This window comes from Podarcis filfolensis, assembly GCF_964270895.1.
Source record: "Podarcis filfolensis genome assembly, chromosome: 11".
NCBI classification, from domain to species: Eukaryota; Metazoa; Chordata; class Lepidosauria; order Squamata; family Lacertidae; genus Podarcis; species Podarcis filfolensis.
The window spans coordinates 29,225,399-29,513,756 of record NC_139613.1 but is presented as its reverse complement, the minus strand read 5'-3'; the positions used below and the strand labels follow the sequence as shown (position 1 = coordinate 29,513,756).

General features: G+C 43.2%; 5 protein-coding genes and 5 long non-coding RNA genes across 30 annotated transcripts; 5 read left to right on the top strand and 5 right to left on the bottom strand.

Moving 5' to 3' along the window:
- Positions 1-7,799: 7,799 nt before the first annotated feature.
- On the bottom strand, positions 7,800-16,681 carry LOC310744777. Its single transcript, XR_014539738.1, has 2 exons — positions 15,936-16,681; positions 7,800-10,447 (listed from the first exon to the last, which is right to left on the bottom strand). It is a non-coding gene; the product is annotated as an uncharacterized lncRNA (long non-coding RNA).
- Positions 16,682-19,817: 3,136 nt separating this feature from the next.
- On the bottom strand, positions 19,818-23,084 carry FOXD1 (forkhead box D1). Its single transcript, XM_083576389.1, has one exon. The coding sequence runs from the start codon at positions 22,604-22,606 to the stop codon at positions 21,248-21,250; it is 1,359 nt and encodes a 452-aa protein (XP_083432515.1). The 5' UTR covers positions 22,607-23,084; the 3' UTR covers positions 19,818-21,247.
- A 7,863-nt stretch (positions 23,085-30,947) lies between these two features.
- On the top strand, positions 30,948-38,892 carry BTF3 (basic transcription factor 3). Its single transcript, XM_083577461.1, has 6 exons — positions 30,948-32,575; positions 33,029-33,097; positions 35,579-35,692; positions 35,856-36,057; positions 37,336-37,392; positions 38,598-38,892. The coding sequence occupies exons 2-6, from the start codon at positions 33,029-33,031 to the stop codon at positions 38,642-38,644; spliced, it is 489 nt and encodes a 162-aa protein (XP_083433587.1). The 5' UTR covers positions 30,948-32,575; the 3' UTR covers positions 38,645-38,892.
- Positions 38,893-42,543: 3,651 nt separating this feature from the next.
- Positions 42,544-51,209, bottom strand: ANKRA2 (ankyrin repeat family A member 2). Of its 2 annotated transcripts, XR_014540036.1 has the most exons (10): positions 51,010-51,147; positions 49,315-49,703; positions 48,769-48,927; positions 47,918-47,983; positions 46,951-47,048; positions 45,957-46,082; positions 45,730-45,796; positions 45,555-45,635; positions 44,355-44,897; positions 42,544-44,203 (listed from the first exon to the last, which is right to left on the bottom strand). XR_014540036.1 is itself a non-coding variant. In XM_083577441.1 (9 exons), the coding sequence occupies exons 2-9, from the start codon at positions 49,604-49,606 to the stop codon at positions 44,842-44,844; spliced, it is 945 nt and encodes a 314-aa protein (XP_083433567.1). In that variant the 5' UTR covers positions 49,607-49,703; positions 51,010-51,209; the 3' UTR covers positions 42,544-44,841. The 2 variants fall into 2 exon arrangements, 1 of the variants encoding a protein (XP_083433567.1); XM_083577441.1 differs by having other exon boundaries at positions 42,544-44,897; positions 51,010-51,209.
- Positions 51,210-51,217: 8 nt separating this feature from the next.
- UTP15 (UTP15 small subunit processome component) lies at positions 51,218-66,682 on the top strand. Of its 2 annotated transcripts, XM_083577412.1 has the most exons (14): positions 51,218-51,383; positions 51,448-51,597; positions 53,422-53,600; positions 54,100-54,192; positions 55,172-55,356; positions 56,036-56,214; positions 57,361-57,486; positions 58,234-58,369; positions 58,973-59,057; positions 60,057-60,206; positions 61,567-61,668; positions 63,135-63,268; positions 64,457-64,515; positions 65,824-66,682. In XM_083577412.1, the coding sequence occupies exons 3-14, from the start codon at positions 53,511-53,513 to the stop codon at positions 66,015-66,017; spliced, it is 1,533 nt and encodes a 510-aa protein (XP_083433538.1). In that variant the 5' UTR covers positions 51,218-51,383; positions 51,448-51,597; positions 53,422-53,510; the 3' UTR covers positions 66,018-66,682. The 2 variants fall into 2 exon arrangements, with proteins under 2 accessions (XP_083433538.1, XP_083433539.1); XM_083577413.1 differs by lacking the exons at positions 51,218-51,383; positions 51,448-51,597 and adding an exon at positions 51,755-51,809 and having other exon boundaries at positions 53,390-53,600.
- Positions 66,683-71,898: 5,216 nt separating this feature from the next.
- On the top strand, positions 71,899-207,808 carry ARHGEF28 (Rho guanine nucleotide exchange factor 28). Of its 19 annotated transcripts, none has more exons than XM_083577322.1 (37): positions 71,899-72,085; positions 84,825-84,868; positions 103,699-103,840; positions 106,849-107,142; positions 118,551-118,734; positions 120,193-120,373; positions 123,447-123,519; positions 127,748-127,800; positions 129,291-129,339; positions 151,606-151,736; positions 152,587-152,822; positions 153,605-153,809; positions 154,219-154,330; positions 155,165-155,207; positions 155,533-155,656; positions 156,324-156,456; positions 157,375-157,430; positions 158,749-158,800; positions 160,186-160,333; positions 160,420-160,541; positions 161,743-161,889; positions 162,922-163,172; positions 164,504-164,626; positions 166,500-166,617; positions 167,242-167,496; positions 169,003-169,079; positions 169,754-169,932; positions 170,612-170,700; positions 171,334-171,516; positions 172,293-172,424; positions 173,739-173,824; positions 174,596-174,634; positions 174,733-174,780; positions 176,793-177,275; positions 178,654-178,954; positions 203,851-203,964; positions 206,530-207,808. In XM_083577322.1, the coding sequence occupies exons 2-37, from the start codon at positions 84,836-84,838 to the stop codon at positions 206,688-206,690; spliced, it is 5,157 nt and encodes a 1,718-aa protein (XP_083433448.1). In that variant the 5' UTR covers positions 71,899-72,085; positions 84,825-84,835; the 3' UTR covers positions 206,691-207,808. The 19 variants fall into 19 exon arrangements, with proteins under 19 accessions (XP_083433448.1, XP_083433450.1, XP_083433464.1 ...); XM_083577324.1 differs by having other exon boundaries at positions 71,931-72,085; positions 161,749-161,889; XM_083577338.1 differs by having other exon boundaries at positions 71,931-72,085; positions 158,749-158,812.
- Positions 76,504-79,752, bottom strand: LOC310745258. Its single transcript, XR_014540039.1, has 3 exons — positions 79,583-79,752; positions 79,127-79,374; positions 76,504-76,637 (listed from the first exon to the last, which is right to left on the bottom strand). It is a non-coding gene; the product is annotated as an uncharacterized lncRNA (long non-coding RNA).
- Positions 189,324-192,400, top strand: LOC310745275. The gene is made up of 2 exons (XR_014540058.1): positions 189,324-189,930; positions 190,346-192,400. It is a non-coding gene; the product is annotated as an uncharacterized lncRNA (long non-coding RNA).
- A 2,401-nt stretch (positions 207,809-210,209) lies between the features above and the next one.
- On the bottom strand, positions 210,210-222,471 carry LOC310745267. The gene is made up of 3 exons (XR_014540050.1): positions 222,387-222,471; positions 211,231-211,459; positions 210,210-210,426 (listed from the first exon to the last, which is right to left on the bottom strand). It is a non-coding gene; the product is annotated as an uncharacterized lncRNA (long non-coding RNA).
- LOC310745266 lies at positions 221,923-226,361 on the top strand. Its single transcript, XR_014540049.1, has 2 exons — positions 221,923-222,582; positions 226,154-226,361. It is a non-coding gene; the product is annotated as an uncharacterized lncRNA (long non-coding RNA).
- The last annotated feature ends 61,997 nt before the right edge of the window (positions 226,362-288,358 follow it).

Sequence of the window (288,358 nt, the reverse complement as noted above, 5' to 3'; positions counted from 1 at the left end):
CTTTAGAAACAGCCCATGCACAACTAAGCTGAAGGTGGGGAGGGCAGGCGGCTGCGTCAGGTGCGCCCCCGCTCGCCTCTTCCAAGCGCTCTCTCTCTCCTTTTTCCTCTTCCTTCCTTCCAAAGGCGTAGTTTGTTAGCACCTCTTCCCACGCAGCCCTTCTTTGGGACGGGAAAGAGCTCAAGCCAAGACCGTTTAAAACAGAAATATGCACGTCGCAGGGCGTGAAAACCCAACCTAGGTTCCCTGCAAAACCTCGCGGGTTCTATCCCTCCTATCTCCATAAAAAAGGATGCGGAATGGGAACGATAAATGGTTCGAACCTGGACTATAAGAGGACAACATTTCTTACGTGGACATGCTGTTAACCAAAAGGCCTCAAAGCAGTAAATTATTTGGCTTCAGCCCATTTGGCACAGTTCAGCCACTCTGAGATGAAAGTGTAATTGATTTCAATAGGACTGATTGCCAGCTTTTTGCTCAGGACTTGGAAATAACTTATTTGGGTGGAAGTAATTGATTTCTGAGGATGGCCGGATACCTTAATCCTTAACATGGGGCTTGATAGTTAAAAGTAAGAAGTTCCGGAACAGAGTTTGGCTCCCCACTGGAATGGATTGGCGAGGCTTTCAGCTACACACAGAGGGAGATGGGCAAATATTAGTTCCATTAGGGGGAGGCCATCTAAACAGGGTGGAACTCGACGATTCGGATGAGGCTGGCTATGAACTGAGGTGTTGAGGAAATGGCAGATTAAAAGCAGACTTTATAAACGATATTAGGGGGAGGGCAGAGTTTCTGTCCTTTTGACGCACCCAGCAACAATCTCAAGAGTGCCTCCGAAACCCAAACGCCTGCTTTGCCGCCTGGAGAACTAGAACTCCCTCCTGTTCACCCCTCCAAATGTTCCTGGTTAATGTCTAAATAGTAAAGGCGTCGTGGGGGTCGGGCTAGATGATCCTTTGAGTCCCTTCTTCCAACACAACAACCCTGCGATTCTAAAAGGAGAAGAGCCCTCTCATCTACCGAGGCTGTGAAAGCTCTGTGACGCGCGAAATGCACTTTGCACGTGCTCAGAGGCTCTTTCCTTTTTCCCACTGGTTCAGGGGTTGAAGGTTCTTTTCAAAGGAGTGGTCAGAAAGGACCGAGGAGCGTTTCCAAGAGACGCATCTGCGAGCTGTCGAGATGAAAGGGATCCGGTGGCCGCCTCTCTTCCCCCTCGGGCGATAAAGGCCTGCATTCTCTGTCCGCCTTCAGATCTGCCCTGCGAAGGCAAGAAGGCAAGGAGGGGAGGTCCTTCTCTTCCCCCTTCGAGTGATCTCCCCGGGACCCCTAATTAGGGCGGGATCGGGGGCCGCGAAAGTTCCCAAACATTTTAATCGAGCTCTTTTTTCAATGGCGAAGGGATAAATGGTGGCAACTGTTACTCCCCCACTGAAAAGCCGCCCTCCCATGGCGAGTATTCAGGGGGTCCTTTCATAAACCAGAAGCACTTAGTCTGTGGGGCCCGCAGCAGGCCACAGATCTCCTAATTAGTCTAATTAGAAAGGTGGATTGATAGATGGCAAGGGAAGCTAGCGAGATACTCAGGCCTGCCAGCCCGCATTTGCGAGCTGCTTAGTCTCTGTTTAAAAAAGGTCGCGGAGCCTGACACGAAGGCAAAAGGGATTCACCGTGTGGCCGAGGCTGGGGAAGAATGGGTGGATCTGGTGGTGAAAAGCGACCCCCAGCTTTTCTTTGGGGCGAAGGGAAACTTCAAAGAGGCCACCCCTAGCGCGCGCTGGCCTCAAACTCCCTCCCCCTTCTGGGATGCTCACCGCGGCCTTAGAGCCCAGAGGAGGAGACCCGGGTCCAATCGCTTTTGCCAAGGGACAAGTTAATAGAGATATACCAAGGTCCCTGCTGCAATTCCAATTGCGTTGTTTTGTTACTCTCTTATCTGCGCTCCTTTTGGAGGAAGGGCTGGACAGAAACGCCATAAATTATCCTCCTCGTCATTTCTTTCTTTCTTTTACTTTAGTTCATCATTATCAGTTGTGATCGCATCAGTGCGCTAGTGGAAATAAACTATCCGATTTGTTTAAATTTGGACTGGTTGCCACAGGATCCTAACTACTTTTGCGGCGGGATCCTATACATGTCTACTTAGCACTAAGCTTAGCAGGTTCGGCAAGTCTTACTTCCGAGGAGACGTGAGTAGGATTGCGCTGTTGCTTAGAAACTCCAGGCTTCCATCGACTTTGCTAACAAGCCCGAATGCCGACCCTGTAGGATTCACCTTTGTGTTGTGTTCAGTGATCCGTACTCCCCGCTAAGTGTGTACAGCAGGCATGTCCACAGTCCGTTTCAGGGGCCTAATCCGGGCCGCCGGAAGCTCAACAACTTCAATCCTAAAAAAAAAAAGGTTAACAACTTTGGTCGACCCTTTGGTCGGCCCTCACGGCCCTTCACTTCATCAAATCTGGCCCTCTTTGAAAAAAGTTTGGACACCACTAGCGTACAGGATTGTTCCACTGATTGATTGCATTTGTATTCCGCCTTTCTCTCCAAGGAGCTCTAGGTGGCCTACGTGAATCTTTCCTTCCCCCTTTAAGAGAGGCAGCGACTGGCCCAAGGCCACCCAGTGAGCTTCGTGGCCGAGTGGGGATCTGAACCCTGGTTCTCCCGGGTCCTCGTCCAACACTCTAACCACTACGCCACACTGGCTTTGCATGTAGGTGCTTAGTTTGAACTGGGTCATACCCACAGAACAGAAACCATATTAAGTGGGACTGCATTCAGTGTAAACAGGTATATTGTAAGCGCCTGGGAGGAGGGACGTGTACTGCTGGTTGTGTTATTCCTTCCCTACGGTTAGTGCCATGTGCATGGATCTAGAATCAACAACTTAACTTAGATTTAACCGGTTGGCTCATCGTGCTCCGTGAATTGTTACAATGACCCGCCCTTGGTATTTAGGCGAACATTATAGTCATATTGGACGCAAAGGGCTTTAATTTCCAAGCAAGGCTGATGTTCAGCAGTTGGCGTAAGATGCTGAAGGTGAGAAATTTAGAAGTATTTATAGGAAACAACATAAAGCATAAGCTACATAGCATAAAAATTCTCCCCGATCCGCATTACAGGAGCCCTCAGCCCCCCAAATAATTAATGATATTAATGAATACTTCTATTTGTTCGTTTACAGCAATGCTTCGCAAAATTCGGTTATACATTCGTTTAAACTACTCTTTACAACAGTTCCGTGGGCTATTTTATCTTCATTGAAGTGTGTTGCCGCCTGTCTAGCCCTGTGTAAATAGCACTAAGAATGTTTGCAAACTGTCGGACTATTCCGATTCCCTCCTCCTTCATCATATTTCGCGGGGTACCGCTGGACTCGCGCGCGCCTGGACCTTCCGGGGTGTAATGTTGCTTCTTCTTCCATAGCCTCACAAAGCGCAGCCACGCCCACGCGCCCTGATAAACGCTGCGCGCTGCCAGATGAGACGCCGGGGAGGTCTTGCGCATCCCGCTGGCTGGTGCGTTTCTAGCAGAGGGAAGTTGCGGGCGGGAGGAAGCGGCGCGGGTGATTTGCGGAATGCTGAGCCTGGGCTATAAATCAGCCAGGAAGGAGGGCGAAGCAGGTGTAAAAACAGAGCGAGAACTGCCTGCTTCCCGGCAAGACTGGCGAGGGGGGGGGGATCCCTCTTCTGCCTCACCAAATGCCACCCCGAATGTGCAGCAACAGCAGGCCGCGCCTGGATGGAGGCGGGGACCTCGAGGCGCTGTAGGAGGAAGCTTCGCCTTCTTGTCCCGCCCGGGAACATGCCAATGCGCAAACAGAAACAGCATCAAACCCTCCTGCGGGCGCCTGGGGGTTGGCCTGCCAGTGCCTCCACCCAGCTCTTCCATCTGCCTTCGCCACCACGCCTCCCACCTTCACCCGGGGAGATTACGCAATCCGACCGGAGGGAAACCCCCAGCGACCAGCGTCCAATGCCGGCGCACCAGCCCAGCCACGACACACGCGATCTTTTCTTACCTTCTTCGCACGCAAGGCGCTCTCTCGCTCTCTCACTGGCTCTCCTTCCTCCATTTCTGTGGCCAGGATTCCTCCCCACCCCCCGCTTCCTTTTCCCAGGCATTGCTCAAAGATTAGGCATAATTTTGCGCACCGCCTGCTTTTCCAGCAGCAAGGGGGAAAGAGAAGATCCACAGTCCCATTAAGTCGAAGGGGTTGGATTTAAGAGGATCATAGGTCGCAACGAGGACTCCATTGGCTTTGATCCAAATACCTTGACTTACTTACTTGGGCTCTCTTTCCCTTCGACTGTTACCGCTGTTTTCTGATGCCCAGGCCCTAACCTCAACTGCTTTGAAGTAAACCTAGGTAAGACCCTCCCCGCCGCCAGAAACCTTCCCAATCAGCCCATTCCTAGTCATAGAAGTCATTCCTAACTATGCGCTGTCCCATAAGCACGCGCGCGCCTTATTTAGAATCATAGAATCATAGAACTGTAGAGTTGGAAGGGACCCTGAGGATCATTTAGTCCAACCATTTCTATTAGATCCATTCCTTTATTTAGAGATAAACAGAGGCTCCTGTTTAATTAAAATGTGGTCAAAGCGAGAGATTGGAATTGGGAACGTGCTGTGAGTTAGGCATATTTGGGGCCCTTGTATTCCGTGGACACGGGAATCAGCACAGATGTTTAGGGTGGAATCTAAGGCTCCAGGTGCTCATTTGTATCCAAAGTGTACCTAACAACAGTGTATGCCAGAGGACACCAACCGAAGGCTGCAAGAGCGTGAAGTCCAGCAGTTCCTCAAAGCCTCCAGCAGGGCTTCAGACTAAGGTCGCTCCCAGCCCCGCCTGGAGATGCCAGAGCAATGCTCTGACCACTGAGCCCATCTTATGTCCTGGACGCCGCCGGCCTCGGCGTGACTTTCGCCCACGTGACAGTGCTAAGGACCCTGGCCTGACGGTGCTTAGGATCCAATCACTTCCAAACAAAAATATCTAGCACACGCTGCTGCAAAGGCACCTATTTGCCTGAGTGAACAGCTGCTTCCTTGCTGTTAGAGCTTACACCCTTTCCCCGGTGGCTAGCTACTGGGGTTTAAAATTTAGGAGCCAGATGTGCATACGTCCGTGTTTCGCATTGAAAAATATACCGATTTGTGGTAGCTTAAACTAAGAACAAGGCGGCCCTGTCTCTTCTGCGTCTGGGTTTCCAAAACCCTCCCCAGTCACCAGCCTCCAGGGTTTCCCTGCGCCGCTGTAGAAGAGAGCGCCGAGCTCCAAGCGCCGAGGCGAATGAACGGCGTCGGTCCTTTCATCCGAAGAGCGTCTGGGAACACGTGGGGTGGATCGCGGATCTGCCATCGCAAGAGACCCTCTTTCCTTCCCGCTATCTGTTCTTTAGGCTCCCGGTGTTAGGCAGCTCAAACCGTAATCAAGATTCCAAGAGAAATAGATAGCAGCGGGGGAAGCGAAAAGCGTGTAGCGGGAAACGCGCAAGAAAAACCAAGGAGGTGTAGGTCTGGCCTTATGCAGCCAAGCCTTCCAGTGAGTTCTCCTTCCCTTGAGGGTGACCCAGTTGGGGTTTGATTGCCCAAATTAGGAGCCCTAATCGGCACAGGTCAGTAGGATAGGAATAATGGACCAAACTCTGCAGAGACTTCCTGTGGCTGGATCTGGTGTTGTATGTAGGTGAAGGTCTGGTGGTCGGGGGGATTGTTCCTTTGGAATTTTTCCTTTGGGGTTATTTATCGGTGTAATAGGGTTTATATTACTGTGTAAGAAAGTTTACTGTCTGACGGGTTGATTTTGTTGTTGCTGTTTGAGGTTTGCCTATTCTGTTCAAATAAATATAGTTCCCCTCATATATTGACTACCAAAGATCCTTTAAAGAACCCGCAGAGTTAATTGGCACAACAAAGCGAAGGCTTTAAAAAAATGCATTTCGAAAACAATCGAGGAGGAGGGAACCTGTCAAAAGTCCTCGTCAACTTTCTGGCAAAATTACCCCACGGGGGACTCGCGGGCCAGAAAGGCAAGAAACTGAAAGCCCGGTTAGATCATTTTCTCAGGACATTGTTTATGGCCTTGGGAAGGATCAATCGTTTCGAAATGTTGCCAGGAGGAGAGAGAGAGAGAGAGAGAGAGAGAGAGAGAGAGAGAGAGAGAGAGAGAGAAATGATCCGGAGTGGAATGCGACTAATCCTCTGGATTCCTGTCAACGGTTTCCATAGAAGGAAGCCGATTTTTCAACCCAAAGATCCAGATTTTGTTTGGCCAGGGATTTGTGTGAGCTCCTGAGGCCATGAATTCGTCCTCCTCTGCCTCCGACCCCCACTCCCCAAATAGGAGAACCTGCTGCTCTCTCTGAATACCTGTCTTGGGTGTAAAGCACATGCGTGCCGAGACTGGGTTTGGCTGCAGTCTGTAAAAAGACTCACCCCAGAGCACTCCGGCTGAAGGCAATCGGATTGTTACCCAGGCGCGATGTAAACACACGCGCGCTCACAGCACACTATGCCGTGCTCTAACACGACTACAAGCACTAAATCAGCTTGGCATCTTAGAGCTGTAAGTTTTGGGAGAGACAACCCGGAAGTAATCTAGTCGAACCCCCCTGCTCAGGGCCAGGGAGTCTGTCTGCAACGCTAACCCCACTTACCTGGGAGCAAGCCCCGTTGAAGTCTATAGGAATTCCTTCCGAGTAGACATGGTTAAGATTGCTCTGGAAAGCGAAGTTCTGCTGTGATTTACGGTTTTAGAAAATATGCATGGGATCGGACTGGGGTGAAGTTAGTCTGAAAGTAAGTTGGAATCAATGGCATAAGCAAATGTGTTTCGGATGGACTGCCCGCCTTGCTGCCTTTATGAACGGATTCATAAGTGAGGCATGGAGTCTACCCGTAGACATTCTAAGAACAACTGTTTGAAAGTTTTCTCCGTGCTAAAAGCTGACTTTTTGGAAGCCAGCTAGGAACATAAAGGAAACTATAACAAGCCAGCCCGTGCACACACGTTAATCCAGACTCTTTTGGTTTTAAACCGGATCATATATTTTCATCCCAACCCCGACTCGACAAAGAGCACAATTTTTGGGCTCTGCCCATTGAAATGAATGCCAGTGGAGAAGAAGATTTATTTCAAGGGAGATTTACGTTAGAACATTTCCCACTGAATTGGACTTCTAAAAACCCCTTTTCCCCCAAACTAGTTTTCTTTTACTGTTTTTAAACCCTTTATAATTTACTCTAGCATGTTGATTTTTCTTGTAGAGTCTGCCCTATCACTGAAGGCTTAAAGCAACCTGACTTTTCGCCTCTTCCGGCAACCCTGTTGTTTGGTAGACTGAGAGCTCCTGCCCTGAGATGGTCAGAGGAGCACATCAGGCATGTTTTTTTTTTTTTTTAATAAGATAAAATAAAATAGGGCCTTCTTTGTGGTGGTGCCCGCATTTTGAATGTTACGCAGTTCCATTGTTCCTAAGCTGTATTTTTGTATACTGCTTAAATATTAATAGGTTTGGAGATGTGTTTAAATAAATAATACTCCTGGCGCCAACCCTGTATTCTTTAGAGTGCCAGGTTAAAAACATTTTATTTGCCAATGTATTTTAGATGATGGTGTTTGTTGAATGTTTTATTATATTGCTGGTTTGTGTTGTGTTGTATATACTTTTTTTTAATGTTTGTCCATACCACCCTGAAATTTATTTTTGAACGGTTTCGCAGTTGTTGGTTTAAAACACTATTTGGTTTATCGTTTCTAAAATGAAGAAATAAAATTAAGGCAGGACCTTTACATAAATGTGATTTATTTCCGAGTAAACACACATTGAGTTACACAGTTGCAGGTGATTTCCTCAAGTCAACCAAGTAACAATCTCAGAAACCAGACAATTAAACAAACAAAAAGGTGGGGACACAGGAGAGCATTGCGCAAGAGAATGGATCTCACTGGATAATTCGCAGGAGAACTTCCCTGTGGTTTATGCCCCTCTTCTGCACCATTCATATAATTTTCATAGAACAGCTTTCGCCAGTCTGGTGCCTTCCAGATGTTTGGGACCTCAACTCCCATAGCTTCCATCACCCGCCGTCAGCACAGTTGCCTAAGGTCCAAAATGGACTGCTCAGTCCAGGATCTGCCAGTTCCAGAGTAACAGCGCGATGCCGTTCAAATCCAGCCGAGTTCGATGGCGCTTACTCCCGGGTAAATGCATCTAGAATTAAGGGGCTTACTTTTGAACAGGCATGTATAAGATTACCCTGATAATTCAGTCGCGGTCTCCTAGTGTTGGTAGGTCCCACTAAACGCAGGATTTAATTTCTGTGTTCTTGGGTTGTTACTATGGAAAGATCTTTACGCCCCCGAAATGCATTATTCATCTCACTACTTTTATATCTTGCTTAACTGTCAGAAAACCTCAAAGCGGTTTACAAAAGGTCTTAATCCATCCAGGCCCGGACCAGATCTTCCATCCTTTCTGTCATTTGGGAAGGGTTGGTTGGCTGAGCTGGCGCTGGAGAAAAGCAGTTCAGGCCGTTGTGCTAAGCCCAGCCCGGTGACTTAATAGGGGTTGCTGGGGGAGATGTGTTGCTGCGGGGCGAAGAGGAAACGAAGCCGGATGCTGCAGGCTAGAGGTAACAACACCCAGTGGGTTTGGGTCACCAATACCACCGATGCTTAGCTAGCAGACACTCGCCCAGGCAGGTGGGCAAGCAGAGATTCTGCCTCGGTGCGAGAGCTCAGCCGCTTTCCAGCTCCGAACGTTCTTCTGCCGCCAGAGTTCAAGAGCGAGCGATATTTCCCCCGGTTCCTCCGTTGCCATTGGTTAAAGGGGCTTCCTCTAAGAGAGGCGGATCCCACCTTAAGGCAGAAATCAAGGCCAGCTCGCACGTGCAACGCTGATGCTGCGGGTGAATTTAGGAGTCTGATACTTACATAAGTTCCATTTCGTGCAGCGGGAAAGTCGAGGCCCTTGAGTTTAAGTCAGGCCCTTGCAGGCTTGGGTTGTGGATTAGTTTGGAAGCAATACTTATGGGATGTTCTTCCGACTTCAACAGGAACCTCGAATCCTAATGTTGATATTTCTTCCTTTGCCTAAATAATAGTTATTTTTTTTTTGAAAAGCAGAAAAAATAATTCAGTTGCTCGCTTTACTTGGTTTGGCTGATTCCAGAGATTTAAAGCGCTAGTTGTCAGCGTGCGCTTTAAACACTATCTAAAGCGATTTGGGTATTTTACTAAACAGTTCCCTAAAGGCTGGAAACCCCCCAACAACTTACTCCGTGTGAATATTAATGTCTTTTAAAAAAACGCACAGTACAATTTCTTGTACTTGGGAGTTATAATAGTGATTCCGCAACAACGCAGAGCAGTTAAATTTAAACCCACTGCCAAATCAAGCATCGGATTAAGTGGACTGTAGTCCAGACTCCAGAGAAGTTTATGCCATAATAAATGTGTGTCCTTAAAGTCCTTAAACACTAAGGATCCACATGACTCTTCTTTGTTTCAGTTAAACCTGTTGGCGCAAGTGGAACATTCACCTCATGCATGTGTTTACTCAGAAGTAAATCCCACTCTCTTCCATGTGCACTGGATCGTCGCCTTAATTGGCTTGTGGCTTCACCAGATTAAGCCGGTCCAGCTCCAATATACACATCCACTGCGAAATTAGTGTGTATTTCTGATTTCAATTCAATGATGATGATGATGATGTATGGTTTTGCTTTAACTGGGTAAGACAATATGTAATGCATTTATTGGTTACCTTTGGGCGACTGATATATTGCCCTTCAGCCTTAAGGAATCCCTCTCGTTGAAATCAATGGGATTCACAGCTCAAACCTACGCCGGGTTACTGGGAAATAAGACCCGCTCAGTTTAGTAGAGGTGCTTATCAACCTACCTACTGGACGCTGGAGTGAAGGACTGTTCCTTTCTGTTTACGTTGCTAAACACAGAAGCCCCAGGCTTTTCTTTCTCTTCTCTTCCGCCTAGTGGGGGTGCTCGCCGACCTTAGCCATACTCAGAGTAGGGAAACTGAAACCAGTGGACTTCACTCCTATATCAAACCAGCTGGACTTTCCATGAGACTTCTTCTCCTGTCTATTCCTCCGGCTGACCTTGCTGGGTTTGTTACCGTTTCAGAGCAGGTTTGCCAAACAATAAAAGTCGGAGGTTTTTTCTTTTCTTTTTTCCCAAATGCAAACCTAACAGGTCATGGCAGAAGGCAAGACAAGGACTATATAAACAGAAGCAGTTGGCAAGGTACACAAAGCGACCTGGGAGGAAGCAGCTTCGAAGCACTCCATAAAATGAGATTGGCAGATGGCCGGCTTTATTTCTTACTGACTTCTCGTACATCGGGTATCATTCGAGTCCATTGATTTCAGTGGGCCTCCTCTGAGCAGGAGTAACGTCGGCGATCGATCTGCGCCCCTATATCAGCCAGATCCACACAACGCAGAAGGTGAACAGAAGGAAGTGAGCTGACGCTGCTTCGATTCTAGACTCCACAACTAAAAGCGGTCGAAGGCTGCCATCGAATGCACGTCGACTCGAGAGTCAAGTTCTGCTGAAGTCAATGGGACACCTCTGGACAAACACGTAAAGAGTTGCCGTGATTCAGAGCAAAGGATGCTTCCTTTTTGTTTTTTTAAAAAAACCTGCATTCAGTTCAATATTGAATGTACTTGACATCATATCATATGTAGATCGCGGGCTACTGGGCGGGGCTTTTGTTTTCTTGTTTGGGTTTAATTATTACTTGTGTTTCATCTTGTATTTTATTTTGTGAACCGCCCTGAGATTTTTTTTTTTTGAAGGGCGGTATATAAATTTTAATAATAATAATAGGAATCCAACCTAAAGGAGACGACACTTTTAATTATCCACTGATAATATTAAACCTTCTACTTGGATTTCAACACCTTACTTAGGAAGTGGAAGGGTGTCTGACTTACTTTACCAAGAAAGAACCCTTGTCACGTGCACATAAAGTCTTTATTTGCTCCCCAGTCTCGTATTAAAACAGAGGAACCGGATTGCACATTCCGATGGAAGACGTTTACTGGCAAGTTTATATACAGACCTTGGAAAGTTTTTCCAACGCACTTTTATCCAGAGGAAAGACTGAACAGCGCCAAGCCCAGTTCCCCATAGAAATAATTTCCTCTCTAATCATTTCTCTATTTTAATGGGGATCTGATAAATCTCTCGATCTGGCGAACCGGCCAGATTCAAACTGCACTCCTTGGCAATCTCTCACCCGGGAGCAAGCGAGCAAGACTTGCTTCGGAGGGCAAGATGCCACCGAAGAACGGCCTGCTGGTTTTTCCAGGGCGGGGAAAAGGCGAATCTCTCTCCTGAACCCAGACCCGAGTTCTGCGGACCCGTCACGGAGTTTGAATTAAGCGAGGGATGTTTTGATTTCGACTCCTGCCTCGTGGCAGGCTGATTACTCCCGGAGACCCCAAAACGTTTGGAAACGCGTTTGGAAGACCAGAAAGGTCTGGTCTTGGAGGCTCCTCCTTCTTCTCAGCCATGTTGTGCCCTTGTTGCCTTTACTGAAGACCAGAAGGTGCTGCTAAGCGGCCCGTTCCTTGGGGCTTCCCTCGAGGCTCTTCCCCATCTGTTCTGCCTGACCCCGCAAAAAAAAAATCCTTACAACTCCTGTCCCGGGAGGACCAGTCCCAGCTCCGAGTGGAGCAGCTGGAGCCACAGGAGCTTTTTCGCCAGGAGCCCCTTAACTGTCAGCCCCCGGAGTCCCGTTTAATCTGACTGAAGTAGATTGAATCACAGGGGAGGAATAGCGACACAGGAAGTGGGGCCAAAGTGTTGCTGGTGCCAGAGGAATTTGCGACCCATCATGGAAGCAAAACAAAAAAACTCCCCTGAAATAAATGGGATGTGTCCTACTCAGAGTAGACCCACTGAACTCGGTGGATATGACCAACGGACCCATTAATACCAATGGGCCTCATCGGCTGTTACTTGGTTGCATGCAACCCAATGATGCTGCTTTGGAAACTGATATTTCCTATTAATTTACTTGTCCCATTTTATTTATATTGCTATACAAATAATGCTTGGGTCGAGACTATCTGAAGGACGGTATCTCCTTAAATAAAACTGCCCTGACTTTTGGGGGACCCTTTCTCTCTATCCTGCCTCCATTATGAATTCACGTTTGATGAGGCCACGAGAGAGGGCCTTTTTATGGGAGAGGGCATTTTCCGTTCTCTTCTCCCAGACTGTGGAACTCCCTTCCACTGGAGGCTAGGCTGGTTCCTTTTTTGCTCTCCCTTTTCCCAACAAATACTTTTTTTGCTCAGACAGGTCTTTGGCCACTAACTAGCTGGCTGCTGTGGCAAGGTGCAGGAAGGGTGCTGTACCTTTTCCCCCTTTTGCTGCTAAATGATTGTGTTTAAAGTTCTTTATTATTATTATTATTATTTTTAAATCATATTGATTGTACGTTTCTAGCTGTGTCTGTTTTAATTCATGCTGCAGGCCCCACCCCCGGATCCTATATTAGGAGAAAGGCGGTTTATTAAATACACAAACAAATAAATAAACAAATATACTCCAGGGAGTTCAAGGGCTCACATCAACCCTATTGCATCGTTTAGACTGAGAGATAGATACTGGCCTAAGATCTGTCAATGAGCTTCATTGCTTAAGCAGGAATTTGAATCGGGGTCTCTCTGCATTAAAATTATGCTTAGGATCAGACTGCTTGTAGATAAAGGATAAGGAACCGTACACCTCAGGACATTGTAGGGGAAATATTTGTGACTGGGAACAAGCAAGGCGCCCCTTTGAGGAAGGCAAGCAACATTCAACCATTTCCGACCCATAAGTGATTCTTATTGGGAACAGCACTGTGTCTTTGTCTCATCTGAGGCCTAAAATTAAAAGCCATTAATTTTTAAAATAGTCTTAAAACGCACTGTTTCTTCTTTATGTGGAAATCTCAGATATGACCAATATGATCCGAACGTCATCTTGCCCTCTGCTGAAATCTCAGCGATGCACTGAATGGAGCCTGAATTTGGCTGGGACTATCCAGGGGGAGGAAAGGATCTCGAGATCGTTTGTGGACATCTCTCTCCACGTGAAGCAACATTAAAAACGGGGAGTGGTGGCGGTGGGAGACAGAGAGAGAGATTGTTAGGAACGATTCAGGGAGGGGGTTGGATAAAAATCTGCTCGTCTCTGAATGCCTTTTCCTAATAACAGAATTCTGAGTTCCCCAGGGACACGGGTGGTCCGTAGGGCTAGGCTTCAAAAGGAAGAAGTACTGCAGAGTTATTGTATGGAATTTACTAAAACAAAATGTGGAGATTATCAGGCTTATAAAAAATGTTAGGGCACGTTAATGGCTGATCAGTTAACCATAATAGCTAAAGTGTGGGTTAAATGACAGGCAAAATATTTCTGAATGCTGGGTGATCGTGACAACCTATAATAGGCAGGAGGTCTCTAGAAGACAGGTTACAGACCTGCCTACCAACAGGTAAGGGAAACACCAGTCCCTTACCATTCCACTTCTCCCAACGGGACTTACTCGCAGGTAAAGGGTTTAAGGTTGGGTACTATCCTGAAGCTGAGGCATGCAGTGTTGCGGATTTTACATTTGTGACATGGCTCCTATGCATTCAGACGGGAACCCCCCTCCCCTTCCCCTGATGTCATCCTAAAGTTGAAGTCACGAATTGAAAAGTGAGTCCTCTCAGCTTCAAAAGGGCCTGGCACCGCACTCGAAATGTATTTCCACTGGACCCTAAACATATGGTTTGTTTGCTAGAAATGCCTGCAAACTGAAATCTCTTCGGAGCCACAAGACTTGGAAATAAAGCTCGCTGGTTTCTGCCTAACTTCCCAAACGGTGCGATGGGAAGAGCGATGGCAGCCCGCTCTTGCCCCGTCCTTCTGCTCACTCGACTGCACACACGCTACAAAGTACACCCCCGTCCAAGAATCTTGGGAGCTACGATTCACGGAGCTTCGATTCCCAGAACCCTTAACAAACCACAGTTCCCAGGATTCTTGCGGGGGTGCTTTAAATGTATGGCGCCTATGCAGTCTTTACCCTGGCTTTTGACTCTTGAGATGCATATTTTTAGGACACCACCTTATTGTATTGTAAGTTGTTTGGAACGGTTTCTGCATTGTGTTTTAATTTTTGCAGAAGGGTGGGTTGTTTTTATTATTATTATTATTATTATTATTATTATTATTATTATTATTATTATGGCGGCAACGGGGTCTGTGTCACAGAAGGCAGGGCAAAGGCCTGCCTGGCTCAAAGTCCCAAGGCAAGCCCAGTAAGTTAAGACCCGTGATAGGTGCAAGGCCAGGCCGGTTCTCGGCTGAAGCCAGGGCGCATGTGGACAGTTTTCGACGTCAGAGGCGCTTGCGTGCGAGCCGCGGCTCATCCGCACGCAGGAGCAGCAGCCTGTTTCTGCAGGCGGGTTTTTGTCTTTTCTGAAAGCAGCCTCTGGCTCTGGATTTCCACTTTCACCCGCCCATCAAAATGCCTGCTGGACACTCATCGTCCTCTCCTGCAATTCCCATTCTTTCGAGAGCCTCTGTCTTTGTTTTAGAAGTCCCTTACCAGGAGCCAGGAATAAACACGAGGCGCAGCTTTCTTAGTGCATCTGGTGAATTTCCTCTGGAGGAGAAGCGGGGCGGGGGGAGTTGTTTCAGGGGCTCGCAGAGCTCCAGCAGGGGAAAATCCCAGAGGAAACAGACCCACAAGAAGAGCTGCAGGAGCATCTGTGCGAGGCGCATAAGCCGATGGCTGTGAACCACGACACGATTGCAACTGAAAGCCATATAAATAAACCATTTGCAAGTGTGCGGTTTGCATGCCTTTCTCTTAGTATCATCAACCGATTCCCCATCCGCTACACGCCGATCTTTACACTTATCGCTCCGCATCTGGCTCTTGTTTATTGTAGCGGTGCAGATCCAACATTAATAGCTATCAGGCCTTGTTTCATTGAGAATAAAACAAAGAGAAGAGACGTTCAGACAGATGTGGACGCATTTCCTCTTCCTTTCTCACGGGCCCGGGATGGGAGTGGGAAGATGCCACTAAAATCCAGGAGACTCGTGTTCAAAGTCAGGGGGAAGGAGCTAAGCCTGACTCGTCTCTACAGTCGCGCATCAGCAAGGAGAGGCTCTAGCCACTCACCTTCGCTCATGCGCAGCTGGATTCTATCTAGGCTGCCAGGATGAAAAGCGCCCAGGACCTTGACAATCTCTGGTCCTGTGAGTGCCTCCCTCCTCCGCTCAAAGTCAAAGTGAGGGGAGGTTTAAAAGCAGCTGGCTGTTCCCAGAGAGTGGAGGGGGGGTCACTTTTTCTGCAGGTCAAGCTTCTCGCGAAAGCGCCAACGTGGAGCCCCACCGCACGCTTACTAGAAAAAAAGCGAGTTTCCAGTTGGCCTTACTTCCGAGTAAACCTGCACAGCGACACTCGCTGCTGCACGGTGCTTTTGAGATCCCAGCGTTTTACACACCAAACAAAGTCTGTCTTCTGACGGCTTAATACTTAAAAAAAAAAAAAAGAATCGCAAGGGTGTGTATTTAGGAGATGGTGGAGTTTTAGTCTGAGGCCGGCAGACGCAAACGAGGCAGGGAGCACAAACTGAAACCCACCTGCCTGCGAAGAAATACCGTAAAAAGTCAAGCCTACGCGCGTTATTTATAGGCTCGCTCGCCGCCGCTTAGCCATATCATAAATACGCGTCTCCAAACGAGAGAGTCGACAGTCAAACTAAGCTAGGTAAAGTGGGATTGAGTTATGGGGACATAAATCCAAACTGGAAGGAACAGATGGTGGCCCTGATCGCATTTTACACCCACCCCACCCCGTTAAATAATGATAACGCCTTTCAGTGAAGGCGACAGGAATACTCACGGGGACTGACGCAGGAAGGTGTTAAGGGCTGGGAAGCGGAAACGGGGCCTCTTCTCTCTCTCTCACCGGCGGGGGCTGAAGGAGCCGGGCGCGCTTTCCTAGGCGATCCTCAGGTCGCGGTGGTGGAAGGAAGGAGATCTCCTAGTTTCGCGACGCAGTTTTCTTTTCGTCCCAAGACGGCGACCTCGCCGAGTCTGAGCGAGATCCGGAAGGCTCCCCTCCGACGTGGATGAAGGGGATAACTGAGAAGCTAGAAGGTGCAGGCCGTTTCCTCGTCCAGAAGGCACCTAAATCCTCAGGAGAAGCGGCAAATTTATTAAGCACTAAGGACTCGCGGGCGTGGGGTCGGAAAGAAAGGACAAACCTATCTATTTACGCCATATTCATAAGAAAGACCGCTATGGCCCAATAGTTTGTCGAAAAATCACCTGCTCGGCTAAGCGAATGCACATATTGATAGGGAAAATCAGAACCACCCCGTTTAAGTTAACCAGAAACATCGGAATTTACCCGTCCTCAATGCTAAGCACCTGGAATGGACGTCAACTCTAAGGATTTTTGAGGAGCTTTCCTTCCAAAACAAAAAGACCTCCCGAATCCACAGTTCCAAAAGAAGTGTGACTTTGATGGCAGCCAAAACTGCACACATCCCAGGCACTTTTAGTCATTCCCTTCTCTCTTCCCAACCCCCGCCATTCCACCTAATGTTTCTCGCTCGCCGTAAACCCCGTTTCTGTGGGAGCTCAGCTGGCGAATAACGCGGACCTTTTTTTATAGAGATCCATAGATGTAACAAAGGGAAGAAGAGCCCGGCATGTTGGGGAGAATTGCGTTTTTAAAAGCTAACAATGAACAATATTTGGGGGCGTCGAGGGAGAAACAGCAGCCTAACCGAACATGAATAAATCACAGAACTATTTAGAAAACACACACACACACACCCACCCGCATCCATACAAGCGGAGAGAAGCCTTGCTGGTTCAGAGGCGCCGTGTGTGGCATTCGTAAAATGCTTGCCTGCCTACAGAAGGGCTTCATTACGCTCCCAATAGATAACATTTGGTAAAGTCCATCCCCAGATTAAAACGCTACATAATGGCACCGTAAACGAAGTCGTGGCTTTTTGTGTGGTCTTTGTGGGGGGTGGGGAATGGAAACATTAGCCTTTCCCTTAGACCAGCCATTCCCTCCCAATTCAGCCCCAGTAATTCGCCTTCTCTCCGGCCCGCGGGGGATCTGATGAAGGGCCGGTGGGCGGCGAGAGGAAGGCGGGTGAATGAATCCGCACTTTGTACTTCGGGGAGAAAAGAGGAGGAGGAGGAGGAAGGTGGGCTGCGAGGGCGCTTTGACACCGTCCCACCAGCTTGCTTTTTAGGGCCCAAGCCTCTCCACCCGGCTTGATCTCTTTCGCTGCGCCTTCAAAGCGAAAGGGGACCCCGGGGTCCATTTGCATGCCAGTGGGGAGCCCCTGTTCAAACGAGGTTGCTCGGAGTCCCATCAAAGGCTGCTCGGCCTTTGTTGCAGCAGCACCTGCTTGGGCAAACAGAGCCAGCCAGCCAGCCAGCCAGCAGCGGCCACAGCCTAGCTAGGCCCTTCTTGCTGGCTCAACTACCCACCCAGGGCCGTCAGCCAGTAAGCAAGGCAAAAGAGAACTGTGCTGAGAAGCCGAGCCCCCCCCCCCCGGAGAAAGCCCAGACATAACAAACACGACAATGTTGCGTCGGCCAGTTTGGAACCAGACTAAACACTCGCCTGCCCTCGTTTCCCCTGTACTAGCGGTTGCAAAGCAATATTTCCAACTCCGAGCAGCTTGTCAGGTGGAGGCCGCTGTCCAGATTGCACAGCCAATTGCTGATATCAGAAATGCAAGCGAGCGAATTGGGGGGGGGGAGAGAAAGAGCTCCCTCGCCACAAACCTTGGAACACGATTTGCCTCTTAAGGAACCCCAGGGGGAAACGCCAGGCACGCACATCCCGAGCATCACTATGAAGTCTCACGCCCTGAACCCAGGAGCGTTTTCCTCCCTCCTCCGCCTCACCAGGGGCAAACTAGGCTTTATTTTACCCGGGTCAAAGACCCAGTTTGGCACAACCCCCCACGTGCATTTGCGTGCACACACACACACACACACACACACACACAGGTTGGGAGCCTCAGTGGCTAGTCCCTCGTAGCTATGGCTCTGGCCTCATTGTTTTGCTGTTCCTGTTGTTGGTAAACAAAAAAGAAATATAAAGAAATATAAAATCACAAGATAACGAACTGGCTTGTGGAAGCCCTTTTTCAGGTTTGTGTGTATGTGTGTGGAATCAGATTATTGTGGTATTCTGGCTCTTTAGGAAATAATAATATTTACCCAAAGAAAGGGGTGCCGGGGCTTTTCAATAGAGCATCCTAAACATGAGTTACCCATGACTTGGCGAGGGGGAATCGCATTGATTTCAGTTGGGGACATCCTTTCAAAGAAGCATCTTAAGACCGGAAACTTATTTAGAAGCAAGTGTCAAGGGAGAGGACGGGATGTTTTTACTTCCAAGTCAACGTGTGCCGGAGCGAGGTATTGAATTCTCAGAAATATCACTATCACCTTCTAACTCTGAATCCTCCCGGTGAGTCGTTACAAATGAGGCACCCAGATCTGAAGTTTTGCGGGACAGCTCCTTCAGGAGGGTGGTGGGAGTCAGCCGCGTTGAAGTCTGCGCAATTTCACTTCCAGGCGAAGTGGCAGAGGGGTCCGCTTCCTGTTTTCGCTGGCTGAGCACCTGCCACTTCCGGTATGCCACCACGTTTTTACAGAGATGATATAGAAAGCTGCGTTGAAAATCTGTGGCTGCTGCAAGATTCCAGGCCCTGCGACCTTACCTAGCTGGGAGTACGTCTCAGGGGGTTCAGCGGGATTTACTTCAAAGTAGACATGCATAGGATTGGTAATGTATTTCTCCTAGCACACGCCTTGCACACGTGCCCTTTAATATTCTCCATTGGTTACAATAACCTCACGATGCGAAAAAGAACTTAAATCGCACCACCTATTTGTGCACTTAAAAAAGAAATAAACGTAGAGCGTAAACATTCTTAAAACGACTTCATAAATCACCTATAATGATGTGCAATACTTTCCCAAGTTTTTGTTCTGCAAGGAAATTAGTTGGATAATGTTGTTTATTTGCTTTCCTTAAAGGAGCACTATATGCTGATCTTGAACACGCCTCAAAATCTCACCGACTTTTAGTACATTTTTTAAAAAGTTGGATTTCGACAATTACTGCATTAATTCAAAATAATAATTCCAACTCTGCGCTCCTAGAAGGCTAATCCTGTCTTACAATCTTGTAAAATAATAATATATGCATTCGCAAAACCTTAATGGGGAGTATTCCCTTCACCTCAATAAAGTAGTCCTCTCCAGGTTTGGGAAAAGTAGTGTCAGAACCCAAAAAATACTTGCGGGGGGGCTATTCTTATTTGCAATGGAACTAAAATGTAGAACCAGAGTATTGAAACCGATCATTATGAACACTGATTTATATATATAACGTTTTAATTGTTCAGCATTTTCATAAGCGACAAACCGCCTCATACTTGTCTACCAGTCTTTCAAATATTTAAAAGCAAAATGTGCGCTACTTATTGTCACCCTAAAGTTTAGCATAACTTCTTTTCTCTTTAATCCAATACTTTAATGATGCCCACGTAGCGCGGTGACTGCAGTTCTAGTGTGATTACCTTGCAAGGTGGGCCACTTATTTGCGACAGCGTCATAAAAACCTAAAAACCACAAACAATAACCCTCCCCCACAATTATCTATTGTATAACCCTGGAGCGGGAGGAAACCCACAGCAATTGTGATGCGGTTGCAATGTAAAATACACTTTAGAAGTTCTTAAAAGAATCTACATTTATTTGATTCAAATACAAAAAAGGTGTATTTATAGAAGATTATAGCCTGCAGAAGGCTGAAATTATCCATCACCAAAACAGTTACTTTGTTTTCTTTGGTTAGTCATTGCTCGGGTTTTCCCATGTATTTTTAAAATTTATTTGTGAAGGCTTGAAAATCGTATTATCACTGTTTGGAATACCATAGCAGTTCCTAAACCAGGTTCCATGAGTGAGTGAAGTTTAATACGGTCCAGAATTTAAGCCGGTTGGCGTCATGTCTGACTAGAAAGCAAGTCCCCTTCATTCCAGCTGAACTTCCCCAGAGAGAATTTTCAAGATGGCCGCGATCCTGAGTACCTATTTAGAAGCCCAACTGAAAGCAAAGGAAAACTTTCTTCCTACTAAACCCGCATGTTTAGGGTACCAGTCCCACTGAGCAACATGGGGTCCAACATTAAATGAAGGGGTGGGGGTTTTTTTAAGTAAAAGGGGCGCCCTCCAGCATTGCTAGACTGTGGAGGATTCTTCTGAGTTAATTATTTGGTGGAACAACATTTAGCACTCTTTCTTTTCAACCACAGATTATTAATCTACCCTGGATTTAATTTCTTTCTTTTTTAATCGTATTCCAAGGATCATAATTATAGGTTAGAAGTTCATAGGGCAAAGCACTAAATAGGTGAAGGTCTAAAGCCAATTGTGGAATTAATTTTGTTGAAAATTTATTGCTTTATTTTTAAAAATGTGTAAAAAAAAGTGGTTTTTTGTTGTTTTTGTTTTACAATTAGAATGGTACAATAATACTCGGCAGCAATTTTAACAATATTCCTGGTAAAGAATATGCACAAAGTATAAAAGAAAAGAAAAACTCCACAAGCCTATTATGATACAAAAAACAAACACAGGTTAAAATAAGAATTGATAATCTCGACTTTCTTCTGTGTAAACATGTTAATTTTTTTTTCATATATAAAAGTACATAAGACAAGTGAACTACAATGAAAGAAGATGGGTAAAGCTTCTTTTTGTCGTCTCCCCCTTACTCCTATTCATCGTTATTTTTTTGGGGGGGGGGAATTGTTGTAGTTTAGCTGTAATTTAATTTAATCCTTGGACCCGGGAATATCTGCCTTGGAATGATTTATTTAGAATGCGCGTGTCTGTTAAAGGAAAGAATTAAGGGCCACTTCTTTGACATTTAATCTTTCTGCCTATGCAGCATATCGAAATGGCTTTGCATAAATAGGAGGTACTGAAGAGGACCGAGCCAGGTGGGCCGAAAGACAAAACAAACAAACAAACAAAATGTGGCCTAAATAAAAAATAGAAACAAAAAGTTTCTTTGCCTTCTTTAGCCGGGAAAAAAACAGCAAAAACAGCCCCATTGGGTCCTACCTTCGGCAAGACAGTTTTTTGTGTGTTTTGTTTTTAACAATTGGAAATCCTAGCAGTAAAGTTCTCGACGTTGGCCAAGGCTGCCCCTTGGTGCAGAGTCCCCAGCGAGGCGGCGACGGAAGAGGAGGGAGGCGGCGGCGAGGCCAGCGCAGGCGACGAGGCCATCAGGGACCTGGCCAGGACCGGCAGGACGGCCGCCTGCGAGGCGCAGCTGCTGGCGGCCAGGGGACTCAAGCCGCCTCCGCCGCCTCCGCCGATGATGCTCTCGATGGAGAAAGGCGGCCTGGCCAGCGCCGAGCTGCTCTTGGCGGCCGCCGCCTGCAAGGAGGCCGCGAGAGACGGGCTGAGCTGCGCCGGGTAGCCGAAGCTGGTAGTCCTGGCCAGGTCGGCCGCAGGAGACGCGGCAGCGGGAGGCAGCAGCGCAGGAGGCGCGGCCGGCAGGACGGGCCCGGCGGCCGGAGGAGGAGGCGGCCGCGCCTGGGGCTGGAAGGCGAAGAGAGCCGAGGGAGGCGGGTAAGGCGGCAGCTGCAGGCCGTAGGCGCAGCCATAGGGCCCGTAAGCGAAGGGAACAGGCGGCGGCGGAGGCGCGGGCGGCGGGTGCTGCTGCTGCCGCGGCGGCGGCGGAGGAGGAGGCGCCTGGTTGGGGTGTTGCTGCGCCGCTTGGAGGAAAGCTGCGGCTGCGGCGGCTGCGGGCTCGAGCCCCCTGAGGAGCAGGTCGGGCGGCTGCAGCAGCGGCTGCCTCTTGAATCGCTTCCTGCGGCGCAGGAAGGAGCCGTTGTCGAACATGTCGGCCGACTCCGGGTCGAGCGTCCAGTAGTTGCCCTTGCCCGGGTTGCCCGGCTCGCGCGGGATCTTGACGAAGCAGTCGTTGAGCGACAGGTTGTGTCGGATGGAGTTCTGCCACGCGGGGAACTTCTCGCGGTAGTAGGGGAAGCGGGCGCTGATGAACTCGCAGATCTCGCTCAGCGTCAGGCGCTTCTTGGCGCTCTGCAGGATGGCCATGGTGATGAGGGCGATGTACGAGTAAGGCGGCTTCACCAGGCTGTTCTTGGCGCCCGCCGAGACGCCGGCGCCCCCTGAGGCGCCTCGGAAAGAGCCCTGAGGGGAAGAAGAAGAAGAGGAAGAAGACGACGACGACGAGGAGGAAGGCGACCCGGAGCCGGGGGACTCTCCTCCTGGCCCGCGCGCCCCGGGCGCCTCAGGCAGCGAGGCGGCCTCCTCGTCCTCCTCCTCCTCCTCGTAAGGCCGGCGACGGAGGGGCTCGTCGTCGTCGTCCTCGTCGTCCTCGTCGTCTCCCTCGTCGTCGTCGTCGTCCCCCTCGCCCACCACGTCGATGTCTGTCTCCTCAGCCAAGGCAGACGCGGCCTCGGACATCTCCGCGCTCAGAGTCATCGCGGGGCGCAGCCGGGCATGGGAGGAGGGGGCTGCCTGGCACAAGGCTGGCGGGGCGGCGAGGGGAGGGCGCCCCGGCTGGGCTCACACGCTTCGCCCCCCGCCGGCCCGCCCGCCCGCCCGCGCTCCCGCCTTCACGCCACGGGCGGAGAAGACAGCGGCGCGAGCGAGGCCGGCGGCGACGAGGCTCCCCAGCTGGGCACCTCCTCGGCGCTGCCCTCTTCCTCGTCGTCCTCCTGAGGAGAAGGCGCTTGCTTGCTGCCGCCGCCGTCGCCGCCGCCTCCCTCAGACATGAATGGGTCCAGGGTGGGAAAGGGAGAGCGACTACTATTGGGGAGGGAGAGCGGCGGGCGAGGCGGGCGGGGACGGGGTGGGGGGAAGAGGAGGAGGAGGAGGAGCGGGCGGCGCCCGCGAAGTCTTGAGCAAGATCTTGGCAGCGCCCGGGCTGAGGCCGAAAGGGGGCGGCCTTTCCTCCTGCCCGCCCGCCCAGGAGGGGGCCGTCACGTGGTTGGAAACGTCAGAGCCGCCGCTGAGAAAACATTCCAGGAATAAAAAAAGAAAAGAGGCGTGGGGGGGGGGCGGGAGAGAGAGAGAGAGACTCGGAATTGCGAGCGGGAGAGGAGAGCAAATAAATAAATAAGCGCCCATCTCGCGCCTTGAATAGCCCCATTGTTACGGTGGTGGAGAGAGCCGGGAGAGGCAGCCCTTCCATCTCCAGCGGGCTACTGCTTCCCAGTCAGCCTTGATCCCCTGTTTCACCACCCAGCTCCACCTCGACGGACATTTCTGGTTTGGAAAGGGGGGTGTCTAATATACAGGTCCTGTATACCTGAAGGAGCGTCTCCACCCCCATCGTTCAGCCCGGACACTGAGATCCAACGCCGAGGGCCTTCTGGCGGTTCCCTCATTGCGAGAAGTGAGGTTGCAGGGAACCAGGCAGAGGGCCTTCTCGGTAGTGGCCCCCGCCCTGTGGAACGCCCTACCACCAGATGTCAAAGAGGAGAACAACTACAAGACTTTTTGAAGACCTCTGAAGGCAGCCCTGTTAAGGGAAGTTTTTAATATTTGATGCTGTATTGTTTTTAACACTTGATTGGAAGCCGCCCAGAGTGGCTGGGGAGACTCAGCCAGATGGGCGAGGTATTATAATAATAATAATAATAATAATAATAATAATAATAATAATATCCGCCTTTCGAGCGTCAGGACCCCACCGACACTATACGACCTTCCCCCCAGAGAAAGAGAAAACGCTCGATCTGACCGAGGTGAGAGAGGCTCCAGGCTCGCCCTGCCTAACGCAGCTGGCGAGAAGGAGGCAGGCAGGAGGCGGCCCCGCGGAGGTGCCGGACAAGCGGGTTTCCTGGTCTTGGGAAGCTGGACGGAGTGCCGCGTTTGTCAGAAGCCTGAAGCCTGTCCTCCTCCTGCCGAGCTGAGTTTACGCCGGGGAACCGGGGACTGTCGTCCGCGTCTCCGGTGCGCTGTCAAGGACTCCAGCTACACGCTTGCTGTCGAGGCAAAGGAGGAAGGCGCACGCAAACACACCAGGGGAAAAGGGTTTTAGGTCCAGCAACAAATCGCCGCGGAACTGATTCCTGGGGGGACCACAGCATGCATTTGAAAGGTTGTTCCCAGTCCCCTTAAGTGACCGTGTGCAAATAATTCCAGTGAAATTCGTCAAGAACTTTGCCAAGCTGGGTCCTCCGCCTAGGCACCCGAAGGACACGATTCTGCTGGGACTTCTCCTGCGCAAGCAACGCTTCCCATGCACTTCAAGGAGGGGGCGTGCGCGGGAGAACTTCTCGAGGGCTTGTTGTTCCGAAAGAAACCGCTCTTAAAGAATAACAAATTATTTCCCCGCACAAACAGATGACGGAGATTGGAAGCTAGAAATGTTCCAAACTGAAGAAAAGAAAATTAAACGGAGAATGTGGGAGATGAGCAGGATCCTATTTATGTAAAGCACATGAAAGTATTTGGTTTACACACACACACACACACACACACACACACACACACACACACACATTCTATTTTACACCAAAGTGAAAGCAAAACAACGCAATAGAAGGATTTCAAAATAAGAGCTCGGCACTCTGATCCTAAATGAATTCCCTCAGAAATTCCAGTGGAATTAAAGAGAGTCCGCCAGAACAGGTTTGGGAGAGCAGAGAGCGCCTGATATTGTCATTCCTTTGAGGGAAGGCAAGATGAGCCGGCTTCATTTTTCCCCGCGAATTTTTCCTGCCGGGTGAAGCAACCTGATCGTCACCGGTATCCTAAAGTTCAGGACCTAGAACAAACCTCTCGGAAAATCTTATTTATTTCCTTGCAACTTTTGCTTCCGACCAGAGGTGCTTCAGAAATTATAGCTGCTTCACTGTTCTTAACGCTGCGGTCCATTAAGGGTGATTTAAAATATGGTTTGTTTGGGGGATTTAATGAATAATTTATCACACGAGAGGGGTGTGTGTGTGTGTGTGTGTGTGTGTGTGTGTGTGTGTATAATGGCCACACGGGATTATTCAGGTTTTCTCAAAAAATAACTAACATATGTAACACGTTTCTTTTAATTCAGAACATTATTTACATAACACTGAATACAATACTAGCCGCACAGCACAATCATTTGCCATATTTTTTTGGGGTGTGTGTGATAGTTTCGCATATAAAGAGTTTATCCTGAATAAAATATAATGATAGGAAACTTTCCCACATATTCCTACCGCCCCTTATCGTATGACCAAAGGTTCCTGAAGTGAAATGCTGCCCTCGTACCGGGAAGCCTAACTATTTTCTGTAGAAAGAAGATGCACTGAAGCTATTTAGCAAATGAGTGAAAAGACAGAAGTCCCGCTCTTTCGTAAAAGTGTTCCAGGCGGTTTACAACACCATAATTTGGAGCCATCTAAGTGGTGGGATTCCCCCCTCCCCAAAGTAATGGGCCTAGAAACATGGGACGTTCATGTCCCACCGATTTCACTGCAAATTACGCCTGTAGCCTGGCCTTAAGATCAGCCAGAACTCAGGCTGTCAAAATACAGTTAAGAATTAACAGATGTCACGAAAGTCGGGGGCGAAAGTCCCACATATCTTAACCGAGCGGGGCTTTAACATCAGGTCCTTCTACTCAGGCTTGTTTGACAACTAGTTTTATCACCAAATATTTTAGATTAAAACATCTACTCTCACAAGGAGGCGGGCATGGAGAAACGAACAATTTATAGCTATTTAGGATGAGTAAGAAAGCAAGACGTTTATTTCCTTCTTATACAGCTTTTTAAAAAGAAATCTATCAACTTGAAAAGTCTTCTACAGTGATGGTGATGATTATTTCACTTTTCCGAATGTTTGAGTGTTTAGGTTGGAATTAGGTGACCTGTGAGAAAGCAGACTTAGAAGCTTTTAGTTGGAAATGTCTGATATTATGGGGTGCTAAGTAACTGCAGAAGGAGACTATACCAAAGTCTTTAAATGCAACTGAAGAATGTATCTAAATTGGGATGGAAGCGGGTGCATATTTGCTTGGTAGTAAGTCGCATTGCAATCAGTAGGGCTTACACCCAAGCAAGCAAGCCGGTCTCAGCTTTACCGCCTGAGAGTGAAGCCTGAACTTATTCTCATTCACATCGCTGAGACTTGAAAAGGTTCCCCTGGAAGTGGAAGATGTCTAAGAGAGCCAGGCAGGCGTAAGTCCCATCATCGTAGCCTCAGCCTGAAAGCATTTAATTGGGCACGAACCTCACCAATTTCAGCAAAACATCCCTCCAAGTAAGCGTGTTTAGGATCGCAGCCTAAACACCAAAGAAGAATAGCCAAGATTAAAATACTGAGCGATCAGGGGAAACCCACCAAAGGCCCTCAGTCAATCAGACACAGAAATTCAGCCCATTTCCTTTGGAAAGCTGCCTGCTTTTAGGTCAAGCCTGATCTCACCCCAGGTCGTATTTCTGGGGAGGAGAAGGTTGTGTTGCTTTAGCAAAGCTCTCCAGCTCTTAAATGCGGCTGGAGAGCCGCTTTTGCCAACCGGGCGCCCGCCAGGAGTTTTGGACCAGTGTTTCCCAACCTTGGATTGCCAGCTCTTTTTGGACTACAACTCCCATCATCCCTAGCTAGCCAGACCAGTGGCCAGGGATGATGGGAATTGTAGTTCAAAAACAGCTGGAGGCCCAATCTTGGGAAACACAGTTTTGGACTACAACCCCACCAGCGGCTGGGGATCATGGGAGTTGTAGTCCAAAGCATCCCGGAGAGCTCCAGGAAGGCTGCTTTGGGGCTCCCTGTTGTAGCTCATCGATCACATCTGTCTCTCACCCTTCCTCCAAAACCTCGGTGGGGGAGGCGAGGCAAACACCCAAGGCCACCCCCCAGGAGAGGGGCGCGCAGAGGGGGATGCGGGAGTGTGGAGAGACGGGGAAAGCCCCACTGCCCAAAGGAGGGCACTGCCAGGCTCTCCAAAAACTCCCCGCGCGAGGAAGGGAGCAGCGTCGTCATGGCCTCTGGGCTAAATCTTTGATTGCTTCAGACGGTATCTTGCAAGTGATCTTGCATCCTCCCTCTAGTGGTTGTCTTGCGCAATTACCCGTCTTCCCTCCTCGCGCAGCAAATCTCTTTTTCCCCTTATTTTTTTCCGAAGGTCCGACCTAGAAGGTGAAGAGCGCCATCTAGAGGCCACAGGCCCGCAGGGAGCGACGGGCTGCTGCGTGAAACTTGACCGGTCTCTCCTAGGGCAGATGCAAGTCAGACATTAAAAAGCATTGCCATCAGTCGTCCTCACGGCAGGCTTTCGACGCCTGTTGAAAACCGTTTTGCTTCTGTCAGCCTATCCAGACGCACGATGGGAGTTAGTCCGGGAGTGTAACCCGAGAGTTTGCCTAGCATATTGGAGTCAGAGTGGTGTGGTGTTTAGAGCGTTGGAATAGGAGATGGTCAATTCTGCCCTCAGCCAAACACTATATTCATGCGTAAACCAGGGGCGAAACAAGGCTTTATTTCACACGGGTCAAAGACTCAGTTTGGCACCCTCCCACGCAAGGGGGAACCTCTGGAGGCTTCACCCAGGGCAAAAAACCTGGCTAGCCCCCCCCCTCAACTAACTCACAAGGTTGCTGTGAGGATAAAATATATGCGGCTTTTTTTTTGGGGGGGGAGAAGTCATTGGAGGAAGAATGCATGCAAACGCCTCCTGCAACATGGTGATGAAACATTTGGACGACAGAGTCCTTGTCTCTTCTTTTTTTGACTTGCTTCCTATTCCTTCATCCTTAGGTATGTGAGCTACATTATTTTCTTATTAATAGAAATGCAGAAACAAAGTAGGACATTCCAGCTTTCACAAAGTTTACAAGCAATTATTTCACAGGAGAGTTATCAAAGCAGAAAAGTTAACTTAATTTCTCTAATTTCCAACCTACTGCATATAAAAATGTTACAAACTGACGAAAAACAGTATAGCGTATTGGGGTTTACTGCTTCCGCAATACTTCATTAAATGTGTTCCAACCCTGTTTTTCTTCTCGAATATGATAAGTTTGCCATGAGAGTGCAGTAGTCCCATAAATATCCAGCCAGTCCTTCATAGTATGCTGACTCCATTCTTTTTGCATAAAGTATTGCTGTCCACGGGACGTGGGTGGCACTGTGGTCTAAACCACTGAGCCTAGGGCTTGCCGATTGGAAGGTAAGTGGTTCGAATCCCTGCGACGGAGTGAGCTCTCATTGTTCGGTCCCAGCTCCTGCCAACCTAGCTGTTTGAAAGCATGTCAAAGTGCAAGTAGATAAATAGGAACCACTCCGGCAGGAAGGTAAACAGCGTTTCCATGTGCTGCTCTGGTTTCATCAGAAGCAGCTTAGTCATGCTGGCCACATGACCCGGAAAAACTGTCTGCAGACAAACGCCGGCTTCCTCGGCCAGCAAAGCGAGATGAGCACAGCAACCCCATAGTTGTTCGGACTTAACTGAATGGACTTAACTGTCGGGGGTCCTTTAAAGGTAAAGAGACCCCTGACCACTAGGTCCAGTTGTGACCGACTCTGGGGTTGCAGCGCTCATCTCGCTTTATTGGCCAAGGGAGCCGGCGTACAGCTTCCGGGTCATGTGGCCAGCATGACTAAGCCGCTTCTGGCGAACCAGAGCAGCGCACGGAAATGCTGTTTACCTTCCCGCCAGAGCGGTACCTATTTATCTACTTGCACTTTGACATGCTTTTGAACTGCTAGGTTGGCAGGAGCAGGGACCGAGCAACGGGAGCTCACCCCGTGGTGGGGATTCGAACTGCCAACCTTCTGACTGAAAAGTCCTAGGCTCTGTGGTTTAACCCACAGCGCCACCCGCATCCCTCAGGGGTCCTTTACCTTTACCTTTTATTGCTGTCCACACCCTAATCTCCTACCAGCAAGAGACTCCAAGGGTTCCAGGGTTTGGTTTCCTTGAACAGAAGGTCAATAGAGACTGTGGTGTCTTAAGGATAAATGGCTTTATTTACACATATATACAACCTGAACATAGGATGGAGGAGGCCCAGCCGATCTTGCTTCCCTATTAAGTTTCCTGGGAACCCCCAACCACAGCCAACCCCAACCATGAACACATGTACAAACTGACACACAATCAAGTTACAAAAACATGTAAAATGTCAAGCACTTAATGCACCCCACCCCATGGATCTACTCCTGAATTGACATGCATAGAATTATGTTGTGAGGCCATTTTATGCAAGCCCTGATGGTCCTACGAAGTTTTACTCACAGTGTGGGAAGATGCTCATAGTAAGTAAAAGAAAACAAAGTTTTCAGGTCATAAGATAAAGATAGTCCAAGTAGTTTTAATTGCTTTGTAGGGTTAGGGTCAAAGTTCCAGCAATGCTGTTCAGATACTCCTAGGAAACCCAAAAGAGGAATAGGATGGAGATATGCACTCCCTTGTTTGCCATCAACATCTGGTAACCAAAGGTGCATTTGATTATCTGTATGGAACATTAATACATAGATGATTCATGTTTGACGCTTGTGTCTGGAAATCATTCCAAGTCTGAGTGCATTTCACTGAAAGTACTATTTATTTTCCACAGAAATTAGCTTGCAAATAAGCATTTCAGAAACACTTGGTAGATATTGTTACTTGCATCTTATGTTTATATAAGGAAAACAGAAACTCAAATAGGAACTAAGAACTGTTGTACCAGTGCTGGATTGCATCTCATTAGTACTGTACTTTTTGCATCTGGTGATTCTGGCTAATGTTTTTGTTTGTGAGTTTGTAACTCAGCCACATTCCTGTACCCTCGAGAGCTGTCATCAGCATGCACAAGAAAGGGGTGGCAGATCCTAATATGATCTAGTAGACTGCACTACTTCTGGATGTAATGCTGGGGTGCCAGGTGTTACTGCCTTCCCAACTCTCCCTGCAAGGAAAAAAGTGAGTATCAGGGAAGAAGGTTCAGCTTGCTTATTGCTGTGCCTATTTTTTTCTTGCATGGAGCTCTTTTTCCATAGGGAAATATTTAAAAAGTGTGCATGTGGACTGAACTTTGATTTTACCTTTAGCTCTAAGAGTTCTGACAATTGCTTTGATTAAAGGTCTTGATGATGATGCCAACAATCACTTTCATTTATTGCAACTTAGATCTGTGTGGTGTGAATCAGTCTACCACAGGGATGGAATTCTAACTCAAGGTGGTGATATATGAGACACCAAAGACATTACAACTACCCAAGGCACCTCAAATGCCACAGGACTCAGGTTCAAATCCCCACTAGGCTATGAAGCTGAGTGAGCAATATGGGACCAGTCATTCTCTCTCAGCCTAACCCACCCGCACAGGATTATTGTGAGGGTTAAATGGGCAGGGCAGGAACCATGTGCAATGCCAGGCCATAGCTGTCAACCGTCCCTTATTTGGTGGGAAACTCCCTTATCCCAGCACCATGTCCCACTGCTGTCCCTTATTGATGATCCCTTAAATTTCCCGGGTTTCAAAGGAAGCAGCTCCTCTCCCTCCCTCCCTGCCGGCCAGGGAGGAGGGAGGCTCCAACTGTGTTGCTTGGCTGCCCGGCCCGCCCCACTCTGGCCTCCTCTCACCAGCCTTGGCCCCCAGGAGCCCCTCCCCACCAGGAGTGGCAGGAGCCTCGGGCCCTCCCGCCGCCATCCTCCTCACGGCCGCCAAACTGACCTTCTCTGCCTGGGGCCTCCCCTCTGCCAGTCGCCGCCGCTCCCGCTAGGCCGTACTGCGGCTGCACCGCCAAAGGACCCGGATGAGATGGGCAGCGTGGTGTGGCCTATGAATTGCTGAGGAGCCTTGAGAGGAAAGCGAGGGCAACCATAGAGAAAGCAGTTCAGAGAGAGGAGGAGGAGGAGGCGCGGGCAGGTGTTCCAAGGGCTAACCATAGAGGGGGAAAGTGGAGGAAGGACCGCAAGCGCTTCTCCCATAGATTTGTAGTGGTAGACTAACATAGCTGGTCTGCTCTGCGGGTTTACTTCAGGCACTATTTCCCCCCCCCCCCCTTCCTCCCGTCCCGCCTGATGGAGCTGAGAGCTGCAGATGGAGCATGAGAGAAAACATACAGAACTGCAGCAGCATCTTCGGAGCTTGGACTTCGTTTTGTGTGAAAAGTGGTTGCTGCTTGTAGTTATTTAATTGCAGTGTTTCATCAGCTGGTGTCTTGAACAGCAACCTCTGGAAACGAAGGGCTAAAATCCGGCACTGCTCTCCAAAATTATCTGGTCCCTTTTAACTTCATATTTCCGCTGGTTGACTAAAATCCCTTATTTTGGCTGCTGATCCCTTATTTTCGAGGCTGCTGGTCCCTTATTTTCAAATCTGTAAGTTGACAGCTATGTGCCAGGCCTATTTTTCAAGAAAAAGAGGGGCTGCCGGAACCCTTGTGCTCTTATAATGGGCAATGGTGCCCACCTGAGAGGTGCTGTAACTGAGTTCCAGTGAGTTCTGGCTGAAAAAAAATGCCTGTGCAAATGCCTTGTGCTTCCTGGAGGATAAACAAATGTATTAATTCTGGAGCATTCTGAACCCTGCTGTAGTAAAGACATTAAACTGTATAGATATATAAAACAGAAAAGTTGACTGTTAATTATGTAAATACTTCAATTGTGCTCTATTAACACAGAAGCCTCTCAATAAGAACTAGATGGCCTTCACAATAAATAGGTAGGCTAGGTGACCAGTTTCCCTGGTTTTCCTAATAGTAGTAGTAATTTGTTTATTTATTAAATTTATATGCCACCCTATACCCACAGGTCTCAGGGCGGTTCACAGGATAACATCACAGGATAAAATCACAAAATACATAATAAAAACCAACCAACCAAGAACAACTCAATCATGCCCCACTGCAGATAATCAGAGGGAAAACAGAATTTAAAACACATACACACAATATTTGCAACGAAACATATAAAAATAAGCACCCATCAGGTATCGTCAAGGAATCTTTGAAAAGGTAAATTTAACTGTCTTTCAAATCCAAAGATTTTAGACATCGCTTCCCCTCCCCGCACAATTGTAACCATTCATAGAAGCTCTTTGATCCAATCTGTTAACACCACGATATGCCACGACCAGTCGTTGTTTTGCTGCGAGGCGCGGCAATCCACGGCCAAGCTGAGCCGACCAGGACCTTCGCTTCCCACGCCTTCGCTTCCTTCTGGCACCCGGGAGCCACGCGCCACACCGCCCTGCCTGCAGGAGGGAGCGGAGCGCGCCAACTACGCTCGCGCACGCGCGCTAAAGCTCAGACTCCGGAGGATGCGCATCGAACGCGGGGGTTGTTCGTGCGCGAGAGCGTAAGGACGTCTTGCTTTCGTCACGACGGCGCCCCGCCGCCGCCTCCTGTTTTCCTTTCCGGCGGCCATCTTCGTCCTTTTCCGCGTGCGCGCGTCAGGCTCCGCGCTTTCCCGGCCGCAGCCCTTCAGCTCCTCGCCCTGCCAAGGTCGGGCCGCTTCCTTCTGAGAAGGTACAAAGGAGGGGGCACCCGAGGGAGGTGGGGGACGGGAGATAGGCAGGCCTGGAGGCGGCGAAGGTGGGAGCAGGTGCGCCTGGTAGGAGCCCTCTGAGGCCTTTGAGCCGGGAAGAAGCCGCGGGCCCTGGGTTCTGCGTGCGCCCGTCTCTCTCCAGGCCTCCGGGGGGTGTCTTGGGTCCCCTTTCGGCCTAGCGGCTCCTCTGGCTAAGGCCATTCCTCGCGGTGGCGCAGGCTGCCTTCCTCACCTCAGAAAGTTCCTCACGGCCGGAGCCCGGCCGAGGGTGAGGCGAGGCCTCTCTTCCCTCGCCTGGGCCCAAGAGGGTGAGGAGGCTTCGGGGGCGCCGCCCGCCACGAGAACCGGCCTCATCGGGCCCTCTCCGCCCTCTCCAGTCTCTGTCCTTGGGTGTCGCCCGCCTAATCGCCTCACGTCTCTTCTTCTTCCCTTAGATGAAAGAAACTATCATGAATCAAGAAAAACTAGCTAAGCTGCAAGCTCAAGTGCGCATCGGTGGGAAGGTAAGGTTTCATCTTCTCTGCCTCTCCAAAATTCGTGTTTCCTTTCACCTTGGCTGCAGCTGCTGCATTTTACAGTACTTGTACAGGCCTTTTTATTGTTATTGTCTAGCAACGCTGCATTTATGTTTTTACAGTTTTTCTGTAGCCTGTATTTTGAAGAAGACAATTAGGATTTTTTTGTTTGGAGGGGAAGAGGAGGTTATATCTGAATTTTGGCATATGCAATATATTGCTGTATCCCACCCCAGTCTCCTAGAGATTTCAGGGGTTCCAGGCACTTACTGAGGGTCTGTGTTTCCTTTTGGAACTGGGGCGCATAGCGGAGACTGTGGCATCTTTATGATATATGGGTTATTTACACATGTATATAGACTGACTGACCCTATGATGAAGAGGTTAACAGCATCAGCAATCCCAAGGAGTCATGTTTCTCCCATAGCTTCACCTTGGAGTTAAAACAGTCATCAGACATTGCTCTCTGACTCTCTCTTTCTCTCCTAGCTAGCTGCTTTTTCCTGTAGGTCACATCTCTGCAAACTCTCAACTCAAGCTTTGCCCTTCTAACTATCTGAGTTGACAGTGGGGCCCCACCCATTTGTTGTCTCACACGGAGCCCCGTTTCCTTTGTTCTCTTAATGACACATCACTCAGGCGCTCACCTCAACACAGGAAGCTAACCTGGTTTATATTTCAACATTTGCTGGATCTAGGGTTTAGAGAAGGATCTCACATATAGGAACTCAGCTACTTACCTCCACCCCAAACTCATAACGCTGTTGAGATTTAATGTGGGGTAATGGTTAGCATGCAGGGCTTGAGCCAGAGAGACCTGTATTGAATTTTTACACAGCTGTGAAGCTCACTGGGTGCATCTGGGCCACTTACCATCCCTTAGTCTAAACTGTATCGAAGGATGCTTGTAAGGATAACAAAGAGAGATGGAAGAAGCTGTTTTCCCTAGGGAGGGTGGTAATAAGAAATAACAAAATAACTAGTGCTTAAATGTTTGTTAGTTAGCTGACTTTAAACATAAACAATAGCTCTTCCAATGTACACTCTTCACAATATTATTAATGCCTGAATGAGCACAAAGATTGTATCTGTGTTCAAATATCGATCAATGTTGAAAGGCTGGCAGATGAAAATGCTTTTACTCATGGTGTAGGGTTGCCGTAGGATTTTGTGTAACAGCAAAATTTCCTGTAATTTACAAGGCTGCAGTATGAAGCACATGGCTTGAGAGTGAACTCAGACTTGGCTTTTGAGGAAACATGCTTAGGATTCTGCTGTAAAGGTTTAAACTACCTAATGTATATGCAGCCACCAGTTTTTTACCTAATACCTTTGTCAGCTTTTATTATGTACAACTTGCATCAGAAACCTATCTTTAATCAAGGTGGAGCCAGTGGAATTTCAGGTCCAAACATAAGTGCTTTACTGCTGGAACCTATAATTTTCATTATGCTAACTACTTTAAGGTGTCTGTCAATGTAATTGAAGTAAAACAAGCTTAGCCTTTAAAATATAGTACAAGTAATTACTATTGTGAGGCTTAAAAATGCTTCAACCTACAGATCTTGTTGGTTTTGTTCTATTTAAAATAATTTCTATTTTCATAATTCTTGCACTAACATTAACATTTCCAAAATTGTTATTAGCTATAGCAAAGCCATGGTAGTTGAACTGCTAATAATTACTATTTTATTCTTAACAGTTAACCTGTATTTGCTTAGCTAGTAAACATGACAACCTGTCCTGGCAAATATTTATGGGCAACATAACTTTACCTCAGATCTAATTTCTTGAAAATTTTCCTAAAAGTTCCTGAAGATGACTTGTGCTGACATTTGTCTCTTTATCTTCTAATTCTGGACTTTAGTATATGAGACACATTCTGTTGTTAGTAAACAAACCTAGTGTGTGTGGCAACGGTTATGCTTAATTCTTTTTTTCTCTGGAAAATGTTTGTTTTCCCCCTCTAGCCAGACATCTGCTCAGATAAATTATTCAGATTAAAGTAAATGACCAAAAATGAAAAACAAAAACAAAACAAAACTCTAATCTTAATTTGGTATTGCAGCAAAATCTGTAGAAACAATTCGCTGCTATCCAAGAAATATTTTCTTAGGTATCTGCCTAGATATACTTGTGCTGCTCGTTTGTGGGATGTTGCTTGCTTGAGAAAATAGTGACTCTTGAGTGTTTGAAAGCTACTCTGCCTGCTTTCTGGGGGTAGATTCTTGCTTGCCAGAGGCTACCAGACAAATATCTACTTCAGGCTTGCTTTCATAATTCCTGTGAACAGAAATTAGTTCGTTAGTGGTCACTCACTTCTCTTTAGTAGCCAGTTTGGTATCATTACCTAGCTTCTGAAATAGACATTTTTATTAAGTTACAGCCAGGAATAGAGTTGTATGCCATTTTGCTACTTGGAATTTGTACATTTTGAGAGGACTTAACATTTAGTCTCCATATTCATAGGGTACTGCCCGTAGAAAGAAGAAGGTGGTTCACAGAACAGCAACAGCAGATGACAAGAAGCTTCAGTTTTCATTAAAGAAACTTGGAGTAAATAACATCTCTGGTATTGAAGAGGTAAACTCTTTTTTTTTGTTTTTATGGTCCTTTCATAAATTCTTTTTTCCTGAGAAGTACTGGTTTTAACTAATTTGAGAATATCATCACTGTAGTTTTCGTATTAAAGTTGATTGTGATTGCAAAAGTTTGCTTGCTCAGAAAAAATTGTGTTGCTTTGCAGGTGAACATGTTTACCAACCAGGGCACTGTCATCCACTTCAACAACCCTAAAGTTCAAGCATCTTTAGCAGCTAACACTTTCACAATCACAGGCCATGCTGAGACAAAGCAGCTGACTGAAATGCTGCCTAGCATCTTAAACCAGCTTGGTGCTGACAGTCTGACCAGCTTGAGGAGACTAGCAGAGGCTCTGCCCAAACAACGTAAGTAGAACTTGGAAGACTCACTCTGAGAATTAAAATTCATGCACCAACATGGGGCTTGCAATGTTTGCTTTCTTGCTTTATAATGTTCTTTTTGACTTTGGGTGTCCACAGGAGTGACCTTAGAGAAGCCACTGAGACAATATCAGCCCATCTAATTTCATTTGATGTGTGTGTGCTGCTGTTGCTGGTGGTTGGGACAGCCAGTTGCTTTTCAGAAACAAGACATAATATCAAAGCTGCATAGTCATAGAGTCATAGCCCTGAATTATACTAAGAAGGATATTATTGGTGTAAAGAAGTGTTCCCCAAATTTGGGTCTTCAGCTGTTTTTGGACTACAACTCCCATCATCCCTAGCTAGCAGGTGGATAAGGATGATTGGAATTGCCATCCAAAACCAGCTGGAGACTCAAGTTTGGGAAATGCAGTTCTCACAGTGGCTATCTGAAGCTTATGAAATAGAGAACCTGTTCAGATGTTGTCCTTTATATAACCTTCCCCAGAGGATTGTACCATGGAGAGAGAGTGGATCCCTCCTCAATTGAAAGGGTTTTATTTTCTGTCATTAGAGGAAATCCCACTTGCTTGGGGTGGGTAGGAAAAAACTGTTTTCTGCCAGTCCCATAGGGAAACACCTGAACAAGTACTGAGAAGCTTAACCATGGCTAAATTGGCTAATTAGTACCTATATGTGCATGTAGCTAGGACAGGTCATATTTAAGCAAAATATATTTTCAGCTGTTATATTTAGAAACAAATGGTGCATGGGGTACTCTTCATTCTGTGCTTCAAAGAATCTTAGATTGAAATGGCTATTCTTCAAAAACATTTGATTTGTTACTTCCCTGAATATGAGAATGTGTTCAGAAGCTCCTTCTCTCAAAGGGATGGATATAGGACTTAATGCCTTTTCTTGCTTGAAGGAACCTCTTCATGACTGAAGTTTGACTGCTTGTTTCTGCTTTGTCAGAAAGTGTTTTGGGGTCCTCTGCTTAGGCTGTATTCTAGCAAACAACATGCAGTTAAAGGCTGTGGACTACTGTGGAAGGGAGTGGTTGATGAGCACGATAGTCTAGAGTGGGTACTTAGGGATGAAGCACATGCAGTAGAAGCCAAGATAATTAGAAATAAGTCATTCTGAGTTCAGTGGGACTTACTCCCAAGTAAGTGGGCACAGGGTTGTAATCAGTTACTGTGTTTTGCTGCAAATTTGGCTAGTTTTGGAAAAGCCTGGCTTAGAAATGTTTCATTTGTGTCAATCTGCTTGTGATTACAGCTGTGGATGGAAAAGCACCTCTTGCTACTGGTGAGGAAGATGACGATGAAGTTCCAGGTAAAAACTGTATTCATTTATTTTCTTATAAAAGTAATGAGTCTGAGGAATGAACAAGGTAATGAAGAGAAAGTGTTGTGGCATGTAGGTAACAATAATAATGAAACAAAATACATCTGTGCAGAAAGAGTGGTCAGTTCTCTGGTTCATGTTTAAATCTAGTGCTCTAGGTCTTGATGTGTTTGCTTATGTGTTTTCTTCTGTGCTTACCTTAATGGATTTGGGTAGTTGACTTTTTAGTTTCTGGTACCACACTGCATTTCAAGAGCAGAGCAGAGTTCTGGTCATGGAATGGGGTTTCCTTATTTTCTCATTCTCTTTGCAGTGTCAGAAAATCAGAGGGTTGGAACTACTGGATGGTGCATAGGGGCTGTAGTAAGAAGGGGGAAATCGCTAAAATTGTATGAGTGGAAGTGCCTTTTCACTCACACAGGACACATTTGACTTCTAGTCATTATGTTTGTTCCTGGGATATCTGATGACAGTGAGATACAATAGAAAAACTGAAATAGGCCTGTCTATGGGGCAATGACTTTCCAGGTGCCGGCTGTTCACAAGCAGATCCCAAGAACCTACTTTGTCTTTTAGACCTGATATCTGTCAGGTTGAGGAGGAGGAGGATGGCGAGAACATGATGGTGGTTTACCTGTCGGAGTACATTTTGGCTAAATACAAAAGCACTGTTCCCTCATGCATAGAGAGGAGTGAGAATGAGTGGGCTAGATCTGTCTCATTCTTGCTGTTCCTGTTGGCCCACATGAGTTGAGGTATAACATCTGAAGTATGTAGGCTCCCTATGTGATTTTAGAGACCTGGAAAAATCAGGTTTAAATCACATAGGGAGTCTACATGCATAGAAAAGATCCTTACTACATAACTTATTCCTATGGCTAATGGAGGGTGATTGGGTAGGGGCAGAGCTAGGATCCTCATCTTCGCTCTCTCTCCCTCATCATCTGATAAATTTAAAACACCTGAATAGAGCTTAAGTTTCACTTCTACTTCCTGGATTGCAGAAAATAACTGGAAGGTTACAGATGGGTATAGTTGGGTACTTGTCTAGTGGGCTTTAATGCTTAATGTTCTGTGGTATATAACTTGTTTATAATTCAGCAAACTCTGGATTTTAGGATGAAAGACTTGGAAATGGCAGTGCTGATTCTTTGCATGTTAAAAGCCTGACTGTTGTTAACTCTCCTTTTCAGATCTTGTGGAGAACTTTGATGAGGCATCAAAGAACGAAGCAAACTGAACTGTCACGTTGAGTAAAACTTGAACATTACATGGAGCTGCTATTTTATATTGTGACTTTTTATTTGTAACATTTTTGTACTGATCTTAAGAAGTCTAAGATCTCTAATTGGAAACTCCTTCAAATTGCAGCTCTCTTCAGTTATTGCTAGTGCACGGAGCATTTAATTATTCATGGCTGGGTTGAAAATACACAAAATTGAAAAGTACTACATAAAAATGCTAATAAAGACTAAATGTTTAGGCAAATACTTTTAGTAGTATTTTGTACATAAATAAGATTGTATTTATTTAAAGTTCTGATGTGAAATTGAACACCTTGACTTAAACCTAATCAGAAAGTGTTATTAATTTACTGAATAACCATAATATTCCAAGTTCTTCTATCCCCATTCCTGTTTTGCTTTGTATAATTTTCAGTGATGGATACATATGCCAGCATATGTAGTACAAGCGGAGCTCAAAAGTGAAGTATGCTTAATGTCAGAAGAAGGCAAATAAAGGAGAATGGTCCAAATCTAGCCTAGATCAAATACAGGTCACTGGCAGAAACATAACCAGATTGTCAAAGGTAAAGGCATTAATAGTTCTGACAATAGGCTGGCAGGTAGTATTCCATTAGTTACATGCATGAAGACTGGCTTAGAATAGTTAATTGACACATGACCCTACCTTTCTGATTTACTTTAGGAACTCTTTTATTCATATGACTGAAGTTCTCTGTCTAACATCTATAATCTGTCCTTATCAGAAGCAATCATAATGTTCAGAGTGCACAAGAAGCTCTGTGTCACAACAAAATAATTCGTTCAGGAGGTTGACTTCTACAGTACACACATGCAGAGAACAATTGTGTAATCTTAGGAAACTATATGAACAATTGCCTATTCCAGCTCCTCCTCCCCTTGTTTAAACCGTAAAGGCAGCACCTGAGTGTCAAGTTTGAGTTAAATGTTATCAACAAGGTAGTAGCTGGAAATGAAGGGTGGCTAATCTTTGGCCTCTGATGCTGTTGGACTCGTTTTCATCAGCCTTGGCCAGTGCAGCCAGTGCTTGGGGATGATGGCAGTCTTGCTCCAGCACCATCTGGAGGACCACAGGGTAGCTTGCCCTGCTGTAAAGTGACTGCTCTTCTTGCAGCAATGGCTTGTTAAAACAGAAATGGAGTTAGATTCATTGTGCTTTTTCTGCAAGGAACTGGAATCTGGTTTTGTGAGCCTCTGGAGAATACTCAATGCTCCTTATAGGAAAAAAAACATTTAATAATAACTTTTCTCTTGTGTCTGAACTGCAAATACATACAGTAGGAGCTACTAGTGAGCACCTGTGTGCCATGCAAGTTAGGTTCCTGTACCTTAGAAATTGATCTTAATTTTTTTCAGCAGAACAAATACCGTAATTTTCGCTCCAAAACACGCACTTTTTTGCTCCTAGAAAGTAAGGGAAAATGCCTGTGCGTGTTATGGAGCGAATGCACGGATCGGAGCCATGGCTGCCATCAGTCAAGCAAAGCGGGAGCCGCTTACACACTCTACGAGGCTCTCGCTTTGCTTGCTTTAAAGCGACCTGGAGCCGGGGAGGAGGGAGGGAAGGAGAGTCATGGCAGCAAAGCCGGCAGCAGCCGCTTACACGGGAGGAGGGACGGAGCTAGCAAAAGTCCGTGCGCTCTCTAAACAGAGCAGTGAGGCTGCAGAGGGATGGCAGGAAAGATAAAATTTAAGCAACCAGCAGCAAAATAAAACCAACCTCGAGCTCTGAGCCAGCGCAGTGAAAACCAGGAAGTAAAAAAAAAGGCTGGGGAGGGCATGAGGGAGAGGGGGAAACTTCGCAAATCCCCGCGTCTCAGCTGATCCGCGGGGACGGAGCAGCTTATTTTCAGGCAGGATAGATTTGAGCATTGTCTGGGTCCTAGTGCCCCTACCGCTTTTTTGTGCTCCATTCTATTGCTGCTGGTGGCTGCTTATATTCAGGCTGCAAGGAGGAGCGCTTTTACACAGCTAATGGCGAATCCCCTGCAATCCAAGTCCTCCTCACTTGCTCAAATCTATTCTGCCTCAAAACAAGGAGCGGAAGGAAAAGGCTGCAAACTGTTAAATGGAAAAAAAACCCAGGCACAGGGCAAATACCTTAAGTATACCTTTAAAGCAACAGTGCTCTCCCCCCCCCCCCCGCTCAGCTCGCAGAAAAGCTCCTTCTCCACACACCCCACGCGTGCTCCTTGTCCCTTGAGTTCTTTTCCTTCCCTCCCCACTTAAAACGTGGTTACAAAGCATGGATCCACATGGATCCTCAGGATTTTTGCATTGGGCTACCCCAAACTCACTGTCAGATCACATGTCTGTGGCCACAGCATGAACCATAAAAATCATACATCCACTGTTTCGTTTAGAATATTTTTTCCTTGTTTTCCTCCTCTAAAAACTACATGCGTGTTATGGTCAGATGCGTGTTATAGAGCGAAAAATACGGTAAGTTACTGTGGTTTAGTTAGCCAGGCTGTGGCACTTGGACAAAAAACAACACCCTGATGCTAAAACCGCCTTTATCAGATGGAGTACGGACATTTTGTTGTTTATTCAGCTCCTTTCATTTGAAAGCAGTTTACACAAAAGGTGGTATCTAATTGTATATAATAGGTAAGGGAGCTTTTTTTGGGGGGGGGTCAATTTTCTCCAGATCCCTAAATCTGCTTCAGTGGATCTCCTAACTTTGGCAATAGATCTAGGCCCAGATCTCTAGACCCTGAGAGCTCCGGGTATAGGGTGGTATATAAATTCAATTAATAATAATAATACATTGTGATATGGAGGATTTGTCAAAATTGCTTCTCAACCCTGTTCTGATGTATTCCTTCTCTCAATGGACTTGCACCATTAGATACCAGCCTATGATCTTATCTATATAAAGGAGACAGGAACAAGCCTAGCTATAATTGTCTTAAATAACAGTCATGCCACTTATAGGAACAAATTGAATGACTTGCATATACCAAAAGGATGAACACATGAAGAATATCCCATGGAATAGCAGTACATGTCAATTATCTTCAACAAGCAAGAGCACATTAAAATGTCAATGGAAAGGTGAAAATGGTATAACTGCCAGTTAAGTAGTATTCTACAAAACCTACCCTGCTGATATTGGCCATGGTTATGCCCAATATTAAGTGGTTAATTAGTCTGCCTGAGCTGTTTGCTGCTGTCTAGTTCTTCTCAAACCCATTCTCCTTGCTCCAGGAGAGAAACAAGCTGTTGCAGCCAAAGCAGTGCTTGTAGTTTTATTTCCCTCCAAACAAGCCATGAGTTGAAGCTATGGTTTATTCTGACCTCTGCATCATGGCTGCTTGGGGAAAAACAGCATGAGCACTGATTATTCAGACATAAGCCTAAACTGCCCCAGGATTTGTTTCCTACTGGAATAAACGAAGAACCCAGTGGGTGGTTCAGTTTCAAAGGAATCAGATGTGCATGTTTAAGTGCACTCATATTTTTTCCTTAAAAATAAATTCAGTACTGACTGAGAGCTCCCAAGAACAGCCAGTTACAGCAGGGCTTGCATTTGCCACCAAATGCAAAATGCACTGAATGAAAGCCCTGATTGCAAAGGAACAATTCAGAGTAAACTCTTAAGGGGTTCCCGGTTGCTCTTTTGCAGTTGCAGCTTTACCTGCCCCACGGTTTAAGTCAGATGTAGAGGCAGGAGGATATGATGGGGGGAAAATGGCCATATAGGCCAAATTATGACCCCTGGGGTGGTCTCATCTGACCTTTAAGCTATATAAAACAGGCATGGGACACCCCCCAGCCTAATGTTGCGTAAAATGCAACCATTGACAGTTACAGAGGAAAAACGGTGTGTGTTTTTCATTTAGCATGCTCAAGAAGAAATCAAGGTAAACAATTTCATTTAAAAACAGTTTATTTGCACTATATGAAGAACTTGCAACTCTCAAAATAGGTAATAACACCTAAGACAACTTTACAAGATCAAAACAATAGTTTAGCTGAGCAGCTTGAGCAAAAACTTGGTAGACACATCCTAATACATAGTGCATCAAAGACATCATTTATAGAGGGGTACACTTGCATAGGTCCATGGGGGGGGGGGGAAATGGAGGAATTTAAATAGTCTGCTTTGGCTAATCAGATTCTTGAGAACAGGGAACCTATTGCATGTTCAGTATTGCACAATTACCCCTCAGAGAAAAATGTTTATTTTCATTACTGGAAACATGCATTTTAAACAGATGCTAAATGCTTTTAACTTTATAATAAAACATTGTTACTTCTACAGGGTTTTTTTTTGTTCTTTAACTGAAGAATAATGGTTCCGTGTAATATGCGACAGAGATACGGCAAACATGGTAGCAAGCTCGTTTTCATCAGTTGTAACCACAAAAGGATGCCCTGTTCACAATCTGCCTTATACTAAGTCTGAAACACTTTTACTTGGAAATAAATATTTGTTTTAATTATTATTCTAGCTCTTAGGCTTTGAGCACATTGTACTACCTAACTTTCATTTAAATACATTTACAGTTCACTCTTACACATTTCAACCTTATTTAGGCAAGCATAGGAGCGGAAGATAGTCCCATTGCTGTTTCAGATAGCTTTTAGGTACACTGTGTGAAAGGGGAAGGGTTTATTTACATTTATACAGCATTTCATGGTAATCTGTGCAAAATTCTCAGTAATCACAAGTTCACAGTATTGACCATTTGAACGTCTTGGCTCTTTGGGTATAACAAAGTCATAATGCAAGACAAGTACCATTTACTTGTCTACATTTTGGGTATAAGTCTTGACCTGTAGCAGAGGATCATGTCGAAGTTTGTGGTTCTCAGCCTTTCAGAAAGGCTGTTAAAAGGTTTATCTTGTTTGTGTGAAAGTACCAGACTACATTCTCCACTCATAGTTTTAAGATCTGCCCTATATGCTCAGAAAACACAGGTGTTTCATGGAATCGTAACCATTTTAGAATTAAAGGGACATGATTCAAACCTCTCATGTCAAAGAAATATTGGTTCATAGAAATCCAGCATATTGGAGAAAAGTACTGAAAAACATTTCTCACTGTTGGCAGATATTTATTTTTTAAATAAAAACAAAACAAAACAAAACATCCAAACAGGAAATTTACTCACTTATATTCTGAAGTATAACCTTGAAAGAACTTCACTACTTACAGAACAACTCCAAGTAAACTAGCTAATTCAGATGACTTGGGTGGCAAAGTCAGAAATACAGAGGTAGAGCAGCCTTGTATTTAAGCACGAGACAGCACAGAAAGGAAGCAGGATACAAATGGGATGAAACTCTCGACTCTCTGCCATTCACCAGCAAACAAGTAACGTATACATATAACGTAACACAGTTACATCTGTGGGCTGATATACAAGCTGATTGTAGAGTACAATCAGGGAGAAAGCCTTTCTACCCTCACCTAAGAGTACCTAGCCAGTTCTTAACTGCAAATTTTAATACATATGCTGCATTCCCTGGCACCAGCTGACTCATTTCAGTAGCATATGCACTAATGTAGTGCTCCAAGTAGACTTCTAATAGATTATGAAGAATAAGGAGGTATGTTATTTTATACGATGTTAAATTCTCTCCAATTCCTTTGTCAAACAGATTATTCAATATTGCATGAAATATTTGCAAGTAGGATAGATGTGGTTTGACAAACGCCAGCCAAATACGTGAAACTGAATCATGTTAAAATCTTACCAATGAGAGAAGTGTTGCCTGAGCAAAGCCTCAGAAAGTTTTCCTGAATCCAAGCGTCAAGCACTCTCTTGCCCAAAAATGTAGCTGAGGAAGTTTCTTACACAACAGTCCCCGTCATGTGATTTTGTACACTTTTTCTGGTATGATAAAGCAGCACTGCTGCAAGGGAAAGGCTTGCTGGTGGCAGGCCACGCTCAACACTGCAGCTCTGGTGCTGCTAACTTTTCCATCTGCACAACCAATAACTGCTTAAAACGTGCAGGCCAACAGACACTGCCAAAATCCCTGGTTTGGGTTGCAAACTAGGACCGCCTAAAGTAATGAGAATCTCCCCCACCTGCCGTCCTCCAACAATGGTGGGACCACGGTACTGATTTTTTAAAAAATCAAGTCTTTTTCATGTTGATCAGTCCTAAAACCCAGTTTTTCTTCACATACGAAGTCTTGTCTCAGGACGAAAATGTCATTATTCTTTGATGTTTTGAAGGAGTGTTAATAAGTGTGACTCAATAACCTGTTGAACTGAATCAGGGGGGAAAAAACACGATTAGAGTTCAGCTCTTAAGTGGTGATGTATCCTATTTTGGAGATGTAAATAGGAGAGCTGAAAAAGTTGAAATTGCATAGAGTTTGTAGTAATCCAAAATAGTAATCTCTCTGTGTGTGTGTTTATGTAAAATGCTATTAGCCCCATTCACTATTGGTATATCTGATCACTGCCAAAAGGAGCACATTAAGGAAAGGCAAAAAACTTCCATTGGAATGTGGCCTGCAGAACGTTGGCCACATTTCAGTCTGACCCTTCTGGTTCCCTGTTGCTGCTCTGGCATGACCAAGAAATGAAACTTGGCCTCTTCATACAGGGGCAAGCTCATTTGTTAGTCCTATCCTGCCCCCACCAAGTTCTAGGCAGCAAAAGAAGCAGCTATCAATCTACAGCATGAAGGATAACAGTGAGATGATCAAGGGGCGGGGGAAGGGAGTGCAATGCATGCACAGCACTAAGCTGTCTTCCCCCAGCTCTGCATAAACTACCACTGCTGTAAATGGTGATAAAGAAGGCCTTTCCAGAAGCAGCAGTAAAAGACTGCATTTTGTGAACCACCAACAGGTGAAGCGGCTGATACAAAAAAAGAGCACCAACCCTTAAAGTAAATCCTAAAGTATTTGAATACTCACCACTACGATGGCCCAGGGCTACAGCCAGATCCATGGAATTATATCCGGAGTCTGTCTCTATAGTAGGATCAGCACCATGCTCTAATTAAAACAACAGGAAACAAATCATTGATTTGCTAACATCCTGCAGTTCTTACAGCCTTTACTGGCTAAGAACTGCCTTCATAATACTTACCTAAGAGTATTTTGACACATTTTACATGGTTCCCATGCACAGCATAGAGCAAAGGTGTACCACCATTCTGAAAAAGAAAAAGAAATGAAAACAATAATAATATCAGAATTCATTTGCACAGTTCAGTGACCCAAACAAGCTGTATATGAACAGGGGTCCATATATTTTGGCTTCTTTTACTACCCAAGAGTTTGTAATGTGAATAGTAGCTCCAGTAAAGGGCTTACCCAGTCATATTCATTTACATCAACTCCGCAGTCGAGCAACATCTTGACAATGTCTGTGTATCCTTTACTGCAGGCCAGTGATAGTGCACTCTCTCGCCCTTTCCCAAGAATCTGTGGGTCTGCACCCTGACAGAAAAAGCAGGGTTTAAAATGTGATATGGGTTAGATTTAATAAAAACCTTGATGGTGGAATCCCATGTGTCCAATTATATACTGTCCAGATTCTAGGTACTGAAATCACCCTGGACTCAGATCAGCCATTTACTTCTTTATACTGTATGGGAAAGAGGAGATTCCAAAAGTTCCATGGACAAGTTGTACAACTAACCAGCTGCCTACACTTCTTTTTTCCTTATGTACAGCCTAAGCATGATTTGTTGCAGCTCAAACTACTGCTTCTTTTCTCTGTTCCTGGTAAACAGTTCCATTGCTTATGGACTTGTTCATTCATGCCTTTTGGAAAGAAAGACTGTTACAGTGCCCATGGGCAGGGGCGTAGCTAGCTGCTCCGGCACCCGGAGTGGCAGAGGAGCAGGGGGGCGGCACGGCGAGGTATGCACCCCCCTTCCTACGCCCCTGCTCATGGGGTATCAGAACCTAGGATTTGTAGAGGTAGAACAGTTAGCAACATATGTTCAGCCAGGAATTGTAAATGGAAGAAATGGGTATCATCCTCAGCCGCTAGATAAAAATAAAAAATAGCCCTCAGATTGATTTTTCTTCAGACTTTGTGCATAAATCATGCATTCGTGTTTCTCCTCTGAATCTTTTGTAACATGGCTAAAACATGGTGTTGACCAGGTCTAGACAGAAAATTACAACCTGGGATTTAAACGATAGCGCAGCATTGTTACCATCTATGTAAGGCTTCACAAGAGGACTTCAGACAACCTTCAGAGGCTATAAGCGTTGTTCCTGATGGATTTAGAGCACTACAATTGTTGACTATCACTACAAATGCATGGGGGGCCCCCAAAAACGTATTTTCACTCACATTTTGAAGCAGAAATTCTACCACTGCTATCTGCCCATGAGCTGCAGCCCACATCAGAGGGGTAAAGCCTTCTTCGTCCGTATGGTTGATTACATTTTCTATTTAACAAAACATACAGATCAACCATCTCACTCCTGTTGTCTCCATGCGATGCTGGAATAAAGTTATTATGAATATTTGGGGGGATTGGGTCTCAACTCACTATGCTGGGATAAAGAGGGATGCAGAAAAGCAGTGAATACTGCCCTCTGACCCTTTTCAAAGGTCAGTTTCAAGTGAGAGACACCCTTTCCCAATCTCTTGAGTCTTGCAGGGGAGTGGAATTGGTTGCAAACAAAAATAACAGCTGACTATTAAGCCAAGACACAATTTGTGGATCCCTGCTACGGTGGAAATGCAAAGTAGGCAATGCCATGGAGTGAATACTGTCGGAAGTGGGTGAGAAGGAACAAATGAGTCAGCTTCACTCACTTTTGGAAGCAAATTCTGGATGCCATAGGCCCTAAAAATGAAGACAAGGCTTGCTACAATAAGGGGCCAGGGTAAATACCTCCTACTATCTGAAATATGCACTTTGCCCTGTTACGTAATTCAACGTTAGCCTGTTTGGCCAATGAGCAATAAACGTTGCATAATTCAAAGAACAAATATCACAGGATAGCTTGGATAAGAGTTATAACCAGAGCATCACAGCACTAAAAAAACCAGGTTTGCACTATGATTCTTTTCTTAAAGAAGAGTGACTAGAAAACATAAAACATATATATATATATTCTGCAGTGCTGATATATAAGTTTTGACCTCATGATCTATGAGGCAAAAAACATTTCAGAACCATTTCCACAGTAAATTCAGAACAGAAATGTATGAAATAAAGCACAAATGTGAATAGGGCCAGTTGCAGGACCCATCCCAACCTAGCAGCTGATCATTTTTTGGCAGAAAAAAGACCAAAATAAATTCTCACCTTGCTCTATGCGTGTAGCTAAATACAGCATTTCCCCTTGAGCTGCCAGCTGGTGAACAGAAAGAGCTGCAAAAACAGCAGAAATATATCAACTTCTGTGGTGCAATGCTGCCATGATTTAGGACTACAATACTGACTGCATGTTGTTAGAGAAAAGTAACACAGAGAGGATGATCACATAGCCGACACAACCAAGCAGCCTGCTACTATTTCTGGCACAGAAAGTTACTTTACAATTAATTTACCTTCACAGTCATCCAATAAGGAGGATTGTGTGTAGACCCTGATTTCAAAAGAGGCAAGAATGTGGGACCGGGGTTAGAAAAAGCAGCTTGCTGAGAATTTCAGCTTTCAATGAGATAGACACAGCCCCTATGGCTACAATGAGAAGTCTTGAAAGTATAGGAGCAATGCCTTACTTGGAATTTCAGAAGTGCACAAGAATAAAATTTTCATTGGGTGAGGATAAGGCTTACATGTCTTTTCCCCCAACATGATTAGCATGAAAAATAATGCAGGTTTGCTCAATGTACAAATGATGAACTGGTTTACAATTTATTGACGTTCATTAGGTAACAGAATATCAAAGACATTATGTGTGGTGCCTTTTGCCTTTCTATTCCAGCATACTAACATGCCTAGCCCTTTTCTATTTTGAAAGAAAGCTTGGCATCCCAGAATGACAAAGTCACTGTTTTCAGTTAAAGAGATCTTACCCCTAATCAATTTAGAGATAAATAAATGACTGGGTGACTGGCTAAGTGAATGCAAATACCAGTTTCTTGTAGTAATCCCAATGGAGGATCCCAAAATGAAAACTTAAATTTACCATTCCACGAAGAATCACTTACAGTTTACAAGCAAAGGGGTTGTAGAAACTTCATTTCCCCTGTGCTTGTTAGTTAATGTGGTTGATTGCTTTATGGGAGAAAAGTGCTTCGTAGTTGATGGGGTGTAGACATGTCTTACTTGAATTCCAGGAGAAGGAGAAGTATGGATATTGCACTCAGCTACATGAGGAAAGCAAGAAAAAAGTAGTGTTCAGAATAGCTTCTTCAAATTTACTTTATTTATAAAAGGATTTATATACCACTATATCATAGAAAATGAAAGTGGTGTACAATAATATTTATATATAATAATATCAACATAAAATCAGAGGCCATCAACTAATCATTATGGGAAAATGTATTCTTATTAATTGCTGTCATAAGCCTGGTGGCATAGAAAAGTTCTCAGCAGTCAGTTAAAGGCTGATACAGAAGATGCTTGCTGAACAAGAAAAATGTTAAATATTCATATGTGCATATGCATTCTTTTGCCAATATAGCATTTTCTTGTTTATCCATCTATCCAACAGTAACAGTTAAAGCTAAAGATAAGTTTTAAATCACAACCTTTAAATAATACAGATGCCACTTCAAGGTCAGAGTTCACTTGATCCTGAATGTTTTTGCTGTCTTCTTCATTCAATGATTTGACAAACCGAGAACACACATTCATATCAAACCTATTGGGCAAAATGAATTTCATTCCCATGGCGACACTCTGAGCTGGTCCTTCTTCAACACTGGAATCGAGGTGAGGCTCCACTTTAATATCTGGCATGTGAGACAGGCTATAGCTGCCAGAACAGTCTTCCACAATTAACTGGGCTCCAACATCTAGATTTGTAGATGATTCCATCATTCAAATCTCAGTTATATGATGTGTTTTCTTATGGCTTTTACTTCAGTTTTCTTGAGAATATTAAAATAAAATCTCAACAGCCAAGGGTTACGACCACCTGCAATTGAACATAAAACAGTAATATGCTATTGACTATAATGCCACAAACATATAGTGAAAATGCAATAAAGTCCATCATTCTGAACAGATGTGATTATTTATTCTGTGTTGAACAGGGGTGGTCCAAGATCCCAAGATCCACTAACCAGAACTTGGTGCAAAAAACTTACTCTTAGAATTAAAGAATTCAAAGTCTAGCAATTTGTTCTGAGTAGCAGAACAAAAGAGAGTTTACAACCCTTCAGCACAAAAGTGCTCTTAATTTTAGTAATATATATTTAAGTGGTGGTGAGTCATCTTGTTGCTGCTACTGTTAAACAACTATGAATCAGAGATCCATGCTGATCTATTGCAAATCACCTACAGATCTAGCAGCAGATGCAGATCTACTTACCTCTATCATAGAACTACCTTCTGTGCATAAGAAAATCCCCAAACAGCCACACAAATGTTGATAAACATTTTTTTGTATTGCATATAAAACTTTAAATCACATTGCCTTCAATTTTTGATTAGGGGACAATTTGCACCCCCAGTGCTATGCATACTTTATTTCTTTTTACCATTGCTACCAAACTGGTGGGGTCGTGCAGGGCCAGAAAAATTTGCTGTGTGGGGACGGGGAGGGCTTGATTAGATCCCCAAACTGGGAGTTCACCACCAACCACTGTTAAAGCTTCATCAGCATTATTGTGCATAATTCAGTGATTTTAATGGAATGATCATGGATGCTCCTAGCCTTGGGACAGAAAACCGAAACAAATGCGTGATTGAGTATGGCAGAGCGCACGCTTTGTATCCAATCCCTGGCAACTCCAGTTAAAAAAGATCTAGCAGCAGGTGCAGAAGAAGATCCCTGCACGGGACTGCGGAGAGAGGCTGCCAGCACGAATGGAATCGGACACGGCAAAAGGCAGCTTTTTATATTCGTGCTTCCTCAGACGGCACAGAGCTTACTTATGGAATCTGCTGCTTCAAGGCGGGGCCATCAGTTTCAACTGCTTTCGAAAGAGGGATTGAATAAATCCATGGGTACAGTTACTACGATGCAGGGGCTAGCCTACGTGCAGTATGAGAGAGGCGCTTTTGCTCCTGCAGAGCAGCTGCTGGGGGTCAGTGCGGGCGAGGGCGCTTCCGTCTCGCTCGGATGCTGCCACTGGCCATGGTGGGAGACGGGATGCTGGTGCAGAGGGGAAGGGCTTTGCGGCTAAGCGGGGATTTGAACCCAGGTCCCTCTAGCCCAAGACTGGCACTCCAGTCTGCACAACCCCCAGTCTACCCGCTCCCCTTCTCCGCCCTTTTACCTTCCTAGTCTGGCGTCGTTCCTCACTGACATCTTCCACCGCGGCTGTTATTGTTGTGTTGGTGCGGCCCATGGCGTCACTTCCGCTTAGACCCGGAAGGAAAAAGTCAAGCAGTCTCGAGGAGTACGCTTTAAGTTCAGGGGGAGGAGGAGGAGACTGATGATTACGTCACCACAAAAAGCTCCTCCCTCCGCTTTCCCGACATAGAGATAAGGTAAGGTGGCAAGCCCTAGGCTCTGTGGTTTAGACTGCAGCGCCTCCCGCGTCCCTAAGGGCGGGAAAAGGAAGGCCTAATAAAATTCCGGTTTCAGGATGAATTATAATGATGGCGAGATGATATGAGCTGAGTAGGACAGAAATGCGGGCACCGTCAGGCGGCTCTCCTCTTTCCGATAGGAACCCGAAGTTTAGTTGGTGTTATTTTCTTCCTATCTCTAGGAAGCACACAACGCGCCGTTGTTGGCGGCAGGGGCGGCGCGCTGCTCATGACGTAAGCATCCTATCCGGAAGCTTGAGCGCGGTGATGGCGGCCTCCATAGGCTGCAACGTGACTCTAAAGCGCTGAGGAAGAAATCTTCAAATTCTGAGGTAAGATTAGTCCCTTGGTTGAAAGGCTGGAGGTCTTGTCCCGGAGGAAACACGCGCGTGTGACTTTCCTCTCAGAGGAAAGTCTCTGTGCCATCGCTGCAGAGCAGTCGCATTCATCAGACCCCCCACTCGCCTCTTAGGTCTCTCTCACATGTAGGAGAGGCAGGAAATCGGCTGGCGAAGCTGCCCCTCAGTTTCAGGTCCGGAGGTCCGTACTTAACCTGAAACTGTTCTTAGCCTGAAGCATCACCTTAGCTAATAGGGCCTGCTGCTGCGCCACCGGAGCACAATTTCTGTTCTCATCCTGAAGCAAAGTTCTTAACCCGAGGTAATATTTCTGGGTTAGCAGAGTCTGTAACCTGAAGCGTATGTAACCCGAGGTACCACTGTATCCTGATATTTAAGTGAATACTGCCTCTGAATGTGGACATTCTGTTGAGCTATTCTGGCTCATTGCTATTGATAGCTTTCTGAACTAGTAACCATCTCCAGCACATAAAGAAGTACAGTAATACCTCGGGGCGAATACGCTTCAGGTTAAGCATGTTCGGGTTGCGCTCCGTGGCAACCCGGAAGTAACGGAACGCATTACTTCCAGGTTTCACTGCTCGCGCATGCACAGACGCTGAAAATGACATGCGCGGAAGCGGCGAAACTCGACCTGCAGTCGTGTGTTATGTTCACTTCAGGATGCGAACAGGGCTCCGGAACGGATCCCGTTTGCATCCAGAGGTACCACTGTACTTTTATTTGGTCTATTCTGAACCTCCAATCCAATTTCATCATGTGATAAGCTTCATCTGGTGATCCTAAGACCCTAATATTATGAAAGAGGCAGAAAATGTTCTATTTACTTTCTCCACGCTATACATAACTTGTGTCATGTGTTTCTTTCTTTCTTTCTTTCTCTCTCTCTGCTCTACCTCACTTACCTTTTTTCGGGGGGGGGGGAGGAGAAATAACTCCAAAAGCTTCTCTTTTGGCTATGCTGAATTGTAATTATTAAAGCTGAAGTCCAGCAATACCTGGAGTATCCCAACACATTGACTATTCCTGGTTTGTGAAGTCAGGAATGTTGTTCTGTCTTGTACATCAAGTTCTTTGTAAGCTGCAGTCCTAAACATGCTTATTAACTATGGTGTTAATAGCTGACATTGACTGAGAGTTTTGTTTGGATTGAGCTAATATTGACTTTGCTTGCACCCTTAAGAAACTCAAATGGCAGTGCTCTGAGTTTTTGCTTTTCTGTAGTTTTATCAAAAGGCTGTAGCTCAGTGGTAGAGCATGGAAACATAAGGTTATTGATTCAGCCTCTTGCATCTTCAGGTAGGGTCTGAAATTCTGAAGAGCTGATGCCAGTTACTGTGGACAGTACTTGGCTAGATATGTCAGTGGTCTGACTAAGTATAAGGCAGCTTTCTATACTCCTATGATCATTTACTCCCTAGACTTCATGTCAGTTCAGTTTGTGATTGCTTTGCACAAGATCCTGTCATCCTGGAGAAACTTAAGACAGTTCAGAGTTATTTTGAAACCACTTGTTGCTTTACACGTTCAGGATATATAAGTTTTGTTTTTGAGGCAAAATACTGATATGTACTGAGTTCCGTTAGAAGGGTTTAGACAGCTATTCTAGTCTGCTTTAGATACAGAAAACTGCCAAATATTGAAGCTGTATAATGAGGAACAAAATACTTGTTTTAGATGAGGATTAAAATAGGGTAACAAATAGTATGACAGTTGCTTTAAAATTTGCAGTACATGTTTGCTTAGTATTATAGATAGATTTCAGTGTTTTGTGTACTCTTGTTCTCCCCTCCTCAGAAGCCTGGTCTACTTTTGCCATATGAAATTTGCAACGCTGGAAGATTATATTTTGCTACTTGAAGAACTTTTACTGTACTTAAGATAAAATGGCTGAGTACAAACCTGTTAAAGTTCAGTCTTTTCCAAAGCTTGGTGAGAAAGTAACAAAGGATACTTCATACTGGAAGAATTTCAAGGTAATAATACATTGTTTCAATCTCACTAATTTGACTTGGAGATTGAAAGAGAATGCATGGAAACTTTGCATTAGAGTTCTGTACTTCCTTATATTAGAATAATATGTGTTATATATATATATATATATATATATATATATATATATGGTTTTTTTAAATAGATGTACCTCTGCCGCAATTATATTGCTTTGTTATGACACTAGAGTGCAAAGAAAAAATTAAAACCTTTATAAAACAGCTATAATGAAACAGAGAAACAACTATGCAAGAATCAAGAGTACATGAATTAAATAATCAGATGAAATCATGTACATGCAATTCCATATGGGAGTTATAGCACTAAAACAAATAAAACCTAGTACATTTTTGTATGGTTTTTAAAAGTTTGTAATCTAATAAATATTTTAACATTTTGATGTTCTTCTCTCTCACTTTTGTAAATATTCTGTTAAAGGAACTGTCTTAAGAACACAATGTTAATTATGCTAACTTTTTTTAGGCTCCTATTCAGATAAAGGAGTTTGGTGCAGTGAACAAAATAGACTTTTCTCCAGTTCCTCCATATAACTATGCTGTCACAGCTTCATCAAGGGTAAGGTTTAAAATATAGTCCAGTTTTCACAGCCTCTTCTTGTACTTGTATTATATAGGGCTCTGCTAAGTTTGCTTGCACACTTATTTTGTCTGCTTGTGTTGCAGCTGTGAAAGTAACACCATAGGAATGTGCTGCCTTTATCTGCAAAGGGCCTTTAGTATCCTGTTTGCTTTCATAAAGCCCTGTTGAATTTTTTGTTGTATACAGATAATGATCACCTGATTGTTTGGGGCATCGGGATATGTGCGGTATTTAGAAAATAAACTGAAAATGGATGGAACGTATGCTGGAAGGAAAAAAGCATGTCTGGCAATGGAAGAATGGGGGAAAACTTACCACTTAAGCTGCAAAGTTTATTTATAGATTTAATTCTTGATGATAATATCATCTCTGTCTGACCTGGTTTGGATATAATGGTAAATTGTGGCTTAGAGCAGGGGTGGAGGACTGGATTTGACTGGTAGACCAGCTTGCTATCTCTCCCCCATCCCTTGCAAGCCAAATTTGACAGGTAAGTGGGACCACATGTTTGTCAATCACCTGACATCACAATGATGATTGCATGATTTGAAATCAAATCAAATGTATAGCCTGGAAGTGGTTCACAAGATCCAATAGTCTCCTGAGTGTTGCACTTTTACTTTCTCCCATGTAAGTAACTGGTTGCCATTCAGACCAGTGGGGTGGGGGTGGGGAATGAATTTTTCAGGGCTGTCATTGCATTAATGGAAAACCCTGCCCCTTATCACCATCCAATTTTGACACTTCATGCTCAACTTCCATAGAGCCTCTGTGCACAGAGCCTAGAGGCGCCAAATCTCCCCCTCTCCATCCATGAAGGGCCTTGTGCTAACAATAGATGGAATGAATGGCTGAAGTCCAGCGACAATACTGCTATTGGGCAAAAGAGATAGCTTGGTATTTCAGTTGCATCTGTATCTCATGCTCTCCATGTACACATTGCATTTTGTTCTAGATCCACATTTACGGTCGATACTCTCAAGAACCAATCAAAACATTCTCTCGCTTCAAAGATGTAGCATACTGTGCTACGTATCGAGATGATGGGAAGTTGCTGGTTGCTGGCAGTGAAGAGGGCATCATTCGACTCTTTGATACCAGTGGGAGAGCAGCGTTGCGACAGTTTGATGGCCATACTAAGTAAGAGAGCATATTTTACTTAAAACAGGTCCATTCTGCAAAGATTTGTTTTACACTCTGTAAGATCACTGGGTATTGAAAATGCATTTAATGAGTGCTTTTTGTGTAATCACGATGCATCAAGCTTGTAGCCTGTATTTTGCACTGAATTTTTCTTTGATGACCTTCCTGCCAACTTGAGCTTTGTGTGCCTTTGTCTTGAGAGCAAGGCTTTGTCAGTTATGGTCCTGCTGTTCTGGAATACTAGTCACCTAAGGACACTGGCTCACACCTCAGTCCATTCCAGGTAGCTCACTTTAATATGTCTACTTTTCTTTTTCATGATGTACAAAAGCAGGAAATTTCATTTAGCTTTCTGGTGAATTCGTCACATCAAATCATACATCCAAGGTCATCTCAGCAGAAAATTCTCAGGATTTCCAATTCCTGGATTTGCCGTGAAAGCTTTTGTGTCTAGGTCTTCTAGAGATTTGTCAGTAGTAAACTACCTCACAGGCTTGTTGTGAGGATAAAATGGGGAGCAGAGACCCATGTATGCCTCCTTGAACTTGGAGGAAAAGTGGGATATAAATGTAACCGTCATCACCATAAATAATACTGGAGATTAATGGAAAATTCACGTATGTGACCAAACATTTGCAAAGGACTAATTTGGGGAACTTTGAATCTTTCTTTTTAGAGCAGTACATGTTGTGGGCTTTCTATCCGATAAATTCCGAATAGTATCTGGAGCAGATGATTACACATCAAAGGTGTGGGACATTTCATCCGCATCAGAAATCGTATCCTACAACGAGCACACAGACTATGTGAGATGTGGCTGTACTAGTAAACTGAATGCTGATCTTTTTGTAACAGGTTGGTGGTTCACTTTCTACTTCTCTGTATCACTGCTGGGCACACTTTCTTTGCAGATATTGCAGGTTTACCATAAAAGAGAGCTGGAGAATCAGGGCTGGAGGCCAAATGCAACCCTTCATGTTGCTCTATTTGGCCCTTGGTTCTCTCTCCCTATGCCCCCCCTCCAGCACATGATCTGGTCAGGCCACACCCCTCACCAGCCTCATTTCATGCCCTCCTTGAGTGCTTTTGCCTGGCTGGAATATGTCCTTGAACTTTGATAATGGCCACTTGGGAGGACAGAGAGGTGTATATGTGAGACAACTAGCCTGCTCTGCACAAAGGTACATTTATTGCTCTGCCCACTTTTGCCCCTGGCCCCCTGGCATTTGGCTCTTGGGAGGTTGCCCAGAAAAGAATGTGACCTTCAGGCTGAAAGAGTTTCCCCATTCCTGCTATAGAAGGCTTGCTTTCCCTATTGCTCTGTAACCGCCATTTGCTTCTCTAATTTAATGCCTTCTTAATATTGTTTTGCTTGTAAATTTTTGTGGCTCTGTTCAGGCAGAATGATTTTCTGATTAAGCTGATTTTCTTTTTTTTTTTTGCATTTGCGTTTCCTTTTCTTCATGCTTGATCTAAGTGGAAGTCATTGCATAAGAAGACATAATTGTAGTTGGCTCATTTAAAAATATTGCAGCCCAGACATGGGTGATGAGAGAGGAGTCACTAAATGGCTTCTTTGGATTAAAATCACAAATCAAATGAAAACAACCCACAGGTGTTTGCTGCACTCTTTTTAGTGAGTGATTTATTTTAGACTCTAACAGTAATTTCCGGAATCAAGCTTGGGTAAAGTGGTGTGTCCCTTCAGAACAGCTGCTTTCAGTGTGATTTGGTGTGGAGGCGCGAGATGTGAGTTGATCATTGATGTTTTATATTACGCCAGTGGCTGTTTCAATAATACACTGTGCTTTGGGTCTGGGCAGGGTGGAAGTTGCACCTAGAACAACATTCCAATATTCTGTGTATGTTAAAATCTTGGGGTTGCATCCAGCTAAGTCATATGCAGTACAGACTCATTGAAATAGTAGGCTTGTAGTCATGATGTCAACTGTTACAACCCTCAAACTCTTCCTTTTTCCTTATTTCTGGGATGCCTTCTAGGTTCATATGATCATACTGTGAAAGTGTTTGATACACGGGCAGAAAAAAGCGTCATGACGATAGAACATGGGCAGCCTGTTGAGAGTGTTAATCTCTTTCCTTCCGGAGGTCTTCTTGTGACTGCAGGTATTTTATCAAACGGGCAGTTTACCTCCCTCCCTCCTTCCAACCATACAGCTTGTTTCTAGTTCTATCTGCAATCTATCTTACTTATTTCCCTCTTTGTAATTGATAGAGAGTGCAGACCCTAGTGACAAGAGTGTGCTGCTGCAAGGTTCTGTACCATTTGTGGCTGAAGCCCTGTGCTTGCTAGATAGTAGCTTCTAAGTCTTTTTTCTTTTTTCAAGGGTATATTGAAATGCTGTTTTCGATCTTGGTTTCCCATCATCTTTTTAAGAAAAAAACATGCAAGGTTGACTTTGGATTGTCAGAGGGAGATATGTATGTCTTTCCTTTTGCTGCTGTTCATGTAGGTCTCTGTGTGTAATGCAGCCTATATGGGAGGCAATTGCTTCCTACTGTAAGGGGATGTTTTATCTTCTATCAGATTATATGTTCTGGGTGGGCAATATGTGGTCCTCTAGAGATTGCTGTGCTACAGCTCCCACCATCCCTGATCAGTGGCCATGCTAGCTAGGGCTGATGGCAGTTGTAGTTCAGTATCATCTAGAGGGCCACAAGTTCCCCCACCCATCATCCCCAGCTACCAGCACCATTGGTCAGGGATGATGGGGATTGTAGTCCCCAAAACAGCTGGAGACCCAAGTTTGGGAAACCCTGGCCTAGAGGGAAAATTGTGGCAGTACTCATGCATGCCTATGAAATGCCTTGTTTATTATTTGTGTACAAATAATCCTTTCTTCTTAAAAAAAGGTGGTCGTTATGTTAAAGTCTGGGACTTCCTTAGAGGAGGACAGCTACTAGTGTCCTTGAGAAATCACCATAAGACTGTAACCTGTTTGTGTCTGAGTAGCTCTGGTCAGAGGCTGCTTTCCGGCTCACTAGACAGGTTTGTATTTTTCACAGTTTCTCTTACTGGCTTTTCTAGAGAGCTTTCTGTGTAGAGGTGTAATTCCATACACAGAGCTGTGTGTTTTCTGTTTTGTCTTGTGACTTGTTAAAGGTGCCTTTATCACCATTAGCTTTCAGAGGGAATTTCAGAAAAATTCCTTTTTACCCAGGAATTTGTGGAATTCTACTCCTAGCAACCCGAAAATCACTGGATGGAATAATGTTTTTGTTTTTTTTTACATGTAACTGTTTTCAGAAAGTTTGTGCTTTGTTTTTGTCTTTAAATTGTGGATCTGTTTGCTGTCCTGGACTCCCTCAGGAGGAATGGTGGGTTATAAATTCAATAAACAAGCAGACTGCAGAATGTAGAGCTGGATATACAATTTAGCAGCGTTCCAAGAATATTGACTTGCATGCATTCTTACTCTACTTCTGGATTCCCCCCCTTCACTAAAAGATACGACTTGAAAATATGGGTTTAGCCACATATTTTTAAAATATGGGGGGTTTTTTTTGCAGCAACTGGATGCAAGTCACATTTTCATGAAATATTTAACCTGTTGAGTACTCTGAAATCTGTATTTTTTTTTTCTCTTCGTAGGCATGTGAAGGTTTACAGTACAACTTCCTACAAGGTCGTCCACAGCTTTAACTATGCAGCATCCATTCTCAGTCTTGCCTTGGCAGTAAGTACTAAAATAAACCTTCTGGCAAGCAATGATTACCTGACAGTTTGAAAATTGAGCTTAGACACACACTAAGTCACACACTGGCTTCTTCATAGAATTGTAGGATTGGTAGGTACCCCAAGAGGTTTCTTTCAGTTGTGCTTGCAATAATGGTATGGAAGCAATGTGGGACACCCCCCCCCCCGCCCGAAAGGGGTCTGTCTGGAATGTATTACACCAGCTTTTCTTTCAAATATACTGTTTTCACCAGGCAGGTGATTACAGGTGAGGTGACAGTACTGCCCAAAGCCATCTTAGATCGCCTTAATTGTAAATAGGTACATGAACCATCAAATTTGGCAAGTTAAAGGCTGTTGGCACCAATGCCGATCACTTCAATCCCTCAAGCAGTGGACATCACAGTGGACATCAATCCCTCAAGCAGTGGACATAAGATTGCATTATTAGACTAGAAGACGTTGCTGGGGCTTAACCTCACCTGGGTCACAGCTCCATCATACATTTAAAGCTCTCTTGCTCCTCTTAAAGTCGTCCCCACCCCCAAGAATGCTTGGAGCTATAGTTGTTGTTAAGGGACCTGAGAGGTGTTAGGAGGCCCTTAAACAGAGTACAGCACCCCGGATTTTTTGCAGGAGGGAAGCTATGACTTTTAAAATGGAATGAGAGCGCCTTAAATATGTGCTGTGGATGTAGCCTAGGCCAGGTAATTAGGGACAGGCTTTAACTTGATTCCATTCTTCCAAGGATGTCTTTTCACAATTGCCCTCTGCTCAGAATGGAATATTAGAAGCCATTGTTTCTTTATTTTATATACTGCCCTGATACCTAACTGCTGAAGGGCAGCTAAAAAAAAAATATCTCTTAATAAAATAAATATTACCTGAGGCAATTCTTCTTTGCTGTAAATGGGAAGCTTTAAACTAAAGACAGAGAACTAAAAATGTGTGTCTGGGTTACAGTTTCTGGGTAAGCAAGCCTGTTTCTCTTTCCTTTTAGCCTGAGGATGAATCTCTAGTTGTAGGCATGACAAATGGAATACTGAATGTTAAACACCGGAAGCATGAAGGTGCAAGAGAGCTTCAGCAGCAGAGGAGAAGGCCCGCCTATAGGACCTTTGTGAAAGGAAAGAACTACATGCCGAAGCAGGTATGGAACGAAAGGATGCACAGAGCAAGTCCTGTTTTCTACTAGCAAAAGAGGTGCATTAACAGATCATGTTTTTGAAACTGAGTAACAAAGACTTAAGGGGAAGTTAGTTAGGCTGCAACATTTCATTGACTGATCGGTTGGAGGAACTTAGGAAGCTGCCGTATACTGAATCAGACCGTTCCCTACTTTTAGTGTACAGTGGTACCTCGGGTTACATATGCTTCAGGTTACAGACTCCGCTAACCCAGAAATAGTGCTTCAGGTTAAGATCTTTGCTTCAGGATGAGAACAGAAATTGCGCAGTGGCAGCGGGAGGCCCCGTTAGCTAAAGTGGTGCTTCAGGTTAAGAACAGTTTCAGGTTAAGAACGGACCTCTGGAACAAATTACCGTATTTTTCGCTCTATAGGACGCACCTTTTCCCCTTCAAAAATGAAGGGGAAATGTGTGTGCGTCCTATGGAGCGAAGATGCCATAGCCCCGCGACCCTCTCCCGGCTGGAGAGGTAAGGCGCGGCTATGGCAGGAGCCTCCATAGCCGCGCGTCACCTCTCCAGCCGGGAGAGCGCGTGCGGGGCTAAAGAAGCCTGGCTTACTCTCTCCCGGCTGGAGAGGTGACGCGCGGCTATGGCAGGAGCCTCTATAGCCGCGCGCCACCTCTCCAGCCGGGAGAGCGCGCGTGGGGCTAAAGAAGCCTGGCTTACTCTCTCCCGGCTGGAGAGGTGACGCGCGGCTATGGCAGGAGCCTCTATAGCCGTGCGTCACCTCTCCAGCCGGGCGAGTGCGTGCGGGGCTAAAGAAGCCATAGCCCTGCGACCCTCTCCCAGCTGAAGAAGTGACGCGTGACTATGGCAGCAGCCTCTCCGCTGCGCCTTTCCGCTGCTCCCTGACCTGCTCTTTGGGGCTGGTGGTGGGCTTCCCCCCGCCAGCCCCAAAGAGCAGGTCGAAAGGAACCTTCCAAGGTAGCCGCCTGAATGCACCTTAAACGGCACCTTGTTTTAGAGCGGGAAAACAAGAGGGGGAAAATTCTCCCACTCTCTGCGCAGCGCCTCCTGCCGCTTCGCTGAAGGGGCGCTGGGCAGAGAGCGGAAGAATTTTTTTTCCTTGTTCTCCCCCCTCTAAAACAAGGTGCGTCCTATTGTCCGGTGCGTCCTATGGTGCGAAAAATACGGTAAGTACTTAACCCGAGGTAACACTGTACTGGGTGTAGGGGAAAATAAACTTGACAAGAACAAAATGTATCTGGTTTTGCATTTCTATGGCAGGATAAACTATGCAAACAATACAAAGGTGATATTGAAGTAGGTGGGATGGTGGTTTGTGGGTTTTATAATGGATTGTCTCTCCCTTCATCTTTTAGGAGGATTTCATTGTCAGTAGGCCTGCCAAAACCTATTTGAAGAGATATGATAAGCTCCTGAGAAGTTTCCAGGTTTCTAAGGCTCTTGATGCTGTACTTGAGGTAAGATAGTAGTACATGAGTCACCTTTTAGATTGGATGATTCTGTTTCAGTTATACTATTGTACCATAAAACTTTCCAGTGAATGTGACATAAAATGATCCATAAACAAAGGCCTTCTATTGTTCATGGGCTGTGTACAACTAAATAATTGTGTGTGCAGAATGACTCCCACAAGTACAGCAGAACTTGCCCTTCCTCTGCTCTGGGGTCCCTCCAGCTCTGGATCAGATTTGGGGGTACGTGGAGGGAGGAGAGGGAGAGGCTGTTCCATTGTGTTTGCAGTAGTCATCCTGTACAGACAATAGTTTAGTGAGATACAGCCCATAGTTACAGCATGGATGTTACTTCCAACAGTGGAAAATCTCATGAAAAGGTTGTTGTGTATTTTTGTTGTTGTTGTTGTTGGCATCCGTCTGTCTGGAGAGCAATGTGCCTCCTGGGGTGAAGTCAAACTCTTGTGTCAGCAGCACCAAAGTGACCTCCCCGGGGTGCAAGCCTGAGCAGTGTGTATGGAGGTCCTGGGCTGCTCAGGCAAAAAGACCGCCCTCTTGGTTTCACTGATGTGGTCCAAAGCACAGCAATACGTTTAGCACCAGCTCTGCTGCAGGAGTTGTCGGAAGGAGGCGTACAAGGCGCCATCCAACTGTCTTAGGGACCCCACTCCATTTGTGTAGGGTTTACTCCTGAGCCTTAATGAACTAAAAAATACTCAGGTGCCTTTTTATATTTGATGAGCCATGCTTTCTTCTGTTTTATGTACTTACTTATACCAGAAAGCAAAACTCACAAGTGCTAGTCTTGGAGTAACTGTAGAGTAGATCTTTCTGTCTGGCCGATTATGGCCCTCTAGACCTCTCCATCTGTCACTGGGACTCTTCCCAGGCCACATCCTTCACTGGGTCTGCTTTCCTGTGTCCTTGAGTGTATTTGCCTGCTAGATTGTGTCCTGGAACCCTGATTATGCTACACATTCCTGGACAGAGGGAGAGGAATGAGAGTATGTAAAACTAATCTATACATGTCAAACTTTTCATTGCTCTGCCTACTTTTCTCTCTGGCCTCACCCAGCGCTCATATGTGGTCCTCAGAAAGTTGCCCAGAAAGAAATGTGGACTTCTTGCTGAAAAACATTCCCCAGCTCTACTGTAGTCTAGCCAAAATCTACAGACTCTTATCACCACTGCTGGGCACGGGCTCTATTTGTAGAAATAACATCTTATTTTGGTTGGGAATAGAAGCCAGAGTTGTAGATGTTTCACTTGATGATCCTTGAGCAGCTCCTTGCTATTAAAGGACTGACACAGGAACTGGAGGCTTAGAAGTCCAATGAGCTGTCCCGTTAATGAATTTTAGATACATTCTGAATGCATTCCCTTTCTTTATGGACAAGGAATGATTCGAATTGCTTAAGTTCATGCAATCCCCTTGCTGCAGACTTGTGCTATTAAATGCTCTGTGCTTCTAGGATTCTGTGAGGAAAAAGCCACCTGAAGTTATAGTCACGGTCTTTCAGGAATTAAACCGCAGAGGAACCTTGAAAAACGCACTCGCAGGGAGAGATGAAAAACAGCTCAGTGTCCTCCTTTCTTTCTTGATAAGGTAATTGCTCGGTAATTGTGTTTTCTGGGCCAAAACATTGTGCTGCAAATTGGAAGAAATGGCACTGGGCATTCTGCTTTCTAAAGCAAGGCTTTCAGACAGTTCTGCCATGTCAAAGTGGAACAAGAAAAGGTCAGCTTTGGGTGGGATGATCACAGGAACCCAGTCCTGGCAAAGCACTGCTTAGCTTCTGTGTACACATCTGAACTAGATGCCTACAGCCAGAGAGCCAGCAAGTTAGGTCAGATCGGCACATGCAATTCAGCCCCCCCTGCTTTTAGCTCTCACCTCTCCTCTTCGGATTGCTGCAGCTGGCAGAATTACTGGAGGAGCTGGAGGAGCTATTCAGACGTTATTGGGCAACAGCTCCTCTTTTCCCTGGTCATTGGCCATCCTAGCTGGGGCTGATAGAAGTTTGAGTCTCTGCAGCATCTGCAGTTCATAGTGTTGGCTACCCCTGCTTTTTAGCAACTTTATAACCCCATAACTCTTTAGACTTCCTTTCCCTGCCTGGCACATGGCATCTGTTCCTTCTTTTCAAAAGTCATTGCATTTGCAAGCTTCTTAAAAAGAAATCCCTTGCCTGAAAGTTGTGGCTCTCTTCTTTTCATGCATCACCTCTGGGTTCATGAAGCCCAACTATCTAGCTGTTTAGAGGTGGAAGTCCTCCATGTACATTAGTACCTCGGGTTAAGAACTTAATTCGTTCTGGAGGTCCGTTCTTAACCTGAAACTGTTCTTAACCTGAAGCACCACTTTAGCTAATGGGACCTCCTGCGCCGCCGCTGTGTGATTTCTGTTTTCATCCTGAAGCAAAGTTCTTAACCTAGGTACTATTTCTGGGTTAGCGGAGTCTGTAACCTGAAGCGTCTGTAACCCAAGGTACCACTGTATGTGATTCTTTAATATGGATGTTGGAATGGTATAATCCTTAATTCTTACTTATTCTGAATACCTAGCTCATAGAAGAGAGGTAAATATGATTGGTAGCAGTACCCTCACTTCCTCTCTTGTTAACAGAAATAGGATGGAAGGGAAGGAACTTTGGTAGCCGGCAGTTGTTGTCTATTTCTCACTTGCATCCCACCAGCTTCCTACAGCACCTTCTCCCTATGACGGAGAACATAGCCTTCAGTGTGTTTCTTCTACAATAGTGAAAATTGCTAACATCTGGCTATTAACTTGCAGACACGTGACTGATGCAAGATTTGCTCCTGTGCTGATAAACATTGCAGAAATGATTATAGGTAAGTACTAATATCTGACAATACTAATAGAATTGATTCACACCCAGGTAACCCAAGACACCCTTTTTTCTATTCACAAAGAAGGATGCCCTAGCTTTTGTATGGCCTTTGCTTTGTGTACAAGGCTTTCTACACTACCATGATAACCAATTTAATAGAAGTTTGTGGTCCGAAGGCGCACGATGTGGGTCGGGATCTGGTTAGTGACTGGATGAGAGATGGTCTGATCGCTGCATGTGCCATCCTGAATTCTACTATAGAAGAAAGATGGGAAAGGCATGGGGTCAGGCAAGGGGCACTGCAGTAGGAAAGAGGAAATTGGCTGAAACTGAGTGGGGACACCTTGTGCAAGGGGCCTGATCTTTATTTCCTTGATCCCACTGCAGCACCACTTTTCATCCCATGGCATTTCACAGGGGGCCCCTGAATCCATAGTCCGTGCATCTTCAGAGGGCTGCAGTGGATGGGGAAATCCCCTTGCATGAATGTCCATATGCTGTTGTGCCTCTGCATGCAAACCAATAATTAAACTTCTTTTTTTAAAAGGCCTGTGTATATTAAAAGATATTCACCTGGTATGTAAAAAGTGATTGGCTCTGGGGTCTTCTTTGAGCAGAAGGCCCAAAGCAAGGTGCTCCAATTGAAAAGATGCTGAGTCTACTTGGCGCCTGCCCGATCTCTGGGTGGCTGAGGCACCTTGATGGTCTGATGGAGATCATAGTTACTGGGCAGTTTGCTGTGTGAGAAGCTGACCCTTTTACAGTCGACACACACAGTTTTGCTTGTGGCTGGATTTAAGCCCTTTCATAGAAAGCCTTCCATGCCAGTCCTGTCCTTTTTTTTTTTGCTTTCCACAGAGACTAATTGAAAGCTGGTTGTGACTTGCGTTACCAGCTGCTTTGGAAGCTTGAGCAAAGCACTTTTATAAACGTGTTGATAATTATAAAAGGTTTCCTTCTAAAAAGCAAAACTAATAAAATATCTGCTTATAACAGTTATAAGGGTAACTGTTAATTGAACAATTTTGAAAGCACTTTTAGACCCCATTTTATTTTATTGGAAAAGCATTGTCTTTTTTTATAAACAATGACCGTCAGGATGATGATAGCATTTGTATTGCATTTATTAAACTTCTCATTGCCTCTTTCATTTGATACAAGATGCCAGCCTGCAAAACCTTGCTGTCTTCAATAAAACGATTTTAGACTTTTTAATGGTGTGGCTGGAAACTCGTTTTAGGCTTATAAGATGTGATAAACCCCATTAAGCAGGGAAGTTCCATTTTAACTTGTATCTCTTCCTTTGCAGAAATCTACATGCCTGTGGTTGGGCAGTCCTCGGTTATTGACAGGCAATTTCTAAAACTTCAAAATCTCATTGAAAAAGAGATTGATCTCCAAGAAGAATTACTAGAAGTCTTGGGGATGATGGATGCACTGTTTGCTACCATGGCAAGAAAAAAGCCCATGGGACTGGACAAGGACAGTACTGATGGTTTATAGAGGGCACTGGAACAATGTCCATTGCTGGACAACTTCACCCGAGAGTTCATTGCATTTGATTCTTATTTTCACCATACCTTTCCTCCCCAAAAAGTATTGCTTTGAAGCAGGAGAAAAATGGCAGGGTATCTTTTTGAAGGGTACAAATTACTGGTGATTGAAGAACAAAGACCCTTTGGGATTTATCTTTTTTTGCCACAAGGTTTTTTTGTTTTTTTTTTAATCAAAAGCAATTTAACTGTTAAAATATTTCTGCCTATATTGTGTAAAGTTGGACTTTATTTATACAAACCCATTGGGCCCTCAATTATATGGTCACAGACAGATAATTCAGGTATCTTCAGCTTTTTCTCCTTGCTTTCTTGAAGAGACATTTATGGAATACCCAGCTATTCAAATAGAAAGAAATATGGCAGTTTCAGTGAAATTAGATGGCGTCGTTTCCGATTTTAAATTTCTCACATGGAACCATTGGTGGTCAGTAAGGCCTGATTTCATGTTGGAAAACTATATGCGTATTCTCAGCTTTTCAACAGAATTCGTGCTATGTGTGTTAAATATGAAAATGACATCATGTTTAAATAGCATCTGACGCTGCTTATGGTGAATATATTTCCCTTTTTTAAAATAACTTTAAATCCTAAGGATAAAATTTTTAACATCAACACTGACTTTGGCTACATTATTTATTCCAACTGATTAAAACACATGTTGAGTATTTGCTAAATACATGGTTGATTTCTCCCCCGCATCACATCATAGGAATAGGAGCAGTGTGTCGACGAAGGGCTCTGATTATTCATAACTCTTTCTAATCCAAATGACAAGTCTGTTTTGTACAGTGATGCCAGGATTGCCCAATGGTGGCTATGTATGTTGATAATTGCCAAATATGTAAGAAGTTTACATTTGATCTGTACCATGATATTGTGCTTCAAATCAGCAAGTTATAAGTTAAGGTCTGAATATACTCGTTTTACCAAAATAGGAATATCATCGTTATCAGGAAAAAAATGTGTGCCTTTTTAAAGGTGAAAAGGCTCAGAAATGGGACCACCTCTTGTAACTTTCACACCAACAAGCAGCCTCTTCACTTTTAACATCTTTCAGTGCAAAGAATCCAGATGCTGGAAGCTTAGTAAACTGAAGAGGCTATTTCTGCTTCTGTTCTACGCTGGTGGAGGCACATGATCACTGAATAAGAAGCAGTTACTACCTAGCAAGTTAGTACCAGCTGGGTCCTCATCTCTTTTAGCCAGGGTTCTGGTTTAATCTAGTATATTTATGTTAAAAAGGTAATGGTAAAGGACCCCTAGATGGTTAAGTCCAGTCTAATTCGACCATGGGGTTGCAGTGCTCATTTCACTTTCAGGCTGAGGGAGCTGGCGTTTCTCCGCAGACAGCTTTCCGGGTCATGTGGCCAGTGTGACTAAACTGCTTCTGGCACAACGGAGCACCGTGACGAATGCCAGAGTGCACGGAAATACCGTTTATCTTCCCACCTCAGCGGTACCTATTTATCTTCTTGCGCTGGTATGCTTTCGAACTGCTAAGGACAAAGCAATGGGAACTCAACCTGTCACATGGATTACAATCAGCTAGGCTAAGAGGCTCAGTGGTTTAGACCACAGCATCACCTGCTGTTAGCAAGTTATATGTTAGCAAACTAAAAGCAAAACATGCTTTTTATATATGGAAGATTTTTTTCAGAGGTTGAATGCATTGAAGAAGATCTTGCTCAAACTAGAACTGCAAGCCATAAGGAAAGTCTTCATTTGTATCCCTTCCTGGTATGCTTTTCTTCGTTAATTACATTGGCAGGGGGAATACAGTGGTACCTAGGTTTACGAACTTAATCCGTTCCGGAAGTCCGTTTTTAAACCAAAGCCATTCTTAAACTGAAGCACGCTTTCCCTAATGAGACCTCCCACCACCAGTGCCCATTGACCATTTGGATTCCGTTCTTAGACCGAGGTAAAGTTTGCAAACCGGGACACTACTTCTGGTTTTGCGGAGTTCGTAAACTGAATAGTTTGTAAACAGAGCTGTTCTTTAACTGAGCTACCACTGTATCTGGATTTCCCCCCTAGAAGGCAGGGCTGATGAGAACTAAATGTGAACCTATACATCTGTTTAGAGAATATATGTGAATAGAGCTTCTGGAAGTAGCTCTTGCTGTCCATTGTGCTGTGGTCTATTGCTTATTTACTGAAGGGCTGTAACTCAGTGGTATCTTTGCTAATGGAGCTTGTATGTGTTTGCTACCATCCTTGCTTGTGCCTGAAGCCTGAGATGAGAGCTTCCCTTTTTTTGTAGGTGCTCATGCCACATCTGCAGAAACCGAATGCTCACTGGTAAGTCTGAAACCTTGCCTTCTGGTGCCAGTAACCTGATATGGTTAACACATAGCCTAATTGCCTGTTTCAAGGTGAGTTATTCTTAGCTCAACTATGAAATAAGGTGGCCTCCAGATGAATCTCAAGTCCTGGGTCACAAGGATGTTATGTTCTTTTCATAGGAAACCTTCAAACTGCTTCTAAAAAGTATGACTTTGCAGTGAAACATGGAGAAAGATCAGGTGACTGGTTTCGTTAGGGGTGGTGTCTGTTCTCTCTCCCCCCCCCCCCCACTCCATTGTGCAGTAATGTAGAGAGGTGGTTGTGAAATACAACCTAAGCAGTTTCAGTGAGAGAAGGAAATCCAAGATGCTTCCAGGGTCACTGGGAAAGCTTGTGTATGGACTCGGCATGCTGGTTGCGAATTCACCAGGACTAGCCGTTCCAGTACTATAGCTTAACGACAGTTATAAATCACACAAACAATCTTAAAGCTTCATTTGAGGTTTTCTTGCAGAGAAACGTGTTTAAAAATGTGATGTTTTATTTTGCGAAAGTATCATTTCTTTCTGGAGGCCTGTAAGCTTTCATTGGTGCAATCGACCACCAAAACTTTAGTTGCTTTCTCAAAGGGGGCCAATTTTAGTTGGTGGGGTGGAGAGTTAAGAGCACAATTGCAAGCTAGGCCATTTTGGTTCCCGTGTACTGCTTAAACAGAAGGGTGGTGGGTGGGGAGGAATGTGTAGATAATCTTACTTTCCAACAATCACTAGGGGTCCTTGTTAAAGTCATACTGCTTTCACTGTCTGAAAAGATACCTGTCATGAATATCCATAATTTTCATATTTATTTAAAGATAATAAACTATAATGGTCTGTTTTTTTGAACCACAACCATCACCAATTTTATCTACTGCATACATTTTTAGAGAAAAGTGCAGCCTTTTAAAAATAAAAAAGTTGCATTACTTTAAGTGGCATGTCTGTTTCCAGTAACTTATATACAGATGCATGATGTTGGTTTCACTCCTTTGATTTTCAAAGTCCCAGCTTAGGAATGGGGAAACTCTGACCCTCCAAATGTTTTGGGGCCACAGCTCCCAACATTCCTGATCATTGGCCATGCTAGCTGGGGCTGATGGGAGATGGAGTTCAGTAACCTCAGAGGGCCACAGGTTCCCCATCCCTGTCCTAACCACACTAATAGATTGCTTGATTGACCCTCTAAGATACCTAATTGAATAGCCTGCTGCTTGAAAGGGATGCTTATATATCTGATAGGATTCTTTATTAGAATGCTAAGTCTTTTGGGAAAGAAATTCAGTCTTATCCAAATGGCTTCAGAAATGTTTCAAAGAAATCAGAAGTATAGATAAACAGGAGTGAGATTTAATAAAGATAAACTGAGATGGAGTAGGAGGGAGAAAAGTAAATTAATTGTAAATGGAATGACGTAAGAGTCATACACTTACTGCTAGTTAAGTTGCTCAAGGCAAGAGATACTCCTATTGAGATTGATGTTTCCCATGCATCACCATCTATGTGACCAGGAATATTTTCATAACTTGCTTCCAGATGAAAAATTTGACATGGAGTAATACTGATTTATGGTGCAGAACTTCGGTATACAGTGGTACCTCGGGTTAAGAACTTAATTCGTTCTGGAGGTCCATTCATAACCTGAAACTGTTCTTAACCTGAGGTACCACTTTAGCTAATGGGGCCTCCCGCTGCTGCCGTGTGATTTCTGTTCTCATCCTGAAGCAAAGTTCTTAACCTGAAGCACTATTTCTGGGTTAGTGGAGTCTGTAACCTGAAGCGTCTGTAACCTGAGGTACCACTGTATAGTCAAGAATGCTGAACTCTTAACAGTAGACAAGATATTGTTTTTATTTGTAAAGCAAACAGAGTGATATGATAGAGCTATTGTTGCTTGTGTTTCATGTAGTCATTTGTTTGTTAAACCATCATTTGATTAAATGCTATTCACTACTTCTTTTTTTGGTAATGCTTCATAAACTGGCCCAACCTGTTTGATTAGCTGTAACAGTGGCCAAAAGAAATAAGTGGTTACTTTCAATTGTGGAAAGGGCCTTTGAACACACAAATTGGTTTGGGTGGTTCTTTTGTGCTTTAAATAATGTGTGAATACTGGTGATTGACCATAATAAAGAGACTGGTTGATTGGGTCATAATGTGAGAATCCATGCCCATATCAATTATTTGATCACAATTTAAGTTATATTGACTTTGAGTACATAGTGCAGGGTAATTCTCCTTTCTCCATAAATGCTTCCACAGCTGCATCAGTGTCCCTTGTGCATCTTTGTGGCAGTGCTCCAGGGCTGCAATTACGTCTTAGCAGCAATGCTATGCAATCCAGTGGAACAATCCCAATATTTTCCAAGTTGTGAGTCCCATGGATGTCTGTAATCAAACTAGGGAAGTCCCAACTTTATTATGGGATGTCTTGCACTTGTATCCCCCCCTCCCTCTTCCTCCCTGTGAGGCAGATAAGCGCACGAGCAAAGTGGTCTCTTCCCCAGTCATTTAACCTCTACCCTCAATGGTGCCCAAATATTATTTTGCCGTGTCTCTTCACAAATAACAGGAACAATCGGACGACTGCAACAGAATCCTCCAGGTTCTCTTTGGACTATATCATGAAGTCCAGCCTGGGCTGGCCTTAAGCTAATGCCCTGTATCTCATAAACCATCTGCTGCCCCCAAGGGCGATTCAGTGCAAGAACTGGAAGCAAGTTTAAACTGGCAGCAACAAATTTAATCACATTTATATCTCATGGTGGTGTACATGGTTCCCTTCCCCACTTGCATCCTCACAACAACCCTGTGAGGGAAGATTAGGCTGAGAGACGGTGAGCGGCCCAAAGTCACCCAGGGTGGATTTGAACTCTGGACTCCCAGTCTGTGGTTAGTCTGACACGCTAACCACTGCACTGCACTGCCTCTTGAGCCAAGCCAGCCCTGCTTCCAGAAAATGGCCACAAACTTGCATCTTTCTTATCTAGGGCTGGATTCCCAGAAAGGGAAGAAGGGCTGTGCATGCGAAAGGACCCATGTTCGAGTCCCAGCATCGCCAGACAGGGCTGGGAGTGGGGGGAAAACACGCCTGTCTAAGAATCCTGGAAAGCCACTGCCAGTCAGAGCCGGCATTACGGAGGTATAGGCGTGAATGGGCTGACTCTAGGCGTGGTCCTAATCCACGGGCACTAAGTACATTTGGCCTGAAAGAGTCTCCTTCCCAAGGCACCATCTTGGCAGCAGAGGCGACTCCACATTTTGCCTCAGCTTGTCCCGGCACCTTTCAGGGCTTTTTCGTCGCCCGGGTGCAGCCGTTGCTTGGCGCAGGGCGGCCCGCAAGAGGTCGCTGCCCGGCTCCCGTCAGCTGCCCGGGAGAGTTTTCACACGCGCTCTGGGGAGCCGAGAAGCCCCGCCGCTCCCTGGCCGCTTGGGGCAGCCCTGCCGGCGCTCGGCAGCAACAAGTCGGACGGGGAGGGAGGGAGGGAAGGATGGGCGGGCAGGCGGCGCCCGGCTCCGCCCCTCGGGAGCCTCCTCGGGCGCAGCAGTAGCTGCAGCAGCAGCCGGCGACGGTGCCGGGCAGGCAGAACCCCTCGAGGGCGCGCCAGTTCGGAGGTGGCGCCGAAGCGCTTCTTCGGCCCCCGGCTGCGCTCCAAGGGCCACTCCGGGACTCCTCTGGGGGAGCCAGCAACAGGTAATGCCTACACCGGGGGTTGGGACTCCGCTTTCTGGCGGGGCTGGGGGAGAAGGGACTTTTCCAAAGTCTGGCTTTCTGCTGTTTTTCTCAGCAGGTGTCTTTCATCTCTCTCTTTCCCTTGGCGCCTTTGGCTTTAATAAGCAACAATTCAACAGGCGCAGCTTTTTTTTTTTTTGCTATGCCAAGGCAGTGTTTTGGTGGTTTGGTACCTCTCCGCTCGCCCTCCCTTCCCTTCCCCTGGCAAAAGCTTATCTGCCTTTGTTGACAGTGAGAGGCAGAAATCCAACCGATGTAGCTTCTTGCTGCGGCAAGGCGTGATGGGGGAAAGGCTCGCCTCTGGGATAGCTGCCTGTCACATAAAACGGTGGCACAACCTTGCCAGGTCAGTGTGTGGGGTGCCAGGGAGAAAAAGGACTCTCTTCAAAAAGATTAGCTGAAGTTTTCAGTGCAGTGGTGGCATTTTGTGTTTGCAGCCAAGTTTGCCAGGTGTATATACTCTGAAACAGGGGCGGGCAGACGGTAGATTGGGATCTGCCTGGTGATCTGCTGTAGACTGGGGAGGGTTTCTGATTCCCAGTAACAATTAACAATAGCAACAAGAAAAGCAACTTTCCTCACCTAAATTAGGCTGCTGAAATGATGAAAGCCAAGCAGGTGTGGATTTTTGTGTGTAAGGACAGTTGGCTCTGTTCAAAACAAGTACTAAAACACCTTTCTAGGCTTAGCATTTGCTCAGAGGTGTTATTTAATTCTGTGTGTCTTTTGCATAGGATTCTGGCTGGTGGCTCTTGGGGTTGAAGTTAAACACAAACAAAGCTCTGAGAAGCCTGAAGTTTGCTCAACTCTTCTCCAAAAGGATTAGCTACTTTCCCATTAGGTCTAATGAAATGTTCTGTGTAATTTGAAGGCTTGCATGCACACATCTACGCAACAGGGTGAATTTCGTCTAGTAAAATAACATATTGCTTTATCTTATTTTGCGGATCCAGGAGAAACTCAACTGCTTAGTCTAGAGATGGGGAGTTTGTGGCCTTTCAGATGTAGTTGGACTACAACTCCCATAATCCTTGACCATTGGCCAGGCTGGCTGGTTTACAGATCCCCTACCTTTGACCTACTCTAAGGCAGATTAGGCAAGGCGCATGTAATAGTCGTGGCGGTGTTTGGGCCAGTGTGCCTGTGAACACTTGCTGTTTCCTTCTGCCTGATTAAGAGTTCTGTGTGACTCAAAGGGATACATAGATGCATATGTCTTTGCAGCACCTATTTTCCAGGTCCAGTACAGCCCCATCTGCTAGCTGGTCTCAGTCTTGTACTATATAACCTAGCTCTTCTGACTTGGGACTTGTCTGCACTGGTGCCATATGTAGCATGTCAAACTTGATTTCACAGTGAATTTCATGCATGGCTCACCTGTGGTATCTGCACAATGCAGCTGGAGTCTCAAAATGCCTGCGCTTAAAAACACCACACCACCTTCCCAAAGAGGTGTTGAACAATTTACAGTGCAACAAGTTGAAATGCAAACAGATTTTGCAATTGACCAAAATGAACTTGCAGCCTAAGGAGCCTCCTCTGGTGTCACCTTTGTTGGAGGATCAGGGCTCTGCCATCCCATGCCCTTATCCCCTTGCCTCCCTCCGTCCCTCAGAGGCATATACTGTTAGGCCTCCTTACTTTGGCTGGAGTTCTCACCTGTCAAGTGTCTTGCAGTCTAGGTTGCTGGCCAAACTAAGGGTTGCTGTTTCAATTTCTTTATTTTATTTGGCATACTGATTTCCACCTAGAACAATCGCCACCCTTTCTGGTTGCTTCTGACCATGGACTCAGAAAGGGTGATACCTGTCAAGCTCTAGCACACTCAACATGACCTCAAGCCCGACATGTCAGTCATTCTCCAAACTGGTGTTGCGTGAGAAATAAACGAATTAAATTATTAAAGGAGCTTGCAAGGAGAAGGCTGCTCGTTTCATCTCTGCATGTTTGAGTGGCTGCTTTCTCTCCACCTGATTCCTGTCAGCATTGTGGATAGGTCCTTCTGTCCCTTTTGCAGAGCCAGTTGAATCATCCAGTGGCTGTCAGTGCAAAGACATAGCAGAAGTATCTCCCTCCTCCCCACCGCTCATTGAGGAGGAGGAGGAGGTCCGTTGCATTTCTGTATGAGTGACCAGTGTTCGAAATTAGCCAGGCGCCAGGCGCCTTTTGCACCTGTCTATTGGCCGCAGGCAACTAAGTGAAGATGCCTGGGTGTCAGGATGGGTCACCATCTGGAGGTGCATGCCTGGGGATTGTTGGATCTTGACTGTTTTCACACACAAGCAACACATCCTCTAGAATTCTATTTGCTATATTTCATTTGAACGCTCGGAATGAATTTTGGGCACCGAAATGCTTTTTCTGTGCAGAAAAAGAGGTAGATGTAGACTGATATATATGTGGACTGTCCTTGGATCAAGTGACTTTTCTTCTTTTAAGTTCTCAAAGTTCTTAAGCGAGCTCAAGCTTGTCATCTGAACTAGCCAGATGTTTAACTGAGAATCAATCACAGTCAGCCCATCATTTGAAAAACAAGACTTTAGAGCTGTCTTACCCAAAAAATGACAACTAGACATTCCATTTTGGTGACTGTATCCTTGGTATAAGGAGCCATTTGGCCCATAGCTTATATATCTGAGTTTCTAACACTGTCAGAATGACTGCTCTGTGCTTGCCTCCTGCCAATCAGCATTTCCTATGGGTTGGGTCGTTCTGTTTCAGCTCTGAATTGAATCGTTCAGTCGTACCTGATGTAGAGAAACAGCAGACTAACCTGCCTCCAGGGTAGGCAACCTACTGTATCTCTGTATGAGCCACTGCTTTGAGATTACCATATTCTAGTCAGGAAGGCCCCCCCCCATGCCATGCCCAGAAATGCCGCATACCCAACTCCCTCCATCAACAGCCACCATTGCCAATGGTTAGGCATGATGGAAGTTGTAGTCTGGCAGCATCTGGAGGGCCATAGGTTCCCTACCCCCGATATAAAATAACCACCCACTGTACATGTTGCATTTCTCCAGAGTGCCCCCAATTTGCACCCATCCGTTGAAGGTGATGCATTCTGTGTCCTGCTGTAGAGACTGAATTCCAGGACATGTGTGCTTGTGGCTTTCCCCTTTCAAGTGTGTGCAAGTTATTAGCAATCACACGTGTACAGTTTGAAAAGGGAAATGCTCTTAATTTTATTGACTTTTTCATCAATAAGTCTCCCCTTGCCTTTCACTGTAAAATGACCTCAAGGAGGCTTATAATAATTAAAGCATTATGCAGTGCTGTGATGCAGTACATGCAGTGCTAACAAAGCAAGATAAAGCAGCAAAACCTGCACATAAAAACAGCAGATAGAAGTTTCCACCAAGAGTTCTTGTGTACCATGAAAACCTTGGGAGAATTTATAGACATGGGATGTGCCCTGCAGTACTGATGCAAATGTATATGGGTTTGTTTGTTTTTTATAGAGTTTGCAGTTGGAAGGCATCATCTATGACGCCTGCAACCATGCAGATGCTAAATGTATTGCTTTTCCTTTGGGTCACATCAGTGAGGCCCAGAGGGGTGTGTGTCTTGTCATCTGGGCAGTCCAGGACCTCCTTAAACACTGCCCAGGAGAGGTCACTTGCTGTTACCCAGGGGTGCCCAAACTTTTTTCAAAGAGGGCCAGATTTGATGAAGTGAACATGCGTGAGGGCCGACCACAGTTATTGAACTTTTTTTTTTACAATTTTACCCCAAAGTTGCTGAGCTTTTTAAAGGATTTTACCCCAGGACATATACTGCCACGGGGGCCGGATTGAATTGACCAGCGGGACGAATTGGGCCCACGAAATGGACTTTAGGCATGCCTGCTGTTACCCAAGTATAAAAGCTCACTGTAAGAGGTGGTGCTCAGATGACGCAAATCGAGTAACAGAATAAAGATGCATGCTTCTTTAGGAGTCAGCCACATCAAAATGATTGCATAATGTCTATAGATTTGCTGGTCCATTAATTAAATGCTATGCAAATTCTCTTGGCACACGTTCGCTAAGCATTGCTAGTTGGAACGTAGGATTATGTTACAGCACATTAAACTGTAAATGAGAATTATTGCTACTGAACCAACAAGTTCAGTTCCCACAGTTAAAGGGGGAAATGTAAATGAGGAAGCTATCATAGTTAGAGAGTTGTAAAACACAACCCTCATCCCCCAGTCTACCTGGTGTGCTTTTTCTGTGCTGTTTGGCTTGTTCGCAAGATTTAAATTTCTGGCTTGCTTGTTCCTTTGAGCAAACTAGACTTCCCAGACTGATCGTTATTTCTAGTATCCAGCGTGCAAAACTGTTTCCTCTTTGAAAGGCTTGTCCCTGCTGGCCCTCCCCAGGAGACAGAAATGGGAATAACTTAAGATGCTTTTATGTGTGATGCTTCTGTTGTTGCTGTTAAAAGAAGGGTTGAAGTAGCAGGATTTGAAAAGGAAGCAATGTGCGTAACAAGTGGCTTGGCAGGCTCACACCGAGGATCACTTTTTGACCTAGAAGAAGGAAGTGTGGAAAAAGATAGAGCTTTCAATGGAAACATGAACCCCCTTATAGGAGATGCAGGGAAGGGGGGAAATACGATGCTATGGCGGGGGGGGGGGGAGTCCAGTGAAAGTAGGTAAAGGTAAAGGGACCCCTGACCATTAGGTCCAGTCGTGGCCGACTCTGGGGTTACAGCGCTCATCTCGCTTTATTGGCCGAGGGAGCCGGCGTACAGCTTCCGGGTCATGTGGCCAGCATGACTAAGCCACTTCTGGCAAACCAGAACAGCACATGGAAACGCCGTTTACCTTCCCGCCTATTTATTTACTTGCACTTTTGATGTGCTTTTGAACTGCTAGGTGGGCATGAGCAGGGACCGAACAACGGGAGCTCACCCTGTCGCGGGGATTCGAACCGCCAACCTTCTGATCAGCAAGTCCTAGGCTCTGTGGTTGAACCCACAGCGCCACCTACGTCCCTCCAGTGAAAGTGGGCAGTGCTAATACGCTGATCTGTGCATTGCAAAGGATACCTCTATTGCATTAAGAACCACCAGACACCCATATAGATACCACACGAGATGTTCAAAGACCATTTAAATCTCCCATATGAAACCAGGTCAGCAAAACATTTGCTATATAGACTGCCAGCACAGGGAGTCATTGAAACAACTCCTTCCAGTACACTTGAGACAGCAATGGAGTACGTTAGAATGGTATGTTCAGAATATGAAAGTCAATCCATGCATGTGTTTTGGCATGGATAGAATTGTGGCATTTATTGAATGATCCCAACACATGATGTGGGATAGCCATGATTTCCCAATATTTTTTTAAAGCTACAAAGCAAGCAGGTAGATGGCCTCAAAGCAGTAGAACTTGGAGAGGTGTTTAGCCCTCACCCCTATGCTATTGTCCCAGTTGATACACCTGCTTGTTCCTCCCCTTCAGTGAGAGTATTAGTAGCCTCAAAATGGGGGGGGGGGGAAGGTGGAGGAGAAAAGGGTTAACACTGCCCTCCTCACCCGCAGCCATGGTGCAGTTAGGTCATTATAGACTATGGGCTTAATAGACTGGGGTGCTCTTTAGATGATAACATACATTATTTCACAATGTGGCAAGCCAGCCTTGGTTCATTTGGGGACCCCCCTGTTCTGCTAAGTGAGGGGTTCTGGATTCCTGCACCTAAGTCTTGCTTTGTTAAGACCACATCTCCAAGTGAGTTTTTACAGGTACTTGCAGCTGCTGCTAAGCATTGAAAAATAGTTGCCAGGAGTCTAATCACAGGTCATGGGTAGTTTGGTGCTTAGCAGCTTTGTAATTTGGGACAGCTCTTATTAAACTTTTCAGGAACTGATCTTTAACTTTAGATCCCCCCCCTTTTATTTGTTTTCAACATTGAGGTGATCCCTCAGGTGAACTCTGATGTGTTTTTATTGTGTTTGTGTTGTGTGTTTGTATTGTGTTTTCATTAATGACAATACATGAAACACCTGAAAAGAAAGAAAGGGTAAGATGTGTCTGTTGGAGTGCTTCTGCTTAACTCTTAGCCTACAAAAATGTTCCTGCCAGGTTCCCCCCCTGCTAATGTGGCCATGGGAGAATGCCCCAGTACCCTTTCCGCTTTTACATATTGCTAATGCGACTGTCAAGTTCTGATTACAGAAACTTTATTAGTGGCAGCCTGTGAGCTTATGAAATGCCACACCCTTGGTTAAGAAGCTATTGCTGATTCACCAATTGGGTGTGGTGGTGGTGAGGAATAGGACTCCTACCTATAGCCAAGCAAATTTGGTCCTAATTCCCAGAAGAAATCCTTTATTTCTAATGTTGAGCAATGTTTTTGTGAACATTTTTGGTTAAAAAGCAAGCTCCTGCCTTCTTCATAAGGTGGAAGTAAATGCTACAAGGGACATGGGGCTGCCTCCTTCCACTTGTCTAGTACAGTTGACTCCATGCTCTGATGTAATTGCACGGCAGATGGAATTCAGCCTGGGGCTGCCATAGTTGATGGTAAACCCATGCCCTTTGTAATGTTCAGTTACACCCTGTGATGATAAGGGTTGAATGCATGTGGGCAATGCCTGGTGAAAATTCAGAAGGCAGAGGTGCAGTTTGGAACTCAGTTAAAGGTAAAGGTAAAGGGACCCCTGACCATTAGGTTCAGTCATGGCCGGCTCTAGGGTTGCGGCGCTCTTCTTGCTTTACTGGCCGAGGGAGCCGGCGTACAGCTTCCGGGTCATGTGGCCAGTATGACTAAGCTGCTTCTGGCAAACCAGAGCAGTGCACGGAAACTCCGTTTACCTTCCCACTGGAGTGGTACCTATTTATCTACTTGCACTTTGACGTGCTTTTGAATTGCTAGGTTGGCAGGAGCAGAGACCGAGCAACAGGAGCTCACCCCATCGTGGGGATTTGAACCGCCAACCTTCTGATTGGCAAGTCCTAGGCACTGTGGTTTAACCCACAGAGCCACTCAGTTACTCTTCCATTTTTCTTACCTCTAGAATTTTTTGCAATACAGGTGTTTTATTTTTATATATTTACAAATGCCATTTTTTTTAATGTGGCCAAATGGGCAGGATGTGGATGGGAGGCCAGACTCCATGTATCCCTCTTCTGAAGTTATTTTGCCATCACTGGGGTGTTGTGTTTAAATATCTGTTTTCTTTTCCCTTTCAGTTTACGAAGCAGCTGGCAGGTGGCGGCGGGTGTTGTGCAGTTCCAAACAATAGCAGCATAAATGTTTCTTAGGGGGAGGAAGGAAGGATAAATAAAGTGAATCTGTACATGTGATCACTTAGCCAAGTATTCTTCCCTGTTGTGTACTTTGCTTAATCTGATTTCTTTAATGGTGCGCACACTAAAATAATCTTCTAACTCATTCTTTCTGTTAAAAATTGGTTCTCATTTAGTATCTCATCACAATGTGCTTTGCACTTCCAGGCAAAACGTACCCTTTCTTGGGGCTCTGTCAGTGGGGAACTTTCTTGATACACAGCGCTTCTAGAAAACTTGAAAATCCTTCATCCTGAGCAAGCCCCAAACTGGTCGTCTGCTGAGCAGTTTCTCAGCCCACAGCTGGCCTTAACATAAGTCACCCTGAGCCAGTTGTCTCAGGTGGCAGTTTGGTGACAGTTTGCCCAGGTGACAGTTTGCCCAGACCCCAGCCTCATTGCCAGCCACTGCTGTGCTTCTGGAATTCCCCTGTTGGCGGCATCTGCCTCAGTGGGCATCTTGGCAAAACCTTGTGAGACCTGGGGTGGCTTCTCTGTGGTGCAGTAAGTAGCAACCAGCAGTGCTGTGTGGTGTAGCATTGGCAGGTTCTGCCTTGCCTCAGGTGGCAAAAATGGTTTGATCTGGCCCTGGTCAGGCCTGCCACAACTTAGCTTTAACAGGAAAGGGTCTGCTTTCACCCTAAAAGGCAGGAAATTATGGCAGCTAAATTGCTCCATACAAGCTGTGGTTTCATGGTTTCAAGAAGCCTGAATGGCAATAAAGGATGATGCAGGTGAGAGGAGGGAGAGTACATCCCCAGAGGTGGCCAACAATCCTTTCAGCTGTGATTTTATTTATTTTTATTGTATTTTTTATTTATTAATTTTATGCACTGTCCTTCATTCATAAATCTCAGGGCAGTTCACAACATAATATTACAATATAGAAAACACAAACTGCATAATAAAAATAAGAAGAAAAGCAAACCAATAACCCCCCTCCCATAGCACATTTAAAAGGGCATTGGAGGGCAACCATCCAGTGGCCTGGTGCCTTAAGGTGTGCAATGAAGGGGCCAGCCGCAACGCCCTAGGGAGAGCATTCCACAAATGGGGAGCCACCACAGAAAAGGCCAATTCTCATGTTGCCTCAGAGGATGATTGACCCCCATTCTATCTGCCCTGTCCTTCCCACTTCATCTGTTTCATGAGTTTCTCCATCATATGTTCCACAGGGGGAAATTGTGTGGTTTGAGGGTTCTGTAGCCTGATCTTTTTTCACAGTCTTGGAGCTGTTTCTTTAGAGTATCTTCATTTCATCTCTGAGGCAGCACATGCAATTCCCCCCCCCCCTTTTGCTGCTGTAAATGTCCCCGAAACAGTGTATAGACCAACACTGCTGTTTTTCTTCAGATGTTAGTAAGATCTTACACAAGAGCAGGAAGCCAAAGAGGATCCATTATGCGTCCTGTTGCACGTCCCTTTCAGGAAATACCATTATTAATGTGTGACTACTGGTGCTTGCTTAAAAGAAATAATGAGCATGTTTTTAAACAATGGTTGCTGTCCTTTTGCGTGGAAGACATAATATGTTCCTGAGAGTCCTTAGTGTGGGGCTTGATGCTGCTTGAGATGCAGGCGAGTGTAATGTAAGAACAGCTATCACATGTCTGTTCCATTGCCAGGATATGGGTGATAACTAACTCTAGTTATATCCAGAGCAGGCCATTGAAATTAATGGTCCACTAATTCCAGTGGATCTACTCTGAATATCACAAACAAGGGTGATGTGCAAAGTTGTTGTTGTGTATGGGATTTGTTTGGGCAAAGCAGCACTGTGGCTGTCAATAATTTTAAAGTGTCTCTAGTTGCATATCTTAAAGAGCAGAGTCGGGTTGAATGGCTTAAGGCTGCAATCCTAAAACCATCTCCTCTGGGAAGGGGCCATGGCTTAGTGGGTGGAGTGCATGCTGAGAACACAAAAGGCCCAGGGTTCAATCCCTGCCTTCTCCAGTTCAGGTTAGCAGGTGATGGTGAATGATCTCTGCCTGATACCATGGAGAGCCAGTGAGAGTCAACTAATGTTCAGCTGCTGTATTGGGACTAGGGATGGAAGAATCTGTGTTAATTTCAGTTCTCTCCACTTCTCATCTTTTCCAATCTTAAATTTGGTTCTCTACATTTCTGCAGCAGTCTGAAATTTTCTTTTTTAAAAATCCTCAACTGTGGTGAAATGGCATTGTATTTCTATTTAAATTATAGTATTTTTTAAAAAAATATGCATCTACACCTATAAAGCAGCAAAATTTATGCAAATATGCACCCTCTTTTCTGCTTTTTTTTGGTGAGGCACTTCTCTTTTGGGCAATGTTTATAAGAGGCTACCATAATAGTAGGGAACCCTGCACTCAATATATCTGGAGGTGATCAAAGCAGAGGCATGGCGCATGCTTGGGTGATATTTAATGGTAGAGCTATACAGAGTAGACCCAATGAAGTTAATGCACATGATGACAGCGCTAGGTTCATTAATGTCAGTGGGTCTACTTTAAGTAGGACTTTACAGAATACCACCGTTTGTTCTTCGACTTTTGAGTTCTGCACAGCATTCGTGGTCTGTTTGCTGCAACTGCGTTAATTGGGCAGCTGCTACTTCTGTTTGCTAGCTTGACAATGCCCTCACGGTGAAAAGAAAGTTTGCTCTGGGCTTCCTCCACCCTGTGTGGAGCTTACTTCTGTGTACATAAGTAATGTAATGTGTGAATCAGTCCTTATTAGCCCTTTGTAGCGTTCTAGCTGGGGCTGATGGCAGTTGTAGTAAAAAACAAAAAATCTGGATGGCAACAGTTTAGTGAATACTGCTTACAGGAACAAGGAATCGGTTTTGTTTTGTTGCAGTGGAAACGGCGCAGGTAGATTTGCATCCACGAGAGAAGAAATGTTTAAACAATTTCTGACTCATTGATGCCACATGGTATGAAATAATAGACTGTGCAAAACAGAAGCATATTTATTTTGGAAAATGTTCAACTTGACTAACAAATCCATTTCTGAATGAAGGTGACCTCCTTTAGGGCAGACTTTTTGTTCCAGGTCCAATTTTTGTTTCTTTTTGTGGGAGTGTTTTGCTTAGTACATTTATCAGCTAAATGATAAATCATTCCAAATTTTGTTTCCACACCCAACCTGAACTGATTTCAAATAAAATATTTTTTAGGCTGCCCACTGTGGCTGTGATGGGAGAAGGAAGGCAAACTGTTCAACGTCTTATAACTGTTTATATTTTTGCCAAATGGGAAGATTGAGTTACTCAGTTGAAAACTCAGTATTGCAGTCAGCAGGTCTACACATCCTAGAAATGCTACTCCTTGCCATTAGGTGAGGAGCTTCAGATTGCTTTCCATTGCTTTCTGAGCATTTGCAGCTCAGGAATTACTCATGAGTAAATGCTCAGCTTGTGGCACTCGACAACTTGTAAGTACAGTGGTACCTCTGGTTGCGAATGGGATCCGTTCTGGAGGCCTGTTCACAACATGAAAAGAATGCAACCCGCAGCGGTGCATCTGCACGTGCGTGGGTTGCGATTTGCCGCTTCTGCACATGCGCTTGACGCCATTTTGCCCTTCTGCGCATGCGTGAGCGGTGAAACCTGGAAGTAACCCTTTCTGGTACTTCCAGGTCACAGCGGGACGTAACCTGAAAGAACGTAATATGAAGCGGACGTAACATGAGGTATAACTGTAGCGGTTGTAAGTAGATTAGCTGCTGGAATAGAGTAGCATGGCAGGCTGGGAATCTTAGAATCATAGAATTGTATCACTGGAAGGGACTCCAGGTGTCATCGAGTCCAACTCCTTGAAATGTAGGAATCACAACTGAAGCATCCCTGACAGACGGCCTTGCAACATCTGCTTTAAAACCTCCAATGAAAGAGGTTTTCTGTAAGCTGATCCTGGCAAGCAAGAAACTTGTGGTCTAGTCCAATATCTCTCTTGGGAAAGAGTCTAAAGAAACAGACCCCCTTCCTTGAATGAAATCAACTGTATGGGGATCTGCTTTGCAGATCAACAGGGGGAAAGGACTCTAGGTAGCTTGTTATTTGAAGCAGGCGGTTCCTACTTCAGCCTAACTGTGAGTAGAATTACTTGCAAATAGGGATAAGGGAGAAAAGTGCGCCTACCTAATGTGAACTTTCCAAAACAATATGTGAATCTTTCGAAATTAAATCCTTATTTGAATTTTGCAATGCAGTTTTCCTGCTGAGTAATGTTTACAAAACTGGATATACTAGATTAGTGTGTGCTTAATATAGGTATGCTACTGAAATTAGCATACAAAACCACATCATATTAGGGTAAATTGTTTCGCAAATATGTGTATATTAGACAAAATCACACACAATGGTGGTTATATTAGGAGAAATTCACACTACAATGCTGAGGAATTTTCAGGAGGACTTAAAAAAATCACAAACAGATGTGGAAATATGGAGAAAAATGAAGAAGTGGCAGATTCAACCATTCCTACTTGCGAACATCCACCTTGCTTTGCTGTTTGAAGTGTAAAGCTTGCTGGGGGCAGTATAAGAGTTTGTGCAAAATGATGGGTGAGGCAGCAAGCAAAATGACAGAGTATGTTGTGATAATTGCTGAAGAACTGCCGACTTCTCTCAACTTATTTTAAACTGTAACTTCAGAGTAATAGTTTACTCAAAATATGTTCGCGTAATCTATTAATAAAAACAAGCACCCCTATCAAAAATATGGTCAATTCCTTTTTAAAAAAATGCAACATAATTTATGTGAATGAACGCCAATGGATAATTATGACAGGTGAAAAATGTGTGGCATTATTAACTGAGGAATTTTAAACCGATTGAGCATACTTTTCACCTGTGGTAAAGAAAACAAGAGCAAAACAATATTGATCCCTGAATTTTTCACCACATTTACTGAAAGTATCCTATTTGCTCAGTTGGTTAGAGCGTGGTGCTGATAATGTCAGTGCTGCGGGTCCGATCCCCATATGTGACGGCTGCATATTCCTGCATTGCTTGGGGTTGGACTAGATGATCCTCAGGGTCCCTTCCAATGCTACAATTCTATGATTCTAAACTATAGATAACAATATACAGTACAGAGCCGAAATAAGCCAAGGTACAGGTTTATAGTGAATAATCTCATGGAAAGTGAAGCAAAGATATATTGATGCTCTGCAAATGCGTTTAAATTTAACCAGTTGTTTTTTAAACTGGTATAACTTTCCCCCTGCAATTCTGCTTTTGTACCTGCCATGTTCCCTTGGCTATGGAGAAATGTACAAGGAGGAGTGGCTTTTACAGATACTCGGAAATTGCTTGCTTGGAAAGCAATTCAGATGCCATGGTGATAGGCTGAGCGTTGGATTCAGAACAATGCACAGAATAGTGTCAATGCCTTGAATTAAAGTGTGTGATAATTACTTTGGTTTCCTCTATTTGTAGATGCTGCAACGATGGAACTGAGCTGCACTGAAGTACCTCTTTATGTAAGTTCCAATGTGTTAGGCTTCTGCCCTAAAAGGTCCTTTTGTTTTCAGGAAGGTCTTACTGAGAAGCAGTGTGAATGAAGCAGAAATTATGTTCCCTGCTTGACAGAGGCTTTAAGCCACTGAATGCTACTATCTCATTTGAGCTGGTGTAGCAGTAGCACTTTTCATGCATATTGGGGCATGTGTTTCTGAAGTAGCTTTGAAATAGTTTTCACGTTCTGACATAAATATCACAGTACTTTTCTATCCTTTCAGCTGGCAGAATTTGCAATGGATATTCTAACTGTGGCAGGAAAATAGCCTTCCTGGTTTTAGAAGATAAACATTTCCATTATGGTTGTTTTTCTCCTTCTTTCTCCTGTAAAAAAATAGTTCTATATGTCATGCTAGTGACAAGTAAAGGGTATTGTGACTCAGGCTGGCATACAATTGTTAAACGTACAGGCCTTGTTCAGACGTAAGGGGAAACCATGGTTTCTCTGTACAGTATGGGGCAGCCAATGTGGTGACAACCAAATGTTGCTGTACTACAGTTCCCATTAGCCTGATGGGAGTTGGAATCCAACAACATCCAGAAACACCACCATGGAAAGGCTTTAGATTCTGCACTATCATCTCGTTTCTACTCTTCTTTTAGGTACCAGAAGTGGAGACTGGGAGTTTCTGCTCCCAGTTTAAGCTAAACCCAGTTTCCCATAGTATTCAAACTCTGGGAACTTGGGTTTGTTTAAACTGTAATTTATTATACAGACCAGGATTGGAAACCATGGTTTGACCAGGGTTTGTTCTCACTAACTAGAACAGGGATGGGAAACCTGTGGTCCTTAGTCCAATTTTATGCACTCCTCAGCTTAAGTTCAGGAGGTGACAGAAGGAAGGTGGTGGTGGGAAAGCCAGAATGGATGGAGCGATGGAAAAAGAGGCAGTAAAACCTTTCTAAAGAGTTGTCTGTATTATTATTACACAACTGCTTTGATCAATAGTTTTGGGTTTTAATGCATGCTTTCAGTTTAGTTTGCCAGTGGTTTTTTTTGTTTTTTGTTTGCTTTCTGTTGGGCTCTTGCTGAGTTAAAGACACCTTACAGTGCAACGCTATGCATTCTTACACAGAAGTAAGTCTGACTGATTCAGTTTGATTTGCTCCTTAGTTAGTTTGCATAGGATTAAGCAGTGGTGTCCACGCAGAGAATATCAGTCACAATTGCCCCACTGATGAAACAGCAAAATGTTGTGCCAAGGCTTGCCCATTGCTGGCTTCTAAAGCAGTATATAAACCACTTGGGAGTTCCTTCCATTAGAGAAACTCCTGCCTTATTAGTGTGCCTTTCATGGGATACACAATCAGACCTGTATTTAAATTAGGCACTGAGAGTGGTTCCTTTGTCCGTTCTCATGGAATAGATTTCTGACCTGTTGTGTTTGGTTGAAATTCTATACATTTGGGTTTCTGAAGACTACAAAGTGTCACGATATTTTTCTAAGACAGATGATGAAAACGTTCTTTTACTTGAGTTTCCATCCTTTTTGTAAAGTGGGATAGAATCCGCATAACTTCGAAAAAATTGATACTTTCGAACCAGATGCAGACAGGACTTCAGATTTGATTTTTCAGAGGAGGCAGATCATTTCAGTTGAGGCTGATTATTTATGTTGACTTACTGCACCAGGAAGAAATTGACCTAAACATAACTCGATGTCAGGTGAGTCAATAAAAATATTGTCTTGAAAACTAGCAAGATGGAAGTCAAAGGAAAGTTGTTGAGTTCAGTGTTTTAAGTTGAGAACTGTGTTGAATGTGGAGTGCACTGGTTTTGAGTCAACTTCAGCCTTAAACAAACGTCATTTTATGAGGTCTGAAGGAGATTATCTACAACGGACTGGTGTCATAGATTGACAGTGTTTGAGGTGAATAATTAAGACAATAAAATATTTTTATAAAAGCCATTAACTTCATCATGAAAAACTGATGCTTTTTATTTTTATAACTGTCATGCTTATTGAGGTAGTCAAATTCTGATTTTGTTGTTGTCACTATAGAATTAATGTATTTTCCAGAAATCATGTAGTTACAGTGGGCACAATCCACCATGCAGGCAGAGGTTACTGATAGGACTATATCTATACCTACAAACGTTCATGGATATGTGTGTCATGGAAGCAGTGTGATGGGAGAGAGAAGAAACAAGAGTCTAAGGAAGGGATAGCTAACAACCGTTTAGGACTACAACTCCCAGCATTCCTGCCCATTGGTTACACTGGCTGGGGCTGAAAGTAGCTGTAGTCCAAAAGAGCTGGAGGACACCAGTCTAAGGTCTGTGCACAAACCCTTCATATCTTTATCCATCCCTCTCCCTGCCTTGGAGAACAATTAATTTGTAAGGCATGGAAAGGGAGGGATATAAAAGGCATGGACTGGTATTCCTTCTAACATCCATTGTGTGGCCTTTGTGTGTGTGTGTGTGTGTGTGTGAGAGAGAGAGAGAGAGAGAGAGAGAGAACAACCGGGCTCCATTGGATCCTTCCATCTGCAGGCTCTGCAGCCACAGTGCAAGTGGATTATTGAATCAAAGATATAATTAAATGGAGTTGCTTATGCATCACATATCATGCTGCTAATTGTGGCTCAGGAGAGACAGTACTATTTGCCACAATCTAATTAACCCTGAGACACATATAACCATCTCTTTGGTATTGAATTCATCATAGCCTTCTACCTCCCCTTCAAGCTGTGTGGCAAATTGCTTTAGAAACTCCTGGCCTGGTTCACATCATTCCCTGATATAGCATGGTGGTGGGCAAAGGAAGAAAGGAAGTTGTGCATTCCCACTGGCCACATGGAAGAATCTGAGTGCATGGAACAGGTTTTCCCGATTGTGGTCACTCTAAATAAATACTGATCTCATAGGAACAGATGAAGCTGGTCTACTTGTTCATCTAGCTCAGTATTGTTTAGTGCAGGGATGGGGAGCCTGCGGACCTCCAAATGTTGTTGGGCTTCAGGTTCCATCAGTCTCTGCCAGCATAGTAAATGACCAAGGATGACAGGAGCTGTAATTCAGCCACATTTTGAGGGTCACTGGTTCCCTATTCTGCTTGTTGGCCTTTGGAGCTAAAGCTCTCCTCAGAAGTTGAACTTCATACTGATTCCCTGTTGGAGGAGTGTGTTTTACCCTGGATAAAAGCACACTGAGCCTCTGAGTTTAGGAAAGTAAGAAATCTACATTTATTTACTAGAAAGGCATGCTTGATAGAAAAGTTCCTAGTTGTATCTAACTGAGGTGGAGATTCCTTGAGCTGTGCTTTCTCTTGCATCTCAGCAGCAGAGACACACAAAATGTCTCCTCTCCCAAGGTGAGGATGAAGATGGAAGTAGAAAATGAGGTCAGTAAGAGTATCAGTTTAGCACCTCATGGAAGGTCAGAAAGGACAGTCTAGGAAACTTGGAGGTTTCCTTTTCTCTCTTCTACTCTTTCCCATACAGACACATCAGTGTCCAGTACAAACTGAGTTGTACCCCAGCACTTCCAGTACCACTCTGACTGTCACCAGCGGCCTAGAATCTTGTAGATTACCTGCTGCCACCTCTTTTAGCTGGAGATGCCCATGATTGACCCACTAGCTCTACAATGGATCTCTGTTCCCTCCCCAAGGTCCTAGTCATTTAAAAGAGTCAATTGGCATAGTAAGACGGATGAGAAACCTACCGTAATATAGTTTTTCAAATCTCTTTAAGACAAGAGGAGTACAGTCAGACCTTGGCTCCCGAACGGCTCCGTTTTGGAACGTTTTGGTTCCTGAACGCTGAAAACCCGGAAGTAAATGCTCCGGTTTTCAAACGTTTTTCAGAAGCCAAATGTCCGACTTGGCTTCCTCTGAGTGCAGGAAACTCTTGCAACCAATTGGAAGCCACGATTTGGTTGTCATACGTTTCGGAAGCCTTCCGGAACTTATTATGTTCGACAACCGAGGTTTGACTGTAATGAAAAAGCCTTGGGCCATCTCTGGCCTTTCCACACAGATCAGATATCCCAGTGGGTAAGCACAAGCCCTTTGGCATGCTTGAATCCCAACACCAACCTGCTATTATGTAAAATGCCTATTATGTAAGAGGACTTGCACTGCATTTAGCAATGTTCACCTTGTTTTAGAAACAGCACCACCCCATTTTAAGCTCTCTAAAACTATTTCTGCAAGGATTTGGAAAAAATTTTCTCAGGGTTGGGGAGGTCATTTGAATGCTGGGCCTTACAGGAGAGGAGCTGGAGGCAGAGAAAGACCATCAGTGTACAGTGGACGCTTGGGTTGCGAACGTGATCCATGTGGGAGGCACGTTTGCAACCCGCAGTGTCTGCAACCCACAGCGCCGCATCTCCACACGTGCGGGCCACGATTTGGTGCTTCTGCACATGCGCAAAGCACGATTTAGCGCTTCTGCGCATGTGCGAGCGCCGAAACCCAGAAGTAACCCATTTTGGTACTTCTGGGTTCGGCGCGGTGCGCAACCCGAAAACACACAACCTGAAGTATCTGTAACCCGAAGTATTCCACTGAGAGATTTCTGTTATATACTGTAAATAGGGAACTGGCACCATAGACAGGCCTTAATATGAGTTAAGGCTGATGTAAACACTATAATCACTTACCAGTGACAGATGGATGCCAACACCAACAACTTTTCAGTGTGCTATGTCCAAGACCTGGAATGTATGACTAATAAAGGAGGGTTCTTAAGGACATGAGATGAGTCTGCTGGATTGCAACCAGGTCCAGCATCCTGTTCACACAATGGCCAACCAGATCCCTGTGGGAAGCCTGCAAGCTGGACATGAGTGTAGCAGCACTCTGTTCACCAGCACCCCTCAGCAGCTGGTATCCAGAGGCATGTTGCATCTGACAGCGAAGGTAGGACTTAGCCATCATGGCTAGAAGCTGTCAGTAGCCCTGTCCCTCCATGAATTTGTCCAAACCTCATTTAAAGCCATCCAAATTGGTAGGTACCATCACCTCCTGTGAGAGCAAATTGTGTAGTTTAACTGAGTGAAGAAGCATTTTTTAAAATCTGAGCCCATGCAAAGTGCTTTTCCTTAACTACTGAGTGACTGCAGCTCAGCCTACACATTTGGAATTAGGAAGGCTTTGTGTTCATCTCACACAAAGTTAGATTTTAATTCTCAAGCTCAGTCATGGGCACTGGCGCACATTTCAGAGAATGCAGTTGGCCCTTTCAGAATAATGTTAAACTTTCATGGAACAAATATAAGCAGCTCCTGTCCGCTGGGCAGCCATTCTTGCTCAAGTCCTATTGAAATTAATGTGAGTTGTACAAATTCTAAAGAGTGCCCTGGCACTCCCAAGAGGTGTGAGTTTTTAGTGTGGACTGGTTAAGCCCTGTATCATTGCTAGCAGCAAGCAGGCTTGTCAGGCAGTGGGAAATGTGTGAACTAGTTTTAGAAAGGTTATTTTATCAGATGACAATATGCATTTATTCTACAATGACAAAGGCACACATTTATTTTAGTGAACTATTTCTTGATATGCCTAATCTGTTTTCCTCCCTCCTGTACTTGTACAGGCATTGTGAAGTTCTTTTGATCCCTTTGTACTTGGCAGATAACTTACCTACCTTGTTGGTTTTGGTTGGCAAATTAGAATTGTAACTATATTCTTATCAGAGTATTTGTACAGTTCAGTCATGGAGTTGTCAAACTTCACTTGGACTTTTCATTTGATCTCTCTGTTCTAGTTTACGCAGAGTTCTTTTGTGGTGTGGCAGTTATTACTGCACTATTTTCCCCCTTTTGCTCTTTATGAAGATCCTAACGAACATGGAGAAATACAAATCTTAAATTGCAGAAAACCAACATGTATTGCAATTCATTTATTAGACTCTTCTTATATGCACACAGACTAAGTTTTATAACCAGTTTCAAACCCTAAGGTTTCTCTCTGTCCTCAACTGCACATGTTAGGGAGAAATGTGTCTCAAGTGGTCTATAGCTCTCCTTATTGTCAGCTGGTAAGGAGGGCAGTTAGTAGGCCTGGTCTCTGTTACGTCTCTCTAGTTAGTATAAGTTGGCCCACCTTTTTTGGCAAGTGTCACATGTCAATACCAGATTATTACTATATTCAACTGTTCACTACGCTTCATAAGATATATAAGAGCTCAGTGTGTAGTGGTAAGAGTGTCAGACTGTGACCTGGGAGGTAAAGGTAAAGGGACCCCTGACCATTAGGTCCAGTCGTGGCTGACTCTGGGGTTGCGGCGCTCATCTCGCTTTATTGGCCGAGGGAGTCAGCGTACAGCTTCCGGGTCATGTGGCCAGCATGACTAAGCCGCTTCTGGCGAACCAGAGCAGCGCACGGAAACGCCATTTATCTTCCTGCTGGAGCAGTACCTATTTATCTATTTGCACTTTGATGTGCTTTCGAACTGCTAGGTTGGCAGGAGCAGGGACCGAGCAACGGGAGCTCACCCCGTTGCGGGAATTCGAACCGCCGACCTGATCGGCAAGTCCTAGGCTCTGTGGTTTAACCCACAGCGCCACCCACATTCCATGTGACCTGGGAGACCAGGGTACAAATATTGAGTCAGACATGAAGCTCACTGGGTGACTTCTTGGGATGTGGGATAGTCATGGTCTCCTGGCCTAACCTACCTGTCAGGGAACTGTCATCTGAGACGAAGGAGGTGAAAGGGCTCATGGAGGGTGAGAGAGACCACTCAGCGGAGGAAGGGACCAGCAGGGGGAGAAGTGGAGTTACAAGGGAAAGTGAGTCGGAGGGAGAGCTCAGAGATACTTCAAGCGGGAACAGTGGAGAGGTTTCAGGACCTCCCGTAGGCACACCCACTCCTCGGCGGAAACTGTCACACCGAGAGTCCAGAAGACGCGTTTCCGTCAAGGAGCTTTTATGCTGGAAGAAGTTCCGTAAACGCCCACTGTCCGATTCAACGAGCGATTGATGGAGCCATGCTTAAGGAGATCCATCACAGACAGAGGTTTGGGAACTTAGCCAAGCTCTGAGGGATCAGGATTTTACGCACAAGCAGCTCACCATCCCATCACAGCAATCGGACAGTCCCTGAAAGCAGCTTGTGCAGAGAGGCATCATGAGCAACCCAGCTGGAGCCGGAGGAGCAGCAGGAGCTGGAGAAGGTCCAACTCTGGAAGAAAGGTGCAGAGTTTTGGAACTCCAGCTAGCAATGCAAACGGCGAGGCTAGAAGAAAGGAGGGCGCAGGATGCAGAAAAGGCAAAAGGCGCTACACTAGCAAGAAAGATGCCAGGAATGGTGCAGAAGTTTGGGGGGGACCCCAGGGACTACCAAGCCTTTAGGACAGAGATGCAGTATGCTCTTGAACTGCAGTTTAACGACTTTCCCGATGAGGCATCGCGAGTGGCGTTTGTGATTGGCCATCTCGAAGGGGGGGCGAGAGACTGGGTCCGGCCCCTGATGGCAGGGAATAGTGACATGCTGAAGGACGCGAGGAAGTTTTTTCGCGCCATGGATTTGATGTTTTCCAGCGAGATTGAACAGGGACTGGTGCGCAGACAATTGATGGCTTGCAAACAGGGGAGCCGATCGGTTCGTGAGTACTGGACTGAGTTTACAATGTTGATACATAAATTGGGGTGGGACCTATCGGCGGAACCCATTCAAATGCTCTTTGAAGAGGGGCTTTCTTCGGCGGTGAAAGACGAACTTTCCCGGGCGCCCAGGGCGGAGTCTATGGACCAGCTGACCAAATCAGCGTTGACCATTGGAGCGCGCCAGGAGGCAAGAGCCTTGGAGAAGCGGGAGGGGAAAGGAGAGCGTTGGAGGGATTTCCGCATTCCGGAGATTCCAGAACCCAGTTTCCCGCCCGGAGAGCCGATGGAAGTTGGAACAGCGCGCGCGCGCGCAGTTTCAAATCCCAGTGAAGGGAGGAAGAAGGAGGGAAAGAGCGCCAAGAAATGTTACCTCTGCCAGCAGCCAGGTCACTTTGCCAGAGTCTGCCCACAAAGAAAGGAATGGCAAGGGATGGCGGGAGCTGTTGGGGGGAAGGAGGAGGAAGTCCAGGAGCCAGTAAAAGCCAGCGCCTGTCTGCCGCTGTCAGGGCACTGCAGACAGGCCAAGGAGCAGTAAAAGTGCCCACTCCGGAACCTCCAAGACCAGCTCTAGTAATAGAGGTGCTGCTAGAGCTGGCAAACGGATACCCACTAAAGACCAAGGCGCTGTTGGACTCAGGCAGCTCCTGTAATTTTATGAGCAAGGAGTTTGCAGCTGAACACCAGATACAGACACTCCCTTTAAGCAACCCCCTGCAGGTCACCACGATCGATGGGAGGGAGCTGTTGGGGGGAGAAGTTAGCCTACAGACCGTCCCAATGGTTATGAGGGTGGCAAGGCACACTGAAAGGATAGCATTCAATGTAGCCACCCTGGGAGGGGCGCCAGTCATTTTGGGAATGAGCTGGCTAGCGTTGCATGACCCGCTAGTGGGCTGGCATCAGAGAGTGGTCTCCTTTGGGTCAGCACATTGCCTGGAACACTGCAAAGAGGGAAAGGTGCCAGAAGGGGCAAAAGCCTCCCTAGCAGGGATGGAAGTGGCGGACAAAGGGAAGGTGCCCAAACAATACGCTGACCTGAGCAAGGTCTTCAGCGAAAGGGAAGCAGATAAACTACCACCGCATAGAGACTTTGACTGCCAAATTAACCTGGTCCCTGGGGCCCAGCTCCCCGTGGGCAAGCTGTACGCCATGTCAGACAGGGAAGTGCTGAGCCAGCTGCAAGCAAACCAGTTGTGGGTGAAATTGGAGAAGTGTCAGTTCCACGCCAAGGAGGTGGAATTCCTGGGGTACCGCCTATCAGACAAGGGATTAGCCATGGATCCAAGCAAGGTACAGGCGGTGCTGGAATGGAAGACACCAAAAACGAAAAAAGATGTGCAAAGGTTCTTAGGGTTTGGGAACTTTTACCGCAAATTCATCAAGAACTTTGCCCACTTAACGGCTCCCATCACGGACTGTCTGAGCAGCAAGAAGAAATTCGTTTGGACGGCGGAGGCGGAGCACGCTTTTGAGGAATTGAAAAAGGCATTCGCTTCGGAAGAACAGCTCCTGCATGTGGATTTACAAAAACCCATGAGAGTGGAAACTGATGCCTCAGACCGCGCGGTGGGGGCGGTGCTGCTTCAGCCAGGGAGCAATAAGTCGGAATGGAGACCGTGTGCCTTCTTTTCGCGTAAGCTGAACAAATCCGAGAGGAACTACACGGTATATGACCGAGAACTACTCGCCATTCACGAAGCATTCCGGAGATGGAGACACTTACTAATTGGTGCACAGCATAAGGTACAAGTATGTACGGACCACAAGAATTTGGAGTATTGGAGAACGGCACGAGTGCTCAACCAACGACAAGTGAGATGGGCCCAGGAGTTCTCCAAATTCCATTTTGAAATCTGCTATGTGCCAGGTCCAGAAAACATCAGAGCGGACGCTCTCTCTCGCAAACCTGAATATTTGGAGGGGGAGGGAGCGCCAGAAGAGAGACATATTATCCCAGAGGACCACTGGGTGTGTGGTGCGGCCTGGGTGGGGCAAAGAGAACTGGTAGAGGGAACGGTAAATGATGAGTACGCCCAGGATAAGCTCAGAGGTTTAAGGGGAGAGGGAGAAGACCCCGGAGGTTTTGAAGAAAGAAACGGGGCATTGTATTACAAAGGGGCGCTATATATACCTGAAGGGGAATTGAGGGGGAGAGTACTCAAACAGCTGCACGACAATCCCACAGCGGGGCATTTTGGGCAACACAAGACCATGTGGTTGGTGACCAGGGAGTTTTGGTGGCCCAAGGTGAGGGAGGATGTACGGGAGTATGTGAGAAGGTGTGACCAATGCCAGAGAGCCAAAGGAGAAAGGCGGGCGCCAGCGGGGTATTTAGAACCGTTACCCACACCAGAACGACCGTGGGAGGCGGTGTCGATAGATTTTATGACTGATCTGCCCAAATCCCAGGGGAAAACCGCCATACTAGTCGTAGTAGACCAGTTAACTAAGATGGGTCACTTTGTAGCTTGCTCACATGCAGTCACGGCGGAAGAGACAGCAAAATTGTTTGTAGAACATATTTTTAGGCTGCATGGCGCCCCCTTGAGGCTGGTTACCGACAGAGGGAAACAGTTCACGTCCAGATTCTGGAGGAAGCTTATGAGCTTGTTGCACGTAGAGGTCAACTTTTCGACTGCCAGGCACCCTGAGACCAATGGGCAGGCGGAGAGGGCAAACGGTATCCTTCAACAATACCTGAGGTGTTATGTCAATGACAGAGAAAACGATTGGGTCGAAAAGTTGGCACTAGCGGAATTTGCTTACAATAATGCAGAGAATGTGTCCACCGGGATGAGCCCCTTTTTGGCTAATTATGGGTGCCACCCCAGGGCGTTTCCAGGGGAAGGAGGAGAGAGATGGAGTGTTCCGGCCGCTGAACCTTTTGTAGAAGAAATGGAAGCGATCCATCGTCAACTCCAACACAACTTAGAAAGGGCCAAAGAAGAATATAAGAGGCAGGCAGACAAGAGCAGAAGGGAAGGTGAAACAATTAGGGTGGGGAGTCGGGTCTGGCTATCAACCCAAGGGTTGCCGTTCAAGGGTAGTTGCAAGAAATTGAGACCCAAAAGATTGGGACCATTTGAGGTCATCCAACAGGTCAACCCAGTGGCTTTCAGACTCCGGTTACCGAACCACATGAAACTGCACCCAGTATTCCACAGGTCATTACTGTCACCATACAGGGGGGAAGGTGAAGGGGTATCCACACGGGGGCCAGCCATAGAAGAAAGGGAAAGCCGCAACTATGTGGCAGAAATCATCGACTCCAGGTGGAAGGGTAATCAGGTGGAGTATTTGGTGGCGTGGGAAGGGGAACCGGAGTCGGAAAACACCTGGGTGAAGGCAGAGGAGGTCCATGACGAGGTCTTGATCGAAACGTTCCACCAAAGGTTCCCCAGGAAACCTCAACCAGTAGCGAGGTTCCGGAGGGAGTACTTTGGCACCACCGACGATGAGGAGGAACTGGAGGGATTCAGGGAATCGGAGTTGGAAGAGGGTACAGACTCCGAGGAGGAGGAGTACTTGGAAACCGGGAACAGCAAAAGGTGGAGGGAAGTGTTCGAAACTTCGGAAGATGAGGGAGGTTCCTTCAGGGGTTTTGCTCCCTCGCCTCCCGCAGAGGAGGGGAGGGAAGGGGGTGAAGGGGGCCCTAGAGGGGAGGTGGATGTCAGGGAACTGTCATCTGAGACGAAGGAGGTGAAAGGGCTCATGGAGGGTGAGAGAGACCACTCAGCGGAGGAAGGGACCAGCAGGGGGAGAAGTGGAGTTACAAGGGAAAGTGAGTCGGAGGGAGAGCTCAGAGATACTTCAAGCGGGAACAGTGGAGAGGTTTCGGGACCTCCCGTAGGCACACCCACTCCTCGGCGGAAACTGTCACGCCGAGAGTCCAGAAGACGCGTTTCCGTCAAGGAGCTTTTATGCTGGAAGAAGTTCCGTAAACGCCCACTGTCCGATTCAACGAGCGATTGATGGAGCCATGCTTAAGGAGATCCATCACAGACAGAGGTTTGGGAACTTAGCCAAGCTCTGAGGGATCAGGATTTTACGCACAAGCAGCTCACCATCCCATCACACTACCTCACAGGGTTGTTGTGAAGATAAAAAGGAAGCCGTATATGCCATCGTAAGCTCCTTTGAAGAAAGGTGGGGTATAGATGTAATAAATAAATAAATAAAATGGGGACATGCAGCTCTCCATATCTGAATGATAAGTGTACTCTTCCCTATGAAAGTTTGTGCTGAAAGGAATTACAGTAGGTATTAAGTGTCGTGGTAGTTAAAGCATTGAATGGTTTTGCCTTCTTCTTTGTGACTCTCTAGGCTTGGCTTGGTAGTGTTTTCTTCATCACCACCCCATTTAGGTCATGGTTGTTTCAATACCTGCTTAGGTTTGCTGTATCATATTTCACTCTATTCATACAAGTAGTCACGTGACTTTCCTTAAACAAAACATCAGCAAATGTTCTAATCTTCCCATGTATTGACTCACAATTGTAAATTAGATGCCTTTTGGTTTTAATTCTTCTCTTTGTTTTATTCTTTCTTCTCCTTGATATTTACAGGCTGCACGGTTGCTACTCGATTTGGGTTACTAAACTTCCACTCCTTCCTTCTTTTATTTCACGTCTTTGATGGTTCAGGTTTTTCTATTCTTGCTCATAGCAACCGCTGGGCTTATTAAATTGTTCATTGATAAGCCTACATATGTACCGCATGCACACAACCACAACAGCTAATTATTTTTAAAGTATCACTAAAGGCAATAAAAGCAACCAGTTAAAACCAATTTCAACATGTTTACAAATCAGCTTATGGGCAAAAGGTGTATTTCAGTAACAACGTCATGCTGGCAAAAGGGCTTTGGAGATAGGGCTATCCAGGCACCAGTTAGCACAAAATTCTAGAGCCTGGGAGCAACCACTGAGAAGACCCTTTTCTGGATTCCTGCTATAAGTTGTCAGGACAAACAGAAGAGTCTCCTCCAAGGATCTTAAAACCTGGGCAGGCTCATACGGAAGTATGGTGTCTTTCAGATAGTCTGGTCCTGTTCTGTTTGTTTTCTCCATTTCCTCTCAGGAGCTCACGGTAGTGTTTGTAACCACCTTGCTTTTGTCAATACAACAACCCTGTGAGGAGGGTTAGGCAATGAGATAGTGACTTGCTCAAGGCTGCTCACATTCATGGTTGCATGTGTATTTGAAGCTGTCTCCTAAGTCCTAGTTCAACACAAATAAGTCTACCATACAGATGTCTTACCATAGCAGTTTAGGTAACTATAGGTAACTCTAAGCTAAAGCCATAGTGTGTGTTTTATTTGCTAATCCTGCATAGCCCTTATTTGAAAGAAATGTCCTTTATTCTATAGCAACAGAGATCCATAGAGAAGACACTGCAGTTCCATAGTAATGTTTGCTAAATTTTGATCTGGCAGAGCACACAGCCCTTGGTTGAGCAAAAGGGGTAGGTATTAGCTTTTAAACGTGTCAGGCAAATATGACAGTATTGAATACTGAAAGATTTTGCCCGTCTGCTGTTAAGCCTAAAACTTGGAAGGCCACTTTTGTCCCTGGCTGGTTTTGAAATTCCAGGTAATCTGTTTGGCCAAGGCAAACTCTCTGTGTCTTCATCTGGCTAGGCATTGCAAACTTTTTATTCTAGATCTGGGAAGACTTTGCGACAGCAATCTCTGTGACTATGTGATTTTTTTCCAAGCAGGAAGATGTCAAAAGGCTTCTTAAGACATATCACTTTCAAAGAGTGCTCTCAATTAAACTCAGCCTTTGAAATTACTTTGCCTGGAGCTCAGATTTAATTATAATTTAATTATAACAGAGGTGTGATGTATCAAGATCTGGCTTGGGACTCTGTTATGATCTCAAAAGTAAAGCTGCATCAGAAACCCAGTGTACACAATTCAGTTCCAATCCAGTCTTTGTAGCCAAGCTGAATGAAAACCAGGTGGTCACATACTAAGCAGATGCCAGATGAGGCAGTTGGAGACTTGGTGAAGATAAGATCAAGACAAAGTGTGAAGCTGGAGAAAGCAGGGAGAAAGGGCAAACACTGATCAGACCAAGCAGAAGCAGGAGGAGGGAGAAGGGGCGCTCTCTGCCTTATTACTTCCTGCTGCTGCTATTTATTTTTTGTTCCTTTCGGAGCTTCAACATCTCATCATAAGCAAAAGAAAGAAACTGGACCATACAGGGTTTTGCTCTTTGAGACATATGGTCATGGTGGTGTGCTTTACCAGGGAAAGGGCCTTCTTAGTGGTGGTGCCCCAATTGTGGAATGCTTTTCATAGGGAAGCTTGTCTGGTGCCTACTTCAGTGTGGTTCAGCTGCAGGCAAAACCCTTTTAGTTTTCTCTGGTCTTTTAATTTGATTTGCTCTATTTTTCCTTGGCTGGAAGGTTTTTATTTAATAATAATAATAATTTTTATCTATACCCTGCCCTCCCCGGCCAGAGCCGGGCTCAGGGCAGCTAACACCAATAAAATTTCAGTAAAAATATAATAGGGGGAAAAAAACAAAAAGAAGAAAACCCCCCCAATTTAAAATACAGGTTAAAATGCAATTTAAAATGCAGCCACGTTTTAAAAGTCAAAACCATAAGGGGAGGGAAACATAAGGGTCAGACTGAGTCCAAACCAAAGGCCAGGCGGAACAGCTCTGTCTTGCAGGCCCTGCAGAAAGATGTCAAGTCCGCAGGGCCCTAGTCTCTTGTGACAGAGTGTTCCACCAAGTCGGGGCCAGTACTGAAAAGGCCCTGGCCTTGGTTGAGACCAACCTTGTGACTTGGGACCTCAAAAATGTTGTCATTTGTGGACCTTAAGGTCCTCCACGGGGAATACCAGGAGAGGCGGTCCTGTGGGTACGTGGTGTTCTTATAGATTCTTCTGGTTTTGAAATCTGTAAGCCCCCCTGGGAATTTGGGTAGGCTGTATACTTACTCAGTTAACAACAACAACAACAACAACAGGGCTGACTATACTGAACCCACTTTTCCTTTCCTTTTAAAGTTTGAACTGGTGGGGTTCCGCACAGTTGAATTTGGGTTTGTAGACCCAGAGAGATCTAAGTGGACCCCCTGAGACGCAACAGAATAATAGAATCATAAAATTGTAGAATTGGAAGGGACTCTGAAGATCATATAGTCCAGAGGTTCCCAAATTTATTTGGCCTACTGCCCCCTTTTCAGAAAAAGCTAGCCAAGGTCCCAGGTTCAGTTCCTGGCATTTCCAGTTAAAAGGGTTAGATTAGGTAGCTCTTATTGCCTGAGACCCCCTAAGAGGTGCTGCCAGTCAGAGTGGACAATACTGGGCTAGATTATTGGCCTAGAATAGATAAAATAGTTGTCTCCTGTTTCTTAAAAGCCACTGAGGGTTATTGCCAGGTGAGCCTCCCTGGGTAGAATTTCCTGCAGAAAAGGCACCACAACCAAGAAGGTTCATTACCCACCTGGCTGCCAAGGGCAGAAGGACTGGAAATGGGCAGGTTCCTGTGAGAGAAGGTGCTACTTTGGATGGTTACTTCTAGGAGTCTTTCTTATAGCCCAGAGAAGTCCTGAGGGGAATACAGAACAACCTCAGGAGGTGCAGGTGGTGTTAAAACAGGTATGGCAAGAACAAGGAGTTGAATATGATTTAGATCAGCCTCTCTCAGCCTGCAGCATTGGTCTGTAGTTCCTTTCATCCCTGAACAATGACCACAATCGCTGGGGCTGATGGGAGTTGTAGTCCAAAAAAATCTGGAGCGCATGAGGTTGGGATGTATCATTGTACATGAAGTAGAGTTACAGTACTCTTACGTAAAGTGGCAGGTTGTGCTCTGCTCACCTCAAAAGCCTTTTCCTGTGTATAAACACAGATATGAAGGAGATGTAGGGAGAAAGCTGATTGCAGGTGCAAGGGTGTGTCAGACTGACACAAATGGAGTTAGGTGTCACCTCCAGGCCAGGAACAAACACACACACATATCACACATATACATTCTAATTATGGAAGTCTTTTATTACTACTGTTTGGATGCCAGCATTTATGAAATACTTGTAGGAATTTTGATATAAAACTTAATTTTTGTCCTGTTGTTTTATAATTTGCTGCACTTGTGGTTTTTTGGGGGGGGGCGTGTTAATATTTGAAATGATTGTGTGGTGCTTTGGTGTTTATCCTGTGAGCACTAACTAGAAAAAGAAAGAACTGCAGTTGAGTTACGTATGCCAGTTAACCATGTACCACTGTGGGATGACATTTGGGAAATGTTTTGCCTAAATTTATTAGTGAGGTGCCCAGGATTGACTCTAGGTTTGAGGAAGCGTTGCGCAAAGTGTCCTGTAGTGTTCAGAGTGGCTCTACTTGTTTATTTTAAAAACTTACATGCTGCTTTTCATTTATGAATCTCAAAGTGATTCAGAATATACATATAGTCCTTTAAAAACAAAAAAACATTCAGATAGTCATGCTCATGATATAGAATTTCAACAACTGTAGTAGCCAGAACCCAAAAAGAAAACTGTATCAGCAGTCAAGAAAGGTGTAAACAGAAAATAGTAACTATGGTTTACCATGGCATGTGATTGTATCCAATGGCTCTGAATTAGCTTTGCTTGTGTTTGATGATGCTGTTACATAGACAAATCTAATTAGCTGCCTGATAGCTCTCTTACTAGAAAGTTGAAAAAAGCTGTTTTCCAAACAAAAATAATGCCAAAGCTGTAGCCATTTGGCTTGCAAAGAAACAGCAAACTGGTGTGGGAAAGCTAAACACACACGTGCGCACAGTCACACAGAATATTTTGAATTTCCATGGTGAAAAAGCACTTCTCCACAGATTAACATCCAGGTACAGTGTGCATGAAGAATCACTCTAGTTATGCGTATCTGAGATACGTACTAGGAAAGGCTTACATTATTTGTATCCTCTGCACTAGTTTACAGTCATCATTTCCTGAGTTGAGTCTGACTCATTATACATTAGTGCACTTGTATCCTATTTCCTAATCATACACAGATAGAAAATGAGATTGCATGACCAGGTTTGGATAAAAATTGCAGTTATAACTGAGTGTTGCCTTGGTGTGGCACTTTCCACCATGTTTTTGATGACTTTACCCAATGGCCTCAGGCCCAAACTACATATTGCAAGGAATCTGTGGCTGCTGCTCACCTGTATCTTTTCAGCAAACTTTTAAAGGTGGCAAGATGTGACATCTTTACAGTTTTTTTTGTTTGCTTCAATTTATTTGATATGTTGTTTCATGGAAGAGGCCTGGAAACCCTGGATGCAGTGATGTGATGTGGTGCATTTTTAACCAGATACTATCAGGAGACCTGAGGAGATGGTTTGGGCTTCATGGATGTTCAAAACACAATTATGTAGTACTAATACACATCCAACGTGATAAATTCTAATTAATGGTGGAAATGGATCCTTCCAAGCTTAATATTCTCCCCAAATGGAGGGATCTACCAAGATTGTTTCTTCCAGCAGCTGGCAGTGCAGCCCAAAATTCGCTATCACCTAGCAGAGGCTAATCTGATTAAGTCTACCCAACACTCCCCATGTTAAGACTGCTTTAGCATCATGCCAACTTTTGCTCTTTCCCTTCCTCTCCCTCATTTTGCTCAACATTCTCCTTGATAGCTTGTGACTGTGGGTTAAACCACAGAGCCTAGGACTTGCCGATCAGAAGGTCGGCGGTTCGAATCCCCGCGACGGAGTAAGCTCCCGTTGTTTGGTCCCTGTTCCTGCCAACCTAGCAGTTCGAAAGCACGTCAAAGTGCAAGTAGATAAATAGGTACTGCTCCGGCGGGAAGGTAAACAGTGTTTCTGTGCACTGCTCTGGTTTGCCAGAAGCGGCTTGGTCATGCTGGCCACATGACCCGGAAGCTGTACGCCGGCTCCCTCGGCCAATAAAGCGAGATGAGCGTCGCAACCCCAGAGTTGGCCACGACTGGACCTAATGGTCTGGGGTCCCTTTACCTTTACCTTTAGTAGAGCTTTCACTATAGATTTGGGGTGTATCACAAGATGGATCTATTTCTTATGCCTCAGGCATGATGCCACAATAGCAATACCAGTGCATTCAGTTCATTGTGTTGCTGTAGCATCTTGTTGGATTGAGATGCAAGCTAGTGTTTTGCCTTAAGTTTCTCAGGCAAGCTCTTTTCTGGTTCATTGACCTACAGCGCACATGGGCAACCTGCAACCCTCTAGATGTTGCCACTCCAACTCCCACCAGCCTTAGCCTGCTTGGCTAATGGTCAGGGATGGTGGGCATTGTGCCCCAAGAACAATGGAAGAGCCACAAATTCCCCTTCCCTTACCTAGGAGAACTGTCTTGGGATGGATGTGCTAAAATGTTATTTTTAACAGTGAACGCCTTGTCAACTCTTTACGCAGTTTGTTTTCCTGACCAAGCTGCTTCAGTCACTTCAGGACAATTCTGCCTGAGGTTTATTAAAAGTAACTGTAGCAACCAGGAACTTTTTGTGAAGCAAGCAGTTCTTCCCTTAAGCATTAAGGAAACACAGTTCCATCTGAATTTCCTCCCTAAAATATACCAGATGTTTTGTTGTTGTATTCTGACTTCTTTTTTTAAAGAAATTTTTTTACTGTGCTTTATTGTTGTTGCATGAAGGGCTTGTCTTGACTTGTTAATTTCACTTGCTTAGAAGATGTGTGGGTTGATCTCTGTTAGAACTAGCATAAATTTAGAAGTGTTAATATAAAAGCAGCCAACACAAGTTTTATCAACAAAATGCTTAGGATTTAATCAAATCAATTGGAATAAATCTAATACGTTTTTTATATAAATGTATATGCTGAAGGTATTGTACTAGGTGAGCCAACATACTGCTTTTACTTGTTTATATGTGTTTAACATTTTTTTTAAAAAAAAATCTGCTTTGAACTACAGTGGCAGGAATTGGTTTGAACTGAATTAAAATTGTTTAGCTATGAGGGGGCATAATCTATCTGAAATCCTATTGATTTCAATAGGAAAGATTTATGCAAGTGTTTTGAGTTTTCCGATTATATCAGTGGAAGTTCAAAGTAGATTATTGCCACCTCACACATGTTACCTTTTCTTTGAACTGATAGGTTATTTATTTATGTATTTACTTAAATATTTATAGACCACACTTTTCATAAGAATAATTTTCGTGATGTGGGTTTGAAAGAAAGGCAGACCTATACTCTATGATACAGCTCAACAAAGTTGCATTCCTTTTCTAGGGACAGAGCACTATATATGGAACATTTGACAAAAATCTCCCGGAGGATGCTGAATTCTACTTTGTTTACAGTGGCTCAATCCAGAGACATGTGGTTTTAGCCAAGTACGTTACTGATAAGTCCCTCGAATCTATTGTTCCAGGTGAGTCTTGCAGTTACACTACACATTCTGACTGTCTTCTCGGTGTTTTTATTCTTGCAAGGGATAGCCAGTGAATTCTGATGTTTTTATGTTTATCGTGACAGAAGCCTTAAGGCAGTGAGGGAGCTGCCACAAAAAGAGGTGCTGTGGCTTCTCCTCACATAGCAAAGTCACTGTGGCAAACTCCACTTCACTCAGTTTGTTTATGGCAAACAGGCAAATCTGGTTGCTGTTGTTATTAATAATACTGATAATAAGTACTGCTTCTAGTATATAATTTATTACTATGAATACTGATCTTATCATCCCTCCGAGGGAATGTGTGGCTCATCTCTGTATCCTCACAACAACTCAGAGGTAGGCTTTGAGTGTGATACATGTTGCTTAGGATATAATAGCTCTGCAGAACTGCCACAAATAATGTTTTTGGCTTCAGTTGTCCTCTCTTGTACTTCTGGCTGAAGCAATCATAGGAAAGGCTCCTCTGCCCTCACTTGCCTCATGCAATGGTGGTGAGCTGAGAAGCAGGCAGAGTTCTGATCTGGATGGCTAGACAGCCTCCTATTGCCTGGAGCAGGTTGGCTTGCTCTTCAGCAATTGGTGCTGCTGAGCAAAGAGGAGGAAGGTGCTTTTGTTTTTATGTGAAGCATCCTCATTGCTACGGCAACTTTTTGTGAGCTCTGCATGCTTCTTGGTTACACACTCACACCCAGTGCTTTTTTTTCTAAAAAAAATACGTTTAGGGGTACTCTCATTTCCCTATTCATATTGAAATACTGCCCCTCAATGAGGCCAAACTTAGATTCACAAAATGTTTAGGGGTATGCGTACCCCTGTATTCCCCCAGAAAAAAGCACTGCTCACACCTGTAGCAAGACATATTTCTATAGCCTGCTTTGATCCATGAAATCAAAATACCTGACAGAATTCTCTTAAGCACGGCTTAGTACGCATTGATTTCAAAGGGGGAAAAAAACTGTGCCAAGGCAACTGAAGTTTCTTTTTACAGGTAGGTAGCCGTGTTGGTCTGCCGTAGTTGAAACAAAATTTAAAAAACCCCCCAAAACATTCCTTCCAGTATCTGAAGAAGTGTGCATGCACACGAAAGCTCATACCAATAACAAACTTAGTTGGTCTCTAAGTCTCCCTCGGCCAATAAAGCGAGATGAGCGCCGCAACCCCAGAGTCGGTCACGACTGGACCTAATGATCATGGGTTCCTTTACCTTTAAGGTGCTACTGGAAGGAATTTTTGTTTTGTTTTGAAGTTTCTTGCTCTTTACTTAGTTTGCATCATGCAAACTGTCATGTGAGTAGCATGCATTTTGCAAACTCAGTTAATGGGTTTACAAATCTTATAAAATCTATGCTGCTTCTGCTAATCATTGGGAGAAAAGAAAGCATTGAGGCATTGAGGACCCAGTTCCTGAAACCACTGAAAAATCTGTTCCACTTGCTCTCTCCACTGCCTCTCATTGCCCTAAGCATTGGCTGCATACTCTAAAGCATATTGTTATAGTCTTAAAGGATAGAAACTTGATTTATTCATTTCTTGTGTTTTTTTTTTAAAAATGAAAAGATGGGACTTTGTGCTGAGTACAAAGTTTTGTGCTTGCTCAGTATGAAAACAAAATTATAGAATGAAGAGCAAGGAGTCCTTCATGAACCTTGCAGCAGTGAGCCCTCTGTATCTGGATCCCAGTAAAAAATCCAGAAAACCTCCCTTTTCTAGCTAGCTAAAAATGTTAGAAACTGGGTGGGGAGGAGAGACCAAACCTTATGAACAAAATAAAAACACTGACTTCACTTTTAAGCACTGTTCGAGAACAACAAAGAGTCTCTGTTCTCATTGAAGGCTAAGACAAAAAAACAAAAACACAACAAAAAACAAAACTGGATATGGGGGAAGCCACTTCCACAGAAGGGACATTATAATTTCTTGTTCCACCTCTGACTGGAGAATGGACCAACCCAGGGATGTCCTTCTGGGTGTTGTGGATTCCAAGTCCCATCAGCTCCAGCCAGCAAGGCCAAAGATGAGAGGAGTTGTATTCCAGCACTAGTTGGTGGGCTACAAGTCTCCTGTCCCTGGGTTAATACTTTCCTGTATGATGTTCTGCCCTGGGACCTCGTTTTCAAGGATTCTGCAACTTCTGCAGCCGTCTGGTTATAGACCCAGGAAAGGGAGGATGTTAAGGAATTGCGGCTTGCAGGAGAGATCCCTGTCACATTAATAAAAGCTTGCCATTTGGGGAGACTCTGGAACCTTTGTCACCTCAGCTGTAGCTGCCTTGTTTGACTTGAGCAGTCCGTCCACCCCTCCACTTTGGCCTTCTGGTCCTTGAAGAGGTTGTAAGTGGGCCCTCTCTACCACCCATTATTCTCTCTATTGGCCTAGAGGGAAACTAGAACAATGAGGTCCTTGGGGATCTAGGTCTCTGAGCTGCTTGTTGTTGTTGTTTTTTCAAGTTCAAGTTTTATTGCGGCAAAAGCCAGTAACACTAAACACCACAAGATCAAACAAAAAGAGATCAACAACAACATCAGAAAGGGAAAAAAAAAAAGATTACAGAAGGGAACTTTGCAGTGTGCCATTCAACAGAAGAGATTTACGCTTCCTGATTGCTAAAGTGCAAAATTTGGCCACCTCATATGATATTGAGCTTGAGGAATCTTCCAGAAGGTATTTTCGTAGAATTTCGGGGGAGGATTCCAAATAATGTTGTAGGGGTATAAATTTTGATAAAAGCGGTTGTTGTTTTTTGTATGGCTGAGGTCATGTCCTGAGTATGGGAAGAGCCTCCTTTTCAGGAAGGACATCAGACTTGCTGGCCCTGCTTTCAACCAGAGGATGGGTCAAAACTTTCTTGCCTGTTCTCCTGCTTAGAAGTTCATGATAAGTCTAACTTTCCATTATTTAAGACAGTGTGTAGGAATGAATCTGTTTGTCTATCTCCTGAAACCATTGAGTGTTTAATGGCTAATATTTCTTGTACTTTTTTTCCCCAGCTCATGGAGAACAGGAAAATGTTTCTATCTCTGCGGTCATGTACACAAAAGAAGGCGTACTTGTGACTCTGGGCTTTGCATCTGTCACTTTCAAACGGGACACAGCTTATGAGTTAGCATGTTTTCTGATGAGCCAAGCTGATTGCCTCACTCCCTCCAGTCACCAGACACTTCTCAGCAGGTTTGGTTTAATGGAGGAGGATTTTCAGGCCCTGGATCATGATGTCATGCTCGCTATGGCTTATGGAGATTTTCCACCTGCTTGGAGCACTGTTGGGAATAGTTCTGGAGAGGGTAAGTGGTTCTCTCTCTTTCTACCACTTTGTGTCTGTTTCTCTGTAATACGTGCCATAGCTCAGGGGTTCAGCACATGCTTTGTATGAGTAGGTCCCATGCTCAATCTCTGGCAAAGTCAGAGGGTTGAATTTCCTGGTGATTCCCTCTGGGATCCCTGGAGAGCTGCTGCCAGTGTTGATAATACTGAGCTAAATGGGTCCATGGTCTGGCTTAATATAAGGCAGCTTCCTGAGTTTCTTATGTCAGAGTCATACTTTTTCGTATGGCTACATCCTCAAACAATAAGAACTTCAGGGACAGCCACTACAGGGTTTTGTTTTGTTGTAAGGTCAGATAGTTGGAGATGCTAATTTGCAGTTCCAATCAGCCCTAGCAAGCATGGACCATGGCCAGGGAGGATAAGAGTTCAGCAGCATCTGGAAGGTCAAAGGTTTCCCACACCTGCCCTGAGCTGCCAGCTACTTACCAAACACAGTTTTCTGCTTTGCTGGTTGCATTCTGTAACGCCCAATTTGTTATTTCTCTAACCCCCCCCCCCAAAGCTGGTCATGTGGGATGTGTCATAGCCCATGTACACAGCCTACATTTAGAGCAACGCTCTCCCCTCTGAATCCTGGGAACGGTGGCATGTTAAGGGTGTTGGGAATTGTAGCTCAGTGAAAGGTAAACTACATTACTCAGGTTTCTTGGGCAAAGAGGATGTGCTTTAAATGTGTGATGCGTGTGCATCATAGCAGCTAATCAGAAATGTTCATCAAAGAAACATCTTCTAGCTAATGAGGAACTATCTTCAGCTAACACCGGAGAGGTTGGCTGATCATAGCGGCGGGGTAGCTGTTTCCTTGTGGTTGGACAAATGACATATAATTCCTCTCCCATACCAGCATTGCTGAAGTGTGAATTGGTAACATTTAGAAATGAAGTTGAAGACTATAATAATAATAATAATAATTTATTATTTATACCCCGCCCATCTGGCTGGGCCTCCCCAGCCACTCTGGGCGGCTTCCATAGAAACCAAAAATACAGTAAAATATCACACGTTAAAAACTTCCCTGAACAGGGCTGCCTTAAGATGTCTTCTGAATGTCAGGTAGTTGTTTATCGCTTTGACATCTGCTGGAAGGGCATTCCACAGGGCGGGCGCCACTACCGAGAAGGCCCTCTGCCTGGTTCCCTGTAGCTTTGCTTCTCGCAATGAGGGAACCGCCAGAAGGCCCTCGGCGCTGGACCTCAGCTGGACTGACTGTCTTTTATGTTTCTGCTACTATGTGAATATTATCATTCAGATAAGGAAATTTAGTTGTGTATTACAAAGCCTTTAAAATTACTACTGTAATTTAGTCTCTCTCCTTTTTTAAAAAAGCAACAACCACCCTTTGTTTCCTTAGTGGATTTTATTCAGTTTATGAATAATGCTTGTCAACAACTGATGAAAACTTTGAGCTTCCAAACAGAATGAAGATGTTGGTAATAAAATGTCTCCACCTTGATTCCAAGCAGTTGAAGTGTTTTTATTCAAAAATTGTGATTACACAAACAAAAGGAGACCTTTATTGTCTTTGAAATAGCCAAGGGAATGTTGTAGTACAGGAATTTTGGCTAGCAAGCAGCTTATTTACTACAACACTACCCCCAAAGATCTTCCACACTGGTTGTTTTAACCTTATTGGATATGATTCACATTGAATCATGTTACAACAAAGGCATGGAATATAATTAAAGGCTTATACTTATGTAAATAAGTTTGGGGTTATTTTTTTGTTTGCTTTAGAGGAAGTAGAATTTAAAACATTTGAAGTGTGTTTCTTTTTTTTGGAGTTACGCTTCTAACAGGCAACATCTAACAGAACGTGGGTGGAATCAAAGTGAGATTAATCTATGAAACTGGGTTTCTGAAGTTTCCAGCTCTCTGTGCTGCCACTTTCAGATTTGAGGACTATCTGGAGTGACACCTGATGCAGTTTGAGTAGCCGTGGATGGGAAAAGAGAAGCACAAGTTTTTGTGAGTTTGTGACAGCACTCGGGTGCTCACAGGAGTCTTTGGATCCTGTGCCTTTTGTAATAAACATGAGGTCAAGTTTGTCTGGTTCCAGGTTAAATAGGATGTTTCTCCCTAGGTAGACCACTCAATTCTGTTGAAATTGCTATATGGAGCATAGTTACACAAGTTTCACTAAACCCTTATTGGGTGTGATGTGACTAGTTACGAATGGCACAGTTTCCCCCCAACCCCCTGCCTTGCCATGGCATGTTGCAACACTCACTTTTAAATTGGTTTTTAAATCATTTGGAAGTGGTGTGTTCCTTGTGCTGTATAATATTGTGGTGAGAGATGAAACTGACAAGGCTCCCAAGGAAAGCCTGGGTAAGCCCTTTGTCAATTTTGCTCCTGCAGAGGCTCTCTGGCAGAAGTCTTAAGGCAAAATCTAGGTGGTGATATGAGTCAAACCCTTTCCTTGCAGTGGCATGCCACCACAGGAGTGCTCTTGGCATCTGCAAAACACCATCAGTGCCAAATCTGCTCTTCCTAGTCCCCAGCCTGTAAAATGTGTCCTTATTCATGAAACCTTTTATCTTGCCATTCTCTCTCCCCCTCTCCATTTTCTGAATACTGTACCAGTTGCTGGAAGCCACAGGAGGGGAGAGAGTGCTATTGTGCTCAGGTTTTGCTTACAGGCTTCCTACAGGCATCTGGCTGGCCACTGTGAGAATAGGCTTCTGGACTAGTTGGGCCACTGGTCTGATCCTGCAGGCTCTGCTTATGTCCTTATGGAGGCGGTCGGCTTTCTGTTGCATAAATCTAGTACAAGGGACAGGCAGAGATCTCCTGCATAACCACATGCAGCAAAACTGCTCTGTTCCTAATCTAGGCCCATGGCTGGATTATAGGCCCTGAAGTATCAGTATTTGTGGGGATTTGTGGGCCTGTCAAGTGGGGAAAGAGAAAAGTGATTGGTGGGGCATGCTTTGACTCCTTGTGTGCGGGAAAGCCCTTAAGGTTTTCAATGGAAGCTCTGTAAAACTAGACTGGCATGTTTTTCATGAAAAGCAGTGTTGGTGGAGTTTTTCCCCCTGTGTGAGTGGGAGTGTTCAAAGATTAGGTCAACTAACAAGCCCGCAAGCCTACAGGGGAAAAAACCCAAACCCCTCCAGGCCTGTCTTTCCTGCCCTTGAGCCTGTCCCCAGGCCACATGCCTCACCAGCATCCTCGAGTGCTTTTGCCTGGCTAGGGTATTTTGTGGCCTGTGATAACGCCTCTTTCCTACCATGGTGATGCCCGATAGGCATGTGAAAGTATGTGTGTTGTTGTTTAGTCATTTAGTCATGTCCAGCTCTTCGTGACCCCATGGTCACACACCAGGCACTCCTGTCTTCCACTGCCTCCCGCAGTTTGGTCAAACTCATGCTGGTAGCTTCGAGAACACTGTCCAACCATCTCGTCCTCTGTTGTCCCTTTCTCCTTGTGCCCTCCATCTTTCCCAACACCAGGGTCTTTTCCAGGGAGTCTTCTCTTCTCATGAGGTGGCCAAAGTATTGGAGCCTCAGCTTCACGACCTGTCCTTCCAGTGAGCACTCAGAGCTGATTTCCTTAAGAATGGAGAGGTTTGATCTTCTTGCAGTCCATGGGACTCTCAAGAGTCTTCTCCAGCACCATAATTCAAAAGCATCAATTCTTCAGCGATCAGCCTTCTTTATGGTCCAGCTATCACTTCCATACATCACTACTGGGAAAACCATAGCTTTAACTATACGGACCTTTGTCGGCAAGGTGTTGTCTCTGCTTTTTAAGATGCTGTCTAGGTTTGTCATGTGTATGTGTAGGTTTGTCAAAGTATGTGTAGCAACCTCTGAAAAAGTAAGTGTCACTCGTGTTCCTTCACTCAATTTTGCCTCTTGAGCCATGCATCATTGGCATCTATTCTTCCCCCCCCCAAAGGTTGACCCACTATTGGGCTCAGAAAGGTTCCTCACCCCTGTGGCACTTATTGAAGTCCATAATATTTTTTGAAGCTTACTGAACCAAGAGTCTCTGCCTCCTTCTGCGTATGCTGTGCCTCTTTGTGGAAAGTCATTTGAAGCCAATATTTTTATGTACAGTGGCATGGTAGACTACAATGGACTCTGGGTGTGTGTTTGTCTTCGTTTCAGGCACCACGCCAGCAAAATAGCAACAAGTTCCCTTGAAAGGAGAGCATGGCGTCCCTTTTACCCTCCGAGTCCTACTCAAGGCCAGGCAATCCTGTCATGGAGACAGTGAGGATACTGCTCGGTTTTATTTTGGTCATGGGACATGGAATAGGATTAAAATGGGACACCTATTGATGGCCAGGCCAGGAAAGTTATGGTGTCATGGTTGGATGGACCTGCGAGTAGGACACACCCCTGCCCTTCTATGAAATGCACACCCATTGTTTTGTTAAACAATGTAAAGGAGCAGTAATAATACAACCATGACTTTTGTTCCTGCTGAGTTCTCCATCCAAAGTACAAAGGGAATAGTTGGGCGCTGGTTCCTAGTCTGTTTCCAGGCCCAATTTAAAGTATTAGCTATAACCTTTAAAATCCTCACTGCTTATAGGAAGAGGCCATTTGTTATTCATTGTAAGGAATGTTTGCCGCAGAGAGTAGATGCAAATGGAAGGTGAGCGTACTAGGTTGTGTGATTTCTTTTCCTCAGTTATGAATGTTGTGTGGAATCACAGAGTTGTAGACTTGGAAGGGGTCATCTAGACCAACACTTGCAATGTAGAAATCCTTTGCTCAACACGGGGCTTGAATCCATGACTCTGAGTCCCAGGCTCTGCTGATGGAGCTATCTGAGTATGATAAGGGTACAAATTTAATAAAAGAGTTAAAAGGGATTAGAAGGCTGGGTTTTTAAAAATAAAAATAATAGAAAACACTGGTTAATTTTTCCTCATGTTTAGAAAATGCCTCATTCATTTCGGAAGTCGATAAATGTAGCAAACTATTTCTGCTTTAAGAAAAGTGGTTGTCTGAACTGGAGAGACTGTGGTCACACGGTTGTATCTGTGGTTGTGGTGTTTTGTGGTTGTGGTGGAGGAGGCAGAACGTCTGGAGCTGGGCAGGGCAACCTTTTGTCCTCCAGATGTTTCTGCAGCTCTCATCAGCCCAAGGTGGGATGTGTAGTTCAGCAACATCTGGAGGGCCAAAGGTTCCCCACATCTGTTCTTGTAGCGTATAAGTGTTCTTCATTAGGCCCCACACTCTTAAGCCCAACTAATCTTACTTAATCGTCATACTTCAGTAACGTTGCTGCAAAGTAGTTATTGCGGACCATAGCAATGTCAGCTGGCTCTACATTAAGATTATTTGGGTGGCTGCAACTGCTTGCTAATCAAGTAGATAAGCATTTGCTGTTTCCTCTATCCTAGGATGTTGATTCATGCTTGATAGGAATTTATAATATTTCAAAATTAGATTTTTGCTGAGTTTAATGCATGCTAAAATTAATTATAGACTCTAACTAAAAATGTAAGTAGGAAATGCTGCCTCTTATTTAATTTTCTGCCAGAAATTCGATTGACTTCCTGTTTTTCACTAATGCAGCATAATGATTTCTTCTTAAAGCACGCTGCCGGCAAATCATTGCCAAGTGTGTTTATCGTTGGGTTCTGTGGGGCTCTTCCAGTTTCTCCATATCATTGCATACCCATTCTGTTGTAGTTTAATTGTTCTAACGTAATAACAACAAGTTTTTAGTCCAAGTTTTGAAATCTGGCTTACTTCTACCATGTTTCGTTAAATAAGAAACCAGATCCTGCAGCTTCTATGCACACAATGCCCGCTTACATCAGTGAATGGTGGAAGAATCTCCTTATATGCTGTCTCTGTTGCCATGGGCCAACCATGGGCCAAGATATGGGCCAACCAAGCCAGGCACATCAGTGGAAATCTTCCCAGTGTTAAAGCACTCTTATAATAATTCTTGGGACGGGGGATTAAGAGCAGATTGAGGATGGCCTCAGGTATATGTGTGACATACCAGCCTGCCAGATCTGCTGTTTTGTGGTTAGCTGCCTGGGTTTGTATGATCTAGGAAGACCACATACATGGCAGTTTCATCCTTCATGACAGAGGTGCTGGTGGCCAATTTAGATTCAGGTCCATGGAAGGAGCCTGGCGAAGAGCATCTGCTAAGTTCATAGCTATGAGATCTGAGTGCCAACTTCTGTTGTTCATTGCGGATTAGTACTAAATTAATGGCTCCAACGAGACAAGGCTGTTGACATGTTTTCTTAGGCTTAATTACTAGCTGCTCAAAAGTAATTATTTTGGCACAAATACTTTGATGTTCTAATCAGCATTACTTCTGCACTCAGAAACTGGAAAAAAGAATGTGAGTTGGCTCAAATAAATAGAGGGTGTGAGGAAGCGTGGATAATATATACTCTACGTCGTCCCCTTCGTGTAAATAAAGGCTTTCATCTTGCAAATGTTTATCTTTATAAAAGGCCATGCTGCTTATAGTGGATTGTTCTCTCCCCGCCCTTGTTCTTGGCAAACGTGTCATCCTAAACAGGGGTGGCCAGCTGTTTTTCTGTCAAGAGCCATATATCTGGGATAATCTTATCAGGGTTACATGCTGGTAGTGAGTGGAGCCAGAGCCAATGGTGTGCGATGAATTAACTAATCTGGAACATAGGCTGCCCTCCTTCAATTTTCAACATGGCTACCTCAGCTCAGAATCCCCAGTTTTAGGCAGGTTTATCCAGGTCTACATGGATAGCTCAGTTGGTTAGAGCATGGTGCTGATGGTGCTGTCCCATATGGGACAGCTGCAGGGGGTTGGACCAGATGATCCTCAGGGTCCCTTCCAACTTTACCAATTCTATGACTCTATGATTTTTCATATGTAAGCTCCATTGGGCTTGATGGGATTACTCTCAAATAAGTATACAGATGATCTTTTTCATATGACAGGTCCAGGGCCAACCCAGGATGCTTTGCTATTGTAGGCAAAATGCCCCGATACCCCCCCTGCTCCCCCGGCACCCCCCGGCAGATCCTAGTCCCTCACTCCCTGCCCTCATCATCAAACCCTCACTGCTTCCAGCCCTGTCACTGCAACCTGTGCCTATGCTGCTGCCACAATTCAATAGCAGCAGCAGCACCACCACCAGCAGCAAGGGTATAGCAGTGAGTGCAGTGAGGCTGTGTTGGTGGCATGGGTGGGGCTGGCAACAGCACATTGGCGGGTGTGTGGAGGAGGTCAGATCTGCAAATGGCTCTATCTTGCCTAATGCATGGGCTGCCCCTGGGCAGACCAGTGCAGTTGTTATCCTAGAAAGCAGGTGAAATGAATTCCTTTCTGACTTCAGTGTGCTATGCACAGAGACACATGCATGTGTAGGGAGAAATTCCCTCTTTCCCCAAGCCATACTGACAGGAAAAAGGGTTTTATTTTTATTTTCTCTCTCTAAGAAAACACTACTCACAATTTCTTTGAAACAGTTTTAAAAGCCAAGATAAATGGGGGATAATTGACCCAGAAGGGAGGAAGCGGTGTAATGGAAGAATGGGGCAGCTTCAGGAGGTTTGTGCAGGGCCCGTAAAAGTAGACTGGTCATTAGGTTGCCCACGTAGGTCCCTAAACCTCTCACCAGATGCTCTTCGGCCATTTTGACTACCAACATAAACCTTTCAAAATAAAAGGACTTGGTACTGGCATGCAAACTTATAGCCTGTTCTCATAGCAAACCATTCAGACAACCTCTTTGCTGTGAGCAATGAGGAAAGGCAGCCAACTACAAACAGCACCGTCTCAGTAGCAGGTTGGGTGCCTGTAGAATCTGTGGGTTAAATAATGTCCAGATTAAAAATGTGTTATTGGGTACAGCCTGTCAACACAGTCTGAAGGAAAGATTTAAGCCTGGAACAACTGGGAGCTGTCAGCCTGCTGTGATGTCTTGTCTTCCCTCCAAGACACATCCAGAGTTTTCAGCTTCCTTCCTGGAAATGAACGAGCTACAATCATCCAGGGAAATCTTAGTCACTTCTGTCAGGAGAAATATTTGTTTGGTTTTCAATTGTGTTGGGCAGGGGAAAGGATTCAGGTGCAAGAAAGAATAGAAAGATTTGTGTAATGGGTTAAACAGACTGGTTTTAGAGCTGATATTATCACTTGAATTGTATATTTTGGCTACAGGCTTGAGAAATGATGCAAAGCAACGTCTAGCTACTAAAGTCTTGCCTGGCTGCACATTGCCTTGCAGTGTCTCCAGCCCTCTATAATAAGAAGTGGCTGGCTTTATTTTCCCAAGGAACTGTTTGATGAGAAACAGTGCTTTGAAATGGGGAACCCTCCAGCTTTCCAAAATGGTTATTTATGTTTTTACTTTTTTACTTTTTCTCACCGCCAGCTCCGAACTGCTGCCTTGTTTTGTTGTAACTTTTCACTGACTCTCTTATAGTTTTGATGAAAATGTACTTTGCAGGTGCCTGGAAACTTATTGATCAAGGGGACTTGGGCTACTCTACTTCTGCCCTGAAATTTGCAATAGTTTCTAGGTCAGTACTTCCCAATTGGTGGTCCATGGACCCCAAAGGGGTAACCCATTTAACCCACCCAGGGCATCTGTGGCACCATTCACTTAACAAACACTACCACAGATATATCAAAAATTTCAAAAGTAGCAGTCCACTGGCTTGGTTTTTGAAAAATGGGGGGCTCTCAGTACTTAGGTAGTTGGGAACCACTGCTCTAGCTAGCTTAAAGTCACCCTGAAAGGAACAGTCTGACCAAAGGCCTTTCAAGACAGGAGTCTGTAAACCAACCGTGTGTTCCCCAGGTTTCCTGAGTGGGGGATATGGCGATGAAACCAGGTGTAAACTGTGATACCTTGTTGGTACTGCAGAATACATGGCTGGAATGGGCACAATATAGAAATGAATACAGGCATACCTTGGAGAAATTGCGGGTATGCCTGTAATGTAAAACAATTAATTTGTGTTATGTTAACTTTCTGGATGTTCTTTTAGATATGCAGTTTTCTTTCATAAAAGTTGAGTAGGTTCTGTTTGGTTGGAAAACCAGGTTTGATTGATGATTTGTATTATGTCCATGGAATACACATGAAAAGACCCATATGCTAGACTTAACCTTATTTGACTGCAGCTTTTATCTGGCTTGCTTTACAATGGCATAATACAATATAGTTGAAAAGGCAGTGGCACAGTGCCAAAGAGAGAGTGTTGAACGGTGTGCATGGATAAGAATAAAAATTGCCCTTTCATTTCCCATGTATTGTGTTTGTAACGTCACTGTTACTGTTAATATTAGCACATGCCTGTTACACTGGTTACAAGGTCAGCTTGCAAAACCTCCTTATTTTTCATAGAAGCTTTGATTACTAAGCTATATAATTGGGAGGGAAACACATGTACGGTTTCACTATTGATACCTATATTTTCTTATAATAACTGAGGAACTGCCCCATAACATAGCTGGGAGACAGGGAAATTTAAACATTGCTGTACCTAGGAAAGCAGAGAACATATCTGCAGTCAAAATTAAACAAAGTAGTATGTTACATTGCACCTTACTTTTGAGATTGTTGTTATGTTTGCAGTATTAACCACCTCAATCCTGCAAAGCTAATACATGAATCTGCAGTGACCAATGGTAACTGCCTCATGTCTAAGTTGATACCACACACTTCTGCCAGGAAAGACTGATAGTGGGGTGCTTAACTCAAAGGGGTGCCTTTGCGGTTGGTTTTCCCCATTTTGAAGTTATTCTGCATTCTAAGTCCACAAAGACCTATCCCATTAGCCTGTTCCTGGCTTCAGTGTGGGAGCTTGGGGTGAAGTTCGGCATCTAGCCCTAGTGGAATTTCATGGCTCTGACACAAGTCTATTGTGCGAGCCTCTATGCTTCCCATTCAGCTTCCTGGGCCTCAGGCCATGCTTGCAAGTGGAAGGCTAAAAGGACACAGGCAGACAGAGCAGAATGAAAAGAAGCATATGGTCCACTATTCGTTTTACACCACCAGTTGGGCAACCCTGATTTAGCATTGTAAACAGTGCAGAAGCCTCATGAATGCAAGAGCCAAGAAAGATGCAAGAACGGAACCTTAGAGACTGAGGAAGGGCTCGTTGGACGAGTTAAAGTGTCAGATTACTTACATGCATAACAAGGACAGCCCACCAAACTAATTTGGTTAAAGGCTGGGATAGGAGGCATTAGGGAAAACAGCACCGAGTTGCCAGCTAATGTTGACATGGGTGTTTTTATTTTAATAAATAAGTGGCCCCTTTGTTCTGCATAAAGAGCAAACAATGAATATAATGAACTCTTATGAAGAGGAAAAAGGAAGCATTCTCAACAAATACAGTATAAATTATAACCGACCCCAGTTAAAGATCTCATCCTAGAGTTATTGTGGCCCCATACACCCACTGAAGTGAGTGGGAATCTTGGAAGAATGAAGAATGGGCACAATTGCATGCTTGCCTGTGATGTTATGCTCCCCCCTCCCCTCTCACTGGCCATTATTAACTTATTTTCTCTTAGGCTTTTTTTAACAGTATGATGTAATGTGCATGCCTAACTCTGCAAATGTGATTTGAGGTGGTGCAGAGCAACTTTTTTTTCCTGCCTCAGGTGTGCTGATTAGGATGCAGCATCTTCCTGATTTATGTACATGTGGCAAAAACCTCTAGGTGGTATCCAGTTGTGTCCCTCTGTTCACAGAAGACTCTTTAGTCCATGGGAGGTTTCTGTGAATGGAAGTAAGATAAGCCATTATTTTTTAGGATGGGGATGAAGCGTCTACTGCACCCTCCCAAAATCTACTCTGGTAGCTTGGGAAACTCCACAGAACACTTGGGATAGAGCTACAGCAGAAAGGGGTGATTGTGAAAATCACATTCCTCATCCTTCTGTCCATTGATGTCTCTGTTGGAGGAAAGAGTCTTCTATGGTTGTGTAGACACAACTGGATACAAATCTTTGTAAAGTTGCCATTCAGGGGCTGCAAAGTGTACAAGCTCTCTCATAGGGATTATTCTCTGAGTTTGGAAAGTAATGTTTAAATTTAATCTATTTGCAACTGCAGTTTCAGTACAGGAAACCCGCTGTTTTTGTGCATTTACTTGTAACTTACCTGCATTCAGGTTTACACGCTTGGCAATTTAAAAAAAACAAAACTGGAAAGGGGATGGAAATGCGGTGGCTGTACTCAATGATGTTCTCAAGTGTCCCAGCAAAATAGGAATACAACAGAGCATGGAGATTCTGTATATGTGGAATTTTATTTTTATAACTACTCTGAGTCTTAGTAGATGCTTGTTGTTTGATTGAAACATGCATATGATCAATAAAAACAAACAAACCTGAGTTGATTTCTTATGCATTCATGTGCATTTTTTAATTTTAGAATCTAAATGCAAAGAAACACTTCTTCATCTCGCAATGAGACTGGGGTTGGTTAAACTTTCCCAGTTCCTGTTATGCCAGCCAGGTGGGACAGTTGCAATCACTCTACCTAATGAAGATGGGTTCACACCTTTGGACTTGGCTTTACAGAATGGGCACTTGAGGCTTGTTGAGCTGATTTCCAGGTAAGTGGTATGCCATCATATGAGTTTTTAATGCTATGGGCCAGATTTAATAGCTTCTATCATGTGTATGCTTCTTTCATGTTCAACCAGTACCTTGGATTGGATACTACATAATATGAAACAAGTATAAAAATGAGAAGGGGGGAGATCCCATCCTATTCACATTAGGAAACAGGGCAGACAAAGGGGGCGTCAAAGGAGAGGCAGATGAGGTTAATTTTAGGTTAATCCCCTAGCAAATGTGCTTGATTTGCACTTAATTTATTTCCACATGTTCCTACAGGAAATTTAGAGTTTTTATGGACACTTTCTCACCATGATACGTGGATAAATGGATTGGTTTTTTAAATTTCATTATCAGCTCTTAGCATCTGATGAAGTAGACCAGGCATAGGCAAACTCCAGCCCTCCAGATGTTTGGGACTACAATTCCCATCATCCCTGACCACTGGTCCTGTTAGCTAGGGATGATGGGAATTGTAGTCCCAAACATCTGGAGGCCCGGAGTTTGCCTATGCCTGAAGTAGACTCTAGTCTATAAATGGTTATGCCGATTTGACATTTCTTAGCCTTTAAGGTGCTATTAAGACCCTTTCATTTTATTGCAGCAGATTAGCATGATGTTTGCTAGCCTGTCTCACAATCTCACCCTACTGAGTACTCAGTTATTACGCAGCTCTTTTTGTCACTTTATGTTGCCTCCTTCCATTTCTATCCAGTCCTCTCAGTTGTTCACAAAAGACATTGGGACAGAATAGTTTTTAGGCTCCACGCAATGTATTGCTGCTGATTTGGTCTGCCACATATTTGCCTCTGTCCATTGGTAAATCATCACATGACACTGTTAGGAAATATATACAAAACACACACGTACAAAAACAAGAAAAGTAATTTAGTTGCCCCCCCCCCACTCTTTCAACAACATTGCTCTTTTATTTCTGGCTTTGCACAGTACACAGTTTGTATGAGTCGTTATCCATACTTTTATTTGCATGAGAAAATGACTTAATTCTGTTATCACACATGTTGTTATGAATGTCTGACTTGTTTGGAACATTCAAACAATGCTGTATTCCCTCGAGACTCTCTGTTGTGCACTGCAATATGCTAATAAGCCTCCTGGCTGCCAGTTCAGCTTGATTGCTGTAAATGGCAATGTTCATGTGAAAGTGAGCTGCGTCTTCTCACAAATAATAGAGAAAACCAGGCGTCAAACCTCCTATTATTTTATTCTGTTAGGGTAAAGGTCAGTTTGTGGGTTCATGGGGAAAGGTTTCCTGGAAAAACAGTGCTCGCTGTGGTTCCTTCATGCTATTTTGGCCTGAGATTTTTTGCCATGAATAGGTTAGGCACTGAAAAGGTGGAAGCCACGGAGAGTGAGGAGTTCAGTGCCTTTTACATTACATGCTTGCTGAGCTTTGCACTCTTCTTTTAATCTACTGAATGTCTTGTTTTCAGGAGGCAGCCCAGCCACCCATCTGAGATTTCTAAAGTGGAGCTTGGTGAGACTGCTCTCCTACAATTTGCTCATTCATCAGGAACTCTGACACTGACACTTAACCGCGCGTCAGACCATTTGCTAGAATCTGATGTTCAGCTCTTCAGGAAATATTTATGGGATAGAGCTTTTCTGCACAAGGTAAGTGCCAAAACAGCAGTACAGAGAAGTGTGTTTTTCTTTTCGTAGAATTTTTAAAGATTTGTTTATTCACATACGGTAGTTGAATTGCTCTTCCTTAGGTAACGGAGTGGTAGGAATTAGCTCCTGTGATTTTTTTGCACAGAGTGCTGCAGGGAACTAGGCAAAGAGACAGATTCCTTGCTGGTTTCTTCTTTGACCCAGAGACAACAGCGGTGGAGACTTCCATACCAGCTGTTATGTTAGACTTCCTGGAAAATTCGTTGACTTTTTTGGCCTTCAACTGCCAGTAGCACTAATTGCTGAGGGAAGAAAGAGCATAATGTTGGATGTTTGTCAGTCTCCACTCCTTCTCCATGCAAACCTGGGAGAGGGAAAGCAATAACAAGCAAGCATTTCTTAGCTTGTTACATGGATGCTCATTGAGAGGCTTTTGTGACACATCCTAGGCAAGTAAACAAATGGTAATTCACGAGACTGTAGCCCAGTGCTTGCTTAACTTTGCAACATTTTAATTGTCATATAAAATACATTAAAAACAATTGGCCTCTGTGATTTCTTGGGTTGTTGTTTTTTTGCGGCTGTTCAGAAAATTGTATCCTAAAATGATTGCAATGTATCCTCAAATCAGAATACTGTAGATGAGATTTCTGTTGTAGTCAGGTACAGTGACTTAACTGTGTGTTCTCCCTTCCTCTTGTCCCTTAGATGAGGGGAAACCCTGTTTGTTGACTTGGGTCATGAGATGTGTTAACAAGCTAAGTTACAAACATGTATGTGTGGAGCCTGAATTCAATGGCCAGGGCTCAAAAGATCACTCATGATTAATCTGTTGCATAAAAGCCATAGAAAATTAATTCCCAGAGAAGTAGGTGATACTTAGGTATAAATCCTATTGATTCCAGTTGAGAGCCTGATTTTCCCTGGACTACCATATCTATCTACACTTGCACAGATCTTTCCAATTGGAACAGAAATGAAAAGCAATAAACATTTCATAATAAACAGTTCTATGAAAATAGGCTAGATGCAGAATTGTTCTTGGGTACTGTGGTAAATATTGAAACAGCTATTGGCAGAGAGTATAATTGCAGCATAGATGAAAATGTTGCTAATGGAAGGCTGAGGAGTTGGTATGCAAATTAAATAAAGCACTCTTGCCCCTCATGTAGGTAAAGTAGGTAAAGTACTTTGTGTAGCATGCATATTTTAAGAAAAAGAGCTGCACTATGCCCAAGCCAGCAATATGACTTCTACAATACAGTTCAAGAAAAAATTAGTAGGAAATGTCTGACTGAGTCCATCGTACAAAGAATAAACAGGATGTCCTGGGCAGACAAGCAGCAAAGGCTGCTCAGAATTTGGAAGAGAGAGATGGTAAATAAACACTCATTTGGTTGCCTAAGTTTAAGAGTGCCCCTGAGAAAAAGCTGGCAGGAGAATCGGGTGAAAATGGTTTTGGGATAGAATAGGCAAAGAGGATAGGACATGAAGGGGGAAATTGTAGCTCTCCAGATCTTGCTGGAATACAGTTCTAATCATCCTTGAATATTGGCCATATCAGAGATATTTGGAGAACAATGCCATGTAATATTGATTGAATGATTGATTGATTGATTGATTGTATGTGTTACCTCCTCTTCATTGCCATAGGCAATCTCAGAGGGAGGAGTGTACCAGATCCAAGCGATCTGAATCTACCCTGACTTCCAGCAAAGTACTTGTCTCAAACAAAGCACATTTTTAGCATTCCCAAATTAAGTTTCTCCCATCTTCCCAAACATTACCATTTTTAAAAATAAGAGTAATGTGATGAGTGGCCCGGACACCCCCTGAACTATGCCAAATGAGGCCTCCTTTTAAGTAAGCAAGATCTGGGGCAACACACTTTCTCCTTTTTGCTCCTCGGAGTGAAGATGCCTGGAAAGGCTTCAAAGAGAGAGAGGCTGTTTTCAGGGCTTTATGTAACTATGGTGGTTGCTTCCCTCGGTTTTGAATAGAGCGCCAGTTGTGCTTTCATCCTTTTTCCTCCTCAGCTTGTAAATAAACAGATTTACACAGAAATCCTGATGAAGAGTCCAGTCTTTCCAGCCAAAAGGCAGAGCTGCCTTCCAAAGGCATTAACTTTCCTTCCCTCAAGGATGGAGAGACTAATGGCCTTTTGCTGGCAAATGGACAAGGGCCAATACTGCTATTGTACAAACTTCTTAACTGATTAAATTCATATCCATTCCTATGATATGAATGGGTTAATTAATTTGTGGGGCTCCTGGGGAAGCCATAGAGAACTAACAAAATTTGCAGCATCCTTGTAAAATTACTTACTTGCATTCTTTGGGGGAATGTTTTAAAATACTTATTTATTCATATATTTAAATTTGAAGTATATCAAAATAGGAGCTGGAATCATATTGACATAGCTTGTCTTTTTAACTACAGTGGTACCTCGGGTTACATACGCTTCAGGTTACATACGCTTCAGGTTACACAGGTACCGTTGTATTGCAGTCTGGCTGTCATTACATGCAGTTCTCATAACATGACATTTGGCCACAGGTGAATGGCTATAGCTCAGTGTCAGAGGATCTGCTTTTCATGCAGAAGGTTCCACGTTCAGTTCCTGGCATCTTCCAGTAGGGCTAGGAAGCATTTCCTGTCTGGAGCCCTGGAGATGCACTGCCAATCAGTGTAGTCAATACTAGGCGGACTGTCAGTCTGACTCTGTAAAAGGCAGCTTCCTGTGTAAGTTCTTTTTGCTCTTAACTTCAGTGAGGTTGCTGCATCCTGGGCCTTCAGACCATGGCCATGACCTTCTGGAGCATGTTAAAAGTATTATTCTCCGAGTTTGCTTTGCGTATGTGATATTGGAGATACAGTTTGTTTTATCTAAAATGTATATAGTATGCATGCACACAATATATTTTGTTTTGTTTTGTTTCCTGTGCTTTTAAGATTTTATGGTATCTTACTGACATTTTGTTGTTACCCATCCTGAGGTCTTTGGATTAAAGGTGGGATGTGCATCTCTAAATAAATAAATAACTAGATGATTTTATTTTATTTTATTTTAAAGAATCTTCCTCCAAAGCAAGCTGAGACCTTGAAAAGAGTGCAGATGCCTTGCAATTCTACAGCTTCTGAAGAAGGTAGGGGTTTTCTGTCCTTACTGTGGCATTTTCACAAAATAGGTGTGTTAAATACATTGAAATAATTTTTGTTTCATGTGCACCCAGAAAACTGTTCAGTACATAGGCAATGTAGGGTGAAAGCAATCTCATGAGTAAATGTCAAGGTGCTTGCTGTTGAGCTGAATAGCCTTTAATAATTTGACTGCAGGATGGTTACAAGGAAGAAAGGAGATCAGCGTTATAAAGCACTTTGTGTATAGAAAAGATTTAAAAAGTCATTAAAATATACATTCTCTTGAGAAAAATTAAGTTTCCTGAAGCTGACCAGGTGTTGAGCGCTGTGATATAACTGATAAGATTTGTTAACTATGACCCAGTCCCAGTAGAGGGGACCAACATACACTAACAGGTGTCTGAGAGCAGATCATCCTAGTATACTATATGAGCAAAAAAATGCTGTGGGACAGAGAGGGGGAGGAGAATCTCCAGCAGTTTGGCTTGGATTGGCTGCTCTCTTCTCAAACCAAAAATTGCATTTCTCATGCTGCATTTGTGGAACTGAATCTCCTGTATGTATGGAGAAAGAATTTCATGCACATACATTCTTCCCCTTTCCCCTGACAGGGAAGGGGTGAGGGGTTTTGATGCACCTTTGTGATTCCTATATTTATTTATTAATTAAAATACTTGCATACACCACAATTTCATAAAAACCACCAAAGCAGTTTGCAACATTATATAAACCCACACAGTGCTTTCTTTGGGTAAAAATGAAAATGAGCTGCCGGTACTTGTACGTTACTAAAAGTGTTGTAGGTGCCAGCACAAAATGGCTGCCACGGGCAGCAAAGGAAGAGGTGCTGGTACTCTGTACTAGGGAGAACTGTCAGAAAAAATGGCCCCCAGAGATAACAGTAAAAACCACATGAATATTTAAAATTACATAGCATTAGCGACCACAGAAAATGAGCCCGTTGGCAAAGAAAAGTTTTTGGCAAATGTTTAAAGGTGATGGTAGAAGATGCCCACTGAACTAAAGGCTTGGTTTCATGTTGATGTCAAATGAAGCTCACCAATTTGAGGGACAACCAGGGACACTCAAACAGAGCTGGGATATAGGGGACAGATTTTTGGATAAGCCAAACGGGCTCTGCTCTACACAGAAATCTGTAGATGTTATACCCTTGAATGAAGTGTGAAGGTAGTTAGGATCTAAATATCTTGACTCCATATACTAGCCATCTGTCGATTCTTCAAAAATGCCAGAAGAGGGCAGAATTCCACTGATGCTATTTCAGTGTAATATATATATATATATATATATAGAGAGAGAGAGAGAGAGAGAGAGAGCTCTTTTCCTGGTAGCTTTGATAATGAAGATTTTGCCTCTCTAATTTTGAGGGCATATTTGTAATTTCGTGAGATTCACTCCTATCACTTCGAAACTCGATTTTCACAAAGCAGAACTGATTCCATCAAGATTCTGCGTGTTTGCCGCGTTGTCATACATCAGAGTTTTTGTAGACTGATGTCCACAAAATATTATAACGTAGAAACCAACAGGGGAAAATAACTCATAGTTATTCATTTTTCATCATTTGCGTAGGAATCTTCTTCACTTTACATTCCTTTAATGCAGTAGAAAAAAATTATAGGACATATAAAGATCAGCCTGCGGATACAGACACAACACATGTTAATCAGAAGCAGGCCTCACAGTGGGACTTAAATTTACTTGGGTTAAGTGTCTATAGAAGGGCAGCTTTAGATGTTCTAACTAGAGATGGTCCTTCATTTGGTTTCATAAAGGAACTATTTTGGATCAAAGGAGATGTGAAGCATTATTGCAGAGAGTCAGTGTAAGTTGTAAAGGAGGCTTGCCTGACACCTTCGTTGCATATCTTTAGGCACCAGGTGAATATGTTTCTCTATATCCAGGCCTTTGATTACCATTCTATGGCCTTTTAAATATGTTTGGGGGTGTTATTGTTTTGTTTTTGTTTTGTCGTGTATTTTGTATTATGTTGTGAACCACCCTGTGATATTCAGATGAAAGGCGGTATACAAATTTCAATGATGATGACAACAACATGTATGGTCAATGGTTAGTGATTATGAGATGTTGTCCAGCAACATCTGGAAGGCTTCAAGGTCACCATTTCTGTGTTGTTTCTTTCTTAGAAACAACACAGAAGTAATATGCTTAGCAATTGTTTTCCCCTTATTATGAGAGTGAATCTCCCATAATTTAATCACATCCAAAATGAGTGAGGCTGAAATTCCAGTCATACACTTTTAATTAACAAAACACTCTGTTTTACTAAATGAGTCCTTTAAGGGAGAGGAAATCTACGACAAATAGCAATTTGGTTTAGAATTTAGTCCTCAGGAAAGTATTTAGAAGAACTTAGTAAACCATTCTCTGTGCAATAATTTTAAAGTTTAGCATTTTCTTTTTTGTCTGCAAGCACTCTTTATCTCATTTTATCCACTGTTTGTGGCACTTGTATATTACTGTGTCAGACTCTTGCAGTCCTCCCCCCCCCCGTCTAGTTGGTGGATATAAAAGAAAAAGAATAAAAAGCTTGTTAATGCTCATAAGCATTTCAGCATTTCCCTCTGTTGCACTTCCAGCAATTTGTCACTAGCAATTCTTTTTGGTGCTTTTCTTGCGTCTTGCCTTAGTCTGCCACCTTCAGGCTTCTGGAGGTGGGAGAGCAAAACTGAATCTGTCAGTGTTTAGGAGGGAAGCCTGAACACAGAATAAGATAACAAGTGTTCTGTCCACTACATATGGATGGCAGAGCAATCTGCATTCACCCCTTGTTGGCTTGCCAGTTGGGTGATTCTACATTGTAGAATATGATTGTTAGATGTAAACCTTCCTGTAGCAGGCGATTGCTAAGTGACTGCGGTGCCTTGAGTTCAGGGACACTATAAAAGGTCTAGTCTTTAGAAATGATGCTATTGGCTGTTGGCTCTGAGAAAAACACATTGTGGGGAAAAATTGAATACGCTATCATGAGTATTTAATTTTGTTGCAAAAACATAGGTCAGGAAGTTGATGTAAAATGAAGCAGTGTTCAGAATGGAGGTAGCATTCCTCTGAAGGAAAGGTACGAGTGCTTTGTTACTGTGGATCAAACAAGGGCTGAAAAATCATACACAGACACTAAATTACTAAAATGATCACCTGTTTTTATAAAGCAGCACATTTCAGCTATTTTTTAGAGCAGCTTTTCATGTTATAAGCAGAACTTCCCCCTCTTCTCCAGGTCTTTGAATTCCCAGCATTTTTCTTTGGATATTGCATAGGAAGTTGCAAAGAAGCAGTATGATTCACTTGGGCTTCCTCCCCCTGCCTGCTTTTATATAATATCTGAAAGTGTTGCTAAGAGTATTTTTTAAAATAAAAACGATAGATTTCCATCCCATGAAACAAGATAAGTATAATAAAAAATGACAAAAAGAAAAAAATATTTGTTTGCTTAATAAAATGTATATACCGCTTGATTGTAAATAGTGGTTTACAAAACCCCCCACCAAACATTAAACAAGGTATCAGTGAAGTTTATTCATTTATTTTTAAAAACTCCATTTATTTTACCTACTCACATAGGTTGTAGGGTGAACAGGAGATTACACAAAATGTGCTTAGGCACAGAATATTCATGTCTCTCTTTCATAATGCTGGCACTGTCTGTGGCTGGAGGAAAATGAATTAAATATGGATTTGGTGCAGTATGTCCTTCCTTCAGAGTTTTGAAAAGGAGCCAGGAAACAAAATAATACTGTAGTCACAATTGTTCCCTGTAGTCAAAGGGAAAGAGTTAGCTTTTAAAATGCATGAAATTGCCTTCCCTTTTTTTTCCTTCAATAATAAAATCAGGATCCCATGTGTATTATAAAATGCCTGTGGCAGTCTGTGCAGTTCGACAAGTACATATTAATCCATAAGGCTAGTTTAGGGTTCAGCATGTATTTTCACAGCACGCCCCTTTAAAGGGAAAAAGAGAGCTTGTTTACAATCAGCCCATTAAAACAGCACAACAGCTTGTTGAAGAAATGTCTAGTATTTCAACCACAGGCATGCTACTTTGGGAGCCGTACTTATATCGTAAAAGAACATTGTTAGGTCTATGTATATCCTTCTATTTCTCACTTTCATTGTGTTTGGGGGGTGGAATCAACTTCTGCAATTGGCAACCACCAAATCCTAATGGAAGAACGGATTCTCTTTAAACAGATCCCATGGACTTTGTTTGTGAAGAGCCAGCTTTCAAAAATGAAGATTCAACGGTACAGTTCTATTATCATTTTATGAATGGCTAAATCCACGGAGGTTCTTCTACAGCATCTTCCAGGATTGAAAATGAAGTTGGCTTATGCCTTCCAAACAGCAGTTCTTTCTATTCTTCTTCCAAGAGAAATATCTAAGCTGCCTGAGTAATTTCAACATTCAGCCAGACAGTATGGTTTGCTATGGGGGAAGAAGTAATTTTATTTTTATTTTTTGCCTGGGATACAAAGCTACGATAATTGTGACCAGTCATATTTTAGTTGGGCATATATGCTGCAGGAATAGCCTCTGAGAACTAGGGGCTTTTATGACTGCAGCTCTGTTCTGCAGAGACTTCTATTTATCTTGTTGTGACATAAAGTCGATGGCAGTAATTTACTATGTCCAAAATCAAACGTGCTGTCTTACTGATGATGAATGCAGTTAACTCTGCTTTGTGGGAGAACTAATGAAACACAACCATCTTATTCCATGCGTCTTAGAATACGTGTCTCTGTGGAGCTGCTTTGTATTTAGTTGGACCCCCCTCAATGGCACTCCTTTGTCTTGAAGCTCAACATATTTCCCTGTTACCTGTGATCCTTTTTCTGCTGGTGATTGCATTGCAAACAACATGTTCTGTCACTCAGCTCTAGTCCTTTATTTTCTGTAAGAGTGCCTTGCCTTCAGTGGTGGCTGGTGGGGCAGAAGGCAGGGAGCCCAGACGGTATATTGAGCCAGAGCCAATGGCAGGTTGAGCCAATTAATTCTAGTTCCATCTTCCATCCTCTTCCTTGCTGAGTTCTACAAGGGCAACACTGTGATAAAGGAAGGCAAGCAGGCAGGGACTGGCTTAGGGGAGACTGGTTGGTGGGGCAGCACCAGACTTGCCCTATTGGACTAGCCTTCACAGCTTGCATTTATGGTCATTTGATGGTTGCCCCTAGTTAACCAGAACAGGTATCTCCAGCAGGCCTAACTATGGGCTGGATTCTGGCCAATGTGTTTGCATCTGACATGGGAGTGAGTGGTTCATAGGAGAGCTCCCATGTCTTTAAATAACACTGGGGAATGAATTAGACTACACAGGGAGCAGATGGCTCTGATGTTCTGTGGTCTGCTTTGATTTTGTTTTCTTTTTGAAAGTAAATTATAGGTTGTTCGCCTAAAAGCTTTGGGATGTGTTTTTTCTTTATCTGATGCCTATAAAAGAAAAGAGCTGGTCAATGTCACACACCCCCCCCCAGTGACAGCCCCCTGCATTATTTGAAATAAAAAATTCCCGGTGGCCCAGAATAATGGTTGAAGCCCTGATTTTTGCTGTTTGGGAAAATTAGGAGCTTACTAAGACAGACGATCGTCTTTTATTCTTTGTGGGTGGTTTTGCATGACATTAAAAAACAAACAAACAATGAGTGTTTTTGAAATACAGTGAGTGTTTTTTGAAAAACACATTGCATTCTGAAATTTTCCAAGCTGGAACAAAATCTATTTCCCATTTGTTTTGTAGTTTTACAAAGATCATGTGATTCAGCCAAGTGAAAATGAAGATGGTTTAGGTAAGGAACAGCTGTGTTTTTTCAGTCCCACCCCCCCAATGCCTTATAATCTTCTGGTTATCGCTCTCTCTGGTGACAAGGAGTTGCAGGTTTGGAGATGCACTACAGAGACCTGTCTCCCTTCTCTGTCTCTTTCCCACTTTTTTCAGCTGCCTTAAAGGACCAGTACCTTGCTGTATGTTTCTGGGCTGACCACCAGGGGGAAGGTGTTGTGTCTCCGGGCCTCTTCATGTTCCGACTTCCAGCCTCCATTGTTTTCTTTCCTGGTTCAAAGTGGAGGCCGGCTCTGTCCTCAGCTCTGCTTGCAAGACAGAAATCATATGGGAAATAAGGTGCTCGAACAGAGCATGAGCTGAATGCCTCCTTATGGATGCTAATTAGTAGTTCTGTGCAATCTCACATTTAAGCATGTAAGATTAGACCATTGTTGTTTTTTTGTTTAAGCTATTTTCAGTCACAAGAGACCAGGGTGGTATTAAGCAACATATTAATGGCTCATTTCAAATATTAACATAAATGCTCGTTTACATATTTTTCAGTTTTGAGAGATCAGATTCATTGAAGGTATAATATATTTGCAAATTTGTGTCTCCTCCTGAGGCGGATTGGGAAGGTTTCTCTGACTGCAGAAGCCTTGCCTGCTGGTGTTTCATGGCAACGGCAGCAGGGGTGGGTGGGGGCACTTGTGGGGGCACCGCTCCTCAGGATTCTACCACCTAAGGCGGATGCTTCAGTCCACCTCATGGGCAGGCCGGCCATGGTAAGGCCTGACACAGAGGGGAAGAGTTGTCTCCTAACACCTCTCCATCCCTGGACTCATCTGGTGCAAGCAGCGCAGAAGGCAGTGTGTAGAAGTTCTTAAAAGTAACTGAGCTGTTGCAAAGGAGTAGGGCATGGTGATGGTTTATTTGTAATGGAAAATATGCCGCACATCTTTTAAGCTGAGTTGTTCCTTAATAAAAGATTAATGCTGCAGTATTATCACACCAAATAGCTTGACGGTTTTTAAAAAACAACATTGTTTTGGGTTTCTTTCTTTCTTTGGGCATTGTTATATAAATAAGCATAATTGTTTTGGCAAGCAAAGAGCACAGCGGGCGACAGGACTGGGGGGGAAATGGAAAGATGACAATAATCAGGGGAAAGGAATGAGGAAAATGAGAGATAATGGCACCAGGGGAATGTCCAGAGAGAAAGGAACAAGAGAAATAAATAAACTAGGGAGGGATAGGACAAAGTATCTGTGTCTATGTCATAAAATTAATATTACAAGTCAAGTTATTATAAATTGTAAAGCTGATAAGGCTCTCCTCTTCTTCTGCATTACTGTCTCACTTAACAGAACATCTTTTGATTAGAAGGAATTAGAAAGAATATTAGGAATTGAAGGCATCTTTTGAAAAGCTTGTCAAGATCTCTTCCACTGGATTAACAGTCTGCTGTTATGACCTTCCATTGCAGACAACAGCAAGACTTTTCTGCCAAAAGGAAACTCTTTATACAAGGAGGGCACTATTCATTTATACAAATGCAAGAAGCCCCTTTTGTTTTACTTCAGGTCCTTTATTTTAAGGGTTGTTTTCCTCCTATGCAGGAATCTGGAATAAGACACAACTTTTCAAAAAATGGCCTTAGGCAGCAAAAGATCTTGAGCTAGCTCTGCAAAACAGGGACGCTCTCATGATCTCTGATTGTTGCAGCGACATCACTGCCTGTAGTCTGTTGCCACATTGTTATGCCATTACACAATGCAGGAAGTTAATGTTCTGTAAAGAATCAAGTTATAAACATACAATTGTTTTAGTGACATATCTTTGCTTTTACTCGTATATGGAAAGTTGTAGTTCAGCGGTAGAAAAATCTGCTTTGCACAACGAAGGCCCTAGATCCAATCCCTGGCGTCTCCAGGCATGACTGGAAATGCCCCCCTTCTGAAACCCTGAAGAGCCACTGCCAATCAGTGTAGATCAGAGGTGAGCAACATCCAGCCTATGGGCCAGCCTTGACTTGCCAGGGAGTCAAAATAGGCCTGTGGGGCCATTTTGTCCAAACCGCTCCCACTTGCTCATCCGTTGATGTCACCTGTGACACCAGCTGATGAGTAGGAGGATAGAGTTAATTCCTGCATCAGCTGTACATCCCCTTTTTCTCACCAAGGAACAGGCATGCGCAGCTAAGGCAGCAAGATTACACTCCCATGCATCAGCAGAGGAGCAGGGCTTAAACCTTGCTCAATTCAGCAGGATTCCATGCAAACGCCTTCATGATTGTTGCAAATCCGTAACTACAGAATAAGAAGGTATCTTGTGTGGGGTCTTTTCTGTGAGGGTTCTGCAGAGACTGAGGGAAAAGAGAAGACGTTAATTTCTGATTTAATTCACTGAAATGAGCTAAGTGTGAATATTGCTCTTAATTGGTGTATTAGGAAACTTTCTTCCATTTTTTTTTAAACCTATAAATACCTATACCTACTTTAGGTGAGATTTTTCTGTTCTGTGGGTCCATTATACATTAATTTGCATTGATCTCTTCATCGGAATTGCTTCCTGCCATGAATAGTTCTGTGTAGGATAGGTCATGTTGCTCAATGTTGACTACTCTTCCTTGCACGGGTGAGGCTCTTTGGTCTAAACCACTGAGCCTCTTGGGCTTGCTGATCAGCGGTTCGAATCCCTGCGACGGGGTGAGCTCCCATTGCTCTGTCCCAGCTCCTGCCAACCTAGCAGTTCAAAAGCACACCAGTGTAAGTAGATAAATAGGTACCGCTCCGGCAGGAAGGTAAACGGCATTTCCGTGCACTTTGGTTTCCATCACGGTGTTCCGTTGCACCAGAAGCTGTTTAATCATGCTGGCCACATGACCTGGAAAGCTGTCTGTGGACAAACACTGGCTCCCTTGACCTGAAAGCAGAGATGAGCGCTGCAATAGTTGCCTTTGACTGAACTTAACCGACCAGGAGCCCTTTACTTGTACGTTCTTCCTTGCAGCGACGCTTCAGAATCTTTCACACCAGCTGCATCATAGAAATGGCAAGTCTTGATCCGGGGACCTCTGCATGCAAAGTTCATGCTCTGCCACTGAGCTATGGTCTTTGGTGTGTGCTTCTTTGGTGTGTGCTTTCTGAAGCTCAGATTACATGTGAGGTGAGATGATGATACATTGAACTACATCCATTTAGAACTGAGATAGCCAGTGAGGTGCCCTGCAGATGTTTCAGACTACAACTCCCATCCACCCCAGCCAGAATAGCCGATGGTCAATAGCGTTGCAGTCCGTAACATGTGGAGGGCACCATGTTTTCTACCCCTGGTAATAGATTGTGGGTAGGGAATGTAGCTAACACAGTGGCTGATGAAGAACTCTTTCCCCCGTTGAACTAGTTTAGCTTGCAGAGAGTTGGGTAGCATTCACAAATGGACAACCTCACAATGGCATTTCTGCAGTATTGGAAAACAGGAAGTTTCCTTATATTGAGTAAGAATTTTGATCTACCTAACTCCGTGTCATCTGTGTGGATGGCAGTGGTATCAGACAGGAGCCTTTCCCAGCCAGGGAATGACCATGGGACATTCTGCATGCAAATCATATGCTCTGTACCACTGAGCTATGGCCCTTTCCTAGGAAGACCAAGAGGGCAGAGATTGGATAGTGGCTTGATTTACTACTAACTTTTATCTAAGTGCTTGAGACTAGGAGTCGTGGAAGATTGCACAGTTGGCTGTACACAACAGTATAATAAGAGCAATATGTTTTTAAAAGAAAAAATGACTGCCCTCTCTCGCCCCATCCTAAGGCTGAGGATGTATGCACAATACCTATTTTCAAAGTTGTTTTAACTGGAAAAACATTCATTTTCCATTTTTTTAAAAATTTAAAACGTGTTAATGTGAAGTATCTGCTGAAAAATAAGGAAGGCTGGGGGAGCGGACAGTTTTAGATAATAGCAGCCTGGCGTACAGAGTTACATTGTTCAAGTGACCTGGCAGCTGATGTTTTTTATTTTGCTGAGCTCCCTGGCTTGTATTACCGAGGAGGTGAGAGATTCTGCCGGCCACAGCTTGCACTCCAGAAGATAAAAAGCACCGAGGCCAAATTTTTGGCATGCTTCATGGTGTGACCAGGGTAGCAGCAGAAAACTTAAAGGATTGTGTCTTTTGAGTTTTTTGGTTTCCTCAGTAATTCTAGTTTAATCGCTCAGCACTCTGAGCTATTCAACAGAATGGTCTGCTGCACTTTGTGCACCTCTGGGGTGGCAATGAAATTTGTGTAAACTCATGGTTTCAGTACTGTATTGTATTTTCTTACCTTTATTTCCTACCCGTGATACAAAAAACTAAATCTGCTTCCCTCCTCTTCGAGTAAATCAGTTAATCCGTTTTAAAATGTTATGGGTTTCCCTGTCCCCACTCTACACAGAAGTCCTGTGTCATCCTTACACAAATGAAATACTTGTTTACTTCTCATTTGGTTTGGAAGAGAGTTTTAGGCTGCACCTCTAACCATGAGCTACTCAGAAATGGGTTACACTGAATTCTGCGAGGCTTACTGCCAGGTAACTGGAGTTAAAACTGCAAACTTAGATAGCTGTGCCTCAGTCCAGATAGTGTGGAAAGTTGTTTTGTAGAACAAGACTGGGAACAGATGGCTGAAAAGGGGCTTAGAACAGGCCATTTTCATGGTTTCCTTTGGGGTATAGGGGAGAGCTAGCAAGCCAAGAGGAATCTTTATGTGCGTGGCTTATCTTAATGCAGTGAGCTTGCAATTGGCAAGCAGCAGAGCAAAATAGGCTTGTTGAGCACAGGCTCCTGCTCTGTCTGTGCCAAGAGTCTTTCTGTAGCACATTTAGTTCAATGTATGTTGATACCCCCCTCCCCACATAGAGATGTTGACACCTGCATTGGTGCCATTCTGATTTCATCTTTCGCCTCTCTTACACACTGGTCCTGTTTCAGAGTTATTAATGGAATCGGCTCTGGAGCTTCCAAGTCCTGACATGCTTATATTTTCAAAACAATGAAAACTGTTTTAAAATCCAGAATGTTACAGTGGAGTTTGTGAATCTTATGCTGCACTATATGTAAAATAATCAATACGGGGAGTTGGGTTGCAAGAAAGCAAGTTTTGGATTGCAGAGAGACCTGAGAAAATGCTCTCTTTTATTGTCTGAAAATTTATGGTTATGCAAGCATAAACAGAGCTTAAAGAAATTATTTCCAAGAAAAATATTAAGTGGGCACTTTATGTTCTCTCTTTTCTTGGCTTCCTTCAAACCTCAACACTGAAGAAAAGAGAGGTGAGTAAATGATGAAGAAACTGTAGCCATGCACAGTTTGGGTTCCCAGAACTTTACTAAAAACAACTTCGGGAGTGTTGCATAAAGAATCCTTTTAGTCAGATAATTCAGTCCACTTCTTTGCCAGGCTTTCATTCCCTCTCTCCTTCCATCACATATGTGAAAATACCCCGAATGAGAATGTATGGGAAATAGATAATCCATAGTTCTGATGATATCGTAAAATAATGGAAATTAGCCTCCTTCCCTCTCAGTCATTCCTTCGTGTCAAGTTCGTAGTTTAGCACTAACCAGGGTTTGCCGCTATGATTAGTGCTTGCCCTCTAAACCAGAATTGTAATCCAGGCTTTGAAATGGGCTTCTAGTTCTAATTTAAGGACAAATGTTAACCATGGTTTGCAGCAAACACTGGTTAGCACTAAGCTGCAAACTGAAGGTGGAGGCACATTTTGAGAGAGGAATTGAAGCTCATTTCAAAACCTTGACTTGGAGGGTCATCTGAACAGAGCCAATACCTTTATTGTATATAGTAGCTGAGGTGTTTCTGTTCATGTTCCCTATCTTTTCTACTTGTTCATATTGCGTTTACCTTTGACTTACTGACTTGTATTCAATATACATAAATTATTCTTTTTAATTGACCTTAACATTTTGAGCTGCACTATTCTAGAGAGCTGGCTGTGTCAGCAAAAAGGCCCACCCACTTTAAAAAAAACTCCATGGGGGAGCAGACTCCCTTGGCCCCTATAGAGCTGGCGCCTATGCAAGGAGGCCAGGACCAGCTAAAACAGCTGAATTAGCTTCATGAGTGGGACCAACTTGAGCCTACATTTTTCACCTCCTTCTGGAAGCAGATGTTGAATTAGGGTCTAGGATGTTGAATTGGGGTCTAGGGAAATGTTGGAAGCGGTTTTCCTGTTGTTGGAAATAGCAAAATGCTCATAATGAGGCTAAAGCTGAAACTACAGGGAACTGGTCTGAACTAGAGACTGGATCGCTTATGCAACTGTGCCCTTAATTCATGCTGAGAATATTATGTAACTGCAGTGGAATATGCCAAGGCTTGTTCGCAGGATGTCTAGTTAATCTTGAGTTTGTTGAATAGAATCAGAGAGTGACAATAATTGACGCAGACCTGAAAATCATCTAGTCCACTCTGAAACTCTGCCCCAAGGCACGATCCTCCATGCTGCACATTTAACAACATTGTGCACTTAATTTCCACAGATTTACTGATTTAATATTTAATGCTGTAACCTACCTTCTCACCCTGCCTTCTCAAGGTGTTGTTCAGTAATGGTGCAGCTTATTTTGATAATGCAACCAGCAAGAGAGTGGTGGAAGCAAGGTGCTCTGTGTTAAAAAAAAAATCCTGCCCGGAACAAGAAATTATTTGAGCACAGTATTTGTTAACTTGGACCAGAGTGTTCTTGCCATGATTCCTTTAAAGTAGGAGTGGGGGACCTCCAGCCCACAGGCCACACTTGGCTCACCAGTTCTCCATTTGGCCCATGAGACCATTTTCAGGAAGCCAGGCTTATTTGTCCTACACCACAAGTCAGCTGATGGGTGGTTGGAGCATGCCTTGCGGAAGGAGGGGAATTCAGAGCACAGCGCTGAGAGGGAGAAGTGAAATCCCACCCCCGCAGGCCCTCAGAGCACACCTAACATCACTACAAGTAGGAATGAACCTTGTTGAGAAAACCACACTGATTGGACACACAGAATTTATAAAATTCTGGGATTAATAATGGGAACAGTTAACTCCCATCATTGCATTATTAACATCGGCTCTATGCTCCATTTAAGTAGGAAAAGGACTGAATATGATATGTGAGGGCGGGGCGATATATGCTTATGGATTTAGTTATAGAAGGTAGACGTAATTATATAATGTAAAATGTAACATGGATTAAATGCTCCCTGCCATCCCTCCCCAAGTATTTACAAATTGCAAGTCAAGTTCAGGAAACTATAAATAAATATTGACCTGGCTAGAAGATCTGAGTAGCTCCTATTACTTCCCTTTGCAAGTAAATAATATTTTGATGGAGATTGTGTTTACAGGCAAAAAGACAAAAGAGGAAAGGATTGGCAAGTGGCGGTTTTGAACTTGCAGTGGGTGTACTTTGGTGAAACTGGGCCAAGGAGTAGACAACTTTTACAAATAGCTGTGTCAATGGTTGTATGCTCTTTCTGGGATTAGTTAGATTGTGTCGGCTAGAGATGTACTCAAACCAGTGCATATTTTATACAGTACACGTATCATAGACTTAGAGCAAGGCTGAGTTTATATTACAGGGACATTGTTAGAAAGATCAAAGGCATAGTGGGGCACAGTATGCAATTAAAACTCTCCAGCAAATCTCTTTGGTTACCTGAAGCCCTATGTTCTGAAAATACATAAAAATCTGAGCAAGTTGCTGATAACAGCACGTATTCTTTTAGCAGTGTATGGGGTGGGGGTGGGGGGAGGAAAGTTTTACCTACAATAGAAGAATACTTGTACGGAGTCTGGCAAGCTATGTTAATGAATAAGCTGACCTTTCGGCAAAGCATCCATGGGAAGGAACAAAACCGACGGGATACTCGGTTGATCAGTGGAGACCATTTACTATATACTGCTAGAACCAAATAGTCCCAATGCCAGCAAAAATGTTGGAGATGTATTGTCAGTAGGGTACTATTTTGGGTAACAAGGTTTTTTGTTTTGATACATTGTATCTGTTGTTTTGCAATATTTCTAAAATATTTCCTAAAAAAATATGTTTCAATAAAAGATTCATTCTTCCCTGAAGGGAGCAAGGTAGATTATTATTATTATGTTGTTGTTGTTTAGTCGTTTAGTCGTGTCCGACTGTTCGTGACCCCATGGACCAGAGCACGGCAGGCACTCCTGTCTTCCACTGCCTCCCGCAGTTTGGTCAAACTCATGCTGGTAGCTTCGAAGACACTATCCAACCATCTCGTCCTCTGTCGTCCCCTTCTCCTTGTGCCCTCCATCTTTCCCAACATCAGGGTCTTTTCCAGGGAGTCTTCTCTTCTCATGAGGTGGCCAAAGTATTGGAGCCTCAGCTTCACCATCTGTCCTTCCAGTGAGCACTCAGGGCAGATTTCCTTAAGAATGGAGAGGTTTGATCTTCTTGCAGTCCATGGGACTCTCAAGAGTCTCCTCCAGCACCATAATTATTATAGGATTATTAGATTATTGTTATAAGATTATTATAGGATTGGTCAAATTGATGCAGTATAAGGCTACTGCCATGATGGCTGTGCTTTGCCTCCACTGTCAGGTGGCTCAGAGAATGGCCTGAAGGTGCATTTAGTGAACCTGTGAAAAACAAGCAGAGTGAACTGAGACAATTAAAACTAAAAAAAAAATATCAATTTTATGTATTAATAACCGTTTTTAACACAGATTTTAATTCCTGGTGCCGCCTTCCAAACCATCTTTTTAACTGTATCTCAATTATTTGATACCAGCGAGTGTTTCACTGATCTGTTAACAATATGCAAGTTGGGGAATCCTTTGATCCATTATGGCCCCTGCATATCTTGGTGGTTGTAAAAATAATTGATGTGGGGTAGAGGAATGTTAACAAGTTCATATGCCACCTTCTTTTCTGAATTGATCCCCCTATGCACATTCTCCTCCCTGTTAGGCAGAACACAAAAATGCACACAACGTGAGCTGACTTTCCATGGACTTTGGTTAAAAACAATAACAAGCAGTGGGCTTGTTAGTTTTGTTTCTGCTTTTGTGTTTCCACATTCAAACCATAAAAAACCCCAAAACAAAACATGCAGTTTGTGTAGCGTTAACGATGGGGGAGGGGTAATGAGTTTCTGCTGAATACTAATTGCTGATGAGTTGTTCAGGGAGACTGCAGTAAGAATGGGAGACTTGTTGTAAATTAGTCACTAGCTCTATTGTAGACTGCTGGGAGGGCAGGCCAGTTCTGTAAAGGTGCCAACCTTACCAAAATCTTTCGGGTTCACTGTCAAACTGAGAGTTACTGTGAACAGAAAGCAATCGTTTTCACGGCATGCATTTTTAGAAAAAGAATGTCTCAGGTGGGTCCTCTGTCCTTGTAATAATAAGAGGGAACTATGCCCCCTCTTTAAATTTAGGAAGGATAAGAATTCCATCATTTAGCTGCTGCTTCACCCACAAATGTCTCTGATCTACCAATGCTATAAATTCCAAAGGGAAATTGTTATGTGTGTGGCAGGAACAGAAGCCAGGGAAAACTGTAGCTTTCACAGACTGACTGTAGATTTTGCCTTTGGACTTCCTTGATTCTATATAAACCTCAAGGCTTAAAATAATTTTACATACTGCAAACCAAATACAGGTTAACATTTTAATATAAAGAAAAGCTTCTGTCTTTTGTTATCTATTTGAGAGAGAGAGTCCGAGAGAGAGAGTTCGCCTTCTCTTGCAACTCAAATTATTCTTCATTTACATTTGGAAAATGAAAAGGTGAGTTAATGATTCATTGGCACACAGTGACCTTTCCTATAACTGCAGTCCAGGATGCAGTAGCCCCACTGCAGGCTGTTCAGATTTTGACTTGGCTGTGTCTGCCTTAATATTTGCCCACGTACTTGATGCTTGCAGAGAACAGACCCCAGCTGCCTCTCTTTCTTTCTTTCTTGGTTTAGTGGGCAATTTGATCCTTCCTTCTTGGGTCTTTTTATTTTCTGTCACTTGACTTGCTGCTCAACACAACAGCAGCAGCAGCAGCACTCTCTAAAGAGGTTTTTGCTTAGCCAAAATAAAACTAAAAAATGGACTCGGATTCTGATGCACCTTTTAATTACTCTTGGCCATCCTTACCTAAAATGAGAATTAGAAAACGGACATCCAGACCAAACGGTAGACAAAAACTTCTTTACTTATTAATTTACTTATCTCTTAACTCTTCTTGCTGGTTCATTTTGTTGTTAGTCACATGCAGGTGGGTATAAAGAGTTTAAAATTTTTCCTTTTCAGAAAAGGCTTTGAGAGATTGTCTGTGTCACAGATACAAATTGGTTTGAAGAACAAAATACCTCTATCCTTATGAATTTATGGATGCTCTTTGCTTCATTTTTCAGCAAGTAAATGAATTGGTCTTCTGCTAGTTCTTTAGCTTCTGATATTTCTGCTATGCATGCACTCTGATCATAAACATATTTATTTGGAAGGAACTTTCCACAGTTTCAGTGGAACTTACTTTAAAGTAAGCAGTTTTGAACAAAGAAAGCAAAAACAAAACATATGCCAGAAGTCTTAGGGAAGGAAGTTCCATACAGATACAATTTGTGGAAAGCTCTCTATATGTGACTTTTTGTTTTAACTATTTGTTGTGTTGCATACAGGGTTTGCTAAAAAGAGAGCTCACCTAATTTTCAGAGTACCTAATACATGAAACAATCAATGTATTCTCTCTTTCTGTCTCTCTGGTGGCTGCTTTCTTTGGGGAAATGTACTTGGAAATTTGGGTTCTAGATTGTTGTAACTCAAGTATTTTGCATAGAAATAATGACAATTTTATAGGAAGATGTATTTCTGAAAGCTGATAAATATCAAAATACCTTATGAAAAGCCTACTTTACTGTGATAGAATGAGAAGTTAGAAATGAAGAGTTCAAACTCTTGGGGATTTTTTTAAAAGTAAGATTAAGAAGAAAGCAACCCCACACACCCATGCATAAATAAGTTGTGTAAATATATTTGTTACAGTGAATAAACTTTGAATGTTGACCTTCACATGTGAATTTTAGCGTAGATTAAAAAGTCACTGACAAAAACATAATGTTATTTTAGTTAGATGCTGTAGCTTCTGTCTCCATCAGAAACATGAAGGTTCTACCGGCCAAACTAGGTATGACCTTGACTGATCAAGAGATCCAGAGCTGGATTTCCCAAGCATTTTGCAAGGGCAAATGCAGCTCTCTGTGTGAGAGAGATTTGAACTGGGCCATGGTGGCAGGTTTTATCTCCTGGCTACCCAACCCATACGCCATTCATCCCATTATGAGAAACTAACAAGTACCAATATATCAACTCTGAATGTGGATATGGAAAATAATGGGAAGATGCAACATGCACTGTGGCTGCTGCTGGGGTGGGGAAAACCCCTCAAGAGATCCATTTTTAGACCTCCTGTTGTCACACATCTAGTTTATCCATATGGAGCGAGTAGAGACAGAGAGAGTTTTCAGGAAATTATCTGCCATATAGGAGTACAAGCAAGCTTTTTTAATGTAAAAGCATGAGTTTCCATATGAGCAGAAAGGCACTCTTTAAGCTGCTGATTTCTGCCAACTCTTTATTCGTCAACACCATATTAAGTACCATTCTGAAGGTTCCTACCCTGAATAGCAGTTTGGGGGTTTGTATACATGTTTGTTTTGCAGTGGGATGTAACAATGGGCTAGAGTAGAAGTGAACAAAGGCCTCTTCTTCAACTGCATGTCTGCTGGCAATTCTTGGGATCCAACCCATAAATTCTGTAGCTTGTGTGTGCCTCACCTTGGCTTAGCCACAGTATACCCCAATTAATAGATACACAAAGCAGCAGATAATCCTGGCTGTATAGATGGTCAGCTCACACTCACTTGTAAGGAGGTGGGGCTGCAAAAATAGTTTAGCCAGGTTGTGTGCGGGATGTATAAGGCAAGAGACCTAGAAAGAAAGAGGTTTGCATTTGGACAGAGAGCAAAAAAAGCAGCATGAAGTCATTGCAGGTGTCTGGCTGAAGCACATGGGGTTTGCCTGTTGCTCTGAAATTGAATCTGGTATTAGGGGATTTTATTTTTTTTGCAAATTTCTTTAGTGAGGGGGTCTTCAAAGTACAATTTTGGGTTTGAGGAATTCAAATCTGTGATTATTTTTGTGATTAGAAAACATCCAGCTTGGTAAATCTACGTTTGACTAAAAAGCATATCAACTGTTTTTGGAGGAAAAAAAATTACCTTATGAAAATGTCAGGCAATGCTATAAAAATTTTAAGATTCTCTGCATAAAACATATCCCACTAAACATATAGCATTACCTTGTAATAATAAAACATCAATGCCATCAGTTAATAAGAAATTTAAACAAGACGTTTAATTAAGTCTTGCTTTAATTCATTCTTGGACGGCAGCCGCTGACTTGCTTCTTGGCCTCTGATGTAGCCTTCATGTTTCTCATGTCTGCTGCCTCTGTGACTTGTTTCACACACACCTCTATAGACTGAGCATGACAGGGTTGCCACTGAACTTGCATGGCTCATCAATGAACTTCTTTCCTTCTAGTATAGTAAGTTTACATGCCAAAGGAAATTCATAAAGCCCATCAGATCAGTCTGTCAGCTGTAACAGGGATGAAGTACTGGGGTTGATGGAAGGTGTCTTTTTTGGATGTACGGAAAGATATCCCAGTGTGTCATCATCTCCATCAACAATGTTTTGGATACCAGCTCTCCTCTCTTCACTGTTATCTTAACACAGTAGTGTCTGGATTATCATTTTGTTGAATGCATACCATGCTGAGTGCTGGATGGTTGGTAAAACAGCATCCATTACAGCCTTCTTTTGGAGCCTAATTTGCCACAGTTGAAACAAGATGTGGCTTGAGCCGTCTGCCCAATAGTGTTTTACTTTGATGTTGAACCAGCAGGGGTAGTACACATAAATTATGTATTCCACTATTGGTCTTAGTTCATTAAGGGTTTTGCGTTTAAGGCCGTGTTTCAAAACCCATATGTTTGCTGCTGTGAACCACCTTGAATAGCTTACTGGGCCATTTTCCTGTCCTTATGGCCTGTGTGATATGATACCCATACACTTGATCAGCACAGAGATCCTTTAAAACACTGTCACTCAGTGAAGTAAGATTTCCGAAGGGTTTTGGGAGAGAAGAGGGAGTGAAGTCCTGTTGCACAAGTGGAAATCCTTCCACTGATGGGATGTGGTAATTGAATTTACTATGAAGTTGGAAAATAGCTGAAAAGCATGCGGAGGGTCTGGCAGAGAGGGCAGTGAATGATGGCATGACGAGGTTGGGTCAGGCTGGTGAAGTACCCTTCAGGACCTCAAGGCACTTGGCTGGGGGCTCCACCTCTTCAACTGCTAGACCCAGGCGTGCAAGCAAGAGAAGATCAGCCTAACCCTAATTGGATGTCAGTGCCTATTAATAACTCACCTATGGTTTTGGCATTTTCAAACTGATTTCCCTCTTCTACCATGTTCCTCTACTCATCTTCCCTCATGTGTCCTGAGCTTGAGCTTGGAAGCCTCAGGAGCCAGTGTGGTGTAGTGATTAGGAGCGGTAGTCTCATAATCTGGGGAACTGGGTTTGCGTCTCCGCTCCTCCACATGCAGCTGCTGGGTGACCTTCGGCCAGTCACACTTCTTTGAAGTCTCTCAGCCCCACTCACCTCACAGAGTGTTTGTTGTGGGGGAGGAAGGGAAAGGAGAATGTTAGCTGCTTTGAGACTCCTTGGGGTAGTGATAAAGCGGAATATCAAATCCAAACTCCTCCTCCTCCTCCTCCTCTTCTTCTTCTTCTTCTTCTTCTTCTTCTTCTTCTTCTTCTTCTTCTTCTTCTTCTTCTTCTGGATAGGGCCTGTGTATTATTTTGAGTTATGCCCAGCACTTCATTAATTTTGGCACTCTAGAAATAATAACAGTTCTCTTAAAAAGCAAAATGGTATATGTAAGGCTGTCCTAGAGCTTCTTATGGTTTGGGAAATAGGGAATGTGAAATAAAATATCTCATTCCCTCAAGCCCCCTGCCCCCCTAACACACTTAGAGTTCATCCTTAATCCTTTCCTGTTTGCTTCTGGCTTGGGATATCAGTCTAGAATGGGTGGACTTGTGTCTTCCACATGTTTAGAGTAATGGAGAGAATTTGAGTGAATCTCTCTTTCTGGAAAGCAATTCTGCTGTCCTTTTGGAGACACTGAACTAATTTATATTTATGTTTATTTATAGCCGGTCTTTCTGTGACAAACGCAAGGTGGCTTGCGATAAAAATATAAGTCAAAACAAAATGAAAAACAAAATTAATAACAACAACGAAAGAATGCTGGAATATGTTGTCATGGAACAGCATAATAAAAACCATATATCAACAGTAGCAAATGAAAAATGTATCAAAGGCTCAACTAAAAATACCCACTGGGATAAAATGTTCTTAAGAACCTGTTTAAATGCTGGCAGAGAAGGAAGCCTGTTGAGTTTCTTTTGAAGGGCTATTGCATCGTTTCGGCGCCACAACTGAAAGGCCCTCTTGCTTGAACCCACAAGTGACATATCTGCTGCCAAAGGGACAATCAGAGGGCCTCAGTAACCCAGTGCAGATCTCTAGCAGGCTCATATGGAAGTGATTCTTGAGTTAACCTTGCTCCTTGGCTGTTTGGGATTTTAAAGGTCAGAGCCAGCATCTTGGTTTGATCCCAGAAACAAATTGGAAGCCAATTTGATTCCTCTTAAAATCAACCTAAGCAGGCTGACCTGTGAACCCCAAATCTGACCGCCACTTTCAGAACCAACTGACATTTCTGAACTGCGCCATCCTTGAGGACACTTCCACATTATAGTAATCTGATGTCAGCTGGAGCTGCCCTGTCCAGAGGGAAAAAGCCATCACCAGGCCCAAACTCAAACAGCTAATACTTCCTTTGAAACACGTAAAAGCGCTCAATCTGCTTTTGTTTTGTAGACCACTTAGGGCTGTTGTTTTGTTACTATATGAGTCATATGACAGTTACTGTACAACGTTCCGCATATAATAGCCTACCCAAACGAGATAGTTTTTGTCAACAACTCGCATTCAGCCAGCAGATCCAGAGAGCACCATTTTGGGGAAGAGTGGTACATAAGAACTCTATCTGGCAGTCTCAGAGTGCTTGAGAATGTTAAAAGCGTTTCACGTGCAATATGTCAGTTGTTGCTGCCCATGTGTAGAAAGAATAATAGCTGAACATTGCAGGAATAAAAACAGTGAATAATATTATGTCACACCCGTTCTCTGATGGTTTGGGGCTTTCTGCAGCCATGGAAGCAGAAACAGAGGTAGACCAATTTTGAACATAAGACTTTTAAATCTAGTATGCATCTAGCTGGTTCTATGCCTGGTCCAAGCTCATACATTTTATCCAGTGTGCTTAATATTTAGGATTTCTCCCTTTTTTGGTTTCATAGCTTTCATTATTTCAAGTTATATATTAACCTGTGTTCAGTGTACTGAAAGCAATTCTGGGAAGCTATTTGAAAACTATTTGCTGTTTCCTCCAAGTGGGAATTAGTCATATTTCTTCTTGACTTCTGATTTGCTCACATTTTTATTCATTACTGAGTTGTTAATATATGTGGCATTTTAAAACTTTTAAAAATGGGCACAAGGATTCATTTATTTATGATTCCATTTTTTAATCACATAAAATATCTTGAAATGATTTCAAAGTATTTCTGTGAAATGAGTCAGCCCAGGGCTGGATTTAGGTTTGATGAGGCCCTAAGCTACTGAAGGTAATGGGGCCTTTAAATAGCAGGTGGGGCCCATTACTTACATCATAGGAGCCTACACAACACAAAGCACCGTTGCTGTATGTAGGTTTTATCTTATTTGTTATTTATCTTATATTTTGGAAATGTACATCCAGTTGTTTTTCCCCTTTAATTTTCTTGGGGGCCCCCCAAGAGAGTGGGGCCCTAAGCTATAGCTTGCTTAGTTTATACATAAATCCAGCACTGAGTCAGGCTGGCTGCTCCCGCCTTTTGGTGTTCTGTAGCTAATGAGTGAAGTCAGAGCTGTGAATTACGAATGTGCTGTTTGGACACCAGGCAATAGGAATCTGTGTGATCCTAAGGAGCTGCCACTTCCCATTCCTCTTTGCTGTACTTTTCCTGCTTCTGTTTCATTTACTAGCCAATGGAATCTCTGCAGTTTGCCTTCCTTTTCCCCTAGCAATGTGGAAGCATCTTTCCTGGGTTCATCGGACATCAGCTACTCCCTAGTAGTTATTTTCTGCTAATACCACTTACACAGTAGCTGTGGGCAGATGTTAAAGAATCCCACATGGCAAATGCAAAATATGAAAACTGCAAAGAGGCATAGAATCACAGTTCTGTTTCTTCATTAAAATATTTATGTCCCACCTTTCAGCCTTGAGTGGCTCACAGCATCACTTAAAACAAATATACACCAGGAGCCAGATGTTAAAATCACAAAAGGCAGCTGGGGCGAGAGGGAGGGACCAAGCCAAAGATGCAGTGGTAAAATGACAATAAGACAACGAAGTGAGGGCCAGCCTTGGTGCCACAACTGTAAAGGCCTTGTCCTGCATCCTCGAGTGATAATTGGATGCAAGGCAAGGTCTCTGAAGAAAATTGCAGTAGGTGAGGATGCTTGTGAGGAAAAGGACAGTCTTTCAGATATTCTGGTACCAATGCACATAGGGCAGGCCTGGCCAAACTTGGCCCTCTAGCTGTTTTGTGACTACAGTTCCCATCATCCCTGACCACCACAGGTCCTGTTAGCTAGGGATGATGTAGTCCCAAAACAGCTGGAGGGCCAAGTTTGGCCATGCCTGGGCATGCACATACCTATACCTGTACATAGCACAGGTAATATATATTCTGAAAACATTTCTCTCTATTATTAGAGCCTGCAGATCAACTACAATAGTTGATCTTCCTTCTCTCTATGTTGTATGTTTTCATACAAATGTACAGGGGGGCATATAAGTATGTAGCACAGGGTGCACAACCTAAAGCTACAGCTACAGGGTTCCTTCCTGCCTCACATTAACCTCTTAAGAATGCAATAATTGCCTTGTTGGATAAGACCATGGTCCACCTAGTCCAGCATTTCAGCAGCAAGCAACCAGGGAGTCTTGCTTAAAATGCCTGCTATATTTGTTCAGTTTTCATGATTGCAGATTTTTGTGTTAGTAAGCGAAGTTAGACAACATCTGAGTTGGTTTCGCCTTAAATGTGGACCTTTCTATTGATTTCATCGGAATGTAGATAAAGTACAATCTGTGAGTCATGATTGTGCCAGAGTCATGCTGAAAGGAATTTGTGGAACTGTAGGAATGTGATTTATAACCTGTATGTTTGATGTTGCTTTGTCATTTTTTAAACTGCGTTGTGTCTTTTGGTAGAAATAAATAACTGATGAAGTCAATATATAATTAAGTGTGCTGTCTAGTGAGTTTGGTGAAGTCTTGAAATACCTTTCTAGTTACAATATTAGTCTTAAGTTATTTATGCGCATCGGAAACTTAAGTGAGCCATTCTTTGCAAAAGAATTCCTGGTGTATTAGAAAGTGTAAGAAATCTTCTTATAGACACACAGCTGCCAAAGTCTACTGGAACTGTCAGTGATTTTAGCTTTGAAGAGATACCAACAAAAAGCATAGGTTTCTTATGATGCTCCAACTGTGTTCAGTTACAGTGAATTACTCCTTTATTAAAAGATGCTTGCAACTTGATTCTCAGAGAGCTCTGCTGGCCCTTTGCATTTCAGGGATGTTTATAATGATCCAGGTCATGGTGAGCCAAAGCAAGTTCATTATGGAAATCATTCAACTAAAAACTGGGAAGTGGGGGTGGAAGGGCCCTCTGAAACTAGGGGTGAGGGGGGAGATATTGGGAGGTACAAAATTTACTGAAAATTTAAGGGGGGAAGCAGGTTTTTTATGGATTTTATAATGTCATTGTCATATAGATCTTCTATAATCAGTTATCTCCTTAGTACTGCCATTCCCCTAAATACCCTAGAATGACACTAAAAAGGTAAAGGGACCCCTGACCATTAGGTTCAGTCGTGGCTGACTCTGGGGTTGTGGCACTCATCTCGCTTTACTGGCCAAGGGAGCCAGCGTACAGCTTCCGGGTCATGTGGCCAGCATGACTAAGCCACTTCTGGCAAACCAGAGCAGTGCACGAAAACACCGTTTACCTTCCCACCAGAGCGGTACCTATTTATCTACTTGCACTTTGATGTGCTTTCGAATTGTTAGGTTGGCAGGAGCAGGGACCGAGCAACGGGAGCTCACCCCGTTGCGGGGATTTGAACCATCAACCTTCTGATCAGCAAGTCCTAGGCTCTGTGGTTTAACCTACAGTGCCACCCGCGTCCCTACATCATGACAAACACTACATCATGACAAAAAGTAAAAACAACCACCATACTCTTCAAAAACAAAACAAAAACCTAAAAATGTCATTACAAAATGGTATGCTCGCATGAAACTTTCAGCAGCTTCTGCTCCCCTGCCCCTAAATGACTGAATTCCCTCCTCTCCCCCAAAAAATCACTGTCTGGGAATAAGGAAGGATTATTTTTGTGTATCTGAAGATTAATGCTCTCTATGTTATGGGAGTCCCAGTCAAACATTGGCTTTTAAGCGCACTTAACATTTAGATGACTCTTCCTGTTTGAGTTCTACTAAATAAAATTGTTCCTTCTTCACTTAATATTTTTCTTGTGCATGAAAACTTGATAAAAAAATCACTTATAGCTGTTTAGCATCAGCCACCAGTAAGGAGCATGGAATAGTTAAACAAATAAGCAATTTCAGAAGCCAACCATTTTTGTAAAGCCTTCCAAAAGAGAGTTGAATTTGTATCAAGGACTCTGGGGACAGTGAAGCATCATGGTGGCTTTGCCTTTGAAAGTACAGTGGTACCTCCATTTTTGAGCGTCTCGGAAGCCAAACATTTTGGAACCCGAACGCCAAAAACCTGGAAGTAATTGCTTCATTTTTTTTCTTTTTTCTCCATTGATTTTGCCAACCACCCTTTGCGCCTTGGTTGTCGAACGTTTCAGAAGTCGAATGGTCTTCTGGAACGGATTGCGTTTGACAACCAAGGTACCACTGTATAAAAACCAGCAGTTTAAGTTGGATATATTGGCTCATCGCAAGGCTAAGAGCCAGAAGTAAAGGAAAAGTCATGTTAACAAAGCTGAAGATTAACTGTTGGTGATGCTGGACTGATGGGAGCTTGGGAGTACAGCAATACCTGGAGGGCCACAGGTTCCCACACCTGCTTTAGCTGGTTCTAAAAAAGGCATCACCTACCGTTACTCTTGATATCTGTGCTGTGTCCAGACTTCTTTGTCTTTGGGAGTAGCCCTGTGTGTTAACAGGCTGGCCAATCTTTTGTACTTAACCAATAGTAGTCCCCAAATCTAATGGGTCAGAAACAGAGTGGGAAACAGACAACCATTAAATACCAACTGATAATTTCCTGTGGTGAGCACCCAAACAGGTAGAAAGACAGGCGTCTATATAATCCACTCACAGGGTGGATGATTTTACTACTCAGCTGTATCTGACCAGAGGAGCGGTGGAAATTTTAGCAAGTGGGCAGGCAGCACAGACTTGCAACAGGGAAGAGCACTTGCAATGTCTCACATTTGAGGTTGTAACATGGTGTTTGCAATTACTTCATTAATATCATAGTATTTAGTCTTGCTTATGATGTCATTTTGTGGGATGAGGCATAGCAAATGCCATTTAAAGCTGACTGTGCTTTTCGTATTCCTGGACAACTCAAATGTGTACAAGTCTGTAGCATGTCGTGTGATACAAGCTAGAGGAAGGGAGGCCTGTGGCTTTGGCATTTTAATAGCTTTTAAAAAAATTAATAATTACACTTGAAGTCATTTCTGGAAGGAGAACTATGCACAACCTTCACTCCCAGCATTTCACAGTTAGCTCAGATCTTAATTTATTGGAATACGTAGTACATGATCACTTATTAACTCTATTATGTGGGTACTCTCAGGGAAAGGTTGATGTTGTCTCTATATCTGGTTAGTTCCATGCTGGTTTTATCCAGATTTGCTTATGTCAACAAGATAAAGACTTGTGTTTGCTGCTATTACATTATTTGATAGTGTTAATGTGTCAGTTTGTATTTTTGTTTGTTTACCATCTTAGGCTTCTAGATTGGCCACATAAAAAATCTTTAAAAAATAACGAAATCAGATATCAAAATGGAGTTTGATAGAATGTTTCTTTCTGTAGTTTAAAACAGGCCATCATTGTGAAAGCTTTTTTTGGAAAATGGGGGAATTGAGGCTCTTAGGTGCAGCTTGGGCTCCTCTTCAATATTTTCTAAATGCAGACCAGATATTGTTGATGTAAGTTCCATAGGTTGCATTTAGAACATTTCATGGTCTGGAACCAGAGAAAACCACAAATTGTCTCCACCCAGTTTTGGGGGATCCCCCTCAGCCCCCTGAACCACAGCATTCAGGAGGTCCTCCTGATTCTCAGAGGAGCTGAAGAGAAGGGGGCAGGGAAGTAAATCCCTGCTCCAAAGAAAGATGTCTTTTTGTTACAGAGCCTAATTAAGATGGAGGCTTGCTGTTTATTTGTGTTGATTGCATCCTGAATGAACTGTGAAAGAAAATGTGTTTGGTAAGGGAGGAATTGAGGTTATCAGGAGCTGCTGCTACATATTTTACCTCCTTTTCCTTTTTCTGTGTAATTTTTTTAAAACCACATTCACTTTCCATCTCCTCTCTGAAATACTTATAGGGGGGGAAAAAGCAGGTGAGACAATGGTGGTATTTTTGTATCCTTTTATCACACCATGACATAGTCAGGAAGGTTTTGTGTGTGATGCAAAGAGCTGGAACAGCCAAGATCAAGGAGGCACAAAAGCTTGGCTAGATTATAAAGCAGGATCCTGGAAGCATTCTTCCTTCCAACAAAGTGTTTTCTTTTGCACATGCAAGGGAAAGCAGGAGACCAGGATCTATAGTTCTTTTGGAAGATGCCTAGTGGGGAGGAAACTGGCAGGCTGTTGCTCAGATTCCTTGGTCCTACTCCATTCATTTAGTTGGCAAATTGTCACATGAACAAAAAAGAAAAACCTGGTAAACCCAAACACTCTCTGCTTGGCACGCACACATACTGAGACTGTGTGTGCAGAGCCAGTGTGGTGTAATGATTAGGGTGTTGGACTAGGACCTGGAGACCAGGGCTCAGATCCTTACAGCAACTGGAGGACCACACATACTCCATGTGTGCCCTAGTTACTTCCAAGCTAGGTTGCTGGAATTTTGTCTATATGGGGCTGCCTTGAAGGACAGGCTGGACACTCTAGTTAGTCCAAAATGCAGCCACCAGATCTGGGACCTGAACACCAGCTTACACCAACCCGAATTTACAGGATCATCATTGATTGGCTATTCCAGGGGTAGTCATCCTTTCTATACCTACCGCCCACTAATGCATCTTTCTTGATGGTAAAATTTCCATACCTCCCACCAGTGCTCAATGGAAGGACGATTCACCTTGTGCCGTAGAACCCCCTACCGCCCTCCTAGAATCCTGAAACGGCCACTAGTGGCCAGTAGGGACCAGGTTGACAGCCTGGGCTATTCATTTCTGGGCTCAATTTAAAGTGCTTGTTTTAACCATTAAGGCTCAGATAACTTTGGACCTGCTGCAACATGAGCTGCCCCTCAGTTAAGTTGACCCAGTTTCCTAAAGTGAACCATCGTTGTTTCCTAACCATCATTGACTCTGTTTCCTAAAGTGAAATTAGACAGGTAGATTCAAATTCACAATTATGGATTACCCTCCCACTGGAAATCTATCAGGCACATTTTCACTTAGCTGCTGAAGGTCATGCTTTTAGCAATGATGAATATTTTGTCTTGTTTATCTTGTTTCATTGAATATTCGTTTAACTCTTGTAAGCTGTACTGTGTACTTCTTAATAATAAAACAAGGTTGTATTATTTATTGCTGGCTGCCCTGTGCTCCCACTGGGAGGAGGTGTGTGATATAACTATGTGGAAATAAAATACTAAGTAAATAAACAGACAGAAGTGATATTATTGTGAAATGGCTTTATGTTTTCTTTAATTCTCATAATGAAACCAGCCCCACTTTACTCTGAATGACTATACAGGAAATAAATTGTTTGTATTTATGATTCTATGAGTCTATTATATGGTTTATTCCAGTTCAACAACATTCCCCATTTGAGGCTTATCGGAAAACCTCAAATCCCTCCACCTTCTTTGCCGCAGCCAGACTTTCTGCGATGCTGAATGGAAGTGAAGAAGTCTATGCAAACCGCATGGTGGTGGATCAGGTAAGTCTGACAGACATGGACTCTGTTGACTTCTTGTAAAATGGGCACACTAACATCCAGACCCAGGAGTTGGAGGAACTCCACAATTGCCTTTGCCGTTTTCTTTCTTTCTTTCTTTCTTTCTTTCTTTCTTTCTTTCTCTCTTTCTCTCTTTCTCTCTTTCTCTCTCTTTCTTTCTTTCTTTCTTTCTTTCTTTCTTTCTTTCTTTCTTTCTTTCTTATTGTATTTCAGTTTTCTAGGGGTGTGTGAAATTAACAGTCTGATCTTAGTTGTGGTTCTAAAAAAAACCAAAATTAACGATGAAGATGATTATTAACAAAACTAGCTTTCCTTTTCTCTGCATTACTGGGGTTTATATTCCATTTCTTTCTGCTTCTGTTGGTTACAGATGATATTTAATAGCATCTTAATGTCTGCTCATCCGATTACTGTATTTTGGGGGAAATGAATAGGTTTTTCTCATGCTTATTAAACATAAGTATAACAAAATAAGAAACCTACAGGGAGATCATTCTTCAAATGGCCTCTGTTTAGCTGCTCTCCGTCTCCCCCCAAATATCGGACTTCTAGCAATAATTAAAATGACAGGAAAATGCACTGCAAAGGGTGGAATAATGGTTGCTTGATACAAGGCCATGTAACCTCCCCACAAACAAATCAGGATAAATGTTCAATAAACAGGTAATCTGGAAGCAATCCTAGAACACATCCTAGGTTGTGTTCCTCTAGCCAGTGTTGTATTTGGAATGTGAGGACCTCATACTAGTCTTTACAGACTGGATTCAACTTCATTTCATTTTGTTTTGCAGCTTTTGAATATCACCTAACTTGTTTGGATTTCTTGTTTTAGATGGAAGACATGGGCGTCAAGTACATGAAGGTAGACCAGTCTGCTCCTGAAATGTACAGAGACCGCGCAGACTCAAATGAAGATCCAGAAGCATCAGCAAATAACGGGGACAGCAGAAACTCCTCCCCCATCATTCAGCCTAATTTGGATGCAGCAGGTCCATACTTGTCTCTCAAGAAGACACATGCATTTAGCAATCAACGGAATCAACGCTATTCCATCATTAAAAAAAGGAGGTGTGGATTTAATTTTAGCAGTGTTGTTTCGAAAAGAACCCCCCCCATACAAACATGTCTTGCTCAAAAAACAGAGAGAAAAATGAATGTCAAAAAATTGTCTCCTGAGGAAATAAAAAGATAGCCATAGGCTGCAGTGCTAACTATGTTGACTCAGAAATGAATTCCACTGAATGCAAATGGGGCTATGATTCCAACCTAAGGCTGTCTGCAAGACCCCCTTTCCAATCCAATCCAATCTAATCCATAGTCTTCTCTTGGATTTGTGAAATGTTGCCCTTCATTCTTGTATTTTTCTGAACCTTGGTTTTCTGGATGGAAATCAGCTGATTGTCAGGACTGCACAACGCCACACATGGCTCTCTGCAATCATTGACTACCAGCTAATCATCATTGCTCCCAGAGAGCCCTTCATGGTACTTTAATAAAGGGTTGCCCCCTCATGGTTTGATTTCAAACCCTGTGAGATAAATTGGATCACCCGACAGATAGGTGCCCCTCCTGTCGAATATGGCCTACAGCGGATATGGGGGAGATAAAAATCTGATGCACTTCAACTTCATATCCATATCCCCACTCCTGGCTTAGCACATGCCTCTAATTTCTTAGATATTTGAGCCATGCAGAAGTCTTTGGAAGGTGGCTGGGATACTGATCATAGACAGTGTCTGTAACACCCTCTGCTTAATGCTGAATAGCCGGCTTAAGTTGCATTTGTAATTTGCGGTCTCTCTCTCTCTCTCTCTCTCTCTCTCTCTCTCTCTCTCTCTCTGTATGCTTAGTTCTAGTCTTGATGACTTGGATGTAGACAATGGAGATGAAAGAATTTCTAACCGATCCCATAACTGCTACCCTTCAATGTCCTTCAACTCTTCTGCAGCCTTGGCCAATAGGGATGGGTTAGGTTCTTCAGAGACAACAACAGAACTGGATTTTAACATGAGCAGGGCTGAATCCCTTCCTTTGTCCAGCAATCTGCAGTCAAAGGTATTTGCTTGTTTTCCTACAAAGTTAGTAACTCATCTTTTCTATTTCCAGTTAGCCAAATCAATTACATTTAGGCGGGGTACCATTTTTCTTTAAACTCATTATTAAATATGGGGTTGGCTGTAACCTTTAATTGATGTGAGATCATATTTCCCAAAATTTGCCATGCCATCTTTTCAGCAATAGACAAGTCTAGAGGAAAGGAATTGCACATAAATACCTTTACCTACAGTGGCCATAAATGAAATAATTGGATTGAGCATTCATCTAGCTTAGCAAATGTTTATTTGAAAAACATCAACACCTACCTAGCAGTTAGAAAAAGGATGAGGAAATCTGGACTTATGCTGCTGTTGTTGTGGTGGTGGTTGTTGAAGATCAGTTCTCTAAAACATTGGGTGTTTTTTAGGAATCGTTACTGTCTGGAATTCGGTCTCGTTCATATTCCTATACGTCACCCAAAGTCTTATTAGGGAAATCACAATGTGCACGGGACTTCATAGTAGCTGATGCAAATGATGGTAAGCATTAGCCCTGTTTTCACTTGTCATGTTCCTCCTCCCCTATTCCCTGCAGAAGGATGAAGTTGGTGTCCTTTATTCAGCCCAAGTCTAAACTTCCTTTAGACCTTTAGGAATGCAGGTGCACTTGCTTAAAACTTGGGGTGATTAGAAAAACCCTGGTGTTTAATACAGTCAGGAGAAAGGCTCCTTCTGAGTGACCCTTCAGCCCTCTGTATCTGGACCCTGAGCCTCTCTCCAGGCTCCAGCCCCTCCCTAGCCCACCCCCCCCTAAGAACACCCTCCTTGTGTGTTCTTGCTTGACTAGAAAGTAGCCTTGAACTCTGGTTCTTGCTTGCCTGTGTGGAGGAGACAGAGGGATGTGTGAGTGTGTGTTGAAACAAGTCTATTTGCTGAACACACTGAACAGCCAATCTGGCATTCGGCCACCCAGAAGGTTGCCTACAAGCAATGTGAAAAAACCTTGAATCTGCAATAGCTGAGGCAAAATAGATGCAGGTGGACCTCGTCCCCATCCCCATGATGTGCTGGTTTTTCTTTCTCCTCCCTTAGGAACATGCCTTCAAGCAAATTCTCTCAGCCAAAATAAGTCACATTTATTTATTTATTTCACAAAGTTTATATACTGAATGAGTGCATAAATTACTGTTGATATTGACTTCCAGAGAGAGAGAAAGAGAATGAATATTTGATAGATCTCTCCCTCCCTTTTGCTTTTAAATATTCAGGCATGTTAGCATGCAGTAATTGAAAAACAATAATTGGAAGTCTTGGCCTGAGGAAAATGAGTGAATATTGTGATATAGCTGCTTTAAACTTATTATTGTTTTGTAGAACAACGTGCATTCAGCTTGCCTGAACAGTCAAGAGAGAAAAGGTATGGACTTTTTAAGGGCATATTTAAGAATAAATAGTTATTTGGTTATTAGCAATAGCCATCAACCAACTGCAACTGTTTTACTTTACAACTAGATTTATTACATCATAAAACCACCCCAGTGCCAACCGGATTAGTATTTGTTGGTAATAGCTATATAAAGTACCACACCTCATTTATGTAAAATTATGGTTCTGTATTCAGTTTTATGAAATATATTTGTTCCCTTCTTGTCTCCAATAACACAGTCACAGTGTATTAATTAGTTACCTGATTTCAAGAAATCATGCATAGCATAATGAAAGATTTCCTGGTGTATTTTTAGGATTCCGGAAGAAGAGTGGGAAAAGTATATAATACCTACAAAATCAGAATCTGAAAAATATAAAGTCAGCCGTACTTTTAGCTTTCTGATGAATAGAATGGCCAGTACACGAAATAAATCCAAGGTAATTCAATATGATGTGTGCTAGATGACAGGTTGTTTATTTTAAAAAATATATATTATGAATGCTGAATAGATTTTGAAATGAGAACGACTTCTAAATGTTTGCAGATGTAACCCTGTAAACACGTATTTTCCCTGGGAAATGAGACATTTCTGCATTTGATGCAGAGGGTTGCCTTGCGTGGTTTTTATTATGTTAGTAACATTAAAAATAGCGTTCCCCACCTGCAATCTGAAGCCATACAATCTTCTTCACTAACTCAAAACTCTACCCTCTTATTCGGCTACATATCTCATTTCTGCCTTAAGTGAAGATAAAGAGAGAAAAGGCCTTGCTGCCAGCTGAGCAACACCATCAGACACAACCCCACATAATCATACAATAGGGAGGGACCTCAAAAGTTATCTAGTCCAATTGTATTCATGAGAGGTGTCACCCAGCCTCTGTTTAAGAATCTCTAACAAATGATAGCCCACCACCTTGCAAGGGAGCTTGCAAGGGAGAGTGGGGAGATTTTATAAGATGCCGCTAATTTCTCCACTTCTAAAGAACAAGGCAGTAAGTAACTAGGGAAGGATAAAACTGCGGCTGGGTTTAATAATACTGGAACATTTCAAAAGCTAATGAACTTCTTTTAATTCTTTTGTTTTCCATTCGGCTTATCAAGGCCAAAAATAAGGACGCCAAAGAGAAGGAAAAGCTTAACAGGCACCAATTTGTTTCTGGAACTTTTGGTGGGGTGATGCCATGCTTCTCATGTGAGAAAGCCCTTTTGGGGAAGGAGGCATTGCAGTGTTTATGTAAGTACCTACGTTTTATGCTGAAGACATTTGACACCCACAGATTCCCCCATATTCCATAACTCTGATTGAAAATAGCCTTAGTCATACCATAGAGTTGTTATACCTCACAGTAGAACTTGTATAGATTGCATCAACATTCCTAGAATCACTGGTGACGCTTTACTGCTGTTATTAATGTATTTTTTGATATTATTGTTTCTTGTTAATTTACTGATGACTGTTACTGTTTTTTTAATCTTTTGTACATTTTATATTAGTTTGTGAGTCACCTAGAGTGGTAGGTCAAGTTAATAATAATGCTCCCGTGTCGTGCTCAGAAATGAACCACTGTTTCCATATGTGATCGGTACAAACATGAATTTAAAGAGAAGGTCTGCTGCCATCCCATCTAGTTGGGACCCATGGGATAAAACGCACATGATGGCCTGAAGATCAAGAAACATATTTTTCAAGGAATGTGTGGCTTCTCTCCTCCCCATGTCTCCCGGGTAACATTTAGTTAAAGAAAGTGAGGGATGTGAACGTAACATACTCAGTGCTTCCTCACTTCTGTTCCACTTCATTGGCTAATGTTTGCATGAGGCAGGGAAGCACCGTGTGTGGTGACATTCCAACATGTATCTGCTTAAACTAAGTGTTACTGGGGAGAAGCGGGAAAGAGAGTCTCTTCTACGCAGTGGGTGCTGCTTTGGCCTTGTCCGCAAAATACTATTTCAGTATAAGATGGAATATGTGCTATACGTTTTGCTCAAGCAGCTGACTTTTTGCTGGCCCCTTTTGTAGAAAGCTACCAATCATCACACCAGGGGAACAGATTGTGTCCTGGATTAGATTATCTAGAAATAAACCTTTTAATGTTGGGATGATAAGTCATAAACTTTACATTTTGAGAGATTTTTTATTTCTTTCTTGTAGATTGCAATGCACTTGTGCATAAAAATTGTAGAGAAAGTGCTCCTGGGTGTCCAAAAGTAAGTTCTGAAAGAGTTTGGAGATATCACTGCTTGTTGTTTGATTGCCTTATATAAATTCCCTCCTTACTGTGTTTTTCTGTACGCTTGTGTCATTTTGCTTCATGTAATCCATAGGGTGATGAAGCTTAGAGAGTCGTGTCTCAAAATGACATTTCATATGTTACTTCAAAATAGATAAACAGCTAACGAAGGAATAATTTATTTGAATATGCCATATTCATCAGTAGAAAAACCAAGGCGTTCTTGGGGTAATAAAAAATGTCTAAAAATAGTGGGACAACTTAAATTTAGCATTTTCCTATAGCCTCTTGTTTCTACTTATTTGGCAGAAACTTGTTGAGCTTTTTTAGGCACTGAAGGCTGTGTAATTTCACGAGGTCTGTTTCAACTCCCCTCACCTTTCCCTGCCTTTCCTCACACCGATTTGTGCTTCCTATATTACTATCTTTTGTTGTTGTTGTTGTTGCTAGATCTTGGGAAGAGGTGTGGATTAAAGTGGTTGAGATAGGGCTGATTCTTATGATCATTTTAGAACCTTGCTATGTGTGACATTTCTGGTCACAATAAATGGAAAGCTGAGGAAAAAGAAGGGTGCAGCTGAAGCCCACTGATTGGGAACTGAGGTCCAAGTGGAGCATTTGAATTGTAGCTTCATCTGCTCTATTTTTCATCTCTGGTAACAAATAACAGGAGTGGCTATTTATGAAAGATAAGCCCTCATAGTATGTACAGCTTCCCTTCATGTATGAAATGCAGCGGCTGAATCCAATGTCATCAAGTAGTACCAAGGGGAATAGCGCCTCCTGGTGTGCACCAACGAGGATGCAATAGCAAGATTTCCACTCAACATTACTGACCCCCAGCATTAATTTTTCCAGTTCCCCACCCACCCCAAACCTAAGCTTCCCCTTCCCGCTTACCTCTGAACACTTGCCACACAGATACAAGCATAATTGCATTGAGAACAAATGCATATATTAAGAATTTATTTTGATTATCTGAAATTGCTACAGCAACATGTCATGGTATTAAGACATTCTGACAGAATACCATGGGTGAGATTGTGAGTTGTGGGGAGAAGGGACTCTATTCACTTTAATGGGCATCCAACTGCAACACTCTGAAATTTAACAAGAAAAATTTCATGGGTATGTATGTTGAGGTTTGAGTCTATGCCAGCAATTGGCATACTTACTATAGGGAAAGCACAGAATGTGAAGTGGCAGAATGTGGTGAGGGGCAGCCCTAAAGCCTAGGAGTGTTAAATAACGTCTTCAGATTTTCATACTATTAAGAAAGCATTCTTCTTTACCAGAAATCCCAAGAGAGGTGCCATATTAAGAACAGGATGCAAGCTGTCCAGACAAGTAAGCACTCTAGTAAGAAAGCTAAGAGATGTAAATCCATTTTTTTTCATTTGTCAGTTCACCTGTAAGTTAAAATTGTTGAATACTAGCAAAATAAGCTTAAAACGATACAACTGAGCTTCTACACAATTTGTCCTTGCATACGACTTTATCCTGAATACTTGTGAAGATGCACTCAATGGCTGCATTCAACCAATATGCTCAACCATGGTTTAGAGAATTGGGTATAGGCCTTGAGCTTGTGGGCTCTTTCCTCCTTCTCCCCTTGTACAAGCCCCTTAATGAATCACTTCTTGGTTTCATCAAATCATTGTTTACTTACGAACTAGAATAAAATTTTAAATGCAGACATTATCTGAGGAAAACAGATATTGGTTTATTTGAGCATGCACTAACGTCAGGATGAACCATTCAAAAGTTTTGAGCGTTGTTGAAATTGCTAGAAATATTAGCCTGACTGAATTAAAACTGTGTGAAATTCTATTTTAAAAACTATCAGCCTATGAAATATGAATAATGGAGGTTATATGGTGTCTAAGAACATAATTCACTTAGTATCATAGCTATGAGAAGTAATTTAACTTCATCCTCTGGTGCAATTCACCCTTTCAAAATTCTAAATCCTACAACAATATTATCAAAAGTGTATTTTAATCTGCAAAATATTTTTACTGAGATCATCATTAATTAGATAGGCAAGGATCCAAAGATTTGTTTAGATTCTTCTAGGGATGCTTCAACATGTTCCTTGTGCAGTAGCCCTCCATGATACTTTGGATATGTTGTAGTGGATTGCAACTCAAAATTATTACAGTGGTACCTTGGTCGCCAAACTTAATCTGTCCCGGGAGTCCATTCAACCGTTCAAAAACCAAGACATGGCTTCTGATTGGCTGCAGGAGCTTCCTGCACTCAGTCGGAAGCTGCAGAAGCTGCATTGGAAGTTTAACTTCCAAAAAATGTTTGCAAATCAGAACACTTATTTCCGGGTTTGTGGCGTTTGGGAGCCCATTTGTTCGGGAGCCAAGCTGTTTGACAACCAAGGTACCACTGTATTATTATTTAAATCAGCTGAGTGAAATATATGAGCTCTTGGTATCATAGCCATAGTTTGCCATTGGGAGATAGAAAACTGCTTTATAATAAATCAGATCATTAGTCCAGTTAGCTCAGTATTGTCTACACTGACTGGTAGCAGCTCTCCAAAGTTTCGGATAGTGGTCCCTCCCAGCCTTATGTGGAAATGCTGGGAGTTGATTCTGGAACCTCTTACGTGCAAATCATGTGCTCACCCTCTAAGCTGCAGCTTTCCCCAAAGACACAGATACAGAGCACTTTGTTAAACTTGTCCAATATCTGAAATACCTGAAACTTTGACCTTCCAGATCCATCATTCAGAGATGTTCCACAGCCAACAATGTCCTCAATGCACCCTTCTACCTCAACACCCACTGGATTATCTACTGTAAAAAAAGATGTATTGCAGCCATCAAACCCCTTATCCAAAAGTGTTCCAGGTACCAGTTTTGAAAGGTAAAATGGCACTCTCTGATGTCTTGCAGTAAACATGATGCTATCTAAATGAGTCACTACACCTGTACGGTTTTGCTTTGCCCTAGGAAATCCATGTCACCTTTGGAATCAGATACCGATACCAGTAGCTGGAGATCTCGGTCTCACTCTGAAGAGCTGTTGCAATCAATAGGGACCGCTTCGTCAGTTGACTCTTTTATAATTGAAGGTATATGGGGAACTCAGTGTGATACTATCAACATGTGTAAATGTGTAATATATTAACAAGAAGTGTGTATAAAATAGTACCACTTGTAATGACGAATAAGTAAACATCTGCTCCCATTTCCATTGCCATTATTCCTAATTCTGCAGGAAGGATCACAAGAGCTTTGCAAGCTTTATAGTTCTTGCTTGCAAGGACCAGCTCCCTTTTCATCTCAGCATCATGCTTTTAAAAATACATATCTATCTATCTCTTTTCTAGTGGTTTTCTTGTCTATATGGATTTATTTATTTATGCACCACCTCCTATGAAACACCTCAAAGTGATTTAACACTAAAAACAATTTAACATATTTATGTATGCCTACCTGCTAACATTCTTTCCTAGACAGCTCACAACATAGAAATGATAAAACACCATAAAAATTCATTTGCATAAAAGTAGTTTCCAGCATAATGCTTCTTCCAGCAGCGAGAAATGCAAAAGCATATAAACTATGGTTCAGAACAATAAGACCACAGATTTCTTAAGAAGACGTGGAAAAACTAAAAAGTCTTCATGCTGAAATGACCAAAGGGAAGGCGTTATGTGAGCCTCTCTAGGGATGAATTCTATCATCGGAGGGCCGTCTACCAGCAGCCAACACACTTGGTGCATGTGTTTGTGTGGCACACCCGCAGCAGGGTCTCTGAACAGGATCTCATTACAGTGGTACCTTGGTTTACAAACTTAATCCGTTCTGGAAGTCTGTTCTTAAACCAAGGTGTTCTTAAACCAAGGTGTGCTTTCCCATAGCAGCGGGGGATTCAATTTACAAATGGAACACACTCAACAGGAAGGGGAACATGTTCTGCTTCCAAGGCAAAGTTCACAAACCAAAACACCTACTTCCGGGTTTGCAGCGTTCTTAATCCAAGTTGTTCATAAACTAAGCCGTTCTTAAACCAAGGTACCACTGTATTTGAGTCCATATATATGGAAGAAGGCCTGAGATGCAGAATCACACATTTTCAGCCCTATCTGTGACTTCCCGATTCGCGTCATGTGCTCATGCAATCTCATAACTGAGGTCCATCAGTGCTGCTTGTGCGCACCAAAAAAAATCAACCCTACGTCTGATTTCTTATCTAATCACTGCCTGAGTTCCACCTTCACATGCTCATATTTATGTGGCTGGTATATTAAATACTGTTTACTTTGATAGCTACAGACGACGTTGATGCCTCTCTGTGGAGCGACCTCAGCACCGATGCATTAGAATTTGAGGCAGAATCCTGGAGTCTTGTTGTCGACCCTTCATTTTGCAATAAGCAAGAAAAGGACATTATCAAACGGCAAGATGTGATTTTTGGTCAGTATTCTAAAATTTAGTCTAATGTTCTGTATAACTAGATACAGATGATGAGGGGGATTGCTATGCCATGCCGGGATTGCTAGTGAGCACAAAAATAAGGAACCCACTGTATGAAAACATGCACAAATAGGAAAAAAAAACCCAGGGGTTCAGGCCAGCATACAAAGACACAGTATATGGCAAACAAAGTACAACAAGTGTATTCATCACAATGTACCCACATTTTTTCTTGCACCGGAGATAATGAAAATGTATCATTAATTGCTAAAATTGTACTTATTTTGATGATTCTGGAGTACTGCTTGCATGTACTACAGTGGTAACTCGGGTTACATAAGCTTCAGGTTACAGACTCTGCTAACACAGAAATAGTACCTCGGGTTAAGAACTTTGCTTCAGGATGAGAACAGAAATCGTGCATCAGCAGTGCGGCAGCAGCGGGAGGCCCCATTAGCTTAAAGTGGTGCTTCAGGTTAAGAACAGTTTCAGGTTAAGAACGGACCTCCAGAACGAATTAAGTTTTTAACCTGAGGTACCACTGTACATGCCTTTAACCTGAGGTACCACTGTACATGACTTGTAATAGCGGATACATTCCTTCTACTTTGCTTACCATATATAGTCGTACTTTGGAAGTTGAACGGAATCCATTCCAGAAGTCTGGAAGTCCATTCAACTTCCAAAAGTCTGGAAACCAAAAGTGTGTTCGGAAACCAAAAGCGTTTGACTTCCAAAACGTTCCGAAACCAAAAGCGCGGCTTCTGATTAGCTGCAGGAAGCTCCTGCAGCCAATCGGAAGCCACGGAAGCACCATCGGACATTCAGCTTCCAAAAATAGTTCGCAAACTGGAACAGTCATGTTCGGGAGCCAAAACATCCAAGAACTAAGTTGTTCAAAAACCAAGGTACGACTGTATTGTGTCCCTTGTATGCTGGCCTTAACCCCCTTTTTTTAAATATGGGATTGTTAGTTTATTGGAAGTCAGTTTTGATTTATTTAATTGTGCATTTTCTTTTTCTTCACTGCAGAGCTGATGCAGACAGAAGTACATCACATCCATACCCTATTCATTATGTCTAAAATATTCAGAAAAGGAATGAAAGAAGAATTGCAGCTGGATCACAGCACTGTGGACAAAATATTCCCCTGTTTAGATGAACTGCTAGAACTTCACCAGCAGTTCTTCTGCAGTATGAAGGAAAGACGACAGGAATCATGTGAGGAGGGCAGTGATAGAAATTTTGTTATTAGCAGAATTGGAGACATCCTTGTGCAGCAGGTAAGGCACTGAGCTGAACAATTTTATTCATTTTTACTCTTATTAACTTTACTGTGCTCAGTGGGACTTACTACTTAGTAGGGACGGAGGAGAAATTTAATTCAGTATTAGTAATCTGCAAGGTTTACAACTTGAATAACTAACTAGGAATGGGAGGAAAATTTTGATCCCGTCTGTGAAGTGAACCTCCGTAATTTGCACTTTGCAAAACAAAACGTCAACTGAAACAGCCATATTTCAAAATTCTCACTTCTCCAAATTTTGTAGTGCCTTTCTCCTGCCTGGTAATGTGTACCAAAATGCATATACTAGTGTACACAATAAATGCATGTATTAGTGAAAATAACATGCTGTTGCACGCCACTCCCAGAGGTTCCAGGATTTGGTTTCCTTCGAATGGGGGAGAGCAGAGACTGTGGTGTGTTTCTGATATATGATTTATTTACACATATATACAACCTGACCCCCAAGATGGAGAGGCTCACAGCACCTCAGAAGGTCTTGTGTCTCCCTTGGTCACAGCCTTGGATTCAGACAGAAGTCAAGCATGGCTCTGTCTCCCTGGCTTCTCCCTTTTTCTAGCCCAGCTCTCAGCTCACGAAACTCTGTGACTTCCGTCTTTCTCATTACCAGCTAGGTGAGGGAGGGGGCCCACCCTTTTGCCCTCTGGCACAGAGCAACTTCCTTTGTTAGACCATACTTAGGTGGTACCTATGGTGACAACTGTGACCTTTATATCACAAAAAACCTGCCTAGCTAATTCAGCAATGGAATCCTCATTAGATTTTAACCCCAGGAATTACAAGGGAGTCTGGTATCATCCAGACTAACCCCTTGAAAACACACACACACACACACACACACACACACACACGAGGGGAAATTGGTTGCAAAAATGTGAATATTATTCAAAACAGCATACAAAATGCTGATGAATTTTCATGACAATTTTGGGGGGTGGGATGGGATTTTATTGCTTACGTTAATAATGCAGAACATAATCAGTCTTCACTTCTGGCCTATAAATGGCTTTACTTATTTCCTCATATAGTGAATTAGTCTTTGTTAAAAATAATCCTTTGGATACCTTTGGCCACAATTAAATATTTGAGGGGGGCCCCTACATATTAGTCTTATTACTTATGTGAAAACTCTCCACTGAATACATAAATTGTAGTCAGACATGTGTAGACTTTATTTGATTCCCACTGCCTTCAGAGGTTAGCCATTAATCTGACTGATGTGCGTGGCTTTGTATGGCTTAGTAACATTTTCAATGTAAGGCATTTGATATTCCATGAGTACTATTTTTAATTGCTGCTTTTTATCAGTTTTCAGAAGAGAATGCAAACAAAATGAAGATGATATATGGGGAATTTTGTAGTCATCAGAAAGAAGCAGTGAGTCTTTTCAAAGAACTGCAACAGAATAAAAAGTTTCAGAACTTCATCAAAGTAAGTTGGCAATAGCAGGTGAGTTAGAATCATAAAACTGTAGAGATGAAAGGGACCCCAAAGGTCGTCTAGTCCAGCCCCCTGCAATCCAGGAATCTCAGCTACTTCTGTAGAAAAAATGCTGGAATGAATGTATCCTTAATAGTAACATGCCTGAACAAAGCTGCTGTAGCACAGAAGCTCAAGTCTGAGCTGCAAATCAGGAAGTCGCTGGTTAGAATTTTGTGTGTCTTGAATTCACTAGTAGCCCTAAGCAAGTCATTCTCTTTCATCCTCAATCTCCCCCTCCTCAGTCTGTACGATGAGAGATAATGATCATGGGGATACTGGATCATGTATGTGAAGCACTTTGAACACTTGAAAGTCCTATGCAAATTATTATTATTAATTTATTATTGTATAATTACATTTTCCCTAACAGAGGCTTCTTTTAAAGAAGTGAATTTATTACAAAGTGCAGGCACAAAATTAATCGGCATAGGTCACTTTTGTTGTTGGGCTAAGTTCCATTCTAAAAACAGGCCCATAGCTTTAAGTCAGGTTTTAACAAATATAATGTATCAATTTAACAAACTGAACGTAAAAAAAAGAAGAAGACGTTTAGTAAAGCTTACAATTAACTTCAACTTACTATCAAAATACAGTATCAGATTTGGGGGAAACTCCCCTCACCAAAGAAATCCACATAGTTTCTTACAATACTTAACCACAAATTCAAATACAACAAAGCCAACATATTTAAAACTACAATAAACAATCTAAATTTAGTAACAAATGCAAATCAAGATTAGCAACATAAAGCAAGGAAGATAACCTGACCCACCTTAGTGCTGATTTTGCAGCATTCTGGTGACCCACAGAAGCCTACCTTGAATATAGTTCTGAGATCTTCAGGGCTAGGTCTTCCCACTAGGCTCAGAAGGAGCAAACGAGATATGCTGGACACCACTAATGATGGTTAGTTGTCCTCTTCAGCATCCCAGGTGTTCCAGCCGCTAGTGCTGGTCTTCTTTCGTTTGGATTATTTTTATTTCAAAACCACCACAATAACCTTTCAAACTAAAGTAATAATTCACACTAGTTAATCTGTTGAAGACCTTGTTTTCTATTGACCAGGTTGATGATGCAAACCCTAAAAGTAAGATAAGTAAAAATTACCTTAATCTGGCAGGAGAGATTCACAATGTAAAAAAGAAAAGAAAGGTATCACAGGTAGGAATGCTTATTTACATAAGTGTTATAGCTGCATTCCAGAAAGCATCTTCCCCCCTGGATGTTGTTGGACTCAACGCCCATCAGCCTCGGCCAGCATGGCCTATGCTCAAGGATGATGGGTGTTGTATTACAATGCCAGATGGGAAGCAACGGGTTAGGGATGGCTGCTCTAATGATTCACTGACTTGGGGAAATTATCATATCCTTCAGAAGAATTCAGTTATATAGTTAGTTATCTTATTGACTGCATCATACAAATGTTGTAGCTAGGTAAAGGTAAAGGGACCCCTGACCATTAGGTCCAGTCGTGGCCGACTCTGGGGTTGCGGCACTCATCTCGCTTTATTGGAGCGGTACCTATTTATCTACTTGCACTTTGACATGCTTTCGAACTGCTAGGTTGGCAGGAGCAGGGACCGAGCAACGGGAGCTCACCCCGTCGTGGGGATTCGAACCGCCAACCTTCTGATCGGCAAGTCCTAGGCTCTGTGCTTTAACCCACAGCGCCACCTTATTGTAGCTAGATAAAGAGAATAATATGAATTTTCATTGGATTTAATCAGAAAAAGAGGACCCTGTTAAACATAGGCTAAACATAACCTGCATATCAAATACATCAAACAAGGGCTGTATTTAAAAATTCTATCTGTTTTTAAAGCTACGGAACAGTAATCTTTTGGCTCGACGTAGAGGAATCCCAGAATGTATTCTGCTTGTTACTCAAAGAATCACAAAGTACCCAGTTCTGGTGGAGAGAATATTGCAGTATTCCAAAGGTAAGCCATAATTTTAATTCACATGCCATCAGAAATTCTCAAGGTTTGCTCTGTTGAAAAATATTAGGGGCACCAAAGATTTTTCCCTAGTTTCTCACATTGTGAACAATAAAATATCCACCTAAAGTAAACAACAGGTGGACCACAATTTCACGTCTCCCTTCCATTTGCTTTTCATAGGAACCCATTTCGTCAAGGCGTTTTTTTCTTGAATGAAAGCAGTGGCAAGAACTGGACTGGCCATTATATCTTCGTCACATTGATTATTACTGGGACCCAGAAGGGCAGTAGCCATATTTTCAGTAATACAAAGCAAGCATATATTGCATGGAAAAGGAATGCAGATATTAATCCTGGAACAGTTATTATCATTATATGTGCTTTCGTCTCAAACCACATGCACAATAAGCCTCAGAGCCACGTATTTAATTAGAATTTTTTAGGGTGGAATTCATAGGCCATGAACTATGTACAGAAATAAATTGAAAAACATGCGCTTGGGCATCTCTTGTGAAAATCCACTCCAGTTATTTAAGGAGAAATGGTTTCCCTTCTTTGCTTATACAGAGAGTGTGTGTATATATTCTTATATTTGTGTATATATATTTGTTTGCTTTTCTATAGAAGGAACTGAAGAACACCAAGACTTATGTAAAGCCCTTTGCCTAATCAAGGATATGATTGCAGCAGTTGATTTGCAAGTCAATGAATATGAGAAAAAACAGAAATTGATGGAGATTCTCAGTAAGATTGAAAACAAAACATATACCAAGCTGAAAAATGGCCATGTTTTCAGGAAGCAGGATCTGATCAAGAAAGAGAGGACACTTCTACATGAGGGTTTAGTCTATTGGAAAACGGCTACGGGACGCTTCAAAGGTCCTTGCAGTTTTAAGTTCCTTGCATGCTTTTGAAGAATTGTGTATTGTTATTTCTCTTTGGCTTCTAAACAAGAGACATGGGTTTCTGACACAATGGCATAAAAAAGTATTCTGCAGGAAAAGGTGTCTCATATTTAGGCACTGATCCATATACGTGATGGAAAAGAGAACACAGTCTTCTGGTTTGCCTTTACAGATTTGAAACATTTAGTATTAAACAGATACTCACACCATTTTCTTACATTAAATTTCCTCCCAAAATTAAGATTGTTCGATCATTTATCCCTTTCCACAAAAATAAAGAAAGAGAACAAAAGTAATTCTGGTTGTAACATATTTGACATCAGTGGCCTGCTTTCTAATGTGATTCTTAAATCACAGTTTTGAAAAGCTTTAAACCTCCCCAAAACTATGAGTTTAAATGTATTTATTTTTGCACATATTGATATCCTGTATTTTAGGATAAAGCCTTCACAAGGCAGCTCACAGCAGTTAATAAATACAATACGTCAAACAATATAACATTATGAAAAATGAAGTCAAACAAAGCCATCAATGGAAGGCAGAGCTAATTAAATATATATATATTTTAAACCCACTCAAAAGCCATCAATAAGCAGGCATTTCCTTTGGAATTTGTGCAAAGGGAATTCCAGAGTTGTGGGGCCATCACTGAAAAGTCCCTGTCCATGGTGCCCACTAATTTCATGGTTCTTAGTGGTGGGCCAGAGATCAAGACACTCAAGAGATTGATTTCAGGGCAGGCAGTCCTTCTAGTAAAAGTGGCTAGACTTCAGGCTAGTGGGATATTTGGGCTGAGGTCCACCAGTCTGAGCCAAGTCTAACAGTGGCAAAGACAAGGCAGAAGTACATAAAAGTATTAAGTAACTGGATGTTTCTGAGCCTACTATACGTGCAGCCTAGAAATATGTGATCAATACTTGAACCAAGCTCACAAATTATTTCCACACAAATGTACTCCCAGGCTATTTGCAGGATGGGGAGAGAAGGCTATTTAGTTGTTGCTGCTGTTGGACAATTGAGTCAGAAACCCTTCTATTATAGGTGATCTACTACAAATCTCCTAGCAATCTTCTAGTAGATAATGATTTACCTTCTTCCTAGCCTTGTTTTAAGCAATCTGGTCCCAAACCATTCATGTGCAATTTACTTATTTAAAGAAAAGTTTCTGCCGAGGCCTTTGGTGGGGAGGGCAGGGGAGAATTTCATTGAATGGTGAAGACCTTGGTAAATATTGTTTTATCTTGAGCCTAGTGCTGGAAAATCAATTGTAAGGGAAGCATTCTATTTGTTCCCCAATATAAAAGAAGAAATGTTTTAAAGGCATTTTTAGAATTTTAATTTAGTCTTAGTGATTTAGATATAGGTCCCTTTAAGACATTTTTATTTATGTATTTTAATTGTGTTTGTTTCCATTTTTTTAATTTGTTATGATGAAGTAAGAAATTAATTGGTGATACTTATTTCCTTTCTTTTTTGAAAGATATATTAGCCCTCCTTCTAAATGACGTGATGCTGTTTTTACAAGAAAAAGATCAAAAATATATTTTTGCAGCTGTTGTAAGTATGATTCTCTAAAAATGTTAATTGCACTTTTGTATTATATCATGTAACAATGCCTATATCCAGACTTCTTCTTTTGGTACCTGCCTGTTAGTTATATCTGGGTTTCTTTTTGGTATCGGGTCTAATCATAAAACCTTTTATCAAGGTTTGATTATTTCAAACATTTATATGCTGCTGTGTAGTTTAACAAAATCCCAAGTATGCTGTGAATAAAAGAGTTTTTAGTATGCAAGAGACATTGTACCAGTGCATTCAGTGATTTTATTCTGCAACACAGGTCACATTAAAGGAAAATGCAATGCACATTCAGTAACATGTGCTTTCCCGAATAAAGCGAGTTATACTAGTCCTGATAGATACTGGTATCTGCAAAGACCTGCAGTGCATTTCAAACATAATTATTCTCCCAAAGTTTCCATGATTAAAAATTGCTCTGACATTCTACTGACAATATACCACTTTACTGTGGCCTTTGACACCTGAAATGTGTGTTTTCAGGGCCTGCCCTATTCTTATGACTTTAATCTGTTTTAAATTCTTAATTTTAGATGTTTGTGACCTGCCCTGGGACCTGCTGTTGTAGGGTTGGTGGTGGTAGTAGAAGAAGTAGTAGTAATAATAGTAACGATGATAGTAATAATAAATACTTCATGGTTCCTTCTGTGTAGGACCAGAAACCTGCAGTTATAGCCCTCCAGAAACTTATTGTCAGAGAAGTAGCCAATGAGGAGCGAGGGATGTTCCTGATTAGTGCCTCGTCTACTGGGCCCGAGATGTATGAAATTCATACCAGTTCCAAAGAGGAACGCAGTCATTGGATGAGGCAGGTTCAAGAGGCAGTGGAAAGGTACAGGCAGACCCTTTCTGCATTACTTTTTTTACATTTATTTATTTCTTTACTTGAGTGTAAATCATGTCTAGAAATGCTGGTTCAGATTTGATTTTGGTTTGGCAGATTTTCTTTTATCGACGTGATTTTCTTAAGGAGACATGTACAGGTAGCATGGGAGCTCGTTAAGCTGTAGTTACCAGTGATAGAAAATACATAGCTGTTGAGGTTGCAATCCTGAGCGTGCTTAAGAGCCAGTAAATTCCACTGAATACAGTAGAACTTGCTTCCAAGTAAACATTCATAGGATTGTCCTGCAAGCTTATTTGCTTCATATTGTGCTCTGTTCAATAAAAAATATGAATCAGTTGCCACATTTCATTTCACTTCACTTCACTTTTAATTTATATACTGCCTTTCTATATTACTATACACAAGGCGGTTCACAGCAACAAAATAATCTGATCCAATACATTTTCTCTGAGGTTATTCTTCTAAAGATGTCAAGACCAGGAATAGCCATTGTGGAATGACACAAATTGAGATTTTGCATATACTCTTAAGTGCAAAGTGCATATGTTTTGCTTCTTGTGCTGCGTGTGTGTCTGTACATACACACCTCTATTTATACATTAATTGCCTGAGAGGGAAAGAGAGAGAGAGTTGGCTGTATTCTCTTTGTTTACATTTCACCCAGTTGTCCAGAGGAAGAAGGAAAAATGAGCGAATCTGATGATGACCGAAGAATAGCTGAAGCCAGAGCAGCCAAAATTCAAAAATGTCAAGGTATGGTATTTGCCCTAGTTCTCTTGAAATAAAATGGCTTTTTTTAAAAAAAATAGTTGGTGTAAAGAACACCCATCTACCTTGAGGGCCTCCGACATTCACACCTGTGTCTGCCGCCACCCCTCAGTTCACCCTGACTTCTGAGTAATAGGAGCTGCCAATGGTTGTGGGGCACCTTTCAGCATTCCAGCAGTGGGGAACCTCTGGCTTGTGGGCAATTGACAACCAAGACCCTTTAGTCTACCTTCACAGGACTCCTTCACAAGCCCCTATCGCCACATGGCAGCCATTTCTTCATGGTAAGGTACCACATGACAACTAGGTGAGGTTGCACCACTGAGAAATGGCTGTGGCTCTGTGGGAAGGTATTCTGACGTAGATGTACAATCACTCTGGCAACAACCATGCCTCTTTAGTGTTCTGGGCTTAGCATACTAGCGTGATGCAGCTGTTGAAAAGCAACGTTATAATGATAATTTGCTGAAGTAGACAAAAAATTGGAACAGTCAGAAATCTGTTTCATGTTACAGAAGCCAGATGGGGTCCACTCTCCCAATAGTGATTCAGCATACAGAGTAGTAAGCAATAACGATGGTGGTTGTTGGCCTAATGCATGGATTTGTATCTTGGCAGTAATTTTGAGTAACCAGGACCAACAGATCTGTAGCTACTTAGAAGATAAGCTGAATATCTATGCAAAGCTTGGAGACATGAGTGGCTTTGAAGATGTCCATGTAGAACCACACCTGCTGATAAAACCTGACTCCGGAGAAACACCCCAAGTGGCCTCACTCCTGGCAGCTGCTCTCAAGGAAGGTAAGGCTTCATCCATGGGCATCCCACTCTTCCCTATGGGCATGTCCTCTCCTTTGTCGCTTTTCACACTTTCCCACATGTCTCTTGTAAAATCACCACATTCAGTGACTACTGTGCGGTTGGTCACTATTGTACAACAGCTCCTATTAAGCTGTGGCTCAAAGTACCAGTTATGTGAATCCAAAGCTGGGGAGCCAGCAAAAAAGATCTCTCTCTCTCTCTCTTCATGACCCTTTCTTAATATGCACCTCTTGAAAGTATGGGAGAAAGACCTGATACACCTCTGGTGTTCTAGACCCAGGCTTTAAAAGATGGTTGGCTAAACTGTGGCCATCCAGATGTTATCAAACTACAGTTCCTGACATCCGTAACCATTCACCATGCTGGCTTGGACTGATGGGAGTTGTAGTCCAACAATATCTGGAGAGCAACAGCTGTTTTAGGTAAAAGGTTCAGGAGAACAGCCTTCTTGCTAAATCTGTCACATCATCAAATTTCTACAGTGAGTTTTCTGATTCATTAACAAGTTTGTTCAGATTTTAAAAAAACATCATGCTTATAAGCTGCTCATTAGAAAGTCGATACACCAATAAAGGTTAAGGAATGCAATGTAAAAATAACTTCAAATGATTCCAATAGTCACTCATAGTTGTTTCACATGGAGAAGAAGAAATAGTTCATAATTGATATAAGGGAAACATGCATTCACCAGCATTAATTAGAGGGGGATACCTTAAATTATTGACTGAAAGCCTAAACTTACTTTCTTTCTACAGCGGAAAACCTCCATGCGGCTGTAAGATTATCACAGATGAATGAAACAGACCTCTCAACAGAAGAGAGTACTGAAGAATCGAGCATGACAGAACGTCTTGGTGAAGCTGAAGACTGCGAATCTTTCACTGATTGTTAGTAAGCACTAATACCTTTTAACTGTCCCAGTGCTAAATTTACCATGCTTATTTATTTAATCCTTTTCAAAATGTAATGCAAAACAGGATCAGCAAAGAAAAGTGCTTCATATTCTGTATACTTTCTTGGGGCCAGTTCACCCAATAAGAGGAATCTCCACATAGGAGTCATTTGTGGAAATACGTTTTCAGGACTGTCCTGCAAATCACTGGCAAATTTATATTGCTTTTAAAGTATTTTCTCTTGTTCTGTGTTGCAACTTCACTAAATAATCTGATGTGTAGTGTGCGACTTTCTGTTTTGCTTGAGAGACATTACTCGTATTAGATATTTAAAACCATCCCTTTAAAATGTGAATGGCATTTTATTTTAATACCTTCTATTAACATTTATTTTTTAAAGGACAGATATTCTGATGAATGTTACAGTTTACAGGATGGGGCCAGTTCCGCCAGTTCTATATTGTGGGCTGCAGCTGTCCTAGTAATGTCTGCTAGGCCTCTAAACACTTGATGTGCTAGTCTCCAATTCAAGCACAAGCTCCCATGATTTATAGAGAGTGGTGCTGCAGGAGTCATGAATGTGTTTACAGTCCTACATACAAACTACAAGCACACTTTGATAAATCATGTGGACAACCAATATTAGGTACGGATGCCTCAGTAGTCTGCATAGTTCTTTGCCCTGTCCTCCACCCTTGAAAAACAAAAGTAAAATTATGCAAAAACAAACATAAAGATTTGCGTATCTTTTCTTAATTTGCATACTTTTTGCACATCACAAAATTCCTGTTGGCACAGAATTACCATATCAGTTTTTTAAAAAAAAAAAAACAGCAACCAAAAATCAAGAGAGCTTGCTCAGTCCTCAGTTGCCTCTATCATAATAATAATAATAATAATCATCATCAAACTTTTATTTATATCCCGCCCTCCCCGGCCGAATTTGGGCTCAGGGCGGCTAACATCAAATATATAACAGTATAAAATCAAACAATAATTAAATTACCTCCTAAAAACAGGTCAAAATCAAATTAAAGTCTAATTGGATGGCTTTAATAGATCATCTATCTATCTATTATCTAATTTGGTTTTAAAATGTAAAATACTGTTGATTTTTGAAGATAGTGCAGAGAGACAAATAAAAATGAATTGGAGAAGTGGAACAAAAAAGGAAAAAAGGAGAAAAAGGAGGAAGATAGAACAGTGCAGGGGAAGAACTAGGAATAATTTATGCTGAATGGTTACATGTGTTATACACTTAACTTTGTACATCTGACTCCTGTTTTTTCCTGATGGTTTAATCGTTAGATACAGAACTGAAGGGGGATAGAGAGTCTTGTGATTCAGATGTCAATGATGCAAACAGCTTCACAGAAGCTCACATGCTGGATCAGGTAGGCTACTTGGTGAACATTCTGTCAGAGCCATGCACACGGTGTTTCTGTTCAGGAATATCAAGGCGCCAAATCTGATACACGCAGTGCCCAGTCCTTTCCCCCTGGTTATCACCTTCTACCCTAGGGGTGGCAAAGCATTTTCAGCCCAATGGCCACACTCCCCTTCAGGCAAATTCCAGGGGTCACATGCCAGCGGCGTGCGGAGCCAGAGGCAAAAGTGGGAAGAGCAATACGTGTTTGCACATGAGGCTGTTCTTTTCCACATTCACCCATTCCTTTCCATGCTCTGTCAAGGCAGCAGAGAGGCCTTGTCACAGTTTCAGGTTAGTTAAGTCAGGCAAATATATGCACGGAGGGTGTGAAACAGGGCTGATGGGGGGGGCGGTTGGCAGGGGGCAGCTTGGGAAGGTGGGGGAATCCCAAGGGCCAGGTAGAGCAGCCTGGAGGGCCTGAGTCCCCCCCCCGCATACTATTTCCACCTTCTCCAGACCCCCTACTTCACCTTGCCACAGCACTTTCATCACCTGAGCATTTTAAATAGGCAACCACCTTAAACAATCCTTAAACCCACTTACTTCTTTCGTACCAAGAATGCATGATTAATTTTGTAGCACACCATTTCTAGCACACTCCATTGCTTAAAAAAACACCCCACAACCCCCTGACATTTGCAAAATGCAAGTATTTAGACATTGTAAGAGACTTACCAGAAGGTGGCAGTCTAGGTCTACTACAAAAGAAAAAGCTAACCTCATTGTATGTTTGTAGGAAGGAGGCAAGCATTTTGCTGCTTCTGCGCAAACTGAGGTGAGTTGCTTCCATTACAAAATCTACTAGTATTGTTTGCCTTGGAACTTACTGTATTTTGTAAACAACAACAACAAACATTTCTTTTCTTTCTTTAGATTGTACAGACTATCCAGAATTTAACCCGCCTCTTGTACAGTATCCAGGTATTGACGAAATTGTGTGTTTGTTGCCCACAACTGCTATCTTTTTTTTGAGAATTAGAATGAAACAAATATTTTGGCAGAAATCTGTCTGTTTATAACACCAGCTTCACTGGTCCTGGAAAGTATGGGCCTGATCCCATCCTCGCTGTGCAGGGCCCAGCAAATGGAGGTACAGAGCTGTACAATGGCCCCTTGCTAGTTGCAGCAGGCAGGGGAAAGAGTAGCTCATGCATGGGCTACTGCCGGATGTCCTGCTGGCCGGAGCAGAGGGCATCCCATTGCCATTCCGTTTCCCCCGCTTGCTTCTGCTTTGGTGTTGCTGTTGGAAGTAGTGTGACCAGATGCAAGAGGACACCTGTATCTTTTAAGAGTTGTGCGGAAAAGAGAATTGCAGCAGGAGCAGTTTGCAAAGTGAGCTGCACTTGCTGAAATCCCCTCTTCCACACAGCTATTAAAGGTGCAAGAGGCCTCAGGGCCGGCCCAACTGTGAGGCAAATTGGGATGATTTTCCGGACCCAGAGATGCTTCACGTCGGCAACAGCCTTCTCTGCCACCCACGCAAGGTTTCTACTGGGCTATCCTCCACTTTGCCTCCACCCTTCTAGAAAAAAAAATGTCAAGTTATTTTCGTTTCATTTCAACTTGGGTACTAATTTAAAGTTACTTGTATGCCTCCTTCCAGCAACTCCTGCAGCTGAGCTAGAGCCAAACATATTGCTCTGCTTTCTTGTGGACCACTGAGAGGGGAGTCTTTGTCATCTGGGCAGTCCAGGGCCTCCATACACACTATACAAGCTTGCACCCCAGGGAGCTCACGTTGGTGCTGTCAATGCAGCAGTTTGACTTCAGCCCCTGGAGGCGCACTCCATTGTCCCTCAAGACAGACAGATGCCAGCCAATTGAAGTCACCACTTCCACCACACTTCTCAGTTTCTGTCTTTAAATCCGTGTCTAACACAGGAGTGGCTGGTGAACGGGGGGAACCACAGCACACCTGTGCACTACCAGAAGCAGCATCGCTGCCATGTATGGGGTGTGTGTGCAAGGTGATGGGGAGGTTGGTGCTATGTGTGCACACTGGCAGAAGCCTAGTTTGGCCCTGTGGATGTGCCTGCACAGTGCTGACCTCCCTGCCACCTCACCTCACCTTCCCTCTCCTCTCCAGTTAAGCAGCCGTGACACCACAGCTGGGAGGCCAGGCACATGGAAGTTCCCCTGCCTTCCTCCCACACCTGAGCTAGCAGGGCATATATCCATTTGATAGTTATATCATTGTCCCGGCTCCCCTTGGAAGAGGCACACATACTCAGAGGCTGATTCTTTCTCCAAGCTTTAATGTTCAAAGGCATAGCAGGCAATAAACATCTCTATACACAACGACATAGCAGGTGAGATGGCTTCTCAGGTGAAGACGCTGATCCAACAACGATATGCCCGGTGTAGCCCTGTTGTAAAGGAACAAGGCGGGCACAATTTAGCCAGAAAGCGGTTCTGTTTCTTAGCAAGCAACCTGCCTCGCTTGAAATCTGGACCATCTGTTCACACCTCTTGATGTCTGGGGGATGCAGGTGATGGGAGAGGTGTCCCTGCCTCCTGATTGGTGGAGGGGTCAAGCACAACATCCTTCTTTGGACAGACGGGGATAGACTCTGCATCTGACTCCAAAGGTGGGGAAGGTGGAGCAGGAGGCACAGTGGGAGCTTCAGAGCCAGACCCTAACAGCTGCGCAGAGGGATGTAGGGCCTCGGTGACTGATGGAGTGTAAGAACAGGTTGAGGGAAATTCACCCCCATTTGGATCCTCCCCAGAATTGACAGTATCAAGTGCCCCTGGATCAGGCAGTGACCTCCCAAGCCCTCTGGAGCCTTTGCTAGGGTCTCCCCCCCAGCTGTGGTCAACCCATGATGTTAATTGCACCTGTCCATTGGGAGTAAGGTTTTAAATGATGTCCCTTCCATTTGCACCTCAAAATCTAATGGAAACTGATGCAATGTTTGTCTTTTGGGGAAAAGGCAGCCGTAACCATCCAGGACAGCCACATTGAGCTCCATAAGCTGCTCCTGCAGGAACACGAAAGGTCCAGCTGGAGTCCCAGCTTCCGTAGCACCTCCCTCCCGGAGCAAGAAAAGCACCGGAACTTCAAACCCAAAGAGGAACTCGCGAATATCCAGAAGCTGCAGCACCAGTTCCAGCAAGAGCAGCAGCGCTGGCACCGCGAGTGTGAGCAGCGGCAGCAAGAACACGAGGCGAGAGAGACCTGCTTGCTGGAGAAGGAGAAAGAGTGCCTGAACCGAGAGGAGCTGCTTTGCAAAAACCAGGGAGAGCTGGACGTCCAGCTGCAGGATTACCAGCAGAACCTGGAGAGGCTCAGGGAGAGCCAGAGGATGGTGGGGAAGGAGAGGGACACAGTCAGGCTGCAGCAGAAGATCTTGCGCCACTGGAAGCACAGCCGCCAGAGCAGCCTGCCTGCAGTGATCTCCCCAGGGAATAATGAGGTAGGCAGCATCTTCTCCAGAAGAACATTACTTGGGCTATCTAGCACTTTTTCTACTTGCCTGGCGCACATTAGCTTAGGGATCATCACCAAAGCCCTCTGAGGGAGGACAGTTTCATTGCCCCTGCATTGCAGAGGGGACACTGAGGCTGAGAGAGAGCCATGTGCCTCTGAACCAACCTAGCGAGTTCATGGCTGAGGTGAGGTGTGAACAGGGACTTCTCCTCTCTCAGCTCATTCTCTCCACTACTGCATTTGCCCCACTTACTGTATCTTGTTTAGGGCAGCCTTGGCCAACCCGGTGTCCTCCTGATATTTTTGGACCCAAATGCAGGCTGAGGCTGATGGATATTGTTGTCCAAAACATCTGGGGGGCACCAGGATGGTGAAGGCTAGTTTATGTCGTGATCCACCCTGTGAAATTTAGTAAATAAATAAAATAGTGAAACAGGAAATCACAAAAGGATATTGGGGAAGTACTAATGGTTGAGATGACTGATTCGAGGCCAAGGCTGTTTTTGCAGTATCCCTACATCTATGCAAGTATGAGTAGTACCATTCTGATAGGCCTCACTGTTTAGAGAAGAGAGGGTGATGGGGAGTGTGGTGATCACACAGGGTCCCCAGACGTTTCACCGTCTATTGATCCCTGTGCCACCACTTTATTTCTCGCTGCCACCACCCAGGCCCTAACTGGTACCATGCTGAGTCCAGTCAGGGTTAAATTGGAACATAAACTTCTGTTAATTTATTGCAGTTTAACAAGCGTGTGGTTTCATAAACTGTATCGGTCAATTACAATCATGGGGTGCCTATCCAGACCTATAACGTCCGCTACCTGCTCTCACTCACTAAACCACCTCTCAGATATTTACTTGTCTTCCTAGCCCCTAACTGTTCCTGACTCAGCTTATTTCGCTACACTAACTCAACCTGCCCACAGACTCTATCCTAATTCACTTCCACTCCAACCAACCACCCAACTCCCAACGAACTCCCCCCTTCGCCTCTCCCAGAGCTGGTTTTGTAGTCCCTCTGACTCCACCCCCTGGGTTCTGATTGGGTAACCTGTTTAACTATTTCACCTCCAGCACTCTCATATGTTAACGTCACAGGGAGCAGCCAGAGAACAATCCTAAACACGTCAATGCAGAAGGAGGCTTCCCATGGACATATGTTATATTTTCTCTTGCATCATGTAAACTTTGCTTCTCTTTATTCTCTTCCTGGAAGCAGATGGATGACTGGTTTTTCTTCCGAACCTTTGCTCTTGGGGGAAGCCGGTTGATGATACCAAGGTGTGAAAAAGGGATGTATTGTCAGAGGATAGGATAGAGCTTTGAGTTGCTTAGATTTCCCTTTTTATTTTCTTTGCACAGATCATGGGGCACAACCAGTCGGACTGTTTTTGTGGTGAGAATTCATTCTTCCTAAATGAAGCCATAGTACAGATGTCATTAAACCGCCTCAACAGATCGAACTCATCTCTAGTTTATCAGGACAGTATGCGTGGTGTGAACCTGCCAAATTCAGACTTGACAAGGACTCCTGAAAACCAGGTCAAGCTCAACATGGACATTTCTTCCCAGCAAGCATTCATGGGTGATCCCTCAAAATCCAGTCGACTCTGCCATCACACTCTCTCCTTCAGCGCAGGTCACACGGATGCTTGTAACAATTGTAAGTGATCATTTAATTTGCTATATCTGGTGAGTGACATTAGACAAAAAGCCGTATTCCAAACGTTCTGTGGTCTTGCGCAGACTGGAAAATCCTGAGACTCCCTACTTAACCTACTTACGTCGAGCTTCTGCCTATTATGGCTGCTGAGAGAAGCATGAACTCAGGACTCCTTTCACCCAAAGTGAGAGATATACTAAGGACCAGCACTTGAAGGTCCTTGTAGGGCAATGCTTGGCCCCTGGATTCAGAGGGTGGGGTGGGGTGGGTGTAGCAATGTAATTTAATAGCAGGCTGCTTTGAGGTGTGAGGTTGTAGCTGTGTGTAGGGCAGTGTTTCACATGAACTTCAAACGCCCATCAAATTTAAGAAGTATCTGGTTGCTGTTAAAAGGGAGAAAACTGTTCGATATGCATAAGAAGAATTCAGATTGTGACTGTGGAGTGCTTAAAGGAAAGTAAATTAGTTGTTGACTTCATGGCAAATTGTTGTTTTTGGTACAGAAACTTTACGAAGGGCCTTGGGGCAAGTTTCTATAACTGCAAAGTGGAATACTAGATATTACACGCTTTGCTGAAAAGGCATGTCAGTCAACTTAAGAGCAGGACAGAAAATGAGTGAAAGGAGATTACATTCATGCTAGGCTAATCATTGTCTTCTCTTGTGCAGATAAATTAACAACCAATTTGGATAATTAGAAGAAGGAAGGAAACGAAAGCTTATATCAATGTGCCTTGAAAACAGAATAAGTTCTATTCAATTGACATGTCTGGCTGGATGCTCAGTGCAGTAACCAGATATTTAGCCAAGACATGGGCAGAAAATGAATCACATGCATAGTTAAAAACATAATGGAAATTGGTACTTTCAGATTGCCAAATGAACAACTTTAACATTTATCGGTATTCAGCATCTTGCTATGGTGTTTGAACTGAAAGCTTAAGAGAGAGAGTTTATTGTGAAGTATGGGTTTTAGAAATGCTTTATGGAAATATTTAAGTAGTATAAATTAGATTTTCAGAATTACATAAACACAGTGTTGCAATGCCTAAGGAGTTCTCCATGTGTTGGTCGTGCAGTTTTCTGAAGCTGAGTTGAGGTCTGCAGTGCTGAAAGGGGATGGAAGCTATTTAAATAGGGCTACCCTTAACAGAGGGATGCGGGTGGCGCTGTGGTTTAACCACAGAGCCTAGGACTTGCTGATCAGAAGGTTGGTGGTTGGAATCCCCGTGACGGGATGAGTTCCCGTTGCTCGGTCCCTGCTCCTGCCAACCTAGCAGTTCGAAAGCACGTCAAAGTGCAAGTATATAAATAGGTACTGCGGGAAGGTAAACGGCATTTCCATGCGCTGCTCTGGTTCGCCAGAAGCGGCTTAGTCATGCTGGCCACATGACCCAGAAGCTGTACGCCGGCTCCCTCGGCCAATAAAGTGAGATGAGCACTGCAACCCCAGAGTCGGCCACGACTGGACCTAATGGTCAGGGGTCCCTTTACTTTACCTTTACCCTTAACAGAATAATTCATACAGAATTCATACATTTTGTTTCGTAAAACTGAATAAGGCAATTTAGACTGAAAGAGAGCTCTCTCCCCATGTAGGCATCTTTTCAAAGAGGGCCTCTAATTCCTTGTAGACTTCCTTTAAAAAATGTATGCTACTAAATCCATGTATAGCAGCGTATCCTGTGTATCCCAGTATCCCGTGACATGCTCTTTCATTTCTGGGATTGTGCAATGTGTCCTCTGCTGCATTTTTCCTGTTTCTTCCAGTGCTGTTGCCCTAGAACAACAAGAAATGGGGGAAAGGATTCTGGGATGCACTTTCAAACCAGGGAAATGGACTTGCAAGACAAGGTTGTGCCAGTCCCAGCCCAGAAACTTTGCAAGCCATAGGATTGTGGTTATGCCAGCAGTTCTGTGGTTGGGGTGGCATGTAGCTGCTGTGGCAAAGCAAAACTGTACAAGTCAGTTGTGTATTGCTGCACAGCTAATGTTAACATGATCCCACCTTTTTTAGCCAATGTGGTGCAGCTTAAAGTAGCTTTCCTCAACCCACGTACTCTCCAGATATTTTGGACTACATTAACCCAGACCATTTGCCATGCTTTCTGGGGCTTATGCATATTGTAGTCCAAAACATCTAGAGTTGTACCCAACAAAGTTGTCCCCATTAGCACCAGGATATCTGCCTACACAATGGAGCATCCTCTCGTCTCCTTGCACCCCGTAATCTGTTCTGGGGGGTACCCAGAGCCGATTGGGGAATATATGAAAACAGCAGGCAGAAGGTCCCATTGCACAGGCAGAATTTCTTGCACTGACAGGACAACATTGTTTTATGCAGCCCCTGGTGGTATGTCTTTCTGTCTATGCATTTAATTGAACAGTACAAAAATTTGCAGGTAAACGTGCTGTCTAAGGAGCAGGTGTTCATGCTGCCCATACACAGATAGAGCACTCTGGAAGTATGTCTGTATTATTTATTGGTGATGGTAAACCTGAGACACGTCTCAGACCTCAGAATACAATGTTTCATGTTCAGCTGTAATAAAGCATCAATCGCAGGATTTTTAGTGGAAACGAATTGGGGAAAACATCTCTTGGGGAATAACATCCCTGTTTGTTTAAGACAGATGGCAAATTGAATTAAGTCATATGTCATTTCAGTCCCAATGTGCAGAAACATTATAGTCACATGCACTGGGAATATTTCAACCAGCAAAACTATTTCTATAGGGTGTTAATTTGTAGTGGATCCTGCTTTTCATGCTAATCCTCACTGAAAATCCTTCCTTTAGTCATTCAGGTTAGCCTCAGTGGATGAAGCAATATTATGCAGCTTTTATCATTATGGTACTGAACGATATGTTAGCTGCATAGACTTGGCTTATGTAAATAGAGGATTTCCTGTGCAATTTTAACCTTCCATTTTCTAAAGACTTTTAAAACATTATTTTTTTAAAAAAAGAACTAAGAAAGAAAGTTAAACTAGTATCTTGTTTCTCTTGGAGGGAAAGGGGCTGAATGATCATATTGTGGTTTTTGAAATGCTTTCTGGCCTCTTTACCATAGGAGCCCATTAGGTGTTTGCAAAATGTATGACTTATTGATGTGGTATGAACTATTAACTTTTTTAAAAAAACAGCACAATGAGACAAAGCTGCCTCAAGTGCATTTGCAACAGCAGTTTCAATGATGTCAGTATTTCAGAGGGAATCATTAATTGCCCTTTAGGCTGAAGAAACAAAGGTAACCCTATATTTTAATGTATTACAACCATGTACATTTGTTAAGATCACATATAGAAGAGCCATGTGCGCGCATAGAAATTATTCATTTCCCCTCAGATTTTCTTACATTGCAGATTTTAGTCTACATATTTTAAAAATCACCCAGAAAAATAAGAATCATGTGTACTTAACTTATCCCTTCCTTTCACACTTCTGGGTTTTATTAAATTACGGGTGAATCAATTGGCATGCTTGATATATCTGGTTGTATTATAACCTTCAACAAAAATAACACAACCAAGATGAAGGATTTTATTCTGTGATCATTTCAGAACTGTTCTTTGTCACAGAACTAATAAAACTAGGCTGTGGCATGATCTACTTAATCAGCTGTGTTTTGTGGAAGGTTCACAGCACAGGAAAGAGGCATGCATAGTTCTAGAGAATTTACTAAAGAATGCCTCCCCTTTAAAATTCCTAGGTTAACTTTCTGTCTATGTTTTCCAGTTCACAATACACAGCAAATTCTCTAATCTTGATGACTAGTTCCTACTCTATGTAATGTAAATTGAGAGTACAGTGGTACCTTGGTTTATGAACTTAATCCGTCCCGGAAGTCTGTTCTTAACCAAAGTGTTCTTAAACCAAGGTGCGCTTTCCCATAGAAAGTAATGCAAAATGGATTAATCTGTTCCAGACTTTTAAAAAGAACCCCTAAAATAGCAATTTAACATGAATTTTGCCAACGAGACCATTGATCCATAAAATGAAAGCAATAATCAATGTACTGTACTATAAAATAAATAAAATAGTATTGTAGATGATAAAAATGAAAATTAATTTTTTTTCTTACGTGCACTGATGATAGTCATTGTTTGGATGGGGTGCTTTTATCCATTTCCGCAGTCACACAATCAATCAATCAATCAATCAATCAGTAGCTGAATTGGGATCCACACAGATTCCTCCCCCAATTCGGAAAATGCTCCTTAGAGCATGTGCCTCCCGCAGCAGCATGGGGGGAGGAGTTGCACACCCGCAAACCAGCTGGCTTGTGGGTACGCAGCTTCCCTCCCTTGCAGCTGTGGGAAACGCTATGATGACCCCCTTCTCTGCTGCCGGAAAACAAAAGTGTGGCTCTCAAAACAGAAGTACACCCCTGAACAGAGTACGTTCGGATTCCAAAAAAAGTTCGCTAACCAGAACACCTTCTTCCAGTTTTGAAGTGTTCATGTTCCAAATAGTTCGTGAACTAGGTTGTTTGTAGACCGAGGTACCACTGTAGATACATCAGGGTAGATATGAAAGTTCTTTGGCATTGCATCTGTGTGGTAGACCATCACTTAAATTTCCAAACGCGTATGTGCAAAATAGCCCTTACTTATTGGACAGTGCCATAGGTAAAGCTGTACTTTTTTTTGTAATATGAAAGTTACATAACTCAAGGGTGTGATTACCATTATTTTTTCGGTTTTTAAGGTTAAACTTGCTGCACTGTTTTGAATATTACGGACAGACAATCCCCAGTGTCCTGTGTTGCTGGGCAATTGGTCCACTTATTTCATCTTTCCTGAGTCCCTTATACAAAGTGTTATGAAGTGTTGGTCGGCACTGAGGTCTCTAGTCCAATGCTAAATAATGAATACCTTCTGAGCCTACAGAATATGCCTGCTAGGTTTCATTGATAATGCCAGTGAAAGTTATCGCAGCTTACAAAAGTGGCTCTGAATATTCCCAGCACTGGGATTTCAATTGCTGTTTTTCTTGCGTGTAAACTCAGAATAGAAATTGAGTGGTATTCGTATGTAGGTGGTTGGCTCTGGGCCCTAGATGACCAATTGCCTGAGAACCTCTATTACGTAACTGTTGAAAACAACGGGGGAATATTGAGCGATTTTTTTTGGCCATGTCTTCAATAAAATTTGATAAGGACTCAGTTTGCCGGTTGGCCTGTTCTAGATCTTTCTGGATCTGCTTTAACCACCCGATTGCCATTTTGTCTTTTAGTTAATTGCTTTAAACATAAAAAGCTTCACGATCAGTGAAAATAAGACTCATCTTATGGGAAAGCTAGAGAGAATGCCGGAAGCAAGCTGTAAAAATGCAAATTGTTGGGATAGAAAGATACGGTGGAAACTGGTTTCTCAGATATTACACCTTTTAATGGGAGTAGTATCCATAGGTTTCTTTTAATAGTTTATCAAAGTTTTATGCACACTTCATAATGCACTTTAGAACTTGGAACAAATATACGGTGAATAAATAATTCATCCTAATGGCTGGGGAAACCCTTTGTGGACTATGAAATTTTAGAAAATAGCAAGTAGGCACAATATAATAATAAAACCATGATACTTAGTCACAAAATGTACTTAGCTCATTTTTAAAAAAATGCCGTTCAGTTTCAATTATTTATGTTAGTATTTTAGGATATTCCAGGAAATGTCCTATTGTTTTCAGTATACAATAAGGAACTTGGGTGCAATCCTGTTGACTTCAGTGCATTTTACTATTTGGCTGGAGTCCTGAACAACCTTATTTTATGACAGCCACACTGACCTCAATAACCCACTCTGGAGTGGTTTGAGGACCATAGGGTTGAGGGTTCCCGTCATTAAAGTTAGAACACTTTTTATTGTCACTTATGAGAAAGTTGTACTATTACTGACATTTGGGGTATGTATGTGTGTCTTAACATTTATGAGTTACTTCCATACTTGGAGAAACCCAACATAATTTTTCACTAAAATAATAAAATCCATATAAAAACATAAAAAACAGGAGCAGCACAAACAAACGTGCCATAAAATATGGTACAAAATACCATCACTAAAAATGGCTGGCTACAAAAAGACGCAGTGTTAAACAGCCAGCCATTCAATAAGTAGTGAAAACAGTAGTGAAAAATTAGCAGGGGGGAAAGTAAAGATGAGAGAAGAAAAAAGAAGGAGAGGGGAAGTGAGAAAGATGAGAAAGAAGAGGAAGAAGAAGTTGATGAGGAAGAAGCCGCGGTGGGAAAAGATGCGGCAGAAGAGGAGGAACTCTTAGGGAATAGGGGTTCCAGACTATAAGATTGGTAACCCGGTTAGAGTAAATAAAAGTTAAACATAACAGCATCGCTGAAATTTCTGTCCTGGAATGTGAATGGGCTAAATGAAAAACTTAAAAGGAATAAAATTGAGAAGGCTTTGAAAAACAAGAACTATGATGTGATCTGTTTTCAAGAGACACATGTAGCCAAAAAACATAAACATATTTTGATAAATAAAAGGTTGGGGGTGGAATTTATTAACTCAGACGTAAATAAAAAAAGAGGAGTAGTTGTTTACGTTAAGGAAAAATGGGACCCCGTATTAACTTGTAAAGACGACGAGGGAAGAATACTGGGAATACAACTTAATCATCAAGGGGAAAAAATCAATGTGGTAACAGTTTATGCCCCAAATACAAACAAAGCAGAGTTTTTTGAAAAATTGGAACAAATATTACTAGATTTGGAAAATTACAAATTAATTCTACTTGGAGACATGAACGGTGTACCAATACCAGAACTTGACAGAAGTGGAAAAAAGGGGAAATCGAATCAAGGGAAGCTCCCAAGATCATTTAGTAATCTTGAGGAAAATTTAGATTTAATAGATATATGGAGGCATAAAAACCCAATAACGAAGCAGTTCACACATTTTTCAGAACCCCACCAGAGTTGGGGTAGAATTGATCAGATTTGGGTGTCACGTGCATTATCGACAAGAATAACAAAATGTGAGATCCAGCCTAGAACCCTTTCTGATCATTGTCCAATAGTCTTGGAAATAAAACGTGAAATATCGGGAGTGTACAGGTGGAGAATGAATGAATATCTATTCGAAATTGACGAGGTGAACGAAAAGGCTAAAAGTACTCTGAAAAATTATTTTGACTTAAATCTGAATAAAGAAACCCCAATTAATATAGTTTGGGATGCGAGTAAGGCAGTGTTAAGGGGTTTTTTAATACAACAAAACAATTACAGAAGGAAACTTAGAGAACAAAAGAAAGAAGAAATTATTACCCAACTGAGAGACTGTGAGAAAAAATTAACAATAAACTCGGGAGATGAAAGGACTAAACAAATAGTTAAAGTGCTACAATCACAATATTCAGCATTACTAAACCAAGAAGTAGAATGGAGAATTAAATCCATGAAACAAAAATATTTTGAATCAGCAAATAAAACGGGGAGATTACTGGCGTGGCAATTAAGAAAAAGGAAAAAGCAAAATGTGATTAATAGAATAAAATTGGGAGATATGATAATAGAAGATCCAGATGAAATAAAAAAAAAGTTTCTCCAATTCTATGAAAAGTTGTATGAAAAAGGAGAGGAAGATAATGTAGAAATAGGAAAATACTTGGAAGAGTATAGAGGGGAATATTTAACTGATGAAGAAAGAGCTCAATTAAACAAGAAGATTACAATGGAAGAGATTAACGAGGCTATTAAGAAGATGAAACCCGGAAAAGCACCCGGACCGGATGGACTGTCAGCAAAGTATTATAAGGTTTTAAGGGAATATCTTGCTCCGGTGCTTAGTGAAGTGATTAATGATGTTTTACAAGGAGGGAAGATTCCAGATTCATGGAGGGAGGCACACATCACATTAATACCAAAAGCGGATGCTGAAAAGATGGACGTAAGTAACTACAGGCCGATATCGTTACTTAACTGCGATTACAAAATCTTCGCAGATATTTTGGCGAACAAACTCAGGAAATACTTAACAAAATCTATTCATAAAGATCAAGCGGGATTCCTCCCTAACAGGCAATTAAAAGATAATGTTCGGCATATACTGGACATTATTGAGTATTTGGATCTTAGGACCGACATTCCTGCGGCGATGATTTTTATCGATGCCGAAAAGGCTTTCGATAATGTTTCTTGGAGGTTTTTAATACAATGTATGAAAACAGTAGGAATAGAAGGACCATTTTTGGAAGGTATTAAAGCAATATACTCAAACCAAAGGGCCAAACTGATAATTAACAATAATCTCACTAATTCTTTTACAATTGCAAAGGGCACGAGACAGGGGTGCCCGTTGTCTCCCCTTCTATTTATTATGGTTTTGGAAATAATCGCAAATAAAATAAGGAAAACACCAAAAATAAGAGGTATAAGAATTGGAGAAAAAGAATATAAATTAAAGGCTTACGCCGATGATTTGGTATTGTCTTTAGAGGACCCAATAGAAAGTGCCAGTAATGCCCTGGAGTTATTAGAGGAATTCGGTAAATTGTCTGGGTTTAAGTTAAATAAAATAAAAACTAAGATCTTAACAAAAAATTTGGCCGAAGATGTAAAAAACCAGCTAGAACTAAAAACAGGTATTAAAGTGGTGAAAAAGGTAAAATACCTGGGAATATGGATCTCCCCGAAAAATATAAATTTAGTGGAGGATAACTACACTAAGGTCTGGAGAGAAATTAAGAAAGACTTAGATACTTGGAATAGGTTAAAATTGTCCTGGACAGGAAGGATGGCCGCGATTAAGATGAGCATTCTTCCGAGACTACTGTTTTTATTCCAGAATATCCCGGTAATTAGAGGTACGGCATGTTTTAAGAATTGGCAAAGAACTTTAGCTAAATTTATATGGCAAGGGAAAAGGGCAAGAATTAAATTCAAACTCCTCACGGATCTAAGAGAAAGAGGGGGTTTTGCAGTTCCGAACTTAAAACTTTATTATGAGGCCGCTTGTCTTTGTTGGATAAAAGAATGGGCCATTTTAAAAAACACGGATTTGTTGGATCTAGAGGGATTTGACATTAGATTCGGCTGGCATGCTTATTTGTGGCATGATAAAGGAAAGATCCATAGAGGCTTCTCTAATCATATCATTAGAGGCTCGTTATTAGAAGTTTGGAACAGGAACAAAAAGCTGATTGAAAGAGACACCCCTTGGTGGCTTTCACCAATTGATATCTTAACAATAAAAAAGTTAAATCTGGAATGTGAAAGATGGACATACGAAGATCTCCTAGTTAAATCAGAAAGAGGGTGGAAAATTAGACCGTACGAAGAGCTAAAGGATAAATTAACTGGATGGATACAATTTCACCAAATTAATGCGTTATGGTACGATCATAAAAAAATAGGAATGAGTGAAAAAAAGTCCAGGTACCAGGTGGAAATCTTAGAAAGTAATACTAAACTTTTATCCAAAATGTATAACCAACTGTTAGACTGGGATACTAAAGATGAAGAGGTGAAAGGAGTCATGGTCAAATGGGCCAGAGACCTTGGATATAATCTGGAGTTTGACAGATGGGTAAAACTTTGGAAGAAAGGTATGAAGTTCACAGCATGTGCTGCTCTCCGAGAAAACATGGAGAAAATGATGTATCGTTGGTACATCACCCCGGCAAAACTGGGGAAGATGTATAAGACCGGAGACAGCACATGCTGGAAATGTAAAACTAAAGCGGGTAATTTCTTTCACATGTGGTGGACCTGTGACGAAGTGAAAAGATTTTGGGGACAAATTTACGATGAATTAAAAAGAATACTGAAATACACCTTCCCCAAAAAACCTGAAGCGTTCCTTTTAGGTATGATCGGAGAGGAGATCAAAAATGAAGACCAAACATTCTTTCAATATGCAATGGTGGCCGCCAGGATTTTGTTAGCGCAAAACTGGAAAACTTCCAATATCCCCACCATTAGAGAATGGCAATTGAAATTATATGAGTATATAGAATTAGCTAGAATGTCACAAAAAATTAGGCATCAAAAAATCGTTAAGTTTACGAACGACTGGAATAAATTTCTAAGTTACATTGAAATCAATCTAGGTATTACCAAAATCACAGTGGGCGGAATCTAAAACCTGCGATGTAAAGAGCTGATGTAATACAATCTGCAGATAAGCGATGAGTTTATTTTGCCTAAACCGAGATGGAAGGAAGTCAATTGAGTGATGTTATGTTGGTTTGTCTGTTTTATGTTTATAGGCGTTGTTTGTTGTTGTTGTTTGTTTGTTTGTTTGCTTGCTTTTTTTTCTTTTCAGTCTTTTTTCTTTTTTGTATTGTTTGATGTCGTTTCCAAAATATCAATAAAAAGATTAGTAAAAAAAAAAAAAAAAGAAAAGAAAAATTAGCATTCGTAAAACCTGGACCAATATCAGCAGCAACCATATCGCAACCTTGACCTGAAATCTTCCCTGGGTAGCTCCTGACCTGATGATCTCTTGCTTGTGAGCCTCCTGCTGGCCTTTGACTGTGCTGGAGTAATTGGAGACTCATGGAGATACTGGAATAATGGGATTTTGGTGCAAGCCAGCAATTCTGCATTTGCACAAACTTTGGGTTCTATCAAATATTAGTTCTGCAAAGAGTATTGAAATCGGCTTCATTAATTTTAGTGGGTCTACTTTGAGTAGAACTTAGAGGTAACCCAGTGTGATTAAATCCTTTTAAACACGTAACTATTGGACTCAAATCCATAGGGAATGCAGGGTTTCTGATCGTGGGGAGATTTCTAGATGGCCTTGGCCAAATGCCCCCTTCAGGTGTTCCAGCTCAGTGCCAGGAAGGTAGTGGTAGAGTAGACAGGGATGTTGTTGGGTCATGGCATGTGTCTTCTCATGGCCCCTGCTTGTTTTAGGATTTCCTCTTCAATATAATGATGGAAGGCTAGAGGGCTTATGTATATTGTTGGGAGAAACTATGATCTAAGGGTTGTTTGTTACCTTGGCAGTGATTTAGGTTCTACTTGTTGTTGTTGTTTAGTCATTTAGTCGTGTCCGACTCTTCGTGACCCCATAGACCAGAGCACGCCAGGCACTCCTGTCTTCCACTGCCTCCTGCAGTTTGGTCAAACTCATGTTGGTAGCTTCGAGAACACTATCCAACCATCTCGTCCTCTGTTGTTCCCTTCTCCTTGTGCCCTCCATCTTTCCCAACATCAGGGTCTTTTCCAGGGAGTCTTCTCTTCTCATGAGGTGGCCAAAGTATTGGAGCCTCAGCTTCAGGATCTGTCCTTCCAGTGAGCACTCAGGGCTGATTTCCTTCGGAATGGATAGGTTTGATCTTCTTGCAGTCCATGGGACTCTCAAGAGTCTCCTCCAGCACCATCATTCAAAAGCATCAATTCTTCGGCGATCAGCCTTCAGGCGATCAGGTTCTACTACTGGGAAATAAAACCCAATCCTTTTCAGCTGCCCCAATTCCAGGCATGGGCAGCTCTGCCATAAGTTGGGATGTTGAGATACAGGGCAGCGTGAACAACGTCTGTGGCTGCAGAGTTAGTCAACAGTTGTGATTTCAGATCAGGGGGTCAAGTTCTCTCTTCTTTATTTTTTCTGCCTTAATGCACAGACTCAGAAAAGCTAATGTGCTGGGTATTGTGATCAGCAGGGCATCCCATGGCATGGAAAGTCATCCCCGCACCCTGTGATAAATGTATAGAGATGCATTTAAAGATTCCGCAGTTCCTTCCTTTATTATTACTGTTATCCCTTATTGAAGCCCAGCTGTGTTTAATGAGCTGGAAATGAAGCAAGCCAATAAAACATGTGTTCATTGTTAGAAGAATAGCAATTGGACCATGTGCATGCGTGTGATTGCACAGCCAAAACTTCAAAGCTTAATATAAAGGCAGTTTAATGGAGGGGGTCATACTTAATGAATTTTGGGAAGTAGGAAAAAGCCAGCTGGCGGGCAGTGTCCCATATGAAGGTGAGGCCAAAGGTGAGTCACGTCACAGCAGAGCAGGGTTTCAAGGAACACTTAAATTGCTCTTGCTGGTGTTCATTGTGCGGATGAAACACACATTTTCTTTAAAAACCTATTTCCAAATTCCCCGAAGAGCCGTTCGTAATCTGCGCATTGCGGAAAGATTGGTTTGGGCCTAGGCTCTGGTAAATTTTTCTTTAACAATTGCTATGGGGTTTAATTGCAGGTCACCTCCAAATGTTAGTGGCATCAAAATCCACAGCAAGCATTGTGTGGGAAACAGTGAGCTTCAAACATTACAGACTTACACAATGAATTTTTTTCTTTCTTTTCAAGGATCTTCTCTAGATCCTATAGAAAATATTCAACATTTGCATCTGGAATGCTGTCCAAATTCCATGCCCTCTAATCATCAAGTCACTCCGCACTGTGCTATGACTGTGTCCTTCCATCCCAAGAACATATAATTTATTTTCATTCATTTTTGTTTGATTAATGCACTCCCCTTTTCTAGCACACAGAAACACCTCTCCTGTCTCCCCTATTGCCTGGGGGAGCCTGCCATAACTGACCTGCAAGTAGTGGCAAAAAAGCAAAGGTGAAAACATATTTATCATTCCAACATGCTTTGGACCTTACTGGCCCCTTTTCAGGACAATTCAGGAAATAAAGATTTGACATTTAAATGTGCTGCCTTTTCTTTTCTCTCTCACCTTAGGATGGCCTTGCCCTCAAAGCTTTTAGCTTGTATTTCTAATCCCTTTTCTGGGATTCCCATTTTTAGCTGCATTTTGTTCTAGCTGCAGCAAGGCTCCCACCTGCCTCGCTTGCTTTTGTACGATTGTTAAGTTACTGAATCAGGATGGGGGCTGTTGTCATGGTAACGGCAAGAGGCAAGTTGCTTCCAATTCTCCGCAGAAATAATGGTCCCTACACAGCCTTAGGGCCAAACGGCACTTTGCGGGAGACATGGAATGACTTGAAAATTACACACCTGTTTTGCACTTTCTCCCCTGTAATGTGTGGTTTCCCTCCCCCTCCTCCCTGGCTCTTGCCCGTGATGTGATATCTTCACGCTGTGCATTTCCCAGGCCCTGCGCAACATCATTAGCTGCTGATGCTGCCAGAGGGCTTGACAGCATGATGGGTAAGCGAAGCCACATTTGTTAGGTAAAGAGAGTAGAACGTGACACAGGGAGGCTGTCACCTTGGGATTGCACATGGATTACAAGTATGTATGTTGAATGCACATAAGGAGAATGAGATGGTGCCCCTGTTCCTAAGACTGATCAGCACAACCTCCACAACTGAGAACTCTGCCAAAAGCAGAATTCCTTGATCATGCTTACTGTATGGATGTCTGTTGCCCTTATGCAAATTATGCTGAATGCATTTCGGCTGGGAGCAGGGCCAGTAGATCAGTGCTGCTTCCCCAGCACATATGCATGTTTGCAGTGCAGTGTAACATATGTGCATGACCAGTGCTGTTTTTCTAGAAAAAGAGGTGCCGGAGCTCAGCATGAACTCCTCCCTTGTTCTCTTAGAATGGCAATGGTGTCCACCTGAAAGGTGCTGGAACTGAGTTCTGGCTGAAAAAAACCACACACTGTGCGTGACCCTAGTGTCTACTCCAATGTGCTGTTTGGCTGTTAGGTATAATAAGAGTTCCTAATGCAATATGGCCAGCAGAGGGAGAAAAACGTTCTGTCACTCACACGAGGCTAGAAGCTGACTGTGGAGGAGATGAAATGGGAGATGGGTTTTCAGGAATGCAGTGGGAATGGCAAGAGTTGGATGCATTATTACGCACATTTTAACAATTTCTCATAAAAAAGAGCTTCATCTCCAGATGAGAAGCCACAGCTTGAAATAAAAAAAACACTATCCAGCAATGTTCAGTTGCGTGATTAAAATAACAAGTTAACAGAGATTTGAAACCACATCAAAAGCCAATATTCCTTTATAAACAGTGATATTTTAATAGTTTCTTTAAAAAACCAAAAACATTCCATCTGTTTAGCAGTGAAAGATTAAAAAGGCTGATCATTGCCAGGCTTACAGCCAGTGGGACCCCATTTATTTTTGTGCCAGCTAAAGACTTGGTCCAGAGACCTAGTTTTCTAAATAAATGGGAAGTAAAAAAGAAAGCAGCCATGATGCTTTTTTCCAAAAGCGTGCAATAAAACAGGGTCAAGCTTGTCAGTCTGTGAATTACATGTGGGCTATATCACTAAAGGCTACAGGTGGGGAGGGATCACTGAATGTGATCAGAGACGGAATGTGTCCCTGTAGCAATTAAATTCCATGCACATAGAAAACTAGTATTTTACTTATTTATCAGAGATTTCTACACTGCCCTTCACTAAAAATGGTTGCAGGGCAGTTTACAAAAATAAGATAATATGAAATATAATGCATTATAAGCAAAATGTTTAAATAATTCTAATCATAGAATCATAGAGTTGTTGAGTTGGAAGGGACCCTGAGGATCATCTAGTCCAACCCCCTTCAATACAGGAATATGCAGCTGTCCTACACAGGGATCAAACCTGAAACCTTGCCGTTATCAGCACCCAGCTGCAGAAACATTATTAGCAGCATTAGTAAAAATGACGTATCTGACTATACGCCCTAGTTAGGGCGAGGTGCACCTTGTTAAGGCGGCCATTCCACAGATGCAGAGCCACCACCAAAAAGGCTCATCCACATGACCCCACACTATGCATCTCATTAAATACAGTGACTGCCAGGAGAGTTTCCTCCACTGATCTTAATGCACAGGCAGGTTGACTCAGAGGAAGGCATTATCTCAGATACTTTGAACCCAAGCTAGTTTTTGTGTGAAGGAGCATTCAGTCATGTGATCCCAGTGGAACAGACCCGGCAGAAGTCTTTCACCTCAGTGAGCACTAGACCCAAACAGTGCTGCATAAGGATGGGCAAATCTTAACAATTCCATACGTGTTTTTGCTAGCAATTTCCCCTAATATAAATACATCTGTGTCTGTTATTTTCACCACAAATAGCTGCATTTTTACACACACTTTCCCCTAATTATGTACCCTTTGTACATTTCTTTGATGGGAGGAACTGCATTGTAAAATTAGAAGTGTAAATATTGAAAGATAGTTATGATTCAGTTCCGGCATAGTTTCAGGAAGTGAAAATCAGGTATTTTAATTGGTGGTGGAGAGGAATGAACCATATTTCTCCCTCATCTCTAGTGGTGCCATTAGGTAATTTTAGAATGGGGATCTTCTGGGGAACTCTGTGGATGGCAATGTACTTCACAATGTGCTTAGCCAGCCCTGCTGTGTTTGGAGACCCCCTTGCTCATTTTGATGAATGGACCATGGATTTCTTTCCCGAACTGTTGCCCTGATTGACAGCACTACTGTGTCCAAGTAAGAGAAGAAATCTCTTCTTGCATGTTCCAGGGTGACGGAGCCCCTGGGAGGATGTCGGCATCTGACCATGCATCCAGCTGAAGGCAAGAACCTATGTGCCATTTGAAACCTTGATTTTATCAAGAGTTTCCACTAATGCCTACAGTTTATTCACATACACACCTGTATGCATGTGGAGTCCATTCTTACCTCTGGCTGATCATGATAAGGTTTGGTGGAGTCACTGGCCATGTTCCTCTTCCCGTTCCACATTCTCAGTCAACCTGGGTTTTAAAAGGGAGAAAATGGCATATACAGTGGTACCTCGGGTTACATACGCTTCAGGTTACAGACTCCACTAACCCAGAAATAGTGCTTCAGGTTAAGAACATTGCTTCAGGATGAGAACAGAAATTGTGCTCCGGTGGCACGGCGGCCCCATTAGCTAAAGTGCTTCAGGTTAAGAACAGTTTAGGGTTAAGTACGGACCTCCGGAACGAATTAAGTACTTAACCCAAGGTACCACTGCACCGTATTTTTGTGTGTATAAGACGCCCCCATGTATAAGACGCCTCCTGTTTTTGGGGGCCCAGATTTAAGAAAATGGGGGGATGTATCCATGCATAAGATGCCCCCTAATTTTTGACATTATTTTTTAGGGAAAAAAGCTAGTCTTATACTTGGAAAAATACAGTAATTGTTAATGTGTGATAAGGTCTCTTGCACAGGAAGGCATCTCTCCCTTATGAGATTTGGCTGCTGTCTTCCCCTCACCATGAATGGTTAAAATTAGGAAGTAAAAATAAGGCTTGTGCAAATCACAGTACCAGTGACATGTGGGAAGAGCCATATGTACAGTGGAGATGTTTATTTTCTTCTCTGCACAGATACCCTCTTCCCTTTCTTAGTACAGTTTTGGAAGATGCTATTTAAACTCTCCCAAGTTTCAAATACAGTTTCTGATAAGTTGGGTGGGGGGAAGCATAAAGTTGATGCTGTCAACTTATGGCTGCCTGGTGGTAGTAATGCCCGGATGGTATTGAAGTAAGCGACAGCTGAAACATTTTAAGCTTCTTGCAACTCCGCCTGTTGAGCTGATGGGTGTGCTGTTGAGCTGGAAGGAGATCTCAGCCATCTCAAAATCATAATGAGCTGCTGGATAGAGGAAGAGAAATTAAGAGTGAAATCTAAAAGTAAATTGAGAAATATTAAAACATGCACACATATAAGCTTCAGGTGGACTTAAGCAACCCAACATGCCCCTATCATTAACTGTCATATTCTTAGTTTTATGACATTTATATCCTTACCTTCCTTGGAGTGTTCAGGGAGGTTATAAGCTCTTTCACCAGCAGCAACCACCTTATAGGTGATGCTCATCATCCTCCCAGATGCACCTCTCGGACTGAATGCACAGCCACCAAGGCCAGTGCAGCTTTTGAGGGGTGTTCCTTCAGCATCCTATGCAATGTCACAATGGATCCTGGGATGCACAACTCAGTTTGTGTATACTGCAGTGCTATCCCAGGACCTTTTGCTGCCCAGATGCACTTTAGAAAAGCTTCCTATACCATTCAGCCACCAATTTTTGCCTTCTTCCCTCCTAAGGCTTCAACCATGCCCACATTTACCTGGTAGTATTCTCCGGAAAAATAATCTCTCAAAGGACCTGTTGATGGCATTTTACCATTGTACTGTTGCGAGTGTATTAACTTATCATCTGTGTGTGTGGTTTGGGAGCTGCACAGTCAGGGGGAAAAGCCAATGCTGTCCAGGGTTGTAATGACTGCGTAGAGAATAATTGGGTGCACTCTTCCCACCTTGGATCAAATCTATGCTTCCAGGTGTCACAAGAAGGCCACAGAGATAGTGCAGGATAGTGCCCCCCCCGAAATGATCTCTTTCAGCTTCTGCCTTCTGGAAGAAGGTACAGGGTTATAAAGACTAGGACTAGCCGCTTGAGAAACAGTTTCTATCCAAATGTGATTTTGGCTTTAAACGCAGTGTAAGGTAGTCTCTATGGGAGTATATTGTATTTAATTATCGGGTATCAGAGTTTCTAGGGGGCTAACCAGGCTGGGATAGCTGGGATAGCAGGCTTGTTGGGTTTTTGAATGTCTGATGTAGGTTTTTTTCAATTTTGTTGTTCTGTATGGGACAATGACAATAAAGATTATCGTATCGTAGTAAGTCCCATTGAACTCAGTGGGACTTACTTCTGAGCAGACCTACATAGGATTGCTCTGCACGCACGCACGCACACACACACACACACACACACACACACACACCCTCTTAACCTGCTTGAAGTGGGAAGAACCACTAGGTTAGAACAGGGAAGTAAGGAAGGAGAAGGGGGGAAAAGATAAGTTATCTTAAAATTAATAAAGAAAATTTGACTAGAAGATTCTGGCACCTTTCTGTACAAACGTTGGCATTAGTATAAGCATTAGCTAGCTGGGCTGAGCCCATAATATGAACATGAGGGTTTTTCCAACCTTCATAGGCTATACTAAAATACAGAACTGGAAAGAATTGCTTTCAGCTTTGTCTAGCTCTTTCTGTTAGGCTGTTGGGGGCACTGTTGAGCTAGATGACATGTGACAATTTCCATTTCTATAATGCAAGAAAATAATAAGGTAGTCTACAGCAGATTGAGGAAAAATTAAAATCCAATCTAAATGTAACTTTGGAAACGATGAAATAAAACCACAAGCAGTTTTGCAACCAGTTAGATGAGCAGAGGGAAGATGGCATTAACAGCTAGGTTTTTTTTAAAAAAAGGGCAAGGTAGCCTTTTCTGACTTTGATCCCTGTTGTAGCAAGATTTGGCACGGGGGTGGGGGTGGGATCTATTGTTCATTCCTAACAGACGATGTAAGCAAAGTGCATGCAATCCTAACCATATTTACTCAGGACAAAGTCCCATTTAGTTCAATGAGATTTTACTCCTTAGTAAGTGTGCTTAGGGTTGCAGCCTAAAGCTAGCAAGCATATTGTTCCTATTGAAAAAAATATCTCAGCTATTGTACTCAAGGTTTATAACAGTCCTTTAAAAAACCAACCAACCAACCAGTGAATACATAGGGGAAGCTGGCTTGGCCTATCATAGTCCCATATGTAGGCTGTGACCACTGTACCCCGACATATCCCTGATTGATTTCACAGTTCTTCCTTAGCCATGTTCAAGCATTTGCCTGAGCATGCAAAGCACGAAGCTGCTAGCACGAGGAACAGGGACACATATACAAGCCCAGCCCACAACATCCATGAGTGCACTAGCACCTCTTCAGACCTTTGTGCAATTAGCGTGAAAGCATGAAAAGGGTGTTTAATAAGCATGTTCCACTGAACACACTTGGAAACTCTCTCCATGATCAGAATCCCCAATAAGCCAAGGTTCCCACACACAAATGAATTTCTAAGTGGGTTTGAACAATTTTTTTAAAAACCTTTGCACTAATCACACACAGATATCAAGAGCAGCTGTTGATCCCAGGGAAGTTATGGGCAAGGCTTATATATGCACACCCCTGCCCATGTGAACTGAACAGGGCTACCGTCTCTGTGCCATCTCACATATAGAGCCTTGCACACATAGACCACATCTCTGAACCTTCCAGCACAGGAGTAAACAATGTGGTGTCGTCCTGATTTCATTGCACTACAGCTCCCATAATTCCTGGCTATTGGTCATGCTAGTTCATGCTGATGAGAGCTGTAGTCTGGAAAAGCATCTGGAAGACACAAATTGGTTATTCTTCTAGAACTTCTGACAGGAATGAAGGTCCCCCTCCTTCTTCTTTAAGGTTATGATGGACTAGAACACAAGAATGGCTTTTTCTTTAGAGCCAATCCCACTAGATTGGAGGTAGCAGCTCAGGCAGAAGGTTATGAATGTCATTACATGAGCAGTAGCCAATGGGGTGTCCTCAAGGACTACATCTCCTATCAGACCCAGCCAGTATGGCCAATAACTGGGGGTGGTGGGACTTGTAGCCCAACAACACCTGGAAGGTGTTGACTACTACTGCGTTATATCACAACAAAGATGTTTATGAATTCTTGCTGGGAAGGTGCTTTGAGGATTTTCTACTGCAAGTGGCAACATGTCTTGGGCCGACCTTCTGTCTGTAGATGCTGCATGTGAAATAGCTGTGGTTTTATAATCACAAACCACTAATTGCAGGCCACATGGTTATTGGAACTATATACTGACCCGATAACAAAGTTACAGCGTTTCAACAGCCTTTGAAATGAAAGCATTTTCCTAGGAAACATAGTTAAGAGGTGTGGGTGTCTCTCTCCCCCTTTCCTCCTTTTAAGCCTCAAATGAAGATGAAGAAAAGAAAATCGTTACCCATGTCATCCTTTTCCTACCTACCTCTTCTCCTCAGAGGTAGCATTATGTTTCTACAAAGTGGGATTGTGAGGCGTGCCTGATGCCAATGTTTCCAGATGAGATGATGAGGTGTGCACTATTCTGAGCAATATTTCTGGAGCTCAGAATTAACACAGACAATGGGTGCCACCCACTAAGGCCTGATTTAAATGCCTTGATCAAATCCCCTTGATCACAGAGATTGGAACAGCTTGGAAACGGAGTAGTGATTTTCCGTGTTCTGTCCTGAGGTTATGCAATGATGTCCCGAAAGAACAATATCAAGAAACCCTCCCCTTTGAACTTTAAAAAAAGAGATCATTTTGGGTTGTTGTTTTTTTAAGGAAAGCTTTTGCTGCTAGTTGTGCTAATTCTCATTGATTTTAACAACTGGGTTTTTCTCTTGCTTCTTATGCGAGTGGTATTTTATTGGGAGTTTTGTGAATTGTGCAGTCTTAAGTTTGTATTAAGCTTATGAAGAGGCAGGAGGGGGGGAGTTGATGAAAGGCTACCTGTAAAACTGTTTTAATGTTTTGAAGAAAATGACACAAATGTTTCTCTTTATTTCAAGTTTGGGAAATAATGGAAATTTTAAAAAGGGATGTAAAAGAAGAATAGTAAGAACATTTAAACAACTACAGTGGAAATATGGGAGTAACAAGACTAATAATGCATGTTGTACACAATAGGGAGTAATAATAAAATTTAAAAACCAACTGAGAATGCTTTTTATAAAATATTTGACAATGTAAGAAGAATAGAAAACTGCTTCATTTTAAAAATACTTGGTCCTATAAAGTTTAAACTCATTTAAGTATAGCTAAAGTTTGTCACTAAAATTTCCCAATTCTTATCATACTATCCCTGAATTGTTTTTTCCCATTACTAACTCTTCCAAACAATTCTAAAAGGATAGTGAGACAAGACTTAATACATTCAGAAGCCACATTCACCATTGGGGGGGGGGCAGAAAGCGTTCTTCCTCATGCTTGATAATTGTATTTTGCACAATGCTTTCCACCAATTTATAGGTATAAAATGGAAATCCAATTATCTTCAGACTTTTTTTTTTTTTTGGGCAAAGCTACCATAAATGAAACATATGAACCGATTGTTAAGACACTTCGTCCAGGAAAATCGCAGGCACTATTTACAAATATTGGTGCTGCTACCCTGTGGCTGCTCCCCAAGGCATTTTCATAATGTACAAAACTTCTGGCCTGCGCGGCTGAGGCAGATTGCATTGTTACGAGCCATGCCTGCAACGCGAGTGACAATGGGTTGTAAAAGTTGGCCCTGAGAGAGAGAGAGAGAGAGAGAGAGAGCGCTCTGGTGCAGAGCCCGGAAAGCCCTGGACTTGGAGGCTTTCATAGCACATAAATATAAAGATACGAAATAAGTTGAGTGCTGCCCACACCTGAGCTGCTGATTTGTTGCTCCCAGTTAGTGCTTGTCGAACTATCTGTTTTCATTGTGGCATTTAAGAGCCTGCTGTGCGACCAGCTGCTGCCGCCTGGATCAGACCCAGAGCCTTGTAGCACGTCCAAGCTGACTGCGGAAAGCATGGTGACAGCAGGCCTTCCTGCTCCACTTTCAGGCTGACGGTGTCGTCTGGGTGACACATTGTGCTTTTTTTTTTTTTTGGTGAGGCAGGCAGTGCAAAGTTGTACTTGCTCACTCAAACGGCAGCCAAGGGTTTGATGCTTAGAGCTTGTCTGGTTCTTTTGTTCCTCAGTCTCCTTGAAATGCTCTCGACTTTCTCCCTTGGGTGCCTTCCGTGTGATGCTTTTACTGGAAAAGCCGCAGCTATGTGGTGGAGCGGTTTTTTTTGGGGGGGGGTAGAACATGTCACTCAACTGTGGAACAGCTGCTTTGCATGTAGAAGGAGCCAGGTTCAGTCTGTGCCACTTCCAGCGAAGCGAAAGGTGCAAGTGATGCGAACAGCTTCTATCCAAGCCCCTAGAGAGACATTTCCAGAGAGACAACACTGGGCTAGACAAATAGGCCCCATCCGCGCTATAGATTTAAAACAGTATTGATTGATTGATTGATTGATTGAATTCATATATCGCCCTATACCTGGAGGTCTCAGGGTGGTCCACATAAAAGCAATAACCCAATAACAACACCTCCCAAGAGCCACATTTTAATCAGTATGATGTTGATTAGGTCAACTAAAGGCCTGGTTAAAAAGGAACGTTCTTGCCTGGCGCCTAAAGGTGTACAATGAAGGCGCCAGGTGAACTTCCCTGGGGAGAGCCTTCCACTTAAACAGGCAGGGCTTCCCCGAAAGAATCCCATTGTTGAGGGTGCTGAGAGTTAACCACTCTGAGAATTATAGCCCTCTGTGGGGAATAGGGGTCTCTCTAGCAACTCTCAACACCCTTAGCAAATGATAGTTCCCAGGATTCTTTGGAAGGGAAGTCATGACTGTTGAAAGTGGTGTGAAACTGCTTTAATTGTATAGTGAAGATTGAGCCATAGTCTGGGCTGGTATCTTCCTATGCGCTTTGCACGTATTAAGTTCTAGCAGAAACACGCTACTCTCCACTTCCACAGGAAACGGCCTTATAGCAGCTCAGACCACTAGTCCATCTAGCCCTATACTGTCTACACTGGCTGGCAGTGGCTCCCAGGGTTTGAGACGGGGAACACTCCCAGCCCTTCCTGGAGAGGCTGGGGATTGAACCAGGGACCTTCTGCACGCAGAGTGGGTGAACACTGAGCTACAGCCCTTCTTCTTAAATGGTGTTTGGGTGGTAGAACAGAGAAATATTTTTGCCCAAGGAGCTGATTCTAATCTGGGACTAGCTTCGTTGGTCTTGCCCGACATCAAAGTGACTGGTGACACCTTCATATTTCAATCCACGCATTTAAAAACAACAACCCGTAATATCAAAATTCTGCCAGGACCTCCTTTAGATCATGTTATCCAGAGAGGTGTTACCATGGCAACCCCTAGGAAAGATACAATACAGGCCTTGCTGGATCCGTTTTCTTCTGTTGTGCATTCAACCTGTTTGCAGAAGGTGCGCAGGTTGTGCTACTTATCAGTTCATCAGGTATCGCTGGGAAAGTGCGCTGTTGTCTGGGACACTACCGTATCCCAGGAGGTTGCTGAATGTTTACTTCAAAGCGTGCAAAACAAAGGGTGTGAGGTCTTTTTTTGCATTTAGATGCTGCAGGCTGTAATGGAGTCTAGGTTTTTCACTGGAATTCCCAAGAGAAGCATGAACGCTCAAAGGAAAAGCACCTGCGCAGACTTTGTTCAGGCGCTAACCCTTCCGAGGCCCCTGGTATTGAGAACACAAGATAAGGCACACTGTAGCATAGTGCCTTTCCCAGGTGCTGAGGTTTTCCCAAGAGGACTTTGCAGTCAGGACCAGGGATATAATTTTCTAGGACTAGCGGGAAGAAAGCGCTAGCAAATGCAGACAGCATCCTCCCGGGAAAAATATATTACATCTGGAAAGATACACAGGCAGATTTTCAATAGGACTTTGAAGCAGGTTTTAAGTGCCATTAAATGCAAATACAGTATTCACCTAAAAAAACTAGTGTGCATAGGATTTCTGCTTTGCAGTTTTATGAATCTGAGTATCCAGCTATAGTGCAATAGGACACTGCTGCCTGCTGTGACAATCCCTTGGTGTGGTCCATCAAGTTTAGCATTATCTACTCTGACTGGCAGCAGCTATCCAAATTCTGGAACATATCTGCTGCTTTCAATAGAGTTTCTTCCGCACTGGAGCCTTTTCAGCACCACTGAAGCATTGCTTTCCCATAATTATCTGGAAGTGGGATCAGTTACTTTGCTGACCTCAGGTGTGGTAGGTTGAGGGTGCTGTTCTATCACTAGCGTTCAAATACAAATCATAGAACAATCATAGACTTGTACAGTTGGAAGGGACTCTGGTCATCTAGCCCAACCCCCTGCAATGCAGGAATATTTTGCCCAACGTGGGGCTGGAACCCACAACCCTGAGATTAAAAGTCTCGTGCTCTGCCGACTGATCTATCCCAGCAATTAATCTCATTAGAAACTGCAGCCACCACTTCTCCACCAACAATTGGGTGGGCACTGCCTCTTGGTGTTCTCTTGTCTAAGGCAGCTGCCTCAGCTTGCCTTATGGGAGGGCCGGCTGTGCTCTGGTCAAGTTCTATATGTGGGAAGGTGGGGGGCAGCGGCGCCAATTTGTCCTTTGCCTCAAGCAGCAAAATAACTTGGGCCAGCACGTAAACATTTAGGACTACTGGTCCACCGTTCAGTTGAGCCTTGTGCGAAAAAAGTTCACCCTTAATCTCTTGCTTGCCCTATATATTGATTCATGCAGTTCTGAATTTATTGTTATTCACATTTTACACTGTATTTTATGCTGTTTTTGTTGCATCAATTAAGTGTTTTAAATTTGTTGTTAGCCGCCCTGAGCCCGGTTTTCTGAACTGGGAAGGGCGGGGTATAAATTAAAAAAAAATATTATTACTACTCCGATGAGTGGGGTTGCGGGAGAGACCTGGCTTCATTATTTTTTCTTCTGGCTCCCTGCATTAATATTTCGAGAACCCTAGAGGTACACATGACATAGCTAAGATTGGAAAGACAGGAGGGGAGCTTGTGGATTCCACTAAACCCACAGTTCCTCCATAGGTTGGGTACCAGATTCACTATTGTTCACCCATTTAATGTTGCTTTTTCAGATTAATATTGGGACACCTTTCTTAAGAAGTAGGTAACATCTTTTTAAATTACAGGCAGTCTTCCAAAATGATGATAGTGTTAAGTTCTGCAATAACTACATATTTTTTTGGTTACATTACAGGCCAGACTTCATAGATATAACACCATGTTTCCTTTGCCATATGAACCTGAAGGATTTAGGATGGTACTGTAGTTATTCCAAGGACAGTGTCCATAGGTTTGCTCTCAATGATTTGGGGAGAACAAACAACTTTGTTTCCCGAGATATTTGAACTTTAAGCCATAAGAGTGTTTCTTAATTGATTAAGTGCAATTAACGTCCACAAATCTTTCTCTCATTCCCTTGGATTAAGAAATGGCTGTGAATGCAGTAAAACAATGCTATAATGACACCATTGTTGGATTTTCTCTTACTTTTCTGCCCTTTTGAAATCACGGTCAAGGAAAATGTTGGTCAATTAAAACAGCATTGCTTTGTTTCACAGGCAGTTGCACAGAAGCCGTGAACAGCAGGATGAACTTGGCCAGTGAAGATTTTGTTAGGAATCCAGGAATGAACTCGGATCTATCACTAAAAAGCCAAATAGCCAAATATCAAGGTGAGGTGTGAAACTCCAGGCAACTTGCATCTGAACCTCATTTCAGGCATGCACACACACAATTTACAATTGCCGTTGTAAGAAGCCAGAACATACCTCTTAAGTTGTATTGTTGTGACTGGCAGACTCTTGGGCATTGTAGGCAGGGGCTTCTGGTCCTTTTCTCTAAGGACGCATGGCAAGGAATTTTTTGTCTTATGCTTCTGTCAGTCCAGCCCAGCCCAAAGAGTCCCATTTGTCCATATTACTTGCATTTATTTCCCCTTTGCAAATAGCATGGCAAACCACCCACACTGCCCTAAGGTTAGATCACTGGGTCCTAGCTCATTTTGGGGGATGAGAAATCATTAAGTAATATTCTAAGAGGGAACTTGCTAGGTAAACAGCTTATCTTCCAGTAAAATTGTTTCTAGGCTGTGCTGCTACAGATTGCACAACGGGGATCCAGCGTTTAAACTCCCCCTCATATAAAATAGTCCCTGTGTATAGAAAAGTAACATGCCAGGAAGAAGGGTTCTAGCTTAGCCTTCAACCTGATATTCTGCTTTTCTATGTGCAGGGTTTTTCCGTTACAAAAGGAAGCAATTCCTCTGTCTGAACTCCAGAGTGGTATAGTCTGGGTACAACAACAAAGTTTTAGGAGGGATGTTTTTAGAACTTTTCAGAAACCCAACAAAGCTGAGCAACGTAGCCAAATGATTCCTAAATCGTTCAATCTGATTTTATTATTCATTTATAGTGTTTCTTTTAAAAAGCATGTGTTTTTTGACCTTTTCTGATTATTTTCTTCACTCATTCTAGCATTACGACAGGGTTTCTTAAATCCAGGCCAAGAACGGCCCTGAGTAACACTATACCTGTTACTTGATCTGGCAGTCCTGGCAATTGAAACGGTTTAGTGACATGATCTATTGCAGTTTCTTTGGCTTGTTTTAATATATGTTGCGGCTTTATTTTGTATTTAGGCTCTCACATTGTGCTGTACTACACTTTGTGCCTGAATTCTTCTTGATTTCAGTGAGAAATATTCAGTTCACTGGCTAACCAAAAAGATTTTAACTCTTAGGAAAGATTAACTTATGTGCTTTGCTCTCATATTTAAATAAAAAGGCTTAACCATGGCTAGAATTTAGTCCTAATTTTGAAAAAAAAAGGTATATACATTTTAAAACCTACTCTCAGGTTGCACTTATGTGATGGGTACTTGTGACTTTTTGTACATAGTAACCAAAAAAGAGAGAGAACCATTGTATGGGGGGAAATGTTATATCGCTTCCTTAATCATACAAATGCTTCCAACTAATGCAATCATTAGTTAATTATATAGGTGATACAGAAAGACTGCCACCACATTATGGTGATGTTGAGGACCAGATTATAGCATGCACATTGCTATACCCTGCAACCCTCTAGATGTCGGTTATCATCGGTCTCAGCCACCATGACCAGGGATGATGTTCAGCAACCTGCCCTGGACTATGAGTAGAGAGAGAATCCTGACAAAGACTTTCCCAGGGAAAGTGTTCACCCCTGTCATATTTTCTTCCCACCCTTTTTGGCACACCACCTTTCCCAGCTCCTTCCTCCAAAAGCGTTGCACCCAGCAGAGTGTCAGAAACACTCCAGGACTTCTGCCTTTATGCCCTCCATAGTTCTGCCTGGGAAGTGTTGCCATAACAGTGGTTCTCCACTGAAGTGGCCCAAGGATGACAAGCTTAGTAAAAGCAAGTTTGGGCAGCATTCAGCGTTTGCAGTTCTGTGTTTGGAAGGGGACCAATATCTGAATCCCTTGGTGACTTGTTGCTGAAGGCTCCCATTGAAGAGTGTTGGGAGTCTGCCACATGACCCAGTTGTAGTGCACCACCTATTTTCTCGCTCCCCTGGCACCTGCTGTATTATCTTTCAGGTGCCAGATTATGCTGCTTTTATTCTCTCAAGCATGTTAATGGTTTGTATTGTAAGGACTGGAAAGAGCATATAATTTTGAACTGTGGAAGTGAAGCTTTTGCGCTGCCATTCTAATGGAAATTTAATGGTGATGCCTACCGATTGGATTTTGTTGTTGCAATCTGCCTTGAGATTAAATATTAGGAGAGGCAGTATACAAATGCCTTAAATGACTAGGTAAGCAGTATGAAATGGCCACTGTTAGAACACAACTCTGGGGTGTATCCAATGCTATCCACAGGGAAACCCTCACCTCCTCCCTGCAGCCCCCTGTAATGCCAAAAATCTGTTCCAGAGGGTTGGAGGAGAGGAGAGGAAAGGGGAAGTCAAATTGTGCAAACAGAATGTTGCTCACTCAGCACTGGATGCAACAATCTGTGCTTGTTTGCTGCAGGTAGTATAGGCGCAATGGTGGCATTGAAAGGAGAAACTGGTGTTGTGGAAAGGAATAGTTAAAGGCCTTCCCAGGAAGGTTACTGTAGTCATCATTTTATTTTTTTACCAAAAAAGTATTGGTATATGACAAATTCAGGCCTCTCTCTTTCTATGGGTCCTTTGCTAGGGGCATGTGGTAAGTGGAGCTACAGCTTTTAACTTGTCTGTGTTTTTGTGTTCTAGACATGAATGCATTGCAGACCCAGTGCCCAAGACCACACAGTTCAAGTCTTGTCACTATTCAGCCTCAGCACCCATCAGATGTTCTGCTGCACAGTCTACCTGGTGATAGGGGACAAGATTCAGAAAATGGAGACACGGAAGAAAATATTGTTTATCTCTAAAACCTTCCCTTGTTTACTACCAGTAGCACTTTAGGATGGCTTTTCTCATTGTTCATAGTTGGTCTTTGTCCAAATTACTTTGAAGATATCTTATTTATTGTAAAAAAGCAAAGTTTTCCAGATTCATAGGATGCATATTAAGTTATTTTTAAAAAATGTGTCTAATATTTATCTTGTGACACACATATTACATCAGAAATGCTCTACAAGCAACATCAAACATTGTTGGACTAAAACCTGCAATGACTTGTGTATGTGATGTGAACACCACAATTAGACCTTGGGTGGAAACATTTCTGTTCCCAGGTTAAGACTGCACAGTCTTTGTGAAAGTAGTGGTGTGTGCAATAGGAACATTTGAGATTTCATAATGCAACTCAGTGACTTTAAAAACAGTAGATGCATCATAGTAGACCATTCTTATCCACATGGGTGTCTGTCATGGGTTCACCACCATATCAGCCTTTGTCTCTAGATGGGGAAGCATACCTGAAATATTTCTCAGGTGACTTTCTGGATCTCCTTGGTCTCACTATGGCCTCCTTAAATGATGCATTGCCACTATTGAATATCTTTTGCCAAATTAACACTTTCCTTTCACAGTGAACAATTTAGTGGTCCAGCGTTGTCTCAAGATTTTATTGTAAAAGTGAGGAGCTTCAGGAAACAGATCCACATCTGCAAGCTAGATTCTTGGTGGTTTCAGATTACTCCTTGGCAGATGTCTATATCAGAGACCTAAGTCTCACCTAGCATGTATATAACTTTCTTTTCAAAGCCTTCGAGGTCAGTTTTGTGATGTATTGCTTTATAACTTGTTCTTGGCTACATCAAGTGCCCACTTTTTTTATCAAAGCACTGAGATTCATCACATAGACATTTCTATCCCTGTGGAACGGAGAGGAGGATAGTGAGAAAAATGTAAAGTCCCCCCCCTCCCCGCCTAACCCAAATCCACTGCTTTTACACACACGCATGGACTACAAATCAGTGTGCTTCTTTCAGGACAGAGCTTTGATAACATTATAGAGTAATGAATGAAGGTGTTTTTTTCCCTGTGCATTTTTCATACATAATTGTATACTTTTTTGAACTTAATAAATATTCTATATCTCCAATATAGCTCTTCATAATTCCTAGCGTTCAGAAAATGTGTTACTTTCGCCCATTGCTGTTTCCACTATTACAATCACTACAATGATCTGACCCATGTTTTGAAGCATATGATAGTTCTTGTTCAGCAGAGGGGAAGGACCTTGCTCAGTGCAGATGCTCTCACACTCTTCCTGCATGTGAGTTTCCAGGGGCCAGAGCAAACCAGTGCTAGTGATTGGAGGGAGTTATATGCAGGCTGCTGTTGGTTTCAGTCTCCCCTTAGGTTGATAGTGACAGTCAGTAGGTACTCGACGTCTACTCACTCCTACCTCTTAGCAGTTACTACTAGTGAACTCTCTTTGGCCATATCTGTGTTAGTGCAAATAGTCACAACGGCTGTTATAATAAATTTGGGGTGGCTGCCACTGCACAACACAACCAAGCAACATCAGTTTCCATGCACTGAAAGGCAACATTACTGGAACTTACTGATGGTATCAGTACAGTGTTTCTTTTCTACATAATTTCTGATTAAAGATGTAATGCCTGCCCTGCAACCTCTCCTCCTACACTATACTGTGACTGACAGATTTTGAAGTCAGTGGCTGTTTTTGGATGTAATGCTAAAGCATGGTTTAGCACTGTGTGGATGAACTTCAATTAATTCCTTCTTCCCTTTATTATTATTATTAATAAAAGAATGATAATAACAAAAAATTAAATTTATATACTGCCCTATACTCACAGGTCTCAGGGCAGTTCACAGGATAAAATCACGATATAAAAACACAATACATAATCAAAATAAAAACAAGAACCATGCAATACTCCCCAAACACATTTTAAAGGGGCATTGAATGTCAGTCAACCAAAGGCCGCCTGTCCTCTTCATGTTGCTTCCCTCCTTTCTCCTCCTTTGCTTGGTGTGAGTATTTACCCTGGGTTTAGTTTCAATTTTAAATAACCTTGGTTGAGCATTATGTTCAAACCAGAGATCCTGGTTTCAAGTCAAGCTATGGGTTATGAAATTAGCTTCTTAAACTAACCAGAGTTTATTTCAAACCAGGATCTCTGGTTTGAACATAGTGCTCAACCATCACTACGTAAAAGCAAAAGAAAACCCAGTAGAGAAGGGACAGGGACAGTGCATGAAGCTGAAGCATCATTTGAGCTCATTGAAGCCTGTCCGCATAACATGGTTTAGTGTTATGTTTGAACTAAGCCAACGCTGCTATCTTTTGGATCATGCGGTTATAGTAAACTCTTATTTAACTGTACTTTCAAGGATCTTCAGACTTCGTACATAAAACATTATCTACGTCATTCACCCATATTCCTGGTAAAAATAAATCTTGACAGAATAAAAGAGATTCTGTATTAGGAATGCATTGGCTGGGGGTGGGGAGGAGGAAAGATTTAAAATGTAAACCAATAAGCTAGGCAGTCCTTAAACCAACATGCATCCTGTAACTCTATCCATCATTTAGACACTTTTAATGTTTAGTTGAATTAAACATGAGCTTTTGGAAAACATTAAGGATTCAGTAACTCAGGATAAGAGTTGCACTTCTTGCACTTCCCCTCTCCCAGAACTGCTGCTGCCTTAGAAAATACCCCCATCATATGGTCAGTATATACTCATGCAATCCCTCTCTGGATAGGTTGACATGTGCACTTGCACAGGGTTAAGGCCATAGGGAAAGACTGTCGAAGCAAAAATGTCTTGCAACTGCTTCCAGAAAGTGCAGATTGTGGGCGTCTGTTATATCTTAAGAGGGCTGCTATTCCACGGAACAGGGTCAGCCACACTAAAAGCCCTGTTCTGAGTTACCATGGAGCAGGCTTCTGAGATCAACTCTCCTACTGACCACAGCAATCTACTGGGTGTACAAGGGATAAGGCAGTCACGTAAGTAAGCTGGTCCTGAGCTGTACAGGGACTGATATCTTAGGTACCAACACATTGAACTTGGCCTGGTAGCAAATGGGCAGCAAGTATAAATCATGCAAGCAAGGAGCTACATACTAGTGGTAGTTTCCCCCCACAACCAATGTAGCCACTATGTTCTGTACCAGCTGCAGCCTCTGGGCAAACGCAAGGGGAGCCCCACATAGCATGCATTGCAGTAATCTAAACATGAGCCTACCTTCAATCCTTGCTGCCTGACCCCGGACACGTTTTTTTGTGGTACTAACCAGCTTTAAGACCCAGAAAGCTGACCCACATTTTTTCTTTAAATCACTTGCTGCTGTCTGTCATGTTGTGCAAAATCCTTTCCAAGCAAAATTGAGAGAATCTCTATCTTGGTATTTCACTCGGATGGAGGAGGAGTGTGTGAGAGTAGCAATTTGACAAAGCAACTGCAAAAAAAAGGTATTCATGCTATCATTTACTGGGGGCAAGGGAAGAAGACAAGAGCAGAGGTCAAACGGTAAATCCACATCAGTGTGGATTTTTAATTTTTGACCAAAAAGGCAATGTGTCTTTTCATGAGACTCAAATAGGTTTCAGGGAATGGCTTCTTGTTAACCTTCATCGAGTTTTCTGGGATTCCAGAGAGAATCAACTGCTTCCTGTATTTTTTTAAATAAAGAATCCAAGTCTGTTCCTTGCTGCAGTTGCTTCACAATATGCCATCCTCCTATCAAAGGAAGCAGCAGTACACAATCAGCTATGGGGTAATATTACAGTAATTACCAGGCTGATGCTCGGGTCCCTGAAGGACAAATTAATGACCTTTTCCATCTGGAATGCTCATCCTGTCTCCAGCTGGAGCCCCCAGTGTATTGCCTTAATGTGTTTCAATTAATTTGTCCGTTGTAATTACCCACCTGTAAAAGCACGATGGAATATCCAGAGGCCCTGACTTCGGCTACTTTTACATATCACAAAATTAGCCTCCAGCCCCATTTACTGATAAAGTTATTCAAATATATAGGAACAGGTATTAAAAGTGGACTATATTGCACAGTTCCTCTAAGTTGGTTACAGCATAGTGCTGATAATGAAAAAGTTGTAGGTACAGACCCCGTATGGGACAGCTGCATATTCCTGCATTGCACGGAGATGATCCTCAGATCCTGAGCTGCCTACACACAAATTATAATCACTAACAATAAAACAAACAAACAAACCCCAAATCCAGGACATTTGCTTTAAAATGTAAAATCCCCCCCCTCATGGGGGTGTAGGACCCCCAAAAAAGGACATGTCTGGGAATTCCCGGATGTATGGCAACCCTATTTAGACCCAACTCCCATCAGCCCCAGCCAGCGTAGCCAATGATGAGGAATAATGTTAGTAGTAGTCTCTTAACATCTAGAGAAAATCATGTTGGCTAGCTGTGGGTTAGGCTACAAGTCTTATCCTGTAGAGACTTAGGTTTGATTCTTGCTTGGCCATAAATGGCGAATTATTGCCCAACAATATTTGGAGGGACACATACCTGGGGTACCAAGTATTGGGCTGGATGCAGGGCCGGCCCACACATGAGACAACGTGAAGTGTTCACCTCAGGTGGCAGGATCCACAGGAGCAGAAGATCCCAATGTAGATCTTGATTTCCCCCCTTCTTCCTGATGTAGATCTTTACTCACCCTTTCTTCCTTGGCAGGAAGGGGGGGCACAATTTTGTGGTTCACCCCAGGTGCCAAACTATCTTGGGCAGGCCCTGGCTAGATGGATAAACAGAAACTATGTCAGATGAATCTCCTGAGGTAAAAGAAAGTTTCCCCAAACTACCACCACCCCTAGTCATTTAGAGTGACATTGCTGGTTATCTTAATTTTTTTAGCATGGCTTTTTTCCTAGCCTGTCTCCCAAATTCACAAAATGTCTTAGCTCAAAATTTATCAGGAGAGCTGTTTTGTGTCCTATATGTCCTTTACAGTTTCTTACTGAAATGCTGGCAAATTTTCATGGTTCATTACAAGCCTTTGAAAATGACAGCATGCAAACACTCTGCCGCATTCCCTCTCCCTGAAAAGTTCATTCATATGCAGCCTGCGCACAAAATGATCTCCGACAGATGTAAAAGAAGTAGAGCCCCAAATGTCCTGTTATTCATTTGGAACTTGAAATATTAAAAGTGGCTGAAATTACCAAAAAAAAAAATAATAATTCTTGCCATCGCAAAATCTCAATCAAATGTCATTTTATTTCCAGTTTCTGGTTTCCATAATTCTGGTTCCCACACAATTACAGATACATGCAGAAAAGCAACATCGATGGTCTCAAAGTCCCAGAGACCTTAGCATTTTGAAAAATTCAGATGTAAATCCAAATGTTGTATCTTGGGACCATTTTGGACTAATTCTCATAATCTAAAACTCACATGAACAGGCTATCTCAGTAACATCCAATTAAGGTGTTGAATTCATTTTTTCACTTCTTTTTCAAACACATCAAGCCCAAGTGAGAACATTTGAGTGGGGGGTGTAACTGGCAGCAGACTGTAGGCCTATTCTAATCAAATGCTACAATCTGGACCTTCTTGTACCTTCTGGACGTAGACCCAGAAAGATAATTTGTCTCTGTAGTGAAGAGAAGGGATGGCAAGGAAAGATGGGCAAAAGTAGGAGTTCTCATTCCTCTCTCTTATTTTACTTGTGAATGGGAGGGAATGCATGAATTATGGGAAATGCTTCTAAAATATCTTGTGTTGGTCATCAACTTGAATGGCTTTAAAAAAGGGATTACCGTATATACTTGAGTATAAGCCGACTTTTCCAGCACATTTTTTATGCTGAAAAAGCCTCCCTCGGCTTATACTTGAGTGAGGGTCCTTTGGGGCTGCTCCTTCCTCCTCCTCCTCTGCCTTTGCTGCTGTCGGCAGTGGAGGAACGAGCAGCCCAAAAGTAGCCCTTTTGGGCTGCTTGTTCTTCCTCCGCCATTGACGCAACCAGCCTCTGCCTCTTGGCACCACCCTAGATAGGCAGGGGGGTGGGAGGGGCTGGGGGGAGAGAGAAGCCCCCTCTGCCGTGTGCGTGCACACACTCTGGCCCACCAGGAGGTTTGTGGTGTGGTGAAGCAGCTTATACTCGAGTCAATAAGTTTTCCCAGTTTTTTGTGGTAAAATTAGATGCCTCAGCTTATACTTGAGTATAAACGGTAGATTAATTCTTGTAGGATATGACTCTCAATGGCTACTAGCCATGTAGACTCTGTTTTGCCTCCACTGTTGGAGGAAATATGCCTCTGAAAACCAGTTGCTAGGAATCCCAAGTGAGAAAATTGCTGTACATTTGGGTGCCGCTTGCAGGTTTCCCATTGGCCCCTGCGACATCAGGATGCTGGAATAGATGGGTCTTCTGGTCCACCACGGCTCTTCTGACGTTCTGACTAATGTCTATATTTGGAGTTGGGAAGGAATTCTTCCTTGGGTCAGATTGACAAATGACTTTGCTGTTAAGTCTTGTTTTTCTATGCTGCAATGCATGGCTTGACTTACTGGAAATTCTCCTCATTCTGATGTCATTACACTTTCCAGAATGCCTTTAAAAAAAAAAAAAGATAGGTGAGAAATGGGGCATTGCATAATCTTGGTTGCTCAAGTGGTGCCCATTCCCGAGTGGTCCCTCCTATGTGTCCTGGCTCCTGTCCCAAATGCTACAAGAGAGGCTCTTACCTGAAGTAAGAAAGCTTCATTCAAGGCTTGCTATGGTACAGGTACAAACCAGAGAGTTTAAGAACAGCATCTGAGGCCAGGCAAAAGCTGTGAAGATGTCTCAAAGGGTCACACCCCTCTCACCAGTTTTTAAAGGTGAGAAATGGCACACTCACTTGCAAGACTCTTTCTTCCAAGGAGACTGGTGCATTTGTGGTGCACTTCTCCAAGAGGCCTTGGAACAGAGGTCAGCACCTCTGACTCCTCCCCTTCCAACTGGCCAGCCTCCTCTCCTGTCTGGTCCATGCTCTGCCCCATTGCTATGGAAGCTCTCCACTCCATGAATGAGGCAGGAGAGGGAGCCAGCAGGACTCCCTCAATGGCAAAGGGGTAGGGGGAGCCATCTCCCTCTTGGGCTGCTCTGTATTGATGGTCCACTCTGTACCCTCTTCCTTGTCTTCCTCATCTGACAGGAACTGCCACACCAGCCTTGAGCCAGTTGGGATCAGGAGGCTCATGACACAATGTGGCCACAGGTGCTCTCCTCAGCCGTTTCCATTTCTCATCTCGACTCATACAGAAGGCAGGGTTGGCTGGAGGGGATCTGGGAACCACGTGCTACAGTTGTTTAGAACTTGGAGAAATAGTAGCACTAGCTTTTCCTGGCACTAGGAACATGGTGCCGGGCACTATTTCAGAGATAAAAAGTTGCTGCTTGTCTTACAGTGGTAGCACTGGAGGCTACAGGGGAATTGTACAAAAAAAGCAGGGTATATACTAGTTGCAGAGCCAACGCCACATCCAAAATACCCAACTGCTCAGGGTGGGCCTTGTTTCCAGGCTAAGCCATAGTAACTGATGTTCCCCATCATGAAGATTTATAGAGGAACACAAGACCATTGGTTAGACATGGCTATGAATGCAGGCATCTCCTCCCCTACAGAAGTCACATTGCACCAGGAGGATTATTATCACCTTTTTATTAAAGAATCAAGGGCATTTTTCAAGGTCAAAAAAACCCCCCAAGCAAACCCTAGTGCCTAAAGTTATTAGAACAATATGTTTTGCTGCTACATTGCACTACTAACTTTCACCTTAAGTCGAGACGTATTCAAAGGATTCACTCGGCATTCCCATTTTTAAAGTGCATTAGGTAGATTTTTATCTGCCATGCAAAATAAAGCTTCCTTGTTAATTTCAAAGGGGGAGAGAGAAAAAAGAACGAAAGCAAAGAAAATAAAATGTAGTATAGTATTAACAGCATGTAAGTTGCTTAATCTTCAAAGCTAGCTTTACCTTGAAATTTCCATAATCCATTCAGTAAATATTGTTTTGCATACTTCAAAAGAAAAAATAATAATTAGATTATCCTACAGCTGAGATTAACAGAATTTGTACATATCTTTGGAGTAGCAATTTTGTCTTAGTACAATAGGAGTATAACATTCTTTTCAAGTTCAGGGACACAGTGTACTTGTTCAGTGAAAATAATTAAATATCGAGCAGAAGAGAGACATTATTTATTCAATGCAAGAAAGTTCCAGATTTGCAAAGACTATGCACTTTCCATTCTGATATTCCCTATCAAGATAATCAGGGTCCTATTGTACTTATTAGAGCACAAGACTGAAATCTTTAGGCGTGATCTTTAAGCTCACAGAAGGTTTGCATTGATTAGTCTTCATTGTACAGAGTGACACAATATACCGTACTTCTGTCCTACTAGTTACTTATTGGCAGATTCCCAGGCACACTGATTTGAGATTAATAAGAGAGAGAGAGAGAGTAAGTATCTAGTGCCTGTCCACTGGACACTGAAAAATTAATATTGTCTTTTTAGAAATCTCAGTCTGCACAGCATCCTTATGACAACATCATCCATGAGTGCAGGGGTTCTCAAACTGTGGTCCACACATCACCATTGGCTGGCAAGTTTCACGTGTCTAAATATAAGACTGAAAGCCATACAGCATCTAGCACAGTAAATTAACAATTGCTACAACAGGCAGAAAAATCATTAAGTGGTCTGTCAAGACCCGCAACAATTTTCAAGAGGAAAGAAGTTTGGGAACCAGTGGAGTTCTCTGCCCAGGACACCTGTGTTCTTCATGATCTGGATAGGACACACCTACCTGGGCTCTACATTATTTACCAGAGGCATTTTGGAGGATGAGGGGGAAGCATCCCTCAAGTTGCTTTTTGGGAAACTCATTTCTTATATAAATAAGCCTCATGCAGGTGGGATGTTTCTCAGCAAGATATATTGCATCTGTCTGCAAGCGACATAATGAGGTAGCCAGGACCTATGCAGGCCTATACCAGAACCACATTCTTCTACAGATACATATGTGTTCACAAGCGCACAGATACAATCACTCTTTACTACTTTGCATAGGAAACCTGTCAGAATTAAGTAGCTGCAGAGCTGGGGAACCTGAGAAATTCTGTCAGTCTGCATTTTGAAGCAAAGCAACCTGACCAAAGCCTTCTGTCTAACGTATGGATCAGAATGTCCTCTGCAAGTGCATGAATGCATAAATACTTACTAGTGCCCAAGGAGTATGTAGGGGCAGCCAATGCTGTCTTTCTTTGGACAATGTCCCTGTGAGGACAGGTTGTCATAATATCCTGTCACTCTCCCCTTTGAAAACATGCAGCAGCAGCAGCAGCAGCAATGCCAGCAGGTGAGTTTTCTAGCTGCTTAGAGTGTCTCTCCTTTTTTAAAAAAGAAAAGAACTGAACAATTTAAAGGCAGCCCTCAGACTGCCACATAACAATGTAGGCTTTGCTAATTTTAAATATGAATTTCAGTGCATTTTTTTAAAATGAATGCAAATGGAAACAGGTTAGGTACAAAGTATGTACAAAAAAACGACAGTGGAAATGGAGCGATCCCTCCCTCCCTAGTTAAGAGGAAGTGTTGTAGCAATTGCACAATCAGCCCTATAGTCTCATTTTGTTAATTGACATAAATTATGCAAAGCAGGTAGATTTGCATAAGCATTAAGTTGTATTGTTTGCATAATAGGATTCCCCTTTCTCTAGGAAAGCTTCTGTGTCTGCACAATGCTAGGGACAAGAAGATAATGATGAGATAATGACACTCAATGTTCTCAGTGAAGAAATGAAACTGTCAGATAACAAGACCTTCCCAGATTCTTTTTGCAAAACAAGAGCTCTAAAACCAGCAAAATGTATGCTTTTATTCGACAATTTTCTGGTGGTGCAATATGCAAGCATTACAGTAGCTTCATTTTATGGAATGTGCACATTAGTTATCTTCAGTTTTCTGCTTCTTTAAATCCCTAAATTTAAAAAGTCTATTTCAGCTGAACTCTGTGATCCCCTTTTCGTTCAAAATTATGAGGCTGATACAAAGTGAGGTATCACTTTCTGATTCATAAATCACAAGAAACAAAAGGTTATATGAGATACAGTCCTTACAGTTCTATGCATTGCTGAATTGCTATAATTCAGGCACACTTTTGAAAATGATACATTTTTGAAAATGAAGATGATGTTTCATTTGCTCCCAGGAATATTCATTGGACATCAAGAAAAGGTGGCAAATTTTAAATGCAAGGTGCCTTTAAAGAGTGTGTGCCTGCTTTTATGTTCTCAAGCATGAATGCCGTTCTGCATGACAATAAGGCAATATATGAAATAAGGTCACCTATATAAAGGGATCCTTCTGTTACCATCAACCCTGCCATTATGGAGCTAATACAGAAATATTTCAGTAATGACTGTAATTTGAATAAATATGTAGTGCAAGGCTTTCTATTGAACATTCTGAGTCAGCATAGTCTGTTAAGCATCGTTGCTATGGTGACGGTGTGGAGGTTGAATTAATTAAGGCCCTAACAGATGCTGTGAACTATGTAGTATCATTTGTGCTTTCTACTTGTAATTAGTATATATGTGTTACACACACACTCAGGAGCGTGTGAGGTGGAAACCTGACATCATTCATGCAATTGCAAATACAATGAACAGCAATTGCAAACAGTCATATTCTCTCTCTCTCTCTCTCTCTCTCTCTCTCTCACACACACACACACACACACACACACACCCTCAAGAGAAATGTGGCCAAAATGCTGAGTTCCAAACAAGGCTTCCATATGAGCTGAAAGAAAAATCAAGTTCCTTCTGCATTTCTCCTCACTTGAAATCAAAATTTTGGGGATTCAAATCAAATAAACAAGTGAATTTTGAACATCATAGTGAGCCCTCAATCTTTCTGAGTTGTATTTCTGATTCTTTGTTTTTGTATTTTGGACATAAAGACACACAGAGAAAATTCCTGTCTTTCCCCCCGCATAATGTCTATAACCACCAGTTCCACTGGTAAGTGATAGTGGATGATCCTGGATGAAGTGGGGATGGATGAAGTGGTACAGATTTTAGGGAGGAGAAGCAAGATTTCTTAGCAAGGTAAAAGACTGGCTGTTAAATATATCCACAAATAAATTGCAAAAAGGCAGCATATTTACTTAAGAGCATTTGGTGTGGCTATTTTTCCATATCTCATCCTACTGACAGCAATGCTACTATAGCAATTTCAGTGATACTATCAGCACAGCAGTCCCCCCGGCCCTTTAAAAGGAAAGTCTTTGGCACTGACGCCCAGTACCTAGGCCCATGCAGCTGCTTATAACAATGATCATTCATTGTCCCTATTTGTTCACAATAAGGAAAGGTACTCATGAGGAATAATCATCTGTGGTCTGATTGGGTTCTATCACAGACCAGGTCTAGGCATGGTTAGATATTTGTGGAGTTGAGAAATGCATGCAATACCATTTTACATGTGTGGTTTAGTATCCACATGTGGATATGAGTGCATTGGATTGGAGCAATTAAATACATGGTTAGAGTTTGTTTTAGATTTATATACTGCCCTTCATCAATACATCTCAGAGTGGTTCTCAAGATAAAATCTGGGACAAAATCCCTCCTGCACAAAGAAGCTATCTTAGGCAACTACAGGTGGGCTTTGCATTTTACAACACTGAGGGCCATGGTGTGATAAATCCTCAGATGCCACCACAGGAAGTATCAGAAGATGTCATTTAAAACCTACTCTTGCAAGGAAATCCCTTGGGATCAGCTCCCATTTGGCATTCAGCAGCCCCATGCTGACTTTGGAAACTGTTCCCATGAAACACATGAAAACATTTTTGTCAAAAAGGATGTAAATATAGCACTGCACTAAGACAATCTTGTGAACTAGACTGTATTTGGGCAGGGTCCAGCCATAAGCAACATCAGTCCCCATCTTGCTAAAAAGTGCCTGAGAAGGTTTTGATCCCAGCTGCTGTTTTAAATGAAGATGCTTCAGATTCATGCTGACTAGAGTCACTAGCTAAGCAGTATGTTAGAAAGAAAAATAGGAAGAAATAATAGGTGCAGCTGGTGAAAAACCACACCAGCACCCTCTATTTCTTTCAGGTTCAAGAAGAAAATTTGCCTAGCCAGCAAAAATCTGTTGGGAGAGTTTGGCTCCCACTACACCACCTTAAAGTAGACATGGTGATAGGAACAGGAGTATCACCCTAAGGTTCTCTGCCTCAGGAGCTGCTTCATGGTGCTGCCTCCCACTTTTGTTTCAGACATGAACAAGTCTTTTGAAGTCCCTTATCTACAAGCAGCAACCATTCTAAACTGGCCATGCCATATTGTCAACATGTCTCCCATAATTTCCCTTCTATTTCCCTTCATAGAGGGCCCTTGTGATGTGAACAAGAGGAAGATCTCAATGCCAAAGTCAGAATGACAGTGTGTATGTGTGTTTTCCCCAGGAGCAAAGCCCCCTCTGTTTAGAACAGGATAAAGACCTGAGTGATCCAAACATAGCAGCACTGACATAGACAAGATTATAAGGTCAGCAGAAAGATTTCTACAGTTGAGCTTCACAGAAAGTCTGTTATTCATTAAGCAGACAATTGGATTTATTGGTTTTCAAGGGCTCTCCCCTCCTTTGGGTGATGTGTGCCTGATATGAAAGTGGGCTCTTTTTGTGCAGATTTAAAAAGAGCAGGACAATTCTGTTGAGGTCTATCACATATCCCAATCCAAAGCTCTGTAGCCAAGAACTGGTGGTTGGATGTAATCTCAGCATTTCTGTCTATAACCTTTGAGAATTCTTGGAGAAGAAGTGAGGTCCCTACAGACTGTAGGTGGGCAAATGCTGTCCCCATCTTCAAAAAAATGATCAAGTGTCTGGAAACCAGTCTTATGAGGAACGGTTGAGGGCAGAGGTGTAGCTGAGGGGCGGCGGGGTGCACTGGATGCCACACCATGGGGGCGGCACTTACTGTGGGGCCCGCAATGTTCCTGAGCCACGTGTCTCTCCTGGGAGCGACGCGGTGGCTTGGGTGCCTGCATGCTCTGCGCTGAGGGGAGGCGGCAGGCGGACTCTATGGAGGCTCTGCACAGCTTGCCATGCCCTGTGGGCAGCTTGCTCCACTCCCATGGGCGGCTTGCCCCTCTTCCGGGCACCCGAGTGGCTAGCTATGCCACTGGTTGAGGGAGTTGGTTATGTTTAGCCTGGGAAACAAGAGACAGAGAGAAGATGTGATAGCCATCTTCAAATATCTAAAGGGCTGTCACATGGAAGATGAGCAAGCTTGCTTTCTCCTGCTCTGGAGGGTAGGACTTGAACCACTGGATTCACATTACAAGAAAGGAGATTTTTTCCTGTCAGTAAGAGCTGTTTGACAGTGGAACAGACTCCCTCAGGAGGTTGTAGGAAGTTTTTAAGCAGAGGTTGGATGGCCACCTGTCCTGGATGCTTCAGTTGAGATTCCTACCATGCAGGGAGTTGGACTCAGTGACCCTCAGGGTTCCTTCCAATTCTACAGTCCTATGATTTTATGGTTCTGCAGTTCCTCCCAAAGATTCCTGGTACATTCAACTTCAACTTCAATTCAATTCAATTCATGAATGTTGAAGCACCAGCTTCCTCTATGTACACACACCAGAGTTCCTAGATTCATTTTAGAGAGATGTAGGTATGGACAAACTGACCTATTTTCTCTCCATCTTAGTTTCACATACACTCAATCCCATCCCATTCCCATTTTGCTGCTGATTCTTTTTATGTATAAAATGTATTTAAACCTTTTGTATGCATATTATATTATCACTATATTATTCTGTATTTTCTTTGTTGAAAAGGCACAATTTGGAATGCTTTTCAGTGTTTTCCCCTAAAATACACATTTTTGCATGCATTTTCCCATGTTTTTGTGAGCAATGGAAAATTGAGAGGATTGTGCATTCCGATATACACCTTTGTTCAAATTCACATGCAAGTCTGTCACAGCAAATTAGGTGACTTTGAATCAAACAACATTTTCCTCCATTCCTAAACTGGGATATATAAAACAAAAATGATAAAATGTTTAAGTCATCATCAAATACAGGTTTAGGTCCACTGATTTCAGGGAGTTTAAACATGTCCTGTTTTGTGCTGGACTGTGGCCTTAACCATTTTAGTAATTTCTGTTTAGGGGACTCCAACCAGCTTTGGCCAAAGAGGATTAATCATCTCAATGACGACTTGGAGGATTAGGTAGAAACAAATGGACAAAATTAGCTGTTCTTGGGAGTTGACGCAGTGGGGAAGCGCATAATGGGGGCAAAGTAAGAATCCTACCCAACTCCAAGCTCATAAACTGTAGAATATTGTAGTGTCTTTTATTCTCATCTTGTTTCCATAGAATGACTCAATCCCAGCCCCCCTTCAGTGAAACTGAACCCGAAGCATTTGCTGCCCACCTAATAATCGTAGTGTTGAAAAAAAAGTTATGAAATGGAATTATCTGCAGCTTAGAAATCTGTCTCCATGCTCTGCGTGGCTTTGTGGTGAAAGGCGATCTGCTTTCGTTCAGCTGGTGAGAAATGGCCATTGAACAATGCAATGAAAGCAGAAGCATGCCTCCTGCTCATGTGCCTGTTTGCCTTACATCTCCCCATGTTACGAATTCTGCTTGCATTTTCTACCCCTTCCTTAATATTCAAGGATTATCTTGGCTCCTCTCATGGGACAGCTTCCTTGGGGTTATGGAATAATTAGAAGAGATTATGGTCTGCTTTTTGAGCGAGGCAAGATTGATTTCTATTTTTCTTCTAGCTAATGAGAAGTTTGCTTGTTCTCATTTGATTTGAATAACTATTCTCCTCCAAGGCTCCTCACTGAACCAAGATAAAAAAGTACAATCTGCCACAAAAAGAGGAATTGCAAGCAAGGGCGATAATACAAGACAGGAGTAGGGTGGGGGGACTCCAAATGCTTTTGTTAAAGCCTAGCCATAAATGTTTTTGTGGGTTTTTTGGCAGCTTTTTGAGTTATTGACTGGGCTAGGGACTGAAGAATGGTTCACACACGCTTGCTCCTCACTGGACAGCTGTGTGGCATCGCTGGAAACTGCAAGTGTCAATGGCTCATCACAGATTAAGCTCCATAGAATTTACACAGCATCTTATACAAAATGCTTTTCAACATAGTCCAATAATTCCCCTGTAAGCAGTGAAGTGATGGCCATATATTTGTGAAGCGGCCTTCACAAATCAAGGGTGGGACACCTGCAGAGCTGTGTTTGCATCAAAATCGTTACGCTCGAACCCACTCAATCGCATCCCATTCTGTATTCATTCCACAAAGTACATACTATAAGCACAGCACAATGCACCAATTGTTGATCCTGCACAACTCGTGTTTGTTTTGATGGGGTCTGTAACAGGAGAAATGCTCAGTGAAAGGCACTTGTTTTCAGTACGTAGAAGTTCTTTCCCCCTCTGATTGTTACCTCAATTGCAGAGGCATTAACCTCAAAGGTCTTATTTTAAATTTGGGAAGAGAAGAATGAACCTGAGTTTACTTAGCATTCATGCCCTGCCTCTCTTTACAACCCACTTTCCTGAAAAATACCCTTCTATGTCCTGTACAGAAGAGCTGGAAGATCTCAAATAACTCATACAAGACTTACCCACTTCCATATGGGGCATCACCTCATAACTACCAGGTCAGCTGCCAATTTATCCTGGAGAAAATAGCCTCCAGACCACAAATATGGGAATCTGTTAGACCCTGGAAGAGAATGAAACACATCTCATTGACACCATGGCTCTTTGGCAGAAGCAGTCCACCCTGACTGATACACCATCTCTGGCCATCCAAATAAGGTCAGTAGATATTATTTGTAGTGAGGCACCCTTGATCTCTGGTTCTCCATTTTGTCTTGTGGACAAGTCGCTTTGTCCCCTCAATCCACAACCAACAAGATAGTTTCTGTTTGACAGTGACACAGAGAGTTGTAGTGATAATTAAAACTGAGGCAGTTTTCTCACTCCTGAAGAAACCACCATGAGGTGACACTTACTGTAAGTGGGTGATGGCAGCAGAGAAAGGGGAAATGGGACCCCCCTGCCGGGCTACTAGGCTACATGACACTGTGGCCCTGGAGAAGGGGCCATCCTATTGTTATGCCACATCTGCTCCCTTCAAATACCCAGTGTAAGTTCTTTAAATGAATTTAAATGCAGCGGTTCTCATCCCCTGTCAGCTAGTACAAAATGTTTTCAGTTTGTGAACTGGAAGGATTCCACTCATGTTTCTGAACAAATATTTTTCGCTTCTTAACTACATTACAGCGAATCACCATTGAAGAGGGCTTGCCAGATATTGCACAAAAGATTGTATCATCAGGTGTCCCTTAAAGCAGTGGTTCCCCAACTTTCCTCCATCAATGTCCACTCGAAAATTGCTGAGAGTCTTGGCAGACCACTTAATGATTTTCCTGCCTGTTGTAGCTATTGTAATCTGCATTCTCATTGCTTCTTTTATTTGCTATGTATTACAATCTGAAATCCGCAGAGCTGAAACTGCAGTACAATGCAGTACAATGAAAGAAGTAAAAAGCAATAAAGTGCAATTAAAAGATAGTGTGAATTTTGAAAGCAATAGATGTGCTGTCTTTCACCTTCAACCACAAATCCACAGACATGCAACGTGCCACCTAAATAAAGCTCATGGACTGTTAGCAGTCTGTGGACCATGGTTTGGGAACCCCAGCCTTAAAGATTTCTCAAGCCACATGGAAGCTATGTGTTAACATAGCCAGGGGAACATATAGATGGCCTGTACAGTGGAGTGGGACAAACTGGGTGAAATAGCACCTAACCAGATGGGACTTCTTATTTTCCCTTCACCAAACAGGATAGCATCTAGTGAGAGGATGTAATTTTTAGTAAAAAGGGCTAAGCAGCCCCTTTACCACTAGTTTTCTTCTCTAGAAAACCACAGGGGAATGGGTTGTTTTCAAGCACCCAATACAAAGGCTAGGAAGACCTATTGGCACCTATAGGACGGAACAAAGGCTGAGATTGTTAAAAAGGAGGGAGCTGTGACGATTTAGTCCAGAGTGGACCACAGTACTGGAGTCACCGAATTTGGATGCTTGGGAGAAGCTTGTAGTGTATTTAGTGGTTTGCAGTTGTAAATTTTCTTTCTTGCATTTATATGGTTAAACTTTTTGAAGCCTAAACACAAGCAGTTCAATAAAAGAGAATAATAAGGGAGTGGGGGGAAATCCATTAGGATTCCCCCCCCATACATACATATTTTCCAGCGAGAGAGAAAATTATCCCACTGGAGTAAGTGCTGTTGAATATGGAAATATTTCTTAAAACCTTCATGGATCAAAAATGTATGTGCTATTTATAATAAGCGTCACATTTCTCTTCCCTCAGAAAAGAGTTCAATCATACTGGAAAAGTGAAAGTGGGTAGCTAAACTGGTAAACATATGGATATATACTGACAAAGACATAATAGGCAATTCCAAATGTAGCTGGTATTTTAAAGACAAAGAGGTGTGAAATGTGTGTGTGTGTGTGTGTGTGTGTGTGTGTGTGTGTATTCTCAAGGCACTGAAGGTTATAACCATATTGAAAAGTAATGAACACTCTGAAAGAATGGTAGCAACAGATAACAGTTCCAGGGAAATTAGAATAACAAATGCCTCCATTCTCCGTATGAGAATCATGATGATATGCTGGGGTTGCGGATCAGGCACAGCTTTGTATTTCCCTATCTTCTTTTCTCATTAATGGTGACAGTTTGTTTCAGGATTGTTAAAATAAAGAGCAAAGGCTGGGAAGGCATTTCTTGCATCTGTCACTTCTAAAGAAGACTTCCCCGTTCATTTCATTTGGCATTTTAAATGTCACCGGTGCTTCAGACATTTCTGGTGTCAGGATGTAGGAGGCCTGTCCTGCTGACAGCCTCCCCCACTGCTACCTCAATATATTCAGCAAAGAAATGCAAATTATTGTGTTTCTGCTGAGAAGGAGGATAGAGAAGCTCTGTCAAGCGCTTCTTTTTATTCAGCTTCAAGAAGATTATAAAATGTAGGGCACTAGGTTTGCTGATACACTTATTTAGTTGCACTGTGTATATTCTTTTGATCATTCACACGAAACATCCACATTTTGTGGGATATGCATGAGGCACAAGGAACTTTTCTGTCTCTGCACAACATTGTTCAGGAGCAGCCCAAAGAACATGAGAGCCCTGGACAGCAGCTGAAATCTGCACTTGAGTGGCAAGACCAAATAAGAGTAGACCCACTGAAATGAACAGACCAAACTTTGTCGTGTTCATTCATTTCAGTGGGTATACTCTGAGTAAGACCTCATTGAATACCACCCCATGTATCTTCTCATGGTCTCCATGATGCCTTTCTCCACCCTATACATTTTTTCCTTCTTATTTTTCCCTTCTCACCCACCTCTTTCCTGTGCTGAGTAACAATGCTTTTCTCCCAGGCCTACCATATCTTCCTTTGACACCATGACACTTTCTGCCCCCTAAGTAGCCCTGAAGTTCCCACACGGCCCCCTTCTCCTGACATTATCTTCTTCTTTTTTTGCTCTGAGGATCCAGGTTGCCACCCTCCCTTCCTCTCAATATTTCCTTCCAAACCTGGAGATATTTAGGAAGAGCTTTCTGTGGTTGCCTAGCAACCATATCATGTCAACCCGAACCAAGCTCTGGGGAGATTCAGCTAATCTGTATGCTTAAGATGGCAGCCAATTTTCCTGCATGAATTGCCCATCAAGCAGAAGCAGCACAACAACAATGGCTCTCAACAGTTGACTTGCCCTGACTACTGAGGGAAGATGAAGCCCGTTCTTCCCATTTGCTGGACACACCACAAAGCATCTCTTTACAAAGCTTTCTATCCACAAGTGTGTAAAGTTACATTTCTTCACAAAGATTCATTCTGGGGGTGGGGGGAAACCTAGACAGTTAATAATGTAGTTTGAGCCAGAAAAGCATATTGTTCCTTTAAAAATAAATCACAAAGGTACAGTAAGGCCAGATCCAACTTCGTTACATTGGTGGAAGTGACAAAGCCTGATAGGCCAGGCATCAACCATTGACACAGCAATGGTTTCCTCCATCTCCTCCCCACACCCCTTTCTAGTTTCCAATTACCTTCCAGAAACCCATCTGGTAGAAATGGAACAATAAATTTGTATACAGTCTTGTCATTTTCCTCATTCAGCCATTTCCAGGATCTGTCTCAGCAGAACAGAGCCTGGGGAATTTATTTCAGACTGCTCCATGGAAAAAAAGGGAGGAGGGGGGGTGAAGAATTAATGACAATTGTTTCTGTTTGGCCAAGACTTGGCTCTGTTGCCTTTGAACTGTGTCTGAAAACCAATACCTTTCTTCTTTATTTCCCCCTTAGGACTGTCATTTGGTCTGCTTTCAGGTGCTTAATGAGAAACAAGCCTCTGTCGACAGAGTTTAAGGGCCATGATTAAGTGGCTGGTTGACTGGCTGCTGGGTGCCTATTGGGGAAGCGAAGGGCTGCTTGTCTAGCGCTGTGCCTCCTCAGTGCCATGAGACTGTTCCCTGATGCCGCAAAATAAAAGTGACATTCCTCACCCCACCCAGTTCCTGTTTTCTTCTCATTTGCACAACACTTTTAACTTTTGTACCTGGGAAAGAAGCCTCGCTTTATCAACTCCATGCTAAGCTTGACACTTAAGATGTTGTAAAGGGGAAGCCAGTGGCAGCCATTTTCTGGGAGTGATCACTCCCATACCTGATCCTGTCCATAGATGCCCATGTGTTGTCAATGACTTATTAAAGCATGTTTATCATTCTCTCTAAAATGGCACTCTGCTAAGCTAACACTGACTTGAAGTCTCTGGCTCAGCTCACCTGCTTGGGTGATGTGCTCTGCATGCACTTTGAATTCTTTTTTTTTTTTTAATAATATTTATTACTTTTAGAGTTTACAAAAAAGGAGAAGAAAGAGAGAAAAATACAAAAAAGAGAGAAAAGCAAAGCAAAAACAATACAATACAGTATATGAACAATACAAACCCAACCTAAACCCATTAAACTGAACACATAAATGAAGTAAAACAAAAACAATTTAAAAACATCCCTCCTTTTCCATGCTCTATCCTTCATTCCCTTCTTTCCTCGACTTCCTCACACCTCCCTTTTTGTATCCCACTTCTAGTATTTGTTTCAGCAAATCCTTTCCATCTTTCTCTATTTTCTGTCATCTTATAAATAACATATTCTTTAACCTTATTTCCCATTAAGGGTAAATTACTTATATGTACTTAACTCCTTATATCATTTCTGCTAAATCCATAAAATGTCATTCCATCATTTTTCTAACAGTCATTACTTTAACAATATTTCTAAATAAACACTTTAAATTATCCAGTAATCTTCCACTATCTCCTCTCCCTGGCTTCGGATTCTGCCAGTCCTTTCCGACAGTTCCATATAGTCCATCACTTTGCACTTTGAATTCTTGCCTTGTGCTCATGATGCGGTTGTTTGGGTTGCCATATTTCAAGAAGTGAAAATCCAGACACAAAGAAATTTTTAGAAAATTCCTCAAGTTGTTGAGCTTTCTTTAGAAAAATGCCAAAGTTGTTGAACTTCTTCTGGGGAAAAAACACACCATGATTTTTCCAGGACTAACCACCGCTTTTTGGAAATTTCCCCCACATGTCACTTCCACAACTTCCCACGTTTTCCTCCAAGGAACTCAAGGTGGTGTACATGGTTCTCCTCCTCCTCCTCATTTAATTCCCACAACAACTCTCTGTGAGGTAGGTTAGTCTTAGAGTCAATGACTGGCCCAATATCACCCAGTGAGCTTTGCAGCCAAGTAGGATTTTGAACCCTCATCTCCTTGACCCTAGTCCAACACTCTAATCACTACACCACCCTGATGCTTAGGAATGGAAGAAGAAGAAGAAGAAGAAGAAGAAGAAGAAGAAGAAGAAGAAGAAGAGGAAGCAGCAGCAGAAGTAGTTTGGATTTAATATCCCACTTTATCACTACCCGAAGGAGTCTCAAAGCGGCTAACATTCTCCTTTCCCTTCCTCCCCCACAACAAACACTCTGTGAGGTGAGTGAGGCTGACAGACTTCAAAGAAGTGTGACTGGCCCAAGGTCACCCAGCAGCTGCATGTGGAGGAGCGGAGACACGAACCCAGTTCACCAGATTACGAGTCCACCACTCTTAACCATTACACCACACTGGCTCACTTGGACATATCACTTGGCAGTTGGGGACTTGCAAGCACCCACAAAAGCATTTTCTGTAGGCTTCCTGCCCTTTACCAATGGGCCCTCACCTGTAAGTGGCAAGTCTTGACTTTTATTTCTAACAAGCTCTGCTCTGGGGTCTGTCCCAGTACTGGTATTGCTTCTTCCAAAACAATGTAATCCTATCCAATCCAAATATTCAAGATATATTTGACTAACTTTTATAGCAGAGATTTTGTATTTATTTCTTCTACCGAGTCTTCTCTTCTCTGTAGTTTTAGGAACAAGAGTGCTGTTCATTCTCCATTCAGCTGAGCGGTGCCCATATCTATTTTCTCATTATGTTGATCCAAGGTTCACCTACAACTGTTAAGTGAGGAAGTTCTTAGACATCAAGGATTCTCCTTGGACTTGGATGACAGGGATTTATGACTCTCAGAGGATTAACTCCATTTGAAACCTAGCCAACAGTTTCAAAAGGTGTTCATAGAGCTAATTCCTTTGTCAAGCTATAAATAAAAGCCAGCTGTTCTGTGGGGCTTTAGACGATTTCCATATCTCACAGTAATTTTGTGTGCTCACACCTGCCTCATTCCTCTTTAGTTATTTTCCAGCTGTGCATCCTATTTAGTAAACAGATACCTTTTTTTTTATTTGAGAAAATATATATTTGCAGGCTAAATGATATTACTGCAAATCTACAGACAGAGCACAATTTTAGAAGAGGGGAGAATGATGTTATATGGTACTTAATATGTGCATGTTTTAAGGCTCAATTTCATACTAATAAAGGAGGGAATAACTGCATGGCTCAAGGTAATGAAAAAGCCAGAGGTGACCAGAACAATAACATTTAAATGGAGCAAATATGGAAATTCAGTCAAGAGGGAGCTATGAAAAATGATTGTTTTTCAATCAAGAGAGAAGCATGAAAGATGTCTTTACAAAATAAAGTTTACTGCCCTGATACACCACTGAAGTAGCAATATGTCCATTATCGTGGCATAATCTTGCAGGTTGGGTTTTTTTTTAGATTGACAACATTCGATTCGAGGATTACATTCAGCTTTACCTTACCATACATGTAAAGTGTTTTGGCTTTGTATATGTTATAGCCAACCAGGAGACTTCACAGTAATGTTGGCCCAGTCCAATGGCTTTCGACTGGGTCTGGGGGGGTGGATGGGATGTAGCTCATAATTCTTAGATCACTACAAACACTTGAAAAACAAACAAATAAATGTGCCTTGTGGCTCTATTCTTTCATGAGAAAGGCTTTGGAAGTATACCCTGAGGAAAAATATATACCCACTGCCTTGTGGGGCATCTTCAGGAGAAGATAAGGGCAAAGGGTAACCCCTACAGAAATCCAGAGTGGAGTCCCTAGGACAGTTGGATAGCACCTTGTATGCCTCCTTCTGGCAACACCTGCAGCCAAGCTGGTGCCAAATGTATTGTTCTGCTTTCCTTTGGCCCACATCAGCAAGGCTGATCAGCAAGGGGAGGGTCTTGTGGTCTGGGCAGCCCAGGACCTCCATATACACTGCCCAGGTTTGTGGCCTACTAGAGAGGTTAACTCCATTGTTAACCAACAACCACCCCCATATACAGTGGTACCTCAGGTTAAGAACTTAATTCGTTCTGGAGGTCCGTTCTTAACCTGAGGTACCACTTTAGCTAATGGGGCCTCCCGCTGCCACCGCGCAATTTCTGTTTTCATCCTGAAGCAAAGTTCTTAACCTGAGGTACTATTTCTGGGTTAGCGGAGTCTGTAACCTGAAGCGTCTATAACCCGAGGTACCACTGTACCAGAAACAGCTTCCCCACTCTAAGAAATTTGGAGCTTATTGCACCACAAGTTTTTAACCTCCTTTACAAATCATCTCCCTGAATACAATACACATCACATCAATTTATTCATGGCGACCAACAGAATGCTATTCAGCAGAGCATCGCAGAGATAATAAATGATGACATCCATGAAAAATCCTAAAGTTGCTGAGTCTGAACAAGAAAGCAACTTGTATAATAAACTATTCTATTAAATTACATTTCCTCTCGACTAGGAAATAGGCTCACACCAATCACATGCTTAAAATCATTACTAATTCATTTTAATTAATGTTTCCAATACTTGTGACAAGCAGGCGATCATTAAAGCAAGGGAACCCTGGAGCTGGCTGCATTTCTCATGCTGTTCATATTTCATGCTTTAAATTTATTATACACCCCATATTTCTTTACTGAAAAACATACAACATGTGCCTTGCATAAAGGTTCATTTGCTGCATCCATTAAACACCACATGCCCCATGGTATGAAATGGTATAAAGAAAAAGAAAAAGAAAATAGTGGGCAGGAGAGAAGAAGCATGATTTATCTATATGAGATCTTGTTTCTACTCAAGGATGCAGGCAGCATAAATATTATTGTCAGGTGAAATGTGGCCCACTAATCTACTAACTCCCTTCAAAAGAACTACACAACTGTTTCACACAATACACAGAAGCAAATCCAGGTTTGCACTGAATGTCTCCTTAGCAGGGAATAATGGTCAGTCCTGATTCTCTGACAAGGGTATCTGCGTGGTCAGGGCTGGATTTAGGTTTGATAAGGCCCTAAGCTACAGAAGGTAATGGGGCCCTTTATATGTCCAGCTGTCCTTTGTCAACAACAAATTGTCGCTGTTTTTTTGTGTTGAATATATGTTGTATGGTAATTTATGGACCAAATAGCCACTTGCACATAACAAAATACACTGTTGCTGTATGCAGGTTTTATTTTATTTGTTTTTTATCTTATATTTTGGAAATGTACATCCATGGTTTTTTTTCCCTTTAATTTTTTTGGGGGGGCCCCAAGAGAGTGGGGCCCTGAGATACAGCTTGCTTAGCTTATATGTAAATCCGGCACTGTGCATGGTATGTAAGTTTGCAAACACATCTGTTGCATCCCTCTGTATCTTTAGAGATACACATTTACAACCTCTTAAGTACACAGCCAAAAGCACAGTGTGGAAAATGGCCACTTAATGACTTAACACCCAGCCTGGTGTCAACAGCAGTCCTGTGTCTTGTGGGCAATTACAATGGCACCTGCCTGGTGCTCATAGGAAAAGGCTCTGTTGCTGCTGCTTCCTGTCTCCTCCGGTGGGCCTCATATAACCCCCTCATAGCTGACAAAATGAGGAAAGCGGGAGAAGGGAAGGGCTATCTGCCCACATGGGTGTGATACCCACCAATATACCGTATTTTTTGCACCATAACACTCACTTTTTTCCTCCTAGAAAGTAAGGGGAAATGTCTGTGCGTGTTATGGAGCGAATGCCTGCAGGTGGCAGGGGGGATCTGCTGCAGTCGTGAGCAGAGGATCCATGGTTCCCCTTCCTTCCCTCCTCCGTGGTTACAAAGCATGGATCCACATGGATCCTCAGGATTTTTGCATTGGGCTACTCCAAACTCACCGTCAGATCACATGTCTGTGGTCACAGCATGAACCACAAAAATCATATATCCACTATTTCGTTTAGAATATTTTTTTTCTTGTTTTCCTCCTCTAAAAACTACGTGCGTGTTATGGTCTAGTGCGTGTTATAGAGCGAAAAATACAGTATGCCTTCTCCCCCAAATTATCTGGAGCGGCTCACAGAAGTACTCTTGAACCAAGTACTCTTGGTTCAGCACAAACAAAATTCCATACTACAAATGGTCCATGGAGAGCCATACCCTCCAATGTTCCTCAGATGAAAATAGGGACATTTGATCTCCTGCACACATAGATGTCATATACACATATACATCTGTCACCTTGAGCCAATTACAACCTCTCAGCCTAACCTACATTGCAAGATTGTTGTAAAGAAAAAAATACGTGTGAAGGAATGGATCATGTCCAACACCTTCAACAGATAAATGGAATGAAATAAAAATTTAGCTGTAAGCTGCCTCAAATTCCTGTCAGAGAAAAGGTAGGAAGCAAAGCATCAACAACTATGAGAATGTTTGGGGGGGGGGGTGTGATCTGATCTATCCACCGCTTTTAAATGTTCTCCGAGACAAGGAGGGGAGGTAAAAGGAAAACAGGGATGTTCCAGACTCAAATCAGAAACTGGGATGGCGTCTATAATTCTGGGACTGCCCCTGGAAAATCGGGACTTGGAGGGTATGGAGGTTGCATGGACATAGATACTGGGAGAAAGCTGGGAATGGAGTTTCCTGGGGTGCTCAGACAGATGCACCAGGGCCCCTTTCAAACACCAAAGGACTATCACTAATTCTGAAAGGCTTGACTCCAACACCATTTTTGGACTTGGCTTTGCTACCTCAGCATTGTTTCAGGGCAACCAATGAAGCAGGCAGATCAGGAAGATAGTTCCAGGTCTGCGCTACAACCAAGAGAATGGGATTAGGATCAAGTTGGAAGTCTTCCAAAGCCATAGTGTCCATAGCAGGGGTAGGCAACCTAAGGCCTGAGGGCCGGATGCGGCCCAATCACCTTCTCAATCTGGCCCACAGACAATCCGGGAATCAGCATGTTTTTACATGAGTAGAATGTGTCCTTTTATTTAAAATGCATCTCTGGGTTATTTGTGGGGCATAGGAATTCATTCAATCCCCCCCCCCCCAAATATATAGTCCGGCCCACAACATGGTTTGAGGGATGGTGGACCGGCCCACAGCTGGAAAAGGTTGCTGACCCCTGGTCCATAGGCTAAGGCAAGAGGCTCACTATACGGAATAGACAATTACCAGAAGAGAGCCTTCAGTAAAGGGCTCAATAACGTTTGAAAAGCACCCTACTAGATGATTTGCCACTTCCCTAACATGGGAGGATAATTCCAGACTAAGGAGATTATTGACAGCAGCTAATTACATTTGAGTTATCTGGCCGTTCACATGGAGCAGAGAATATATTCCTTGGTTGTGCTGCAATGCAAATTATTAATGCATGCTCTCAAGTTTATCTGCTGTACATCAACACAGATTTCCCCTCTCTCCAGAAATGGCCACCTAAATTACATACATAAATTTTGCTGGTGGGCCTGTGCAATGCACTAAGAGGTGCAGTGCAATAAGAGCTAAATTATCAGCCGTTGCTTCATTTCCCCTTGTATGCAAATGCATGTGCAATCTATGGGGCATGCAGATGGGGAGACCCTGGGTAAGTTGTGACACTGAGGCCCACCTGAAAGGAATTCTGCACCTGCTGTTTAAGATAACATCGTGCTATGAGGGGTTGGTTTTTTTTTTTTAACCCATCTATATCTTCATTGGATGCTGGTGGCGCTGTGGGTTAAACCAGAGCCTAGGGCTTGCCGATCAGAAGGTCGGCGGTTTGAATCCCCGCAATGGGGTGAGCGCCTGTTGCTCGGTCCCAGCTCCTGCCAACCTGGCAGTTCAAAAGCACGTCAAAGTGCAAGTAAATAAATAGGCACCACTCCGGCGGGAAGGTAAACGGTGTTTCCGTGCGCTGCTCTGGCTTCACCAGAAGCGGCTTAGTCATGCTAGCCACATGACCCAGAGGCTGTACGCCGGCTCCGTCGGCCAGTAAAGCGAGATGAGCGCCACAACCCCAGAGTTGTCCACGACTGGACCTAATGGTCAGGGGTCCCTTTACCTTTTTTATATCTTCATTAGCATGTCCACTGACCAGAGTTTCATAGTGTTCCTTTTTTCATCTGCTGTTGAACTTTCCTTGCTCTTTTCTCAGTTTTATATTAGTAACTATGGAAACATGAATGTCACAGTAAAGGGCAGAACTTAGCAAAAATATATTATAGAATGATTTGTGAAAAACTGCTCAAATCTCTGACGGCCAAAGCAGATGTGACAAAGGAGATCTGCAATTGTTGCTTCCAACTTTAAAACAAAAAAAAATTTAAATCAGCTTTAAGGGGCTCCAGTTACCTTTCCTATTTTCTTACTTAACTCTTCTATAGGTAATGGCTATGGCCCAGTAACAAAACATATGCATTGAGTGCATAAGCTGATTCCATCTCCGGTTAAAAAACTGAGGTGCTGGCAGCAGAGCCCGGGGCACAAACCTAAGGCCCCACTCAGCAGAATGGGATAGCTGACCAGAAATAAGCCTGACAACATTCTGAAGTAAATGAGGTGATACCATCTAAAGAGCCACATGATATTACTATCTCCATAGCCTAAAATTACCTAGCTGTACTCATGGGTGTAAAGACTGGGAAAGGTTCTGGCGAACCTCTGCTAGCCCCAGTGTACCATACTGAAAGATGGATCGATTAGATGAGGGTGGGGAACCCTTTGCAGGGTGAGGACCATGTCACGTTCCATTCTGGGCCACCTTCCAGGTGGTGGGCAGGACTAGAGGCAAAAGCAGGTGAAGCAATGCATGTAAAATGTTACCTTTGTACAATTTCTACACATTCACACAACCCTCTCTGTCCTCCATTCAGAGAACTAAGAGGCAATATCAGAGTTCAAGGACACACTTCAGCCAGACAAAAACACTTAGGGATGGTATGAAGGAAAGTTGGTGAGAGGTGAGCCATGTTGTCATAGCCTCGTTGCTGAGCAGCAATGTGCAGAGCTGAATGGAGTGGAAGTCGAGCCAACCAAAAGGGTCTCTGAGGTGTACTTGCCTGGAGGCAGAGTCTGCATCCAAAGTTAGGTCCAGTCCTAGGGTTGGGTGAACAGCAGTCCATGTGGGTAGATGGTCCAGGAGTTAGGGAATCCGATGATCGTGGGGTCAAGATGAGTAGGAAGCAGCAAGGTAGGACCAGAAACTACAAGCATTGTTACCAACATCAGACTGCTGCTGGAAGCTCAGCTTAAGGAGGCTGAAGCCAGCTGGTTCTCATCAGTGCCTTCCCCTCTGTGTCCTTGAAGGCTGATCAGCTGCAGGTGGAGTCATTCCACCTTCTCCCCCTTCAGGCTGCTGTTCAGCAGGCCAAGCTGACTCCTGGCCCATGACATGTGTATGGTGTGGCAAGAGTCCCCAGGGTCAGGCAAAGAGGCCTACCTACCACATTTGACCTATCCCTGGACTAGAAAAATGCCTTGTTACTCTGTGACTCTGGTTTTCAGCTGATCCAAAGTGGGATGGAACAGGAGCGCTACCATCATGCAAATAGATGGTAAAAGATTAAGAAACGGGTCCCCTGGTGCTTATTTGGGTTAAAAGTGGGTCCTGGATCTGAAAAGTTTGAAGAAACTTGTTCTTTGAAATACTTCTACCACTTTATCACAAATGCCTATGCAAATCCTTCATGCTTTGTTAGCCTGCTTCCTTAACCAGCCAGTTGCTTTTTAAAAAAATGATGAACACAAGAAAATGCGGAGCCAGGTGAATTTTGTTGTGATCAGGCTAGAATTTCATTGGATACTTAGCAATTCCCCCATCCACAATTTGCATTGCAATTTCTGACTTGGTATTCATCCCGCACGAAAGAAAACCAAAGTGCTTAGTCCGAAACTTCCATGTGAACAATATTGATTAATTATTGACTTTGTTACTCATTGTATTTCACCAGTGCTGAACAGCATTAATCTTCAAGAACAGCAACAGCAAATTGATAACGAAGCATATTAATCTCACAGTGACATTTAAAACCCATCTTGCTCCTTTGGTGGGGAACCTCCTTCCTTTGGAATTACCGTATTTTTCGCACCATAACACTCACTTCTTTCCTCCTAGAAAGTAAGGGGAAATGTCTGTGCGTGTTATGGAGTGAATGCCTACGGATGGCGGGGGGATCTGCTGCAGTCGTGAGCAGAGGATCCATGGTTCCCCTTCCTTCCCTCCTCCGTGGCTCACTTTGAAACAGCAAAGCGGGAGAAGAGCCGCTGACTGAGGAGGAGAGAGAGACAGCGAGCCTGCTTGCTTTAAAGGAGCAAAGCGGGAGAGGAGAGGAGAGGAGCCGCTTACACGAGGGTAAGCAGCTCCTGTCCGGTTGGCTCCTTTAAAGCAAGCAGGCTCTCTGTCCCTCTCTCCTCCCCACTCGCTAAATAACAGCAAAGATTTTTCAAGCAGGCTCTCTGTCTCTCTCTCCTCCCCACTCGCTAAATAACAGCAACGTTTTTTCAAGCAGGCTCTCTGTCTCTCTCTCCTCCCCACTCGCTAAATAGCAGCAACGTTTTTTCAAGCAGGCTCTCTGTCCCTCTCTCCTCCCCACTCGCTAAATAGCAGCAAAGTTTTTCGCAAGCAGGCTCTCTGTCTCTCTCTCCTGCCCACTTGCTAAATAGCAGCAAAGATTTTCGCAAGCAGACTCTCTGTCTCTCTCTCCTCCCCACTCCTCTTATAAGAGCCTTCTCCTCTTATACCCCTCTTCTGCATTATTAACAGCATCCTTCTCCACCCACCCCACGCGTGTTCCTTGTCCCTTGAGTGCTTTTCCTTCCCTCCCCACTTAAAACATGGTTACAAAGCACAGATCCACACGGATCCTCAGGATTTTTGCACTGGGTCACCCCAAATTCACCATCAGATCACACAGCATGTCCATGGCTACAGCTTGTACCAAAAAAATCACGCACCCACTGTTGCCTGGGGCCGCAGTGGTGCAAAAACGTGGTTACAAAGCATTGATCCACATGGATCCTCGGGATTTTTGCATTGGGCTACCCCAAACTCACCGTCAGATCACATGTCTGTGGCCACAGCATGAACCACAAAAATCATACATCCACTGTTTCATTTAGAATATTTTTTTCTTGTTTTCCTCCTCTAAAAACTATGTGCGTGTTATGGTTGGGAGCGTGTTATAGAGCGAAAAATACGGTACTTCTAAGTTTGGGCTTTAAAGTGCTGTGCTTCATGGGGGATCTTTCCGCTGTGCATTTTTAAAGAGACGTTTAAGTTCTCAATCCTCATATTTCTGAAGCACTCTCATCAAATTATCACAGCTCTGGGATGCAAGAGAAATGAGAGCAATCAGTCACTATAATTAAATGTTCTATATTTTATAAGAAAACGCAGAGCGAGGGTTTGGAGCTCTACATCACTCAATATCTGCCGTTTACACCTGTCATACACTATCAAATCAACTCAGACAAGAGCTACTCTTTGTATGATTTCTTCTCTGTTTAAAAAGCTGCGTCGACAGGTGAGATGTTTACAAGGACAATCTGTCCTGTGTTCTGGATGGCCGTAGTACAGTGGTACCTCGGGTTACAGACGCTTCAGGTTACAGACTCCACTAACCCAGAAATAGTACCTCGGGTTAAGAACTTTGCTTCAGGATGAGAACAGAAATCGTGTGGCGGCAGCGGGAGGCCCCATTAGCTAAAGTGGTACCTCAGGTTAAGAACAGTTTCAGGTTAAGAATGGACCTCCAGAACGAATTAAGTTCTTAACCTGAGGTACCAATGTAATGAAATACAATGAAATATGAAAGCTTGTATTGTGCTGAGAATATGCATCTATTGTTCCCAATATGAGTGAGCATAACAAAAAGGGCAGCTCTGCAAAGCCTCTAGGAGGATACCGCGTTTGCAAAATGCAGGGTATGTGCAGTTATTCCTGGCAGGGTTTTGAAAATAACTGAAAGGAAATTCTGTTTCTCCCTTTTCTCCTCCCGCCCACAATCTGGCGATCAATCATCTGTGCGATAAACAATTGAAATGATGGCTCTGGCAAGGCCCTGGGAGGTGCCAATAAGACAAGAATTTCTTATTAAAAAGTACTGCTGAAAGTTTGAGCATTGCAGAATAATTTGGTCTCCACCTGCTGAAACAAAGGTGCCTCCTTTGTGCTTAATGTAGTATCTTGGCCCATTGCTTCCCCCCGAACCCAATTTGAGATTTATGTTGACTATAATTTGCTACTGATTTGCCATTTGTGGTTTTTTAGGCCTAGGCAGAGGAAGCTCAAGGGCTAGGCAACAGTTGGTGAGGGTTGCACTGGCATGAAGCTGGTGGATATCCTCCCTTAGTAGAATGGGAAGAAGAATATGGTATTGGGTATGGGGAAAATACTGTTAGTGTAGGTAATGAGGGGCTTTCCTTTTTTCTGGCTCACCACCCAGTCGCCAAATCACAAGGAAAGCTGGTTGGTCTCCATTAAGATTAACTGGGTCAGTTACCTTTTGAAACCCTTTTGGGTGCAGAGTGAGCACCCAAATCTTGGTTAAAGAGTAGACTTTACTTCTTGCAATCACACCCCCAGAGGTGGTTGTAGAGTAAGAAAATAACAAAGTTTTATATTATAGGAAATACATAACTCAGATAGGAGAGTTTCTAGTCCTGGTCTAGCTAACTAGTCTGGAAAACAACAGTCATGCTTGCTCCTTTGTTCTCAGAGAATGGCTTCCAGGTGACCTCTCATCTTGAGGTCCAAAACAGGATGCAACCTGAGACACATGTCTAAATATCAAAGAGATAGAGAGGTCAGCTCCAGAGGTGAAAGTTACAGCAATAGTATGGGAAGTTGGAGGTCCCTAACTATGTCCATGCAGAAGCCCCCCCTACTACAAAGAGAGTTGCACTCAAACTTCCAGCCCTCTCCCATTGATCCTCTCTAAAGATGTGTTCCTCTCTAAAAATAGTTAATCCAATTGGATAATATTGCTTTGGTAGTTTCCAGTGCTGAAGGCTAAAGTGCAGGTGTTCTTAATCATTTTAGATGCTCTTAATTAAAAGAAAAAATGTTTAAATTTGTTTTGATTTTATATTTAAGTGTCTTGTTTTGCTAGTAGTGTTTTGCTGCCTGCGGCTCCTTTGAGAGGAAGGGCAGGATAGAGATCTAATAAGTAAATAAAAATTATTATTAATAATAATAAAAGACATGGTTCTCCATCTGTGTTCTTTCTTTGGGCTTACGAAAAGGGACTCCTCAGTGAGAAAAATAGTAATAGGCAGAGAAGCTTCCCTAAAAGGAAACTCATTCATCAATGATGAGCTTCCTTTGCAATGTGTAGCCACAGGGGATGCTGGGTGTGTTCCCGAGTTCATATGGGGTGACTCTGGAGCAGTGTTATCTTAATGAGTGCCAGAGACTGCTGCACTGGGTTAATAGTAACTCTTCTATTGTCTAAAGGTAACTATGCTACAGCCCTAACAAACACACTAATGGAGACCTTCTTGTGCTTCAGTCCTAGCTCTTATTGTCAGTTCTGTACCACACCAAATAAGGTACTGCCTGTCTATTCAGGATCACATTTCACCAGAGTTTTTGTTTTTAAGGGGCTCTGGGCAAGATGCTCCCATTGCGGGTCCTCCTCTTCCTCCTCACAGCTATTCTTGCTGCCCATTCACTTGCCTCTCCCTCTTGACCCAGTTGGTGCAACCAGTGCTTTTGGGGTAAAAAATGAGGTATTTTTGTTGTTGTTGAAAATTCTAAAATATTTTATTTTTAAATTATTATTTTATTGATTTTCTGAATTATTACAAATTAAACCAAATTATTTTAATTTAACACAATTTTTTAAAAGAAAAAACACCCCAGGTTTCCTGCTCCCATTGCAAACACATGTCCATCTCTGCCTGTTGTTGCCACTTCATTTCCCCCCCTTAAAATCCACTTAAAATCTTCGCTAGATGTAAACCATTCTCGCAGCTGCCCAGTATGTCTTCCTTACAAACAGCACCATTTTTATTTTCCATAAAAATGAGCTCCTTTTCACATGTGTAGTCTTTTGAATCAATGTTCTCAGACCTGTTGTAAAGGGCTATTTGGTTTATTTTCTCTTGCTTTGTTCCTTTGTTTCACTCCTTTGGTGTGGGTGCTAACACAAAATGGCTGCCAATGGGCAACAAAAAAGAAGAGCTGCTGGTACTCCCTACAGGAGAGGACTGTCACAAGGTACCTGGATAGGTACCACTTTCAATAGGGGGGGAGGTATGGAGAGGTTGTGGCGATCACACATGGTCCCCAGGCGCTTCACCGTCTATTGATCCCTGTGCCACCACTTTATTTCTCGCTGCCACCACCCAGGCTCTACCTGGTACAATACTGAGCCCAGTAAATAAACTTCTGTTTATTTATTGCAGTTTAACAAGCGTGTGGTTTCATAAACGGTATCCCAGAGCTGGTTTTATAGTCCCTCTGACTCCACCTCCCTGGGTTCTGATTGGGTAACCTGTTTAACTATTTCACCTCCAGCACTCTCATATGCTAACGCCACAAGGGTACTGGTTCTTTTTTTTTAAAAAAAATGATATTTATTAAAGTTTCAGAAAAAATTACAAAAATAAGAAAAGAAAAGAAGCAACAAAAAATACACAATACAGAAAAAATAAAAACAATTAAAAACAAATCCATCTTTCCATATCTTGTCTTTCATTTACTTGTTTCCCTGACCTCCTCACACCTCCCTTTTTTGTATTCCAGTTCAGTTATTTAATTCAGCAAATCCTTTCCCTCTTTATTTTTATCTTAATCCTTTATCTTGATATATTATAACTTTACATTCTTACCTGTTAACAATCCATTTTTGCATACTCCTTTGTAGCATTACTGCTAAAACCAGTTAACTTCATTCCAACATCATTCTAACATTCAATAATTTATACATAGAATCATAGAATCATAATATCATAGAATCATAGAGTTGGAAGAGACCACAAGGGCCATCGAGTCCAACCCCCTGCCAAGCAGGAAACACCATCAGAGCACTCCTATCCATCTTTCACCATATTCTGTTCTTCAATTTGCTTTACTTTATTTAACCTTATCTTACCATAAAATACCTTAAAACTTAAAAACTTAATGCTTATTTATACATAACTCCTTATATCATTTCTACTAAAGCCAGACAATTTCGTTCCAACATTCTCCCTAATATTAATTAATTTTACACTAATTCCCAAAATAAGAATTTTTCTTTATAAACTCTTCCAATTTTCATCCAACGTCCCTTCTTCCTGGTCTCGGGTTATGTCAGTCCTTACTATCCATTCCATCTAGTCCATCAACCTGGTAGTCTTATGTCCGAGGCCCTTAAATCTCTTCCATGCCCCTTCTGCGGATCTTCTTCTTCTTGTTTATATTTGCACTTTTCCTTGCCTTTTGTTGGTCTCTTTCTTAGTTTCTTTCCTTTCTCATTGAGGAGTAGGTCTCCGGGGGATTTCCGCCCATACTTATCTCCATCTCCCCTCGTCAGACCCATCCATTCCCCACAGTCCCACTCCCCACAGCCATCAATATAATCCAGAAGATCTTTAACAGCATATTTCAAAATCTCTCCAAAGTTAAGAGCCTCCTCAGCTTCAGACTCCCTCTGGCCCATTCCAAGATCATTTTTCCAAAACAGCAGCTTATGCTCCTGCAGGGCCTCGGGTCTCTCCATTTGTATTGCTTGAGGTACCACCGTAACTTCCTCCATTATTATCTGCCCTTGCATTTGCCCAGTCAAACCAGTTTCCTGGATTGGTCCCTGTATAATTTATATGTCAGCATTCCCTATTTGTCCACATTCACTGATTACAACAGTCATCAAATCCAACTTCTCATTCATCAAATCCGCCTTCTCATGCAGCTGCTCCAACAAAGCACTTGTCTTGCAAAAAGCAAGCACCAGGACTTCTTCCAAACACATTTTTATTCAAGGTCACAGTCTGGTCCCACGATGTTAATCTCACAGCTGTGAAGTCCCCAAGTAAACTGCAGCAGCAATTTGACAAGCTCCCTCTAGAGGATACAATTTCTATTTGTGTCCATCTTTTTAAAGCATGTCCGACAAAAGAAAGTTACTTTCAATTTTCAAATATTTTGTTTCTTTATAATGCAAAAGGCAACTTTGAAATCAATTTGTTTCTCCTTTTTTTTTTTTTTTACTATCTGTCAAAATGTTCCGTTCACAGTCAATGGACGTCTCCGATAATTTCTGCCTCTGACACCCCGTTCCCAGGGTTGAGACGGTGGAAACTTATTTTCCTTTGCTCTCTCTCCTGCAGGCTTGAACAGTTAAATCCCCCCCTTTTTCTCCTGCTTCCAAGGGGGTTTTAGTGGTTATAAATGAAGGAAATTTCGAACTTTGTAAAACAACTTTCCAGGCTATTAGCTTACAAGGTTTTTGCTTCAGTCTATTTACAAAAAGCGGAAGGCGGACTTCCTGTTTTGAACCTTCCCGCTTTGGTACCAAATTAGGATATTTCTTGATCCAATTTTCCGTTTCTACTCACGGGTACTTATTTAGAGTCCAACTGTCGACAGGAAAAAGTCAGCACTCTCTGGCAATGGCAATGCGGCTTCCCTCCGTGAAAATAGCAGTCCGTTCGCAGCACCGCGCCGCTCACCCTACTTCGCTCCGGAGCCCCAAAATGGGGTTCCCTGTGAGTAGGGGAGGCACTCCTGGTGCTCTGCCGAACCCCACGTTCCCAGGCTTCTTCCACCTGGGATTTCTAGCGGGTCCCCACCTTCGCCGCCGCGGCTAGACCCAGTTTCCACGGAGCCAGTTCCTCCGGTCGGAGGAACTCCGCCATTCGCCGATGGCGCTAACCCGGAAGTCCAAGGGTACTGGTTCTTCTCCCTGTTTCTACTGCTGCTTATGGTAGCAGAAACTGAGGAGGCCGCATGAATTAACCGTAGGCCCCCTTCTATAGTACACCATGAGCCTCAGTGGGTGCCTGGCAATCTCTCTGGTCTTGAATGTACAGAGTGAACTGACCATGTGTCCTAAAACACCCAGAATCCTTTCCAGGGCTTTGGTGACAAGTCTCTGTAGAAAATAATTCCTGAATGTAGAAAGTTTGAACACAAAAAGCAGTGGCAGGATTGTATCCCAAAAGGTCTAGCCTTTGGAACCTCAGTAATTGCAAGCTCCCCGCTGCCCCCCCCCCCGGAATTGGTAGTGTTGGCCCTGTTCCTGTCCCTTCTTGTCTTTTTCTTCAACAAGTTATTTAATTTCCAGACCCATTTTTCTTATTTCCTTGGGCAAGAAAATAAAAATGGGGATCCTTGTGAGAGCAGCATTAAACATACCATATTTATTGAAACCCTGGTGTCCAGAGAGAGATAGGGGAGAAACAATTTAAGAAACCATATAAAAATATATATAATGTATTTTTGTAGCATGTGGGGAGGGAGCGGGGAGGTAGTCATAAAAAACAGCTGAAACAAAAGACACACATGAAATACTTATTCCAGCACACAGGGAGGAATAGAAGGAAATGAAGAATAGAGGGGATGCATATATTTTTTAAAAAGGTTTCAGCACAATAATGTCTGCAAATATTAAATTAGGCTGCGTTGCCTAGGAACCACACCCTAGGTATCGGTGCATTAGGCACTGGATATTGTACTGGAGAAACCTGAACAAACCAAGATTACAGGAACAAATATCTGCCCTGTTAGAACCCAGTAATTAATATCTCTCCGTGCCCTGTTTTTATTATACCAAAATTGCAGCGCATGAAGTCCACTATTCCTTTAAATGCTGCAAACTTTAAGTACACCTTTAAAAACCTCAAGCAGCAACTGTATTCTATTATTAGGCAGCTTGTGACACCTTAAAGACTGATAAATTTATTATAGCATAAAGCTTTCATGGAAGAGAGTCCACTTGATCAGATACCATTACACTGCACGCCTGTAGGCAGGTCTGCCATTTAATAAACTTTTGAGTGGTGTGCCAAGAGATTTAATTGTTTTGAATTGTCCTGCACTTTTCTGATATGTAAGCCACTTTGCATGGGCTGTGCCACAAAAGGGGGCCAATAAATACTTTATAAACAAACAAATCACTTACTCGCCCCCAACAGGTTGAGTCCCAAAACTGGGATGCACGTCTTCCTGGCTGTACTCCTACACAAGTAATCTGACCCATGTGAGATCACAGAGTCCAAAAGATGCGTTTTTTTGGGGGGGCTGTGCTCTCACATGAGAGCATGGGCCCCTAAAAAGTGTGAAATCGTTCGAGATCACGGTGTCTAAAATGGCTGTGCTCTCGCACCCCCCCCCCCCCAGGATCCTGTTTTACTGAGACACTTGCGGGATATGAAATCATAAAAGCAGTGAATAAATGTGATAGTGAAATACAGATCCTACTTCAAATACAGCTTGGGCTTTTTTATTACTTATTTATCATCTTTGCATCTCACCCTTACATTTCCCTCATTTTCTCCCTGTGAGATAGGTTACATAGAGAGATTGTGACTGGATCAGAGAGTGTATTTGGCCCAGTTTCTTTGGCTAAGTTGCGATTTCCAGGTTTATTGCTTTATCCAGTAAACCACACAGTAAACCACACTTTTTCACCGGAGCACTCATTTGTAGCTATCTCTGTCTTGCCTTTCTTTCTGAGCTTGTCTTTTGCAGACTTTTTGTGTTTGCTGCCTAATTAATACATGAACAGGTAATTATTGCATTTTACCTCTTGGAGACTGCTTACCTGTAACTTCCGTCATGGAGCTAGCTGAGTTAAAGGAGTACAACAAGGCTGTATATGGTCTCCCTGCTTATTTAGCTTATATGCAGAATTCATCAAGCAAAAGGCTGGACTGGATGAATCCCAAGCCGGAATTAAGATTGCTGGAAGAAATATCAACAACCTCAGATATGCAGATGACACAACCTTGATGGCAGAAAGTGAGGAGGAATTAAAGAACTTTTTAATGAGGGTGAAAGAGTAGAATGCAAAATATGGTCCGAAGCTCAACATCAAAAAAACTAAGAACATGGCCACTGGTCCCATCACCTCCTGGCAAATAGAAGGGGAAGAAATGGAGGCAGTGAGAGATTTTACTTTCTTGGGTTCCGTGATCATTGCAGATGGTGACAGCAGTCACGAAATTAAAAGACACCTGCTTCTTGGGAGAAAAGCAATGACAAACCTAGACAGCATCTTAAAAAGCAGAGACAAAACCTTGCCGACAAAGGTCCGTATAGTTAAAGCTATGGTTTTCCCAGTAGTGATGTATGGAAGTGAGAGCTGGATCATAAAGAAGGCTGATCACTGAAGAATTGATGCTTTTGAATTATGGTGCTGGAGGAGACTCTTGAGATTCCCATGGACTGCAAGAAGACCAAACCTATCCTTTCTGAAGGATATCAGCCCTGAGTGCTCACTGGAAGGACAGATCCTGAAGCTGTGGCTCCAATACTTTGGCCACCTCATGAGAAGAGAAGACTCCCTGGAAAAGACCCTGATGTTGGGAAAGATGGAGGGCACAAGGAGAAGGGGACGACAGAGGACAGTGTCTTCGAAGCTACAAACATGAGTTTGACCAAACTGCGGGAGGCAGTGGAAGACAGAAGTGCCTGGCGTGCTCTGGTCCATGTGGTCACGAAGAATCGGACACGACTAAATGACTAAACAACAACAACAACATTGAAAGCAGGATTGTGTATACCCTGATACCATCATGAGCACAAATAACCATGAATGCACAAAAATGACACTTTGACACCCCCCCCCAATCAGTTGTGTGAGCTGCCTTCCATCCACATAATGTTGGCTACAACCCTCAGGACCCCAGAATACCCAGGAGGATTTGAGGGCCTCAGGTCTTTGAATCAATATGTATAGGAAGCAAAGAATGACACTACTTGTAGGTCACATTGAAGGCTACTCTACACTGGAAGCAATTGGGAGGCCGAGCAGACAGTCTCAAAGCCTCTAGGCAGGCTGTCTATAACAATATTCTTCTCCATATGCTATTTCAAGATAAAATCATATTCCTCCACCACACAGGAGAATTATAAGGCTCCATCCTGACTACAGCCAGAATATAAATAGCCAGGCTAGCGTTTGCATTCTAAAGCCAGGGACCTTGAGATAGACTAGAAAAAACAACAACTTGAAAGCAGATTTCTTAGTAAGAATCTATTAGGCCAGATGTGAAATGAAAGGGAATCAGCTTATCTAATCTCTCCAGGAAAAGCATTTCAGCACAAAAGAGCATGGACGTGAATGCCTGAGCCCAGACTGAAGGCCAGTTTCCATAGAAGGTTGTGGAGAGAAAGACAGTACCTGATGATGACTGGAGATAAGGCCAGGATAAAACATGGAGACCGGCTGAGTGTTTAACCTCCTGGTTTTATAGTCAAGTCTTATCGCTTGGAAAAGAAAATTGAAGTGATTATATAGTACTTTGAACTAAATGGAAAGACAAAAGATAACAAGTGGAGGATTAGCTTCCCCTTGAAAGTATTCAACCTTATTAAACGCCTGCCAAGGCATCACTGGAGAAGACAACTTGTTCTGCTGGAAGGATGGGGGCAAAATCCCTGGAGAGAAAGAGCTAAAGTTTGATGGTTATGATTGCCATTATTGTTGTAGATTTGTTCATCACCTTCTAAGCCACCATTTCAAGGCAATGTTACACATAAAACAATTAGAAAAATAGCAGATGCATTTGAGCCAAAACTAGAACCTTAACAAATGGACACTTGTAATAAAAACCCACTTATCCTGCTGGAAAAATCGGTTGGAACAAAAATATCTCCAGCTGCTCTGTTAAGTGCCGATTGCGGGCACCTGTTGAATATCAAAGGGGATGCTATTCCACAGAACAGGGGCAGCCACACTGAAAGCCCCAATCTGAGTTACTGTGGAGCAGGCTTCTGATATGTTTGGAACTTGTAGGACCACAGCAATCTATTGGGTGTATAACAGATAGGGAGGGTATCTTAAGTAACCTGGTCCTGAGCTGTATAGTGACTTATAAGTTAGTGCCAACACCTTGAACTTGGCTCAGTGGCAAATTGGGAGCCAGTGCAAATCCTGCAAGCAAGGCGTTAGGGAGTGAGTCTTACAAGGATCCTGATGACCGTGAAAAAGACATGTGTGTAAATATTCCATGACTGCTGTGTGTAGTGTAGGGACAGAGGAGAATGCAGTTCTCCAGCCAAGTAATGTGTAAAAGCATGCATATATTAGGCTAAAGTGTGCATAAAAATGCATACATTTGTGAAAATGACATACAAATATGCATTCAATTAGGGGAAATTGCTTTGCAAAAATGTGCATATTAGGCAAAAGTACATACAAAAGTGTGTATAGAATATAAGCTGTAAGTCACATTAAAATGCTGATGAATTTTCATGACGACTTAAAGAAATCACAAACTGATATAGCAACGTGGAGAACTGAACTCAAGACTCAAAAAATCAGAACTTGAGAGAAACTGAAATTGACAAATTTGCCAATCCCTAGCATAGCAAGTTGGGGTAAGGTTTCACCAGCAGTTCAGCTGCAATCAAGAGAAGCTAATGGTGCAAAGCTGTAGGATTAACTGATAGGTATCTCTCTGGTGACATATTACATGTCTACATGTTGGGTGCCTTCTTGTGTGTATATTTGTACAAATGATACTTGACTGTTCTTGTGTTTCTTGGGAAGCTGGTAGACAGTGAATCCTTATCTCTATAATTTGCTTGTTGTGTGCTGCCTGTGCCTTGATAATGGGACCAAACAGATACAGTTGAGCCTGTCTCTGATACATCATTTGTCATGCGATGGAGAAATTGGATAGATGCATGGGACAAGTGTCTGGTGATGGATGGGCGATCTGAGATTCATCACTGCAAAAACAGCTTGTGGCTGATTTGACAACGACCAAATCATAGCTAAATGTTTCATGTAATCTGACCTTAACATATCGCTATATCATCCATAACCAAATGGTTCCTTGAGCAGAGTATTGTGCCTTTTCAATGTGAGGTAACTGGGGGATGCCTGGGGGTGGGATCTGGGACAGCACAATTATTGGCTGCAGGTAAGAGATGAGTGACAACCCCAGGTGAGAGCTGGGAGGGTAAAGAGTGGGTAAACCCAGGTTAGGGGTGAGAGTGAGTATAGGAGAGAGAGTATGGATGTGTGAGCGAGAGGTATTTTGTGTGAAATAGGGCGGGTGTTTATGTTGGGCTCTGTTTTGTGTTCCAAGTTGGTGGATATGTTACCCTGAGTTTGTTTATTCTTTCAACAGCTTTTTCGGCTGTGGCTCCGATCTGGTGGAACGCTCTATCACAAGAGAGGGCCCTGCGGAACTTGACATCTTTCCGCAGGGCCTGCAAGACAGAGCTGTTCCACCAGGCCTTTGGCCAGGGCACAGCCTGACTCCCTCCTTTGGCAATCTTCACAGAACTCTAACCCAATGGTTGCCATTAATTTGATTTGAATTAATTTTATAAGGAAATGATTTTAGAATGTTGTACTATTTTATTGTTGTTAGCCGCCCTGAGCCCGGCTTCGGCTGCGGAGGGCGGGATATAAATAAAAAATTATTATTATTATTTATTATACTAGTTTTCATAAGAAAAGAGTGAAAAGTGGTTTACGTACAAAGGAAATCGGAAAAAATACAGTGTATAAACCAATAACCAATGGATACAGTAGTAATGATAAAACATCAAAATCCATGAAACAGGATTGCACTCGCTCAATACCCATACAAATTCCACACAGGTTAACACACTCTTTACGTGTGTTTTCTGGAACGTAAGCCCCCCATAAGTTGAGTATCGCCTATATGAAACAACTTCCTATTTAACTATTTTGTGCTAGTGAAGGAAACTTAGTTCGCAAATTTGACTGCATCCTCAGCCAGCTGTCTGGCAGAAAAGTAGTGAGAGTTTTCTTGCAATTTTTTCAGCAAATGGGATGTTTGAACCTCTGGAAGCTTGCTTTGAATGCCATAGTTGTGACAGGTCTGAATGAGGTGCCTGATTGTGCCCAGCCTTACCCACCAAATTGGATCTTAGCAGATGCATGGGAAATTCAAAGAGAGATTTTCCTACTGTGGACTTTTGGAGATTCGCCATGCTTGTTTAAGTTGCATTCTCTATCAAAAATTCAGACTAAAAAAAAAAAACAACTCTGAAAAATTAGCAACATCCCCCGCCTCACCCTTCTCCCATAAAGATGTACAGCCTTTCTGGATGGTTAGTAAGATTCCTTGTCATGAGTGCAAAAATTATTTTATAACACGACACCATTATTAGTGCAGGAAGGCACTAATTTCAATTAGCTAAAAGCAAACTCTTGCTGAATGCTAATAAGGAGCAAGAAAATGACTTCATTCTGAAAATAAACACTCTTCAGTGCAAAAGGGAGGGGAAGAGAGATTTATACATCATTTCTTGAAGCCAACAACAGGGAAGGTTACAATCTGACAGATGCAGCGGTTAGGTGTGAATATACATCACCTTACAGCAGTAACTGAAAAATAGCTTTCAAGTCCATTATCACTATGCTCCAAAATTTGTGTCTGAACTGGAACTTACTAATGAATCAGCAGTGTTCTGTCAGTCACACAGACTTTCTATTACAGAAGCAGATTGTGGAGGGGGAAACCATTAGCTAGAATGTCATTATTAAAAAATAGATACAATAAGGGAGCACATAGGGAACAGGGACACGGCTGTTATTATCTCATTATAGAAATATATGAGGTATTTTGACACCCATTCAGCAAATAGATAAGCTTTGTGTTTGGCTTCCACAATACTCTCATGTTATTACACCTAGAAAATCTAATCAAGCGGAAGTGAAGATGTCATAACCCTCACTCATGTAGACATCTAAAGCCTCTTTTAAGGGTGCAGCCGGCTTAAGACATCCTTGCGTGTGGTGATATGCTAGTAATGACATCCTTTGCAGTGTGGTGCTAGTTTATGCTCATGGCGTCTTGCAGTAGCCACAAATGCAGTTCTTTCTTCAAACTGGGCTTTGAAACTAAAGATACTGACTTGGTAGAACATCTCTGAAATGTCAGTGAATCTCATCTGTGGATGAGGAAAGGAGTTCAACTGAACTTACTTTTGAACTTCTTGTTTTAATATGTTACAGAACTATTGGCTTGTTTTCAGAGAAAGAAATGTAAGACGGGAGAGAGAGATAAAACTTTCTGAGACATGTATTTATTCTGTAGGGCATGCAAAATTACAGGGGAGCCCTTCCCAATGGTAGTTTTCTTTAAATTATTGCTATCATGGGAATGATTGCAAATTTGATACAATAAATATATGAACCAGGATAAAATGCACATCGCTTGATAGTTCTAGCCTTTTGTGAAGGCTAGAAAATAAAAAGGCAGAGCACACACAGGAAATAATCCAAAACCAACAAAATCAATGGGATTTCTGCCATTGGCTTCTTTGGGGTATGGATTCCACATTAATATGCTGGGTGTTAAATCATCCATTATCATTTAGACCAGGAAGGAACACATCCACACTATAGGCACTGAATTTATATGATAACAATATCAATATATGCCAGAATGCAGATCTGGACTGAATCTACACAAATATAAAAAATGGCGTGAAGATGCTTTTTCTTTTTTAAAAAAAGTTTTAAAATGTATATGGAATATGCCATTAGCTCATCAGCGTAATGTAGTGTCACATTTGTATAACGCACTTGAAATGTTATATTTGCAGCTGTATAGCTGAGTCCCTGGAGTGTATTCCTGTGAATTTGTCATTCACCTGCAATTCACTACAGAGAAACAACCAGAATATCCATTGCAGGAATTTCCATCAGGAAACACAGACTAAATGTGTGTAGAATGTTGACAGCTGTGCAACCAAACAATGGAGATGTTTTGTAATGCCAGAGTGATACAAAAGAATAGATGCACAGAAGTGGATCTCTATTTTATTCCCCCGTGAGCTGAAAGTATGCACATAAAACTAGGCAAATAAAAAGAGTCTCGTCATCTATTCAAATCAAAATTCTAGCTGTGTCATTCTGTTAAATTGCTTTGCTTGATTGACTATGGTTTGGGGGGTTTTTTGTCAAAAGAGGTAGGGATATTGTTAGAGAGTCACAGGCTCATGGGCGAGGAAGGACTACTGACACAGGTGATCAAATCCAACTTTGTCCTTCACGGTAGGATTAGCTGCATCAGCACTGACTCTGAAGCTGTTTGAAGAGGTCAATAGTAGGAAACCTATGCCAAAAGCTCTGCTTCACATAAGGGAGTCTGCAATGAAAGATAATCCCCGTATGCAGGAAAATCTCATTACAAAACGCTGCATTATTCCAATACGATCTGCTGCTTCCAATGAAAGGTGTCAGAAAAATTATAATTGCCAATATATAGTGAAAGGCAAAGCTGGCAGATGCTTATGGATGCACACCACTAGTTTGCCATGAGGTTGGATATTGATTCCGCCCCCCCACTGACATCTTTACTGGAAGTTCAAAAACTACATAATTATATGTGCCCCTAAATATGGTGTGTCATAAATAAAAGAAAGAAAGAAAGAAAGATAGCACCCATTTAGAAGGGAAAATAAAGGGGGGAGGGGGAAACCCCCCCAAACTGTATACTTTACAAAGTTGCTATTGTACTTCACCAGATATTAACTTATTACAGTATTTGTAAGAATGGATTCCAAATATCATTGATTTTTTCCATGGCAAATCTGTGTTTATATGCAAGTTGTTCATATATTGCGAGTTTATATAGGTCTTCAATCCAATCATAGAAGGGAGCCACATTTTTTATTTTTCCAATTCATCAGTATCAGTCTTTTTGCTGTGGTAAGGGCACGGAGAGTCAACTCGTAATGTCCTTTTGTAAGGTTCCATGTGCTAGGAATATAATTCAAGAGGATATTTTGCTCTGAGGTTGGATATTGATTTAATTTAATATCTGTCCGCCACTTTCCCAACAACCAAGCGGCTCGCAACACTAAACAAAGCATGTTTTCAGCTACAAATGAGCACAAATCTATGCAAATTTATTCAGGACGACCAGATCCACTCTGTAGTGATTTGTAGCTGCTTCAGCGCAATCTGGATAGGGTACAAATCAGCCTGATTTAGTTTGGGATTCAGCCCAGTCCTATGCACAACCGTAGCATGAACACACTGTCCTCCTCTCTCTCACCCTGGGGCAGAAACCACTTTTCTTTTTTGTCCCACTGCAGCCCACAAGCCGGCATTAGCCCTATGTTATAAGAAACAGAGCCTGGAGAAAAAAGAAGAAAATCCTACAAACCTAGCATACAACACCTGCCCATCTACTGCCGCCTTCTCAGGACGAGAGGCAAAATCAACAACATGGAACACCTTCTCCCTCTGCTACTGGCCCAGGGACAGATAAGAAACATCCCATACAACTCTGCATAAGAGCTTAGCACACGCATACACGCATACACACACACACACACACACACACACACGTCAACAAAATGAAAAAAAGGAGGAGGTGATCCCAAGGGGGAACCTCCAAATGACCAGCTCCTTTGGTATTTGCTGTTCAGGATTTACCCACCAAAGTCAGTCCACCACACTGTACCAGCTAGATGGTTTATACATCCCAGTATCGAAAAACCTCACAACTGGCTTCATTGTCTTTCCAACACTTTGCTTCTGGTGTTTGTCTACAAGCCAAGCAAGGTCACAGGGAGGTGGAATCAGAGCAACTGTTTTTAATAGCAAATCTTCACCTTATAGCCAGGAAGCCTAAACCGGGCACAGGCTTTCCAGAAAACCACCACATGCCCAGATGAGCAGGTCTATTGTGTTCACAGGAAGAAGCCATCGACCTCCAGGCCTTAATGGCTGGTCTCACAAAATATTATCAGCTTTTTATTTGTAGAGGCTTTCACAAATGTTGGCAAGTGAGGGAAGAGCTTCAGCGGGGAAATGCTAAGAAACAAAAATCCTTGGGCTTCTGCCCTAGTAAAGAAATGCTGAGAGGAGCACAAAGATCTTTCTGCAACTGTAGCTCTTCTGTCTCAAGGGAACTATTATCGAGTAATTTGACTAAACTGTAATAGTAAAAGGTATTAAGGAATGAAAATGCTTCTTTAATCTCTCTAGACTTCTGAATTCTCTTTTAAATAATATTTAAAAAACACTTTACCTAATGTTCACAAGGAAGTCAAAAGCAATATGCAAGGAAGATCAAGGAGCCTGAAACTTGGCAGATTTCAAAGGTTGATAAAAGCTATTGCAGCATCATCTGTGAGCAAAAATTTCCACTTTATTTGTGGACAGAGAAGAGTGGGGTGAAGAACCATTTAACCATATTTCTTTAGGGCAGGATAAATTATCCCAACAGTTTTTCACAGGCAGAGATCACCATCAACAGCAGCAGCAAAACTTTTTCCTTTTTTCCTATTTTTCCTAACTTTGTTGGCTGTCTGGCCACCATTTTTACAACCTCCATAATGCCTCAGGCATTGTGTTATTCCAGGACCTTAGTGTGAGATGTGGGGAAGGGAATAGGAGTCAGGACATCATCATCATCATCATCATCATCATCATCATCATCATTTATTTATACCCTGCCCATCTGGCTGGGTTTCCCCAGCCACTCTGGGCAGCTTCCAACAGAATATTAAAATACAATATATTAAACATTAAAAGCTTCCCTAAAATAATTGGTGGAGAAATTTCTGAGAATATTCTGCAAAGGGAAGGTGGAAAAAAGAAAAAGAAAATCTCAGAAGAATGTTTGGGAAATTTGGGTCACCTCAAAAAAATCTTCCAATGTCACATGGTGTCATATTTTCATATCCCAGGTTGGCTTTGAGATTTGTTCTGTTTTTCGCATTTCTGCATATGCATCATGAGGTTTCCTTGGAGTATCTCCTGTCAGCGGCTTAGCTAGCCACTTGGGTGCCAGGTGCGGCGTGCGCGTCCTGCAGCCAGGGGTGGGGCAAGCCACCCATGGGGGTGGGGCGAGCTGCATGGAGCCTCTCTGCCATCTCCCCCTCAGCTGTGGGGCAGCTGAGGGAGAGGCAATGGGCAGACGCAAGTCCCAAGCTGCTGTTTCAGGCAGCACGGAGCCTGCAGGCACCCAAGCCACCACGTTACTCCCAGGAGAGATGCATGGTTCGGGCATGCTGTAGGCCCAGTGCCAGCCACGTGTCGTTACGTTTGATGACTGAACTAAAAAGTTTCGTGAACCTTTTTTAAAAAACACACCCTCATATTTTTGTCATTTTGTCACCCCACTCAGTGGGGCCTGCACCCCCTTCCCCCGCCACTGAGGAATCTGCCACTTAGACTCCTTTTGGGATCATTTCTGGTGCAAAGACAGTGTTGCAACATAAAGTAGTTCTAAGACTACTAGGTATATTGAATCAGTATCAGCTCAGACAGATATACAGGCTGCTGAGTTAGATTAGATAACCATTTACAGGACCTATCCTTCAAGGCAAATAAAAAGGGTATATCTGTGAGCCCAGGAGCCAAAAATATCTTAGTAGTGCTTATGCCTGAAGTTTTGATCTAAGGCTTTGCTGTGGGTCCCAAAGGCATTGCTGTTTTCTTCTAATCTTTGCCTAATCTTTCACAATTCAGACCATCTTTTCTTTCCCAGTCTCGAAAGTTTACTGGCTATTGAGCAAGAGACAAACTTTGAGACCGTGATCTTCCTTTTGAGAAAAGTGCATTACCAGTCTCCCAACAGAATGCTGTCAGCTTAACTTAGACATTCTGTCTAGTTCCTTTCTTGTAAACAGGAAATGTAGATGCAATAAAGAAGCTATAGGAAGTTCACGTGAACAGTGTCTAAAGCCAAGGATTTAAGGAACTTTATTTATTTTAAAGCATTTCTAAACTATTTAATACTTCAGAACTCTCTAAGCAATAGGAGAAGAAAAAACACAACATCCATTAAAACAACACTGGGAACTAATTATTTGAGAGGAATAGGGTCTCCTAACTACTCTCAGCACCTTTAACAAACTGCTGTTCCTAAGATTCTTTGGGAGAAGTCATGACTGTTTACAAATAGTATACAGTGGTACCTCGGGTTAAGAACTCAATTTGTTTTGGTGGTCCGTTCTTAACCTGAAACTGTTCTTAACCTGAGGTACCGCTTTAGCTAATGGGGCTTCCTGCTGCCACCGCGCGATTTCTATTCTCATCCTGAAGCAAAGTTCTCAACCCGAGGTACTATTTCTGGGTTAGCAAAGTCTGTAACCTGAAGCGTCTGTAACCAGAGGTACCACTGTAATACTATACCCCGCATGAGTCCCGGAAAAATCAGGACTTCCTGTTTTTCCCCATGAGAGCATGATGGGGCTCTGTGATCTTGTGTGGGTCATGTGATTTGTGCAGGAGCACGGACGGGAAGATGTGTGTCCCAGTTTTGGGACTCAGCATGTCGGAGGGTATGTAATACTGCTTTACATGTATGCCACAGTTGGGGTTTTACGGCCCTTCCTCTACCAACATCACAGAGCTTTGATGTCAGTAAGGTAAAAAAAGGCATGTTATGGGGCAGATGGAGTACCTCCTGGGGAAGGATCTACAAAATATGCCAGCCTCGGAGCTCTATGTTTTTAAACATGCATATTATCACAAAATACATATTTAAATACATATCCTATACCAAAATATAGTAAGGTGCCTATTTTAAAATAAAATATGCCCAGAAATTCATACCTTGAGATCTTCATTTAACCAGAACTATAGAATAAATTTTGGAAAATTGTAAAACCAAAATATATTATATTTTGTTCTATGCATTAATTTGGTAGGTGTGAATTAGGCCTGTTCACTTCAAAATACACACCAAATGAAATTCTTACCCATCTTGAGATCTGAGAAAAGACCATCAGTGTTTCTTATTGACTGAGGCTCTTCATGAATGAAAAAAATAAATTCATCTGAAGGAATGGAACAAAGTCCACTGACCATGAGGGGAGATAGTGTATCATGGACTGGTTGGATTCCGAGGAATGGTGGGACGAACCAGCTTGGGAACCACCAATGGAAGAAGGTTCAGAGCCCAGGGAGTGGTGGTGTGAGGGAGAAGAGGGAGGAGTGAGCAGAGGGAGAAGAAGGACAAGACTAGGAAAAAGAGGTGTCAGAAGCTGAAGAGATAACAGGGCTTAGTGAGCTGTGAGAGTCTGGCAGACAGAAGTCCAGAATCAGAGGCAGAATCTGAAGTCAGAGGAGGGAGGCCAAGAGGAAGAGATGAGTCAGGCTGGTGAAGAGTCACAGGTGTCTCTTTCCTCCCATCCCCCACTGCAGAAAACTCCCCTCTCTCCTTTTCTCCCAGAACCAGAAAATGTATGAAGAGGGCGGAGAAGAGGTTGGCTACATGCAGGAGCTTTCTCCAATTGCTTGGAGAAAACTCTGGAGGGGAGGGGACTTAAGACGGCTGTGGGGACTTTCAGTCTTGGCAACTGATCCATGGGACAAGACCTATCAAATGCTGTGCTCATTAGATCTGACACTCCACTACGTCTGTGCAGATTGTATTTTCCTAATACAGTCGTTCCAGAAGTCCAGTTGACCTCCAAAGCATTCAAAAACCAAAGCACAGCTTCTAATTGGCTGCAGGAAGCTCCTGCAGCCAATCAGAAGCCATGGAAGCCCCATCGGACGTTCGGCTCCCAAAAGAATGTTTGAAAATTGGAACAGTCACTTCCAGGTTTCAATCGTTCGGGAACCAAAACGTTCGAGAACTAGGCTGTTTGAAAACCAAGGTATGACTGTAAAGAGTTAACTCCAGCTTGCACAGTTTGATTTCCTTCTGGCTCCCTCCTAACCTAGTGTGTTGGTAGGAGCTGGCAGTTTTAAAGACAAGCTGCAAGTTGATTTGGGGGTGCGAGGCTTACTTGACATCAATACAAAATACAGTGGTACCTCGGGTTAAGTACTTAATTTGTTCTGGAGGTCCGTTCTTAACCTGAAACTGTTCTTAACCTGAAGCACCACTTCAGTTAATGGGGCCTCCTGCTGCCGTCGGAGCCCAATTTCTGGTCTTATCCTGAAGCAAAGTTCTTAACCTAAAGCACTATTTCTGAGTTAGCGGAGTGTGTAACTTGAAGCGTATGTAACCCGAGGTTACATACATATAGAGTTTTTAGTGTCATTGGCCCAGTCCTGTGCTTTGTTTGTAGATATTCAAACTTTACATCTTACACTGGCAATTAATAATATATATTTCCATAATGGTTAGCTGATAGTCTCTGTTTTCAAAATTTTATCTGTTTTTATATATAGATATAATTTCAAACCCCTTTGATATTTTAAATGATATAGCAGCATGTATATATTGTTATAATTAAATACATAATAAACAAATAAATTAAAATATTTGTAAATAAGGCAAGCATTACAAAGGCACCACAAGTTGCCGGTGCTCTTTCACCAAAGGGATGCTGAACCCAGAATGCCTCCCAGGGCAGGGAAAGGGGAGCTGGGCATGCAGCAATTTCCCTTCAAAGGCTTTGCGTTCTCTGCATTTCCCCAACCCAGTATGAAAGCAGCATGACAATTCTAGGCTTCCAGTCAACTTACAACATCAAAGCCAGTCTGTTCAGCTTTAATTGGCAGGTAAAACCTTAGGCAGGTGACAACACCTTTGAAGATAAAGATGAAAATCACATATTTCTGGATTCATGCAGAGCTCCCCCTCTTCACCTCAGAAGAATCATAGAATTTTAGGGTTGTAAGGTCGTCTAGCCCAACCTCCTTCAATGCAGGGATCTTTTTGCACAATGTGGGGCTCAAACCCACAACCCTGAGAGTAAGAGTCGCATGCTGTACCAACTGAGCTAGCTTGCATTTGAAATGAGAAGACTGGAAGTGGAACTGTGTCAGCTTGGAGGAGCTTTTTGATGGCTGCAAGATTGAAGGCACACCATGAACCCCCCATGCTCCCTGTTCTGCAACTACAAACACATTTTTTCATATGAATTTGTATTTCACGGTGCTCTGCTTCTAGATTCAAGTAGGTAGCCATGTTGGTCTGATGCAGTCGAAATATATTAAAAAATAAATAAATTGTCCAGTAGCACATGTGTGCTCTAAGCCCCGAGTAGGACTAAGAGGACCATACTCCAATCAAAACATGGCAAGACAAAACCTACAACGGTTGCCTTTATCACTGCTGGACTGTGATGAAAGATACCAGTGTGGTGTAGTGGTTAAGAGTGGTAGACTCGTAATCTGGTGAACCGGGTTCGCGTCTCCGCTCCTCCACATGCAGCTGCTGGGTGACCTTGGGCTAGTCACACTTCTCTGAAGTCTCTCAGCCCCACTCACCTCACAGAGTGTATGTTGTGGGGAAGGAAGGGAAAGGAGAACGTTAGCCGCTTTGAGACTCCTTCGGGTAGTGATAAAGCGGGATATCAAATCCAAACTCTTCTTCCTCTTCTTCTTCTTCTTCTTCTTCTTCTTCTTCTTCTTCATCATCATCATCATCATCAATACCAGTACAGTCCACCTCAAAAGATGCAAGAAGTGACATTTTCAGTTGCAGGTATAGATACATGGAGGTGGGTAGGGGCGTGTAAGATTGTAAGAGGGAATGACCTCACTGCAGCTGAGAATAACACTTTAAGCATCTGATGAAGCAGACTCCCAATAAGATTTGTTGTTGTTGTTGTTGTTTCTTAAATTTGTATGCCAACCTTCACCCACAGATTTCAGGACAGTTCACAACATAAAAATACAACATAAAAGCACAAAATACATGAAAAAAGCAAGAACAAAACCCCCTACAAATCAATAACTTCTCTTCCCGCCACACCCTGCCACAAACACATTTAAAAGGGGTATAAGTTGTTAATTAGCCAAAGGCCTGGTTGAAGAGGAATGTTTTCTCATGGCACCTAAAGGTGTATAATGAAGGTGCCGGCCAAACTTCCCTGGGGAGAGCATTCCACAGACGGGGAGTCACTGCAGAAAAAGCCCGTCTTGTGTTGCCACCTTCTAGATCTCTTGTGGAGGAGGCAGTGGCGTAGCGTGGGTTGTCAGCACCCGGGGCAAGGCAAGTAATTTGCGCCCCCTAACCCTGAGTGAGCCAGGTAGGGGCAGAGAGCTGCGAGTGCGAGCGCGTCCCCCCAGATGTTGCGCCCGGTGCGGCCGGCCCCCCCTGCACCCCCCACGCTACGCCACTGGGAGGAGGCACACAAAGAAGGGCCTCAGAAGATGATATCAGGGTCTAAGCTGGTTCCTATGGAGAGAGGCAGTGTCCTAAGACGGGGTCCTAACACTGTGCCTAAGTCTGTGCTGCAGTAAAAACAACAAACATGTCTGGCCCTCTGGAAATCATATCTGTTAGCTGACACATTAACAGAGGCACACAGCACAAGTCGGTGCTTATTAGCCTAATGATTTCACTATTCAAAAAAAGATTGTACAATATTTTTCTAAGATGGTGTATGCATGTTTTAAAGCCAGTGGTTTAGCGCAGCATGCGGGGACTTGCCGAGCGGGTGTCTCAGTTTGGGGGCTGATCATGGGCCAGTTAAACAACCCCCATGGGCTGCTTGTGGCCCATGGGCATTAGGTTGCCGACCCCCGTGCTATGTGTTTGAAGTCCAGTTCTACAGCCATATGGTAAACATGAGCACAGATGGCACTTACTGCTGTCCTATAACCAGCAGACAGCCACCATAGTGATTATTGACAAGTTGGCATCAGTATTTGTGGTGGGCTCCCTGGACATGAAACCCAAACCACACAGCAAGTGGAGGTTTGCTATTATCCAGAATTGGGGGATCCACAATTATGGGAACCTATATTCAGTTATCACTTTAGTGCTGCAATTTGAGGATCAACTTGAGACACATCTTCCATCTATCAAACTGTCTTCAAACCCCATGGGGAAAAGATATAGATAGAACTCTGGAGTGTCTCTTTATAATCTGCTGTTTTCAGAATTCTCCTTTGAAAGAAGGTCATTAATATCACTGATACAATTAGCCAGTGACTTCAAGAGAATTAATAATCAATAAGGGGAAGGGAAGCCTTTAAAGTTAATGCTTGTTATTTACTGCACGTTTCATCTTTGCTCTTGAAAGTTCACTAGATGTTTTTGGGCCCTGCGTAAGTATTCAGTTTCAGCTTTCCTTGGCAGTCTAGACAGTTATGACTGGCAGAGAAGTTTTCAATCACAACTGCACACCTTAATCAAGGCTAATCCCCTGAAGTAGACTTGTTTCAGTAACTAGAACAGCTTATCATGAAAGGAGACATCGGAGAGAAAGGAACAGGTATCCAAGTGTCCCAGCTTAACTAGTGGTACTTAAAAAACAAATAGATCTATGGATATATATATATATACTATTACATGCTTGCATCATTCTCCAAAGATGCTTTTTTTGATTCAGGATTGCATAGATGTATTCAATTTCATCATTGCTAATGCATCGTTGGTGGGTAAATGAGCTGGTTGTAAATTATGTTCAATGCTGTTTGTCTTGTGACAAGTGGATGGCTGGGGATTAACTGTTATGGGCATGGTTGGGGAGAATAGTTATGGGAGAGGTTTGTATGTAGAAGAACCTCTAAGGATCTGCTTTGGAAATGTTACTGTGGAAGTAAGTGCAAAGCTGCTAATGATGCTTCAACGTGGAATTTCTATTGTACTTTTGTGTTCGATTTTTATTTGTAATGTCTTTGATGTTTCTGTTTTTGCAGCTAATTATGCTGCTTTGAAATGTGGATTTTTATTTCTGTATTTTATTCTATTCTCTAATATTCAGTTCTGATATGTTGCAATGTTGCATTTGTATTTTGTGGTGTTTTAATATATGCTGTAAACCTTTTAGATTTTTATTTTTTTTAATGTAATAGAATTGTAAAGTTGGAAGGGAACCCAAGTGTCAGGAATGTCAACTAGATCACCCATGATAACCTCTGCTTAAAAACTTCCAATGAAGGATAGTCCACTACTTTCTGAGGGATTCAGTTCCACTGTCGAACAGCTCTTACTGTCAGAAAGCTCTTCCTGGTGTTTAGTTGGAATCTCCTTTCTTGTAACTTAAAGCTATTGGTTTGGGTGCTATCCTCGAAAACAATCTTGCTTCACCCTCCATGTAAACAGCCTGTTAGATATTTGAAGATGGTCATCATATTTCCGCTCAGTCTCCTCTTTACCAGGCTAAACATACCCAATTCCTTCAACTGTTCCTCATAAGGCTTGGTTTCCAGACCCTTGATCATCTTGGTCACCCTCCTCTGCACACGTTCCAGCTTATCCTTCTTAAATTGTGTTGCCCAGAACTGAACACAGTACTCCAGGTGTGGAAATCCAGTGCTGCACTTCTGGGGGAACAAGCTCCTCTTGAGATGTAATGCTCTGAAGTTTCTACAAAGTAGACCCAGGTGTAAATATGTGTTAATAAGCCATTCTTAAAGACACAACAGTCTCTGCTACATCCTGATTCCCTATAGAAACACAACCCCGGTAAGCTCCTGGAACCCCCTGGAATCTTGCTGCCGCTCAGCAGAGATTGTAACTTGTGTGCAACCTTCATAACAATATTAAAGATGGCCTTTCCTCATATGGTTCTTTCACACTTCCTTCAGTCACCATAAAAGGCACCTTGCCTGAGGATTTTGCGTTGGTAATAAATATTGTAATTGATTAATCAGCTAAAAGGTCTTTTATCACAGATGATGGCAAGGAAAGCTGCAATCCCAAACAGATTTGCTAGGAAGTCCCACTGGACTCAAATGGCCCACCTTTCAGAGTAAACATCCTAAGGATTACAGTTCAAGTCCTTTGTATACTTTAAAGGCAGGCAGAGCAATCCTAACCTCTGATATCCCTTGCTGGAGGGAGTTTGGACCTGGCAAATGTTTTCGGCTGCTTGGATGAACAGGTAGCGGGGAGGTGGCTGTCGTTGCAAACATCCCCGCTGCACCTGCCAATGGTGTGGATATGTTAACAGGCTACCACCAACGGTATCTGGCATAAGGTTCCAGAACAGGGTGGGGGCAGCCAAGGATCCACTGGATCCTAAACTGGTCCAGCAGCTGGAAAGGGACTTGCTGCAGTAGTCTGGAGGTGGCACACCAAACATTCAGAAAAACACTGCCCCCCAGCTTCTACCCGAGCTGGCATGAACAGGAGGGCTCTGATTCAGAAGGAGTAATAGTGGTCTTGCTGCTGCATTCACCCTTACTCTTCCCAAACTGGGAGCTGGGATTGCTCTCCCACTGACACCTTTACAGAGATTGTGGGAAACATACCTGCAAGATCTCTCTGTTGGTTTGAAAGAAATTCTCATAAGCCACCTGATCAACAAATGGATGGAATTGTACATGGCTTCTGTACCCAAGTCTGTGCGAAGTTGCGCTCATGAACATGTCTTTTTCAGCTAGTAATTTCCACAGTCCGATCCTCTGCATGTTTACTCATAATCTGTTTTCCCACTGGCAAAACATACCGGTACCATGGTGGGCGGGCAGGTCTAGCATCCCCACCCTTCATTTATCGCACCTTATTAACATGGCCTCAGCGTGGAAACTTGTTGCTGTGACATTAGCCTTGTTTGGTGGAAATCCCTTTCTTTCCCCATTTACTCGGTTTCTGATTTGATGCTTTCTATTAGTATGATAGAACAGGCTATAGATAGTATCTGCCCTCAAGGTGGCCTAGAGCAAGGCAGAAACTCATCCGAGACCAATTATCGTGAAACTTGATTGGTCCTGCTGGAGACACAGTGACTCATACCCTGCCTCGCTTCCTCTCATAACTCTGCAAACTTCATAAATGTCAGTTAGCCCTGCAGATGTTTGCCTGTGGCTGTGGTCCTTACTTGGGAATAGCTTCCCCTGAAATCAGTGGAACATTTTCTTCTAAGCATGTGTTATATATTGCTTTGCAACAAAGGCAGTAGCTATATAGTAGTGCTGGCTTACCTGGTAATAACGGGGTGCTTGCATCCACCATTTTAATTTCCCACAATGCACCTACACACTGTTATTACTGTTATTATTATTATTGATTAGATTTATATACAGTACTGCTGTTCATCAAAAGACCTCAGAGTGGTTCACAAGAGAAAAATACAGCGCCTTAGCACAAATAAATAGTTAAAACAGAAACAACAAAACAATAGCCCCACCTCCCACAAAAACATTTAGAATATTAATCAGCCAAAGGCCTGGAGGCATTGTGGGAAATGCTGGGGGCATTGTGGGAAATTAAGTGTTGGTTTCCCAGACCCAGCTGCCCTGCATTAAGGGGAACAGGGCAGGTGTTAGCAGTGAGCCCTGTGGGGTCCCTAGCACCTGTCTGAGAATGCTGCCTTTTCTGCTTAAATTCTTTTAAGCAAAGGAATGTATCTGAAAGAGGGCCATGAATGGAATTTTTAAAGCTTTGAGAACATCTAGGAGAAAGAAACAAGTTTTACTGCGAGAGCTGTTTTTGCAACATTTGCTAATATAGCTGCTACCAGCATGACTGTAATAATGCTTCTTTATGCAACCTTGCCATTTCTACAAATCCTTTTGAAATTCCACTGAAAGGGGAGAAAGGGGAAGACTGAACACTGAAAAGGTAGAGTTGGTGGAAATCACCCCCTCCCTGCACACGAATGGAGCAGCAATTAGGACCCAAGCTGCCATTTCTACATGTTTTGTTTGACTCAGTCAAGAGTTAAGTGGTACACAACTGTTCACCCAGGATGCAAAGTCAATCAGTAAATATGAGACAAAACTATTTTCCGTTTTTAAAAAGTCAGATATGCAAAGCGGAAAGCTGTTCCACTCCCCACCTTCCCCTGCCTGACTTGATGAAAGCCATTCTGGTAAAAATATAGCAGGAAGAAGTCAATCTTATTAGTTGCGTGGCTTTGGGTCTCCATGAAGATGACAGTCCTCTCTTTAAAGACCTCAGTTTTAAAGTGTTGTCCATTTGAAGTGCTGCCTGGTCCCAGTCTGCTTTAAAGGAAAAGAGCCTTGAGAAGGGGAGGCCTTGAAGTTGCCCATCAATGGTCAGAAGCACATGGGCACTCAACTGAGGAGCCACACCTGATCACCATCTCCCCCCACTTGGGTGAGATGTATTTCTATTTAAATTATAGCAATTATTTCTAAATTTGCATCTATACCCATAATTAACACATTCAATTTTTATGCAAATCTGCCAACTCTTTTGTCCACTTTCATGGCAATGCCTAAGTGGCCATCCTACTTATTAGATATTCAAGAAGGTGTAATTTGCGGGGAAACCATGCAATGTGCAGATGGCGGCTGGAAGGGCCCTGCCTTACAAACTATTATTATTATTTAGTGGACTTTTCAGTTGCTTTTTAATGAACAGTAAACTCAAAGTGACTAGCAATATAATACAAAAACTTAAAATACAAAGCAAAAACAAAGAAAAAGTGAAAAGCACTAATATACATTCAAAAAATAATAATTCTGACATATTCCATCCATTAAAAGAGGGCACAATATCTAACACTCTTCAAATTAAAAACCTAGTTGAAAAAAAATCTTTTTGCTTGGCACCTAAATAATTAGGAAAGGGTGGACCTGGGGCCAAACTTGTGTTATAATAGTTATAATTCAACTTTAAAAGCACACACACAACCAAGATTTGTGTTATTTTCAAGTCAAGTATCTAGGTCATGGCTTGCATCATATGTATGTGACATTTTGCATGATCCCTGCAACAGATCAGTTGCCTGCTACTATAGAGCAAATAAATATATTTCTCTAGAAGTATAAATTATTGTTATGTTGTGGTAGTTAATGCAGATACTGCCTTTATTCCAGAACAGGGACTCAAGGTGGCTCACAAAATTAAAACAAATGCAAATAAAATATACAAAGCTAAAAACATTTTAAAGGGTATGATTAAAAAAAGAATTAAACTATCTAGAATTAAAGCAGGCATAGGCAACCTTCGGCCCTCCAGATGTTTTGGACTACAATTCCCATCATCCTTGACCACTGGTCCTGTTAGCTAGGGATCATGGGAGTTGTAGGCTAAAACATCTGGAGGACCGAAGGTTGCCTATGTCTGAATTAAAGCAATGCAGAATTTCTGCAGCAGAAAATATACGTATCTTATTAAAATACAGGTGTGGGGGATGATGACAGCACAGCATACTAAAAGCAAGCTGTTCTCTAAACCTTGTTGGGATAAAACAGTCTTCACCAGCCAGCGGAAGGACAACAAGGAGGCGCCTAGCCCAGTGCCGGATTTACGCGGGTGGCGCTGTGGGTTAAACCACAGAGCAGAGGACTTGCTGATCAGAAGGTTGGTGGTTCGAATCCCCGTGACGGGGTGAGCTCCCGTTGCTCGATCCCTGCTCCTGCCAACCTAGCAGTTTGAAAGCATGTCAAAGTGCAAGTAGATAAATAGGTACCACTCTGGCGGGAAGGTAAACGGTGTTTCCGTGTGATGCTCTGGTTCGCCAGAAGTGGCTTAGTCATGCTGGCCACATGACCCGGAAGCTGTACGCCGGCTCCCTCGGCCAATAAAGCGAGATGAGCGCCGCAGCCCCAGAGTCGGTCATGACTGGACCTAATGGTCAGGGGTCCCTTTGCCCTTTACCTAAGTAGAATGAAGCCTAGGGCCTCTAAATCTAGGGGGCCTCGCCAGCCCTCCTGCTCCCCAGCGGGCAGTCTCCCCTCTCCCAAAATTGCAAACACAATACTTTATGTGAGGGCAGGACAACTTGGGCCTCTAAATCTAGGGGACCTCACCAGCCTGCCCACACCCCGGTGCTGCAGTTTCCCCTCTCCCAAAATTGTAAACCCAAGACTTCATGCAAGGGTAGGGTAGCTCAGGCCCAGCAACTATTAGACTCAGGGCTAGCCAGTGGGGCCCAATTTGAAGCAGTGGGGCTCAACTTGATTTTTTTTTTGTAGGGCCCCAGTTCACAGCCAAATAAAATAAATAAATAAAAATAAATAAATAAAATCCATCTAGATTGCCCTGGTGCAGGGGCCCCCTTAGGAGCCCAATTTGACCCAATTACTCCAATTGCCTTAAGGTCATAAACTTGTACGTTCAACCACTGAAATATACACCCAATATGTAGCAATGGAGATTTATGTTACTGCTTTATGAATGAACACTGTGTTTTAAGAATGGACTCTGTATTTTGTGAATTACCTAAGAGCCACTAATAGGGAGCTCTAGAATCTGACAGCTAACCAATTGGGTACTACCAAACAGCGACCCCTATTGCTGAAAGCAGGTAACCAGCCTTTGCACTGTTGACTGAACACCCCCTGCTGTGCAGATAATGGAGAAAGCTCATAAATTGTATCCCTTCTGGCATCCTGGTCAACTCTATTATGCTGGTGTAAACCCTGGTGCACCAGAAGCACAGAATAGCAGCAAATAAAATCCACTCATACGTCAGCAACTGATAAGACTTGTCAACCAGTTCTTCCAAAGTCTTCCTAAATTATAAAGCTCCAAGATACAGGCCAAAAGAGGGCAGGTCTGGGAAGAGCGAGGCAAACAATAGATACCACCAGTGAAAAGGCCCTGCTCCATGTAACTTATGCCCTGTCATTTGATAGAGTGCCCACTTGCCCTCCTTCTTGGCATGGAATACTCTCTATTGGAGTTTCCAGGTCCAGTAAAAAGTCCACAAGAAGGGAGAGCCTGGGCAGGCTGAGCCATGGTTGAATGCCATGAAGGCTGAACTTGATTCCTTAGAGGGGAACAAGACATGGGAACTAGTTCCAGGCCTGCCCAGGCCACAAAAGGTTTACAAAGTTCAGTTATTGCATAAGTTTTTCATTAAACTTAAAGTTAATTTTATGCATTTTTTAAAATCACCATGGTATTTAACAATAATATCTTATGTCATTTAGAGGAGATATTGTGAATTGTAGTCATCATCCTTGGCTTCACTCAATTTTATTTATAACACTCTTCCATTTTCTTCTAGTTGTGAGGGTGGGGGATGGAGAGGGGCCTCACAAGTGGAGTAGCCTAGGGCCTCTCTTCATCTAAATCCAGCCCTGGTCTAGCCTCTCTAGGAAGGGAGTTCCCAAGCCTGGGAGCAGCTACTGAGAAGGCCCTCTCCCATGTCCCCATCAAACATGCCTGTGAGGGTGGTGGACCGAGAAAAGGGCCTCCCCTGAAGATCTCAAAAACCAGGCAGATTCATATGGGAGAACCGTATTGGGCTTTATAGGTGATAACCAGTTTCTGCCCAGAAACAGACCGGTAGCCAGTGGAGCTGCTGTAACATGGGAGTTGTGTGGTTTAAAGAGCTGGCTTTCTACCCAGTTAAAGCATTAGCCAACCTTCATTTTTGAATTGGTGGATATCTGTAGGGCTGTGTCCGGGTTTTTCTACTTTTTGAAATATGGCAACCCGTAATATCTGTCATGCATGTGTTGTTAAAACTAAAGCAACAAGCTGTCTTTGTGAGAACAATAGCAGCAGATGGATATAACAAAGTCTGGATTTCTTGTTTTTTGATGGTTTGAATTTATTTCATTTGTTTGGCCATAAGCCATACAACGCAACACCAAACACATGGCAAATGAAAACAATAAAAGCACAGCATTAGAAATCCAATTATCATTCAATTAAACTCCATAATATTTGTATTTATGTATAAACACAAAAACAGATCTTCTCATCCCGACAACAGTCAGTACAACAGTTTCAAAATACAATTGATTCTCAATGAACGTCATAAAGGCAATAATGGCTGCTTGGAGTGTTAAATTCTTATTATCACAGTTAGCAAGCAGGTTTTGCAAATTATATCATTGTCCCCACTCTTTGAATAAGAGAAGAATAGATTTCCAAATGACGAGACAATTAATTGTGGATCTTCCAGTCCTCCCACGCTGAAGCTAGACAGGAGACTGCGGAGCCTTCAAAGAGCATCTGATACTGCTATCATATATGATGCAGAAATAAACTCTACTAAACCCTGTGGGACTTCCTGCCAGGTATGTGCATGTAGGATTGTAGCTTTAAAAATAGCTCCTCCAGATTTGCTGGAAGAGGAGTTATGAAACTCATCCCTGGTTGTATCTCAAAACATGCCTGGTAAATGCAGGGCTTTTTTCAGCCAGAACTCACCAGAATTTAGTTCCTCTACCTCTTTGGTGAGTTTTGGCACCTCTTTGTAGTGTACCAGGAGCTGTAAGGTGGCATGGCACCCAGAGCTGTGTGTTGGAGACTTCGGGCTCATGCTGCTTGTGGCTTTGTATCAGAGGCTGTGAGGCAGCAATCAAGCAGAGAAGCATTTTCCTCCTCAAAATTGTTCTCAACAACTTGGGCTTTGTTCTTGGGGAAGAACAGCAAAATACTACTGTGTATAATTCTACATGGACTAGTGCTGGACTAGGACCTGGGAGAGCAGGGTTCAAATCCCAATCTGTCAAGAAGCCCACAGAATGACTTTGGGCCAGTCACTGTCTTCCAGCCTAGCCTACCTCACAGGGTTGTTGCGATGATACAATGGAGATGGGGAGAAGTTTGCACACCACCAACTCTGTGGAGAAAAGGTGGAATATAAATCTATTTAAAATAAATGGATGTATGAAACTTTTTCAACATACAGCCAGGCAGCCGTATTTTTCACAGGTAGAAAAAAAAGTTTTAAAATTGAACACTGATCAAATTAAACATGTGATTATATTTTTCCTGGATTTTGATGAAGGGCTCTTCCTGAGGAGTTTATAAAATTCTGTTTTCTTCCTTCACCTCCTCCTTTTTTCTTAAATGACTCAAACCTAAACAAAGTTTGTCTTCTCGACTAAATTTGACATGCTGAATTATTGAGACAGATGGTTAAAATAAGATTTCCTCCTTCAGTCATTTTCTGACCTCTGCAGGGGCCTGGACTTTGATAATGGATGAAGCCTTCACCATTAATAAGCATTTGCCTTGTTATTTTCTAAAGAGTCATTCATTAGAAGATAACAGTCATGTGCCCATAAAAGTACTCTTGAACTCAGCTCAGGGGATGACTAGAGATCCTTGTTAATGCCTGAGGGCAAACTGTTTGTTGACTTCACGGTGTCAAGATTGGACACAAAGACTTTGACCTCTAATTGTGCCCAAAGGTTCTCAGCCGGAACACTTATAACCTAGAAGGTTTATCCTGTTGTCTCTGCACCAGCAGATTTCCTTCCGGGATAAAGCGGGGCAAACCTATCCATTAATGTAGACATGTCATGCAGAGCTCAGAAAGATTAGCACAAGTCTGTTGCAAGCATCTGTAAGCAGTGGAATTATTACTGGTCTGAGCCTGCTTTAATATTTTATTGGTGTGGGATAGTCTATTCAGGTAGTCAGTTTGCCCCAAGCCAGCTTCACATGCACTGTGTTGTATTGAATACAGCAAGTGTACAGCGTGGGGCCCTGAGGATTAATAGGCATATTTCCCATCTGAACTAGGTATTATTTGAAACAATGCCACAATATGGCTGTACCCAAATCTGGAGGGTGTGAACTTACTGGAAACAACAGGTGGCCAAGATCTGGATTTCAGCATATAGGAAGAGTTGATCTGTTGCCAACCAGGCAAAGGAGGAGCTATTATACCTGGCCAATCTGGAAGCTGCATACTGTTTGCCAATCACAGGGGCTGATGTTGCACAGTCTCATGTAGTTCACCACACTGCATTCCAACTTCAAATCATGCCATTCCTGTTTCATATGTTATAATCCCTAACCCGCCATTGGACTACATTAGACTATGTTTTTCTTTCTTTGGTTATATAAAATGCAGGCACCAGGCACCAGCAGCAATAAGTCAAACTTAACTTGCTTTAAAAATAAAATAAAAAGCAGACAAGGGTTTGAGTTTATACCCCTCTTTTTGATGGTTGGATGACTTGTTAAACAGCTGCATTCTTTTCATCTACATTTTTGCAACCACTCCTTGGCTGCTTCCTTTCCCACTTTTTGTCTCTGTGAATGTGCCATGTGGCAGTCCTCTCAATTTCACAGCCTGTTGCAGTCCGGAGTTATTTTCTTTGCAACAGTGAGTTGTTTTTTTAATGCCATGAAGTTCCTAGACAATCACATTTTATGTTCTATGACCCACTGTGAAAGGAGGAGACACTGCAAATCCAAATCATAGTACATTTTCTTTACCCTCTCAAAGGTTAGCAGGATACAGCAAGGATAATTTCATCACTCTCGCTTAGCCTGACAATTATTGCGGTAAGACCGAAAGGGATCACATTTTAATAGGCTTTAAAGATTTTAGTCAATCAGGAGCCTGTGCTTTACTCCCAATTTTGTTAATTAAAGTTGTGCCTCAGTAGCCACAGAGGAGTTGTTCAGGATTATGGTTTATTATTGTCTTGCAGGGTCATGGATTCTTGTGCAAATGTACAGGAGGAAAGCTTGGTGTCAACTTAAATGAGCGAACGATGACATCTGTGAGAACATGATTTTTAATTCACCATTATGTCTTTATTCACAACTTCAGGTAAGCTAATTTATACAAGGGATTTTCTGTGGTTTCCACAGTAGGGCACAGATGTAGCAAAGTTGGGAACAGCATACCATTTCCAAACTGTGCCACAAACAAACAGTGTTTAAATAATTTTGTATCAGTTCCCTGTTTATAGAAGGCTACAAGAGAGGGCATTACAGTGGTACCTCGGGTTACAAACACTTCGGGTTACAGACTCCGCTAACCCGGAAGTAGTACCTCAGTTTAAGAACTTTACCTCAGGATGAGAACAGAAATTGTGCGGTGGAGGCGTGGTGGCAGTGGGAGGCCCCATTAGCTAAAGTGGTACCTCAGGTTAAGAAGGGTTTCAGGTTAAAAACAGACCTCGGGAACAAATTAAGTTCGTAACCAGAGGTACCATTGTATTCAACTGGAAGGGAGTCAAAGACTGCACTTGTGGGTTTCACTAAGACCCTGCCTTCTTATTTTGCAGTAACTGAATCACTGCACCAAACTTCAGATACAGAGAATGATGGTCAAAAGAGCAGTGTAAATCAGGATGGTGAAAACAACACAGACATTTTAATACTAGCAGGCCTAAAGCAGAGGTGGCTAATATGTGGCCCTCCAGATGTTGTTGGACTCTAATGCCCATCAACCCCAGCCAGAATGGCCAGTGGTCAAGGAAGAAGCGAATTGTAGTTAATCAAAATCACCCCCACCCCCAGTCTAAAGAATCTAACCACAACATCTATCCTAGAAACATCAATCATCACTCAGGTAGACTAATATCTGTTTTACTGATTTTTAAAGAATGTTCCTATTGCTATTGTTATTTCTGTACTGTGTACACAGCCGTTGTTGTTGTTGTTGCTGCTGCTGCTGCAAAAGTGTGTTTTATAACTAAACTACATTTTTGACAGTTTGTACCCCGAGCTACAAATATATTAAAGTTCCGAAGATGAATCTCACTGACAGCCACTCCTGTGACCTTTCCTCTCCTTTCCTCTCTTCTCTCCCCTAAGTCTCCAGACCTAAGCAGATGAGATGATAGAAAACTCCACTTTTCTACAGTCCCTCTTTAATGAAAATGGAGCATATCTGAAGCCAAATGCCAGATGGTGCTTGCTGAGACTGGAACTGCAAAGGGTTCCTAATTAAACCATTAAACTAGGGGTTGAGAAACAGCAGCTCCCTATTTCTCTCCCCTCTGCTTTTTGATAGTCACATAGAAGACACCCCAGCAGGCTGCATAAAGATCCTTTCAAGCTCACCCCTACATTGGTCCTTTGGGAACCCAGAATGGCAAGAGGCAGTTAATTTAAAGCTAATTGAGAAATCTCTTTCCTGTCTTCACATCACCAAGCAAGGTGTCAGGGACTCAGCTGGTCTTTGTACCCCTAATGGGAAGAAAATGTACAGAATAAGGGAAGGGAAGGTGCTACCTTGTTTTCATTTCCCACACAAAGCATTGTGGCCTCTGAGGTTTTACTGCCTGAACAGCAAGTTAGCTCATCACTTAGAGCTTCTGAAGCAGGATAGTGGAACCAGAGGTATAATCCTAAGTCAACACAAGCTGTAAGCCTTGACGAAGTCTGCTTGGGGTCACACAGCAGTGTGGTGCAGTGAAAATGACTGCTGTGACAGAGTAAGAAGAGTATGGAGTCTCAAAGCGGCTAACATTCTCTTTTCCCTTCCTTCCCCACAACAAACAGTCTGTGAGGTGAGTGGGGCTGAGAGACTTCAGAGTAGTGTGACTAGCCCAAGGTCACCCAGCAGCTGCATGTGGAGGAGTGGAGACGCAAACCTGGTTCCTGCTCTTAACCACTACACCACACTAGAATAAGGGCAGATGATGTGAGAATGGGCTGGGGAAAGAAAATATTGAGGAACTACGTAAGATGCAGGGAATCTAAATCATGGTTGTCAACCACTTTGAGAGATGATTGTGTCTAGAAAGAGGCCAAAAAGCCTCTTAAAGAAACACAAAGAGAAAGGGAGTTATGGGGCACTGGTGCTGCCACACTGAAAGCTCCACTCCTCACAGATGTGGCACAAGCACTATCTGGCACTTGCAAGTTCTGCTGAACAAAGCAGTCAACTGGGCACATGGAGAGCAAGGCAATCCCTCCAGTAACACTGATCCCAAGCTATTATGGGCTTGATATAGTAATAGTAAGTCTTTAAACTTGGCTTGGCAGCATATCTGCAGTTGGTGCAGATCTTTAAGCAGAAGAGAAATGTGTTTCCAGGATATCACCCTTGTCAGCAATTGTGCTGCAGCTTCTGGGCCAACCACACAAAAAGTCCCTGGATGTGCATTTGCTTCCATCACAGTTTGGCAAGCTTAAGCTTTGGAGAGGCTCCTTTGCCTGCAAATTTCATTTGCTTCTGTCAACAGTGAAAACAGCAGCAGTGTAATATGATGGGAGACAGATATCTATATATAGAGAGAGGCATAAATGGAAGCCATGTGGCAATCAGGAACAGTCATTCCCACCCCTGGCCAGAAGTTATTCCCTAAGCCTGATTCCAAAGTTTTCCCCACCATGAATGACTTGAACATTGTTGAGGGTCTTCTTGGACCACTTGCTGATTTTTCTAACTGTCATATCAATTGTAATGTGCTATGGTAATACTGTATGATTTTTAATTCTATTTTTACATACATGCCGCAGACCACCTGAATGAAGCTTCTGGACTACTGGTGGCCTGTGGACTACAGTTTGGGAGCCCCTGGCATAGATGCCTAACACTAGTCGTACAGAGAGTTGACTTCAAAGATGACTTATTTAGCTATCTATCACCCATAGATACTACCCATTCAGTTTATCTCCACTGTAATTAGGACAGTAAGTTTGCTTAGCCAGAGAAGAAAGGATTCTCAGAGATTCGTTTGCAGATTTGTATGCTGCCTTTCTGTGATAAAATCAAACTCAGGATGGCCTACAAATAAATATATAAATCATAACAAAAATTAAAAACAAACCTCCGCATCAGTTTTTAAATGGAATAAGATGTGCATGGAGTCAAAACAGATGTACAGCCCTGCCTATGATCCTTTTCCTAGCTTGTGTGCAGAACAGAAGACAGCAATGCTATTTAGGCAACCAAATCTGCTTTTAATGCGTTTCTGAAATGCAAATGTTGTACAAACATCTTCATGTGTGCCAGGGCAAAAAGTTCGACTTAAATCTGCGTACAGGAAGCAAATTGTAGGGAATCAGGGGCTGTACGATGGGATTACCCATCCTATTATTTTCCTGGTACTTCCTTTCTCAATGAGTGATGCAGTCATAAAGACCACGGATGAGGCAACACATCAGGAGAGTGGTGATCAATGAGTCAGTCCTGGACACAGGACAGAAGAGTGTTGAGCAAAGTGTTGATTCAGTCTGCTTACAGTGACTGATTAATGTCAGCCTCTGCTCCCTCCAGCAGATGGAAATTACTGTAATGTACTCTATGTGCAGCTGCCCTTGAAGTCAGCTAGTGCAAAATGCAGCCATGAGGGTGTTGACTAGCACAACTGTACAAAACGACACAATATCTCCAAGGTGCCTGAGCTCACCCCAAGGTGACATAAACAGCTTTGGTTCCTTCTATCTCAAGGAGCACCTCCTCCTATATTGTCCTGCCCGTGTTTTGAGATCTACCATGGAGCCCTTTTATTTATATCATCACCATACAGGCCTCAAGCTGTACTCAAAACAGGGCCTTCTCAGTGGCAGAACCCTAGCTGTAGGATACTTCTCTCTCTCTGCACCCCCCCCCGTCACCTTGAGATTAGACTGGCACAGACAATTGGTTAGTTTTGGACACCAAGGCGAAACTCTTCTTTTTCACCTCGCCTTTGTATAAATGTGTGGCGTGAAAGCTGCTATAAACAGATTCACCTGGCACACTTCCGCTGAGTTGAAATACAGTCCACAGCAAAGCTTGAGGAAACTGGCCCTGAGTCTTGATTGATGACTGTTCTAAGCAGATTACTTTTTTGCGTGTCATTAAGCTTAATGGTTGCTATTTACAGAGTCTGCTGTGGATCCCCACAGCAGCAGATCTGCTTGCATCTCCTCAGCAGATCAAAACCGAAACTCTCTCTTAGTTACACTCACACAACGCACCATGCATGTCCATGACTTCACTGTCTTATCTTTGCACCTGTGTAAACAATCCAGCTTCACAGCCAGAGTTTCATCCTACATGCAGAAACTCACAAAGACAGTTTTCTGAAAATGAATGACCAATACCCCCAACAAAATAAGGGGTAACCAATGGGACACCCTGAAGATGTTGCTGGAATACAAATACCATTATCTCTGATGATTGGCTGTGCTGGCTGGGGCTAATGGGAATTGTAATAAAACAACATCTGGATGGCTATCCTGGAAAGTTTTAACTTTGCATTGTTTCTACATCAATAATTGTCCGAAACCTGCTACAGTGGTACCTCTGGATGCGAACGGTACTGAGGTACCACTTTAGCTAATGGGGCCTCCCGCTGCCACTGCACAATTTCTGTTCTCATCCTGAAGCAAAGTTCCTAACCTGAGGTACTATTTCTGGGTTAGAGGAGTCTGTAACCTGAAGCGTCTGTAACCCGAGGTACCACTGTATAGTGGTTTCAATTAAGCAAACAAGAGCTTTGTAGAATAGTGGCCAGCAGCTTAGAGCAAGCAACTCCCATATCTTGGACTGTGATGAAATGTTCACTTCAGAGATGCTTTACCCTGCAGGCCAGAATACCTAGTTTTTCGATAGCTGCTGCTGCTTGTTCTTTGCTTTCATACAGTTTGTTATGTTGATAACAAACTTCAAGACTCTAGCAAAATTGTGAATTTCAATTCTCAAGTAAGATGAGCCAGCCAGATTGGTGAAAAAATGCCAAGAAAATAAAAATAAACAAAAAATAATAATCAAGGAAAACAGCAATTTGTAACCCCGCCCCCAAAAGCTCCAACATTAGGCACAGTTTTGGGGTGCACACAGACATACTTAGAATGACAAGCAGCAAGTGTATTTTGACCATGGGGGTGAGGTCTGTTTCCCTTGCCTTTGCTTCTCAAACCTCATTTTTTCAGCCTTAAATTCAGTTCTCTGTTTCCACTTCAGATTGCAATTTTTAAAAAGTCCTTACAAAAATTCATTAGCATTTAGTGCAGATTTATCCTAATATACACACGTTTGTATGCAATTGTGCCTAATATACACATCTTTGCAAAGCAAGTTTCACTAACACGGTGCATTTCTGTATGCTATCTTTTACAAATATGTGCATTCTTTGCACACTTTGCCCCACTATATGTATTTTGGTTCACATTGGTTGGCTGGGGAACTGCATCACAAAATTCAGAGAAGTGCAAATTTTGAAGGGTAGCTGTGTTTTTGTTCTCATATAGTTTTGGAAATTGTAAATTATTGCTGACATTATGTGTGCAACCACAGTGGCTTGGGCCCATGGTGAACATGAGTCCTTTTGCCTATTAAATAGGCGGAGAGGAGTGTTATGAGCTCCGCTGACTGATAATTGTGAATGGGTCTAATCGTGATGGGTTTGCCTTAAAGGGATGCCTGATTAGTGTCTGGGATTTGACAAAAGAATGTTAATATTTCTTAATGGCTGTGGATAGTTCCCTGAATGGGCTATTCACTTCCAGGGGTGGGGTCCCAGACACCACTTGGCAGAATATGAGAAGCAGCAGTTTCAAAACAGCATTAGCCCTATTCGGTTATTCAGGCAAATGCACCCCTCCCACAATTATAAATATTCAATATCCAGGATACGTAGACAGCTGTCTTATACCAAGTCAAAAGATGGATGCTTAACCATAGGGATTGTCTACACCGACCCAACTGGCAGTGGTTCAACAGAGCTGTAGGCTAGAATCTTTCCCAGTCCTACTTGACAATGCCAGGACTTGAACCTGGGTCATCCATGTGCTCTACCACTGAGCCACAGCCCTCCCAACTGTCTCCACTTGGTTATTGCATGCATGGAAGAGGGAGCGGGCTCATGCAGCCAGTAACATCCCCATTTCTGATGTGCCCAGTGGCCATGTTTTGCAGAGGCCACATGGTTGGCAATAGTCTAAAAGGGGACACTATGCATACACAAACGGATGTTTAGGGAAGTTTTTAGTGTTTGATGTTTTATTGTATTTTAAATATTTTGTTGGAAGCTGCCCAGAGTGGCTGGGGAAACCCAACCCGATGGGTGGGAAATAGATGATAGATGATAGATAGATGATAGATAGATAGATAGATAGATAGATAGATAGATGATAGATAGATAGATAGATAGATGATAGATAGATAGATGTCTTGATTAGTGAATGGGAACTCTGATTGGTTATGCTTCCTGCTCATGTGACCAGGAGTCCTGTGAAGCCTGTGAAGCCATTTGCTCCCAGACATGCCCACCTGCCCCACCTCTGACATCACACCTGATATCTGGTGTGGGGCAGTTAAAGCTGTGCCTGCAAAAGAAAGGGAGCATTATAGGAAGCTCCTGACTGTTGCTCCAGCAGCGGAGCTTTCATTCAGCACTTTTCAAATTTGGCTGAATTTAAATTCAGGGCCAAATGCCTTCCCTGCTTGTGGCAGAGCTCTTCCTTTGCAGACATGGTTCGCTTCAATATTAAGAATCAATACTCCCTTCAGGACCACTTAGACACTAAGTTGTTGAAATAAATAAGAAGAAATGAAAGAACTGAGAGTGCACTCCTGATTCTTTCCTTTTCCGTCAACTTATGTTGTGGTGATGCTAGATAATTGGCAGCCAGACGGCTCCGCCCACCTGTCCAAGTAGCTCACGAGGGTAGGAGGGAGCTTAAGATCCAGCCAGCCATCTGGAAACAGCTGCTAGAGGCACAATCCCACCCCCTGTTTCATGTGCACAGCCAGTAGGTGGAGGGGGCGTGCCTCTAGCTCCACCCCTCATGCCAGCATTGAACTGAATGACCAGAAGGGCAGACAGCAGACGTGGAGTATGGGATCCTCTGCCTTGTAGGAGGGCCTACTTGCTTCCACTTGTTGTCTGCTTCTATGTTTGTAAATGAAGCCAACATCACAAAGGCACCTGGAGTGCAGGTGCGCTGGGTTTTGCCCAACATAGCGTGGTCCTTGTGTGTGATGTCATACGGTGTCAGGCTTCAGGGAATCTGATCCCTTCCACGGTGGGCAACTAAGAATTAGGTAAACGAGAAGAGTTCTTACCAAGTCTTTTATTCAGTATTCACAGAGAGAGGCTTCGAAAAGTGCCTCTATTGCAGTAATGGCGTTACTCCAAGTAAAGCCCCACCCCCTCCGTCTCTCCTAGTATACATCATCCCTACGTTGGCTGATCTGTGCTTTCTGCCTCTGAGCTTTCTGTTCTCCAACTTTCAATGCCCACTGGGTCCTGGGAGCACTGGCAGAGGAAGAGGGGTGCGGGGGGAGCACACTGCCCCCGGCAGCGTGATCCCGGTGGGGTGCCATCGTGGCGGCCCCCTGCCTGCGCTGGGTGCCACGCCCCTGCAGGCGCCACACCATGCCCCCATGTCATGCCCCACGCCCCCAGGACGCATGCCACACCCAGGGCAAGCGCCAGCCCCGTCCCCACCTGCTCTCTGCCCCCTGGTGCCGGAGCATGAAGCTTCGCCAGTACCTGGAAGAGGGGGGGGGTCTGGAATGCTTTCTAGAGACACTGTCTGTCAGCTGTCTCTCCCCTGGGGCTTCTTCTTCGTCCTGCTCCTCTCCCAATATTTCCCAGCTTCTCCCCTCTGCAGCCTCTGAACTGTGACCTTCTGCAAACCACTGTTTTAAATCTATACTGTCTCTCTCTTCTCTGGGAAGTGTAGCAGGGGGCAGCGGTCTCCACCATTCCTCCTCAGTCCAGTCCCTGACACACAGTAGAAGGAGACCCGACGGGGGCCTATCTTGCCCTCTGAAATGCATGATGGGGCCTAGTCGCAGCTGCGGGAGGGCCCCCTCAGTGAAAATGGGGGGGGGGCCTTGGCTTCCATGGCCCCGCATAGAAGGCATGCCAGTGGAGTGCCTGTGTGCTCTCTCAGCCCAAGGAAATGAAACCTGGCAGTTTTGCCTATAGAATATCTGCCTGTCCAGGAACTGATGAAGGCTTGTGTCAGTACCTTTTGTCAGACCGGGGGCAGAAGGGGCACTGCAAATGGAACACACAGACCACTCTTAAAATGGAGCATGTGGGCTAGACTGAAAACAATACCTAGTAATAATTGTTTTAAATATTAGGTTCTTCAAAAAACACACACCAAAAAACACTTGGGAAACAGGGAGCAGGACACGCCCGCAGGCAGTTATTAAGCTGATGGGTTAAGACACCCATGTGTCAAGTGCAGCAGGGAATGCAAAATGGGAATAGAACGAGAGCGTCAAGCTCTGGAAAAGAGAATCTGGGTTTTTCTGCCTCGTGGGCACAGACTGTCCAGAGGGACTTGGAAGCTGCTGCTCCTGCTGCCCGTATGCCCTGTATGAGCCACCAACCATGCTGGTGACTGGCATCATGCCCAACAGCAAGCTTACAGAGAAGCAGGAGGTGCAAGGAGAAGCCAAATTGTCTCTGGGTCATTAATAATAATAATAATAGTACTCAGTAGCCACCAATTGAAGAGACATCATTTGGTGTTGAAATCGCCTTCCCTCTACCCTCCCTTTCCCCTTTTGCATTCATTTGTTCTCCTTGTGCCACAGTGCCTTCCAGGCCTCAGCCTCCTCGTGCGCATAGAAAAACAACATCCCTCTCCAAATGAATTCCATGTCTGCAGTGCTGCTGGCTTGCACACTTGGAGCCGCTTGAATTTTTTTGGCAGCCTGCGTGCAGCTTTTTGTGATGGTGGTGGGAGGGAAGCGGCTTCTCTGTGCAGAAGAGGATCCATTAAAGATTCATGGCTGATGAATAATAGAAAATTCAGTCCTTTGATTGCGCCGGGCACACCACGTAGACCTCGGTCCTCATGAAGCTAATTTACAGCAGCTTTTGCAGGGATTCAGAAAACCGCAGTGTGGGTTTTTGATTAAAACAAACACACACACACACAAAGGCAGGGTTATGGTCCAGCCCTCTGGATGGTTTGCACATGTCAACTTTGATTTGATAGGGAGCAAAACTTTGGCCCCTTGACCCCCCCCCCCGTAATTTTAGCCACACCGTAGCCCCCTGCCTCTAGCCTTCGAAAGTCAGTGACTAAGGGGACAACACAAAACGTAAGGAAACAGGGCTCCCCTTTGATGCCTACCTCACTGCAGTTCAAGCAACGCCTTTCACAATTTGTGATCGGCTGGGTCAGGTTCAAAAGCCATTCCTGCCCTGAGTATAGAGGTGTCACAAACAAGTTTCTCCTTTCATCTGCAAAATGTCAGAAGGGGATGGGAAGGGCTATGTTCAACCCAGGGGTTGAACAACTGCTTTGCATGCAGAAGGTCCCTCGTTCAATCCCTGGCATCTCTGTTGGGATGTGTCCAAGGGAACGGGGGCAGTTCGCAGGACCCCAGCTGGCTCCAGCCCACCGGCCAGCAGCCGGGCAAACTCCGGTCCTTGGAACAGCATCAAAACAGCGGCACACAGCTTCAGAAGCCTTCAGAAGCTTGAGCACGCCTTAATCAGCAGAGTGAATAACACGCAACAGAAGTGGCGGACAGAGGCATATGTAAAGCATATTTACAAGCAGTTTATTCAGCATAGTTCAGGACAAAGAAAACATGTCTGCTCTCTTTTCATGTCCAAGGGCAGGAAGCATAAGCAAAAGCTATACACAACGGAAGTTCCCAGCAGGCTGTGCTGGAAGTAAACAGACATGTGACATACAACAACTCCACATGTCTGCTCTTAAGGTGGAACGGAACAACAATACCCTAACATCCTCAAGGTAATAATAATATTAATTTTATTCCTTATACGCTGCCCATCTGGTTGGGTTGCCCCAGGTGAGGCTGGGAGAGACCTGTCTGAAATGCTAAAAAGCTGCTTTCAGTCAAGAGACAATACTAAGCTCGATGGACCAGTGAACAGACACAGGGATTTAGTTGATAGCTCAATCCTGATAGATGTGCACAGAGAAAGTCATTCACACAAGTGAGCTATATTGCTCAACTTTCCTGAAGTTCACCTCCCTTTGTGCCAGAGCCCCAACCCCAACCCCAACCCTTAAATAATCAATTTGTGTAGTAGATGGAAGAAAAGGCCAATAGGCAAAGCATCCACTGGGAAGTTTTCCGGCCGAGCAGCAACACAAGAGGGTCCAAAGCCAGCTCTAGTTGCATATAACTCTTTGTGCATAATCATTGAGGGCCCCAGAGGGCATTCCCATTTGCAGATGCATCCAGCTAGCTCAGTGGGCCCTGGGCAAGCATCACATTATAGATTCATAGTACACATTTGCATTCATAGGAAGCAGGCTTTATGCTGATTCAAACCATTAATCCCGAGTTTCACAAACCTGGATCTCCAGCTGTTTTTCGACTACAATTCCCATCACCCCTTGCTATCTAGGGATGATGGGAGTTGTAGTCCAAAAACAGCTGGAGACCCAAGTTTGGGAAATCCTGCATCTAGCTCAGTACTATCGATACTGACTGACAGTAGCTGTTCAGAGTTTCAGACGGGGGTTTGTTCAACCTGGGCCCTCCTGCATGCAAAGCAGATGCTCTACCACTGAGCCACAGCCGCTTCCATTCCCCAAATTGGAAGCCTGTTTCCATCCACAATCAGCAGTGCTGAAGTGGAACAATTATGCTTTGAAGTGAGATATTAAAAAAACACAGTAATGGCTGGTGTCCATTGTGACTAGTAGGGTGGAAGACATGGAGGCCAACAGTAAGGTAAAGGTAATGGGACCCCTGACCATTAGGTCCAGTCGTGGCCGACTCGGGGGTTGCGGCGCTCATCTCACTTTATTGGCCAAGGGAGCCGGCGTACAGCTTCCAGGTCATGTGGCCAACATGACTAAGTCGCTTCTGGCGAACCAGAGCAGCGCACAGAAACGCCGTTTACCTTCCCGCCGGAGCGGTACCTATTTATCTACTTGCACTTTGACGTGCTTTCGAACTGCTAGGTTGGCAGGAGCAGGGACCGAGCAACGGGAGCTCACCCCGTTGCAGGGATTCGAACCGCTGACCTTCTGATCGGCAAGTCCTAGGCTCAGTGGTTTAAACCACAGCGCCACCCGCGTCAACAGCAGGTGGAGCCAAAGCTAAGAATACGGGGAGACAGAGCCAATGGTAAATGGAGCTAGCTTTGGGCATATTTGCACCACAGCTAAAAATGGACATTTTTATACCTTCCAAAGGCCCTGGAGATCTCGGGCGCCATTTTGGGTGCTGCGCTCTCACATGCTCTTGACTGAAAAGACACTTTCCCAGGACTGTGATCTTGCGCATGCTGAAAAACATGCATTTTTGGGTACCACGTGAACACTCCCCCCATGCTTTTTCAGGGTGAGAGTAAGGCGTGGGTCATGTGACACTCTCAGGAGTGCATCCCAGAAGTTGTGTGTCCTGGTTTTGCATCAGAAAAAGTTGGAAGATACACATCTCCCAAATCTGTTTTGCCTCCTGAAGCTCTCTGTGGTTCCACACCTATCTTGTTTATCCAATATTTCCACATACTGTTGTAGAAGAACCACACACCTCCTTTACCTTTTGGGGGGCTGGGGGCCCCCAGATTTTTGTGTTTTGTTGCCTGTTTTGCATGTCTTGCTATAGGTTCTGAATCAGCAAGCCATTAACTCTCCCTAGACCTTCACAAACAAAACATTTCTGAAACCAAAATAATTAATTCAGGAATGGGAATTGCAAAGTTCACACAAAGGCACTAATCCACGGTCACGTCAGAGTGCAAGACGCCAGAGGGAACAAAATCTAGACAAGCAGAGGTACTGGAAGTGGCTGAAATTAGAGGAAGGCTCTTCCAGAAATGGACAGCAACCAAAACAAAATAAAAACAAGGAGGAGAAGGGCAGGACCTTGTGACATGGATGCACATAACAAGAACTAGGCGTGGTTTGAAGGCGGGGGCAAAAACTGTGCCAGTGGAAGAACCGTGAAATGGCAAATACGTGCTGCCTGGGAAATTGGTTCTAAAACCTGACTGTATCGCTGATGGACTAAAGAGGAGGAAGTTCACAGCCAGGGCCACCCTACCCCCCCCCCAGGTTGGTTGTAAGAAGGCAGGCAGGTAGGTGGGAGCTGATAGACAGCAGACTGAGGTTGGCAGAGCAGTGCTCCATTCACCATAATACAGGAGCCTCAACTGAAAAATAACAACCTTTCCATTTTTATGTGGTTACAACCATCTTGTTCTGCTTCTATTACAATATATTCAAAGTAACTTCATAACTCAAAATACATGTCAATCACAGAGTAATTAATTAAGCCATACTTGCATTTGGCAGGGTTAAAAATGATAATTGAATGCCCTTTAGAATTAACTGCATGCTGTACAACTGCTTAGTTATAGAGTTTTAGCTTTCACGTCTAATTTCCTCATTTTTAAAAAGATTTCCTTAAGGCTTCCCTCCCCCCCTTCACTTGTGTTGATGGAAGAATACACAGATAAGTGCTGTATGCTTGAATGACAGTTTATATCTTGGATGTCATTCAAACATTGCCTCTGAGATGTTATCCTGGAATTAATTATATCCAATGCAAAATGCCCTTTATGTTTGTTTTTGTCGTGATGACTGTCTTCCTAATTGGATATTGAGCGACTCTTTATGTGAGTTTCACTTGGTATCAGTCTGGTTCCATTGGAACGGCTTTTGCTCTGCACTTGCTGCCAATCTCAGTGACAGTGGGCTCTAAAAAAGGTCAAAATTAACAAAGGCCAACTGACAGAATATCACTTGCAACTGAACTGGGGTCAATCCACAACATACATTTCAAGCATTCTTATGGCACTTTAACAGTTGTGGCTTCCACCAAAAGAATACTGAGAAACTTAGCTTGTTAAGGATGCTGGTCTCCTAAAAGCTCACAGCACCCTTACCAGACTACAGTCGTACCTTGGATCCCGAACACCTTGGTACTCGGATGTTTTGGCTCCCAAAGGCCGCAAACCCAGAAGTGAGTGCTCTGGTTTGCAAACGTTCTTTGGAATCTGAACATCCGCCGGGGCTTCTGCAGCTTCCGATTGGCTGCAGAACGGACTTCCGGAACAGATTCCGTTCAGCTTCTAAGGTACGACTGTACAGTGCTACAGAAGGGGAGGGGTAAAGAAACTGCTTCCTCCCTTCCTCCATAACAGCTGCCTCTCAAGTTAGGTCAATCATAGTCAAAGCTCTGTAGGCTGCCACCACTTCCCTCAGAACCCTTTACCACCGGCTGTAATCCCTGAATTTCTGTGGGGACAGACAGCATAGTAGGTCTGCAGGGTCACTTTCATTAACAACGAATCCCATCCTTATATCTTGGGGGTAGTTTTCACTAGCAATGCTCTGTGGATTATTCTGTAGTTAATACCTCTTGTCTTGTCAGGCTGATTAAACGGATAAGTAGCTGTGCCATTTGTATGTTGTTTGGCCCTCTTGATTTTTCATTACCAGCATGAGAATTTTTTAAGCCTCCTTTCTAAGACTTCTTACGAACAAGTAGAAAGCCACAGTTAACTTAAAATAAATCTAAAAACAGATGCCTGCTTAATTATACAGTCATCGGAACAAAGGTTAATTATGAAAAAAGACCTCGCTCAGCTATAGTTCAAATTGGCCAGAAGGCTCCCTGCTAAATCTGCAGATAAGCTGATTTTTTGAGTCTCAGAACAATCTGCAGTTAGAGCTGCAATGTGACCAGTTAGGTTATACTGTAGTTATTCTATGTATACACGTGTTGACACTTCCAAGAGCCATTGTAAGGTTGAGGCATTGCCTTTTCCAATATTATAGCTGGTTTAGAGAGCTGTAGAATAGGGCTGCCATACATCCGGATTTCCCCAGACTTTCCCAGGATTTCAAAGGCGGAATTGACATCTGGGGGGAATTTCTGAAAGGCGGCGCTTTGTCCTGGATCTTAGGCAAGTCAATCCATTTTCAGTGGTTACTTTTTGAAATACAGTGGTACCTTGGGTTACATACGCTTCAGGTTACAGACTCCGCTAACCCAGAAATATTACCTTGGGTTAAGAACTTTGCTTCAGGATGAGAACAGAAATCATGCGGCGGCGGCGTGGCAGCAGTGGGAGGTCCCATTAGCTAAAGTGGTGCTTCAGGTTAAGAACAGTTTCAGGTTAAGAACGGACCTCTGGAACGAATTAAGTACTTAACCCGAGGTACCACTGTATGTCAACCCTATGTAGAATCAGGTTGCTTCAATCTTTTTTCTTCCTTCATGGGCCCATTCTACCTTTAATCCCGTTGACCCTCACCATCTGGGTTTGGTGTTAGAAAGTGTATTTATATATGCATGAATATTTGTGTGCTCCTTAGTTGTTATACACCTTTTCTACATCTCATTTCAAAATGGTACTTTTGACTAGTGATTGCACCCAACCAAGTTCGACTCAGAATAGACTGAAGACAGAATGGAAATTAATGAACCCAAGTTCCATTACCTTCAGTGGGTTTGCTCTGAGTAGAACTAGCGTTGGGTACAGCCCCCAGGCACTGTTTGATTTTGGCCTCGCAAGGAGGAGTACAACGGAAAAAGCTCTGGTCAAACAAGCACACTGTGGGAACCGAGCATGTCTCACCCTGTAAGCTGCCTGGATAGAAAACCAGCCTGGGAACCATATGCTCCCTGAGTCACTATGAGCTCCTTATACAAAGAGTATAAGATAAAGCTGCAAATACCAGGCCTATCCTTTTACTGCTGTTTTATGGATTATACCTGACAGGTTGTGCACTCCCTCACACCAGTGCTTTAGTGTGTATCTGGCATGATGGTTTGGAAGACAAAAGAGGACAAGTGCATGGCTATTATCGCTCATGCAGGCTGCTGCCTCCTCCTGCTGCTGCTGCAGCAAGGCTGTTTGCTTCCCACACCTACCCATGGTACAGATCGAATACTGTCATTTTGTCGCTTGAAAAGGAACTTGAAGGAATATAGTCAAAGGCGGCTGAAGGAAGACCCCAGAGCCTACAGAGTCTACAGTACTGAGTGTTATGTCAAAGTTATCAAGAGCTCACATATAAGAAGTCAAAGGTTAGGTCACCTCAAAGATTGGTGGGAGTCATCCCAAACATCTTTGAAATTGAGTAGTGATGTTACTACTTCTCTCTCTCTCTCTCTCTCTCTCTCTCTCTCATTGCAGATAGATGCAGACAGGAATAAAGCAAGTGACATTTGGTGTGATGCTGTGGGAAAGATGCCGTAACTATTTTAAGATATACAGTCATACCTCATGTTATGTTTGCTTCAGGTTGCGCATTTTCAGGTTGTGTCCCGCGGCGACCTGGAAGTAATGGAAAGGGTTACTTCCGGGTTTCACCACTCACGCATGCGCAGATGCGCAAAATGATGGCACACGCATGCACAGAAGCGACCCGCGATCGCGACCCGTTCTCATGTTGCAAACGGGCCTCTGGAACGGATCCCATTTGCAACCAGAGGTACCACTGTACTGCGCACACACACACCAGCAGCCAGTAAACAAAAATCCTACAAGGAAAGAAAGGAACATGAGAACATAAGGAGGACCTGCTGGATCATCTAGTCTGTTCTCACAGTGGCCAACCAGATGCCTGTGGGAAACCAGCAAGCAGAGTCTGAGCACAAGAGCACTCTTCCCTCCTGTGCTTACCAGAAACTGGTGTTCAGAAGTGCACTGCCTGCAACTATGGAGGCAGAGCACAGCCATCATGGCTAGTAGCTATTCATAGCCCTCCTCCATGAATTTGTCTACTGTTTTAAAGCCATCTAGGTTAATGGCTGCTCCGCCTCCTGTGGGAGCAGGTTCCATAGTTTGACTACATGCTGCAAAGTCAAGGAAGCATGGGAAATCAGAGGAGAAAATTAAATTTCACAATTTATAATTTTCTGAGCAAAAGAAATCATATCCCTCACCCCGCAGTTTTCATGCATCATTAGCATACAGCTGGAATCATTAATGTAGCCTCAAACAAGTGGTCCAATATTATTTCAAGTTGCTTTTTTAAATCACAGGGTTTGAAGTGTTTGTCTTTTTTAGTCTTTCAGTAGGGTTTTAAATTGAAATCCGGATTACAGATTGATGGCAAGCAAAATGAAATGAAGGAGGCGTATCCTTCATATATTTCATATATCGCTATCAAAGCTTTGAGAAGAATTTGTGTGGAGCTGGGATGTTTCTAGTTGGCATGTACACAGTTTCTCAAACCATAATAACAACATAATGACAATGTTAACTTTCTGAGTCAGGAGGAAACACCGTCCACTAGCGTGGTCAGAAAACACTGAGACAGAGTCCAGCTGAAAATGCTCATGCACAAAAGTGCACAGAAAAACTGGATTTGTGCACCCACATGCGCATTAATGCTCTGGTGTATACACAGCCTTAGAAAAACAGATCCCATGGATTCCAGTGGCAGTTTTTTTCAAAGGATCACAGTAACACCCGGGGGGGGGGGTGTAAAGGGAGAAGAGAAAGATTGTGACTGAGGAAGGAAGTCTTATAACACCCCTCCCTATATGCCGCATTCCCAAAGAAATTAATGCCCTTTATGGGGGAGCTCTGTCAGGGAACAGCATCCCCATGGGCCCACGTGAACAGTAGGTAGGTGGAAGCAGCATTCCCACTACTGGTTGGCAGTAGACTGTGGGGCATTTTATGGACAGGGAAGAGACAGGGTTCAGCTGGCAGAACATCTCTTGGACCCTACTGCTGTCACATGATGGCAACTGGCTCAATCTGGGTATCTATGCTTCACCACAATGAAGGAGCATTTCCCCGTACTGTCGGGCTCCTGGCCAGGTAATGTAGCCCTGGCTATGCTACTCCCTCCAGTGCTGCCGCCGCCAGCCAGGTGTTAGGATTGCACCCTTAGTTTTTAATGCCATCTTTGGCATCATGTGTAGTTTGACTCTCAGCCCCTGCTCCTTCCCAGGACTGTGCCGTGAGGTCCATAATAAAATGCTCCCCTCCCCACCCGCCTGGAGAATCGTCCTTATTTCTTGTGTGGTCCAAGTGAACAAGGATATTTTATCAAAGTACATTGGCGGTATATGAATCTAGATGGTTAATCAATAGCTGGGCTGCGCTAATTGCCCAAAGGTAACAGCAGCAGTAATAGAACGGTTTCTTTAGAAAGCCCCACACAAAAGGCTTTCTGTGGGACGTGGGCCCATGTGCCGCCTGACTTTTCAGCCCCACGCTGCTCTAAATTGGCTCCTTTAGGCAAAGGTCACACTGTGGTATCAATTACTTGCTACTACCTGGAAAATCTAATTTCATGCTCCACAGTGGGTCTGCTTTCTTTTCAACAATGATTGGCAACTGTTTGGTAATAGGAATAGCCTTAAAAAAACACACCAAAAAACTTGAAGTGATTAAAAGCTAGAAGCTCCTTGAATCATGATGGCAGCTTCAGATTGCCAGCATCATCAAGTCCTCACTGGTACAGTGAGCACCATGGCATCCACAGCACTTTTATCCATATATGAGTGCCGGGATCTCAAATCTAGAGAGATAGAGAGATAGATACTGCATTGTTTCTGGCTTGCCACTGGACCAGCATAACTCTGAGCTCCCACATAGCAGAAAGATTTCTGAGAAAGGATGTATCTCCTGGAGGTTCAAAGTGTTGATGTTGACCTTTAAAGTCCTAAACAGCTTTGGCCTTATATACCTGAAGGAGCATCTCCACCACCATTGTTCCACCCAGACACCGAGGTCCAGCTCTGGAGGATCCCTCTTGTGAAGTTACAGGGAACCAGGCAGAGGGCCTTCTTGGCAGTGTCGCCCTCCCTGTAGAATGCCCTCCCATCAGAAGTCAAATAGATAAACAACTACACCACTTTCCAAAGACATTTGAAGGCAGCCCTGTATTGGGAAGTTTTTAATATCTGATGTTCTCCTGTGTTTTTATTATGCTGGAAGTTGCCCAGAGGGGCTGGGGCAACCCAGTCAGATGGGTGGGATGCAAGTAATAAATGATGATGATTGAATATGATGATGATGATGATGATGATGATGATGATGATGATCAAGGAGGGAGTTGCTAGGGCAGGATGTGGCCTGTCTCAAGAGACAGATAGAGTGGCCTGGAGGTCCACATTCACCCAACCCACAGCCTGAGGTTCTCCAACCTGATATTTGCAGAAGTGCGTGTTCATTTCTTGATAGCAGCCTGCATGGTATTCTCCTTTAACATGGTGGCGGGGCAGGGGAAGTAACTAGTCCACCTACTATTCATGAATGGATTACAAGAATCTGGGATATGGCATTTATGACCAAATTAACAAACACAGTAAA

Coding starts and splice junctions, on each gene's coding strand:
- FOXD1 (XM_083576389.1), bottom strand. CDS start 22,606: ATGACTCTGAGCGCGGAGATGTCCGAGGCCGCGTCTGCCTTGGCTGAG.
- ANKRA2 (XM_083577441.1), bottom strand. CDS start 49,606: ATGATGGAATCATCTACAAATCTAGATGTTGGAGCCCAGTTAATTGTG. Junction 47,049..47,917: donor AGCTACACGCATAGAGCAAG/GTGAGAATTTAT, acceptor TTTGTTAAATAG/AAAATGTAATCAACCATACG. Junction 46,083..46,950: donor TAGAATTTCTGCTTCAAAAT/GTGAGTGAAAAT, acceptor TTTTTCTGTCAG/GGTGCAGACCCACAGATTCT.
- ARHGEF28 (XM_083577320.1), top strand. CDS start 80,115: ATGGCAATAAAGGATGATGCAG. Junction 127,801..129,290: donor TCAAAAATGAAGATTCAACG/GTACAGTTCTAT, acceptor TTTGTTTTGTAG/TTTTACAAAGATCATGTGAT. Junction 172,425..173,738: donor CTGCGAATCTTTCACTGATT/GTTAGTAAGCAC, acceptor TTTAATCGTTAG/ATACAGAACTGAAGGGGGAT.
- BTF3 (XM_083577461.1), top strand. CDS start 33,029: ATGAAAGAAACTATCATGAATCAAGAAAAACTAGCTAAGCTGCAAGCT. Junction 33,098..35,578: donor AAGTGCGCATCGGTGGGAAG/GTAAGGTTTCAT, acceptor CCATATTCATAG/GGTACTGCCCGTAGAAAGAA. Junction 36,058..37,335: donor AGAGGCTCTGCCCAAACAAC/GTAAGTAGAACT, acceptor TTGTGATTACAG/CTGTGGATGGAAAAGCACCT.
- UTP15 (XM_083577412.1), top strand. CDS start 53,511: ATGGCTGAGTACAAACCTGTTAAAGTTCAGTCTTTTCCAAAGCTTGGT. Junction 53,601..54,099: donor CATACTGGAAGAATTTCAAG/GTAATAATACAT, acceptor AACTTTTTTTAG/GCTCCTATTCAGATAAAGGA. Junction 57,487..58,233: donor AGGTCTTCTTGTGACTGCAG/GTATTTTATCAA, acceptor TCTTAAAAAAAG/GTGGTCGTTATGTTAAAGTC.